Source organism: Eulemur rufifrons, chromosome 5 (assembly GCF_041146395.1).
Source record: "Eulemur rufifrons isolate Redbay chromosome 5, OSU_ERuf_1, whole genome shotgun sequence".
NCBI lineage: Eukaryota > Metazoa > Chordata > Mammalia > Primates > Lemuridae > Eulemur > Eulemur rufifrons.
The window spans coordinates 48,105,135-48,393,492 of NC_090987.1; the positions used below are offsets into that span (position 1 = coordinate 48,105,135).

The 288,358-nt window shown below is 43.5% G+C and overlaps 2 protein-coding genes across 2 annotated transcripts; one reads left to right on the forward strand and one right to left on the reverse strand.

Moving 5' to 3' along the window:
- Positions 1–495: 495 nt before the first annotated feature.
- On the reverse strand, positions 496–128,494 carry LAMA1 (laminin subunit alpha 1). The gene is made up of 66 exons (XM_069467850.1): positions 128,409–128,494; positions 127,750–127,874; positions 127,130–127,217; positions 124,555–124,748; positions 116,683–116,853; positions 116,373–116,485; positions 92,639–92,881; positions 91,477–91,656; positions 89,158–89,247; positions 88,153–88,270; positions 87,049–87,227; positions 86,281–86,386; positions 84,182–84,342; positions 83,132–83,272; positions 81,935–82,105; positions 80,453–80,554; positions 79,284–79,495; positions 77,704–77,815; positions 74,359–74,469; positions 71,551–71,678; positions 69,901–69,987; positions 68,984–69,195; positions 63,820–63,926; positions 63,327–63,507; positions 62,678–62,814; positions 61,743–61,979; positions 60,224–60,367; positions 59,526–59,705; positions 58,242–58,427; positions 57,562–57,689; positions 56,481–56,601; positions 55,428–55,565; positions 50,127–50,248; positions 47,545–47,631; positions 47,067–47,260; positions 45,910–46,052; positions 44,025–44,114; positions 42,349–42,460; positions 41,566–41,728; positions 36,198–36,408; positions 35,893–36,009; positions 35,603–35,766; positions 33,517–33,652; positions 32,931–33,024; positions 31,223–31,339; positions 28,886–29,068; positions 28,408–28,562; positions 27,042–27,185; positions 26,120–26,253; positions 24,907–25,057; positions 24,089–24,213; positions 22,177–22,327; positions 21,307–21,451; positions 20,676–20,817; positions 17,621–17,735; positions 17,258–17,428; positions 14,686–14,837; positions 13,848–14,033; positions 12,026–12,155; positions 10,786–10,898; positions 6,797–6,986; positions 6,161–6,319; positions 5,475–5,628; positions 4,288–4,421; positions 1,272–1,494; positions 496–656 (listed from the first exon to the last, which is right to left on the reverse strand). The coding sequence occupies exons 1-66, from the start codon at positions 128,492–128,494 to the stop codon at positions 496–498; spliced, it is 9,657 nt and encodes a 3,218-aa protein (XP_069323951.1).
- A 106,842-nt stretch (positions 128,495–235,336) lies between these two features.
- Positions 235,337–236,288, forward strand: LRRC30 (leucine rich repeat containing 30). Its single transcript, XM_069468256.1, has one exon. The coding sequence runs from the start codon at positions 235,383–235,385 to the stop codon at positions 236,286–236,288; it is 906 nt and encodes a 301-aa protein (XP_069324357.1). The 5' UTR covers positions 235,337–235,382.
- The last annotated feature ends 52,070 nt before the right edge of the window (positions 236,289–288,358 follow it).

The following is a 288,358-nucleotide window of genomic DNA, read 5'->3' on the forward strand; positions in this document are numbered from 1 at the left end:
TCTTTCCACCGTGCCCTTCACCTCCGACGACTTGCCGAGCCTCACAGCGCACACAGTCGGCGCCTCTGCTGGAATGTAACCAGTGACATTACTTGTCTGCTGTAGAAATTGGAGTTTCTTAAAGTTTTCACAAAGAAATGAAAGCCTTCATTCTCTGCTCTAATCTGTTATAATCTGTCATGATACTTTATTTTTTAAAAGCTCAAAATGGAAACCAAAACACTGTCGAGTAATCAATAGAACATTCAATGTTTGCAAAGATTCGTTTTTAAAAAAACTTCAAAAAAGAGAGCCAATGAATTCAATTTACATTTCAGACTATTTAATGGAGGTATTTGTTGTACATGTGGTTTCAGTTTAACAAACACAACGTATCTCTCGAGAAACACTTAACCTGAGTTGGAAATGAAATCTGAACCGAAGAGATTTTAATTCACAAATGCAAGTCTCCTCAAGATATTGGCAATAGTTCCAACTGAGGATTGTGCCTGAAGTTCAGGACTCAGTCCCGGGACAGGAATGAGGGAAAACTCCTTGTCGCTCAAAGGCGCCGCTGAGGTCGTAGTGCTGCACCTGGGCGCCCTTGGCGAACGTGAGCTTGCGCAGGCAGCCCCGGAACGAGGCGCGGCTGCTCAGGCAGTTTTGCTTTATATCAGCTGTGCAGGAAGGAAGACAAATCTTGCTTAATTTTGTTGACATGAGATCAGTAGCACAATAAGAACACAAATAATCTCAGGTGGGTTCTCTATCAAAATTAGAAGACTATTTCCCACACGTGTGGCTTTCGTGAATAGCAGAAGTCATCGAAAACTTTTAATATGTGATCATCTTAAGGCATAGTTGCGACTTCAAAAGTCATCCAACACGTGTTTATTTGTAACAATTCCTTGGAACATCTGAAATGATAATTCTAACCTAAAATGGACATGAGAGGATGAGCCACACGTTTGTTCCCTAAAATGGTTACCCAGTCCTAAAAGTGACAGATTCCCAAAGGAGTCATCTAAGATGGTTCACCTCAGTGAAGTCATCCAGCCTGCTTGATATCAGACCCCACCTTCTCAAGGTCTTACCTAATGATGAGCTTGTATGTGTAGATTAAGTTTCCCAAGAGTTCCTAGGTATTTGGAATAGCTTTTGTAAACGACAAAGTGTTTGCCACCCAAACCATGTATCTTTCTCAATCCCTATTCTATATGCACCTGAACTAAGACGTCCCCAGGGGCAGTGCCCCTTAGACGTGGAAGAGCAGGACACATGTTTGTACGTACCGGGATAGCCGCCAACATAAATGGGATTGTTGGTGTCCGCCGAGGTGGACTGGGTGTGTGGGCTTTCGGCACCAACTGCGTTTCCATCGACAATCAGAGTGAGGCGGTGTTTGCTTTTGTTAGCGTGCAGCGTGTGCCATCTCCCATCACACAGCACGCTGGCAGCCCTGGGCTCGTATGTGGCTGTTATCCTCCCAGCACCATTGTTGACATGAAACAAGAGCTAAACAAAGCCAACGCATCTTGATGAGTTTTTCCATATTTAAGGAACACAGTGTATTTGTATAGTCAGTGCCCTTGGAGTGGATAAAATCACAACATTCTTTTAAAAAGGAGAACTAACTATGAAAAACAAACTATAGTTGTGAAAAATTGCCTCTTTTTTTCTTTAAATTTTGACCCTTTTACTTATTTTTTTTTTTAATTTCAGAATATCATGGGGGTATAAACATTTTGGTTACATACTATGCCTTTGCCTGGCCCAAGCCAGAGCTATAATATAAGCATGCCCATCCCCAAAGGAAAAATAAATAGCCTCATAAAAGAGTCAGATGTTCACCCATTCCCCAAATTTCAGAAAGTGCAAATGGCCACCTCCATGAGGACAAGCCCAGCCAGCTGGCACCCTTAAATTAGCGCTTCATTGTCAAGGCATTTCAGGACATTTCAGCAGTTACTGGGCGTACTGAAGCTGTCAGTTCATACTAATTGGGAACATCTCTGAGGGGATATTAATATTTACTCACTCCCTTCTCCCTGAGCTACAGATGCTCTACGGCAGAGAGTGGTGACAAAACACTCAGAACGTGAGGGTACTTGGAGATAGGGCCTTCAAAGAGGTGATTAAAGTGAGGTCACTAGAGTGGCCCAAATCCAACCTGACCGTGTCTTACAAAGAGGAGAGATGAGGACACAGACAGGCACCGAGGGAAGACCCTGTGGGGACACAGGGAGAACGTGGCCATCTGCAAACCCAGGAGAGAGGCCTCAGAAGAAACCACCTGGATGACACCTTGACCTTGGAGCTGGTCTTCAGAATTGTGAGAAAATCAATTTCTGTGGTTTGAGCCACCCAGTCTGTGCTACTCTGTTCTGGCACCCTGAGCAGGCTGAGGGAAGAGTTTCAAGTGCACTGTTGGAAGGTTCTTATGCTCTACGTGGAGCTACTTGGTATTATTTCAAGGAGGTCTGTGACAAATTAAAGATGTATATTATAAACCCTTGGGCAGCCACTAAAAAAGGTTGAAAAAGAACAATAAATAAAAGGGCAATAATAGAAGTAAAATATATAATATACCAGAAAATCATATTTTTTTGCAGCTATTACACTTCTGATAACATTTGTTTAGATGTCACATAAAAATGTGCAAATAGATACAAAATTTTTCAAAATTCTTTTAAGGTACAAATGAGGGAAAAAGTTGGCTACAAGTTCCGTCTAGAGAACAGCAGGTTGTAGAGGCAGTTGTGTTTCGACATGAAGTAACAGGAAGAGAGGCAGAAGGCATTGGGCTGGTGGAAACTTCTTAGAGCCTCCCCACCCTGCTCTAGGATATCCAGGGGTCACAGCCCAGTGGGGAGTAAGCAGAGGAATACAAAAACAGCCGGATCAATCTGGGGGGATCTAGACCACAGAGGCGTGTTCCTGGCTTTCCAGGAGGCGTAGCTCTGAAAAATGCAAGCGTCTTCCTCCTACAACAAGAGCTGGCCATGGTGCAATAGAAATGGTGGCAAAATGCAGTGAGGTAGAGAGAGGACCCAAGAGTCCACCAACCCCAATTCCGCATGGCCCACGTGTGGCGTTGCAGATACTCCCAAGTTCTGCCCATAACAACCAGGATGGCAAGCCTGATCGGCGAGGGACATCGGCCAAACTCTCCAGGAGCCGTCCCCAAGCACCTGAGACCCCAGACCACTCCCTGCAAGAGGCTATCCCTGGAGACCGGGGAAATGAGCTCTGAGAAGGAAAGGGCCATCCACTCCCTGCCTGCGCCTGGGTGGCCGCAAAGGGGCGAGGAGGGAGAATGAGACCTGGGAGAGACCCTGAAGGAGGCGGTATTCAAGCAGAATGGACTAAAGTACTGGAAACTGTTGAGTTCATGTTGTTGCCAGCGTGAGAGGGTCATGAAAGGCTGAGAAGAAACAGCAGAGTAGTCACAGAAAAAAATTATATATTTTGCATAAAAAAATTTAGAGTGTAGCAGCACCTCCATTCTAAGGAGTAACACTCCACAATAAAAAGGAATAGACTGTTGGTACACACAACCCCTGGAGAAATCTCTCAGAAATTAGGCTGGCAAAAGCCAATCTCAAGAGGCTACCTACTGCTCCAATGCACATACAGGACACTGGTGCAAAACTGAAAGGGAGACCAGATGAATGGGTGCCAGGGGTTAGGGATGCAGGGGGTGAGTGTGGCCAGGAAGGGGTACCTGGGGGGCCTGTGGTGATGGTCACACATTTGTATCACAACTGCATGTGATAAAATTGTGTAAAGCTACACACACAAGTGTGTAGTTATGCACGTGCGTCTGTATAAATGGTGCAACTGAACAAGCTATGGGATTGTGAGATGCTCATGGCGTGGATTTGATGCTGTCCCCCAGTTATGCACTATGTTACTGTGGACCCTGGGGGAAGGGTGTATAGGGCCCGCCTCGTACCCCATGTAACTTCATTGTAACTTCCTAGGAATCTATAATTGTTTCCAAACAAAAAGTTAAAAAAAAGTATTAGAAGAGAAAGGACATCAGGTTGGCAGCTTACTGTCAGATAGTTCAGGGAAAAAAAATTCATGTGTTGTAGTTGCAATTTTGCTGTAAGTTTAATTTCAAATATATAAAAGAAGCTATTTTTCAAAAGCTTTTTAGGTTTATCTGTTTTTTAAATATTAATGGACGCTTTCCTGACTCCATTAAAGTGGATGATTGGAAATTTGTACCCGAATGTTTCTCCTGTTTCTCAACTGCTCTGTCTCTGACACTGGGGGAGGGGCCCAGCGACAGGAAGCACCTACCTTGCCATTTACAATCTCTAGCCCAATGGCGTCCACTTTGGCGCTGCTGATGCCCAGGAGGACGCCGTTCTCTGAGGAGGTACGAAACTCGAGTGTGATGTTTACATCTGACCGGACTTTGTAGCCTTCTTTGACTGAAAGACACAAGGACAGCCCCAGTCAGGGTTGGGCCCTGCAGGGCCCAGGCTCAGGGAGGCGCGGGCTGGGCTGGCTGGGGTGCGGGGGGCCTGGCTCTAGCTCTTCCCCCAGATCCAGCGCCAACCCCACCAGGAAGTCACTCTGGCCCTCTGAGCCTCAGCTCCCACATCTGTAGAATGAAGTGGTGCTTTTAAAGAAGACGCAGGTGATCAGCTGGGGTCAGGCAGAGCAGAGGCAGTGCGTCCTTCATCTGCAGCCTGGAGGTGCTTGGCCCCCGCCCTGTGGACACGGCCAACCTGCGGTAGTCCTTCCCGTGTGCTGCTGGGATTTTATTTCTGTCATCCCTTTATCATCATGCAAGACTTTATTTTCCTAGTATCTAGGCACCAGGCAAATGGTCATTTACAAAATATATCCACATTGGGAATGAGTCCACACTGGGTTTTTTAAAAGTGGAGAATGAACCAAGCTAGGGCTAAAGGAAAATGGGAGAAGGTGGTGTTACCAGAGCCTGGCAGCTGGGAGGGGGTGTCCAAGAGGAGCCGAGGCCCCAGCAGGGCCTGCCCAGCAGGGCTGCAGCCTGAGCCCGGGGCAGGCGACAGGAAGCTCAGAGTGCCAGGAGAGATGGTCCCCTCTCTCCCCAACCCCACCCAAGTGTCTGTCGGAGCCTCCCTGGCGCTGGCTGGTCGAGACATTCTGTGCTGCTGGTTTTTAATTCAAAAGCCTTTATTCACTTGGACAGCAAGCGTGCCTTACATAAATTTGAGGAAAGCACAGATGAAACCAGCACCCCGTGTTTGGTCCCTGTCAGGAGTCACTCCGCTCCTGGCGGGAGAGAGATTTCATAAGGCCATCTGGATAGCACAGACAGGAGCCAGCTTTTACTTTAACAGTCAAGAAATTAGGAATAAATGAAACATTGAACTAAAAGTTGCTACCCTGCAGCCTTGTCCAGGGAGTGCTGCCTTATCACACACTCCTTGGATCCACACCGTCTAGAGCACGGGCTGATCCCAAGGATTCCCTCCGTGACTGTCGATGATACACACCCAGAGCTGCATATCCACTTCCGTCAAAGAAAGTTCCTTCCTGGGCCACCGCATAGCACCTGTTCACTGCAAAGGCAGACTCTGGGCTGTCCTTGTCCAGCTGTTTGCCGTTCACTGTCACGTCCCCAATGCAGGCAGGGATGCTGTGGGTGATCTGCGCCAAATGACACGTGACAGTAGATGGTAGTGATTACGACGAGAAAGGCTGGGACACATTTTTCCTATACGTCATCGAATTTGTCTCAGCAAAAAATGCATTAAAATGTTACCTTTTGGTTTTTAAAATTTATTTCTACAGTACTTCCCATGAACATCTGACTTAGAGCCACCATTTGAGTATCTTTGATAACAATGCACTGAAAGTGTTTTCTATTATTTTAATGAAATATCATGCAAGACAAGAATGCTGAGTTTACTAACGCTGGATTTTTCTGAATCGTGCTGGGACCGAGTGGCTGCAGGAAGGGAAATGCTCACTAACTAACAGGCAGGAAAGGCTGCGTGCTCTAGGGGACGCCCCAGCACACGATCTATAGGCATGCTCCTGAAGGTCTGAGTTTTGCCGCTGAGCCCCAGGTTCAAGCAAGATAATCGAAACCTAAAGATGTGAAGAGCTGTGCTCTTCTACAAAATAAATACAACCATCACAAAGGTAAAACGAGCCCCAGAGAGAAAACACCACTTACGTTTCCAATGTTCCTGGCCCGGTACTCAGAGGGAAGGCCGCCCAGGTACAGCCTCCCTTCCACATCCAGCGTGGTTCCATCTCCCACCATGGTCACCATGGGGGATTCTTGGCCATCAACCGTCATGAAGCCTTTTCTTTTAAAATACTCTGTCTTGACCTACAGCAAGAGGAAAACATCCATAATTTTTAAGGAATCTCAGAAAACTTTGACAGATGTGTGTTTGCAACACCTGTTCACGACAGCTGTAATAACCTGAAGGAAACCCTAAAGGGTGGCTCAGATTTCCCCCTTGCTGGTGACAAGCAGTGCCTGGGCCTGGTGGCAGACAGGAGGAAGCTGCAGGTAGAACACACTGCAGGGCAGAAAGTGTCTCAGCGTCCGGTCGTAAGACCAAGTGCCACTGTGTAAGGCTCGGTCCTTGCATGCCACGGGTGGGCTTTACTTGCTCCTTGCCAAGTCCAGACACTTCTGGTGTCTTTTGTTCATTCAGCCACCGTTTGCTGAGTGTCTATTCCGGGGTTACTTCAGAAGCAGAAAAGATCGCTGCCTTCGAGGAGCGTGCATTCTCTGGGAGGACACCAGACTCAGGCAAGCTAGAGATCACAGGGCCTCATTTCCCTCCCGAGGACCTACCGTGTGCCACCTGCCATCACTGAGCAGCGCCGGGTGAGAGACCTTGGTCCGGCCCTTGCCGAGGTCGAACATGAAGTGCAGGTGGCCGCCGTGCAGCTGGAGCGTGGCGTAGTCCGCTTGGTTCTGGTGGGCCATGTAGTAGACCAGGCCGCTGGAGGCCAGCGTGCGCATGCTCAGCTGCACCGACAGCCTGGAGGGAAAGGCGAGCTCAGCGCCGCGAGGAAGCTTTCGCTCCTCGTTTTTAAAATAACCTCAAACGGAGAACCCGGCCGCTGTTTCAGCATTTACATGGAACATCTCCGGAGACAGCATCATTCATTCCTTCATTTATTTAATCATTATTCATTTAATAATTGGTTAGCGTGTCCCTGTCTGCCTGGAACTCTTCCAGGATGAGGGTAAAGCAGTGACCCAAGAGGAAGATCCCTTCTCTTAGGAAACCAATGCCAGAGATGCATCAGAGTTATGGGAGGGTCCCATAGAGGCTTCATGAAGTAGCTGGGGAGGCAACTCTGAAAAGATGCTATTTCAGCTGAGATCCGAATGACAGAAAGCGGCCAGCCCCTCCAAAGCTGAGCAGGAAAAGCCTTCATTCAGTTTTAGGGCAATACAGAGTATGTTAAAATAACTTGCTTATGTTGATGGCCAGGAATCCCCACCTGTGGCCACATGGGGCTGGAACCCCGCAGGGTGGAGGGAGGCTGCATCAGTTGGGGGGGGGGGGACCAGGGTCCCAGGAGCACACAGGGACCGGGCGGGGGAGGGGTGGCTTCGCCCTGGTAGAGGAGGGGCTTTGGTGTATTCGGATTTTACCTTAAGCACAGTGGGAAGTCACAGGACGGTTTTAAAAGGGGGAGTGGGTGTGACTTGATTTACACCTTTAAAAGCTCCTCTCTGGTGTGAGGAACAAGTCAGGTGAAGGGGTCCACTCACGGGACAGTCCCCAGGCAGGAGGTGGCTTAGATCAGGTGGTGGTGGGGACATGGATGAGATGAACTGATTCAGGGAATGTTCTAGAGGAAGAAGCAAGAGGACTTGCTGATGGACTGGATTTAGAGAGTGAGAAAAAAAAAAAACAAACAATAAAATATAATCTCTAGGTCTGGGCCTTGGGCAAGCAGGGAGGGAATGGAGCTGCTGTCTGCAGCCATGGCAAAGAGCCAAAGAGCAGAGGGCAGGTCGGGGGGCTGAGGCTGAGGGGCCTCCCCGTCCCCGCGGAGGTGTCTGGTTCTAAGCAGAGGCCAGGGCTGGGCAGGTGAGTGGTGTAGTATACAGAAGGTGTTTTAAAGCCGCTATAACTTAGAAGGCCACCCCAGCAGGATGTGTGGAAGGGGCCCCAGCACTGTCTGCTGGGAGAGGAGCTGGCAAAGGAGACCAAGGGAGAGCGGGCAGAGAGCGCAGGGGACGCAGGAGAGCTCGGGCTGTTCCAGGGGAAGTCGGGGGCTGCCGAGAGCCCAGAGTGGGCGCCATGGCTGTGGCTGCAGGCTGGACTCAGCAGGGCAGCTGGGGTGAGTGGGAGGCTGACTGGGTGGTTAGAGAAGGTAGTGACCCTGAGGAAAAGGCAGACAGCCACTTAAGGCCACCCTCCAGAGGTCTGGCAGTGGAACAGAGCAGGGCCGTTGCGCACGTGTGTGGAGGCAGATTGCAGCATCTCATAGGGTGTTTCTGTTTGGGAAGGTGGGAACCCTAGACAGGGAGCAGGGCATGGTGGTTACAGCAACACCCCTCACCCTCGGTTCTGCTTCCAGGTTTTACTTTTACAGCTTTCAGTTATCTAGTCAACCGAGGTCTGAAAATATTGAATGGGAAGTTCCAGAAATAAACAGCGCATAAGTTTTAGATCGCATGCCATTCTGAGTAGTGTGATGAAATCTTTCACCATCCTGCTCTGTCCTGCCCGGGACATGAATCATCCTTGTGTCCAGCAGATCCGTGCTGTCTACACCTCCTGCCCAACAGTCACTGGGTAGTTTTGCCTCAGTTCTCAGATTGACGGTAGGGGCTTGCGGTGCTTATGTTCAAATCACCCTTATTTTACTTCATAATTGCCCCAAAGCACAACAGGAGTGATGCAGGCATATTGTTATAATTGTTCTATTTTATTATTAGTTACTATTGTTAGTCTCTTCCTACTTTATAAATTAAACTGTATCCTAGGTACACATGTATAGGGGAAAAAGTGCATATAGGGTTCAGTACTATCGGTTTCAGGTATCACTGGGGGTCTCAGGTGTGTCCCCCATGGATACAGGGAGACTACCCTATGGGCACAGACTCTGGAGCCATAAGGCCTGGGCTTGAATCCCAGCCCTACCATTTACTGGCCATGTGACTTTGAGCAGGTAACTTACCCTCCTTATAACTCAATTTCCTTATCTGTAAAATGAAGATGATAATAATACCTTCCTCATAGGGCAACTATGAGGGGTAAATTTGGTTATCTGAGTAAAATATTGAGCGAATCTCTGGCACAAGGGTTTGCTGCTCTTACAGTGACTAATGACGACGGGCTACAGGGCTGTCTGTGTCTGTGGGAGTCGTGCATTAAGTAGGGAGGAATAGTGCTGATGTCCCAGGGAGGACAGGGGTGATGCGGCCCAGAGGGCAAGCGATGGGGGCCTTCGCTCGGAACAAGGACCCTCCATCGTGCAGCAGAGGAGATACAGGGCTGGGAGCAGAGGCAGCGGCTGCTCTTCTTGGCAGTGGACAGACGGAGGAGTTCTGTCCTCTCGGTGAGACAAGTCACTAGCTGAGGTATGAAGAGAGGTCGTGGGGGTGCACAGAGCTTTGAGGTAAGAGAAGCTATGTGAGTAAGGAGCTATAGAAAATAAAAGCCATGAACACACTGGAGAAATGCATTGCGTCTCCATGTGGTTCGCAGGTTCTGTCTGAGATTGGTGGCCATGGCGTTAAAGTCAAACCATTTAGGAGGGAGACGTTCATCTCCCAAGCTTTGGTCTCCAGCTCGGGTTCTGGCACAGAGAAGGCAAAATGCTGGGTTTCACCTGGGCTTGCGGCATGGGAGAGTCGAGAGGGGAAGGGGAGTTTGCAGCCGTGCACCTGTGATACTGGCCTGGACCCCATCTGGGGGCGGGGGATTGCAGCCTAGAGGCCTCCACGCAGCGGCAGCACTGCCAGACTGGGAAGGGGCAGAGACGAGGAGGAAGAGGCCAGCTAGTAGGATGCTTTTAAAGTAGAGACTAGGGAGTGGGATGGACGCTTGTGAAGAAGTCACAGGTGTGCCCATGGGAGAGGCTGGCTGAAGAGGAAGCAGGAAGAGACCACAGACAGGAGCCAGAGGACTGAAAGATTAGGTGCTAGGCGGCTGCTAAAGTCACAGAGGGCAGTGGCAGGAGCTGCAGAATGACAGCGAGCCCGATGCGGAGTGTTCAGCGGGCTGGCAGGCACCAAGGCGAGCTGCAGGCCTGGAGGACAGAGAAGCAACGTGGAGTCTGGGAGCCTTGGACTGCAGGCCTGGAGATGGGTGGGGAGAGCTGGATTCCCAGCAGGAGGGTCCTCAGGGACAGGCAGGTATGGCGGCCAGAGGGATGTGTGGCACCAAGGACCTGGGGGGCCACAATGCAAGAGTCTGAGTAGACAACAGCATCCGATCAATGAATGCTTAAAGTCTGGGGTTGGAAGTCCAGACAACACTCGATCTGGGGCTCATGGGATTCCAGAAAGAAGACTGATGTAGACAGATGCCCACACCCTTCCCCACACACACAGAGAGAGGTGGCAACAGCCGTAAGGAGAAAGGTAGAAGCTCCAGCATCCCTGCTTAAGCATGATTAAAGTGTGTGATCTGCACCAGCACTGTGTTCCTATCTGTGTGCCTTCTCACGCTGCCATCTGGTTGCACGCAGAGCCCCCACCATCAAATACAAAGCTGCTTTTGGAAAGGACCCTGTTGCTAAAGATACCCCAGCTTCAGCTTGACTCATCCAGCAACGAGATGCACCCCGACAGGACTTCAGAACAACACCTACTTCCTTCTGACAGCCGACTGGTTGAAAGGCAACACGAAGTGGCTGCTTTGTGTGAGGCCAAACTGGTGAGCGCCAGGCACATACTCCGGAGCCGGGTCCACCGCACACTGCTCCTGAAAGAGATGCACAGGGACACTCAGCCGCCCCCAGCCAGAGCCCCACGAACGCACATCTCAGGAGCAGTCATCTCAGAACAGCAACAAGCACGGATGCGTATTTGCACTCATTTCGTCTTTGGCTTAAATGAGGTACCCGCCGGCCTGAAAAAGCAATTAGAGCTTCTATCTCTCACCTTAATTCCTCTCAAGTTCACTTAAATTCAGAGGCACTGGAGTCCCTCCCACGAATTTGCAAACAGGCCTAAGGGGCAAAGGCCTTGCTGTCTCCACACGGCCCCTGCCGTGACCTGAGGCTCTGGGAACAGTCCTCAGGACGCAGTGGCCAAGGATCAGCTGCAGCGCAGGCCCTGGGAAACTGGACGAGCCCACAGGTGACAGGTCTTGCAGAGCCTCAGAGTTTGACATGTCTAAGTCCACATCGATAGGAGCAAGGTGCAGACAAGAAAAGCCAGGAGGGAAGGGCCCCTAGACCCTCTGGCAGAAGATGGGGAGCCCAGGGAAGGTGCCATGGCCTCTGCAGGCTGCCCCGACAGTGCCCAAGCCAGATGCCACCACAAAAACCGCCGTGAACTCAAAGACTGGCCCTGCTTAGAAGGTACTGCTTTTGGACAATCGTGCCATCCTCTAGAAGATTAGAGAGCATGCTTTCGACCAAGGAAACAGAGAAATCAGAAGGGGCAGAAAATGAAAAATAACAATGGCTTCTGCTAAAAATGTTTGCACCAAACTGGCTTTTCCAAAGCAAATTAAGTCTTTTAAAAATTTTTTAAGCAACGATGATTCGTACAATGGCTTATATTAAGTACTAACTTTCATGTTTTCCTGCCTAAATCTAAAGTGATAATGAATCCTTGCAGAACCCCTGCCAAAAAGCTTGCTGGGTGTCAGTCCAGCGAGGGCACCTGAGTGCTGGGTCCTGCAATCCGCAAACGCCCGGCCGTGTCATCTACCAGTTTGCCTGGAGAGCCTTTCTCCACCCTGTCCCTGCTCTGGTTTTTCTCACAGCCCCAGTCCCAGCTGCCCAGCACCGTTGTGAGGAGGCCCCACTTTCATTCCTTCTGGCCCCTGCTCTCCTTTTTGGACTGGACCCGACCGACAGCACTAGAGAAAGCCACTCTTACAGGTAACGCCCGGGGCTGTGGCGGGAGCTCCCCGTCCTCTCCGAGAAGAGCCAGCTTAGGCCTTTCTGACAGCAAGCAACTGTCCAAGTCCACTTGTTCGTAGCCAACTGCACTGGTGAAATCCAAAAGTCTAGACACAAACAAGAGAGTGTTTTCAAAATTAAGGTTTCACAAACCAACACATGCGGTGACTGTACAATGAAAATCCATAAACCATGAATATGTTTCTCTTAGAGTAACCGAAGTGACACCCTCCACCGTGACTGGCATACTATCTAGTATATTTTCTTGTTTGACGCTTCTGCTTGAGGTGGCACCCCAGGCCTTTCCGAGCACCCCTCGGGGGTCGGCTCCGCTGCCCACACTCCTCCTGCAGCCTTGCCTGGCTGCTTCGGGGACACGTTCACTCTCTCGCTTCCACCTCCCTGCACGGCGGCCTCAACCGAACACTAATTTCCTGTTCACAGGCTTCCCCTGGCCAGGAGGGCGTGGGCTACCCTTGTCACACGTCCTGTGCCTGCACAGGTCCCTTTGGGACTTTGCTGGGACGTGGCTGGGAACCGCACAGAAATGCTGCTGCCCTGCCGGGCCCACAGCCTCGCACTTCTGTCCGGCTGCATGAATGAACGGACAGACAACTGGGTGACTACATATATTATAGGTCTGTACAAATAACTAAACCAAGGCTCTGGCATCATAACTGTGTTGAAATCCAACGCTGCGTTTTATTCTTACACACTTCAGGGAAGCCTAAGGGGTAGTAATTTCATAGAGAAAGACACTGTGATTGTGACAGATCCAAGTGCTTGCTTGAGGTCACGAGGCAAGTCAGTGGCCCAGCCAGGAGGGACCCTCAATCTCCAGATGCTCAGCTCACATCCGGTTTCTCCCAGGCAGATGCTGGTCCCACAGGGCAGAGCACAGCTTCGGTCCCCTCAGCACGCTCACCCCGGGCAGAGGGTGAGCGAGGCGGAATGAATCGCCAGTGGGCACATGTTAATCCTTCTCCTCCTCACGAGCCCACACAGGGAAGAGAGGCCTCCAGTCCTTAATCACACAGTAATTGTTTTCGGAATAATAATCTGAAGCTGCTAGTAGCCCAATTGTAAAAGGCTCCTTCAGAGCAATGAAATCAAGACATCAAGAAATTTGCATTGGCTGGGCGCAGTGGCTCACGCCTATAATCCTAGCACTCTGGGAGGCCAAGGCAGGTGGATCATTTGAGCTTGAGAGTTCGAGACCAGCCTGAGCAAGAGCAAGACCTCATCTCTACTAAATAAATAGAAAGAAATTAGCCGGACAACTAAAAATATATAGAAAAAATTAGCCGGGCATGGTGGCGCATGCTTGGAGCCCCAGCTACTCGGGAGGCTGAGGCAGGAAGATCGCTTGAGCCCAGGAGTTTGAGGTTGCTGTGAGCTAGGCTGACGCCACGGCACTCACTCTAGCCCAGGCAAAAGAGTGAGACTCTGTCTCATAAATAAATAAATATATAGAAAGAAAGAAATTTGCATCACAACATCTCTATGTTCTTCTAGATGCACGTCAAGTCAAAAATATGTTCAACCCCAGCTATTTATGGATAATCATGTGGAGCTAATGTTCAGTGATTGTTTTAAAAGTATGATGACCACATCTGTCAATCATTCTAACCCAATAAAGTCCACTTGAGGGGACTTCCATGATAGATCAATGGGGTTCTTCAGGAACTTGTAAGATTTTAGGCAATCTCAAACAGCACAATTAGATGCAGATTAGTGCTAGCACTCACCACTGACGGTCAGGAAGTGCAAAAACATACAGAGAGCACAGTGACACTTACTCCAGGTTGAAGATCAGGTTTCTGATACAGCCGTGGAACGATCTTCTCATTTTGAGCATTGACGATCCTTCACCCTCTGGAACTCCCCCTATGTACAGGTTGGACACGTTTATTGTCCTGCTCTCTGCTAATGGACCCAACTTCATTTCTACAGGATTGGTCTCATCCAACTGGACAGCAATAATTCTAAAAGATCAAAGGAGAATACAAATGAAAAGCATTAAATGTAATACAATAACTCAATTTTCATACATAATTCCTGCAAGTTCTTACTGAATAGTAAAAGTTCCCTGAATATAAATTTTAGTGTGTCATTGTGTGTGAACAAAAAAGGTGAATCTTGAAAATTAAAGCTTACAACTGAAAATTATTCAGAAATGAATGGAAGGTTATTAAATATCATTGAATTTGATTACTTTTGGGAGAGTAAGTTTTCTTTTACCTCTTTACCTATAATGAAAATGCTTTTAAAACATTTGATCTAGAGTTCTGGAGGGAAATATACAGGAATGTAGGTATAATACTATTTACTATTGATATAACACTATTAACACTATTAATCTAATACTCTTTGCAACAGAATTAATCCAATATAAAGACAATTTATATTGGGCTCCAGAAAAGGGCAGGGCTAAGGTTGTTCAATTATAAAAATAGTACAAACATCTTACTACAAAGCAGATGAAATTCATTCCCAAGGAGGTATTCTAGCAAGCTACAGCCTCTAGAATTGCTTGGAACGCTAATGATCTCAGTCATTGAACTGCACAGGGTACCATGACAGGGTGGGTGGCGCTCCACATCCTCATTACACAGTGCCTTGCCCTGCAGACGGTACCTCTGCTTCCTAACCACGGAGATGGAATGCGGCCGTCCGTCGCTGTAGGTGCCCGTGGGAGCATGCAGGAGGGCTTTCCGCAGGCTTGTCCCGTCCCCAAGACTGACGTGCACCTCGACGTGGCCTTCAATCAGCAGAATGGAAAAGAAGGGCTGGGGTGGGGGTTGCATAGAGAATTTCCCAGAAAAAACACATTACTATGTGATTTTAAAAATTTCCATCTTAAAAAGATAATGTGGGAATGTTAACATCAGCAAGCAATTCCTTAAGACTCTCACCATCTAACACAACTATTTTAAACTACTTTCTAATTTCTTCATATGATTTACATTCTGCATCATGCTATTATCACTACACACACCAAAGGTTTCCGTTTCTACATTGCCTTCACACTTCTTATTTATTGCTACATTATGTACCAATAAGTAGATATATTAAGATTTCTCTTTTATCAATGAAATTTTAAGTAGTTTCTAACTGCTTATTACCATCCATATGAATATTTAATTTTTGTTGCCTTTGAAATTGTTTCTAACATTTCTAAAAGTGGAATTAAAGGGTTTGAAAATGTTTAAATCTCTTAAAATCATTTGCCACATTGGAAAGAGGTATAACGATTCATAATGCCCCCAGCAGAATGGGAATGTGGGTGCTGCACACACAACACCCTTGCTGGTATTGGAGGATGTCATTCTGTTAGGTAGATAGTGAGGGATGCCGGGTCTCCTAGGGACGAAAGTGGGTGCTGTTGCCCCCACCTTGGTCCTGCCCAACCCTGATTCTCCACACCCAGGGAAGGAGGGAATGCCCCATGAGTCTGACCATAGCCCAGCTCTCTCTTTGCCGTTCCTTTTGCCTGCCCTGCTGCAACAATGAGTCCGGTCGTCATCTGTAGCATATGTACCATGCTCTGTAAACCCATATCTTGCTCTTGCCCCACAATCCTATCGTTCTCTCCTCAATAAACCTCATTTTTGTGCTTGCGTAACTTTGGCGTGTCTGGTCGTTCTTTAGCCATGAGCCCAACAAGAACCGACAGTCTCAGACTAACACCTAACAACTCCTTATTTGCAGCTTCAGTAAACAAACTTTGATTTGCAAGAAACCCTATTTAGTGGAGAAAAACAGTTTGGCAGTTCTTCAGAAGAACTGAAAACAGGAACTCAAAGAAATACTTATACACACATGGTCATGGCAGCATTACTCATAACAGCCAAAATGCGGAAATACCCTATGTACGTCAATGAAGTAACTGATAAACAAGCAGTGGTAGGTACATACAGTGGAATATTATTCGGCCATAAAAAGGAATGAAGAACTGATACATGCTACAATGTGGATGAACCTCAAGAACATGCCAGGTGAAAGGCACAAGAGATCACATCTTGTAGGATTCTACTTATATGAAATAGCCAGAATAGGTAAATCCCTCCTTAGGGACAGAAAGCAGATTGGTGGTTGCCAGGGGTGGGGATGGGGAACGACCATTTCACGGGCACAGGCTTCTATTCTGGCACTAGATAGAGGTGGTGGCCTCGCAACACTGTGAACACACTAAATGCTACTGAATTGTTCACTTTAAAATAGTTAATTTTATGTTATATAAGTTTCAGTTTAACTAAAAAGATAAAAAAAAAAAAAAAGACCATTGGAGTCTGAAACCCATCTCAGTCATTGTTAGTCCTTCACCAAGTGGCTCATGACATGCTTGGGGTCTACAAACAGGTGTCACATAACGGCTGTGTGATCTGGGGCAGGTTAACCAGGCTCTCTGATCCCATTTCTTCCTCAGCACAATGTAGGAAGCAGCATCCGCCTTGCAGCGGTGGTTGTGATAATCACCCAGCAATGTCCATGAAGTGTCTTGCACAGTGAAGAAGGATGCTCTGTTAACTGTAGTTACACGGCTCTACCTTGTTGGTACATCACATTAGCATTGTGTGAAGTCTCTCCAGATTATGTGACATACACAACTTTGAGCAGAGGATAGAGTAAATGTCACCTATGCTCTTGAAATGGGATATAAATATGGCAACATAAATATGGAAACCATCCTTTCCCTCTTCTTCTACTGCTAGTGGCTGTGCTAGGCACAGGCTAAGTTTCTCTCGCTGCTCTTTCAACCCATAACAGAGAAAATCTTGCTTCATGGAGCTGTAGACTAAAGACAGAACAGAAGTTAAGGACTGCTATGTTAGCCTTTGAATGAAGAGTAGCGATTGCTTCTTGGCCTTTTGGCTAAGATCAAGTGTAGAATGAGGAGTGATGACTAGAACATGTGGAAGAAAACTCAGTGCATGCTATCTAAATGAGGTTTTTTTTTTTTTAAAAAAGAGGCAGATAGTAAATATCTTTTTTCTCAGTCACTAGACAAGGAAGATGGGTTATGCAAGATAAGAATCACTGATTCATAAGGGAAAGACATTCAGCGATAATAACCTTTACTTATTAAAAATGCATATTCATAAACAACTGGGAACACACTCAATATTTATGAGTCAGTGATTTTCCATTCAGCGTTTCCCAAAGTCATTTCCGGAGCTCGCGGCTCGGCAGCCCGGGAGCTACTCACCGCATGGGGCTGTCCGCGACCTTGCTTCTCCGCGTCCCTGCCGAGGGCAGCCAGGATGATGCCACTGCTGTTCTGGGTGGCAAATGTGGCCAGCAATTCCGATTCTGGGGACAAAGACTTGGGTGGCAATTCCACGTAGCCACCTCTCAAGAGGCTGACGCTTCGGATGGGCTGGCCAAGGAGGGGACGAAAAAGGACCGTGAGTTCCCGGCTGCAAGCTGAGTCCCCAACAGCGAGGGACACCATAGGTTTCTCCCATTATCTCTTTTCTATCCACCCCACTGGTTTAGATTTCGTAATATGTCAAAAAATCAATGGATATTTATAGAAACTCATTCCAATATCAACAAAAATGTCTCCTACCTCGAGCGTACAGCCTTTTCTCACTCCGTAGGAGTTTCTGAGTAGATCAAAGGTCGATCTGGATATCTCCAGGTTCTTGATACAGCCCACGTAGCTTTTGCTGGTGATACCTTTCCTGCAGGGAAGGACGTGAGAACAACCACAGCACAATTTGGATTTTAAAATTCCATTTTTGAAAGAAGGAATAAAAATGGACCTACACTTATGGAAAACCTGTTTCCATGTGTCACTCTCCAGAAACATCTGGGCCTCCCTCTAAGAACGATATTGACGGTGAGAACTTCAGGTCAAACAAACACTCCCTGAGGACTAGAGGAAGCGATCTGACCTAGTGAGTGTGGCTACATCGACGGCCACCTACATACAAAAATGTTTACTATTTTAAGGGGGAATCATAGTTACGACAATTTAAATATAGTCATTAAAACACAGGCCAGTTATAAGAAAGGCAGTGCATTGTCATGAGGAAATTATGCCCCGAAATTATAATCCAGTCTCCATGTAGAGTGGAACATTTGCCTCCCATGGGGACGAGTATAGGCAGTGCTAGGATCCGATGACCAGAGAAGTCGCTGGCTGTTGTTCATATTGCATATTCATGAACTCTGCCCTAAAGGAAATAATTGCATCCGGTGAAGTCTGGGATTATCCCAAACCCTATTTCTTAGGCTCCACATCAATACCATATTTTTCTTGCCAAGTGTTTCCACATTCCTGGCTGGGGTCAGGCTGTAACGTGGTCAGGCTCTCATTTCCAAAATACAGAGACTACCGACCATCTCCAAACTGCACCCTCATTCATCAGTTAGTCACAGGAGAACCCTGCAGTAGCTTGGTTTCCTGTCACAGTCATGCTCATTGTTTTAGTCCATGTTGACTAATCAGCTGTGGACCATGAAGCAACTGCATGATTTGGGATCAATTTCAACCTTTCTAGATCTTAGTTTCTTCCAATGTAAATAAGGAGGCAGCCGAGATGGTACCCAAGTCCCTTCTACCAAAAAAATCTGTGATTTGGGCTTCTGTCCTTTGCTCCAGCAGCTACACTGTGTGCCATTTGGGCAAAGTACAGATGTGCTATGACACAGCCTGTCCCGCCATGCAGGGACTAGAGAACAATACCTGGGATGGTATTGTTCAGAGACAGCCTTCCAGTCCTGGCTCCGTCTTGGCAGGGAGGTAAGACTTAGCAAGTGACCAGCTCCCCTGAGGTTTCATTTTTGTTTTCATTTGTTTGTTTGTTTGAGACAGAGTCTTCCTCTGTCACCCTGGCTAGAGTGCAGTGCCATCATCATAGCTTATTGCAACCTCAGACTCCTGGGATCAAGCGATCCTCCTGCCTCAGCCTCCCAAGTAGCTGGAACTACAGGTGCGCACCACCATGACCAGCTAATTTTCCTATTTTTAGTAGAGACGGGGTCTCACTTTTGCTCAGGCTGGTCTCAAATTCATGAGCTCAAGCGATCCTCCCACCTCGGCCTCCCAGAGTGCTAGGATTACAGGCATGGGTCACCATGTCCAGCCTTCCCCTGAGGTTTAAATGTATTCATGTCTCAGAAGGCTGAGACTGGTTGCAACTGTGCTCCTTGGCACTTTCAGAGATTCCTGCAAAGAGAAGGGGGACAGTGGGGAAGTGGATCCCAGGCTGCTCATCTGTAGCCACCACATGGCTGCACCTCTGTGCCACGGATTACCCTTCTGTAAAGAACCTGGGCTAAAGACAGGGCACTGCTACAAATATACATTTGAAAACCACTGGGTTGGGTGACCCAGTTTGAACATTTGATGACCCTACGCCATGGGAGCTGTCTTGCCCTCACAGCTGGACTTACATAAATGACAAAAAAGTTTATGTAAATCATTAAAGTCACAAAGCCAAACTTGAATCAGTGTTACAACTTGAATCAGTCTCTCTCCTCCGCCATCTTTCATCAGGCTCTTGTGGCTGGTCTTTCAACTTTCACACACGTTATTCACTCTAACCACACAGAGGGGGAATCCACATACGTCTACAGAAAGCATGACTTTTTTTCCCCATGAAGAAATTCTACTTCTCTATGCTGGGCGCAGTGGCTCACAGAGATAATCCCAGCATTTTGGGAGGCTGAGGTGGGGAGGATCACTTGGGCCCAGGAGTTCAAGACCAGTCTGGACAATAGTGAGACCTTGTCTCTACAGAAAAAAAAAAAAAAAAAATTAGCTGGGCTGGTGGCACGCACCTGTCATTTCAGCTACTCAGGAGGCTGAGGCAGGAGGATTTCTTGGGCCCAAGAGTTTGAGGTTGCTGTGAGCTATGATGATGGCACTGCATCTAGCCCAGGCAACAGAGTGAGACCTTGTCAAAAAAAAAAAAAAAAAAAAAAAAACACCCACACACAAAGAGAGAGAGAGAGAGATTCTACTACTCTAAAATGTCCAGACACAGGGGAGTGGAGTATGGCAACAAGTGGGGTCCCCAAACATTGCACAGTAACAATTTTTATATGTTCTAAAGGCAATAAATATAAATGTATTAATGTTTCTGCAGAAAGTTTGCTTTACTTCCCAATTAATATGGTATAGAGTACTCTGAATCAAAGCAGATGTTACGGGTTGAATTGTGTCCCCTCAAAAGATGTTGCAGTTTTGACCCCCAACCATGCACCTGTGAATGTGACCTTATTTGGAAAAAGTGTCTTTGCAGAGGTAATCAAGTTAAGATGAGGCCATTAGGGTAGATCCTAATCCAATATCCAGGGTCCTTATCAAAAGGGAATATTTGGACACATAGTGACACCGGCACAGACGTGAAGCCACAGAGAGAACATCATCCACAAGCTGAGGAGCACCTGGAGCTACCAGGAGCTAGGAGCATGGAACCCCTTCTCGCCCACAGCCCTGGAAAGGAAGCAACCCAGACAACAGCTCGACTTCTGACTTGCAGCCTCTAGAACTAGGGGAGAATAAATTTCTGCTGTTTAAGCCACCCAGTTTGTGGTATTTTGTTACGGCAGCCCTAGAAAACTGATATAATTGGAAATTAGGGACATGGAAATGCTGCAGTTTAATCTCATACCTTACGACTCTTGACCTAGGTAATCCACCCACATAAATCGGGTCCTTATCCAGACGATTGAGGTCAGAAGACACTCCCGGAGTCTCGCCCTGCTTGGTTTCTTTATAACTGGTGTTATGTGCGTCAATAACTGCTAGGAGTCCTAAAAGGAGGTTGAAAGGAAGAGGTAAGAAAATGGAAATCACTTTCTACATTAAAGTAAAATGCACACTTCTGCCAACAAAGTTCATTTACAAAGACTTCTTTTAAATTCTGCAAATTTGACCAGCTAATGTTCTTGGCTATCAAAGGACAAGTGAAAATCCTCTCTACAAAAGTCAATAAATCCAGAAGACACATCAATATATGATAGCAGGATGTGTGTGGAAGAAAACAGAGTGGATTTGATTCTTGGTTGCAATTCAGCAGTTCATGTTAAGCAATGCCCTTGGAGACCACAGACAAATAGAAATGTACTATTCCTCCAGGAAAACGTGAATTTTGTTGCTTAATATTCCAAGGACATGACTTTCCATTAGAGTATCATTCAATAATACCTAGGAAAATAAAGTAGAATAAAGCTTGCTGCCTTTAGAAGATTTCTATTCCTGTGAGGGTGACCAACAGCAGGTGAGTCCACCTGTGCACCTACCTTGTTTCCGGTTTCGCTGGAAGGCGATTTTGTACCAGGTTCCGTTATTGTAACGTCTGTCTGTAATAAGAGCAAGGGGCCCTGACCCCAGGTCGACCATAACTTTCACTCTGCCATGGACCAGCTCGAGGGATAAAAAGTCTTTCTGTAAAGAAGAGAACACAGTTCCCATGGCTACATCTTTATCCCAGGTTTTCCTTTCCCTTCAAGTCAGGGAAGGCGGAAACCTTCTAAAATCAAACTCAGAAAACTGGATCTGGCCCTGTAGCCAGAGGTCTATGCTACGAAACTAAAAATGTCCATGAAGGCTTTCTGGATACTACACAAATAAAAATGAAGCTATTCATTGTTACCAAAATCTACAACTCAGTAAGAGAAAAGTGGAATCTCTTTGTATCTTTCTCATATAGACTGAAAAATGGGCCACTCTTAAAAAATAAAACTAGAAGACTGAGAGATAGAAATCATCAGCCTATGAGAGGAAAATGGGAACATAAAATTCCTGTGGATGGAATTCAAAGAAGGTCACTGTGGTTGCAGTAAACACAGAACAAAATATATTATTTGAGCTCAAAATTCAATAACAAATGTTTAATTGATGTCTATAATGACTGGAAGGAAGGCTAGTTTCTATGGTGCTCTTCTATATTTCCCAAAGATTCTACAATAAATTTGTATTAATATAATAAATAAATGATGTAAAATGGGGAAATTGTATGACATACATACCTATATATTAGTATTAATATATGTTCATAAAAATTACATGGCATACATATGTTAATTAGAAAATCCTCATTAACCAAAAAAACCTCCTAGCAATCAAAATGTGTGCATACAGTAGGCTCAGTGCCCCATAAAGACTCTTACTGTGCCGTTTGAAGCCAGGTAGAGTAGAAGCCCATTTGGTGAAAAGGTGCTGAAGAGCATTATTATCTGAGTCACAGTGGCCCGAAGTGTCTTCTCTACGACAGAGTAGCCACTCCCGTCGAAGTGGAAGGAGGCGTCTTCATTCTGGGAGCTGCAAAGCAGAAGAGATGAAATGCAATCTGTTTTCAAGAGGGTAAAGAGAACAAACAACACATTTACAGATTTCTCGTGGTAGAGCTATTATAATGTTTCCATAATCTGATAACAAGTAAATCATAATATTTAAAAATATGCTTTCCATGAGACTAAGCCCAGCTGCTTTGTAAAAAAGAAAGTTAATGTAGGCAGTGTTCATTCCATTGAGAAGGGATTTTTTTCACAGGAGGATAACTGCTTAAATATTTCTACTTACTTGTCAATTAGATTTGTTTGTTTGTTCTAATTTCCTTTCATGTAACTGTCCTTTCTTAATTCCAGTGCCTTGAGAATAATTTTTATATTGCCATTTATCACCCGCTGCTGGTTTTAACCAATACATCAGGTAAACTAGAGTTACATGAAAAACAAATACGTGCCCAGAGGATCATTGCAACAAAAAATTATTGGTATCCTCAAAACTCTGCAGGACGAGTTTAAAGACCTGTACCACATTTTGCGACGGATATAGGCTTACAACAGGGTTACACAGTAGGGCCAGGACAGTTTTCAGATAAGTGTGTTCCCTGGTCTTCTCCCCCACAAAAGGGGAAAAGGCTGAGTCGACTCACTATTCATTCACAGAGTAATTCATCTGGAACACATCAAAATTATGTTTCAAAACTACCGTTTTTAAGAGTAAAACATGGAGGTGGGTAAGACAAGAATGATTATTGTTTTCCTTTTCTGGAAAAAGAAACTAAACCTTTTTGGTGAAGAGGCTTATCACCCAAAGTCACGGAGAGACCTGGCCAGGAGCCTGAGAGACTCAGACGTCCAAACCCAGTAGTCTTTTCGGTCCCAAGCCTGTGACAACCGAGCTTCTGGCCATGACTTTGTAAGCAAGCTAAGGGAGGGGCAGGTAGCACATGGAAAGCAGAGACTACAGAATCCCAAGCTACAAGTCTGTGAGCAGGCAGCCCTGATAGCAACAAAACAAAACCTCACCACGAATTTCTAAATGTAACTTGAGTTGCTTTTAACTGATCTTGTGGAGCTTGCTATTAATTACAGATAGCTATCTGGATAGAGCAGCCCATTAAAAGAGAGAAATTATATCAGATGTTACATTTCTCTCATGGCAAGGGAAAATTTATTGTCTTAATTATTAAAATGCTACAAAGAAGGTCTTATGTACTTAAGGGGTTGTAGTTATTTCATTTTAAAACAATACGGCAGGTGTTGAGGTTGGTGAAATTAAGTTATTAAATGCTTTCTATTATATCAACATATGCAAAAAGATGTTAGTTGCTCTCCATTTCCAAATGAATTTTATTTCTAGAATGATAGAATTTGGTTAGGAATAGAAAAGTACTTATCTATAAAAATTGACTGTATACACACACACACAAATCTCATTCTCAGAGGTATTTTCAAAATAAAACTGTACAGTGATTTCCCCAAGATTTAATTGTGGCTGTTTCAGATAGGAGGCTGTTTGAGAAAATGTCTGAAGCTTTTAGAATTTATGATCCACAATCAAAGAAAACAGTACACACACAAAGCATGGGAGACCCAGCAAAAAGAACACTTCTTTTTAAAGGGTTAAAAATGATACCTGTGCTTCTATCAGTAAATAATCTATTTCATATCCTTTGCAATAAGGAGGCCAATATCACAAACTCTATCCATCCTTGATGTGCATGTAAGTTCTTTTGGCAGTCCTCAGATGTTAACAGAATGACACGCCACACGTTAAATTGTGGGGACATCTCACCTTCCAAAGCAGCCGTGACATTTGCCCTCTCTTTCAAGGTAGTTCCACAGGCCGATCGATTTTCCATTTAAGAAGGCTTCTCCCATGCAGCCTTTAAAATGAGTGACCTTCACAGCAGGAGATTTCTAATATAAGGAAACAAACATAACCCACATACAGTTGGCAAAGCGAAAAAAATTCTCTAAGTGCACAAAACTCCTTCCCAGGAGCTCAAATCTAACAGATCCAAATTTTGAAAGGACAACATTCAGAAAAATGGCCAGTTTGTAATCAGCGGATTTCCTTCCAGCTATGAAGTGGAATTCTAGAATGAGTGAGAACTAGACAGGATCTTAAAGATTATCACCGTGACTAGGGTCACCGGAGAAAAGCCTCCTTTGCATGTGAGGAAACAGAGACCCAGGGAATGAAAACATTAAACCAGGTCCAAGGAACTCAACTGTGTTTAATATAGGTGAGAGGATAACCTATAATAAAATAAATACAATGGGCTCTTTTGCTAAACACTAATTAGTGTTAGTCAACCACTAGAGTTAAAGGAACTTTACAAAAATCAATATAGAATATTGAATTTCCTGTTTTATCATTGGAAAAGAAACAGAAACAGCAAAATGAGCCACTGTCTTCTCCATGTACGCTACAGATCAAGCATTTATCCTGCAACTAGCCCTGCTCTGCAGGTTGAGCTGCCATGAAGCAAAACAATAGAAGTAGAAAAATCTCCATCTGCCTGGGATCTATTCAACAATTCAAACATACTGATTTTATAGATAGGTAAAGTCAGCCAGTCCTGTTCAGATTAACTTCCAGAATGTTACCTTGATTTGCCCTCCAAGTCCTCCAACGAACATGAGTGTTGAATTGTTTATATCCAGAACATTGGCTGTTCCAGGGGATTTACTTGTTTTTGTCAGTGGCTTTTGATTTGAGCTCATTTCCTTTACACTCAATGAACCGATATTTCCAAATCTAAGAGTCACAAAGAATTGTAAAAGGAACTTCCATAATTTCATGTCAGTGCACATATTTCCCCTGTGTTTCATCCACAGCCGCCATCTGCTCTCCCTGGGGCCCCTGCAACAGCGCCCCCTACTGGTCTCCCTGCTTCCAGGCTTATCCACCACACCCCCGATGACTCCCCCAAATCCTGCAGAGTGGTTCTTCCAAAACAGACATCTCATCATGTTACCTCACTGCTTAAAATAGCTCATATGAGTTGAACTGTATTTGAAGATAGTTTACTCCCTTCAATACCACTACACTTTGTAAATAATGAAGAAAAAAAATCCCAACAACACACCATATGATTACAGAAAAGTGAAAAGAAAAAGTATACTTAAAGATGCCGAAAAGTGGTTACCTCTGGAGAGAGACTTTAAAAGGGAGAATTTTTCTATGTGTCTGAATTTTAAGAAAATACATCCCCCACTTGTCTCCTATCTTCTGCCGGCCACACAGAATTTCTACCATGCTACATTTGACTCCTCTTTACTGGGGAATAAACATTTCACAAGCTCAGCTTCCTTACACTTGAACTTTCTAAAGGTAATATAAACTTTTAGACATTTTAGACATTCTAAAGGTAACCTAAACTTTTCATTTTTTTCTTCTTTTGATTATCGCTTTTGTAACAAAGTTTATTTTTTCTGTAATAAGAAAAAAAGCAAACCTTTATTTCTTTTCTAAAAATATTTTCAATTAATTTTTTATTATATATTGACAAATTATAGTTGAATATATTTGTGGGATACAAAATGATGTTATGATATTTGAACACAGATGGAAATGATTAACCATCAACGGGTGAATAAAGAAAATGTGGTTTATATACAAAATGGAATACTAGTCAGCCTGAAAAAAAAGAAATTCTGTCATTTGCAACAAGCCCTTATTCCTACAGTTGATCTAAACCAAGTGTTCTTTAATTTTAATCTGACTTTCCAGAAGTTTCAAAGCCTATTATATGATGTTACAAGCATGGAATTACTTATAAAAAAAAGTTCTAAAAAGAGAGAGGACTTTCTCTCGTACCTGGTTACGTGGATACTGTGCCATCTGTTGTCATCGATGGGGAAGTCTGGAAACTCCAACCGCGCTGACCCAGAGCCCAGGTCCCAGAGGAAGGCCACCCTCCCTCGCCGCATCTCCACTGCAAGGAAATCAGACTGGGGTGCGGGGCATGAGGGGGATGAGTTTACACACTGGACTGTCTGCACAACCACCAGGACACTTTAAAGATCAAGTTCTTACAGTGTTTTCTCTATTCTCAAAAAAAAAAAAAAAAAAAAAGCAAAAACCATAAAACTATTCTTTGTTGTGTTAAATGCTCCCCTCCTTGGAGCTGGGCACTGGGGACCATGAGTGCCTCTGTGCCTGGGCCTGGCATGGCCCAGCTCAAGGCCTCCCATAGGGTTCACCAGGAAAACTCACTGGGGGTCACCCGCAGTCTGCAGGGAGCATGGGGAAGGCATCGTGCTTGTGTGTCTGCCCAGTCTCAGAAGGCAAGAAACAGCTATGAAATACGCAGCAAGATAGGAGCCGTGAAATCCTACATCACGGACCTGCATGTGCTTCGTATCTTATCTCCTAAGAACACATTTCAGACACTACACGTGCTTGTTGGCAGGAAGAATCTGGGTGAAGCTTGGCAACGGTGACACTCAGTCACCTCAGGGGTCACGGGGGCCTCACACAAAGTCCTATCCCCATGGCTTGCAGTTAAGATGGCAGCGGGGAGCACTGTTCAGAAATGTCACTTTCCTTCTCACAGGCATTCAAATTTATAGTTTGTTTATTTTTAATCCTAATGCTACCGTTTTGGCAAATGTTAGTCCCTGTAGGAGAATTAGGTATTTCACCAAGGCCCTATTTTTTTTAACCATATAAGTATCAATTCAGAAAATCTATAAGTTCATAGAAGACTCATTGTTGCTTTCACAGGTCCACAACTTACGCTGGTGCTGCTACCCAGGTAGAAAAGAAGGTTGTCGGGTTCCCGCGTCTTAACGTTTAGTGTTACGGTGTTATAGTTAGTAGAAGAAATCTGAGGCTGGTAGGCCCGGATGCAATCTCTGTCTGCAGACACGGCAACTTTAATCTGCGGAAGGAAAAGGAAAGTGTCCCAATTATTCAGTGACACAGCAGCAGCTCAAAGGTGCTATTCCGTGATGACTTTCCACCGTGACGCAGGCTTCCTCTCTTGGTAACACACAATGCTTTGTGTTCCATGCAGTGAGAAATGAGATGGTGATGAGAGCGATTTTATTTGGTAAGTGTTTAAATATGGGAAAATCAGTCTTAGTTTTCAACAGGGCATTTCATATAGGAAACTGTCTTGCTCACAAGATTTAATTCTTTAAAGACAGGGATCTTATCATCTTGGAATCTTTTCACCTGAACAAAGAGGATATGTTTGACGATCATTTAACAAATAAATGAAGAGGTAATATATTTATTCACTCAGCATATATCTATAGAGCAATTATTGCACTTGCTACATATTTCTTTGATGAGTAATTATTTGCGTATATATCTCATGTTAACCTTAAAGCCTCTCGGTTTGTATTAGCCACAGACTCAGAGCTGTCCCTTGCACTGGCATTTATTTAGCTGCTGTAACCAAAGCAGAGGGAAGCCAGGGCTCGCAGAAACCTCCATTCCCTTTCTAACAGTGAGGACACTCGGGGGGTGGAAACAGAGCCCGGAAACACCTCTCCTTTAGAGCACAGCCAGCGCCGTGTGCCACGGGTCGTTATAAAACCTTTCCTCGAGTTTGAACTTCTCCAGGTGCCCAGTGGTTTATGCATCCAGTGACCTGGATTTGTGCAGCATTTGGGTGTAGACAGACTGTTTTCTCAAACTCCTTGAGGACGAGGCCCACATTGCACAAATATTCTGAAAAGTACTTGGATCCTTAAAACTAAGTCGGTAAAGAAGAAATACCACCATAGCAGCCGATGAAACTTAGAGGGGTGGTAACTCTGAGACTTAATGGGTCCTGCACCATCTAGGCTAATAGTATAAATCTAGGCTAGGACGATAAATTTCCATAAAGACATGGAGATCTCTTTGCTAACAACATTTTGAAATATGTTGAATAAAAGCAGAACTCAAAGAACATGAGGCTAATTATTGGCTTTAAATATACCGAGACAAGGCTATGAGGAAACTGGGATTGCTGGGGTCTGGTTCTGTCAAAGTCCTAGGAGGCCCAGTGTGACTGAGAGCCACATCTACAGGAATTCTGAGACCCGGGACGGCCACGAGCCGGGGCTAGGGGAGCACCGGGTGATACCGCAAGCCACAGGATCCCAACTCACGGAAGCCGCTTGTTTCCGGGCCTGGCTGATCAGCAGTTTAATTTCTGACAGGTTTCTGCTCAGGTTCTCTTCTAACACCTTCAAAGGCTTCAACCGATCAAATAAAAGGTTGGCTTGCGTTTCCACATCTTTAACTTTTCTTCCAGCTAACAGAGCTAACGAACACAGGAGGCGAAGAGCAGAAAGAAAGTTGGGGAGGGGAAAAAACAAGATAATTAACTGTTCATTACTAATGCACTGGATAAAACAGAATATCCTAAAAATCAAATCTGTGAAATTTTGGTAAATACATAAAAAGTGCACTGCACTGACAGCATGCATTAGCCAAGGCCCTTCTCTTTCTTTATACGTGCTAATCCAGACCTTTGCACATTTTTCTTTCTCAGCAATGTCATGAGCAAGGCGCATTGCGTGTTTGGCAAGCTCCACATCCACATGACGCAGACTTGCAAGACTGCACGGAAGGACACTGACGTACTGGTCACGGTGGAGTCACGCAGGAGCTCGTTTGTCTCCCGCAACGTGGCGTTGACCCTGGCCAGGCCGGTCGACGTGTTCAGCAGCTTCTGGCTCAGTCCCACGACGGCCCTCAGCGTGCTCGCTGCACTCTGATTTGCAGACGCAGCCAGCTCCTTCGTTCTGGCTCCTCTGTCTCCCACGCCTAAAATACATGTATATGCAAGCATGCACTCTGCAGATTACACACAGAGAAAAAATAAAGCTGCAACAAATGTAATTTTACACAAACATGTTACAGTAATTTTACTGACTACTGAACACAAACTGAGGCTTCTTGGTTTTTTTTTTTTTTTTTTTCCTTTTCGGCGGTGGTCAACAGCCTACAGCGCTGCTTCTTTTTAAAGGAAATATTAAGGCTGTATGTAATATGCTCTACTACTCCCTTGTAAAAAGAAAATAAAAACCTCCCAACTCCTTATGCAAAAGGAAAGGTAAAGGCCTCAGGCACCTGTGAACAACTGGCCCCGCAGATCATGCATTAAGGAAATGTCTCGCTGGACTCCCATGAGGAAGGTCATGCAAATTGTAACTTTAGGGTCACAGGCTGCCTACAGCTCCTAAAACTAAAGTCTGTTTGATTCCACGCTAATAGTGAATTACAAGTTTATCCGCAGAGGCAGCAGACCAGAGACAAGACAGGATCAGACATTCTTCCACCTACCCAGGGACATCTATCTAATTGATGCTTCCTTCACTCCCTTCTTCTCTTCTAACATTCTCCTATCTTAGGTAGAATGTACATTTTCCTGGGTCTCACAAGAATGTAACCATTCTGTCTCACGACAGCCCCACCCTGCCTTTTGTTTAATGCTCTACTCCCCTTTAAATACTGAAAATTCCAAATTTCACTTTGGAAAAATAGCCACAGGTCTGTCTGTGGTTTGTGTTTTTGTGTTTTTCCCAGGCGTGACCTCAACTTTGGCTGAATAAACCTCCATTGATTGGGATTTTTGCTTCAGTAACTCATTTTGGGTCAATACTCTTTTAGGGACAAATTAAATAATTTTTGAAAACAATTCCCTGCAATATGATTTCAATACATAATGAGATCACAAAAGTATGGCTAGTCACCCAGTGCTCAGCATCTTATATGTTAATAAGCTAAACTTCTTTATTTGGGTTCTTTTTATCACTCCCTTCTCACCATCATTAAACATTCTCCACATCATTTCATATCTGGATAAGAAAGATTTGGAGCTTAAAGTCTGCAGTCAAGAAGGAAGTGTCTTAGGCTGGACGAATAGGTATTTCACCGGCTGCTAGAAATAACAGCAGAACAAAGACTAAATAGCCACTCGAGGTAAACTGGAATTCAGTTATACTAGAAAATCTGGGTAAGGATTTTTTTAAAAGGCACTATTACTAATTTTTAAAGTGTTTAATCACAAATGGGCAAAACATTAACAGTAGAAGAAGCTGGATAAAGGGTACACAAGTGGCTTTTTTACTGTTCTTGCAACTTTTCTGTAAGTTTGAATTTACCTCCAAATAAAAAGTTATTTAAAAAGTTATTAAAAAAAAAAAAAAAACGAAAAGAAAAGGTAGCTTCCAGATGAGAAAATGTTCCATTGGTTGAAGGTAAGAAGCAAGCCTGGGGCAGCCACGCCCAGCTGCACCTGGAAACTGTCAGGCTTGCAGTGAAAACTCTGCAGGCAGGACCTTGGAGGAGGCGTCAGCACCTTGTAAAGCTTTCAAAAAATGCTTATAGAGAACAAAGGAGAAGTTTGAGGTGATATAAATAATGCACCACAGCACAATTCATTTGTATTACACTTAGAAAATTATCCAATCTAAAATTTTAATGAATACTGCCTTTTCAAACTATCAATATTAAAGTGATTGGGGGCCTGTTTTAGAGTGCTTTATTGCCTCATGAAGGAAGGTGACCAAGTCGGAATTCTTCCACCTACTGCATTTATAACGAACCTGGCATTTTCCCCAAAGGCAGGTAAAGACCAATGTAGCTTCCTTACCTACCAATCCCTTTGCATGCCCTTCTTTTATCTAAGCAATGTGTCGAGCTCATTTCAAAAGTAAGCAACTAAGATGGTTATACGTCTCTCTTTTTAAGAGTATAATTCCAATATCTCAATGTAAGTGTTCTCGGGTTATTTTTTAAAAAGCACCAGTTATCTTCACTTCCCATATTCATTTGCAAATAAAAACTTGATCAGTCTTGGTCTCATTTTCTAGCTGGGACTCTTGATTGAACTTGAGGTAGGACCTCCTCATGTTCCTGTCTGACGCTCTTACCAGAGAAGACATTAATTAAATCAAGAAACTCCTTTCTACTTACCTTCAGGGATTGCTCTAAGTATCAAGAGTGATTCATTGGTCTGCCTGGTAATTTTATCAGCACTCTCTTGAAATCTGTTTGCTGTAGTTCTCAATCTACTCAGTTCCAATGCAATACCTATTTAAAGAGGAGGGGGTGGAAATGTTCCCTTTTAGGTTAGCCTACGGAAAAGTTGCCTAGGCAACAGCTTTCTTTATCACTCCTGAACTATCTACAGAATCAATAGCATCCCACAGAGAATCCCAATATTAAAAGTTTTTCCAGCAACACTTTGCACCATCCATTATGGAAATTAAGAGTGTGTTTTTAGCTTGCTCGATCATTTTTTTTTTACTTTGCTTGCTGCTCTTTCTTACTAATATTTCTTCTTAAGTTTCATGTCCAATTTTGAGTTTGAAAATGAAGAACTGTGTTTAAGTCACTCAACGTTAATCAGACTCACTAGCTTCCCAGTCACACCTGAATCTTGGCCACCTTTGCCTTCTGGGCTGTGAAACTCCAAAGGTGGGCTCCTACCTGGGAGGCTCCTTCAGTGTCTTCCCCTTGCATCCCCGACCAATCCTCTGTCCCTTTCTGTTCCCTTCCAGCCACCCAACTGGGACTCAACTCAACCTCCTTCTCAAGTTTGATCAAAGCTTTCCCTTTTAAAATTTCTGTTTATAATACACAATCACATTTGGACTTTGAACACATGGTAAAAATATGAAATTTTAATTGCCAAAAAGTTCACAATTTCATGACTATGAAGTACCTGTAGTTGTGTAAACTGAAACCACAGTCTCCAGTTTTGAAAGCCCATCAACATTGATGCTAGAGTTTTTGTTTAATGTTTTATGATCAAGCATTATGCATTTTCTATACTGTGAGATGACAACATACATTCTTAATTGTGTCACTCACAGAGAAACAAACAAACAAAATATGTATATAGCTAAGCCCTTGGTTCAGACAGCTGTGGAAGGATCCAGTACTAGACTTGGAAGTAGCCTGAAAAAGGTATGATCTCTGTCTATGCCCCACTATTTCCTCCTACAGAAGTCTTGGTGTCTTTGATACATTAGCACATATTAAGGTGAAAAGCACACTATTTGTTATGAAAAATTGTATGCCTGTGTAGTTTCTCTTATACAACAGAGGCTGCTGCCATTTCGTATTATGCTTACTGGATAGATAGCTCTTACATACTCCAAGTCATTGCTTCTTGAAACTCTTGGGACAAACTAAACTGCATAGAGAGTTTTTGAAAAATTGATAAATCAATTATGATTTAATTCAATAATTATTAAATGAGAATCTACTATGAGTCTAACATGTTAGTCTTGTGAGAAAGGTAAAAGCGATTGGAAGCATATTAAATCCCTTCCAAAAACTGTGAAATAATGAGAAAGAAATGGTGCGCATATGAAATCAAACAGAACCCAACCAACACTAGGAAGAACAGTGAAAGTGCCAAGCCAAGGCCGTGAGTGGAGAATTTGGTCATTAGGAAGGCTTAAAGATAGAGGTGACTGCACAATAAAGGAATAGGTTTCACTGGAATAAAACTTGAAACTGTATGAAGTTCCTATGGTAGGAAATTGAAATGTTAATGTGACAGAGAAATGTGATGCTTCAGGTCACTCCAGGAAAGGAGGATGTTCTTAGAGGATGCTCAGAGATGTGCTCACATTCACTGTGCCCATCAGCATGGTCCAAGCCACAAACTGACCTTGATGCTTTCTGCTGAGGTTGTTGCCTTCTCTTAGAAATTTGGAACTGCGCTGAAGAGCCGCTTTGCCATTGGACGCGAGGGGTCCTGAGAACTGGAAAACAGAACGACTTAAACATGGGGCTGGAGGGCAGAGCTTGGTCCTGCTGGGGACAGAGGGAGCAACTCCATCAGAATAGCCTCTGGCCAAGTTCCCAACAAGAAGTCAGCTAGGGAAAAGGTAAGAACAACTTAAAATGGCCAGGGTGAAAGAACATCCAGACTTTTTTAAGTGTATAAAGAAGAAAACCAGCCGTTCAATAAAGATTTTCAGCACAGGTAAGGAAAAACAACATCTCAAGTAGATATCAAGTAGCATGATCACTTTTATTGTAAAAATACAACACTACTTCCTAGTATGTATAAAGAAGTATTTATGAACTTAAGAAATTAAAGCACATATCACACGATGACAGGAGCCATAAACATACGCCATCGGAGAAGGATGTTAATAAGCATAAATTTGAGCTGCTGAGTCTTTGCTGAAATACCTTATGGAAAAATCTCCCATGGTGCCCAGAAAAAGAAGCCCACGGGCATTGCTTACCAGGCTTACCTTAGTCACAATCCCGTGAGCATCTTTTGCCAGTTTCTCTGATTCTTCAATCAGGCTCTGGATGTTGGAATAGACGTGGGCTGCACTGGTCGCATTCAGGGACACATGTCTGACATTTTCAAGGCCACTATTGAATCAGCATGTTTAGAAATGTTAGGATAAACTAAATTAAACTTGAGGATTCACTCGTGAAAATTGTAAGCGCCCACCATTCTGCAAAGCCTCCTAGTTTCTTCCCCCTTAGACAAGTATCATTAGTGAAAAATAACAACATATGTGTTCCCCTTCAACTTCAAAAAATCTTTGAGAAGCAGTAGCCATATTGCCATAACACTCAGAATTGCTATTTAATCCATACAAAAGCAATTATTGCTTTTTTTTCCCTTAGACAACCATTGATCACTTTCCACTAGCTGCCCTCAACCTGATCTCTGTTCACACCCCCTGCATGTGGCGGGGTGCCACTGCATGCTTGCATTAGTTATAATGTCCCCTGCAACACACTTGGTAATTTCCAAAAAGCTTTCCTAAACATACATGAAGATGCTGAATCTTATCCCTCAAACAGCATATACCAAGAGATTTTGGAGGAGATCAGATAATACTTCAATCAGCTGAACTTCATTCTAACAGTGAGTGGTCAAATCACTTAGGAATTTGGCAACTGGTGATCGCACAGTTTCATCCAGCTCTCTCTGTCTTGAAAATGAAATCTGGCAATTGACACTGTTTGCTTCCTGAATAACTCACTTCATTTTCTTTCCAAGGTTATTGAAGTCAGGCGATTCCCAGACCAGATATTAGCAGTTATTGCTCGTTACTACTTGATTGGCAGAATGTGGGGATTTATAAATCAAGGATAATAATGTTATTTGACTTTGTGTATCATACCAAATTGCTTTTACTACTCTTATCCTAAGCAATAAAGATTTTGTTCTAGCTAAGTATGGAGTGAGAATATCTCTTTCTCTTTTAAGAAATGATGAAAGATGATGAAAAGAGAGAAGCTGAGTACCTAATGCCACTTTCTACTCCTGATTCCTATAGCACATGGAGGCAGCAGGACTCAGTTTAGCCCATAATTTACACACTGTTCTATCCTATATCATTTTTAATCACTCTTGTTGTGTGAGCTAACCTTTTACGCCAGCCTTTCTCAAATGGGGAGATCCTTACCTTTGCCCTTCCACAGAACACACTCATGCACAAAACACACGTTCCCATCATGTTCAGACTTTTTCCCCTCATAATTTATAGCAAATTCTAAGGAAATAAATGTACCAATTAACTGGCAGTTTTGTGTAAATCACTGATAAGACCTAAAACACTGGTTCCCATATTTGCGGCACATTAGAATCATGTGGGGATCTTTAAAAATATTACAAAGCTCAGGCCACATCCCAGACCAATTATGTCACAATCCTTGTGGGGACAGGAACAGGGATAAAGCCGTCAGTATTTTCTGAAGTTCCCCAGGTTATTCCAAAGTGCAGATGAGTTTGGAACCACTAGCCTAAAGTTGTGCTTCTTGCCTAAAGGCACTTTTAACAAGCTTAGTACATATTTAACAAATACCCAAAAAATATAAGTTAAAATTCTTGTATTACAATGGTAGACCTTCAGGCAGTAGAAAGTAATTGGGGGTGGTATCTTTCAGGAGTTGGAAAAGAGACTCTCAACACTTCTATAGGTAGAGTGTGGGGATCCTTCACCCGAATCATATATTCCAAAAAGACAAGATCTGTAAAGAAGTTCATAAACTCGTTCTGTCTCACCTGCAACCTAACACAGCCCTGAGCACTCAGTAGGTGCTTTACAAAGCCTCAATGGCTTGATATTGTAGCATGCTATTTGTTTTAATTCCTGTCCAGTTTGCATTTTTCCATCGTACACTTATGGCGATGGTAAACTATGTTAGCAGACATGAGGAAATCTGCCTTGCCATGTAAATAACACAGGAACACTCATTTCTACACAAAGGAAGAAGAGTGACTCATCACTGTGATCAAACAGCCCTCCTTATTTTCTCTGATCAATGGATGCAACCTCTCAAATTCCTGCAAGGGTGTGGTCTTACCTGTCCAGAACACCTGCTAGTCTTTGGAGCTCGGCTGCGTGGTCCTCTGCTCTGTAGACCAGGTCCAGTGCTCTCTTTTCGGACATGTGCATGACCAGGTCATCCACATGACGCCTGATTTTGGCAGTCCATAAAAGTAGCTCATCCTGGTGATGCTCTAACTGCTACATGGAGAAATTAATATTGTAAATATTTGTGTATCTATTTAATAACGGATATGTGTACATGCAGATGAGATGTGTGAAGAATCTTTGGAAGCTGTATTGCGGCTATGCTGAGTTGTAACTTACTGCAAGAGCATTTTGTGCAGCATTTACATGTGCAGTGGCAGCATCTAGCAATCCTCTTCCTTGGGTGATTAGCTCTGAGGTCAAGTTTTGATCTTCTTGAACACGCAGCTTTTTATCCTGCAGCAGAAATCACCATTTAAGGATGTTTCACAAGAGCAAGTCGACTTCTGAACTTTGGTGTCCAAGGCTACGTGCTAAAGTTAGTGCTCAGGGCTCACATTTTAAGAAGCTAGCAATGATGTTGTTTCCACTGGAGAACTTGGTTCCCAGCTCTAAGTGAGAAGGAGAGAGCAAGTCAGACTCACATGGAATTCTCTCAGGTTGGCGCTGACCATGAGGAGCAGGCGGTCACTTTCCTGGCTCTTTGCCTCGGCGTCCTTCACGAGCGCTTCCGCCGCCCTCAGGTCACTGTTGTGCTCTGCAAGGAGGCGGCTTGCGACTTCTTTTAACACCTCCAACTCTTCCTGTGGCTTCTGGTAATTCTTCTGAATTTGTGACAATAAATCTTCAGCAGCCCTGATAAACGTGAATGCTTCACTTAGTAAGCAAATGAACACCAAAACTCATATCTCTGACATGACAGTGGAAGGAATTTTTATATATTCATACCTAGTTTCTTCTTAAAATCATGATACCACATAACTGTTTAAGACTGGAAACAATTTTTCTAAGATAGCTACAGGCATGGCAGATTTATACTTTATCCTTAACAAATTATCTTTATTCACAAACTTCCTAACACATTCTAGCAATGGAATTGAAGGCAATCATCTCAGTGAATCCGGATTCAGAAAATTGGGCTACATTCTGTGCTAAGGATGGGAACTGCAATTTTTCATTAAAATATGGCAAGAAATTGATAGGAGGCTACTCAGTGATTTGCTGTGAATTTACCAGTTGATTTATATGATATAAAGGGTTTTCTACATCTAGTTAAGAAATAGATTTTATAAAGACTTTCAAGTTGAAATTGCTAAAAAGATATAATTTGTACCATTGATAAATGCAAGCTTTAGGAAATTGAAAGACTTTTTTCCTATTTCTTTATAAATATGCTATCTAATTGCTTATTTAAATCAAGTTTGAATTTATAGCTGCATAGATAGAATAATAAAATTTCACACTACAAATCCTTGCAGTGGTTGAATATAGTACATTAACTCTCTGTTTCAATTTGTCAGGAGAACTTCGAAAAATTCCATGGAAAATGCCTTATAAAACAACTGACCTTTCCCAGATATCAGATCACTGGGTTAAGACACATCTGGAAACGTTTTTCAAGGGTATTTTGGGGGTGTGGGGGGGCAAGGGCAATATATGTAACCTAAACTTTTGTACCCCCACAATATGCTGAAATAAGAATAAAAAATAAATGAATAAATAAAAAAAAAAGGAGCTAGGCCAAGGAGAACTATAAAGAGCCTTAAAGTTTTCGGAATGAGAGGGGAAAACTGTAAGGAAACAAAAACTCAGTATCTCAGCCATCAAGACGGCAGCGTATATGCATGGTCAGCCCAGTCCTTTTCTAGGAGATTAAAAACTCAGAAGACCAATGGTGATTGAAATCAGGAAAAAAATTGAATATCTTAGAAAAGAAATGACACTAAATATATACAGAATGGAGTTTTTTGGAACAACAGGTGGCTTCTCTGGAATATGCAGTGTTTGAAAGGACATTGGAGAAAACTATACATGAAGTTTAACAAAAGAATGAATGGATGCTAACTCAGCAGAACGGATTTTTATGATGAGGACTAGGGCATTGCTGAAGGAGTTAAAAGTATCTCTGGACAAGTTGTTTCCGTCCCTTTTGCCTGATATGTAGCAGATAATAAATAATAATTCAATCAATAAATGTAAGTTTCAGCTTGGCGCAGTGGCTCACGCCTGTAATCCTAGCACTCTGGGAGGCTGAGACGGGAGAATTACTGGAGGTAAGGAGTTCAAGACCAGCCTGAGCAAGAGCGAGACCCCGTCTCTACTAAAAAATAGAAAGAAATTGTCTGGACAGCTAAAAATATATAGAAAAAATTAGCCGGGCATGGTGGCGCATGCCTGTAGTCCCAGCTACTTGGGAGGCTGAGGCAGAAGGATTGCTGGATCCTAGGAGTTTGAGGTTGCTGTGAGCTAGGCTGACGCCATGGCACTCTAGCCTGGGCAACAGAGTGAGACTCTGTCTCAAAAAAAAAAAAAAAAATGTAAGTTTCATCTTAAAAAATACATGTATTTAATGCCCAAAGTTTATAAAAGAATAAACCTATATATTTTTAAAAATTCAAAAAAAGGTATATATTTTAACTCTGACATTATTAGAATAATATTAGGAGTTATTTAAACATACTTATGACTTCTAAATATTATAAAGATGTATTATGAAACAGGTAATATGAACTAAAACAGATACATGAAAAACACAAATAAACCCAATATATTTTGAATGTCTCACCATAAATCTATCATTCCTTATCATTAAATAAGATATCTCTCTGAGAAAGTTTAAAATAGAGGTCAAATTTTCATCTATGAAGTGACTTTACTATCTCAACTACAATCAGATGAAATGACATAGTCCTCAATGGCTCAAACAGGATTAACAAACAAAACCCTCAGAACTTTTTGTTGGATTCTTCCTGCAAAATTTATTCAATTAATAGAGTATAACAGTATTTCTCAAACTGTGTTTCTCCACAACACTGGCGTCCCATGAATTGTTAAGCAGATCCCACAAGCAAAGGCTCATGGTGAAGGAGAAATTCCGATACACGTCAGTGTCCTAAAAGCTCTGAGAAGACCTGCAGTAGAGAACTTGTCTTTCCTTAGTAGACACCATGTTCCCCAAACTAACCTGGTCATTGAACACATTTCTTTAATGAAATACCTTTATAGCTCTGGGGACATCAGAGCTATTGGAAAACACAGCTGCAAACGATAATCCGCAGTGTGCGCTAAAGAGTTACCGCAGCAGGCCCAGTTGGCTGTCCTTGCAGAAAGTCCTATTGAGGAGGCTGGCAGTGTTCCCACCTGTCCCTAACTGATAAGGGTGGCTTACCCCTTGAAGCATTATGTGCAAGCCATGTGGTTTATGCTGAACACCTGCCTTCTTTCTAGGGGTCTGGACTTTAGCCATGTGCTAGGCAGAGGGTGCCTACAAGACCAGCCTCCATAAAACCTGGAAAGGTGAATTTCTGATGGGCTTCCCTGGGAAGAAGCATCACACACGTGTTGCTGAATTTCACTCTGGGGAAAGACAGCGCTTTGGAGCCCCTTGCGGGAGAAGCCATCTCGGATTCTTCCAGACTCCTGCCGTGTTCTTTCGCCTGATCTCAACGTGCATCTTTACTAAACCTTAGCTGTAAGTACAATTATACGCTGAATCCTGGGAGCCCTAGGGAAACTGTGAATTCGGTGTCATCTTGGGGACCCTTGAGACAAGCATGAAAAGCAAGTGGTTCGTGTGCTAAATCTCATCACCCAACCACCAATGTTTCCAAGAATTATAATGAAAAAGCAGATAATTCCTCAAATAATCCTTGAAATTTGAAACAGTATCAATATAAGAATTATCAAAAAGTGGAGGACAGAGAAGACATTTTAAACTCTTAATTTTTTGTTTATAAAGGGTCTCCTAAGCAATAATTTTACTTACAAATTAAAGAGAGAGATCAGTAATCTTATTAATAACTTTATTCCAAATAGAACCATAAGAGCTGCAGTGACAGAGAAAGGGGTCTCGGTGGGCTTAGCTGGTGGTGGAGGGCCAGGGGCACGGCAGGGACAGGTGGGGAGGGGCTGGCCCTGCTTCCTGAATGCATATTCAGAAAACGAACGTTCCCCATTGCACCAGGAGCTCCTAGGGGGCAAAAAGGCTCTATCATTCCCCTTTGTATCTCCAGCTCCTAGCACACTGCCTGCCACCCCTACCTGGGGCCCAACCCATTTTGTTGAATGAATGAATGAACTGACAGAGGAAGAGTGTTATGGTGAGAGAGAACGGCCCCACGAAGTGACTCCCTGGGATCGCCAGGGCTAACCTGGGCATCTCCATCCTTAACAAGCCCTCCTCACTCCCCAGCTCAGATGGGCAGGGAGCTGAGGAAGGTTAAGGAGCAGAGCCGGGCCTGGGGGTGCTGCCTGCGGGATGGGCAGGGCCTGGGAAGATCTGCGTGGAGGTGTCTTACGGGAGCACAGACGCAGGTAACTGCCCATGCCTCCCGCCTGCGGGCAGCATTCCCTCCCCTCGCGCCTCGACACCTGTGCTAGACCGCGACTGCCCACCGTCTTGTAAGGACTGAGTCTAAATGGTACTTTCTTCTGTTCTGGGTTGGAAAATAACAGTTTAGAGTCAGACAAATTCAGGTTTGTGGTCAGGGTTCATATTGTCCTGGAGCTTTAACCCTGGGCAAGTGACTTATATTCTTGGACCTCAGTTTCCTCAACTGGAATCTCCCCTACCTGGAAAGACTGAGATGATTACAGGGCCCAGCGTGAGGAGCTAAGCGCTGGCACAGAGGAGGGTCCCACAGGTGGCAGCCTCCTCCCATCTCCTGGGACCTCGCCCTGCTCTGACCTCCCCCCTGTGGCATTTAGTTCATAGTTCTCTCGGAGACCTTTCCCTGCCCTAACTATTATTCTAAAACATAGATTCCCAGGCCTCTCTCCACACCCACCCAGCCGTGAGCTCCTTCTCTGCCTTTTCACCTAACAAAACAACAACAATGTCAAAAATTATACCCAACGACGATAAAAGATGTAAACCCAACCCTCTAGTGTGTTGCTGGTAGAAGTGCACATTGTTTTTAAAAATATTATAGAAAATAATTTGGAAGTGCATGTCAGGGGGCCTCAAAATGCAACTCTTTGACTAAATAATTCTACTTCTTTATGTCTACACTGGTAAGATAATAATCTGAAATACATAAAAAGAAGGAAATATATACAGTATAAATATACAAATATTTAAATATATAGAAATATAGAAAAATATTGCATAAGAAGTCCATCACAACATAATTTAAAATAGCAAAAAAAATTATGACTAGTTTAAATAGCTCCGTATAGAGAAGAGAGTTGTAACAAAGTACCCTGTAACTATGAACAGCAGTACTTAGGACATCCATCACAAGCTGGTGGAAAGACAGCTCGTGCTATTACATCAGGTAATAACTGTGTGAAAATACTGACAAAAAAGCCTGAAGGGAAAGTCCACGCCCCTTGTGACTGTGTAACAATTATTTGTGACCTCTGTGTCACCTCACATTGTGGCTTTCGGTGAGGGTTTGTGTAACAGAGCCCAGTTATTCTGGCATAATGTCGATCTGTCTTAGAGTTCATGGCATGCATAGACACTGACCATCTTTTCTTCTGTGAGAGTTTATTACCTTATACTCGACCTACAATACATACAGCGAGTGCCATGAGGCTCTGTTGTTGTGCTAGGTGGAAATTTTCCAGAGCCAAAGATCAGTTGTACTAACTGCATTGGTAGTACCTTTTCTGTATTTAGAGAGGTCTGTACCCATCTGATTTCCTTGACAACAGGGCCCCTTCTCCTCTCTCACGACAGCTCACCCCCAGCTGGCACTTTCTTTCCGTTATGCCTCCTTCTCCTTTGGAGACGGCATCCAAGTTTCTGTCCCTACTCGGTTGTGTTGTGAATGGTAGTTAGGAACTTACTTGAGTTCAAGGGTGACATTTTGGTGCAACTGCGTGAAATGCCTTTGCCGTATGATTTCGAGCAAAGATGTAATGTTCTGTTGCATATTCTGAAGAGTCGAATTGGGTAGCTGGAAATCTTCATCCAAGGTCTGATTTAAGGTTGTTGCCTTTTCAATAATTTCTATGGAGAAAATCATCAATCATTTAATAAATCTCTCAAAAGTGGACAGTACTGAATGAAAAACTTAGAACCTTCTTTGGTAAGCACTGTTCTGTTCACCTAAGCTGGGTTGGACCTCAGTGCCAGACCAAGCCACCCCGTGTATCCCAGCGTACTCCGGACATCACCTAACGAAAACACTCATGAACTTGGGCCTACTGGTTTATTCAATATAAGTCTTGCCAAGTACCCATACGCTCCCTAAGGGCAGGGTCCATCGTGTTTACCTGAGCATTTCCTTGTACCCGACACAGACATTTACATGTAGAAGTTCTCAGTAAATAATTACTGCATGAAGAAACCACCAATGCCTGATGCAACTTTTTATTACACATGATTTTTTCTAATAATTTTCTTACCTTTTGTCCTATAAAGTCTGATTTGCATAGGATTCTATACTTTTTAAGCCCTTACACTAGAACCCAAAAAGAAAAGCAAGAATATGTTTCTAGTAGCCTGAATACTGAAAATAGCATGCTAAAAGCCAGATTAGACCCACAGCTATCCACACATTTAATAAAGCCAACGTGACTCTCCTTGCTAGATCAACAGAGTCCCAAACCAGACGCTGCCGACACTACCTCTGATGCTCATCTGCAGCCTCTCGACGAACGCGGCCAGGTCTTCGCTGTCGCTGAGGATTCTCTCAGTCGCCCTATTCGCCTTCTCGCTACTTGTCAGCACTCTAGTGAGCTGGCAGCAAGTAAGGTCTCAGGTTAGTTTGACTTTAAATAACACGCAAGCTTTGCTACTCCGGTCGTTGCCTCTTCTAAGCAACAAAATATATTCCAGAACATGGAGTAAAGAGGTGCACTGTCACCTAAAGCAAGGTTCATATTTTGGGACTAGAAGTTATTGACTAAGTGGTTAATGAAATAATTTACAACCCACTCAGCATGAGAAAAGATGGTATATTTTTAAAAGCAGTGTATTTTTTCCAGAGTCTATACTGGAAAGACCCTCTACTCACTTTAGGACCCAAATATACAGAATTCGGAAAGTAAACTGTACTAATTTGCATGGCCTATGGGACTTCAGTCTCTAGGGATTAAGAACACAGAGGCAGGCAGACGGGGCTTTAGACCCGATTCTGCCAGGCCGTGGACCTAGATAGCACCAAGCGTTATCTATGACAATGGGGTAATAATGACACTTACCTCCTGGGCCATACTGAGAACTAAAGGAGATACCTGTAAAGCCAGCAGCCTGGAAGCTGGGCCTTAGCTGCCCTCTGCTGTTATTTTTAATAGGAATTTTATAATTTGTAAAAAGAAAAGTTATTTGTAATTTCCAAGAATGTAAAGTAACTGAGATTGGGTCTAAAAGTGTTTTTTAGTCAATACCAAAGAGAATCTTTTTTAACAAATAGAGAGAATTTACTTTAATGAGTTCATCACTTCCTACCAAGCGTTTGCTTGATGAGGTACTTATAGCCCACACTTAAACCCTTAGACACTTTCCAAAGCACCATTAATTCTAAATTAACAGGAGCCAAGCTAATACTTTTTAGGAGGCATGATTGTGCGTGTGTGTGTGTGTTGAGAGACAGACTAGATACACCTATGTACAGATACACTATTGCATTTTTTGTAGACACACACTTGCATATATATGTGCACACCCACAATTTATAAGTGAAAAAACAGTAAATTTGACAATAGGTCTCCCTCATCATCTGCAAACAAGGAGATTCTTTTTGGGTCACTAAAAACCATTCATCTGGCATAGGTGAAATAAAATAAACAACTCCCTGATGGCATCAAAACGAGCTCACCTGCCACTCGAAGTCCTAAAATCAGAACCACCCTGAAGCCTGAATGTTGCACAGAGACCAAAGCACAGGGTCTGTGCTCTGTTCACCCAGCCCGGGGGTCTTCAGTGAGCATTACTGGTGTGCAGTGGGGCCTCTGCGAGCACCACGTGCTCGGGATGCACTGAATTTAGGAGGAGGAGAAACCCCAGCAAACCTTTAACCCTGCCCCATCCCCACCCTTTGGTTCAGAAGAGAAAATGGAAGCCAAAAAGCAGAGTGACTGCCCAACTCTTTCCTCAGCAGAGGTGACAACAGAAATTAAGTCAGGAGCCTTCTCCCATGAAGCCACAGCAACTGGCAGAGTTAAAACCAATTTGATGATGAAACACCTGGAGCACAGCTCCTGGGAGGAAGAGGCTGCGGGATCTAATCAGAACCTTCCCGACACCCCCAAGGCAATTGCTCATGAGACTGGAAAGCTGGTTCTTTAGGGAAAGAATTTACCTTCTTTTGCAGGTTGTCCGTCCGTTCTGCAACATCTTCAAGTTTAATTTTTGCCAGTTCCTTTTGTATATTTTGTTTCAATAAAGATTCCTAAGAAGAATGAAGGAAATAAATTACAGTGCCTCAAAGTAAAATGTTCTGGTTCTTAACTAGGAAGCACATGGTATTTCTTTTTTTGATCACAGAAAGAAATTCTTCTCTCCTTGAAACTGTCATTAAGAAAAAATGGATGAGACTTACTTAAGTTTTGACTATAGCCACATGAGTCCATACTGCCTTCTTTTGCATTGTATTTCCTATATGATATAAATTTAAAATCTAGTCTGGTAAGCAGAATCTGATACTGCTGCAATTCTTGATTTCAATATCAGAGTCACATGAATTTTAACTAGAATTGCCCGCACCTTAAAAATGTTTATTGGGCTAAAGTACAAAAGAATTCAATAAAGAAAAGCCTTTATAATGACTAATAATTAAGTGCTTAATTTATACCAACACTCTTCTAATTTCTTTACATGTCTGACTTTAGTTAGACCTTAACACAACCCTGTGAAGTGATGATATCACTATTTAGGGTTGGGGGTAAGAACTTGCTCAAGGTTGCTGCGCTGGTAACTAACGAGAGCAGAGAGCAGCTAAGAGCTCACATGCCTCCCCTCTGCTGAACACATAAACATAGAAAGGAATTTAAAGAAATAGACAAGAGGTTTATATTAGAGCAAATCATTCAAAATTAGTTAAAATTTAAATCAAGTATTTATATCACTTGGTAAATATAAAATAGTTATTATATCCCTGGGGCACAAACTGGCAGAAAATAGCATTTATTGATTATGTACATAGTGATTGGAAAAGATATTTAAATATTTCTTTCTTTTTCTTAATGGATGTAAAATCTCTCATCTTTGAAAAACATATTTTGCATAACATAAGAACATTTCTTAGAGTTTCCTAACCTTTCTTTACTGCCATTATAGAAAAAAGATCACTGCAAACAAGAATGGATCACTGAACCAGCTGCATCCCAACACACACCACACACATACATACATACACACCACACACACACACATACACATACACACATATACACACACATGTGTGCATGCCTAAAGACATATTCAATCTAAGGAAAGCTTTTATACAAAAAAAGGCATTTAGGAATGACTAGCCGTTTTATTATTGCCTGACACACTGAATAGGTTATGTCAAATTCGAACATATAGTTATAAAGCACAATTTAGGAACCCCATGTTTTTCCAATTAGAATTAAAAATGCCAGACTAGGATGCTATCTACTAAGCCCATTTCTTAACTTCCCACCCTTTTTTGTCCCAGACTCTATTGAAGAAACATAAAACTATGATTTGGCGCCAGAGATTTTAATATATAGTCTCTTCTAGGGAGGAAAGACTTTTGTGCCTTGCAACTCCAGTTTGACTAATATACTTAATGGAAAATGGTTCATCTTCAGCATAAATCAACTTTAAGGAAGATACTGTCCAGATTTATTTTCTGTTTTTGTAATAGGCCAGCTGTTTTCAAATACCCAAAGGTCTGTCTTAAAAAGGAGCAAGTAGACTTTGTCTTATTCCAAAAGGCAGAACCAGGCCCACAGCGGGTAGATTGTATAAGGAGGTCTCTCAGGAGTAACTAACTCTTAAACAACCAGAGCTGCCCCACAGCAAGGCAAGCTGGTGTGTGAGACAATGAGGTCCCTGTCACTGGTCATGGTCTGGGGAACCCTGGAGACCTCCCAGTGGGGGACGATGGGAGTGAGGCTCACACCCTGAGGGGACAGACAAAACGACCCCTCCCATCCCACTGATTGTCTCTCAAAGATATTAATATATGTTTCTATCCGCCTCTGTATTTCCAGACCTACCCGGAGATATTCAGTTGTATTTTCCAGGCTTGACAAAATTCCGTAGGGGAGAGCGACAGTGCCGGTGAGGTTCATAGAAAGGATGGCATCGCCAATGTTATCCAAGTCGTTCAGCAGCACACCTACACACTCGTCATCGCACGCTAAAAGAAAAAGAAAAGGAGAGTGATGACAATGTGATCTGCCCATTTTCCCACGGGCTGCATAAGCCATTTTGTGATAATCGCAGGTACGGGCAGAGCACACTCTGAGCCCACCCCCCCCACCCCACCCCCGCGCTCCTCTGAGCTCAGTCTCGCTCCAACTGTGCCATGGGGGGAGGGGGGGATGGCAGGAAGGCTGAGCCCTTGTTCTCTACTGATGATGCTGAGACTCAGATCAGAGAAGTGACTTCCCTGGGTCACACAGAAAGAAAGGGCTGAGCCCAGGAGCACTGCCCAGGGCTGGCCCGAGGTTCCTTATACCGCTTCAACCCTCACAGTGCCTTGCTCCTCTTCAGCTGGGATCCATTGCAGTGAACCCCAGTGTTCCCTTGAAAAGCCTGCTCTGTGACCTCAGACAGTTTGCAGATGCATCTTCAGCAAGTACAAATGAAGGACACTGGAGAAAATAAGGGGGGTGTTTGTGTTTACAGTAAACACAAAAACAAAAGCAAAATAGCTCTCCAGTGCTATGATCCTAACACTCCTTCCTACCTTCCCCATGAACCACATCCCAAAATGACTACCTCGTGCACTTGCTGGAAATATATATCAGAACCGGAAAAAATGAACAAAAATCCATGAGAGCCAAGAGCTGAAGCTATTGTGAAATTGGGGTAACACAAATGAACATCCCACAAAGGTGCGTTCTCTCTGTGCTGACACACTCCTGGCCTCCCTAGGGGAAATACCATGTTGATGCAGTTAAGCAAGAAGTTGAAATCACTGCTGCTTTGAGTGCCTGAGAAATAAATGCTGGCATCTTAGAACCTCCTGCCTCGGCTTGAAAAGCCACGACTAGAGGTTCAGTTTAGCAGAGGCGACAGCAATCTCTGCTTAGAAAATGGTAAAGTAAAAATAAAATATAAAATGAAATAGGACGTTCTGTGTCCTGCTGACGTGATAGGGCACCGCTCCCACTCCTTTCCTCTACACACGTAGGGGAGAAATACGCACAGACACAGTTGCTTTCCACCAGCGTGTGCCTCGGTTCACACTCCTCGCACCGGAGCCCCGAGGCCCCGGGCCTGCAGGCGCACTGCCCAGACACGCGGTCGCACTCGCTGTGCACAGAGCCGTGCAGGCTGCAGTCACACTTCTGGCAACTGCCACCTGGCATTTGAGGGTTCCCATGATAGCCCGAGGAGCACCTACAAAAGAGAAAGGAGGTAGGCACAGGCAGTACCGTCAACACCAGTGAGTAAACCCATGAGCCAGCTTTTGCCCCAGGACAGTGATCATTTCTGCCAAATGAAATGTGAAGCACACAGGTCCATCTGCCCCAGGAGGACTTATTTCGGAATAGTAATGAGGTCCCATAGGAATCCTGAACATCCGAATTGATAATGACTCCCACATCACTGTAGAAATTTGTCTAATGCTTCATAAAAGCAGACGTACCCAGCAATTTCCACGTGACTATTCAACAGCGTACCTTTCGCAATATTGTCCTTCATAGCCCGGAAGACAGGCATCACAGCGGAAATCACCGTCACCTTCCAAGACACAAGTGGGACTAAAACTGGAAGAAAAGAATTTCTTATTGAATTTTCAGATATAAAACTTCAAATCTTTAAGGTGCTTATTGATTACTCCTAGGATACACCATACTGTTCTCAGTTATGTGATTACACTGGATGATGAGAGAAACTTTTTAGAGCTTACAATCCATTGGGCAAAAAGAAGGAAAATAAACATGTAATCAACATCAGTGTTGGGCATATCTTATTCCAGAAGACATTGTGAGGCCCTGTCCAATGCCAACCATGTGGGTGCTAAGTGGAAGAATACCGATCACACTAATCAGTCACCCAACAAGAGAGTTCCCCTGTAGAAGGGGTCTTGTCCTGGCTTAGTAGGTGATTAGAGAGTTGAAACCACCATGAGTGAGCATGAAAAACAGCAGGAAGAAGGAGCTGAACAAATGCTGATGAAAAGAACTTAAGGAGTTAGGGCAGAATTTGAAAATAAATGGACCTAAAGGTAGGGACAAAGCCAGGTGGGAGGCTATCAGAAGCTAAATCATAGAGCCACTAAAAGTTTAATAATCTACTGGGATACTGATGTCCGAGTTCATGGGTTTCAGCTTTTAGTTTCCTTTCTTTCTCAAAAGGCTCCGCCTCCACATTTTAGCAAATAAATGACCAACGCTCCATCTAGAGCCTGAGCTGGTTCCTGCAAACCATTGGGAAAATAAAACCCAAAGAACAGAAACCCGAGTGTGGTTCCTTTTTGGCTAGTAAGATGAAGTTTCCTGCATGCGTTATCAGCCCCACACCACTTCTGACTTTTTTCCTCCTTAAATATTAATAGTAAAGGGGCAGGGCCGGGCGCGGTGGCTCACGCCTGTAATCCTAGCACACTCTGGGAGGCCGAGGTGAGCGGATCATTTGAGTTCAGGAGTTCAAGACTAGCCTGGGCAAGAGCAAGACCTCGTCTCTAATAAAAATAGAAAGAAATTAGCTGGACAACTAAAAATATATAGAAAAAATTAGCCAGGCATGGTGGCCTGTAGTCCCAGCTACTTGGGAGGCTGAGGCAGTAGGATTGCTTGAGCCCAGGAGTTTGAGGTTGCTGTTAGCTAGGCTGATGCCATGACACCCTAGCCTGGGCAACAGAGTGAGACTCTGTCTCCAAAAAAAAAAAATATATATATATATATAGTAAAGGGGCAGACTTCAGTGGAAACAAAAAATATGTGGAAATTAAAGCATGTGTTTTGGGGCATCTCAGATTCAGAACACACATAGAATGCTCACAGCCTCACAATCTCTTCTTAATAACCCAATCTTTAATTTATTCATGTGGACCTTGGGGTCAGTTACAACATTTTGTGGTTAAAGAAATAAAATATTCAAACGGTACAGAAATGTGCAAAGTAGAAGGGTGAAATATCCTTCCAAATGTTTCTCTGTGCACATGTAGCCCTATGGGTGTGGATATACACACAGATAGGAATTTTTTCCAAAATGGCATCGCACTGCATATTCAATACATACTTCAGCTGGCCATTTCTTCAACTCTATGCCTACACATATACCTTATTGTTTTCTCAGTGTCTGTATAATATTTCACTCTAGGAATATACCAAAATGTATATAATCAATCCTGTGTAAGTAGATATTTCCATTTCCCCCCAATTTATCATGAGTACAAGCTATGCTAAAATACACCCATCTTTACACACATATGCAGGTATTTCTACAACATAGATTATAGAAATGGAATTGAGTCAAAATTTTCATAGAGATTTAATACAAAAAATAAGTAATAGTAACAACAAATTTCAGGCTGCCCAATAATTTACAAGGCAACTGTAGCCAGTGCCTGTCTCCCATTCAGGTACTCACCATCAAGCATCGCTAACTTGGAGGCAATAAAAAATAGAAGATTCAAACAAATATTAAAAATAAAACTTCATTTTAGTATACAAAAACTGACATTTGATCTTTACACATTCAATGCCTTGCCAAAGATTCTAAGCAGTAATAAAATGCTATTGTGAATTATAATTTTCATTTGAACCAAAGAGGACCCTTTGATATTCTAATTCCCACTTAAAATCTCTGGTTCCTTTTGCATTTAGATAATTCTATACAAGTGTCATGAGTGCAAGATAGAAATTTGTCCCAACTGTATCACTATGTAGCATTTCAGCACTTAACAGGGTCCTAGCATATATAAATCGTAACCCCATTCCCTTAAATTAAATAGTAATTGGATTCTTTTGTATCATTATTCATAAAATTAATAACAATTCATTTCTATGCAGACTGAATACATATGCTGAGGGCTAAAATTAGTCTTAAAAAAGCAAAACCTAAAAGTCCTTTCTTTAATTGTTTCCACTCTAACACCCAATCCCAACACAGAGACTTTGCTTTTGAAAAGATGTCCTATGAAAATGAATTCTTTCTCTTACAATTAGCCTTTCTTAAGCCATGGAGAGTATTCACCAATATAGACTGAAGCAGCCCCAGCAGCCCGGCATGCCAGGCTGCACCTGCGTGGGCTCACCTGGCAGGGTGTTTGTGAGGACAGGTGCACAAGGAACAGTCGCTGGCCAAGCCAGTCACCTTCCCGTAGTAGCCAGGAGCACATACATCACAGTGGTCACCTGCCGTGTTATCGCTGCAGTTCTGTGACCCCACATTTCAAAAGAAGAGAGAAACAATGGAAAATTGTTACAGATCATTCTTACCTGATAACACCTGAGCACTACCACCCACGCTTCATATCAGCTAGCTTTTTTTTTTTTTAATTCTTAAGGAAGGGGGAGCATTTTTCTTCACATTTTTTAAATTCTAGAAACATTTCTAGCTCCATGACCTTCATTTATCATAAGATTGCATTCATCCAACACAGCCTAGAAATTATTAGTACTTTCTTTCCTTCTTTTTTGGAGACAGGGTCTTGCTCTGCCACCCAGGCCGGAGGAAAATAAGACACAGGATCCCTAAAAGAAGACAGCTTTCAGAATCTTAAAAAATGGATCTATTAAATTAAAAAAGCATCCGCACAGCCCAGGAAATAATTAACAGAGCAAATAGACAACCTATGGAATGGAAGAAAATGTTCACAAGCTATACATCCGATAAAGGACTAATAACCAGAATCTACAAAGAACTCAAGCAAATCAGCAAAAAAAAAAAAAAATCAAGAACCCCATTAAAAAGTGGGCAAAAGACATGAACAGAAGCTTCTCAAAAGAAGATAGACAAATGGCCAATAAACATATGAAAAAAAATGCTCAATGTATTAAAAAGTCCAAAATCAATAGACGCTGGCATGGATGCAGAGAGAAAGGAATGCTTATACACTGTTGGGGCTGCAAATTAGTACAACCTCTATGGCAAACAGTATGGAGATTCCTCAGAGAACTAAAAGTCGATCTACCATTTGATCCAGCAATCCTGCTACTGGGTATTTACCCAAAAGAAAAGAAGTCATTTTATCAAAAAGACATCTGCACTCAAATGTTTGTTGCAGCACAATTCACAATTGCAAAGATGTGGAATCAACCCAAATGCCCATCAGTTCACAAGTAGATTAACAAGATGTGGTACATATATACCATGGAGTACTACTCAGCCATGAAGAGGGATGACTTAAGGCCTTTTGCGACAATTTGGATGGAAATGGAGACCATTAGTATCTAAAGAATGGAAAAACAAACACCACATGTGCTCGTTATTAAACTGGAACTATTAATAAATGATGAGCACACATGTGCACAGAGGGAAGTAAATCTCAAAGGAAATCAAGCAGGAGGGAGATGGGAGGAGGGGATGGGTGAAAACCTCCCTAACAGGTATAATGAACACTGTCTGGGTGATGGGCCATGTAACCCATCACCATAATACTTTGAAATAAAAACAAATGGATCTAAAATATATAGTGACCCAAAAAATGATTTGAAGCACCAATTTTGCACATAGAGTTCAATGATCACATGTAGGGAGTTGAAATGAACAGACAGATGATTTAGGAAATAGACAACGAAGGAAGAAAACTCTTGATTTGAGAGCCATTTAGATCATTACAATAGCCAAATATGTTTCAGTTAATTTTTTTTTTTTAAGAGACGGGGTCTCACTATATTACCCCGGCTGGTGTGGAACTCCTGGACTCAGGTGATTCTCCTGCCTCAGCCTCCTGAGGAGCTGAGATTACAGGCACATGCCACCATGCTCAGAAGTTCTAGTTAAATTTTATGGCATCATTTGGCCCCGTGGTCTTCCTGTTACAAGAGTACACATTTTCTAAAAAAGCACACAAGAGGTTCTTGCCATCTGACTCCAATTTAAAAGCTGCATTTGCTCAACTCATCACTGTTGACTCAGCCGCTGCACACAGGATTCCGAGCCTGGCACAGCTGGGACAGAACGGCGGGTGACACTGCAGAGCCCCTGGGCAAACTCTCAAACTGACTCAGAGTTTTATCCTCAGCAGCAAGAGATGATGTAGAAAGAAATCATTTTATATGTTAAAAAAATGCTATTTCAAAGTATCTTTTAAATTAAGAATACTCCAGTATTTATCATTTTCGAACTGTATTCTTATTCTACCTCACAAAAATAGATTTTACTGGAATCCACTCGACCCCTAAAGCTGGACTCTCTTTAGAAGTAAAATTTTCAACCTCTCTCTCAAAAAGTGAACATGTGAAATACTTGTTTTAATGGCGTGGCCTAAAGCTGACAAGGAACAGTATTGGATGATGACGGAGCCCTGAGGCAGACTGTCAGGCTTCACATTGCTGACACCAGCGCCAGCATCAAAACTCCCTGACCCACGGAGCACTGTGGGCCTCGCAGGGAGTTGGGGACAAGCGCCCCAAGAGCGCCAGGAAAATAAGGACTGTGAATGAGAACTGCAATGTGGGCTGATTTCGCTGCTGTGGAACATGCACAGAGCAATTTTGCCAATTTTTCAGTGGTGTAAAAATGCTCAGTCATATGTCCCAAAAGTCACATGTCCCAGGTGGTAGGGAGCAGGGACCCAGGCAGAGGGACTCCAGGCCATGTCCCTGGTCCTCAGGTCTCCCCCCACCACTCCCTTCCGAGTCATACTTCCCACCAATCACATGTATGACCTGAAGCAGGGAGGAACATCCCATGTACCGGACGACAAAACCAGACCCAGAAAGGTCTCGATGCCCACCTGTATGATAACAAGTACGGAGGGAGTGCGTAGGCGATTCTGTTACAGGCAGGTAAACTGTTGCACTCAGCCACAAACGGTGAAGACTGAGGAGGGGAGGGCAGCTCCCGAGCTCCAAGAGCAAGGAAGACGTGACACACTTGGAAAGGTATTTGTTAAGATACTGGCACTTTCCATAAATAAATCTGAACTTGTGGTTTATCTCAATGGCTCCAAAGAATAAAACTGCACCACAAGGTGTATGATCCAGGGCACCAGGTCCAGGAAGAACCAGAGCTGCCCAAAGGTGAGCTGAGCTGCTTTGAGAGCGAGCTCCCCATTGCTGGAGGTATGTAAATCTACATGAAATAACTACCTGACATGGACGTTACAGTCCTGATTTAAGATCTCAAGGGACTCTGACAAGAATAGAAGGACCACTGAAACCCCGAAACTCCGTACTGTAAGCCCAGGCACTATTTTCTGTTTAGAATGGGTTTTGGTGAAAGGAGTTGGCAATAAGTGCTCACCATGAATGTCACTGGGGACAAACACAGAATACAGATCTGTAAAAAGGGCTAAAAGCCTGAATCAAGTGCTCAACACCATGAGACTGCAGCCGAGCAGTCTAAATTTAGAATCTTTGTCCAGTCTTCTGGAAGTGTGTGCAGCCACTGTGGTGTATTACAACATTCAATTAGCAGGCCTAGGTGAAGTCCCTGATGGGTTTTAGGTAACATCCAGATAACATCTGAAAAACCACTCCCCCTGAGCAGGGAGCTGCCTGACAGCTGGCAGGCACTGTGTACCCTGGGGAGGCTTTTGCCATCTTTCATGGGCTGGGTTAAGCAGGCTGTAATTTCTAGGGTGCAAATCAATAGATCAGCTGCTGCTCTTATAATTTTGTTCTGGTGGATTGGGGCCAGGAAAGGCGTGGTGATGATTTAATGTCCTAGAAAGACCTAATCTTGTTAAAATAGTTAGCTGCACCAGGGAAAGATGAAGCATGAAAGAATTATCAACTTTATGTGACCTCTGTCCCCATGACTGGCCAACAGACCTACCCAGCTAATTACATCTCACTTTATTTGCCTGAAATCAATTCTCCTTAAATCCGTAAATGAGATCTTCTCGTTTTCTCCACTGGGCCTTTGCTTTTGCCTCAGGCATGAGCTGATTCGAGTGAATAAATTTTTTTAATCGTGTTGCAGCTATTTGCATCTTCATTAAGTCCATTTCACCTTGTGTGGCTGGAATCATTCTTTAACTCCACAGATACAATGCAGTTAACAAAGTTTAACGCGCATCTTTTTTTATGGAGGAAAACTGTGCAGCACTTCTTTTCCTAAATTCACCTGTGCACTGCTGTAGTTTAGCCATTTTCCCAGCAGAAATTGCCTTAAAATTCCACATACAGCAGAGCCCTCTGATTGGAAGAAGGGAAGATGACCTGGTGTGGAAGAAGGCAGGTTGGGAGCCCCTGGTCCTAATTCTTCTGTTCTGGGGCCCGTGTTTCCTTGTGATTAGGCCACACCCTGCATCTCTCAGGCCTCAGGTGTATCTTGGTGGGCAGCTCATTTCCTGTCAATGAATTATTTTGCCTGAGGCAAGTTAATCTTGGCACAACTTACACAAGTAACCGATGTTTCCACCTGCGTTATTGCAAAGAACGAGGGTTCAGGAGTAGGAGGAGAGTATCAGATTCTGTTATCAGCACAGCCTCATTGGCTTAAGCTAAATCATGGACACAGGAGTCTGTCCTTAGTCAGGGCTACAAGGCTTCTGTCAGGGTCACTTGGTCCTTTTCAGTGGTCAGAGCTCTCCTCATGTCCCCGAGATCAGTCTTGGGGGAAGGTGGCCAAGAGCCAAACGTACACTAAGACGTGAATAACTCACTGTGTTATCATCTCCCAGGAAAATGTGCAAGGGGAGGGCGATAATTTACACAGAGAAACAAATTTTCAACATTGGCATTAACTTATTTTAAAACCTCCAGGTGAGCCTCCAAATTTTCACCTAAAGTACTCATCTACTTTGACTACAGGCATAAGCACTGCAAGGAAAGACCAGGCACACCTGACTGCAGTCACGCATCACTTAACAGCAGGCTGTACTGTCTGGGAAATGCGTCATCAGGCAATTTTGTAGTTGTGAGGACATCAAACCGTGTCCTTACACAAACATACATGGTCCAGCCTACTACACACCTAGGCCATATGGTCTAGCCTATTGCTCCTAGACTACACACCTGTATAGCACGTTACTGTACTGAATACTGTAGACACCTGTAACACAATGGGTAAGTATTTATGTTTCCAAATATATCTAAACTTAGAAAAGGCACAGTACAACTACAGTACTATAATCTTATAGGACCACCGTTGTATACAGTCATCGTTGACCAAAATGTGATTATGTGGCCCATGACTGTAATTCCCAAATGGACACCCACAAACAAATTCACCAAGGAAGTAAAATTTATAACAGAATTTCCACCAACAATGTCAGAACACCTAGCTATGCCTTCCTCAGGGAAATATATTTCTATTTTATATTTAGCTCAATTTAACCTCTTGCTGAACTAAGGAACTGGTATAACCATAGACCAGACATTTAAACGCTAAGCACCTGCTCCAATTCTAAACCTCAGGTGAGCACCCCCACAAACCAGCATACCAGACACTTTCCAGTTTCAGGGTCACAAGCGTCACTATGGTTGTTGCAACTGCAGGGCACACAAGGAGCAAGTAGAGGGCGAGGTCCCCTGCCCCCACCTTCTGGGAGCTTCCCTCTGTGGTAGCCAGGGGCACAGTCCTGAGGGGTTGCAAAGGGAAGGAAAAAACAATTTGATTAACAAGTGGGCAAAGTACTGGAATAGACACTTCTCCAAAGGAGACATACAAATGGCCAGGTGGTAAATATGAAAAGAAGTTCAACATCACTGTCATTAGGGAAATGCAAATCAATACTACTTCACACTCTTTGAAGGACAGAAAATAACAAGTGCTGATGAGAATGTGGAGAAACTGGAAGCCTGTGTACTGCTGGTGGGAATGTAAGATGGCGCTGCTGTTGTGGAAAACAGTATGAAGGTCCTTCAACTCTACTTCTGGGTACATATCCCAAAGAATTGAGAGCAGGGAATTGAAGAGATATTTGTACAGGCACGTTCATAGCAGCATTGTTCATCATAGTCAAAAGGTGCCCACTGAAGGAGGAATGCATAAACAAAATGTAGTATATCCATACAGAGGAATATGATTCAGCCTTAAAAAGGAAGGAACTTCTTACATATGCTACAACATGAGGGAATCTTGAGGACATTATGCTAAGTAAAATAAGCCAGTCACAAAAAGAAAATACTGTATGATTCCACTTATATGCAGTACCTAGAGTGGCCAGATTCATAGAGACAGAAAGTAGAGCAGCAGTGGCCAGGGGCTGGGGGAGGGGCGTGGGGAGTTGAAGGGGTACAGAGCCTCAGTTGTGCAAGATGCATTCTGGAGACTGGCTGTAAAACATACTTAATATGACGCTATTGACCTGTACCCTTAAGAGTGGTTAAGATGGTAAATTTTATGCTATGTATCTCTTACCAAAATTAATTTTTTTAATTCAAAAAGAGAAAAAATGATATAATAGAGACACATGAATTCTGTTTATCACTTGGACTTTCAAGCACATCTCAGCTCAAATCCAGGAAATAGATTTTGACCGAAGTCTCTGTACCTGACATGAGAATCCCGCCGTGCCCGGAGGACAGAGACAGTGCTCTAGAAGGGACGCGACCTCTCCCTCTGGGTGCAGCTCGTCAGCCTTTCTGCCAACCTCCATCGAAATATTTGAGATTCTGTGCAAACATTACGTTAGGAAGGGAGGAAACACTAACATTTGCAAGACTTTCTAGAGACATAGCAAATGGCATAACATTTGCATATATATTAAACCAGAGCTTTCGTCCTTGTTTGGAGCAGTTGCTACTCATGATTATAAATGAAATATGTTTAAAGCACATTAATACTGTCATTACACATCTCGGGCATTTTAGAACTTAAAAATAATGTTACAGAAGTGCATCTGAAAGACCTCTTGAAGGACTGATTTGGCCAAGACTTAATGGCTTCCTTTCTAAAATTTATTTATTGGTTTATTTTTGGAGACACGGTCTCGCTCCGTTGCCTGGGCTATTATCGGCTTTCTTTAGGGGCTGGAGTAGTAAATGAGTAGGCGGCAACGTTCTTTCTACATCATTACAAAGAAATGGGCAATGCACCAGCCTGAGCAAGAGCGAGACCCCATCTCTACTAAAAATAGAAAGATATTATATGGACAGCTAAAAATATATATAAAGAAAAAATTAGCCGGGCATGGTGGTGCATGCCTGTAGTCCCAGCTACTCGGGAGGCTGAGACAGGAGGATCGCTTGAGCTCAGGAGTTTGAGGTTGCTGTGAGCTAGGCTGACGCCACGGCACTCACTCTAGCCTGGGCAACAGAGTGAGACTCTGTCTCAAAAAAAAAAAAAAGAAATGGGCATTGCAGTTTTCAAGGGCAGAAAATAGAAAAACATTTTATCTTCACCTAGGATTCCACTATATAGATACTTATATTTTATATCCATGTTGGCATGGTAGGTGGATGATTAAAGTCATAATTTACACATTGCATGATATTAGTATTTAACAAGTTTTGGTAAGGAACGGAACTACTTGCAGTGATAAAGACGGTAGGTAATGGGAGTGAAGCCAATCAAATCCTTTCAGTTTCGTTTCAAATACGGGAAATATTCAAACACCTAAAGCTTCCAAGTACCTGCTTTGCTGTAATCCTTGACCATACGATGCCTTGATGAGGATGTACTCAATATTGCTAAGGACAGACATAAAATCCGAGCGTGTGACAGGTTTTTCAGAAACAGAGTTAAAATATTTCCAAAAATTCTGTGGATGAGAAACACATTCAATTAAGTTCAAAGTACAGATTCCGCCTGGCACAGGAGCTTACAAAGAACGTGTTTCTTATAAATTTCTCCAGAAAGGAGCCCTGTTCCATGCATGCCACTAAATTTAACTGACAAATACCTCCCGTAACCTCCATGGGGGCAGGCACAGTGTCAGCCTTGTTTATCAATAGATACTCATCACCTAAGGCAGTGCCAGCCACACAGAGAAAATGCCCAATAAATATCTTCTGGAAGAATGAATAGACACTTCCCAAATTTGAGCAAGTGCAAAGTACTTCTGCACCACTGCATCTACACAGATTAAAGCTAGGATAAAGGATTTAAGATACAATTCCCACTAAATTAACATAAGCCTAATATATATTTCTTGAGAACATGAAATTTGAATATCTTTTAGCAATCTTGCTAAACCCACTGGAATTTTGATCCCGGGGTCTTGCTCATGCTCTTAAGTGGCTCCCAGCTTTCACTGCATCCAGAGCAAAGTTCACACCGTTATGGGATGTGTATGCGAAGATCACATCATCACCTCTTTCATTCCTACTTCTCGTTCCTGCCTCACTCCGTTCTCCGGCGCTGGGGCATCCATGTAAATGACTTGCTTTCTGGCCCGACCCCCTTTGATGAGAACTTGAGGCTCAAAGTTGGAGGTGCCGATGCCATCCGAGGAATAGAAGGCCACGCTGTACTTTAGTTTGCCTCCGTATGCCAGGAGCTATCAAATAGTAAGGTGTCGTTTACTTTTCTGACACAGCTTTGGCTTAAAAACATTTCATTGCAAGCCTGCCGTCGTAGGAGAGAAATCTCAGACCTTATAAATACATCACATGCGTGAAATATGTTGTCTGGAATTTGCTTCCTTCTGATTATGTTTAATTACAGATTATGAAATTGGCCTAAGTTATACAGCTCTTGATGATACCAACAAAAGTGAGCTCCAAAATAACAAATCAATGTGGTAGTGATTCAAATTATTTTCAAGCTCCTTTAAATTAAAAATTACCTATATCTACAGAAGGACTCAATATATATTTGCAAATGTTCAAGATCAGGGTGAATTTACACATAGACTCCAATGTTTATATAAACAAAAATGCAACTGATGCCTTTCATGACTCTTTTGTAGGATTTTTCTCCCCAAAATGAGGGATGATTTCTAGCGAAGGGCTCTCAGGCCATAGCATCTAGACTTGCATTGAACTTATATCAATAAATACAGAACAGTCATGTGCTGCATAATGACATTTTGGTCAATGACAAACTACATACAAACCATATACAAACATGGTCCCATAAGATTATCATACAGTATTTCTAATGTACCTTTTCTATGTTTAGATGTGTTTAGATACACAAGAACTTATCATTATGTTCCAAGCTCCTACATGTTCAGTACAGCAGCAGGCTGTACAGGTTTGTAGCCACAGAGCTATGCCACCTGGCTTAGGTGTATAATAGACTATACCATTTGGGTATGTGATATTTACACAACGAGATCACCTAATGACACATTGCTCAGAAAGTATCCCTGTCATTAAGCAATACCTAACTGTAGACGTTTGTTGAATGACTGCTTTAGGAAGGAGAAAATTAATATGATTTGAACTTTAAGACTTTCAAAATGAATGAAAAATTTTAAAGAACCACCTATTTTTTGGAATTTTTATGAGTGTTAAACTTCTTCATCCCCACTTAACAGAGGAAATTAATAACTGCTTCTTTTAATGACAGGCCAGCACAGCCTGCGGTGATTTTAAACTACATCCGTATCCCCCGGGGACGGGACTGGCCCTGGGCGGGGTGTGCACCTCACCTGGTCTCCCTGGAACTGCTCCGGCAGCCGCCAGTAGAACGGCTCTGTGTGGACCTGCCGCCTGACTGTCACGGCGTCCAGCAGGACATCAGGGGCCTGGTAGTAAACCCCCTGGGTCGTGCCCCTCAGGTCACTCTGAGAAACCACTCGCAGAAGAGGCTGATCTGAGCCCAGCAATACCTACTCATCAAAGGGAGGAAAATGCACTTTAAAACATGCACTAACCACTCCTATTTGATTCCTTGGATTCCACCATTGTCTCGCAGATCAAACAGCTCCATTATTAAAACAGGAATAGGACAGACTTTTCCTTTAAACTAAATATCTGGATTAAAATGAACTGAAAGTGCTTTATTATTATTTTTTAGCTATTCAAGGATTAAGAGCAAGAAGGTGCTTCCATGTTCAATGATATGCAGGAGACGGTTGAGATGTTGCAGTTTTATCTTCTCTCCAACTAAAGCCTTTGACAGATTAGCTAAGGAACAGCACTGAAAGCCTTTAGTTCAAGCTCCATTCATTCCCTTGGCCAGCAGGAGGGGAGCTCTGATTCGTGTACAATACCAACCCAGATTAGCTTCCCAGAATTTCTGACACCATGAGGGCAACATTTAACGTAATGACTGTGTCTTCTCCCCCTACCCAAATCCCGAGGGGAGATGGTTAGAAACAGAACATTCTGACTGTGTGTGACTTACCGGGCTCCTCACATAACCCGCCAGCTCCGAGCAGAGGGGCGACAGCCCGAAGCAGAAGCAGGGGCTGCATCCCAGGGGGTCGTCCGCGTGGAGAGCGAAGGTGCCCTCTCGACACTCGCTGCACTGCAGGCCAATGACATTTTCCTAAAGGGGAACAAATAAGGGACTTTTTTTTCCAGGAAAAAGAAGATGCAATTTCTGAACAAACAGAAATGAAACACGAAAATAATTCTAAAGATAATTTTAGGTCCACAAATGTCACTGTTTTCTTGGAATGGGTCCCTACACTCTATGAGCATCGGTTCTCTCAAAGACTCAATCAACGACTCCGGAACACAGATGATTATCTGAATCGTCGTAGAAGCTTTCGAAGACACAGATTTCCTGATAAGAATCTCCTGGGACGGGCTCGGAATCTGCCTCGAGTCCCCAGGTGATTCTGACGATCTGAGAGTTTGGAGAACCACTGACCAGGTGACTGCTAAGGCAGGTCCCTGCTGTTCTGCATGTCTGTTACGAGCATTGCTGTGGTAAGATGTGGTCAGCCAAAAACAGGGAGACCGATGATTCCATCATTATTCCCAGGCCATATTGCCTATACCAGCTTCCCCTTCCTCATCAAGCCATCACCAATCCAGCGGGCCTCCCTCTCACCACCCACAGGGAAAGGACCAGAGAGGCTGGCGATGACCTCCCGATAACAAGGCACATGGGGAAAACTGATGGAGAGTACGAAATTTAAAATGACATGGCAGTCTTGCCTCCTGGGAAAACAATAAACATGAATTTTTATGTTCCATCAGTATGGTCAGCACACACCAGAGTATAACAATCTCACAGCTACAACATCACAACTCTCCCTGCAGGCTGTGTTGTCTAACTCACTGCACATTCAAGGACGATCAGCCACTCGGCCCACTGGAACACATGATCGAAGACTCAGAGTTTTGTAAAGCGGATCCATCATCTGACACTTGTAATCAACAGTAACAATTCCATTTTAAGAGTAATGTGAGATTCTAGAGGAGCACACCAGAATTTACACTCAGGCCTTGAAGGGAGTGTGACCTCATTAGGAGAAGTGTCTAAAACTTAGCTGCTCATTTAAACAGTCAAAAGTCTAAGAGTGATAAAGACAAGCTGGAGGCCGGGCGAGGTGGCTCACGTCTGTAATCCTAGCACTCTGGGAGGCCGAGGCGGGAGGATCGCTCAAGGTCAGGAGTTTGAGACCAGCCTGAGCAAGAGCGAGACCCCGTCTCTACTAAAACAATGTAAAAAAATTAGCCAAACAACTAAAAATAGAAAAAATTAGCTGGGCATGGTGGTGCATGCCTGTAGTCCCAGCTACTCAGGAGGCTGAGGCAGAAGGATTGCTTAAACCCAGGAGTTTGAGGTTGCTGTGAGCTAGGCTGACACCACGGCACTCTAGCCCGGGCAACAGAGCAAGACTCTGTCTCCAAAAAAAAAAAAAAAAAACAAGTTGGAGAGAGGCAGAAAGAGGAGGATCCACAGCACACACCTTGCAAGAGCAGGTCCCGGTTTCCTCCGCACAGCTGCAGAGACCCTGGTCCAGGTCACAGCTGTCCCCTGATGTCCCCCTCAGGTCGCAGTCACAGGGAATACAGTCTGGAAAGTCTCTGTAGCCCAGAGAGCACTGATCGCAGCGCTGTCCAGCAAATTCCGACTTGCATTGGCAATGGCCGGTGAGCACATCACACTGATGGCCGGTTGAGCCCCCCGAACTGCAATTGCAGGGCTGCAAGAAGAAATACTAACTAAATAAAAAGGCAGCTTTTATGTTTTCATCAGCACACATATTTGGATTACAGGAAAACACTAAATGTGGGGAAGTTATGCAAATGAACCAACCTCTCACTATTGCTACACAGAATCACCCTGCCACCTGCCAGCAAGAGGCAGGGACTGCACTGCTGGACATTTGTGCATCTTAGCAACACATGTGCATTGGCCCAAAACTGTGAACTGAAATCAAATCCAACAGGTCAAAACAATCTAGCAAAATTATTTTAGGAGTCCAGTAATTTTCCCACTGTTTTCAAAACACAAACCATGTCCACATTTAACTGAAGAAACTTACCTAGAAAAGTGGAGCCCTCCAAGATTGGAAATAATCCCTCATTCAAGTGATTTAGGACTTTCACTTGGAAGATAGTCTACATTGCACAATTTATTTAAAGGGCACTAAATTTTTTTTTTTTTTTTTGGATTTTCTAATCAATTTCCCGATTCAGCTTTTTAAGAAAACCTAGAATAAGGTGTTTTAAGGGTGTTGCTTCCTCCACTGTGATTTCTACAATCTACGCTGAGTTTTAAGTATAAACCACAAGGCTATTCAGCAGGTTAAAACGGAGTGAACAGGTAGAAGAAGAGGCACGAGACACGCTACGGCACAGCAACGCCCAGTTGCACAAACGCGTCGACGGCAGCACACACCTGGCAGCCCTTCTCTGGGTGGTGGCCCCAGTGGTCATCCTCACATTCCTCACACTTCACACCCCGAGTATGAGGAGGGCACACGCACTCTCCAGATTCCGGGTCGCACGTATTCTGGGTGTCCGGGCAGTCACAGGCTGGAACAAAGACAATGGTTTGTTACAGACCTGGGTGATCGATGTAATTAAAGGGGTAAGAGTTGATGGTGTTAGGTACCTTTTACTAACAGTCTGAACCATTCTTTGAGTTCCTGAAAGGCATCTGTGATTCCCAAGAACAGGCAGAGCTAATATTTATTGAGCACTTACTATGTGCCAGATGCTGTGTTAGGGATTTACACACAACCCTTACAATGATTTCTTGATATAGGTTACAATTAGCTTCTCCATTTTACAGGTGAGGAAACTAAGGCTCAGTGAAGCTACATAATTAATCTGAGCTCACACAGGCAGTAGGTGGCAGAGCCATGACCAAAACTTACGCTTGTACCCTGATAGGGGTCGGGTAACAGGAAAACAGTATGAAATCCTCACACAAAGAAGAGAAAAAGTAAAGGAACTTAACAGAAATTAGTCAGAAGTCAAGGGAGGGCTCAAAGGAAAGTCTAAGGATGACTATAAAGTCCCAAACAAAGAACTCAAGAGCTTACGTGTACAGCCACCATCCTGGTATGCATAGAAGCCGTGGGCACACCTGTCACACCTTTCTCCTGCTACACCTGGGACACAGTGGCATTGGCCTTCATCCGTGCAGTCATCCGACATGGAGCCCGCCATGCTGCAGTTGCAGGGCAGGCAGCCTCGCCCCGAGTCCAGCCCATAGTAGCCGTGCTGTTTCAGCAGGGGGGAGAACCACAGCAGGCAACGGATGTTTTAATAAGCAGCTACACATACTGGAATGTTTTCCAAAGCACACCTGGGATCTTTCATAGAACCATAAAGTATTCATGACACGATCCCATCCCTTTGCCCAGCGAATACCTGATCTCAGATGGGGATGCACAGCGCTCACAGCCACGCTTAGGGAGTGAGCTCTTCCCGACAGCCATGCGCTCAACCTCCTCTGAACCTCGGCCAAGGTGTCGATTATAAACACCACCGACAAAGACTTTAATCGCATGCAACGACCAGCAAGCACCTTACCAAGCACTGGTCACACTGCTGTCCGGTGACGTGTGGTTTGCAGTCACAGAGTCCAGTCTCGAGGTGGCACACAGCAGAAAGGGAGCCTTTCTCATGGCATCTGCAGGCTGACACACACACACACAAAAGACACATTAACATTCACTTCTGGGTATGGTGATCGTAAGATCTTTAATCCCCAAAAGAAACAATGTAAACATTCAATGTTTCAAATCACAAAGCTAAAAATAAATATCATTTGCAATAACTTAAAAAATTTCACATTTTTCTGAAAAGTAAACGAAAACAGGGGTGGTAGAAGGAAACATCACAGAAAACAAAATTAATGCTATTAAGATAATAATTAGTAAAGTAACTTCACCAATTTCACAAATTCCTTACAAGTTTTTAAGTGACCTACAAATTTCCATGAAAAACATGAAATGGAGATTTCAAAATCAACTAAGCCATTTGCTCTCATTCCAATCATGTATGTATTTAATATCTGAAAGCTCAGTTACAACATAATCTAGATAAGTACAATGAATATTATTAATATATTTCATAATTTAATAAAAAATATTTCCCTGTTCTAAGCCATGAGTCATTTATAGTTTCAGGCCAGACATTTCAGATTTATGTACAGTTAATACATTAACATTTAAAGCAATGAAGTTCCCCATCTTCTCAAAGCAATGCAATTTAAAGGGTCCAAAAAATGTTAAATCAATATTCATAGGGCAACCGTCAACATGCACTTCAGTGAAAATATTTCATATTCACTGACAAAATATCCCAGCCACTGTTTATGCATGTTCGGAGAAAATGTACAATGTCTGTCAAGACATAACAATGTAAGAAAGGAAAAGAAAAAACGTCGTTCACAAAGAATGGCCAGCCCAAGCACAATCTGTGAGGCACGTGCTGCAGCAGCGCTGGCAGACGCTGGAAACCGAGGGCTGGCGCTCAGAAGGCCCTGGAATCCCGCCTCATTCACGGACTGCGGCCAGCCTTGCCCGGCGCAAGCAAGTTGATGCTACGGTCCCCAGGAGGCTGCGCTCGCTGGAGCTCTTTAGGGACTTGCTCTGCCATCCCCGTGGCTTGACTGCACACGCTACCGCTGACTCCTCGGCACCGGTCTCTTCCCAACTGCTCCCCATTAAACACAAGACACCTGCACCCCTGTCCTCTCCTGCTGAGGTTCCGTCTCCCTTCCCTGCCTCCTGGCACGTCCATCCAACCCCGCTTTCGCACCGTGTCTTCCTTGCCCCTTGTCTGCTAAAACCGCCCTTCCTAAAGTCTCCAGGGACTTCCTAGGTGCCAGACTCAGGGAGCAGATTTCAGCCCCATCTTGCTGAACCTTTCTGTAGAATGAGACCCGCTGGCCTCTCTCTCCCTGTGGAAGCTCCCTCTTACTGAGGCTTTGGGGACACCCCCCTTCTAGTCTCCTTCCTGCTCCTCCTGTGTCTCTTACCCCGTCTCCCGCTCTGTGTCACATTTAACGCCTCCTCTTCCTCTGGGGAATATTTAAAGTTCAATGTGGGTATGAGCATCACAAAATATTAAGGATAATAAAAAATCATATTTATTGTACGATGTCACTGTCAGTGTGTGTCCCCGTCACAGTCAGTATTTCTTTGAACCTTCATAACAAACTTAGGAGGGAGGGACTATACTTTTCTGTATTTTCAGTGTGAAATCTAAAACTTAGAAAGATTGTGGGACTTTTCATAGGTCACACAGCTCTTAGTAGCTCTTCTCGCTATAGGAACCATTATTACGGTAATTATCAATTAAAATATTATTCATGTTACAAATAATACTAATTTAGAATAGTTGACGGTTAATGACCAGCCAAGTACTTTGCATATATCTTAATTCTGGTAACTACCGCACAACATAAATATTGTACCCATTTGACTCACTGCATATAAGGTTCCTTTACTGTTCAACCTCCCACGGTCCTCACCCCTCTCAGCAGCACTCGACCTGCGCGAGCGTCCCCACACCCACTACTCTGGCTGCTATTCCAGGGCAAGGCAGGCGAAACTGACTAATCGGTTCGTTCTCTTACCAAGCTTCAAGACAGTTGGGGATACAGGTGAGTAAATAGATATTGGGTTAAACCATATGAATTTGCTTTTTTTTAAGGTCAATAATATAAAACACTAGCATTCTCCCTTGGCTTCGCCTAATAAAATACGGTCTTATCTAAGAGTGTGGGGACCCCTGGGAAGTCCATGGAGGCTCCCCTATTATAGAAATGGAAGGATTTCTAGTGAAATATCCAGAAACAGTTCATAGGAATCTGTCTCATCAAAGCTAGGGAAGGTGAAAGAACAGATGAGAAAGGAATAAAAAGTGTGAATGTCAGAAGCTAGAGAGAGCCTGGCCAGCATCAGCTCCGTAACCAGCCCAGACCCAGACCCGAATCCTCCCTGTTCCGACCCTGCTCCCCACTTCCCACTAGGACCTATTTCCTACCTTATTTTTGATCTCCTCATCTCTACGTGAAGGCCTCATTAACTCCGCCAGCAGGATGCTTCTCTGGTCCCGACTCCCATCCCAGCACCCCGCAGAGATCTGCCCGCAGCGGTGGCGGCAGAGGGAATAGCAGACGCCCAGCTCTGGTCACACCCTGGGCTGCTCAGAGTCTGCGGGAGCTGCCGGTGAGTCCCAGGACGGGGCGGATGGTATATCCTTGTCATCTCAGCACTGTACCTGAGACCCTTCCCACATGGCTGCCTCCACCTGTCACCCCAGGACTGCTGTCCCCCAAGCCTCTGTCTTTTCCACCCCAGCCACGCTCTTTCCAGCCTGTGCCTCCGGCAGGGCCCACCGCTTGCCGGGGCCACACTTTCCCCGCACCCCAGTCTTCTCGGGCACCTCCTTCACACCCTTCAAGTCTCAGATTATTGGCACAGGTGACTTGCCCTTCCGCATGCTTCCACGGCCTTCACGCACACCCTGGGGAGGTCATCCATTGCCCTTGACCTTTGCTGCTACGTGGTGGCCACTAACCACACCTGTCCATCGAATGCTTGGGAGGCGTCTGACGCACCCGAGGAGCTGGATCTCTGATTGAATTTAAATTGAGTCCTGAAGCAGCTTTGTCAACATGGACGCCAATATTAAAGAAAATGATTTTCTGGTACACGATAGAAAACTCTTCAGTATGTTTGAGCCACCTTTCCAACTGCAAATTTTACGAGATCTAAATATAGATCAGGTATTTCTGATGAAAATTTAGCATCCTCATTGAGCCGGGCTATAAAATATACACTGAATTTTGAAGAATCAGTATTAAAAAAGAAAGTAAATATGTAATACTTTTAAAAATTGATTACATGATAAAATGATTTTTAAAATATATTGGATTAAATGAAATATACTACTAAAATATATTTCACCTATTTCTTTTTACTTTTTAAAATGTGCCTACTAGAACATTTTAAACTACATGTGTGGTTTACATTATATTTCTATTGGACAGCATTGGTATAGAAAAATAATAAAAATTACCATTTTATTACTAGTAATTATAATGGTAACCATTTAATGTCTAGAATTTAAAATTTCTTATCCCACTGACTTCTCAGAAAGGGCTGGCCGGGCGCGGTGGCTCACGCCTGTAATCCTAGCACTCTGGGAGGCCGAGGTGGGCGGATCCTTTGAGCTCAGGAGTTCGAGACCAGCCTGAGCAAGAGCGAGACCCCATCTCTACTAAAAATAGAAAGAAATTATATGGACAGCTAAAAATATATATAGAAAAAATTAGCCGGGCATGGTGGTGCATGCCTGTAGTCCCAGCTACTCGGGAGGCTGAGACAGGAGGATCGCTTGAGCTCAGGAGTTTGAGGTTGCTGTGAGCTAGGCTAACGCCACGGCACTCACTCTAGCCTGGGCAACAGAGTGAGACTCTGTCTCAAAAAAAAAAAAAAAAAAGAAAGGGCTTAGTATACACATATAATTACATCCATTTCATGTATAAGGAAATAGTGGCTCAGAGAAGTTAATAAATTTGCCCAATGTCACACAGCACAGTCGGTCCTGGAATCAAACCCACGTTAGTTAGACTCCAAAGCCTGGCATCCGCAGGTGCTCTTTCTCCCCTATACCATCATCACGTGTAGGTTCCCAATAGATTTGGACCATAATTCTCCAGCTACCTATCATGCTACTTAGGATAATACCTGGAAAATACCAGACACTTAATAAATAGTGCATGAACAAAAGAATGAATCACCAAGCTTGTAGAAAAGGTGAAAAGAAATGACATGAGGATTGTGAAAACATTCTGTACACTTTGCAGGATTACACAAATACCAGTTATCATAATATTTTGGTAGGATGCCCAACCAAGGCGGCCACTCTGCAGAAGATGAGGCTGATTGGCCCAAGGCTGTAAAACATGTTCCATCTCTAACGTGGCCTGTGAAAATACTATTTCTGTGTCGCTAGCGCCCTCTTGTGTCTCCATGTTGTAATACCATAATAGGACTTGGGCATTTGTGCGGAAATCACCAAAATAATTTATAATTGCCACTTGAACTCTTTCCTTCTTCAAGACTGTGCCAAAAACGTCTGAGGGCTGAGTCATCCCTACGGCTAGGTCATCTCAGGTATATGAAAATCTACTTTTCTCTCTGAGTGGTTTGACATGCTGCATAATTTCCAGGCTCGAAGCAGAACTCAACAGAGCAATGGGGGTAGAGCAGGGTAGTTGAGGCACAGGCTGCAAAGACGTGCCAACTCCATGCTTATGTAGTTTCCAGGGTTCGAGTCTCACCGTTTCCCACCCTTCCCCTTGGAACACCATCAGCCTCCTGCAGCCCCTCGGCATCTCCCACCCAAACACGATGGGCTTTGAGCATCGATCGCTCTTCTTCCAGTTCAGTCCCGGGCAGAGCTGGCACTTTGTAAAGTACCCTTCCTCCTCGAGTGGGAGGTGCACATTCTCCAGGCCACTGACCTTCATGGAGAGCCACTAACCAAGCTCCCCTGGGGTAGCTAGAGACGAACTGAGTCTTGGGTCTATACTGGATCAATTCGAGACCCTGCATTAACACAAGCAACCCCTCAAGATAAAGCCACCTATATCAGCCACAAGCTGAGCCCTATTTGACACATGTGAGTGGACGGATGGAGACATTCTATGGTGACAAGTAAGAGCCCCTGCACTCACCGCGGCAGTTTTTGGCAGTCACGGCGTCCCCGTAGAACCCGTCAGCACACCTTTCACAGTGGGCGCCATCTGTGTTCCCCACGCACTTCAGGCACTCTCCGGTGACCGAGTCGCAGTGGCCAGCCTCCAAGGGGTCCACATTGCCGCTGCAGTCACAAGGAACACAGGACTCCCCGGGCACTGTGGGGTTTCCATAATAACCGTCTGCACATCTGTATCAGAGATTGAAAGCGAGATCAAACAAACGCAATTACTCAAGACCTTACCCCACAGTCCAGGGACTCCCTGAAGGGCTAATAAATCAGACCGACTTTCTCCCTAAGATTTACTGTTAAAGGGACACAACTCCACGCTCAACCATCCACAGACCTCCTTCACCCATCCTCACAAACGGGCAGAGCGTCCAAAACGAGGCATATATCCTGTGGACGTGCACCCGTGTCCAGGACAAACTGGACCCACCGCTGACACTCGGTGAGCCACGCAGCTCTCCCGTGGGCTTGGCCAGAGCTGGGTCTGATGGCCACATGGGGAAAGACAACAGTGGCTTCCAGCTGTCTTCCAGGAAGACAGCTATTAAATCAACCACCTGCCACCTGACAGTTGCCCAGAGCAATGGAATCCTCCAACGTGTGAACCACAAATTCTGACTCCTTGCTGTTCCCCATCGTTATTGAGGAGAACTCAGATTAGCTCCAGGAGAGATACCATTCTTTAAAAATTTCTAGCAAGGTCTAACATTCATCTTTTAACCGATATATCAGTTTTTCTCTATGATTCTATGAAATAATTATTACGCCTCAAAACTCCAAAACCACACTTAACTATACATTTAAAAATAAGCACATAGAATTTATATTTAATTTTTCAAAAATGTTAACACAGCTTTCTGCAACCAGTGGAGAAACACAGAGTACCTCTCGCACCAAGCTCCCGAGTACCCCGCAGCACACTGGTCACAGACCACTTCCTCTCCTTCATCCAGGTGGCAGGTGGGGCTGAAACTGACAAAACAGAAATAAATGCCATTTTCCAATGGATGGTGCAGATTTTCTAAATATTTTAAATGCTTAATTTCTACCGCTCCTGCGCTTACAAACTTTCAACAAGTCCTCACTCCTTAGCTGGGAGCCTAAGGCTTCGGGCCATCCAACCCACCCCCGCCCCCAGACCCATCTGTCTTTCACCCACGTTCCTAGGCACTGGACTCTCACTGCTCCCTGCTCCTCTGTCCCTCCGCCCGAAATGCCCTTGCTTCTCCCCGTCCTGCCTGGGTTAACCCAGCTCAGCCCAATGCCCCAGTCAGCTGCCACTTCCCCAGGAGGCCTGCTCGGACGCCCCTGGGAAGCGGCTTCCTCTCCTCCAGTTCCCTGGCACTGGCTTCCTGCCTCAGAGCCCTTTCCACGCCAGAGCAAGAGTGAGCTCTCCACACACAGCATGGTCAGGAGGCTCCTGCGGCTCCCAGGGACCCCCACTGCTGACTGGCGTCCCTTCAAACCCTATTCCTGTGTCTTGGGGAGGCCTGCCTGGGGTGACTGATGATGGTACCCACTGATTGAATCACAAATCACCAGGATTGCATCCTTTTTATGTCCTGGAGTTGCAAATAAAAAATCCCTCTGGGGACTTCTTTGGGAGTGGGTGGAGAAAGAGTTCTGATGGTTAAACCAGTGAAAGAGAAAGAGGCTTTCAAGCTGCTGGCCTGCAGGACACACACACCCTAGCATGACATTCAAGGCCTTGCCCAGTAGGCTTCTCTCCACTCCCCCCAGGCCTTCTGCTCCAGCGCCAGCTGCAGTTCCTCCGACAGAACCTGCCCGTTCCTGCTGCTGCCTTGGCGCACCCAGCTCCTCCTGGCTGGAAACCCATCTATGCCACAGTGGAATTCCTCCTCCTCCTCCTCCTCCTCATCCTCCTCCAAGTCTGAGAGAAGGGCTTCCTCAGGGTCAGTCCTGCACCCTTCCAGGTACGATGGACACTGCCCTCCCTCTGCCCCACCATCCGGGGGACAGCTCTCCACTAAAGTCATGGCCACCTATGAGTCCCCTGGGGCCAGCAGCCAGGTGTGAACAGTGTGACGCTCAGTGTACCTGCTGTGACGCCCTATATACACAGTTAGGCACTCAATATATATTTGTTCAATCAATGAGTGAACTCAGACCATTCCCATGTAGCCTCATAGTTACATATTTTGGTCATCAGATCAAAGACTTCCTAAGCCCAGGGACAGTGTTTTATTCCTCTCTGTATCCCCTCTGCCCCCTAGGCCAGTGGTAGGTGCACAATGTACAGCTGTGGAAGAACTGATGACCAACATTAGACCGAGAGGGCTAGACAGTGTGCTATGTCCTGCTACCACACAGATTTTCTCGCATACTTTAATACGCCAAACTTTTTTTTTACAGAAGATAATCCACCTCTCTGTCTCTAATCCAAATCAATCACCACTGGGCAAAATTCACACTCTAATTACACACACGCAGAGTCTCGCTCTGGAGATGTCAGTCGCGTCTTGGCGGCAATCCTGGCCACGCTGCAGAAGCCACTGGTGCAGCTGCAACACCTACTTGTTGGAGGCCGTGGCGAGAGGGCAGGCGCAAGGCTGGCAGTCCCCGGGAGTCCCTCGGGAAGGCTCCCCGTAGAAGCCGGGCAAGCACCGCTCGCAGTGGTCCCCGGTGGTGTTGTGTGCGCACGCCTAAGGCACATGCGTGAAAAGGAGAATCGGTTTGGGTTTCCTTACAGGATTTTCAGGTTCCTCTACAAACAATTTGAAGTCCAAGTGGAAAAAAAAAGACAAAATGCTAAAACCAGTCACCAAACTCTAAGTTATAGTTTCAGATTAACTAATTTTTAAAAATGTAATTTGTATAAATGAAAAACCTAAGAACTTTCACTTTGACCGTGTTGGAGTAACAAGTACTAGCCTTGCCCACCTGTAGAAAACAGCTAGAAAACTGGGGCAAAATATATCAAACAGCTGCTTTCAGAGACTGGACAGCAGCTAGCGAGGGCTGCGGTGCCTGGGGGAAGGGAAGTGATTAAGGTGAGTCCTAGGTTTGCAAGTCTTTCTTCCGGGAGGCTCTTGCCAGGAGGTGCGGGTGGGAGGATCCCAAATCAGGGTGGTGGTTTTGCTGCATGGAGGACACAGAGCTCAGAGTCTGGGGAGGCTGGGCCAGGTGGGATTTGGGGCAGAGTACTGGAGCTTCACAGAATAAGAGCACCAGAAATCTGCACAGGGACTCCTTTGAATATAGCTACTGAATGCTAAGCTTCTAAAGTATATAGTGAAACTCCAGGAAGACAGACAAAGAAATACAGGTGAGCTGTAAGCTGAAAAATTTTGAACTCACACAGAGCTAAGGGACATTAGAATTCTCACCAGTCAGTGTGGAAACCCTGAGAAATACTCAGCACTTTATAGAGAAATACTTGGCACTTTGCAGAGACCCGAGGAAACCCCTTAACAGTAGGGCTAACCCCACTATAGAGTAGAGGCTATACTAGACCCACCCTAACAAAGTTTACAAACAACCCTTGAAACAATCAAGCTGACCCGCAATAATTTAACTGCCTGCCAAAATAAACTTCCACATTCAAAACGAAAGCAACAAAATCCAGAAACTCAGCAATGCAACAATATTCATTCAATAATCTTCGTCATGGAATCAAAAAGCACTCAATACACTCCCCCTGGGCACATCTAGGCATCTTTGGATTCCACGAGTATGAGAGAAGATAAGGTAAATAATACACACATGTGGGGAAGGGAGGCTGCTGCGACAGCAGGGCCCTGCATGCCACTTACACACATGAGCAAGTGCTGGAGGTGAAGGGTCATCCTTTTGCAAACACAATGATAGTGAGTAGTGGTTGGGCAAGAATCATCAGACTGTTAAATCTAAGGGGAAATTCTGATGAAGAATAGGATGCTGGCATGGTCTTAAAGTGTCTTCCTCAGATTGCTTATTAATTGCAAAAAGAAAGAAGCGTTATTATAATATAGAGCGGGAAAACTGACCAATACCTTGCCTGTATAACCAGAATTACTACCACCAGTGATGGCAGATGGACGCTGGGGCTCCCACAGGGGGTGCCTTGAGCGAGACGCCTCACTGAGAGCCTGAAAGGCTCAACCTGATTCTACCCATGAGAAAACAACACAAGAACCCAGAATAAGGGACATTCTATTTTTTTTTTTAAAAAAAGATTGTATTATTCAAGATGGCAATTTCATGAAAGACAAAGAAAATCAGTGGGAATACTTCAGTTAAAGGAGCCTGAAGAGACTTGGCAATGAAATGCAATATCTGATCCCAGATGGGGGTGGTACTGGAGGGGGAAATGCTACAGGACACAATTGGGTCAACTGACAAAACTGAAAAATGGGTGGTAGACAGAAAAAAGACAGAAAAGCAACCACCCTGTCAAGCTACTGGAAGTTGTGCACCTGAGGACACTGAGTCTGCCTGCAAACCACCACTCTGGCAGTTCCTACAGATGCTTGACTTACAGAACGGAGAAATGAACAAAGGACAACATGAAAGCTTTACTTACCGAATATAGAAAAATTAGGCTCTAGAGACAATAAGCAATTTGGGGCGTCATGCTGAGATCTTTCCCTAGCTCTGTGACTCAATCAATCTCTTTTGCACTCCCCTGCCTGGTGAGGAGGGTACGTGATTAGCACATGCATTCACTCCAGCTATAGGAGTGAACCCACTGGAACCCGGAGTGTGGCCTGGCTTCAAGGCATAGGGCCTAAAAGAATTCCTGATAGAAGTTAAAAAACAAGTCTCTTGCCCTATACCTGCCCCAAAGTTTATTCTCAAGATTAGCCACCTATTTGTTAAGCCCTATTTCAACATATACTGCATGAAAGAGGTATTGTTTGAAAAGTTTACCTGAACTAACTGTAAGGCATTGTATAACGTACAAGTGGGTGTGATTATTAGATGTTTATTAACATTCTTATGGTATTTTATGTTAAAAATACTAGCACTTTCATTGCAAAGATCCTATCCTTTGTACTTAAAAAATGGACATTTTCTGCCTTTATATTGCTTTATAATCTTAGCAAGTGAAAATAATAAATAATTACATTTCATTGTTTTAATTGAAAAACTGTAATGAAATTAGATATACCTTTTCCACTACTACTAACATAACTTTTTGCAAAAAAAAAAAAAACAAAAAACGGGGGGGCGTGGAAATACCAGGAAACATTTCATGACATGAACTTAAATCTGTGAATTTCCTTCGGGGTTTATGAGGTCAGGGTTACCCTGTGGAGGAAGCATTTTAAAAAATTCACTTCTGCACAGTAAATGGCTCTGGAATGGGTAGGAGAGGACGCGAGGTTTCAGCGGTAGACTTACAATGCAAACCCCGTGGACGTCACACTCAGCTGCGTGGCCGTGGCATTCACAAGGTTGACAAATTCCTCCAAAGAGTATTCCATCCACACGATAATAGCCAGAGAGGCAAGACTGCAAAAAAAAAAAAAAAAAAAGAGGCAAATCATCTCCTCTCCAATACACTGGAAAAATAAACTGCTCAATTGTCCATGAGAAGAGAAATGCATTTCTTTTTTCTCAAACATCTTTACTGAAGTATCATTTACATGCTATAAAATTCACCTATTTTAAGTGTACAATTCAATGATTTTTAGTAAACTTACTGAGCTGTGTAACCATCACCATAATTCAGTTCCTTACTTCTTTTTAAAGGTAGAATCATGCACAAAATATGTAATGGTTATGCAATGAGTATTATGGTATATTACATAATATAATGTTAAAAATAGTGGCACTTCCGGCCGGGTGCGGTGGCTCACGCCTGTAATCCTAGCATTCTGGGAGGTCGAGGCAGGTGGATCGTTTGAGCTCAGGAGTTGGAAACCAGCCTGAGCAAGAGCAAGACCCCGTCTCTACTAAAAATAGAAAGAAATTGGCCGGGCGCGGTGGCTCACGCCTGTAATCCTAGCACTCTGGGAGGCCGAGGTGGGCGGATCGTTTGAGCTCAGGAGTTCGAGATCAGCCTGAGCAAGAGCGAGACCCCATCTCTACTAAAAATAGAAAGAAATTATGTGGACAGCTAAAAATATATATAGAAAAAATTAGCCGGGCATGGTGGTACATGCCTGTAGTCCCAGCTACTCGGGAGGCTGAGATAGGAGGATCGCTTGAGCCCAGGAGTTTGAGGTTGCTGTGAGCTAGGCTGACACCACGGCACTCTAGCCTGGGGAACAGAGTGAGACTCTGTCTCAAAAAAAAAAAAAGAAAGAAATTAGCTGGACAACTAAATATATATATATAAAAAATTAGCCGGGCATGGTGGCACGTGCCTGTAGTCCCAGCTACTTGGGAGGCTGAGGCAGGAGGATTGCTTGAGCCAGGGAGTTTGAAGTTGCTGTGAGCTAGGCTGACGCCACTGCACTCTAGCCTGGGCAACAGAGTGAGACTCTGTCTCAAAAAAAAAAAATAGTGGCACTTCCATTGAAATGATCCAATCATTTGTATTTAATCAGTGGATAACATTTTCTACTGGTGGTCTTCCACTGCAATATCTTAAATTAGAAATTGTGGAACATTTAGCCATCTAACAATGTTTCAATCAAGAGGACTTATTTCCTCTCAACTTAATTTTTCCCCCGTTTGCTTATAATTCATTAAAGGTTGCCATCAAGTACAAGTCAGTGTCAAACTGCATCCATTTAACTGAGCAAACATTACAGATGTGCTTTCCAAGGGCCCAGCCTGGACAGGCAACATGGGCATTCATTCAAGGACGCCACACCTTGCCCATGAGGAGCGGGGAACCACCCCATACACAGAAATTCATTTAACTCTCATGACAAGCCTGAGAAACAGTATCTCTACTTTGTGGATATGGAATGTGGAACACAGAGCGGGTAGACAGTGTGCCCAGTGTGCCCGTGGAATGATTCAAGGTCAAGTGTGCACACCCCCAAGGCCACATCCACCGTAAGCTGCCAAGGGCTCCAGCAAACACGAAATGCCTTTAAGTGCAGACTTGGGGATGATTCGCTTGGAAGCCAGCACACTCTCGTGGGTGCATGGGAGGAGGAGGCTTAGATTTGTGTTTTAAAAGAATTCTTAAAGAGTATTTTAATTATACAAATAATGCACAAAGGCATTCATTCACACAGATATTGTGAAAGTCCCCTAACACCTCCACCCAGCCGTGTTCGCCTTGGGGAGCGGGGGCCGGTCTGTAGGTGGGCATCGAGTAGGCATCAGCCCGGAGGTCTGCGTGGCGGCTTACAGCAATTTCCATTCTCTACTGGTGGCTGCCTGATTCTCTAAGTCAGCCTCTGAAGAAGAGTTTGATTAAAGAATGAATTCTTATGCTTAACAGAAACACTTGAAAACGTATATTAAGCTTCCTGTGTTGCTCGGTCTGCCACCCCATGCTGGTCAGCCCCATTTTCCTCCAAAGCCCGGCTGATGTGGCGTACTCAGCAGCCGCTGCCCATCGCTCGCTGCCTCTCGGTCAAGCGGGCAGTGGCTTCTACTTCCGGGATCCCCCTGCCTCCGCATGCCCGCTCCCATATTCCCACCTCGCACTCGCTGAGCTGGCCTTAGTGTGCTGTGTCCACTAAGCACTATGCATACTCGGCTTAGGACCTACAAACATTTGCTGGGCCTCAAAATAAATGTTTGAGAACTAAAAAAAAAATTCATGGGTTCCAAAATACAAAAAAACAGATAAATTGCAAAATATTTTAAATATAAATAGAAATATTTACTTAAATATCTACATTATGAAACATTAAGGTCAAATTTATTAACTGCAAAATTTATGATTGATAAAGATTCATAAAAACAAATTATAGTGAAATTTTCTCACTTTGCAAAAATGATTGCCAAGAAATCATAGCCAATGACGAATGTACGTCATCAGAGTAGGTGATAAACATGTGGGAGGCAGTTTTATATGGTGGCTAACAGCTCAGAGAAAGGTCACACCGCAATATGACCACTTCCCAGCTGTATGGCCTTGGTCAAGCTGTTTAATTTCACTGTGCCTCCATTTCCTAATCTATCGAATAGAAAGCATCTGGAGTACCTACCAAATACGGTTGCTGTCAGGATTAAAAGAAGTAACATTTGGGAAGAGCTTAGAATAGTGCCAAATACATAGAAAGTTTCCAGTAAAAAACAGGTGCTATTAATACTTATGTCCAAACAGCTTCAAAATATATTTCAAAATTTCTTTAGCAACAGATTACTGTTATTGATGATTGCAAGTGCATTTTTATATACTTCACCTGTGAGGTGGGGCCCACCAGAGCAAAATAGCAAGGGCCCTAAAAGGTCTCCAACTGCACCTGGCTTGTCTAAAGCCACCCTGACCTTCTGCAGGTGGTTTGTGAATGTCCAGATACAATTAAGTTCAATCCTCCTTAGAAATGCAGACTATGGCACGGGTCCCGCAAGCTTCCTGTCGATCTCGGCAAGAGGGCAGCCCTAATTCAGGGGACTTCCAGGTGCCACAGCCTACCCCTGGCCAAGGAGTCAGATTTCTCCTAACAATGTGACTTCTAATATTCCTATAGCCCAAAAAAGTCTGAGCCAAACATAAACATTGAGTTTCTAAATTTAAAATCCAAATGTTTATGATTACATCACCTCCAGTGCACTGTCTTCCCCTTAGGAAAGGAGGAAAGGAAGAAGACAGGAAGAAAAGAGAAGCGTCACCTCGCAGGAGGTCCCTGTGTAGCCCTGGGGACATTCACAGTGCTCCACGTCCGCAGCAACTGCCAGGTCTATAGCATTGGGGCTAGCCACGTCCAGGGAGACAGACCCCAACCTGTAAACAGACAGGGGTCCTTAAGTGACTTACACGCTCACAAATGACATCCTACACCTCAGTGAAGGTAGGTTCCCAGACGATTTAACTCAAACAAAATGGTGACGTAATTGATTTTTTTAAGTAACTAAAGATTTTTGTAACAATACACTTTTTGGGAGCCATCATTATTCCCTAGAAATGCCTTCAACTTTTGGTGCAAAGATGTTCTATTGCCCATAGATTACCATGGGAAGGGTCTGATGCCTATTTGGAAAGCCCTTCCTAAAAATTGATCCATTTGGCCAGGCATGGTGGCTCACGCCTGTAATCCTAGGACTCTGGGAGGCCGAGGCAGGAGGACGGCTCGAGGTCAGGAGTTCGAGACCAGCATGAGCAAGAGCGAGACCCCCGTCTCTACTGAAAAATAGAAACAAATTAACTGGACAACTAAAAATATATAGAAAAAATTAGCCAGGCATGGTGGCGCATGCCTGGAGTCCCAGCTGCTTGGGAGGCTGAGGCAGGAGGATCACTTGAGCCCAGGAGTTTGAGGTTGCTGTGAGCTAGGCTGACGCCACGGCACTCTAGCCTGGGCAACACAGTGAGACTCTGTCTCAAAAAAAAAAAAAAAAAAAAAAAAAAAAAAGGCCGGGCGCGGTGGCTCACGCCTGTAATCCTAGCACTCTGGGAGGCCGAGGTGGGCGGATCGTTTGAGCTCAGGAGTTCGAGACCAGCCTGAGCAAGAGCGAGACCCCATCTCTACTAAAAATAGAAAGAAATTATATGGACAGCTAAAAATATATATAGAAAAAATTAGCCGGGCATGGTGGCGCATGCCTGTAGTCCCAGCTACTCGGGAGGCTGAGGCAGGAGGATCGCTTGAGCCCAGGAGTTTGAGGTTGCTGTGAGCTAGGCTGACGCCACGGCACTCACTCTAGCCCGGGCAACAAAGTGAGACTCTGTCTCAAAAAAAAAAAAAAAAAAAAATTGATCCATTCAATTATCTTATCAATACAGAGATTATCCTTAAATGCGTCATACAGTGTTTGCATTAGCTGCATCCAACTCTGAAGCCTGCCAAGGCACTGCCAGAAACTGTCCTTCTCCTAGTAATAAGATGTCCATGGATGGACACATCTGCTTAAATAGCCAGTCTAAAACCGAAGACCATTAACATCAAGAGAGCGAGGAGCAGATGCGACATGGTCCAGACAGCTGCTCACTCATCAGGCATTGCTGGGAACCCCCCCTTGAAAACTTCTGATCCTAATGTCAAGTGTGTCACCTACTAGATACACCTGTCGTGGACAACTATTCTTATATCTTCAATAAAATTATTAACATATTTATAAAATTAATATCTTTTTAGGACAGCCAGTTCTTTTAGCTGTGTCCTTAAAATAACAAATAAGCTTAAAGCGTGAAATAATAAAGACTAGATTGAAATACCTTCACCATAAGTCTTTCCTCCCTTTTCAATACATACCTGTAGAGAGCCATTTTTGCGGAATTGTAGTTGGCTCTGATCAAAAGATGTGTCACGTTGGCAAGGACAGTCATCAGCTGGTCACGATCGACCTCCTTTTTGTTGTAAAAATCTCTGAAGTTCTCAGGCACAAGTCTAACCACATTGAAGTACTCTTCGTAGGGTTGCAATGACAGGCCCTCAGCCTGTGTGATTAGAGTGAGTCCATTTCCCTAAGATTTAAAAGCAGGAGATAATATATTTATAACTCAATTTATTGATGAAAAATAAAATCCAATTTTGTATTCAGCAACAGATTTTTCAACTGTGCTCAGCGTCTTGTGGCAAACAAATAATGGTGTGTATAAAACTCTTGGCCCAGAAACTTCACAGCAAAGGTGCTTCATTGTGTTGCTCTTAGACGGACTCGGTAATAAACCAAAAGACTGTGTACTTTGCTGGGATCTTGGAAAAGAAACAAAGTCTTGCATTTGCCCCAGCTTTTATCAAAGCAACTCATCTGACACTCCTAATCTTTAACTAAATTACAGAAGTAGAAAAGGTATGTAAATAACCTCCAGCTTTTCACAAGATTGCTGTTGACAAAAGCGATTTGCCCTCTGCGGTTTCCAATTGCTCGGGCTGGAGGAGGGGATCGCTCCAGGTAAAAGGGCACCAGAGGCAAAACCTGGAGCCGTCTCTGCCCAGACGTGCCCCAGACCCGCGGACGTTCCCACTTTGGGAATCCTGAGGCTGAGCTGGGTGTCTTTGTGGGGAGTGAGGATTCAGGGACAGAACAGTGGCCAAGGACAACATGGGAACACATCTGCTGTCCCCACATCGCCAAGCACTGCCTTATTGGTTCGTTTGGGAGGCAAAGTGGCAGAAGAGAAAAAAGGGACTTAAAAGGGTAATTTCGAGGTCAGAGCAAAAACCCGTCTCCTTTGTAGATGTGAAAAGATGGGCTCATGCTGGGGATAAAGGTTAGAGTGGTAGGTGCTGTTCTGAGGCAACTCTAGAAGTGCCCAAAGACACTTCTCACACTCACCATCCGTGCGAGGCCAAGCGCTGCTGCATGGCCACCCGGCCACCACCTCCTCGCTGGGAGGGCCTCACCAGCCACTTTCAGTCATAAACTATCACCCCTCTAAGCCTTTAGCTCTATAGCAAAGCAAAGCAAAAGTAATGACCTTAATTATGACATCCGCGTGTGACATGAGGTCGCTGTCCACTGTCTCTACTGGAAGATCGTAAGACACTGTGTATTTCAGCAATCCACCAAACGCAGTCAGCTGAAATGTTTAAGCGAGAATGAGCACCGAAGGGGAAAACAACCCCAGCCCCTAAGTAAGAGGAAGAGGCCACTGGAGTCCATCTGGACACAGCCAGGCTGCACGCTGCCCTAGCGGCCACGAGGGTGAGGAGATTAGCATCAAAGGCAGCGAAAGGAAAGCACGCTGTGTGAACATTTTGTTTAATCTATATTACAGAAATGCAGGATATTGTTTGAATGCACAGAAGAAAAATGTATTCCTCTTAGAGACCTCCAGGTAAATTGCTATAAACTTCTGTCCATCATACAATAGGTATTTATTTCACTTAAATAATTTAGAGGTGGGGAGTTTGACCCCTGACTACAATAGCCACACTTTGATTCCATTGTCCTACTTGCAGAGCAATAAGGAACATGTTTGATCTGCTAGTTAAAGAAAGGACCACAGGTATTTCTTCCTGATCAGATATCCTTTAATGCAAAATAGAGATTTTCTTTCTGATGGATATGTGACAACAATATAATGTTCAGAACCCAGTTTTGCCCCATAAAACTGGAGACGTGATCTCAAGAGGAAAAAACAAAATCATTGAGCTTTGTTGATAAAATCATACTATAAATAGAACACATGCTCTAGGCTTATAATTTGATGGAAAAAAATAATCATTTTCAAAAACCCTTAAAAATATATAATATAAAACAAGCTATAAAATTAAAATCTAACCATCAAATTAAGTAAGAACTAACCAAGCTACAAGGCTACACTACTGTGAAAGCTCACCATTGCTTTAAACAAACCGAACTCCCGGGAAGGGGAGCGCAGAGCTACACTGAGATAGATTCCCCCGAATGTATCTTTGGTTCAATCAGAATTGGAGAGATGAGGCATCATTGGGGAGGCGATGAAAACTCGTTGCTGAAGGGAAGGTCCAAACTTGCAAGCCAATTTCCACGTTGCAGAATCACCATTTTATATATTCTTAAAATTAAACAAAGTATTCTACCTATTCCTACGTGCGACAGGCTGTCCTGTCACTGCCAGCTGGGCGGCCACACGGCAGTCCTGGGGGCAGAGACGCCCCTGGTTTCTACTCGGCCAAGGGTGCTGCGCCGGTCCAGGTGAGCTAAACGCAGGACTGGGATAAAGACTTCGTCGTAAAGGCCCAGGCGCCCCAGGCGCCCAGAGGAAAGCAGAAAGTCCCTGCGGGGAAGGGGAAGACTTCACCAACCAGACCACCTAGGAGCTGGGCCAGGAAGGATGACAGTTCGTGTTTGAATGATGTAACGAAAAGCCAAACGAGGCCCGAAAAGCTCCCGTGTACCAGACGTAAAGGCCGTGGGAGGCTCTGCCGACACTCCAGTGACCACCAAGACTAACCTGTTACCCCCCGGCACGCACCTTATTCCCCAGGTAGGCGGCGGGGGCCGCCCAGTAGTGCTGAGCAGCCAGCCGCTGCGTGACCGTGTCGTTGACGCTGACCTGCTGACGCCCGCCCAGTGCATCCAGCTGGGACAGGATCTTCCGGGGACTGATCAAGTCAGTGACCAGCCACCCGGACATGTTGTTCACCTTAAAAAAAAAAACACAAGAATTTTAGCAGATGAAATAGGTGTCACCTTAGATTGCACCCCACCGGGTACTAACGTTTTCACAATGACGAGACAGACCCAGGAAGCTCCACTAGGGCTGCGTTCACACAATGTGGCTACTGAACCTCATGACCCCTGACCCTTCCACTGGTCAAGGGACGAGGAAAACCTGAGAACAAGTCTCGTGTACCCCAAATCCAGATCAGTGATGAGCAAGTAAATGAGCAAAACCAGAAAGACCATAGACATAGATTTAGATTTTAAAAAACCAAGAACTTATTAATAATAAATACATTGAGTAAAATGTCTCTTGCTAACTCACTCCCCTTTCGTTGTTGCCCTAAAGGCTAAAAAATGTATACACATAACCTCCAGATCCTGTACTCCCAATCTGTCATCTACATAGAGATGACAGTGCTCCCCGAGGCATGGGGACACAGTGGTCACCAGTGGGTCAGCCTCGTGCCCAGCAGCTCCTCCTTCCCTCCAGCCACCACACTGTTTCTGCCCCTAGGTACCACGTGGCTCTCCCTCAACCCCATCGCCCCCAGAGCTCCATGTTCCCAAAACAATTTGCCTGCGCTCACAAGCCCTGTGCCACCTGCTGTTGTTCCCACCCTCGCCCCAGGAGTGCCTCCTACCCACAGGCCTCTCTGAGCTGGAACATTCTCAAACCCCCACGTCCTGGTGTCTCCCTGGCCTGAGGCCAGCGGGGGCAGGTGGGCTGAGAGCAGACCTCCCCGCTCGATGCCTTCCCCACAGCAGAAATGTGAGCACCGTGTGCTCTGCGGTGCCATCTCATCCTGCTGTTTCCACAGGGGCATGTATGTGGCCATAAGCACGTGGCCTAGAAAGGCACTTCAGGGGGACTTCAAGCAGTGGGCTGCCTTTGACCCATGCCAGTGTCCTTCCAAAGTGATGACAGAGGTGTGACGGGGAAGTCATCTTCATTGCTTCCTAACACAGCCCTGACAGAGCTGGACATTAAATCCTGGCCACCTCCCACCTGACTAATGGGCCAGGAGAGGCTGTCGCAGACATCCGAAACGCCGAAGCAGAAGCACTCGGAGCAGCCCTGCGGGTTCCTTTCCTCCAGGTTGTAGAATCCCGGCTTGCAGCGATCACAGTCTTTCCCCTTGACGTTGTCCTGCAGGTTAGGGAACAGGTCAGCTTTTGAAACCAACGTGTCTCAATCGACTAAACGACATGAACAAAACGGGTGTTCAGTGATCCACAACAGAAACAGGTAAATACCTAAGAGTCCAAAGTTATGTTTCCAGAATAGATATTTTGAAATAAATATTTGATTTTGTAGTTAAGAACAAGTCTGGAGATCTTAGAGCTTAGTCATTACATTTAAATGGATTTTTTATTTGGTTTTGTTTTAAATCTTCCATTTTTGCTGATCTTTCAAGCACTTTAAAATCTGAAGAGGGCCATTTGTGTGTCCTATTCATAAATACTCAAGGTTATTGTCAGTCGTATATAACATGTGCCTAAGATTCGGCTTATGTGGGAATAAGTACGTAAGGAACAAAGGAAAATCCTATGAATTGCTGGGAACTTATTTATTAATTCATATGGCCAAACGAAACCCCTCACTGGTACCATATTAATGTAGTTCTTATGACTGTTCAATTCCTTTTGAAGAGAAATCCAAAATAACATATCTGCCTTTCCTTGGCATTCTTATAAATTTATTATCTACCCAGCTATCCTCCAAAGACAAAGCTGGAAAAGAAAGTCACAGAAGAGTTAAGCCAAGGCCCAAGAAAAGGTATGCAGTGTTTGGTGTCATCTAAGAAGTCACAGAAATGCCTCTGGAATATATGGCCATTGCCAGAGGTTCAAAAGAAGAAAACCAAGTGCCCATCCAAGGACATACAGCCAACTCGGTGTGACATGTCATGCTTCCCAGGAGGCAGGGCGAGGGGGAGTTCTCTTAAACTTTACTGCTTTGCTCAAGAACTGACTGTCAGAGCCAATAGAACATGTTTCTTTTTCAGAGAACCTTGAAGGAAACTCAGGGGTGTCTTTGACCTCCACGCTTGCTTACCTTACAAAGACAGGGCTCTGTGCACGGATCGTCATTCACACTGCCAGCTGGACTGCAGTCACACCGGACGCAGCTTGGGTAATTCTTATGGCCGAGTTGGCAACGATCACATTTTTCTCCTGCATAACCTTCCTTACATGGACACTGACCGGGCCATTTCCCTGGAGAGAGAACAATGGCAATGATCCAATGCAAAGGTAAAAGGTTTAAAGCAGGGTCAGCAAACGCTTTCTGGTAAGGGCCAGAGAGCGCATGTTTTAGGCTTTTTGGCCATAGAGTCTCTGTTGCAATTACTCAACTCAGCTATTATTGCTCAAACACAGCTACGGAGAATACACAAGCAAATGGCTATAGCTCTGTTCCACTAAAGCTTTATTCACAAGGATGGGCTGTGTGCCAGATTTGGCCCTTGGGCCATAGTTTGCCAACTCCTAGTTTAAAGAGAGAAAACAGAGATGAAGAAGGTGGGAAGATAAAACGGTACAGTGACTTTGGAAAACCATTTGGCAATTCTTCCAAATGTTAAGCCTAGAGTTACTATATGATCCAGCAATTCCACTCCTCAGTAAATACCCAAGAAAAATGAAAACATATGTCCACAAAAAACTTGTACGTGAATATTCATAGCTACATTATTCATAATAGCTAAAAAGTAGGAAAAAACCCAAATGTTCATCAACTGATGAATGGATATATTAAAGGTGATATGTCCATATTATGAAATACCATTTGGCAATTAAAAGGAATGAAATACTGACACATATTATACATAGGTAACCCTTGAAAACATTATACTAAATGAAAGAAGCCAGTCACAAAAAACCAACATATAATATCATATAGTTTCATTTACATGAAATGTCTAGAATGGGTAACTTATAGAAAGAAAGTAGGTAAGTGGTTGCCAAGGGCTGGGGTGGAGGGGTTTGGAGGGAAATGTTGAGTGGCAAGTAATTGGCAAGAGGTTTCTTTATGGGGTGATGAAAATGTTCTGCCATTAGATTGTGGTAGTGGTTGCACCCATAAATATACCCAAAACATCGAATTGTATACTTTAAATGGGAGAACTGTATGGTAGTAAATTATAACACAGTTTTATAAAAGCAGCACAGAGGCCCATGGCAGAGGGCAGCAAATGCCATCTTTGCTTTTAATGCCAGCTCTGAAACTTTCTAGCTGTGTAAACTTGGCCAAGTTTCCTAACTGCTCTCAGCTATGGTTTCCTTGCCTGTAAAGTGGGTTAAACCATTTCTACCTGTTAGTGTTGGAAAGTTTAAATGATGTATTTCTCAAACGAACCCAATCAAGGGTAAATGTCACCATCACCATCACCACCATCTTTGTCCTCATAATCACCATCCCATCCCCAGTCACATGCAAGAATTGATTCAGTTATGTAATTTACCCTGTACGTGCCTGGTGGGCCCCACAGGTGCACACCCATCTCTGCTGGTCAATATCCATTTTAACTGCCAGTGGCTGAGAATTTGATGGGGCCACAGAAGTGTCTGAACAGATGCAACCTATTTAGGAGACTCTGGTATTTGCAAGTCCATTTGCCAGTTTTTGAATGGGAAAGAACACTGACATTTGCCAAGTTAACTAGAGGATTTGCTTGCTTTGTGAGATGATGTATGCAAAAGCTCTCTGAGTGTCTTCTAAGAGCTAAATAGAGCAAATGCTATTTACTGTGTTCCACATATGGCTTTAAACTGAGCCTTATTTCTTCTTTCACCAAATGCTCAATTATCTGCTCAAATGCCATTTCATCACCCCAACATTATCCCCTTCTTACCCCACCTCCCTCCAATCACGAATTCTAATTTTGCTTGATGTCCACGGCACTACCTCTACCTGGTGTTATATTACCCATGCACTTGTGTGTTTAGTGTCTGTCTGTGAGCAGGGACCTTGGCCACCCTGTTCAAGTATATATTCCCAGGTCCTAGACTTGATAAATATTTGGTGCATGGAAGAATCCAACAAAGAATCACATCACCAAATTGCTACCCAACAGTAATATAATAGTTCCACTAGGTACAAATCTTCCACGCACACAAAAAATCAATTACAAGCACAAAAAGGAATCAAGTACTTACCGTTGTGTAAGTCAGCATGGAGGTCATCCTTAATACAGACAGGACTGAGGGACCCCACAGGGTCACAGTCACAAGGACGGCAAGGCTCATCCTCGTAAGGAGACACCTAAAAGGCAGAGGTTGTCCTGGATTATCGGACTGGAAATAACAGCAATATTAGCAATGACACCAGTGGCAAGTTATCAGCTTTTTATTGCAGATGGGATTATTACAATGATTTTGGGTACCGAGGGGGTGTAGGTCTCAGGAAGATAAAGTGATCTCAAGCAAGGAACCCCAAACATCTTTTTGATGGTGACAGCAGTTAGCATCATTAGCAAAGTGTCATCTTTCCCCATTACTGTTAGCCCCCCATTCTGCTGTCTCTCAGAGCCACATTATAACCAGACCACCATGAGCACCCGTGAAACAACTACCTACTACGTCAATTAAAGATTGGCTGAATGCCTCCTACAGGCAAGAGAGAGCTGCTTTCGTTATTGGCTGAATTTTCATGTCTACAGTTAGTATTATCACTCAAGATAACAAAGCTTATGGGCTCTCAAATTCAAGTTGAATACCAATGAGTGAACATCCTACTTTGAGCAAGAAGACAGAACACATAGAGCAGGAAATATACATCTGAAGAACACTACTAGCATAGCAGGGATACAAATGAAACACTACGAAGGGAAACGAATCTCCAATACAGAGGCCGAGATTTGGCCAAGTCTCTTTTCCACCTTGGGAAGACAACACAACTCAGCTATGGCAAAGAAATACTCTTACTTTGTGTGGTCTGTAATACCCATCGATACAGGTTTCACAGTTGATTCCCATGGTGTTCTGCTGGCAGTCGATGCAAACCCCTCCTCCGCTGAACTGCCCAGCAGTGTTCAAACTCCTCTTCTGATGTGCAACACTTTCATCATAGTAACAGTCCTTGGCTTTGTTGTGACAATTACATTCTAGGAAAATATTTCAACATCTCGGTTAATTTACATAGTATATCCTATATAAAGAAAACTCTTACCTAAATCAGTTTCTATGACTATAAATTAAATTAAAATTCTAGAGTACATAATTATAATAGGATATAGGCAGTATTATGGAGGACATTTGGGAAGAACTATTATAATAATAAATGTAGTTACTCTTTTGACCTAGCAAACCATCTTCTGGGATTTTATTTCACACAAGTACGTGGACACTTGTGAATGACGTGTACAGAGTTAATCATTGCACCATTGTTTGTGTGGACAACCAACTGGTAACAACCAAAATACCCATCGACAGACAGTTGTTTAAATAAGTTATGTTACATCCACATATGGAATTATGTTCAACTGTTGTTAAAAACAGTATTTCAAATTGTTAATGGAAAGAATTTCAAGATACATTGTTAAATATAAAAAGCAATGTGTAGAATGGCATGCATGGTACATCATCAGCTGTGTAAGAACTGTCTTGAGAGTAGGAATATGTTAATGTATGTTTTATTTACATAACAATTTTAGGAATAACATACTAGAAAATAAAAAATGGGAAGGATGGAGATGAAGTGGAAATAATGTTTTTTACTATATATTTCTCTATATTGTTAGATCTTAGGATCTTGTAACCATATTGCCTATTTACAAATTACATCCAAATTAATAAAGAATAAATGAATATAGGGGAAGGAGGACTTCAGATAAAATAGCAAATCCATAAAGATATATTTAGGCTGCAATAGTGCCTTAAATTCTATTAAGGTAATTCACAGCTTTGGAAACAATTTAAATTTCTGAGGAAACAGGTTATCTGTTAACTACAAAAGTTGTTAAGACACCAAAAACTTAGACATATTAGGAGGAAAAAGGACTGCATTCTCCACACTCTAAGAGTCCTCACCTTCACAAGTGTTTCCAGACGAAACGGTCCCCGGCCTCCAGGGCTGCTGATGGTGCCCGGGGCAGCACCTGTTGCAACTCTCTCCACAGGTGTTGTGTTCACATTGACACTGCAGCTTCTAAACAATAAGGAACACAAAATTCGATTGGAAAACTTTACCTGCTTATTTTTCTTAACTTTATTTAAAAAAAGAATCTATCAGTCAAATATGTGGTAAGACTTCACAGTGGAGACTATATGACTATATCAAAGCAAAGTGGCATTTAATTTTTAGAGAAAAATATATACACACAACCTAGTTACAAACAGAAGGAAGGCGGGACAAAGCAGCGTTAGAATACGATTTAATTAACAAAAATGTTCTAAAAAATATACATGGACTTTAAGGGTTTGGAAGTGCCTGTTAATAATTCTCTTGATGTTCATCTATACATTGTTCAGCATCATTAGTAAAATGGTCCTATTCCCAAGGTAAAGAATTACAAAGATTGGAAGAAAATAAAAGTAACTTCATACAAGTATTTTAAATGAGACAATGTCATATTATTCAGTTAATATTATGCTGAACAAAATAAACTTTATTTTATCTTGATTTAGTACCAAAAAATGGAAAAGGAGAAAATGGGAAGAGGAAAACTCTTTTTTTAAAAAAATGTAAACATAATTTATAACTGCACATATTTTTTACTTGACTGTTTTATAGACAGAACAGCTTCAAAATTCATAAGATCACTAAATTATACACTTAAAAATAGTAAATTTTATGTTTGGATATTTTAGCACAAAAATCATAATAAGGACTGAATTAAAAATATGTAGTCCAAACAAAGCAAAATGAAATTGTTAAAAAATAAAACCAGTTAAATTATCTGATACTCTTTTTTGTGTGTGCAGCATGATTTTATACCTTTCAACATTTGTCTTGCATAAAAAAGAGTAATGCAACTATTATAGCTACAACATCTATTTTGAAGTTTTAGTAAAATGTAAAATACTAGAACTCACCTTTGTAGTTTCATCCCATGGGCAGCTACTAGCATGGCCATAGCAAATACACATTCCTCCAACAGAAATGTCTTTTATTGAATAGTAATACTATGGAAAAAGAAAGTTATAAACAAAAATTAAAACCTCTATTTCAGTGAAAAAAATATTGGCACATCAACAAATATCTCAGGTGGTTTAAGAGTTGTTACTAGTAATCTGAAATATAATTCTATATACATTTAAAAATGCATTTCATGCACAAATGATCCTTGTGCTCAATTAAAGTAAATAATTCTCAATTAGCTCATCAACAAAACTGAAAAGGGTCTAGAAGAATCTCCCAACTGGGCTGCATCTTAAACCAACGTGGTAATCTTCAAAACCCTAAAAAATACTGGGAAATTGAATATAGCACTATATGAAAAGGATAATAAATCATGAACCAGTAAGATTTATCCCAGATGCAAAGTTAGCCTAACACACAAAAATCAATAAATATAAAACATAAAATCTGCCCTCACCACTTCTTTATGTATTTGCATGTTAGTGCTGACAAATTTCTTTTTAGATTTTGTTTTCCATTGTTCATTGCTACTATATAAAAACGTGACCCATTTTTGTTTATTGATTTTGCATATTGCAACATTGCTAAATTCACTATTATTTCTAGTAGTTTTATAGATTTTCTATGTCCACAATCATGTTATCTACAAATGATAGTTTAGACTTATTGTGTACTCTGTATGCCTTTGATTTTCTTTTTCTTGCATTATCAGGTAAGACCTTTATAAATAAACAATAAAACACTGCCAAGAGGAATTAACAAAGACCTAGACAAGTGAAGGGTTATAGCAGGTTCGTGGACTGGAAGACTCAATATTGTTAAAATGTCTTCCAAAATTCTTCCCAAATCGATCTAAAGAATCAATGGATTCCCAATGAAAATCTTAGCAGGCTTTATTTTTTTATAGAAATTAACAAACTGATTCTAAAATTTGTAAGGAAAGCCAAAACAATCTTGAAAAAGAATTAATTTGCACCATTATAGTATTTGATCTCAAGACTTACTATAAAGCTACAATAACCAAGGAAGTTTGTTATTAGTCAAATGATCAATAGAATAGTAGAGAGTCCAGAAATACACCCACAATCATAAGGTCAAATAGTTTTCAATAAGAGCACCAAAACAATTTAATAGGGGAAAGTAAAGTATTCCCAACAAATGGTGCTGGAACAATTGTATAATATATGCATATGGGAAAAAAAGAACCTTGACCCCTACCTCACACCAAATACAAAAATCAATTTGATATAAATTATGATATAAAAGCTAAAACAATAAAGCTACCAGAAGAAAGCAAAGGATAGCATCTTTGTCAGCTTGAGATAAGCAAATATTTTTTGAGAAGACATGGAAAGAATGAACTATAAAAGAAAAAATGATAAACTAGACTTCATCAAAATGAAAACCTCTGCTCGTCAAAAGTTATAGGAAAGCAAATACGTAAACTCCACACAGAAGATTTTCGCAATATATATACATCTAACAAAGGACTTGTACACAAAATATATAAAGATCTTTTATAAGTCAGTAACAAGAAGACAGTCCAATTTAAAAATGGTCAAAAAATTTCATCAGACACCAATAAGCGCATGCTCAATGCTGGTCATCAGAGAAATACAAATTACCATCACAAGATGCCAATACACGTACATTAGGACAGTTGGCATGAAAACAACCGACAACAGTAAATATTTGAGAGCATGTGGTACAGCCAGAAGTCTCACACATTGCCGGTCAGATTGCAAAAGGATACAACTACTTTGGATAAAAGTTTAGTAGTTTCTTAAAAAGTTAAACACACCTTATAACCTAGTAATTCCACTCCTGGGCTATTGAAGGGATATGAAAATATTTGTCCACAGAAGCCTTGGACACTATATACTTAAAATCTGTATGTTTTCCTGAATGTAAATTATGTCTTAAACTTTAAAATTTGAGATAAAAGAAAACCCTCATTTGCCAAAGATCAGATGTGGACCCAGAGTAGAATGTGAAGAACAAAGACCGTGACATTCAGTACATGATGGCACTCTGGGGACGGGGTGGGGCAAGGAACCTGAGGACATGATGTCAGGGCCATCACCTAGTTTAAAGGTAGCATTTATAACCAATGGTATCTAATAATCTTCGATAAAATAAGACTGTAACAGCTGCAAAGAAACAAAAGGCCAACCTGGGTTGGGGGAGAACAACCAAAAAGGAAAGAAGAAAAGAGTATTTCCCTTAACCAAGATGAACTTTCCACAGTGGCAGAAGGGCTGGCCTGTACTCACGCGTCTGGTAACAATAGGATCCAGGTCTTTGGGGTCCCTGCGGCTCAGGGTCATGAGATCCGCATTGAGCGTCCTAATGCGTTGTAAGCGGAGGCGGATGTATCGTGCAGAAGTGAACTCCAACAACTTGGGAGAAAGGTCATCAGCGCTTGGCCTGCCATTGATCAGTGATGTATGAATCTGAGGATGAAGACATCGAAACAAACACATGTCAATATTAAGCATGCAAAAATATGGCCCTAGTTGTCTAACTAACGTCAGGACATAATCTTTACAAAGATACTATCTAAAAACCAAAACAAAGCAACTAGTTTCTTGTAAAAATCTGTCCAATGTTTAACTACTGAATTACCATGATCAACATATCTTCAGTTTACTGAAGTTATCCATCTCAGCATCTCAAAGATTGCTGGAAATCGTTTAACCATGTCTCCCAGTGTGGTGAGGATATTTCAACACCTATCATTAGGCTACTGACTTCTCTGAAGCAAATTCTAAACACCGTGAACAGGCTGGGAGAACAGGGAAAAAGTGTCAAAAAGCCTTAATGATATCTGCTGTCTTAATCTCTGCTCCTGAAAGGATGCAAGGCTTGCTGTGGAGACAAAGAGCACTTGAGAGCGACTGTGGTTCTAGCTCATCAAGCCAGGTGCTACTGAAGAAGGGATTATTTCCATTACACCCTGGCTTGGGTGCAGTGTGTGCACCTGGTCGTGCTCAGCGCTGCGCTGTCGTACTTCCCGGGCCATCTCCCGGTGCCCAACACCCACCAAGGGAAGGAGAACTTCATGGAGAAAGTTGGGAACTACACCTTTGAGAGGCACTTTAGCTCCCTCTTTAATACTTCAAGAAATGCTCTTGCCCTGGTGCTATGGGACAGGCTGTGAAGGAGGAACTGATGGAGTTATTAAGTCACAGCAGGGTGAAGAGGAACCTCCTTGAAGAGAAGAAATCAGAGAGGTAAACTATATTGGTTATGAAGTTAATCACTACAGACACCATTCAAGGCTACTTTAAATAGAGCTGGATAGTTATATTAGAGATCTTTGTATTGGGAGAGTTAGATTTTGAGAGTTTAACGCTGGCTCTCACGATGGCTATGGTAACATCTGGGGCGGGGGCCCTGACGAGCGCACGGCTCGCGCTGCGGTGGGCACAGTACCTCGCCGTGCTCCAGCGGCACCAGTCTGGAATAATACGAGGTGCAGATCACTTCATCATCGGCCCTGTAAGTGGGCGGCCCCCGTCGTGGAGTTATGTTGTAACGAGTCAAACACTCCGTGTCACTGACTGCGTAATACTGCCAGGGGCTGAACGTGGTGCCGTCCAGAGAACGCTCCAAAATCCAGTTTCCGGGGCGAGGGGAGTTGGCAGCTTTAATGATGACGTATGCAACTTGAAAGACCTGAAATGAAGACACTGAAAAATCTCAACCCAGAATCAGCATAAGACAAATACTGCATGGTCTCTTTTATGTGTGGAATCTAAAACAGTCCAGCTGATAGAATCAGAGAGTGTGAATGGTGGTTCCCAAGGGCTGGGGGCTGCAGGAAATGAGGAGATGTTGGTCAAAGTGTACAAAGGTTCAGTTATGCAAGATGAGTACGTTTTGGAGATCTAAAGAAAAGCATGGTGACCACAGGTAACAATTCTGTACTGAATGCTGGAAATTTACTGTGGGTAGACCTTAAGTGTTTTCACCATACACAGACATAAAGGGCAATTTTGTGAAGTGATGAATATGTTAATTATGTTGATTGTGGTGATTATTTCACAGTGACTACATACATCAAATCAAGTTGTACACGTTAAATATATACAGTTTAAAAACTTAAAAATAGAATCATAGCAACTCCTCAAAAACCAAAGTGCATCCTGAGAGAACTGTTATACGATGATTACCAAAGTCTCTTATAGCTTCTGAGGATAATTGCTTATACACATTAGTCAGAACTATGTCTTGTGAATGTTCTCTTGGTGGCATCTGTTTTCAAAATAAACTCGAAAAATACTCACAAATAAATTTGTAGTATTATTACTGTTGTTATTGTTATCAATATCAGTATTAACATAAGAGCTTGTTCTCTTGTTTCCAATGTCTGCCTTTATCTGAATTCTAAATGATAATAGTATTACGTTACATTAATAATAGCATTAAATGTATTTCTCATGGTGATTTGGAGATATTAATAATACATCTGAATACCAGCAAAAAGTCAGTCCACCCACTACATGTCTATTCGAATGGCTAAAATCCAAAACACTGACAACACCAAATGCTGGTGAGGATGTAGAGCAACAGGAACTCTTACTCATAGCAGGTACAAATGCAAAATCATACTGTCACTTTGGAAGACAGTTTGGCAGTTTCTTCCAAAATTAAACATATTCACCAAATGATCCAGCAATCGAGCTCCTTGGTATTTACCCAAATGAATTAAAAACTTATATCCACACAAAAACCTGCTCTGTAATTGCCAAAACTTGGAAGCAACCAAGAAGTCCTTCCACAAGTAAATGGAGATGCATACTATAATGCATCCAGACAATGGAATATTAAGGGATAAAAAGAAATGAATTCTCAAGCCACAGAAAGACATGGAGGAAACTTAAACGAGGCTGGGCGTGATGGCTCATGCCTGTAATCCTAGCACTCTGGGAGGCCAAGACAGGAGGACTGCTTGAGCTCAGGAGTTCGAGACCAACCTGAGCAAGAATGAGACCCCATCTCTACTAAAAATAGAAAAAATTAGCCAGGCGCGGTGGCAAGCACCTGTAGTTCCAGCGACTCAGGAGGCTGAGGCAGGAGGATTGCTTGAGCCCAGGAGTTTGAGGTTGCAGTGAGCTAGGCTGCGATGCCACAGCACTCTATCCAGGGCAACAGAGAGAGACCTTGTCTCAAAAAAAAAAGAAAGAAAGAAAGAAAAGAAACTTAAATAAATATTACTAAGTGAAAGAAGCTAATCTGAAAAGACTACATACTGTGTGATTTCAACTGTATGACATTCTGAAAAAGCAAAACTATGGAGACAGTAAAAAGATCAGTGGCTGCCAGGGGTTTAGGGGGAAGGACAGATGAACAGGTGGAGCACAGAGGACTTTCAGGGCAGTGAAACTATCCCGTAGGATACTGTAATGGTGGAAACATGTCCTTATACATTTGTCAAAATGCATAGAATGTATAATACCAAGAGTGAACCCTAATTTAAATATGGACATAGTTAATCATAATGTACCATATTGGCTCATCAATTGTAACAAATGTATCACTGTAATGCAAGATATTAATAGGAGAAACTGGAGAGGAGGGAGAGAGTGAGGAGGTATATGAGAACTCTTTACTTCCTCACATTTTTCTGTGAACCTAAAACTGTTCCAAAAAGTGTCTATTGGTTTAAAAAATTAAAATTCAGAGTAGGGAACAAGCAAACTGACGAAAAAGGAATGTAGACACAATTATCAGTGTAAAGAAACTAGTCAGAGAAATTCTGGATTTGGAAAGGACCCTTGTAAATAAATATTTAGCCCAAAATCCAGCTCTAAGAAGAAATAAGCTAACAACCCGGTCCTTCTTGAAGTACTTCCAGGGACAGGAAATTCATCAGCTCCTAAGACAAGCCTTTTGTTCTACAACAACTCCCCCTCTAGAGGATCTGCTTTTACACTGATTCAAGGTCCCCCATAAATTCTACACTCTGACGCTACAGGATAGAGGTTGGATTCCACTTTCAAGTAACTGTCCTTCAAATATTTGAATATAACCATCACATGTCACCTCCAGAATCCAAAGTCTTTTCATTTTTAGCTTCAATATTCTGGTTTCCTGAAAACGTTCATTTAACAAGAGGTCATTGCCTTGTCATGATGTTCTGGACACAACCTTATTTTAAAATGTGGTTTCCAGGAACTGAATACAAAACTCCAAATGTTTTCTGGATTGCAAAGAACACAGTGAACCTATCAAGTCCCTTGTTTTAGTAATTCAGCCTTAGCAAGAATTCACTCTTCTGAGAGTAAACTTACATTACTTACTCATGTTGGGGTTGCAAACAACAAAAATGCCTTTTTCCACATCAACTGCTATTCACTCCAGATTTATTCTAACTCAGATTGATATAGATGATTTTTTTAAACCAAAGTCCAATACTTTTTATTTTAAAAACATATATGCAATATATTTGTGTAAATGTATATATAAATATGTGTGTGTTCAGTTGACCTTCAAACGACATGGGTTTGAACTACACAGGTCCACTTATAAGCACATTTTATTCCGCTCAGATGACAAAGCCAACCCTCCTCATCCTCCTCCTCAGCCTGCTCAGCATGAAGACAACGAGGATGAAGACTTTTACGATGATCCACTTCCACTTAATGAACAGCAAATATGTTTTCTCTTCCTTATGATTTAATAAAATTTTCTGTTCTGTAGCTTACTTTGTTGTAAGGATACACTATAATACATAGAACATACAAAATATGTGTTGATCCACTGTTATCAGTAAGGCTTCTGGTCAGAAGTAGGCTGTTAGTTAAGTTTTGAGGGAGTCAAAAGTTATTCGAGGATTTCTGACTGCGTGGGGGGCGGGAACCCCTAACCCTAGAGTTGTTCAAAGGTGAACATACATACACATACGTACACACACATACAGATATGTGTCTGTGTTGGGAAAGGAGCTGTTCACTTACTCTGTGTCTTATTGTCTCTGGGTTTTTTTTGGTTTTTGTTCATTTGCTTTTTTAGCTTCTCCCCATCTCAGCCCACACCAATTCCAGAAACACAAAAGTTCCTTAAAACCCACCACAAACCAAGTAAGTTTACATTTACCTGCTGATTCTAGGGAACCGGTAGAGAAGGACAATCTATCTCATTATAGTAACTCTGTTCATCTACCAGGAACATTCTCCACCTGAGCTTAGTGTGCAAGTGATGTGTGTGTGTGCAATGTTTCGGCCATCCACGTGCGTGTGCCATTTTCCTCCAGAAGGCGACCACTGCTTCTAAAGCACATTAGAAGCAATTTTGATGATGGGACAAGGGAGAACATCCTATATACACTCATCACTGTCCAATTGTTTTGTAACTATTGTCATCATAAAAGTAGAACTCTGTGAGCATGTGGGTTGTGCTCATTCACCACCACTGCACATATTAATCTGGACTTTACAAAACAGTGGTGCCAAGTGAGCCAGGGTGATCGGGCAGCCCATTCCGGAAGGAACGAAGGCAAGGTAATTTACACAGACATCTGAAACGGAATGTATTTATCTCCTGTTTTCCAGTTTCACATTTGAAAATGGAAAGAACCAACAGGTATACCACATTCATGTTAAGAGCTTTATACATATTATCTCATCTAATCCCAAACGACCCCATTATTATTGTTGTGCCCATTTTACATATTTGAAAACTGATATAAAGAGAGGTCAAGAAACAAACCACTGAGTTGCAGGTCCCAATAAGAAACCAGATGGTCTCACTCCAGAGTCTTTACATATACTGCCTGCCCCTAAACGTCCACACACACCTAAGCTTGCCGGACTTTCTTTCTGTAATATCAAAAAAAAAAAAAAAAAAAAAAAATTCCTACATTCACTTCAAAACCAGGTTCATGCCTATAAAAGCACAGCAGCAGTTTTTACAGTTAATTATGCAGTTTCTGTCCCGACGGCCCAGGATGAGTGGGGGGAGGTGATGGAGAGCGGACAGGAAACAAAAATCAACAACTGCTAATGCTTATAGAAGGCGCACTAACCGTGGCTGGTGACAAAGCCAAGTGCTTTATGAGAATTATCACCTCTGAATCCCCACAGTTACATTCTTCTTACGAAGTAAGGGCTGTTACTTCCCCCACATTACAGATGAGGAAACTGCAGCACAGAGAGGTTAAGTAATCTTCCCAGGATCTCACAGGAACCAAAGTATGCACGCAGGGCTTGCACCCAGGCAGTCTGTGCTCTTACGAGGTACGCGACACAACTTAGACAGCAAGGAGAAGACAGAAAGAAATCCCACGCTGAGGTAACTGCTGAGTACTAACCCAGTTTTTCCAACCTCTTACATCAACCAGTAGCATTTATTTCAACACTATGCTCCAGGACTTTATTAAACCTTTGTCAGTTTTTATACCAACAGCTTAGTCATATGCAAGAAAATGATACCAAATGGAACAATAATCATAGTGGAAAAACTTCAGGCCAAGCCCTCAAGGAAGAAACTGGCTAATTTTTTTTTGTTTCCTTGGAAACAGGGTCTCACTCTGTTCCCCAGGCTAGAGTGCAGTTGAATCATCATAGCTCACAGCAACCTCGAACTCAAGCCATCCTCCTGCCTCAGCCTCCTGAGTAGCTGGGACTCCAGGAGCCCACCACCACACCCTGGCTAATTTTTCTATTTTTTGTAGAGACGGGTTTGCTCTTGCTCAGGCTGGTCTGGAACTCCTGACCTCAAGCGATCCTCCTGCCTTAGGTTTCCCAGAGTGCTAGGATTATAGGCATGAGCCTTTTATCTTGATCAAAGCCTTCCATTAAGAAGTTGGTCACTGTTCTCACAATCTCTCAGTAGTCCTCAAGGTCACCAAATGGCGGACCAGGAAACAAACTAAGAAGGGGACTGAGAACTGTAATTCTGATAAAACGGAAAAGGAAGCTCTGAAGGATCTAAATCCAACTTGTCTTCACTTGGCCCTGTTACGGGCTGAACTATGTCCCCCAAAATTCATGTGCTGAAGTTCTAACCTCCAGTACCTCAGAACGTGACTGTATTTGGAGAGAGGGTCTTTAACGAGGCGATTCAAGGTTAAATGTGGCCATTAGGGTGGCCTAAACCCATATGACTGGCGTCCTTGTAAGAAGAGATTAGGACACAGATATGCACAGAGGGAAGACACGTGAGGATGCGGGGAGGAGGCAGCCATCTGCAGGCTGAGGAGAGAAGCCTCGAGAGAAACCAGCCCGCAGACACCTTGATCTCAGACTGCAGCTTCCAGCACTGTGAGAAAATCAGTATCTCCTGTTGAAGCCGCCAAGTCGGTGTTGTGGTGGTGGCTCTAGCAGACTAATACAGGCCCTCATTCACCAATAGTGTACTGACAAATAGGCCTTACACATAATCTAGAAAAAGTGAGGCATTCTCTGTTAGCAGGTAGAATGTTAAACCCTTGTCCAGATAAAATCCACGCTATTTCTATTGCCCTTTCTTTGCATGGTTGACTGAACTGCCTTTTCTTCCCATATAAGGTTGGCTGAGCACAAACTGATGAGGCAGGGCTTTCTCCAGACCCAGAGTCCCCGCCGTCCGACCAAACCTGCAGCTGATGCAGCCATTTTTAAATCCACTTTCATCACGGTTTTCCACCAAGTGGCCTTTGTTAATGATCACTGGAATGCACATAAACAGTGTCACATAAATAAAGTAGGCACACATCAAACACCACTTTCTACAGAGGAATCCAGACAGGAATTTTCATGTGGGCCTCAATCTCAACTTAAATATATTAAATCCATCTCAGGCACAGATGTCTGAAAAATACAGATAACCTAACTTTCCGGTGCCAGAGGTCAATTTCCCATGAGCAGGGAGAAGTGAAACCGCTCCTCTCCACGGAAACTACCGCTGCTCTCTGCACGACTGTGCTGTCACCAAACCTGGGGGCCCGACACCACGAAAGACTCCCTCCCGGAAATTCTCCACAGAGGGACTTACCTGCCTCCACGGCAGCGACTGAGCAGTGAGCGAAGGAAATGAACTTTTCACAAAGGAGATTTAGATTAATCGATACGTGTATTTGATAAATAATACTGCTCAGTTATCCTTGTGAAAGTGTGACTTTATGCTCTGTAAGCTTTATTTCTCATAAAATTATTAGAGAATGAAAGGCAAAATGACCATCTGAATTAATATTTATTACTCTAGAGTAAAGAAGCAGTTGTTTAACAGAAGGCTAATTACTAATGCAGATACGATTCACTTCCAGTTCTACAGAGTATCAATCACTGAAGCACTCAGTCCATTGATAAGGGAGTCAGGAAGCAATAAAAACGAGGAAGAAGAAGAGATATCATGGAGCTGAGAAGGTTCCCAGGGAAGGAAGGAAACCGCCATCTACATTTTAGGTAAATCTCTCATGGGCAATGACCTTGAAATGTCATATTTCAACTGGCTGTTTTGCTTACTGTTATTCCCTCATTTTAGAACCAGCATACACAGTCTACAGACAAAAAGAAATAGCTTCATGAATGAGAAGAGAATTTTGGAATAAAACTAGATTTGCTTCTCTTTAAATTTGGTGCTGTCATTAGATGTGCAAAATAAACATGTTGAAGTCCAGTGACTTTTATCTTTTTTTTCCTCCTTTCTCTCTTTCCTTTTTGGTTTTCGTTTTGATTGGGGGAGGCGGGAATGGCTGCCAACAGTGATAAATTTAGATCAAGCAGATTTCTTTCTTTAAAATTCTTAAGATTCATGTCTTAGAAAATGAAAGAATGCTCATTTTTGAATCATGTTGAGATACTTAGAGTAGACATTGAGGAAAAGCCAAAAGAAAGACGGTGACTGGCAAATGCAGGACACAGTGACATAAGCCTGTTTAAAATGTGACTAGGAGCCTGTGGTCAGTGGTATGGAGACAGCAAAGCAATACCTAAAGCACCAGGCAGTAGGTCTGTCTTCCATCAACCAGAAAGGCCACCAACAATATGTCCACATGTCACTATTTCCATTTGAGGCTGACTGACAGTATTATTTCAAAGGAAAAATGTTGAAGCACTTTGGCTAAGAAGTCAAAACTGAAAAGTAAGAAGTTGGTTTCTGTGGGTCCCTAGTCTCAATGTATTTCTCCATATAATTGCTCCCATTGCTCAAGTTCACCGAGTATTCTGGAATGATTTTGCTAAATTTGTGGAAAAAAGTTGGAACTACCTAAAAGCACAGCCAGGCATGAAACCAAATGCCCATGGTGGGCTCTTCCCATCTCTCCCCCACTTCGTAAGCTCCGTGTGACAGCCTAGCACCCCAGAACGAGACACACCCCCTTGTGAAATGCAGTTACGGGTCATTCTTGGACCTGAGAAATCCAAAAAGTGCCTTCTCTATCACCCAACTCCTGAGCACAGTCTCAGGCAGAAATACAGAGATTTCACCTATAAATATTTTCGCCTTTGACATTGCACGAGGCTTTTCTCCAAAGTGCAGTACCATTTGTTCACATGGGAACAGAGGTGGCAACACATACATAACATCCCTTTCTTCCCCTCCTGACTATGGACGTAGGCTCAGAAATCTGCTGCGGAGATGGAAGAAAGAAGTCAGCAACATCGTGTGGCTTAGGTGGGTGTCGTGGAGGCCTGTGCCACACACGTTCGCAGCATGCGCAGCTCTGGCCTGTGGGTCCGGAACCCGAGGGTCTGAGAAGGGCACACACGTGCCCCAGGGAGCGGGGTCAGGGTCTCCCAGGCAGGACAGTGACTCCTCCTGAGGACAGGAGAAGGGCTGGGCAGAGGAGCACCCCACATGGACACATGCGACCAGGGACAAGGGACGCTCCCTAACAAGTTTTCATTTAAGCTTCATGTAGTCAACATCGACTGCACATCTGCTTTGTCACAGGGACTGTGGCAGGTGCCACACATACAGCAGTGGGTGGAAGGTCTCTGTGGACTCGATGCCCTGGTGGGAAGGACAGGCTGACCAAGTCACCAGGGGGAAGGGCAGAGGCTATGGGACTGCCGGTGTGTGGGGAGGCCAGTCTGGTTGGGGGGAGGCGGAGGTCAGGGAAGGTTCTCTAGAGACACCTGTGAAGAGAGGGGAGGACTGACAGGAGGCGTCCAGGTAACACGAGCAAAGGTGCAGCGTGACAGCGAGGGAAGCCCTGAGGGGCCAGAGCACGGGGCAGCACAGGGACACAGGAGGCCTGGCTGGAGAACAGAGGCAGGCAGGACAGGGGCATGGGCCGTCACACAGGGCTTTGTGCACCACATTAAAACCCTTAGACCTGTGGTCCCCAATCCCTGGGCTGTGGCCCAGTACCCGTCAGTGGCCTGTTAGGAACCAGGACCCCTAATCACCACCTGAGCTCCGCCTCCCCCAACCCTGCCCCGTCTGTGGAAAAATTGTTTTCCATGAAACTTAGGAACTGGGCACATGAGCACACAGCAGGAGGCGAATGGCAGGTGAGCAGAACTTCATCTGTATTTACAGCTGCTCCCTGTCGCTCGCATCACTGCCTGAGCTCCGCCTCCCCTGACACACCCCCAACCCCTGTCCGTGGAAAAATTGTCTTCCATGAAACTAGTCCCTGGTGCCAAAAAGGTTGAGGACCACTGCCTTAGACCATCACAGGACCTGAAATTAGGGAGCTACGGGGTCACCAAGGCTGAAAAGTTCATGGAAATGGATGTTGGTACCTGGAAATCATGAGAGATGGTGGTGTTGACTTTGTGAAGACCAACAGACCAGAGCAGAGATAAAAGAAAGCAAGTGAGTCTTCAGGAATTTTCTAAAAGGTCAAAATGTGAGTGAGAAGGAAAACACTAAGAGGCCAAGCAGGGCTCTCCGACGTTGGCCAGATCCCTCGCTCCCCTGTAGGAAGCCCGGGGAGGTCCCTCCCTCGTGGTCCCAAAGCCCACATGTCTTTCTTTCCTCAGTCCCAGAGAATTTCTGGCTGGAAACATTTGAAAGCCCAACTTCTTTTTACTTCGTTCCTAGTCCTCATTCTGAGCTGTGTGTAGCAATGGTGAAGACCTTGTAGCTTTATGTCCCTTCTTCCCATCCCAATAATGAGAAAACACACTGTCATCACACAATGAAAGTCAGGGGGGGCCCTTAATCATTAAGCCCCGCAAATCACCAGCAATACCGCCTGGAGAAGCTGTGCAAATCTGCACTTAACTGACTCCATTAAACATTAACCTATTAGTTATACATTTACGACACCCAGAAACAATAATTATATGTTTTCTTTGGTCATTAAATCTCGCTGAATCGTTTACAGTTTTAGCACTAGAGAGATCAGAAAGCATCATTTTTGTGTGTGAGCAAGATTTCCCTCTTTCTATGGATCCTTGGTCTGTATCCTGTTTGAAGATTCTTTTTCTTTAGATACATCTAACTTCATTGAGCGTCTATCATTTGCCAGGCACTAAACTAACCAATCATCACATTTAAAGCTTATTTTTAAAAATTATATCCAAATATGTAGGATACATACATACATACATAACATGTAGGAAGGCTTTTGTTTATTTTAAAAAAGGTAAAATGCTGCAGCCACTATGGAAAACAGTGGAGGATCCTATGGAGAATTACTATATGATCCAGCACTTCTACTTCCGGGTATGTGCCCAAAAGAAGCAAAAGCCGGGACTCAAACATATTTGTGCACCCACGTTCATAGCAGCATTATTCACGATAGTTAAAAGGTGGAAACAAGCCTTGTGCCCATAGATAGATGAATGTCTAAACAAAATATGGTATATGCATACAACGGAATACCATTCAGCCTTAAAAAGGAAGGAAATTTTGATACATGCTATGATATAGATAAACCTTGAGGACATTATGATCAGTGAAATAAGCCAGACACCAGAGGACAAGTAGAGTCTGATCCCACCCATGTACGCTACCTAAAGTCATCAACTCCTTCGGAAGTAGAACGGAGGTTGCCAGGGGCTGGGGAGACAGAGGAAGGAGGACTTGGTGTTTAATGGGTACAAAGTTTCATTCTGGGAAGATGAAAATGTTCTGGGGATGGACAGTGGTGATGGTCACACGACGATGTCAATGTACTTAATGCCACCGAGCTGTACACTTAAAAATGGCTAAGATGATAAATTTTATGTTATGTATATTTTCCAACAGCAGTAACCCTCCGCCACAAAAGAAAGATGTGAAAGTAGGGTGAGAAAAGTGAATGGTATGAAGACTCGACTTTGTGGAACACTGGGATATCTAAGTTGACAGTGGGTAGGAATGTGGTATTTCCAGGCAGGGGCCAACCCTGTAGAAGCCAATTAAATCACCGGAGGTTGAGCAAGCAGCTCCGAGGGGATGCTGGAAATCTTATCTTTCCCATGACCCTATTTCTGTCCCATTCTTACTGAGCTCTGGCAAGGCGTGATGATACTTCACAAAATACAAAATCAAAGCCCAGAATGTTCGGGTTTTATAGGAAAGGAAGCCCCAGAGATAAGCTGGCTGAAGACTCACAGTTCAGACAGACACCATTTCCTGGTGCCATTTCCTGAAAAAGCAGCTGGCGTCAGGGCAGCCCCAGTTCTTGCCTGGTCCAGTATACATGACTGGTGTTAAGTTGGAAACGACCCTAAGCCCTGGCCATCTCCATGGAGATTTACCAGGTGGTTATTTAACTGATTTTTCGTGCTTCTACCATATGAATAACAAAGGTAAATATCCTCTGATTACCTGCTGCTAAATAGTAGGGAAAACAGAAATTTTTTAGTTGTACGACTGACAATTCTCATGATCCATGTCTAAATACTATGGAGAATAAGGTCTTGGAAACAGTTAAAACTATGCTAGATCAGTCACTTTATGATTTACTTTCAAAAAAGTGATTAAGAACAGCCCAAATTTGACCCAAAAATTATTACACAAGGGGATACATGCCCCCTTGTATAATAAAGTGCTCTCTGTACTTTCCACTCAATTTTTCTATAAACCTAAAAACTTCTCTATAAAATAAAGTCTATTAATTGGAAAAAACACAAAAACAAAGAAAACAATTGACATATACTCTTATAATTATCAAGTGCTAAGAAAGCTTAAACCACCCCCGTTGGCTACACAGAAGCTAATAGGTGGTTTTAAGGCTTCACTAAATTTCTCAGGATATCTTGGTCGGCACAGCTATGCCATCCCAGCTAATCATTTGCAGGTTTTAATTTGATCTCACAGTTTTCCCAGGCTTTACTTCTGTACGTTATCAAGGACAAAGGAGAGGCCGGAGGGAGTCAGTGCTTTCTAAGCATCTGTGTGCAAATTTCAAAGGCACCACAGGTCTGCCAAAATGCGTCGGCACACACAGGCAGCCCCCTGGTCACTAACGAGTTCCCACCTGTGTCACTACTTTGGCAGCTGCATCGTCTCACCAGAAGTGATGCTTACAGAGTCAGACTTCCACAATCACTCTTTCCCCTCCTCAAGAAGGTAGTGAGAGGTGATTAAGAGTTTTTTTATTTCTTGTAATCTAGGTAATTATAAAACAAAATTTAATGTTTTCCATAATTCAGGCTGAAAATGATAAATCCAGGATGTTCTGCATTATTCACAACAAATGATATGAATGCAAAGTGGTTCTTCAGACTTTTCATACTGTAAGAATAAGATGAAATAATGAACAGCAAAGCACTTTATAAAATGTACACTACAGATGTCAGGTATCAGATTCTTAGTCACTTTCCCCAAGTTTCGTAGTTACTCTTCTGACACTTCTCAAAATGATGATATTTAGAGTTAATTCGATTTTTCTGTTTTGTTAGAATATGACCTGAAAATTCTGTCCAGCCTCTGATACTGACAGTTAATGTCAAAAAATGTCACCACCATGCTATGAAGAGATTTGACAGCCTCAGCAGGGACACAATTTACACAAGTGAAGATAATAAATAAATAAGAACAACCATTGCTCAAGCATCTGAATGCAGCCCAGTGCTCCTGGGTGCATGTCCAATACAACACAATAATGTATCAATGGCTAATTATAAATAAATAAATAAATAAATAAATTCTCTTATTCAATTAGCAGATAGGAAAAAAAGAAAAAAGACAGGAAAAGATTTCTAATCTGTGTGCTGCCGAGGAGTTGCACTACACACCTTCAATTACTGTTAGTGAACATATAGATCGAAAAATGTTTTGGAAAAAAATAAGACAATAAAGATCACGTTAGAAAAGGTGTAAGCTTTTTAACCCATTAATCCTATTTCTTGTAGTCCACACTAAAAAAAAAATCAGCATCACAGCCACAAAAATGTTCGAGTATTTGTTGCAGCATGATTTATAATAGCCAAAAACTGGAAACACTTCAAATGTCCAACAATGGGAGCAGGTTAAATAAATTATTATGTAGCCAGATGATGAAATAGTATTCTGCCATTAAAAATTACTACAGAAATTTAGCTTTTCTGGCCATGAAAAAGAAACTGCTATTGCCTGGCCCTCCTCCAGTAAATAACTAGAAAACTGGACAAAGCATATAAAAAATGGTTTTTAAACGTTGGACAGCAAGCAGCAAGGACAGTGATTCCCAGGAGAAGAGCCCAGGATTGCACTGCTTTCTGCCTGGAGGCACTTTCTGGACTGTGGTTTGTCGATGTTTCATAAAGTTAAATATACACATATCCTTGGGCCAGTTCCACCCTAGAGAAATAAAAACATACACCCAGAAAAAGACTTTTACAAGAATGTTCACAGCAGCTCTTTTATAGTAGACAAAAACTGGAAGCAATCCAGCAATGTAGATAGATAAACAAATTTCAGTGCATTCATAAAGAGACATACTACTCAGGAATAAAAGGAAAAAATCACTAATACAAGTAACAAGACATAAATCTCACAGATACAATGCTCAGAGAAAGAAGCCAGACACAAGAACGTATGATTTCATTTATAGGAAGTTATATAACAGGCAAAACTCACCTAAGGCAAAAAAAATTCAGAACGGTGGTTTCTCTGGCCAGCGGGAGGGAGAGCTATTGGGAGGTGGCTGAGAAGGGCAGAGGGCAACCTTCTGGGGTGATGGAAATGTTCCATACCTTGATGAGGGAGTGGCTTATGCATGTGCCTGCATTTGTCAACACTCACCCAACTATATCCTCAAGATCTGTGTATTTCACTCTATGTAAATTACATCTCAATAAATAGGAAAAATGAATGAAAGCATTTATTATAGGACTGAATGTACTGTTTTAGCTCCACAAACACGATGGGCTTTCTCATCTACGGGTCTTCCCCATGTTGCTTTTGCCTGCTGCATCCCTCCTCATTCCCTCCTCCCTTCCTTCTTTGGGGTGTTTCCCTGAACCTCTCAGCAGCCCTGCCTGTGTTTCCCACTCACCCCCAGCCATGCATAACCCACACCCCCGAGCAGAGGCCATCGGCCTACTTGCTATTTCCCTGCTAGGCCAGCAGCCCCTTGAGGGCCAAGGTCTGCCTTAAACTAACAGTGCAAGTGACATTGCTAATAACCAACGTAGCTAAGGAACTAACCGTGTGTCGTGTGCTCAGGGCCTAACCTGATCATTGTCTTGTTCATCAATGAATCCTGAGACCCCAGCACCCAACAGGCAGAAATCCCATGATTTATTAAATAGGTAGTGTTCTCAGATATGACAGAATTGAGCAAAAGGCCATTCCTGGTTGTTAGAAATGCAGGTAATTTTTTTAAAAATGTTTTTCTTAGACTTTTGTATATTTTTAAAAATTTCTGCTATTATCATATATTACTTCTACATCTGAATAAAGGAAGTTCTGTATAGAGAAAAGGTCCATTGAAGACATAAAAAGCAAAAAAGATATTCTGAGGTCTAGCTGAGGTATTCACAAGCCACTGTTTTTTAAAAATTCATGACAGCTTTCTTTTTAAAGATGGAAATATTACAATCCGAGTAGAAGCTAAGCCAACACATAAAAGGAAAAAAAAAAAAGCTATAATGGATTCCAAACTGCTCTGTAGTTTTCAAAGAAACATTTCTTCAGAAATTAAAACTTATCTTTTTTTTCAGCTTCAATATAACAGGAAGAAATAATAATTTCAGAAAGGACTTGTCTTTTTTCCCATAAATATACAAAGAGCTTTCTTTTTATGCCAAAACAGTTGGGGATATGAAAAGCATATTGTGACAGAATCCTGCAAAACTGTCCTCATTGATTTCCCCAAATCCTCCCCAGGCCCGATGCGGGAAGCCCTGTTGGGTGAGACACTAAAACCGAAAGAGGACTAAACTCTGCCAAATGGCAAAATAGTTATCCTGGGCTGCTTGGCAACTCACCACCAATAACACAAAAATGAGAAAGCTCAAAAGTTAAAAAACAAAACTCCATCTGGCTCTTGAAGCCTGGCCTCGATTACTTTCACTTATTCAGTTCACTCGATAGTAACATTGAATGGCTTTCAAGCACAATATGTGCTTCCCGGTGTGAATCCTATAGCTTTTCATCTCATCTAAAGATAAGGGTGTGGCCCCTCGATGAGAGATGTGCAAAGCTGCCAAGATTGAAGCAAGACACTTTCAGAAGTATGAAGCAGCAGGAGTTTTAAAACAGGCCTCAAATTCTTCACCCCTCCTCTCATTGACAGGTGGGGTTGGTCTATCTTTCCCAGCTTGAATCTCCACCAGCCTTAGTGACTGGGTGACCCACAGTGCACAGGAAAATTGGCTCTGAGTGACTCTGGAGGCCAGGTCTAAGAGGGGATGCAACTTCTGCCTCTTCTTCTGGGACCCTGGCCCTGGAAGGTCCCAGAGGAAGTGGCGTAGACAAGCTGAACTGCCCTAGACAAGCTGACTAAGGCCGCCATGTTGTGAGGAAGCACACAGGCCCATGCAGAGAGACCACACAGAGAAGCTCCGAGACCACATGAATGCAGAAGCCTGGCCAGCCTCTACCTGCCCCAGGGACCCCTCCCCTAAGCTGTTCCACCTCCAGTGCCCAAGGTCTGCAGCCTTGGACACACCCACTCAATGACACAGGTTTCCTGAAACCCTGACCCCACAGAAAGCAGGAAAAGTATAACATGAATGTTGCTGTTTTAAGCCATAAAGTTTGGCAGTGATTTCTTACACAGCAATAGATAACCAGAAGAGAAGCTGTGTATGAAAAAATAAAATGAGATAATAAAAATATGAAAATAAAAGAAAGACATATTTCTGAGACTAGCAGATTCACAGAGAACATTGCAAAAAAGATAAAAATGTCTAAAGGGCAGGAATTTAGGGTGGCTTATTTTCAAATCATAATGAAGAGCTAGATTTTGCCCAATCCATTCATTTTGCCAAATAAATTCAAGAAAAACTTAATATTTGAAATTGGTTCAGGCCAGTAATTTTCTATTACTTTTAATGAAGTAATAGAAAACTCAAATAGAATCATCTTGAGTACATATTAAGCATCCAGTGAAAGTAATTTCTATCAGAGCCTTTCTGGGAGGGGTCTCTGCCTAACCTCTTTTAATGAACAGCCAAGATTCCGTTGTAATGAGAAGCTCCAATTTACATGCAACTCTTGTTCTAAGTATCCTTAAAGATTTTGTCTCAAGAATGCGAAATTTGCCTGTTTTCTTATTGACCTTGTCAATGTGCTTAGCAAACACTTTATATTTGGATGATACAATAATAAACCTCACCCAGTTCTGGTCAGTTTTTCAGAAATTTTGGGGAAAAAAACAACTGACATCTGAATTAATGAGGTTTTACAAAACCCAGCAAACAAGCAGCTCTTGTCTAAAGGTTTGCATAAAACAAAGGCTCTTCTGTGGTTATGTTCCCACAACAAAGTGCTACTTCCTAATTAAACCTACACATAAAATAAAGCACTGCTCCAAAAGGCAGCTTTATTTTCAATGCCATAGGAAACTTTCCTTTTTTACAAAACAGATCCTAACTTCTAAAGGAATATTACACATTTTTGACTCATAAATCTGACCCTCCCTCCTGGTGAAATTTTTGCCCTGCTCTAAATATCTTTAAAGGAAAATATAAAACATAGATTCTTTTTCCTGTTTCTTGGCCAAAAACACATGTTAGGTAGCACCCAATTCTATCCGTCAGTGCAAAAGCACGAAGGAAGTGTCAGTTCTCTGCCCAACGCACAGGGGAGAGGACCCCCCTATGTAGCAATGCAGGAAGCAGAACCCGAGGGAAGGGCTCGAATCCCAACACCCCAAAATCAGGAGGAAACTGCAAGAGCTCTGGCCAGTCTCCCCATAAAATCATATCAGAAAGGAAAGCAATAGGAGACCACGGACAATGAGACAGTGCAGCAGAGTGTAGAAGGAACTAGAAGTCCTGGTTTCCAATCCTGGCCTTAGCACATGGAGCTATACGACTCCGGGCAAGCCAGTGAACCGCTCGCTCTGTGCCTACAGTCTGTATTCCAGGATTGTCGGGAGGGCAGGTGAAATAATACCGATGAGGAAAACAATGCAGAATAGTCTATAACCTATACCTATGAACTGCTACATGTATCCAAGGCAATAAACATTGTATGAACCTCAAAAATGAGGTTCATATTTGTATTCACTGAATTACTTCATTGGCATCCATATGAGATCAATGTTTTTTCGCTGAAAGCTCAAGTTTTTACCCAAAACAGAAAACAACCAAAATGTCAGCTCTGGGAATTGTCAGGCAAATGATGGGCAAGCCATACAGAAGACGGTTCATGCGGCTTTAGAAATTAATGAGTTCGAGTTATATGAGGAAATGTTCATGCTATAAAGTAAATAAAACATCAGGACACAAACTTACATATCACATAATCTCCGAGGCACTGATGGAGACAGAGCACACGCTCTCGGGTCTCCGTGGGTCCTGACCTTGAGCAAGCGACTTCAACTCCCCAAGTCTCAGTCTGGTCATCTGCCACATGGGGTAATAGAAGGAGCAAGCTCACAGGGAGACTGTGAGGATTCAATGACACAATTCAGATCAAGTGCGCGGCGCAGTGTCTGCCCAGCAAGTGTGTAATCAACGACAGCACTGCTGTAGCATTGTTAAATACATGCAGTTGTCTGCAAATGACTAAACGTAAATAATGCCAAGATATCGTTAGTGGCTGTTTCCGAGTGAAGAGATTGTAAGTTCTTCTGCCTCTTTGCACTTGTCTGCACCTTCTGATTTTTCTATGATGACCCATCTTACTTTCCGAATCAGAGAAAAACAGAATTATTGACATGAATTTATTTTCTCAAAATCTGCATAATTGCACATCTTACTTAATCCTGTCAGCTACCTCTAATTAGATTATATGATATTAAGGTCTTCGGGAATGTAAAGTAATTTGTGGATTAGAAATGTGACAGAGGGAAGGAAAACTCAGGTGTATTTCACGTGCGGGATTTGCTAGGTGCTCCATACCCTTCAGTCTTAATGTCTTCACGCTCTACTTTGTAAATGTACTGAAGTGTATCACCCCGCCACACTCTGTGCATCTCCACCACACCACGCAAGCAAAAGGTAACAGTAAACAAATGCACCCACACATAAATAGAACTGCTGCCCCTTCTCCTCCACCTCTGTCCTCAAAGTCCTAGTACCAAGGCAGCGCCCTAAGGCCGTCTCTCTGCTGAGAGCCAAGGACGCCCAGTCTGTGATGGGTTTCACCAGGAGAATTCTAAAATTCGCATTTTCATTCCAAAGTTAATCTAAAAAACTTAATATAAGCATATTCAAGATGTAGCTGACCACCGTCAGAACAAAATACTATCCCTGGATGCCAAGGGCTGCTGGACTCTGTGTTTCTGTCAGTGTACTGGTGCAAGTGACCACCTACTGAGATGGGATGACAGTGTTTGTGCCGGTTGCTAAGCAATTCTCAGCCCACTTTTTGGTACTCCACGTCCTGGGGCTGGGCCAGGACTCTGCAGACTGTTGCTCTGTGGTAGCCACACCAGGGATATGAGGAACACTAGTGACAACAGTGGCAACAGCGGGAGGCTGGAGGGCTGGAGGAGGGAGGCGGGACTGCTCCTCTGTTTACCTGCAGCTCCTGCCAGCACTGCCCTGGCTGCAGCAGCTGATTCCAGTCTCCAGCTTTCCAGGACTCCCCAGGAGCTGCCCCAACCCCCTCTAAACAGGGACTCTCCCGGAAGGCTCCAGGTGTGAATAACTCCACCCTCCTCCCGGGCTCCTCTTCAGCCATTCCTGTCCCTGAGTCACCTTCTGCTCCCTCTTCCAGTTCTCTTGTTGAACCAACCCTCATCCTGAACACGTCCCTTCAAATGACTGGTGTGGTTTCCGTTTCCCTGATTGGACCCTGGCTGATAGAATACACTGTGCATTTCCTAGCATATTAATTTTTATAATTGTCGTAAAATATATGTAACATACAAATTACCACTTTAGCCATGTTTAAGTATACAATTCAGTGGCATTAATTATATTCACATTATTGTGCAATCATCACCACCATCCAGCTCTAGAACTTTTCCATATTCCCAAATTAAAACTCTGTACCCATTAAACAATAACTCCCCATTCTCTCTCCCCCCCGCCCCCCGGCCCCTGGAGACCACCGCTCTACTTTCCATCTCTATGAATTGACTACTCCAGGCACCTCATGTAAGTGGAATCATACAGTATTTCTTCTTTTCTGTCTGGCTTATTTCACTTAGCATAATGTTTACAGGGAACAAACATGTGTCAAAATTTCATTCCTTTTTAAGACTGAGTAATATTCTATTGTATGTATTAATATATACCACATTTTGTTTATCCATTCACCTGTTGATGGACATCTGGGTTGTTTCCACCTTTCGGCTACTGTGAATAATGCTCCTATGAACACTGGTGTACAAGTATCTGTTTCAGCTACTACTTCCTTTCTTTTGGGTATATACCTAGTAGTGGAATAGCTGGAACATACGGTAATTCTATGCTTAATATTTGGAGTAATGATCACACTGTTTCCACAGCACTGCACCACTTTGCATTCCCACCAACAGTGCACAAGGGTTCCAATTTCTCCACATCCTCATCAACACTTGTTATTTTCCATTTCTTTTATTATCACCTTCCTAATGAGTGTGACAGGTACGTTACTGTGGTTTTGACTTACATTTCCCTTTTGATTAATGATGTTCAACAACTTTCCATCTGACCAATGTATTAACTTTTAATATAGTGTTTCTCAAACTGGAAACCCTTATGTTCTTCCATTGAGAAATGCTGCCATAGGGAATAACTTTTAATATAACTAGTAGGGACTACAAAAATTTTGACAATCATAAAATTCAAGATCCATGAAATGTGTGTGGTCAGTCTCTCAGAGTGATTTATTTTAAATTTTAAGTCACCAGAAAAGATCACTCACTCGGTTCAGCGGTAGTGCTAAAGTATGAGCTCCTAAATCACTTGATGGTGAGCAGCATTTTATTAACAGAGACCACTATACATATGTCAGTTTTACATTTGTTAAAGTTGAAGTGTAACCTTTACTTTTCTTAAAACAAAAATACCACACACATTCAATTCCCTTAGATTTTTAAAAGTAAGATATTGCTAAATGTCTAACGGTGTAGCTTCTAACGTATCCTGAATCAATAAAAGAAATGAATAGCAGGCCTTATTTTAAAGAAACAAAGAAATAAATCCAGTCATTCCTCTTGTAATATGTTACTAAAACAAACACCGTAGTTAAACCTTATTGCAAATCATACATTTATAGACTTTCTGATAACACTACTCTTCATCTTTTCCTTAATTTATCTTCCAGATAACCAAACATTATACACAGAAGCTAAAAGTGCTGTAATTTCAACAGCTGCCATCAATTAGAGAATCAAGATCAATGTTTTTAGCATTTGCCAACACAGAACATAGCTAATTTGATCATAAAACCTCAGGAGCTGACATATTTATTAAGTTACATGAACACATTTACAACATTAAGTTTTATAGCTCCTGGTAATATTAAGGTCTAGCTATGATCTTACTACAGAAATCTATATTTTAGAGATTTGTCATTGTTACAGGACTGAAACGCAGCAGTCAAAAGGTTGTTTTTGTTCATTGTCATCTTTGTCAGCATGTGAATAAGGAAAGAGGAGGAGGAAGTCAACAAGGCATTGACTACACTGCAGAGTGCTCGAACCGCGCCCACACCTGGGTGCACAGCAGTGAACCAGACAGCCCTCGACAGACACCAGCAGGGAAAGGAGAGGAAGAGACAGAAGAGGAGAAGAGGACGGCTGTGGTCCCTGCCCTCTCAGACTATACGACCTAGAAATTAACCAGCAGTTGGCCAATCGCTGGCTTGAGAGGGAAACAAGCAGATTTTGCGATAGAGAAAAGTCAGCAGCAGGTGTAGCCAAGCTCTAGATCTGAGTGCCAGCGAGACCTAAGAGACAAGGCGGAGATGTGAGGGGGGAGAAGGAAAACAAGGGAGAGATCTGGCTGTCAACACCCAGACAGGACTCAAATTTAGCACCACTGCTAGTGGGACAACCAGCCCTGGGGTGCCTGCTGGTGCGAGGCGACACGGTGTAGCCAGGGTCACGAAGATGTGCTCTTGCCAAAAATCTCTGACTGGAGTTCAATCAGGTCTCTAGAGCTGAATTTAGTTTATAGGAAATAGAAGGCACATGTTAAATAAAACCACGATGAAACAATCTGACAAATCCAGGATGTGGGACAATCTACAAGACAACTGGCCTGGTCTATTCGGAAATTCAACATCATTCAAAGGAAAAAAGTGGAGCCAGGCGTGGTGACACACACCTATCATCCCAGCCACTCCGGAGGGTGAGGCAGGAGGATCGCTTGAGCCCAGGAGTTCCAGGCTGCAGTATGCTAGGAATAGCGACTGCACTCCAGCCTGGGTGACAGAGCCAAACCCCATCTTTAAAAAAAGAAAAAAAAGGAAAGAGCAATTCCAATTAGAAGAGATTCAAGAAGCATGACAATCAAATGCAATGAGTAATCCTTATTGGATCCTGGTTTGAAAAAAAAAAAGCTATAAAAGACACTGAAGGAAAAATTGGAAAAATTGGATATGGGTGGTAAAACTGATAGGAAATTACTGTTAATTCTATCAAGGAGACTAATGGCATGGTGTCTATTCAGAACAGATGTCTTCATTGTTTGAGGATACAAACTGACGTGTGGATAAAAATGTTGTGATGACTGCTATCCACTTGAAACAAACACGGCCCGATGCTTAAAAATCAATCCCTGAATGTCAGGGGCGGGTGTATCTGTGTTCACTACATATGCTCTCTACATATTCAACAGTGTTCAGAATAAAAAAGGCTTAGTAAATAAATAAATCTGAGAAAGGTTTGCTCCATTATAGGTGTCATGTACTCTTTAAAGAAAAGCTGTTTGCGCACCGTTTGGGGAGTGGTAACACTTGAAGGTGCTGACTCGGGAAAGGGGGGGGGTGGGGAAAAAATATGAAACTGTTGTTTTTAACTTGCATTGTTCACTTAATAATTTATCATGAATATTTCCCATATTATTTCATATCATTGTACAAGAAATAATAATAAAAAAAAAAAAAAGAAAAGCTGAAAGCATGGCAGAAATTTAATACTGTGTAAAAGGTAAAGAAATTTCAGGGTACTCATTATTTTAAGTTATCTTATTTAAGAGGCCTACCTTAAAACACTAGAAATTAACCAAAGAGGTCTATGACTATGTGTCCATGCTTGTTTTTGCAATACGCCTTAAAGATCTAAAACCGATGTTCCCTTCTGGAATCCTCAAGCTGACTCCAACCAACCTAAAGCAGAAGGTGTCCCCTCAGGATGAAGGCAGGTATGACAATTTCAAGACAAAGCAGAGCCTAACATGGGTTTGAAACCTATAATAAAATGTGCGGTTCTTAATTGGGCCAAACTCCTATGACATCACATTCCTAATAATGAACACGGTTATACCTTTTCCCTTAGAAAAAGAAAAATAAATTGGAAAGGTGATGGGAAAACAAAAATCGCCCACAGAACCTTTCTTACCACTCAGATAAAAACAAAGGCCAGAGCAAAAATAAAAACAAAAACAAAAACAAAAAAGCCTCTTTTCTCTTTTTCTTTAGGGAAATTTGAAAGTATTAAGGAGTGTCATATGAATTCAAGTCTTACCTCTGAAAGCTGTCAAAGTGTTATTTTACTTCCATAATACTGTGAACCCAAGCTTGGAACATGTCCCCTGAGTTTCACCTTGTGCCACCTTATTCTCTGTAATCATTATAGATCCAAAGTTCTTTTACATGAATACACACAGAATTGCCTTATCTTCTACTTAAAATCCTGCACATTTAAAAAATTATCACTTATTCAAAGAATTCTGATTATTTGTCATTAAATCTCCAAAATTCCTATTTCAATCCTACAATTCACATTTCCACTATTTGTCTCTTTCAACTGATCTAAATAGTTTACATGAGATTTATGAGTTCTAACACAAATGAAACTGAATGGAAATAAAGTCATGCAATGGCCTTTCTGGAGAACTCAAATCAGAAATTGTGATAACAATTCCAAAATACCTGCCATCCCCTTTCCATCCCTCTCACTCAGACCCGACCCCTTCCTTTCCTTTCCCTTATGCAGAAAAAATGGGGCAACCAGGGATCGTGTCATATTTCTCTCCATTCCCCTATGTGGCCGTGGAGCAAGGTAAGAGGACACAGGTGGCAGGTGTGGTTGGAGCCACTTACACCTCGCCTTTGCCTACTCACGCTGAAGGCCCTGCAAACATTAGTACTGGGCAACTCCAGCTTACACGTGGCCCAGACAGATAGCATCGGGCAGGGCTGAGACGTAGTCGAGAAGTTTAACATTGTCCCCTTTTGTTTCCTAGCCTTACATGATAACTTTGCACAATGATAATAGCAAGACTAAGCTCGAAAAGTAGGAACGGCATGTGTGGGCGTCCAGCACACAGCCCTCTGTAGTGTCCTGAATGGATGAGTGTGCCCTGCTGACACAGCTTCAAACAACCACCACCATAAGGAAGCAACTTCACCCATCTCCTCCAAGTCACCTGGGAATGATAAACGTGACAAGACTGGCAGCATGGACTACTTCTGTATACCTCTTGATCCACCGGGTGGAAAACAGAGAGACCAGAAGGTGGACACGTTAAGAAACAAGCCAGACTTTCCCCAAACTCTACAGTGCAGCAACCCACAAACACTCTTCAGCAGTTCTGGCCTCACCCACCTGTCTTAAGTCCAGAGTGATTGTGACCCAGTGGAACTCTCTCCCGTTTTGAATGCTGGGACTTTGCCACCAGTTATTGGTGCCATCGATCGCATTTGATATTGGGTGCCGTTCTGTTAAAAGAGAATAAAAACATGCATTCCTCTCAGTTTTTGCTTTAAGTTTTTTAACTTCTGAACCATAATGCTAGCAGAAACGAAGAGCAGTGAAGGAGAACACAACGTTCTCGGCGTCCTAGCAGAAGTCCTGGTCGTCCCTGCAGAAGGCGCGCGTTCCCGCGGGCACTCAGGGCGGAGGGGGTGACACTTGCCTCTGGGGTTCACGCTGCTGCCATCACAGATCCTGCACTGCGGGTTCCGAACGGGCCGGCCCGGCACATGCTCCACAAGTTTGCAGAACATCTCAGGCCCCTTCTCGCCGCAGGTGGCGTTGGTGCTGATGTGCGCATTGCTGGCGAGATTGAGAATGGCAGGAAACAGACCTGCAGGACAAAATTCAGCAAATCAGCAGAGCCACCCGAAAGCAGCAGCATGAGACTGCCCCACCCCGCGTGGCAGGTGAATCCAAGGACATGCGCTTTGTGAGAGAAGCCTCGCCCAAAAGCAAGACGATGGGGACTGATGATGAGGGGACACGAGGGGCCTTTCGGGGGTGATATGTTCTATATCTTCATAAAGGTTTGGGTTTCACAGGCAGATGCAGTTGTGAAAAATCACAGAATGAGTACACCTAAGATTTGGGTAGATATGTATATTTCAGTATATGTACATTTTACCTCAAAAAATAAAGAAAAGTCAAACAAATATTGATGCACATGCGGCAATATTTAGGAGTGAAGTGTACTTATGTCTTCAACTCATTTTGAAATGCGTCAAAAAATAGGCTGGCTCAGTGGAGGGACAGAGATGGATACACCGGTAGAGGGTTGAAAGAGAAAGTAGAGTGTTAATTGTAGAATGTAGGTGGGAGTTGAGGCGTTCGCTGCACTTTTCTGATTGAAAAGTTTTATAGGGCCGGCGCGGTGGCTCACGCCTGTAATCCTAGCACTCTGGGAGGCCGAGGCGGGTGGATCGCTCAAGGTCAGGAGTTCGAGACCAGCCTGAGCGAGACCCCGTCTCTACTAAAAAATAGAAAGACATTATATGGACAACTAAAAATCTATATAAAAAAAAAATTAGCCGGGCATAGTGGCGCATGCCTGTAGTCCCAGCTACTTGGGAGGCTGAGGCAGTAGGATCGCTTAAGCCGAGGAGTCTGAGGTTGCTGTGAGCTAAGCTGATGCCACGGCACTCACTCTAGCCTGGGCAACAAAGTGAGACTCTGTCTCAACAAAAAAAAAAAAAAAAAAGAAAATTTTTATGATAAAATGTTGGGGAAAACAGGCTTAAGACAGGTTTCAAATGATTGAGTGCACACATTTACCAATGAAATTCAAACACCTTTCGCTTGAGGGAAGGGCGTTTATCCTGTCCTCACTTCCTGCCTGCTGCCTTTGGTAGTATTTACAAGGTCTTCTCTAGGGTCTTTTTCCTCTCTCCTCTCTTTCTTTACTGCCTGTTTTCTTTGGTGAATAAAACTTTAGAACACAAAGATCCAGTTTTCAAATTTCTCTTTCATTCGGTCGGTATTAATCTTTGCCTTTGTAGAATCCCTTTATCTCAACTGATTTTATCTTTAAGCATTTGGGATCAGTATCAGATCCAAACTATTCAAAAAACAATTTCTGGATGACTGTGAGAAAAGTATCTCCATGAGGTTCTTTAGAGATTTAACTTTATCTTGGTAAAAGAGGATAATGGCAGTGAAGATTCTATGAAGATCTAGAAATGATGGTGCATGTGATGTTGAAGAGACATTCTACGTGAATGGACGTTGTGAACTGAGAGAGTGTTGGGAGGGTCTTAACGTAGTGGGGTTTCTGTAACTTACCAGAAGTTGATCTCCAAGGATCACAGAATATAATCTTTTCTTTGTAAAGAACACGTAACAATACCACTTCTGAAATGTTTATTTTCCAGTGAAACTTGAAATGGCGCAGTATAATTTCACTATTTGAGAAGGAATTCATGTTTTTGATTTTTATTTTTTAGGTGGTGCCTATTATGTTCAATGACCTTTTCTATCATAATTGTTTTAATAATTTAAATTATAAAACAAAAATGGTTATTTTTGTAAGATTTGCTACATTAAAAATTTACCATGCACCTATTAAAAAATTTTATTAGGTAGTCTTTCAAACACTTCTCACATAAAAGAGAACTACCTATTAGTAGTTTTATCCTAATAGAAGGGCCCTATTCAAGTCAATAGGCCCTTAGCCCCTCAATAAAATAGTTATTTAATACTCGTATCCTAGAGTATTATTCTCAATTTTGAAACACAACAGACTTATATACTATGTTTAATATATTTATTTTCATTTTTAACTTAAAGGTGGTTATTTTTATCATATTCCTTTAAAGGGACTTCTTTCTTAATTTAAAAGGAGTAAAGAATGCTGTATGTGGAATGAGATGAATCACTACATTCAGTCATGCAGCTCCTCAAATTGTTATTTTTAATCAACCAGTATTTAGACACATTTTATGTAACGTTGTAGCTCCTAAAGTGACATGTAAACTGTTAGGCAAGGTGCTTACCTGAAGCAGGAGCTGATCTTTATTCTGTTTGATACTGAGACAAATACTGATTTTCTCCATCCTTTATGACCATGATATTCTAGCATTCTGGTTCAAATTTCTATTATGAGCAAATAATTTAAAATACTGTGTGCTTTTAAGCCATGGTGCTTTATCCAAACAGCATTAAAATGACATTTTCTGGTTCAAAAATCACATATATGCATCTACATTTGCAGTACAATCAGCTCTATCCATTCCCTTCACACAGATGAGTCAAGCGAGTCAAGCAAGGAAAAGGAACCAAGGTCACGAGGGCTGATTTAACAATGCGATGCTCTATCAACAACAAATATCTTTACCAGTTAACTTAACAAATGTCCCCACTTCCCACTTTCTTTTTAATCCCCCCCACCCCCAGTTAGTTCCTGAACATCAAGAGAACTCCCCACTCCCTGCCCAGAGCCCCCTCCCAGTCCAGGGAGCTGGGGGGGGGCTGTTATTGGGGTGAGGTTAGGGAGGGGAGGCGGCCGGGGGTCATGGGGGCACCACATCCACCCGCTCTATGCTGGAGTCTCTCCCCTGAGCCACTGAGAAAATGCAGCTCAAGCCTCATGAACACAAACTTAGCATCTTTTTGGTGAATAACATCTCAATCGAAGTAACAAGCATCAGGTAGTTCCTTGCACTAGATAGGTTTTAAAGAACTTCCATTTTTCCTTATCTTGTTGGTCTTCTAAGTATACTTTCACTAAAAAGAAAGATAAATTGCTTAGTTAGCATGGCTATGCCAAAACAAAAAAAAAAAAACTGTAAATAATTAATTTGGTAAAAATATCCAGGTTGTCTTTCACTAACACTAAATCTTCCTTCTCATATAAGCTAGTATTTGGGGAAAAAATCTTCCCTAAAATGTATGTCTTACGTATTACACCTACGCACTCTTCATAGTTACAGAGCAATTACTATTCCTTGCTGTGCAGGACTGCATCTGTTTGAAGATGAAAGAAAGTTGGGAATATGTACTAGAGCAAGCATGTTTTAAAAAGAATTTTTTAAAAAGTTCCCCAGGTTGCTGAAGCATTTCAAAGACGACTGAAATATTTCAATAAAAGGAAACTACATGAGCATCAAGCAGGAGGAGGGATAGGAAATCAAACAGTGAGAAAAGGCATTAGGATCAAGACCCAACCAAGAAGAAAAGCTGGATTTTACACATAAAAATCAAAGGCAGAACGAGCGCTGTAACAACACGTACGTATGCTACATGGTTTTCCCGTTACTTAGTCACACTCGTTACAAATTAGACTGCAGTTTTGTCGAGAGAGTTTTAGTTTAGTTACTGTTACCATAATACTAATTTGTACCTTTTTCCCCCCCACTCAGGACACACAAGGGAATCATTCCTCTATCCATGGATTTAACCAGCAGCTTTTATAACACCAAACTCCATCATGCATGAAATAAATTCCTTCTCATTCACCAGGAGTTTTTGTTTTTAAGCCCCTTTCCTCACATCCTGAGTACACTTGGCCTTCTTAAATGCATTTCATGACCGTGTTAATCTCCTGGAAAGTTCCCTTATTAATATCAGGTGAAAAATCACCGCCAAGCCGACAGACAATGCTACTGCATGTAATTACCACAGTGTTCATCCGAGACACTACCAGGTGGTTTAATAATTCATTTTTAGAGGTTCCTGGGTTTTTTCCTAGCAGAATATATTTTCCACATCTTAAAAATAAAGTATCTAAGATTTTAGCTAAGTTACAACTTCTTCTTCAATATTTTTCAAATGATTCAGAGGCAATAGTTCACAGCCTTAATTCATTTGTGTGTAAGAAAAGCGTGAAGGTTTCTTTTTTTTCCATTTCAAAAAACAAAAAAGTTTTTGAGTTCTACAAAATGTTATGTTTGCCTAGTCCATGCTCAAAATCAGTGTGATATTCTGAAAAGAAAATGATTTGCCACTCTTAGCTAGATGATCTGGAGCAATAATTTTAGATCATTTTTCCCAGAGTGAAACAAAAGAATATGAATATTTTATATGGCTGAATAATCAAGGTGGCTTCTAGTGTCAGGAGTTTTTATTTCAAAAAACAATCAAAGCTGCCTGTTCAATCCATGGAGAAACTTGGAAAATAGGAATTTAAGTCTCTGAATTGAGAAATTTGTGATTTTTCAAAACATTCAAATCCATTTTGTTCTCCATTTACTCAACTCTTACTTCCCTGCTCTTACTTATTCATCCAACTAAACATCTATAAATTGATTAGAGAAGTTTGGTATTAGAAAGAAAGTACCTTGTTTCTCAGCACTCTCTTTGAAACAGGCTAGTTGCCCGACAGAACAATAAAAACAGTACCTCCCAACAACTACTCTTTGCATTATTTAGTGAAAAATCCTGGAAGCATTTAATAATGTTCTAGGATAATAATATCAAGGTATTCCAATAACATAGTACTCCCGGTTAATAATATTAAGGTATTCTAATGACATGACTCTTAGGAGGATGCGTGAATTCCTATTCAGTAGCATATCCATGATTTACACATATGAGTCAGAAAAAGCAGGTGAGAATGTTTGATTAAGCCCAATAAACTGTAATGAGAACCTCTCAGATACAAAGGCACCTCCTAGGGACACTCAGATGAATGACCAAGCTCTTGCTGACCCCAGCACTCTCACAGTCAAGAGGAAAAGAGAGACATCTACTCACAGATATTAATAAGTATAATATTAAAAATGTAGCAATATTTTAAAATAGGTTTGAGGAGAGATTCTTCAGCAAGACAACCAGGCAGGCATAGTCCCGGCAGAAATGTAAGGGCGGGCGCTCGGACGGGGCAGGTCTAAAATCCTTGAATGGGTCCTCCCAGTGCTCTTTAGGTCAATTTCATTTTCCTTCCCCTTTGCACTTTTCACATATCCATTCACACTCTACTCATCATACAAGCCCAGATCTTTCCCGAATCCCAGGCTAATGTCAATGTTCTTCCTTTGTCCTACCTCAAGTCAGACTGCACTTACCATTCACACAGAGATCACTAACTCACTGACCCAGCCCTCCCTGATTCTTCTCACCCACTATCGTCCAAAAAACAAAACCAAAAAGGGCCCTAGATCAGCATCTGGCCCATGTAAGTGCCCAAAAATGCCTGAATGAAAGAATGAACAGAGGAAGGAAGGAGCTTTCTCTTGCTCATGGGTTGCTAACAAGTGCACAGAACCCAGAGTCTGAGATAGAGACTCTCACCCTGAAGCCACCATCAACTAACCAGTAATAACTCTGTCTTTGGCAAGTCACCTTCTTAGCCTCTATTTCCTCAACTATTAAGTGAGTACCTCTATGGGTCCTTTTTTTCTGAGACACTGTGATTCTAGAATTTTACTTTTATAGACTACCAGGTAAATTTGCCCACCATCCTCTCTCTGCACTATTTGAAAATAGAAGAAAAACTTTTCTCGGCCGGGTGCGGTGGCTCACACCTGTAATCCTAGCACTCTGGGAGGCCAAGGTGGGCAGATTGTTTGAGCTCAGGAGTTCGAGACCACCCTGAGCAAGAGCGAGAACTCATCTCTACTAAAAATAGAAAGAAATTATCTGGCCAACTAAAAATATATAGAAAAAATTAGCCAGGCATGGTGGCGCATGCCTGTAGTCCCAAGCTACTCAGGAGGCTGAGGCAGTAGGATCGCTTGAGCCCAGGAGTTTGAGGTTGCTGTGAGCTAGGCTGACGCCATGGCACTCTAGCCTGGGCAACAGAGTGAGACTCTGTCTCAAAAAAAAAAAAAAAAAAGAAAAGCTTTTCTCCATTCAATGTGCAGAACGGTAATGAAAGGTAATTTGGTCATTCTTTGATCTTCTTGGATAAAAGAACCAAATAGAAACACAACGCAAAATTATTATTCTTTGCTTCTTTGAGCTTCACATTGAACTTGACCGTTTCATTTAATTAAAAAAAAAAAGTCCTTATAATGTCCTGTATTTTCTTGAGAAAGATGACAAAAATGTCATGAGTGAGAGATTTGGTAGAAGTAACAAGTCCTGGTTGAAGGAGCTCAGGTAAAATTCAAGTTTATTAAGGCTTCAAGTCTATCACTTCACAGTCAAACTTCTAACTGTTAAGAATCCGAGTTTATCGCTAACTTCCAGCATAGAATTGGGTGAATGGGTGTGGAGCACAGGCAGGACAGTCACTCTTCAGAACGGCCACCTTAAGAGGAGCTGGAAGGGAAGCAGATGACGTTTCTCAGAATGAAACCCACGGGGTGGGATGGGGAGGGCTTTGCTCCCAGCCAGGTCTATGGCACCAGCTCTTCCTTCCTCTCACTGCTCCCCAGGAAGCATGTAAGTCTACAGCATGGGGAATTATTTCAAAACAGTAAGTTCCATCTCATATGGCATATTCAGTGTCTAACCTGTCTGTGTCCAGGCTTAAAATAGAAATGTTAGTTCTAATCATGTGTTTTACATCAACTCTGTTGGAATCCAAACTCTACTAGAATCACAGCGCCTATGAAAGCAGACACTGCTAGGGAGTCAGAGCACGGGTTTTGGGGTCAGCCAGCCCTGGGCTGGAATTCCAGGTCTGCTAGTGTGGCCTTGGCTGGGGGACTTTACCTCCCAGTGGCCTTATCTGAGCAATGAGAAGCACAGTACCTATGTATTCTTGTGAGCAATAAATGACATAATGTGGGTAAAAGGCTTCATATAATGTACTACGGCCTCAATAAATAGCTGCTGTTATTATTTTTATATTGTCAGTGGATATCACTAATATAAATTTTCTCAAGTATAATTAGACTTTCATGGTTATAGTTCATATATTTGAATATTGGATTCTCTAATCAAGTTTTAGATGAAGTAGTGGGTTTGCATTTAGGATCCACTGGGTATGAAAAGCACCTACCTTGAAATGGAAGAAACACTCAGCCCAGAGGGACGTGCACCCTGAGGGTGCCACAGAGGAGGGCAGACCTCAGCGCGGTGCAGGGCTCTCCCAGGCACCGCGCACACACGTAGGATGCTGTGCGGGACAGCTCTCCATTCACGCTTTCCTCCTTCCAGTCTGTCCTTCCTTCCTGCCTGCCTGCCTGCCTTCCCTCCCTCCCTTCCTTTTTTTATTTTTATCTTACCTCTTTTTCTGCTATTGGCTTTACAACACTGTGTAGTCGAGTTCCTGGGAGTAGAATGCACATTTGTGAATCACAATCTTCCCCTTTAATTGTCATGTGAGCTGCCAAGGGAAGGCATCTCTGAGGAGGTGACATTTGACCACTCACCTAAAACATGAGAAGGAGCCAGCCATGCAGGGGTAGCAATGTATTTTAATATACTTGGTTTTCTTTGCAATATATTCTTTATGCATTTACAGACACGCTGAGAATAGGATCACAAGCTTTCCCAAAGGGGTCCACTGATATCAAAATGTCAAGACCCCTGGTAGGGAAGGTGCTTCGGCTGAAGTGCTATGAACAGGAGGCAATGGGAGGGGAAGAAGTCAAGGAGGTGGCAGAGGTGACGGTGCTAGTCTCCCTTCCCCACCTCCTCCTCCAGGTACCTCTGCACCTCTGGACAAAGGCGGCCAGGAGGCCCCTGGCCTTCTGCCCCAGGAGGACTGTGAAGGTGAGTGAGAGGCCAAGCCAAGGCTCAGGGAAGTCCCCAGTGAGCTGACCAGGTGGCCTTGCGGCAGCAGCTGCCTCCAGCTCAGGGGCACTGAGTGCCAGACTCAGGTCCTCAATGCACCCAGCCCATCTGGGAGAGAAGATGAGATACCGTGAGGAAACTGCTTAAAACTGTTGTAATACCTTGAGCCCCTCCCTCCAGGGAACATAATCAGCCTCCTAAAATGTAAGCTATTATTCGATTTCGTGCATTTGATGTTGCAGCACATTGTCAGGGGCACGCTCTCTGCGCATGCGGAGGACTACGGGCACCTAGTTAGGGAGTGAGGGGTGGAGATGGCAGCTTGTACATTGAAAGTACCCACAGCACATCCTCAGCAGGTTCAGGAGGATATTTAAAAGTTGTGGCAGAATTCATCATAACTCAAACTCCTTTTTCCAGAAAACAATACAAATACACTGGTGAATTATAAAGGAGGTATGTTTATAAATTAAGCATAAATGAAACTGTTTTCCCACAGCATGCGTTCCTGATACTGAGTGTCTTCACTTCTGATGGATCGGCAACTGGCAGTGGCTTTTTACAAGAAGTTATTCCTCTGTCCCCTTCCCACGAGAAACCTGCCACCAGACAGTCTATCCTAACAGGAATACCCTACTAAAAGAAAATCTATTTCAAGCTATTTGTTATAAATTAAAAGTATTTTACTCACTACTAAATGAACTTGTTTGGTATATCAAAGACCGGTGTTCTTGGAATGTGTAAATACTAAAACATCAAAGCTAAGACTTAAATATGTGAAATACATAAAAGTCTTGCTTGCTTAATGTAAAACAGGGCTTTCACTTCCAACGAGAATTATTCAAAATTACCAGTTAGTTATTTTGTTACTCAAAGAAAGAAATATCTAACACTTGGGAACGTTTTCTTAAATGAAGGTGACCTGAGTCACCTACAGGCATGGGTCCCTTTCAGCGAGAGACAGAGACACTAAGGAGAGATTGGCTCCCCCACCACTTCCCCCTCCCTGAAAGCAAATACCTGGTTTTTGGACTAAACCAATTTAATCACTGATGGCAGTTAGTAAAAGGAAAGCTTTAAGATATTCTAGAGATTCCACTGGGCAAGCACCAGCGCACTTTCCAGCACAGTACCAGAAAAATGGGGCGGGGGGTGGGGGGGAGAGATCAAAAGAAGGGGGAAGGGGGAGAAAGAGAGAGGAAGGAAGGAAGGAAGGGAGAGAGAGAGAGATGAGGAAGAAAAAGAAGAAAAGAAAGAAAGAGAGAGAGAGAGAAAGAAGGAAAGAAAGAAAGGGAAAGAAAAAAAGAAGGAAAGAAAAAAAGAAAGAAAGGAAAGAAAAAAAGAAAAAGACCTCACACAAACAGTGAGGGAAAAGTCAAATCCAACTGAGTCTGGCATTTAGCACGGTTGACTTTTTTTTTTCTTTCCCACATGGGAAGATGAAGAGAAGTTTCATCTCACAAAACAAGAGGGGACGGTAAGCAGAAGAACTTAGCAGAGTTTTGCTGACAGTCCATTTCCATAGCAATGTGCCCTTGACAAAGAGAGGCTTTTAACTATAAGATAAACATGTGGTATGAACAAGTTAGGCACAAACATCATCTGTGATAAAACACTGCATTTATCAGCACCTGGGGACTCCTCCCACGATGGTTGATGGTTTGTTTCATACTCGTATTCAGTGACACTGTGTTTTTTGAGTCCATATAAAGTTTAGATGCGAAGAAAAAACTGATAATCCATTCATCATGAAGTGGCTTTCTCTTTTGTTGCCAAGGGCAACAACTGAACTATTCCACCTGATCAAAGTCATTATTGCATATACGCAAAACACAAAAGCACAACACACACATACATTAAAACTTCATATCCTTCCTATTGTCCTGAAAAAGTAACTGCTCTTCTCTCCTTTCAAATCCTTAGGAACAGGAGTGGCTTAAAGGAAAAGTCAAAAACCAAGAGTAGCCTTGAAATTAAATATTGACAAGTCTGCTGGATTAAAATGCAGTTACATTATATTTTGCTTATATCATCTATAATGCTTGCAACATTTGTATCATTTATTTAAAAACGTAAATACTTAAAAAATGTTTTCTAACCAGGCTAAACACTTCTAAATGCCATGAACTTTTCCATAAACCCTTAAAGGGCTTAGTTATTTCTTCTCCTTTCTTCTGCCACTTCTGCACTCTGCTGTACAGCTTCTACTTGTACAAGCTGCACTTTAGAACTTTAGCAACCCTGTCACGTTTTCCCAGGCATGTGTTAAGGACTGCTTCATGGGTGTGGTTTTGTGCTCTCTTGAAACTGTTGTGAAGTGTTAAACAGGGGGCCCCACATTTTCATTTTGCACTGGCTCCACAAATGATATCACTGGTCCTGCACGTGCCTAGTGGGTGGCTTCAGTAGGGCGTTGTCCTCACAAACGTCCACGGCCCAGCACCTCTGGTCAGGTCATTTGGCATCGGAGATGTCAAAGGCATCATCACCTCCAGCTGAACACCAGCACGATGCCCTTGGGGACCGGATCCACCAGATTAGTGCTACTTTTACTCCAGTACATATCTCGAGGGACATCTTACAAACAAAGAAATCATTTGAGGTATCTTTCACCTTATGGATCAATAGTAGACAATTTAACAACCAAAGCAAACACTCCAGTAAAAGATACATAGAGTTAAATTATCTTGGTGTCATTCTCACTGGGATTGATAACACTGTATTTCTCAGTTCAGGTACCATTTTACCCCCTGAAATCAGGCTGCCTCTTCATATAGACATATACATTTTATTCGGTAGTTTTTGTCTTTTGCAAAAAGCTGCTACCAGATGAAGGATGGATATAAGAATTGCACTCACTGTCTCCAGTTCTTCGCCTCACATCCTCTCTTTAGTCAACTCCCATTAGGAATCTGTTCCTTTCAATCCCTAAAAATGTCCTGTTCAAGGTCTCCGTCAACTTCCATCTTGCCAAACCCAACAAACAGTTCACCTTCAGCTTATCCGACCTCACAGCAGCTGTTGTCAAAAACAGCCTTTCTCTCTTTCTAAAGCCCTGTCTCTTTCGGTCTCCATACTGCACATATCACACTACATGCATGCGTCATACATCGTGCTACAGACTCCAGGTTTTCCTCGAGCAACTTGTCAGTCTCCTCAGCCGGCTCTTCTAATGGTCTCCGTGGGAACTGATTTCCTATGGACAGCAGCACACGGCTCGTGCAGCTCAGAGGCCTGGTCTCGAGAGGAAAACAGAAAGGAGCACACTTTCCCAAAGAGCTATCTCCCAAAAAGAGAAAAGCAACATAGAGTATATTGGATTGAGGGGCAGAAACATGGGTTTTCTACCCTTGTGCCCAACATGGACGTATGCAATATTTTAAATCCTGACTTAGATAATGATATAAAAAGCCATTAAACATGGAAAAAGCAAATACACTGGGTCTTGGCATTAGTGGAATCTCAATAGTGGCCAAAATAAAACCAGAGTAAGTTTAATAATGCAACGTCTTCCACTTTTTCCCCAAAATCCACCTGCAAGCACAGCATAGTCTTGGCAGAGACGGAAAAGATATTACAGTTCTTTGTGACAGGTGTCCACTATATGAGAACAGTGCTATTAAAAATGTTAAGGTGATCTAAGGTGGATTAATGACACCATGTTATTAAGGGCAGAGGAAGATGGCCCTCAGCATCCACAAGTGTGATAACTACAATTAAACAAGGCATAAGGTAGAGAGAGTTGGGAATGACTGCAGGGCCTCTCACACTTTAGCATGCACAAATCCCCCGGGGATCTGGTTCGAAGGCAGATATGGATTCAGTGGGTCTGGGATGGGGCTGAGACGCTTCATATCTAACAAGCTCTCAGGGAATGCTGCTTTGAGTTCAAGAGATTAGATGATTCCTTGGGCTTTTTTCCAGCTCGAACACTCTGGGTTTAGCCCACTCAGCCAAGCTTGGCACAAGATCATTGGACTGATTAGTAAGATCTTGCTTCCTCCAGCAGCTTTCTGTCACTATTTAACCAGAACTGCAGAATCCCCATTCAGCATTCAAGTCTTGGAGACCTTTGGCAACTATTTTTAGAGGGAATGCAGTGCTCCAGTTAAAACAAAGGTTTTGGCTTACCGCTAAGCGGAAAAAAACCTTCAAGGGCTCCAAAATGAAAGACACAACATATGAACAAGGTCAACTGCACATCAAGCAGGGAACTCTATTAACACAAAACAGAGCAGGTCAGGCCCCATCCACAAAGGCAAAGAAGAATAAAATATTTAGGAAAAAAAAGGAACAAAATAAATTTGAGACCAATACACTTGAAAACTACAAAAATTTTCCGAGAGAAATTTATTTAAAAGGATCTAAATGAATGAAGAGACATTCCTTACTCACAGATAGGAAGACTCAATATTATTAGACAGCAATTCTCCCAAACTGAGCTGAGAGTCCTGCCAATTCTGTCAAAGTCTCCTGGCTGGCTTTTTTGTAGAAATTGATAAGCTGTTCCCTGGCTGCCTGGGGACCTTGAGTTTGAACCTCCAGGAGAGGGGTTGGGTCTAAGTGACAGAAACAAAAGAAAGAATTTTCAAGAGAACCTCTCAGTGCAAAAGCAGGGCCATGCACATGGGCTGGGCTGATCCCCACTCTGGAGGTTAAGGTGCTCCTCATCCAGGCAGTGTCTCTGAAGCCCACCCTCTCTTTCTCTCTCACTCTCTTTCTCTGCTCTTATTAAAATCAGCTATTAAAAATCCTTTCCCTTTGATTTTCTAAATTCTTCCCTATATTATATTTTTATTATGATGATAAGGGAGGGAGAATTTACTATATTTCCATACTTTAGTAAGTAATGAGGGAATCAAAACCCAGGCTGGACCACATGTAGAGATTACTCTCATAAATCACATTTATATACATCTTTAATGCATTTTATTTCAAAAAAAACCAGTAAAAACCAGATGGCCTGTCTTTACTACACACCCCACCACGGCACACACACAGAACAGTGAGATTTTCCCTTTTAAGTTCTAGGTTGCACTTCCCATACTCACCCCTTCTCCCTCAGCTCTCCCCTTCCTGGGAGCACCAACCTCCCCCTGCCGTTTTTTCCCAACCCCAGGCTCTAGCCCTGAAGAAGCTTGGCCAGTTTAGGAGCCTCATTTGTTTACAGGAGGAAAATGCCAGCCCTTCTTTCAGCTTCTGGGGCTATGGTCCCAAGCAGTCAATGCAGCTCTTCTTTGAACTTGGCATCCGTTCCCCCTCAGGGACTGCAATTCCCACAGAATTCTCCTTCACTTGAGCTGAGGTTTGACTCAAGATGAAAATCCAGTTAACCGTAAATGGTAGCTAGTATGATATCTGAAATTAGCTTGAAGATACTTCAGACTCAGGTTAAACCACCCACATACAGCTAGTATTAAAACCAGCAATGTGTCTTCCAAGGTAGTCAGCTGGCATCCCACCAAGAAGACGGCCCATATTCCAGAGGCCCCTGACATCTCTGTCTCCAGGACAGCAGCACGGTGCTAATTAGCACAGAGACTATCAGCAAGGGCAATTAGTGAAACTGTTAATGGCATGATGAATAATAGAAATGGATTCTCACTGGAGAAATTCACAGTAGTCAAGGGACCTGTATCAACTAAAATATTTAGAGACACTTCTGTCTATGGCAGAGAAAAGGGGTTGACAAATCCTCACCCTGTCAAAAACACAATTTTCAAAAACATCCCCATTTCAGGACTCTGAAAATTAGGCTAAAGACAAACACACTGGGAAGCTTGTCTTCATGAAAAGCTGCCGGAGCTTTGGGTAAGACTGTTGGAAGAGCAGCTTTGCAGATGGGGCTGCTCCATCCTCACCCTAGCCCAGGGCAGGGCTAGCCGTGAAAACCAGCAGCTCCATGGCTGGAGATAGCACATTGACTGGGAGCAGGGAGTGGAAGCACATGCCCAGTGATGCTCTCAGCGAAAGCAGTAAACTCACAGAAAATGGACAGGGAAAGCTCTCGGCTGGGCTAGCCTGAGTTTTGGCCCCAGTAGGTGCAAGCAGTAGACAGCTGGGCCAGCTCAAAATGTAACAAGGAGATCCTGGAAACACCAGAGCCACAGAAGGGCTACATCAGATCTCCATCCAGCCCAGGCTCTTTTATCCAAAAAGGAAAAAATGTTTTAATAAAAAACTTAACAAAAGAAATTCAAGACCAATATGCTGCAACCCTACACATTTTTTTGAGAGACATTAAAGAAGATCTAAATGAATGAAGAGATGTTTTTTATTCATAGATAGGAAGATTCAATATTGTTAGACAATCATTCTCCTCAAATTGATCTATAGAGTCAATCCAATTGCTATCAAAATCTCAGCTGGCTTTTTTGTAGAAATTGACAAATTGATACTAATGAAATGCAAATGACCTAGAACAGTCAAAACAATTTAGAAAAAAAATTAACAAAGTTGAATGACTTACACTGCCTAATTCAAAATTTATATAGTCAAAGGAATTCAGACAGTGTAATATTAGCATAAGGACAGAAATATGGATCAATAGAACAAAATAGAGTCCAGACACTTACATTTATGGCCAATTGATTTTTGGCAAAGATGCCAAAGCAATTTTGTCTTTTCAACAAACATTGATTGAAACAAAAACTGGATATCCACATGGAAAAAATAAACTTAGACCCTGTCTCCTTACCATGCATAAAAGTTAACTCAAAATGGTCACAGACCTAAATGTAAAAGCTAAACTATAAAACTTCTAGAAGAAAATCTCTATAATCTTGAGTTAGGCAAAGAATTTTCAGATATGACACCAAAAGAATATAAATGAAAACAATTGATAAATATGACTTCATCAAAATAAAAAACCATGGCACTTCAAAACACACCATTAACAAGATGGAAAGACAACCCATAGACTAGGAGAAAATATTTTCAAATCACATTTCTAATAAAGGACTTGTATCCAGAAAATATGAAAAACTCTTATAACTCTATACTAAGAATACATACAACCCAGTTAAGAATTAGGCAAAATATTTAAATATACATTTCACCAAAGATACATGAACAGCTAAGAAGCACTTGAAAAGATGCTCCATGTCATTAATCATTAGGAAAATGCAAACTGATACCATGAGCTATAACTTCAAACCCACTACAAAGTCTGTATTAGAAAGGTAATGCACAGTGTTGGTAAGGACGTGGAGAAACAGGAACACACACACTGCTGGCACAAATGTGAAACGAGATAGACACTTTGGAAAAGTTTGAGAGTTTCTTAAAAAATACTAAACATAAATTTACCATACAAACCTGTTCCATTCCTAGGAATTTCACTCAAAAGAAATAAAATCTCTGTCCACACAAAGACTTGTATGTGAATGCTTACAGTATTATTCCTGATAGCTCCACACTGGAAATAACCCAAACTCCCGTCAGCTGATGACTGGACAAAATGTGGTGTATCCACACAATGGAATACCATTCAGTAATACAATGGAGCAAACTATTGACAGATGCTGCAACAGGGATGAACCCAGAAAATATTAAGCAAAGACGCTAGACACGAAAGACTACATGCTGTATGACTTCATTCATACGAACTTTCCAGAAAGGGAAAAAAAGTCCCAAGGTACAAAGAGGAGATTATTGCTGGGGACTGGGTTAAGGGTGTGAGAAGGGGCTGAGTACAAACGAGTATGAGGACACAGTTTAGAGTCCTGGAAATGTTCCACACCAGATTGTGGCGATGATTGTACAACACTAGAAATTTACTGAACTGTATACTTACAATTGGACAAGTTTATGGCATGTAAACTATACTACAAAAAAACTATTAAAACATGCAGATTCTCCTCACCCTTCTAAGTACAGGGTATAAAATTATGCAGCCTGAAGCCTGCATCCTGAAGAAGTGTGACGGAACCTGAGGCTTGGTCCTGTACCCAGGTTTAGGAAGGCTGCCAGGTGCCCAGAGAGAAGTCTGAATATGCAAACAGACAGAAAGCTGTCACTCTACCAATTTAAAGGATACGGCCTATGACTTGTTATGAACCTGCTTGCTAGGAAAGGTATGTTAATAATGTTAATAACTTACATAGTACACAATGTAAGTTGGTGTTTGATCTAAGCTTTTCTTTTTGATCATCTAGTGGTCAGACTGCAGAAGAGTAACCAATCCCATGTGCTCTAACCTCTTCAAAGGGTTCCATTATCCACCAAAAACACCCTAAGCATTTTATATAATTAAATTGACTTAGGTCAGTTGACAACAGTAACCAAAGTGTCACTTATTTTCTTTATTAGCTGGTTCCCTCAAATATTATCTTGGAATTATTTTACTAGTGAATTTGAATTTATTTCCTTTATGGAAAAACATCCTATGCACAAATTTTCAGGGAAAGTTTGATCACATAAAATGAGGCCCATTTTAACTCAGTCAATTATAATAATTAAAACTAAACCAACAAAGTTAGAAACCACTAAGGACACAGGAGATGTTATGCTCATATTTCTAAAGAGAATAGGCTATTTTTCATTCAGTAATAAGTGATTTTTATCAAACAAAACTCCATCTGTGACATAAATTCTGTATGCCTTTGTTCAGTTCCTGAGAAGAAGAGGCTTCTTAGCCCAGAATGCCTGGAGGAGAACAGCTGTTCCCTCACTTAAACACAGTCCTTTAAAGCCAGGCAGGTAGAATTCCTTTAAAAAAACCTCTACTTTACGTGAAAATATAACTACTCAGCAAATGCCAACAAACTAGTCAAGAGATGCCAACAAGTCTGAAGTTACACACAATAGAGCATTCTGAAGTCACACTCTCTAAACTAAAGGGAGACTCCATGCAGTAGAAATGTAGCGTTTAATCAGAATTCTCTTTCTGTTGACGAAGATACTATTCTACAGCAGTAAGTGGAGTTACACTGGCGTTTGGGACATTCAGAAACAGAAATCGCTCCCAAATCTGAGCTGACAGACATACTTCGTAGGATTCTTGGGCACTTTCTCATGCTTGCTTGGCCACAAGCCCTGGGGTGGGTGTACAAGGTGCCCTCTCACCAGTGTGTGCCACATGCTAGACACTCAACGAATATTATACTTGTTGACTATAGAAGTTAATGAATTGCTGGCTTGAGATGCCCAGAAATCAGTGACTCCAGATCTAGAAATAGGTTTTTGTTGAACATAATCTGAGTTTTAAGGCTGGATGGAATCATCATCAATAAATATTAATCTAATTACAAGAACATAATTCATTTTTTCTTTGTATTGAATTGGCAGATTGGAAAAAAACCAGATTAATAACCTCTTCAGGTCATCAAGGTCCCCCTGGCTGCCAGGTTCTGCGGCTCTTCCCTGTGCACCTGTGAGCGCAGAGACTATCTGGACTTCCTGTTTCTGCTGCTGGGTTGTTCCTGACTACGTGTTCTCGTTTAGAATGTGGGCTGAGGCCTTGGTCCCCAAAATGTTTGTCCACCCTGTGCCCTACTCTGGTTACCTGGATTCTTCCTTGTTCCTTGTATCCAAATCCTGTCTGGGGGACCCACTGAGGTCCCCCCAGCCTTCCTGAGCCAGCCCCCCCTTTCCCAGGGCAGCACCACTCTGCTTCCTCACCAGTGACTTCCCTGATCCCAGCTCCTGTCTGCTGGTCTCTAAGTAATGCCCTCTGGGTTCCTCTCTAACCCCTGTCGCTTGTCTGTACTAGGACATCCATTCATCCAACAAATATTTACAGAATCCCCACTGTCTGCCAGGCACTGCGCTAGGTTACTAGAAATGTGAGCAAACACCTCTGTCCTCAAGGAGAGACGGGTACGTTAACAGAAAGATGTGCCGGTCAGATGCACAGATAACCTGCTTTGGAAACAATAAGAGGATGATGGGGTGGATGGAATAAGTGAGAGCACCACAGGTGAAAGAAAGGTCACCATGTCACATTATGGGAACCACAGATATTACAGAACGGCCACAATACAGGAACAGGGAGAGAAGAGGCTGCAACAAGGTCTGATGGGTCAGACCACAGAGGGCCCAGCCAGTCCCGCTCAGTGGAGACTGAGATGCCACTACAGCTATTCTGCAGGGATGGGACATGTGACAGACTTCAGTCATGTCCTTTAATGCATGGGGAACTATGGGTGCCATCGGCTTTCCAAGCTCTTCAGAAACTGTCTTATAGGCCACATTCGGCTTCACCCCAGCACTTGCAGCTGGGCTGGCCCTTCCAGCAAAACCTGCCCCACCCCAGCAGATGGGCCCGGGTCCAGATTCTGGCTCTGCTCAGTCTAGGGTCAGTAAGTAAAATACCTCTCCAAGGGCCTCCAGTAGGGAAGCCAAGTAGGGACCTGGTCTGCAAGGTCAATACAGGGGTAGGGGTGTGTGTGTGTGTGTGTGTGTGTGTGTGGTGCTGGGGATGTGGACAGATGGCTCTTATTTTGTCAGGCAGAGCTAGAAGGGAAACAATAAGACAAATATTGACAAAAACATCTGAAGGGGGCCAGGAAAGCAAGTGCATAATGAATTATGAAGACAGGAGCAGAGAAGGCCTGGAGCAGCGGGTGGGTGAGGACAGCCAGATCTTGGCACCACCAGGTCCCAGCAGGTGCAAGTGAGGATCAGCACATTGGATCCGGAGAGGAGGTGGCGGCCCAGATAGGCCCAGAGAAAAGCTTCCCAAGGCTCATTCATTTAAAGGCTTGGGAAAGGAGGGACCCAGCACAGAATGATGCCTGAATGAAGAAGGTACTTAACACATTTTGGATGAGTTAGTTAAAGAATGAACAATTCAATCAATCAACCGCCCAATCCTGTAATGCCAGATCTTATCCCAAAACATGAGGGACTCTAAACGTCATATTTAATTGATCAGGAGTATTTTCAAAAGAAAGAAGGGCCTTGGGGAGTGACCAGAAAAGCAAGATTGAACTGTGCTCATTTAAACACAAGCACGATAATTAAGCATCTACTGAGCTCTTGCCAAGTGAAAAACACACACGAGGGGCTCTGAGGACACAGAGAAGGAACTGGCCTTCCCCAGGCAACCTCCCTGATCCACACACAGGGGCTGCACACAACTCTCGTGTGTGTTACTATCCTGCTTCACACAGCAGTGGGAATAGCATGAAATAGGAAGAGAAGGTGGTCAAGCAGGGTCTGAGTACTCAGCATCTTGTGTGCACAACGCACTAGGCTATGGGCCATGCAGCACAATAGGATCAGAGCTTGACTTGCACCCTGTGGACAAGTGAGGGATGACCTCAGGTCCTGCCTTCCTGTCCCACCCCTTGCATTGCTGTGTAACTGCATTCACCAGCATAGACTATGATGTTAACCCAGTGGTTCTTAGCCCTGGCCGCACAATGGAATCACCTGGGAAGCATTTTTTAAATGCAAATGACTGGACCCCCCCCAAGACCAAATAAATTATAATCCCTGGGGGTAGGACCTGGGCATTGACATTATTAACATCTAACATGCAGCCCAGAGAATAACTGTTCGAACCTGCTCTCCCCTGGCATACACAGAAGAGCTAGCAAAGCAGGTGAGCTCTCAGTCCTCCAGAGGAGAATGGAAGCCTAAGGGAAACAGCCATCAACCCACGGTGGTGTCTGGCATAGAGGATGATCCGGCACCTCCAGTAGCACAGCCAGCCAGTGCTGAGCGCCTCTGCGCTTTCTCCCGACCTCCCCAGACCCACTACTTGGCCCACTCATTTCACTGTGAACTTATGCAAATATCCACAAGCAAAATACACATGGTGACATCCACTGTTGTGACTTTAGTCCTTCCACTCCTTCCTTCACCGTCTTTTCTTACAGAGAAAATTCCTCTTGATATATGTACTTTTCAGTTCCTTGGACTTCAAAAACAAATCCACCAAGAATGCCCAAAGTGCCCTGGATTCACAGCAAGGAAGGCAGCAGAGAACGGGTTCTCCAGACACACTCCCTTTGCACAGCCCTGATCGGGCCTGGCAGGGAGGAGGCCCGAGCGTCTTCGGTGCACACGCGACTGAGTGAGCCAATGAATGTGCGAGCACATGAAAGCAGTGAGCAAAACTGAATAGAAATGGCAACGGTCCCACAAGGACTACGATTCCCTTCCCCAAGACGGTGCTAACTCTTTAAAATGCTAACTCCGTTACAGAAATGCATAGGGAGCCTCCAACAGCATTCACGGGTGGATGAATATCTCCAATTCTGCTCACTCCAAACTTCTAGAATGAACAAAAGTATGCCCGTGAAACCAGGGGTAGAATTATAAAGTGTTGGGAAAATTGATTTTGTACAAAACCAAAGATAGAAATGCCAGAGCTGGAGATTCAGAGTAAAAGGGCTGAAAGGACAGACAGGATTCTGAGGGGCAGGAAGAGAGTGGCGCCCAGCGCAGCACTCTCTCGAGGACACAGCAGCAAGGACGGACAGAAAGCCACGGGGCACAGGCAGTTCTGGAAACAACTATTTAATCCAGAAACCAAATTGGAAAGGTCCTTGTGCCTCTGGATACAAACAGGAATAAGGTATTTTGAAACAGAGTTTAGATCCTACACAGACCAACTGAACAGCAATCCCCTTGAGTGGTAAGAAACCCATCATACCTAGAGCGGGGCCAGGACGCAGGGCTGGGTTTAGAACCCAGGACCAGGAGACGGGCTTTGTGGTTGCTAAGGCCGCCTCTGGAGAATCTGTGGGTGTGACAACCCTCCCACTGCCACGGCCCAGGTTTAGCTCTAGAACCCTCGCCCTTAAGTTGTCTGTATGTTCAAAGAAATGTCAGGGCCGGGCGCGGTGGCTCACGCCTGTAATCCTAGCACTCTGGGAGGCCGAGGTGGGAGGATCGCTCGAGGTCAGGAGTTCGAGACCAGCCTGAGCAAGAGCGAGACCCCGTCTCTACTAAAAATAGAAAGAAATTATATGGACAACTAAAAATCTACATAGAAAAAATTAGCTGGGCATAGTGGCGCATGCCTGTAGTCCCAGCTACTCGGGAGGCTGAGGCAGTAGGATCGCTGAAGCCCAGGAGTTTGAGGTTGCTGTGAGCTAAGCTGACGCCACGGCACTCACTCTAGCCTGGGCAACAGAGCGAGATTCTGTCTCGACAAAAAAAAAAAAAAAAAGAAAGAAATGTCAGGAGCTAAGGTTTCAATCTTTGAAAGAGAACGTCCCTTTTTTTTGGACACTGGCTGATGGCATTCCGAGCCAGTCATCCTAAAGAGAACCAGATGGCAACTCTAGTTGGGAATCCTGATTTATCACAAAACACAAGCCAAACTTAGAAAGAAGACGGTTGATACAGGCCATAATGACAGTGCTGTCCTGGGACACTGTGTCGCAGCCTGTGTGTGAGTGTCGGGTTAGGTTTTAGGTAGAAAACGGGGTGCATCCCAGGTAAGGGAGTCACACAACAAAATTACGCAGCTGCAAGTCAGCACGGCAAGTGCAGTGAGACAGGCGACCGCTGCAATGGAAGCCGGAAGTGCGGACACTGAAAAGTGTGCACATAAAGGCTGCTTAGCTGAGACTGAACACGGAGGGAGCCTGGAGGGCCGCAGCAGGTGGGCAGGAGCTGGAACCCATGGGGCGGCGAGAGGGGCACAGCACGAAGGCAGGGTCTTAGCAGAATTTGTCTAACTGCAGTGTGCGCCTAGATTAAGTGAAAGGACATTAGCTATCGTCAGGGACCCTGTTAAGAGTGGCTGGTTACCATTTAGAGCTGGTTTAGACAGCTGGTGATCATTTGCAGTGGTAATACAAAGAAAAACAAACAAAAAAAAATCAAGAAATTTTTAAAGAAGTAAACAAAAATTCAGAGAGACAAATTGGATAAGGAGATGCAAAAAAGGAAAGAAAAGGAAGAGGAAGCCAAGGTAACCAAAAGAATGCCATGAATGGGGGGAAACGGGAAGGGGGCCATCTGGGGAGGGCAAGAATTCCTTGTCCTGGGCCTGAGATAACAAGATAACCACTTTCTGTGGGTAAAATTCTGTCATCACTAAAAGGCTGGAAGACATCTCAATGTATGGTGTATCATAATCAGCACTGTGTTATGAAGGTTTTTTCTTTCTAAATGTTCTCTTTTAACTAAAAATGATGTGCTAAACTGAAGTATCTTCTTTGACACAGTTATTGTTAGAGAGAATTTCCTGAGATTCTGGCAGGAAATCATGGAGCAATGGAACAAAACGCAGGAAATACTTTTTGGGAATGAGAAAAGTTGGCACTTTCCATAAATATTCATTGATCTAAATTTGACATTCCCACCAGCAATATAGGAGGTTCTCTGGCACAAGAATTTAAGTCATACTGCCTGCTGGGCCAGCAGATCAGACTTCAAAGATAACTTCTGGAATGAAGAAATTCAGACTTCAAATGGTTGATCCAAAAAAAAAAAATGTGCACACACACTGAAATCATGCTCGTGATTTCTTGGTGGTATTTCTCTGCCACCATTTCTGAATTAACACTTTGAGACAAACGCTTACCTAGGCAAGAATGTTATCCACCAAGCTGATTTGGAATCTCACTGCCTCCATTGTCTGCCTGCTGCCCCCAAGCAAGGCTGGGAGCAAGTTAACCCAAAGAAAGCTCTCCTGAGCCAGCCTTGAGAAAACAAAGACACAAATGGAAGGATTCTGCGCTATTTTATTATTAAATGGTTAATCTGGGCAGTGACTGTGACCCTCAGTATAAAGGACATAAAAATGCAATGAATTCAGCTATGGAGTGGTGTTTTATGCTGAAATAGCTCCCTGACAGACATGTTCCAACAGAACCAAAGTTCATGACCTTAACTAAATTATTTCTATGAAGGATTTTTTTTCCTCCTCATTAATTTTGCAATGCATTGATTTATTCAATTGTCCATGGATGCATAATTTAGAAATAAAACAAGTAAAATAATTATTTGCAAACATGCAAATAAACTACATACATCATTCTTAGGAGGCTATAGTTTATCTTATTCATTCAAACATTTCTGAGGAATGTAACTAAAAACTTCAGCTAAGGTCTAAGTTCCAGAGTTCTACCTAGTTGCTGTCAGTTAATTTTTGTATTCAAGGTATAGGCTTAACTTTATTCATTAGGAATTTTTTTTAATTAAGTTTTTCTGTGTCTACCACAGTGTTCCAGTAACAAATCATACCTCTTGGTAAACTTATTAACTTATCCTTAACTTCTAATAGAATTATTCTCAAACTCAACTTCTCTATTTCATAAATCATAAAGTTTTAAAATATATTTTTAAAAAGTCCTTATGGCTTAAAAGATGGCTTATTAATACTATGGAAAACAATACTTTTAGAAGTAGTATAATGCCATGAAATCAACTGACAATTGAGTTTTTAAATCCCAAAAGATCTCGGAAACACTGCTCTAATAAGACCTTTCTGTCAAAGACCCACTTGGAAGGGACAAGTTGAGAGGTAAAAAGTTTCCAAGTATATATGTCTGTTAAGCGACGTGTTAGTATCCTGCACGAGGCCCACTGAAGACGTATGCGTGGGGCTGTGGAGAGGGGGAGACTGCCCCCTGTAACCACGCATCCCTGTTTTGTCAGAAAATGACTGGGACCTTTCACACACTATTAGGAACAGAAGCAGGTTTCATGAAGTAGCTTGCTTTTAAAAGTTACATGAAGAAACACCCATGGAAGGATACTCAAGAAACTAAAAGCAATGGTTACCTCAAAAGAGGGTGAACAAGCAGATATGCATAAACCTGTCCCACCCTTAAGAAGCCTGGGCTAGTGAGTGAGACAGATGAGCAAGCCAATTATCGACACCAAGACAAGCAAGACAGTAGCACTAAGTAGGGAGAGCCCTGGGAGTCCAGGGAAGCTGTGGTCCCCAGTCCCCATCTGTGGCCTGTTAGGAAACAGGCCGTGCATCACCCCTTGAACTCTGCACCACCCTCGCCCCACCCATGACACCCCAGCCCCCACCCCCAGTCTGTGGAAGATTTGTCTTCCATGAAACTAGTCCCTGGTGCCAAAAAGGTTGGGGACCACTGTAGGGAAGGGCAACTAACAAAATACTTCAGCATCCAGAGGACCAGGAAGGTTTTCCAGGGCTTTAGAACCCCAACAAGAGACTTGTCTGACACTTAACAGCCTGTGTGCCAGGAAACATTGGTCAGCTATGAACAGGTACAGGTGTGCCCAGGATAAGGCCCCCCAGCTCTGAGACAGCAGGCCAGCTGGGGACCCCGCTTCCTCGGTTTACCCGTAGTGTGATGCAGCAGCACATTGTCATTTTGTGTGTGCATCTTATAAAGTGAGGGGTTTGGGACACAGTTTACGCTCACAGGGCCGGCCCAGGAGAAGAGCAGGGAGTCGAAAGGGAACTCCATGCAAGAAAACCACGTGTTTAGACCCCAAGGAAGGAAAGTAAGTCATACTGAGGAATATCGAGTAATCAGATAAGCAAGTGGTGAGAAACGGGGAGAATTTGAAACAAGGGTGGGAGTGGTTATCAGAATGGTGTTTCTAGAAAAATCACAATGATGGCATTGCTGAGGAGGGAGAAGAGGTGAGATGGGAGGCATGTGAGTTAACTATCACAACATTTCATCAGAAAAACAAACAATTCCTGAGCCTACTTAGCAGTGGGGATTAAAAAAAAAAAATGGGAGAGAGGTTGCACAGAGTTTCAGCAGATAAAATCAACAGGTCTTAATGACCACAGGGATCTGGGCAGTGAAAGAGCTGGGGTGTCGGGGGGACGAGCAAGCACGACAGTAATGACCATCATGCTCCCCACGCCTGCGACCCACCCCACACTGTGCTCACGTTTTTTCACGTATTATTTAATCCTATCAATCCTACCCATCTTACAGACAGAAAGACTGACATTCAGAGAGGTTAAGAAACTTAACCATTGTCATGGCTAATCAAAGTGACAGGTCTAGCATTTGAGCCGAAGACTATTTGATTCCAAGTTCAGACTTCCACTTTCTAAACAATTATATATCCCAGAAAATATAGCTTGAAAAAGGCCCCCCACACACACATAGTTCTGTGTAAAACAGTAATAATGATGATCGTAGATAACACTTACTGAGGACTGATCTGTACTAGGCACTATTCTAACAGCTTTTCTTGCATTATTTCATTTAATCATTAACATCCTTTCCAGATATGCACTATTATTCCCATTTCACAGACAGTGAAACTAAAGCACAGAGAGGCTGAGTAACTTGCCATAGTAGTAAAGCCAGATAAACACCTGAAGCTTGAAGATAAAACTTGTGTGATTTCCCCATAAAATTTACTGTAAATGAAAATGCACATCCATAGGACTTTATGAATGAATTATTATAAAATGGTAACATGTTTCAAGGATCATTACCTTGAAATAAGTGGTCACATAAACATTTTATGATACTGGTTTATAAAGCAGTGTAATTCTAAGAGTGGCACAAGACACTGAAGAACAATATATGTGTTTATTTCATATTCTTCTTGCATTTGAATTCTCGATCATGCTAAATTAACTACAGATGTAGGCTTTATATTTAATATCTGGAAAAGAGGAAGGGAAAAAAGGAATGGGCTAAAGTCTGGGATATATAAGAGGTGGGCAGTGATATTTCTATTCCACATATGCTTGATTCCAACTGCTACAATCAATATTTTTTATCATTCCTCACTTGGAGAACACAGAGCACACATACAGAAAAGAAAAATGCACCTTTGAAATCCATTCAGGCACACACTTTACTGTGGAGTACATACTTTCCAAATTTGAATACTATGTCATTTATGACAATGAAATGAATTTTCTTCTACTTATAGATTTTTTGTATAGTTAGAATTGTCTGTTTTTTATTTAGAAAAAAGGGGGGATAGTTTAAAACAAAAGAGTTAAAGCAACTATAATTCTATGTAATTGCCAGCTATGAATTTAACACATTATTTTTAGAAACACAGTACCTCTTATGCAATACTTGGGAACAGCTCACTTTAAACAGGTTACATTTCATAGAAAAGTGAACCACTCGGTCATATCCTGTGAGTTGTAAGGTAACCCAGAGAGGCTGTGGAAATGCAAGGGAACGTCTGATAATCTCAATGTTATTAGATAACGATCGGTTGCAAAAATATAAGTAACAGACAGCTAACTTAGCAGATGATTTGCAGGTCAGGATTAATTTACTACGACCAAATTACACTATTTTGCCAATCATTCATGCTATATACATGGGGCGCAAAATTATTTCTTAAAAACATCAAAACTCCCTCAAGGACGCTCATCAGGAGGGGTGACGGTGGTGGGGTGTGGACTGGCAAGCACGGAACGCGAGGTGAAGGATCCAAAGGCTCCTGCCACGGGAGGTTTTCCGCAGCATCTCCAAGCAGGAAAGCCCCACGTGGTCCCACTTTCTCCAAACACCATTCATAACCGCCCCGGCCAAGTGCGGAGCCCCAAGGGGCACGGGAAACATTCAGGGCATCTCCTCAGACTTTCAATTTCTTGGAACAATAAGCCGAGGCCAGCTGCTCTTTCTCCACCCTGTGGGAAACCGGGACTTGTTCACTTTCAGCGACCTGACAGACGCGAGCTCCACGGGCACAGTCAAAGGCTCCGTTCCCAGGGGCTGGCCCCTTTCTTTCCCTGATAACTATGTAAATGCCTCCCTCCCGGCCCAGCTCCGCGCGGAGCAGACGCCCAGCTATTCAAGCCGCGTTTCCAGCCTCGGTCCAGTGCTTTCATCATGAATGCCTGAATGAATGAGACGGTCGCGTTCCTGCACAGCTCACGACTCAGCACAATGCCCCAACACACAGCTTTCCCACGAGGGCATTTCGCATTCCGCCTACTACCTTTGACCTGTACTTTTCTTTCTTTCTTTTTTTTTTCAAACGAGGTTTGTATTTGTGGAAAGATGCCCATTGTCATGTGTTGCATACATTAAGATGTTTTCGGCAAATATTTGTGACCGCCTAGCCAACAAGAAGCCACGCTGGGAAGACTTAACTCTGTGGGTGGCGTGAGGATTGGGACTGCCCGCCCAAAGGGGAAGGAGGTCTCTCCTCCCTCGGCAGGGACAGAAACTTCAAAGTTCGCTTGGAGTTTCTGTTCTCAGTCTTTGCAGCGAGCGGCCGAGTGCGCCCTTCCCCGCCGGCTCCCTCAGCCCGGAGTGTCCACGGTCTCAACCCGTGCGGGTCGCTTCGGCCGCTTCGGGGACTGCACAAAGAGCGCGGTTCCAAAGGCGCATCTGTGCCCCCGACGCCGCCTGTGGGTCCCCCCTTCCCAGGACAGCGGGCGAGGGGCGCACTCCTCGCCGTGGTCTCGCCCCACTAGCCCACCCGGGCCGCGAGTGGCCCCGAGGAGTCCACCCTTTCCCGGCCGCGACGATCGGACTTGCACCGCAGGACAATGAGGGCGACTCTGGAGAACTCCTTTCCCATTCATTGCCCTCGCCCAGCCAGCAGCCCGGTCACCTCTGCCTGCCCCTGCCGCAGCCGGGGAGCTGAGAGCCGGGGACCGCGGCGGGGTCGGCGTCTCGCCTCCTCGCACCCGCGATGCCCCACTCCAGCCACCCCCAGCACTGCTCGCTGCGACTGCGCTCCTGGATCGCTACGTCCGGCAAAAGTCAGAGAGTGGGCAACCCTCGGAGCCCGAGGAGATTAAAGCCGAAGGCTCAAGAGAGCTGGCAGCGTCCCCCAAGGGTGGCGTCCCCACCCATCCTTCCCCGGGCTCGCGCTGAGACCCACGTGTCCCACGGCCCCAGGCCGAGGTGAGCAGGGATGCGCGCTCAGACTCCAGCAGCCCCGAAGCGCCGGCCTTTGTCCCGCAGCCGCCCCTGCCCGCCAGCCCGCCGGGGATGGGGCCCGGCCAGGCTCACCTCTCTGCTGGCCCTGCGCGGCGACCCAGAGCAGCGAGACCAGGAGCGCGCCCCCAGCGCCGCCGCAGCGCATCTCGCTGCCGCCGCTCCGTGGGCTCCGGGAGGAAAGCCGCGAGCCCACTCCGCACGCTCCGCAGGGCAGGACTCTGCCGCTTCCCCGGCCTGGCGTCGCCTCGCGCCAGCCGGCCCCTCGGACACACCCCCGCCAACCTCAGCCGCGCCCAGCCCCTACCCGCCCCCCGCCCGGCTGCGGAGTCCCCTCCCCCAGGGAGGGCGCCGGGGTTGGCCCGCGGGGACCCGCCGTTCGCGGGGCGGCGCTCGGGCTCTTGGCCGGCCCTGCACGCTGCCCGGGACCTGGCACTCAAGGCCACCAACTCGGGGCGGCGGGGTGACCCGCCGAAGCGCCCGGGTCCGAGTTGGGGGCGGACAGAGTGGTGGGCTGGGAAGGAAGAGAAAAGCTGCACAAGTGGGCCGGGGAAGGTGGATTCCGAGAAAGTATTTGCCCTGTTGACCCTGCCGCCCTGCGGTGACTCTGCAGTCCCTGCGGGCCCGGGGCCCCGACCCACGCGCGCCGCCCAGACCTGGCTGCGAGCCGGCCCCTCGGGACCCACCCAGGGCCCGCCTGACCGCCCCCCCTCGGCTGTCGGCCCAGGATTTTTTTTTTTTTTTTTTTTTTTTTTTTTTTTTTCTGAAAATGAGTTGTAACTTGTTCCCCACTTTGCCTAAGGAAGGCAAGAAGGGTCGCTCGGACTTAATGATGATTATTAGATATCGTTATGCTGGAGAAAGAGGATTCATTATTTTGGAAGCTTAGTCTTAACACGAAATTTCAACTACCTTTTTTTTAACTATATCTGGTCCCCTTTAAAGAATTTTTAATTTCCTCTGATTTTTTTTCTATCAAAAATATTCATAACACTTTGCGGATCTCACACTTTCCCAATATAAACAAAATTTTAAAAGCCTCTTATTGTCCCACGTTCTCATTTTATCTCAGTTGTGTGAATCAATTTGACAACTCTACCGACTCCAGTTTTTCTGAGAACACTCCCCTTACACATTGAATGAGTAAAATTTAATTATAGTACTTAGGCCCGGTGCGGTGGCTCACGCCTGTAATCCTAGCACTCTGGGAGGCCGAGGCGGGTGAATCGCTCAAGGTCAGGAGTTCGAGACCAGCCTGAGCGAGACCCCCCCCACCCCCCCGTCTCTACTAAAAATAGAAAGACATTATATGGACAACTAAAAATCTATATAGAAAAAAAATTAGCCGGGCATGGTGGCGCATGCCTGTAGTCCCAGCTACTCGGGAGGCTGAGGCAGTAGGATCGCTTAAGCCGAGGAGTCTGAGGTTGCTGTGAGCTAAGCTGATGCCACGGCACTCACTCTAGCCTGGACAACAAAGTGAGACCCTGTCTCAACAAAAAAAAAAAAAAAAAAAATTATAGTACTTAGAGATTTTTTTTTTTTAATCATGGAAGTATGGAACAAAACGGTAGAGTTTGACCCTTCATAAAGGATCCACTATAGTTCAGTGAGATGGTACTCCCTACGGTACAAAATTTAAAACACAGATGTTCTTAACGATTAAAATATTTAAGTACTGAGTATCTGTAATAATTATTAAATAAATGCTTAAGTAAATTAAATACTTAAGTAATTAAGTATTAAGTATATAGGTATTAAAATACACACGTGTAAGTATTTCTGCACTGAAATAACCGTGCACATATTTATACACTAGATGTGTATCTCTTAGGGTATCTTAAAGTGCATTCATACAGATTATCTCGTGATCGCCACAGTTCTGTAAGACTGGCAGATAGTTCCCTTGTGTGAGAGATGAGAAAGTGTGTTTCCAAGGTCACCAAATGTCTGGTCCAGAGCTGGACCTCAGATCTGACTTCTAGTCCGGTGTCCTCTGCCACACCACACTGAAATCATGGAGGATGAGATCAAATCACAAGAGGTCCTCAGTCTCCCCATATCCTGGGTTCCTAGAAATTCGGGCTGGAGGTCAGTCAGACCTTATCTTTGAACTGCAGGCAGGGACCTCCGGCTTGTGATTTCAAGGGAAGCAAGCCCCCAGCCCAGCTGGGGAGTGAATAGGAAGTGTCAAAAGTTGCAAATTGGCACAATTTATCAATGCTTCACATCAAGCAGGAAGATTTCAGCAAAAGAATTTCAGAAGCTGATAGAACAAACAAACTTGGATAAAATGGAGCAGAAAAAAAGGTCACAATTCTTCATGTCTCATAAAACCCTGTGGTACAAATGTTTCCATTCTTTTGCATGCTTGGAAAATATCTGAAATACCTAGAGTACCATGAAAGTGCGGGGCTGGCTTGTTCAAAGTGAAAATGAGTATAACTAGAATGTTCATGTTTTGGGTGAAAGTAAAACTTCAACTCAACGAGGCACAAAAAGACGCTTGCTTCAAAGTCACCTATAAATAATGAACAATTAAAAATGCCAAGCAATAGTTAAGTGGTTAAGTAATTTATAAATCAACACAATAGGCTATTATTAAAGTATGCTATTTAATGCTATTTAATGCTATTAAAGTAGCTATTTTTAAAGTATGAAACTTTTACAATTTGAAAAAATACTGATATGCTAAGTGAGAAAAGCAAAATTCTAAATAATATGAGCATTATGGTTGCAAATGAGGAACTAGAACAACAGTCCCCAATCTTTTTGGGACCAGGGACCGGTTTCATGAAAGAGAATTTTTCCATGTTATAGAGGGATGGTTTCAGGATGATTCAAGCGCATTACATTTATTGTGCACTTGGGCAAGTTCCCTCCTCTGTAAAGTAGAGAGCATAGTAGTGCCTACTTCATTCATTCAACAAACATTTTCTGAGTTGACACTAAGTGCCAGGTGCTCAGGATGTACCATTAAATGAGAAAGACATGCTGGGCACCACTGGTGTGGAACATTGAGCCTGGTAGTTAAGACAGAAAAAAGGGAAATAATCATAAATTCAGTAAGTGCAATAAAGGAAACAACTGGTTGGTAAGATAGAAACTGGGAGGACCAGGCATTGACTGGGCAGTTTGGGAGGGTTTTGCTAAGAAGGTTTGTTGTGAGCTTTCAAAACGGAGTCAATGTGTGTAAGTCACCAGCACTCTGCCTAGCACGTGTCAAATGATTGATACAGATGAATTCTTATTTCAATACTTTCTCTAATACCATTATTTTTTTCCTTTATTAAAAAAACAAGCTTGATTATGACCATTTTCAAAACCAGGGCTCAGACAGAGTGGGACAGGCTAGATTAGACCTTTTCAAAACCACCTGGGGGATCTTGTTGACACACAGATTCTAATTCAGTAGATCTGGGCTGGAGGCCCGATCTTCTGCAGGCCTAAGGAGCTCCCAGCCATGCTGCCGCTGCCGCTGGGCAGAGCACACTGTGAGCAGCAGGTGCCAGCTTGGCCTCCGTCTTGCTGCAAATTGAAATCAAACGAGGAATTTTTAAAAATCCTGATTCTATTTTCCACCCTCAGAGATTGTGATGCAATTGGTATGGGGTACAGCTTGGCCATCCAGTTTTTTTTTTAAAGCTGCTCAGGTAATTCTAATGCGCAGCAAAGTGTCGGAAACACAGCTCGACTGACCTGCTCCCTCACGTAGCCAATCCAGGTCTGGTCCTTGGAGGCTGAGTAGGCTGGCAGAGCCAGCTTCAGAGGAGTGTGGTCACAGGCAGCAAGAGGAAGCCCAGCCTGGCACGTGCTTTTCCTTGTATCCTGAAACCCCCATAGCAAGGATCCAGCCATTACACAGATTTTGGGCAGGACTGTGTTTCTCTGCAGGGTTGGTGCAAGCAAGGCTGCGCCTCAGTTCTCAGGGAACTGAGATACCAGGCAGGGACTCGGGCACGGGAGCACAACCATCCAGGCACCAGGCCTGGAGCATAGAGCTGGGGACGTGGTTACAAGGAAAGGGCGAGAAGTCAGCTGTTAAAATCAGTTACCGGGCCGGGCGCGGTGGCTCACGCCTGTAATCCTAGCACTCTGGGAGGCCGAGGCGGGTGGATCGCTCGAGGTCAGGAGTTCGAGACCAGCCTGAGCAAGAGCAAGACCCCATCTCTACTAAAAATAGAAAGAAATTATATGGCCAACTAAAAATATATAGAGAAAAAATTAGCCGGGCATGGTGGTGCATGTCTGTAGTCCCAGCCACTTGGGAGGCTGAGGCAGTAGGATCGCTTAAGCCCAGGAGTTTGAGGTTGCTGTGAGCTAGGCTAACGCCACGGCACTCACTCTAGCCAGGGCAACAAAGCGAGACTCTGTCTCAAAAAAAAAAAAAAAAAAAAAAATCAGTTACCGGTCAGAGTCTGATGCGGGGCAAAGCTGGAGAGGCTGAGTAGGGAAGTTCTTTAAGGTCTCACAGCTAGAAATAAGGCAGTTGGGAGACTAAGCCTTCACGGGGTGAGGGACATGCAGACAAAGAAGGGAAATTAGGGGTGGTAGGCAGAATAATGGTCCCCCAAAGATGTACCTGTCTTAACGGCTGGAACCTGGGAAAGTGCATTATATGACAGAAGGACTTTGCAGATGTGACCAAATGAGGTTCTTGAGATGAGGAGACTATTCTTAATTATCCGGGTGAACCAGCATACCCAGTGGAAGTCCTTGCAAGTGCAAGAAGGGAGCGGGAGAGCCGGACTCAGTGACAGGTGTGGGAAGGACCCATCCTGCTGTGGCTGGCTGTGAAGACAGGGAGGGAAGCGTGAGCCAAGGAGCGTGTGCAGCCCCCAGCTCCTGCAAGGGCAAGGAAGCATTCTCTCCTGGAGCCTCCAGAAAGAACCAGCTCGGGCTGGCACGGTGGCTCACGCCTGTAATCCTAGCACTCTGGGAGGCTGAGGCGGGAGGATTGCCCAAGGTCAGGAGTTCGAGACCAGCCTGAGCAAGAGCGAGACCCCGTCTTTACTAAAAAATAAAAAGAAATTAGCTGGACAACTAAAAATATGTAGAAAAAATTAGCTGGGCATGGTGGCGCATGCCTATAGTCCCAGCTACTTGGGAGGCTGAGGCAGAAGGATTGCTTGAGCCCAAGAGTTTGAGCTCGCTGTGAGTTAGACTGATGCCACGGCACTCTAGCCAGGGTGACAGAGAAGTACTCTGCCAAAAAAAAAAAAAAAAAAACATGCAGGAATCAGACTGCCTGGGACGAAATACCAGCTTCCACATTTTTATTTGGGTGATCTTTGGAAAATTATTTAACTTTCTTGTCCTCAGTTTATTCATCTATAAACTGGGAATAAAAATAAGTTCTATATCAAAAGATCTTATTTATTCTGACACTCAAATGACATGATGAACATAAAATTGTTAGCCTCGTGCCTGGTGTCAAGTGAGCATTCAATCATTCCTTTCTTCTATTGTATCGTCATCATCACTGTGGCTCAGGAAGCAGTGAGGCACAGCTGCTATAAAACGGTAATGCGGGACTCTAAGGAAGGTGGGCAGACTTGTCAGCACGTGCTTACAAAAGGCCATTGGACACGATCATCTGCCTTCTCATTGACACAGAAAAAAACACAGGAGACTCAGAGGGGAGATTCAAGCTAGGAAAATTTTTGGCAAGGAATTGGTCATTAGGGAACTTGGTGGGCATGTTTTCCTTTTATAGAGGAAGAGGAAGCCAAAGTGGAGGGGTCTAGAAGACAGCTGTTCATACGGACATGTAAACAGCATTTGTCCCCTGCACTCTGCAGGACATCCCTGCCTGCTGGGTGTCTGAAACAATAAATCCTTTCAACAGGAAAGTTTGACTTTGGAATCAAAGTTTGCAATAGAAGCAACAAATAAGAAATGTATAGCTAGACACCAATTATCTGAAAAATCAGAAATGTACCTTTATAAAGATACTTGTCATTGTGCTATTTTTTATCTGCTGTGTTTTTGGAGAAGATGCTTATCGGTCATCATGCTGGACTTTTGTCGTTTTATAATACCTCTCCAGACCTTTCATCAAGAAGCCAATTTAGAGTCAAATAACTTGTAAACCTGGCAATGGCCTAGTGGCAAAGACAATAGTCAAATATTAGGAAGAAGTCATTACTAAGAAATAGGATTTTTTGCCCAAAGAGATAGCATTCTTTTATCAAAAAATCTTTTACAGGATCTCATTTAATCTTGAGAAGCAACATTGGATATTAGAAAGTCAGAAGACTGAGATGAAAATTGTATCTCTAGTCTGGGTGCAGTGGCTCACGCCTGTAATCCTAGCATTCTGGGAGGCCGAGGCGGGTGGATCGTTTGAGCTCAGGAGTTCGAGACCAGCCTGAGAAAGAGCGAGACCCCTGCCTCTACTAAAATAGAAAGAAATTATATGGACAACTAAAAAATATATAGAAAAAATTAGCTGGGCATGGTGGCACATGCCCGTAGTCCCAGCTACTCAGGAGGCTGAGGCAGGAGGATTGCTTGAGCCCAGGAGTTAGAGGTTGCTGTGAGCTAGGCTGACGCTGTGGCACTCTAGCCTGGGCAACAGAGTGAGACTCTGTTTCAAAAATAAAAAATAGGCCGGGCGCGGTGGCTCACGCCTGTAATCCTAGCACTCTGGGAGGCCGAGGTGGGCGGATCGTTTGAGCTCAGGAGTTCGAGACCAGCCTGAGCAATGAGTGAGACCCCACCTCTACTAAAATAGAAAGAAATTATATGGACAGCTAAAAATATATATGGAAAAAAAATTAGCCGGGCATGGTGGCGCATGTCTGTAGTCCCAGCTACTCGGGAGGCTGAGACAGGAGGATCGCTTGAGCCCAGGAGTTTGAGGTTGCTGTGAGCTAGGCTGACGCCACGGCACTCACTCTAGCCTGGGCAACAGAGTGAGACTCTGTCTCAAGAAAAAAAAAAAATAAATAAATAAAAAAATAAAAAAAATAAAATTGTATCTCTAAAAATTATTAGCTATTTGACCTGAAACAGGTCAGTTACCGTCTCTGAGCCTCAGCTTCCCTCCTTTGTAAAATTTGAATGACAACATCTCTTAGTAGAAGTTGTGATCACTACCTCTAATGACAGTGATAATAAACATAGCTACCATGTATGTACTGAATCCTAAAATTGTACTTTACACTCATTATCTCACTAGTTTTGCTTAAATTTCCAACTCCACCTGTCCCAGGACTGCATCATGGCAGCTGAACGTGGTTGAAGAAGCTCAATGAAGAAGCTCAGCCTCACTTCTACCCCTGCCCACAGTCTTTAGTGGGCTTTAGAATTGCCGAGCACTCATAATCCTTGTTCTAAACTGTTCACTCTCCCACTGAGTAAGCCCATCCTTTCAGAGCTCAGCTGCGTTTCCCTCTATCTGTGGTGCCATCCCTTCCTTTCCCCACTTTAAATTCCTGGTCTTCCTTCAGGACTCAAGTCAAATGTCTTCTCCCCTAGGCAGCCTTCTGTGACTGTTCCAGAACTCGAGAACTGCTGCTCTTTTGTTCTGCCAAAGTACTTTGTAACACAATCTCTGTTGCAAATGTTGTTGATTTTATTAACATGTTTTTCCTATTAAACAAGGAACTCATGCTCCTTGTCATTTTATTTTATCTTAACACTCCCCACAGTGTCCGAAACTTGATGAAATTTGTTGACTAGGACAATAATGTAGTGTGTGCATTTGTGCATTTGTTATGTTCCAGGCACTATGCCGAACCTGTTGCATACACCATTTCCAAATGCTGTAAAAGTCCCAAAGTGGCAGAAAGTAATGTAACCTACAAAATATAAATAGTTCTGAGTCACAAGCAACAAAAGCTGACTCTGGCCACTGTAAACAAAGGCAAGTTAATCAGAGAAATAGTGCAGCAGGGAGTACGGGGTTCACAGAGTCCACAGCAACCTGGAGCACGGGTCTTGGAGAAAAGATAGGAACCGAGTTACGGATGCTAGGCAACAGAGTCCACAGCCAAGGTCACCCACCCAAAACAGTGCCGCTGAAGCAGACTACAGCACTGGGAGCTGTCTGACCTTCAAATTTTCGATGCATCCTTGTTTCATTAGCTCAAGGTTCAAAGCCTGGGGAACCAGTAACCGACTGGCTGAACTTCTTCCACTGTGTGCCCAAGGTGGGCATAGTAGCCTTGACCCCTTCTCTTCCTTCTTAGGAGCTGGGAGTAAGAAAGAGGAAAGCAAGGTTTTACACATGGGAAACTCTCCCCAGAGAGAGAACAGAGTGCTGGGAGGAGGAGCTGATGTTGGCCAACAACCAAAATAGCGAATGTCTTCTACAGGTGGCCAGGAAGAGCTTCAGCACGGGAGTGAGACTCCAACAGTCAGTGCAGGGTAAGTGCAATTTGGAATGGCAGAACACAATATAAAGTTGTGGGAAATAGCCACAGCAAGGAAATAGAGACGACATGGGACATGTTTGGATGGGCTAGAGCCATAGGCAGACTGTACAGGACATGAATGAAAGAGGCCCCAGCCCTAGGGCTGCTGGCTCCCCCCATCCAGTCTGTTCCTGACAGCTGCTGGAGTTTCTCCTCCCTCCACTCTGGGCTTGGATGAAACACCACACCACACCATGTACCATCTGGTTCCCCAGGCAGCAAGTGAATGGGGCAGATGAGGAAACCCAGAAGTGGCGGGCAGTTTACATCCTGTGGGATGAATTTTTGACCAATGAGATATAGAAGACAGAGGGAGCTAGACTGAGGAGCTGCTCCTGTTTCTCTCTACCATGCACCACTGCAAGGCCCAGCCTCCTTGCAGCCCGCCCAAGCCAAGCCCTGTGTCGGGGTCCTTCCCAGCTTATCTTGAGGCAGCTCCTTGGCTACATGTCACTCAGGGCCACTCCCCATCTCTCCTCCTTCACTCCTCATTTTCTTCCATGTTGCCATGAATTTGCACATCTCAAATAAAGCAACAGCATTGTAATTTTTGCTTGAGGATCTATTTATGGAGATACTGGACTAAGAAAGGATCCTTTGAATGGAACAATGAGTGAGAAGTAGGGAATAGATTTGATTGCTGCAACTATGCCACATGGTGGAGGAAGAAACTGGAGATGGGGAATCTGAGATTGAAGCAGTATGATGTGAAATTATTATATATTCTTAAGCTGAAAAACAAGACAAAAATCTTTTTTCAGGGAAATCTTTCTGCTAGTAGGAAACAGAAGGAGTGGAATTGAGAGAAATGGAAGGTGGGCATGTGGGTGGAGGCGAGGAGGACGCGGAAGGGAGAGTGGCAGTGAGAATGGAGCGGGGAGAATAAAATGAGGTTTCCAAAGAAGACACGTGACTTAGTGACTAATTGGACACAGATGATCAAGGAAATTGGGGATTTAAAGTTTTCTTTCTGTGAATGAGAAAAATAGGTTAGGTGGGTCTGTGAGCCGGCTGGAGAGGAAATAACGAGCACAGTTTGATCGTTGTTGTTTAGATATTACCAGATAGTCAAATGGCCGTGTTAGAAAAACAGCTGGAAATTCAAGACAGATGGAGATTGCGGCTAAAGCCGGAGGGTTCAGTCTTCTCTGCATGATCCTAAAGCCACTGACTTGAAGGAGCTCATCGAGGGAGACTGTGCGGGGAAAGGTCAGGGGGAACGGACCCCCACTCCTGGGAGAGGGTGGAAGCCTGCCACAAAAAGGGGTCCAGGTTTGACCCAGTGAAGGTGAGAGTTGGAGTGAGGACTTTTGAAGAAGGAGAAAGGACAAAAGAGGAAAGAATGGTCGTGGTGAATACACCAGAAAGGTACAGAGAAGATAAGTGATGTGCCTTTTACTGAGCATTTACTATGCCATCTGCTTAATCCTCACATGCAAGAAAAATATTATTCACATTTTATAGATGAAGCAATAGAAGTTCAGAAACGTTAGCTAACTTGCTCAAGTTTGTGGCTAAAAAGCATATCTGTTGGTTTTTGCTATGTCACAAATCAACCGCAGCCTTAATGGTTTAGAGAAACTATCATTTATTTTCCTCAGGATGATTCTGTGGGTGTGCAAGTGGACAGGCTCAGCTGGCTGCATCTTCTGCTGGTGTTCCTGGACTCCCTCATGTACCAAATCCAGGCTAAGAAATGAGATGATGCAGGGGGAGCTCCGCTGGGATGCATGAAGCTAAACATAGAGGTCCTTCATAGTCAAAGGAAGCTAATAGATTGAGAATCAGAAATTAGAATTAGAACAAAATATCCAAAATAACAAGAATGGAGAGTAAATCTATTGAGTATGGTAGAGAGCAGTTGCTGCAGCACATAATAATGACAATAATTATTAGAGCTAACAGCTCCTGAGCATTTGTAACATCCAGAGACTGCTCTAAGGGCTTTGTGCATTATCTCACTGAGTGCCTACAGCAGGCCTATAGGATAAGAAATGCTGGAGGAAGCAGGCACGAAATGCCTAAGTAGCTTAATCAAGGTGGATCCAGGTAGAGGGGTGTGGTGTTTAGAAATTGGAAGAAGGTTTGATTTAGTGATTTCGCTAATACAAAGAAAAAAATTCGAAAAGAAAGGAGGGCAGGAACTGTAAGTCTAAGACGCTGAAAGTCATCAACATGGATGTTGAAATCTATAAGAATAATGATGGATAATAAGGTGTAAAATTTTAAAAAGAATGCAAATCAAGCTCTGAAATATCCAGTGAAATACAGGTTGTGAAAATGTTATACAATATTGTAAAACAGAAAAATTAAAGACAAACACAGGAGCGGATCCAGCATCAGGAAATGCTAGGTTATATTGCAGTAACAAACAATTCTTGATCATTGTGGCTTAGTAGTGGGCTTTGTTCACTATTGTAATTCAGGGACCCAAGATGAGGCAGGAAATTATGTTTCCATTGTACCTTTGCGTTATATCTGAAGCAGGAAAAGAAGGAGGTCACATGCTGGCTCTGAAAGTTTCCATTTATATTGCACAGGCTGGGGCAAGTCACCTGGTCATGCCCAACCTCAAGACAGCATGAGAGTAGAATCCCAGGATGTGCCTGCAAGGGGAGAGAAACAGAAATATTGGGCAGACAGTGCTAATAAGGTCCACAGAGAAAGAGAAACTCTTGCAGTCGATGCTAGGACATGGCTGGAAGACACAGAAGGACGCTGAGTTCTTACTCAGGTCTAGGAATTCTGGCTGAGTATATAGAAGAGCCCGAGAGCAGGAGAGATAGGGATGGGCAAGATCGAACCCTTCAAAGCAAAACCAGGATCGCTGTCCACAAGGTGGTTGTGCACATGGAGTTTGCTGCACACAGAGAAGCTTATTATTAGAGCAGCTGGGGTTTCTCCTGAGGCCCCCTGTCCAGGAAACTCGAACCGGTGTAAGGATGGGAGGTTCTTTTCCTTCTGTTCCAGACATTCTCCAAGGCTCTCCTGAGACAAAGTATTACCAGTTCAAGGTGGAGTATGAGAACTTCACTAGGGGCAAGAAAGGCCTTAAGGTCTGGAGGATGGACATTCTTGTAGCTCTGATTCGGGCGGTACAAAGGCAATTTATGTAACCAAACCCTAGTAATACTCTGAAATATTTTTAAAAAAGGCCTTAAGAAAGAAGTGACTAGAGTCATGTCATCTTGAGGCATATAGCTGGGCATTTGCCGGGGGCTCTGATGGAGACCATTTACAGAAGCAAATATTTCAGCTGTTCCTAGGTATCTAGGCTATACTCATCATTATAATCCCACAGTAGATTTAGCTTTTACCTTTCTGACAATTAAGGGCTACATAGTTTTCATTTTCTCATAAAAGAAAACATGGACATTTATCTGCAGAGACAAACATTGAAGTGTAGATAAATTCAAGAATGAAATTATTTGTGAGTTATCAACATAGTGGACAATACTTTTAGTTACAGATTTCCGAGACACAGAGCTATTCAAACCGATTCTCATGTGAACCTTCTTCAGAGCCCCGGGGCGCAGCTTTACATCTCTGTTAACTGGAGGAAGGCTTTTAGGAAGGGAAGGGACTGAGATAATGAGGCCAGGTTTGTTTATTTATTGATTATCTACATTCCTAAGGTATTTAGGACATAAAGAATCTGAAAGAATGGACTGATTATTTTTCTATTAGGTTGTCTTTCTTAAATATCAGATGTTTCAAGCGAACTGAACCTATACCAGATCTCAGTTAATTTATGCCTGAATTCTTTAACAAGTACCAAGTAGCAGCGAAGCTGTGCACAGCTCTGTAACTCACCCATAACACGCTAGAGAGAAGCTGGGACCAGCCTAGGCCCACCGTCATGAGAACCACTGGTATAAGCCAAACTTCTTAAATTTCAGCGCAGACATTAGCGAAGGAAGCAAAACATATGTAAGGGGGAAAAATAAACATTTCAAGAGCAAAGCAGCATATGTCTTTCCTCTCTGAGACTTAGGCCAAAAATGACCTCCCTTCAAAGCCAGGAGACAAGCTAAGCAGCCAAGGCTTGAAAATAAAATAACCCATATGGAGCGAAGGGAAAGAGTTTAAAAGAGGTCACATACCACATGTGCTGGTCACAACCGCACAGCGTTTTCCCGGGGAGCTTAATCTAGTCATCCCGAAGATGCCCACTCATTGAACTGGAGGCTTTGCTTGATGCATGACTTTTAATTGAATAACTATTTTTCATTAACATTCTACACAGTTTTGGTTATCACAAATGGTTCAATAGGCAATTGCTATTCATGAATAGTTGGATTTTAATTACGAGATGATTATATCACTTTAATAAGGACATGTGTGTTCTCCAAAGCCTGCGTATGGATGACCTTGGGCAGAAGACACTGCTGGTTGTAACCCCGCCTTCCTTCGTGCTAACAAACGCCCATTTTATCCAGGCGAAAGCTGTGCTGTGTGGAGGGAAAGAGAGGCTCCTTCCCACCCCAGGGAGGGAACCGAGATAAGCTGAAGTAGGTCAGGGTGATTCTGCTCTGTTTGCCAGGGACTGGCCTTGATACAGGCTCTTTTTCCTAATCAGCATTATTGAAGTATATTTAATATATAAGAAAATCCAGAAATTTTAAGTGTACAGTTTAGTAAGAATATAAACAGTCATAACCACCTGCACATTTATGATTAAAAAACATTTTCCTCACCCCCAGAAAGTTCCTACTGACTTTTCGTGGTCAGTCCCCCACCCATTACGGAAACCACTATCCTGCTTTATGTCACTATAGGTGAGCCCTTTAAAAGTTTCATATAGGCCGGGCGTGGCGGCTCATGCCTGTAATCTTAGTACTTTGGGAGGCCGAGGCAGGAGGATCGCTTGAGCTCAGGAGTTCGAGACCAGCCTGAGCAAGAGGGAGACCCCATCTCTACTAAAAATAGAAAGAAATGATCTGGACAGCTAAAAATACATAGAAAAAATTAGCCGGGCATGGTGGCACATGCCTGCAGTCCCGGCTACTTGGGAGGCTGAGGCAGGAGGATTGCTTGAGCCCAGGAGTTTGAGGTTGCTGTGAGCTAGGCTGATGCCACGGCACTCACTCTAGCCTGGACAACAGAGTGAGACTCTGTCTCAAAAAAAAAAAAAAAAAGTTTCACATAAATGGAATTGTACAACACATAGTCTTTTCTGTTTATTTTCTTTCACTTAACATAATGCTTTCGAGATTTATCCATGCTGATGTGTGAATCTGTAGTTTGTTCCTTTCCATAGCTGAGGGAGTAGCTTTCCACTGTATGGATATACCACGATTAATTCGGCAGTTTGGATGGCTTGCAGTTTTTGGCTCTTATGCATAAATATTTTATCAACATTCAAATGCAAATCTTTGTGTGAACATGTGTTATCATTCCTAGGAGCAGGATTTATGAGTCCTATGGTAAATATTAATATATATAAAACTCGTTAAGAAGCTGTAAAAGAGCTTTCCAGAGTGGCATTCTCATCAGCAATAAAATTCCAAGATTTCTAGTAGCTCCACACCCTCACTTACCTTTGGTATTACCAGTATTTTTAATATCAATGATTCTAGCAGTTGTTTCTCCTTGTAGTTTAGTTTGCATAACAAGTGATATGATATGATATTGAGCACATTTTCCTGTGCTTATTTGCCCTTTGTGTATCTTATTTGGTGAAATATCTGTTCAAATCTTTTGCCTATTTTCTTTTTAAGTCAGTTGTTTGTAATATTAAGCTGTGAAAGCTCTTTGTATATTCTGGATATAAACTCCTTGTCAGATATGATTTTCCATTATTTTCTGCTAGTACATGCTTGTCTTTTCATTTTCTTTATAGTGACTTTTTAATTAAAATAACTTTAGAACACTTTTAGATTTACTGAAAAAGTAAGTAGATAATACAGAGTTCCCACGCGCTCCCCTGTCTTTTCCCCGGTTTCCTCTGTATGGTATATTTGTTGTAATTAATTAGTTAATATCAGTATATTGTTACTAACTAAAGTCCATACTTTATTCAGATTTCCCTAGTTTTTACCTAATGTCCTTTTTTCTGTTCTAGGATCCCATCCAAGATACCACATTATATTTAAGCTCTTCTTGGCTGTGCAAGTTTCTCAGACTATCCTTGTTTTTGGTGACCTTGACAGTTTGGAGGAGTACTGGTCAGGAATTTTGCAGGATGCCTTTCTGCTGAAATTTGTCTGATTTTTTTTTTTTTTTTTTCATGGACACACTGGGGTTGTGGGTTTTAGGAGGAAGATCACAGAGGTAAAGTGTCATTGTCATCACATCATATCAAATCTATCTATCTACATATATATATATATATATATATATATATATATATAAATGATCTACATATTTGTGACTTACTGTTGGCCTTGACCACCTGACTGAAGAAGTATCTGTCAGGTTTCTCCACTTTCTCCACTGCAAAGTGACTCCTTTTTTCCATGTTTTTTTTTTCTTTTTTTTTTGAGACAGAGTCTCACTCTCTTGCCCGGACTAGAGTGCTTTGGCGTCAGCCTAGCTCACAGCAACCTCCAGCTCCTGGGCTCAAGTGATCCTCCTGCCTCAGCCTCCTGGGTAGGTGGGACTACAGGCACGCGCCACCATGCCCGGCTAATTTTTTCTATTTTTAGTTGTTTGGCTAATTTCTTTCTATTTATAGTAGAGGCAGGCTCTCGCTCTTGCTCAGGCTGGTCTTGAACTCCTGAGCTCAAGCAATCCTCCTGCTTCAGCCTCCCAGAGTGCTAGGATTACAGGCAAGAGCCACTGCGCCCGGCCCCCTTTCCATGTTGTATTCTTTGGAAGGAAGTCACTGCTATGGTTTCAATGATGTTGGTCCTTCCGGAATTCATACTGAAGCTTAATCCCCACTGTGGTGGTATTAAGAGGTAGGGCCTTTGGGGGGGTGATTAAGTCACGAGGGCAGCCCTCACTAATGGATTAGGGCCTTATTTTTACTAAACGGGCTTGTGGGAGTGGGTAACTGTTTCCTCTTCCTCTATTATCTAGAAGACTTTGTGTAAAAAAAGATGGGTTTATTTCTCACATAAATGTTTGGTATAATTTACCAGCAAAGTTGTAGGAGCATGAGTTTTCTTTGTAGAGGGTTTAAGCCATGAATTAAATTTCTTTATGGATAGAGAGCAATTGAAATTAACTATTTCTTCTCAAATACTTTGTATCTTTATGGAAATTTGTCCATTTCATTTGAGTTGTGAATTTTTGTAATAAAATTATTCACATTAATTTCCCTGTTATGTATAGGTTTTCTAGGAATATCACTTCTCTTATCCATGATACTAATAATTTATTTTCCCTCAGTTTTTTCTTGATCAGTCTGCATAGGGCTTTTTCAAGTCCAATGATCTTTTCAAGAACTAGCTTTTAGTCTCATTGATTTTCTCTATTATTTTACTGCTTTCTCTTTCACTGATTTCTGCTCTTTATTATTTTCATCCTTCTGCTTACTTTGGGTTCAATTTGCCCTTTTTCTTCGAGTTTCCTTAGGTGGAAGCTTAGGTTATTGATTCAAGAACTGTCTTCTTTTCTGACATAATTTTTCACTGTAAATTTCCATCTAAGCACTGCTTTAGTCATACCCCACATATTTTGATATGTTTTGATTTTGCATGTTGTTTAATTTCCAAATATTTGGGTATTTTTCAGATATCTTTCTGTGGTTGATTTTTAGTTCAATTTAATTGTGTTCAGAGAATATATTTTGTATAATTTAAATTCTTTTAAATTTATTGAGACTCATTTTATGGTCCAGAGTATGGTCTATTTTAATGAGTACTATGTGTGCATTCAAAGGGGATGCATACACCGTTGTTGGACAGAGTATTTAATAATTTCCAACGAGGTCAAAATGTTAATAGTGGTAGTCATGTCTTCTTACTTGATTTATTATCAATTTGTTCCATCAATTATTTAAAAATCCCCCAAAATATTCAGGATTTTGTCAAGTTGTCCTTTCAGTTCTTGGTTTCTGCTTCCTGTGTGTTGAAACTCTGTTACTAGGAGTATAGACATGTATGGTTGTTATGTCCTTTTAATAATTTGACACTTTTATTATAATAAAATGCCCTTCTTTGTCCCTGTTCAAATTTCTTGTTCTGAAACCTACTTAGTCTAATATTAATATAAATGTTCCTGTGTTGTATTTGATTCATGCTTGCATGGCATAGCTCATTTCATCCTTTTACTTTTTACCTAGTCATATCTTCATATTTAAAGTATATTTCTTATAGACAGTATACAGTTGGGTCTAATTTTATTATCTAATTGAACAATATCTGCCTTTTAATTGGAGTGTCTTTGTAATTTACAAATAATGTGATTATCAATATGCATAGATTCAAATCTGCCACCTTCCTGTTTGTTTTCTGTTTGCCCAATCTGTTCTTTGTTCATCTTTTCCTCTTTTTTTTTTTTTTTTTTTTTTTGAGACAGTGTCTCGCTTTGTTGCCTAGGCTAGAGTGAGTGCCGTGGTGTCAGCCTAGCTCACAGCAACCTCAAACTCCTGGGCTCAAGCAATCCTTCTGCCTCAGCCTCCCAAGTAGCTGGGACTACAGGCATGTGCCACCATGCCCGGCTAATTTTTTCTATATATTTTTATCTGTCCAGCTGATTTGTTTCTATTTTTAGTAGAGACGGGGTTTCGCTCTTGCTCAGGCTGGTCTCGAACTCCTGACCTTGAATGATCCACCTGCCTCGGCCTCCCATAGTGCTAGGATTATAGGCATGAGCCACCGTGCCAGGCCTCTCACCTTCATTGTTGAAAGATTTTCTTCTTCAGGAATAGAATTCTAGTTTGACAGTTGATTTATTTGAGTACTTTAAGGACATTGCTCTATTGTCTTCTGGTATGAATACTTTCTGATGAGGAGTCTGCTATATTTCTTATCTTTGTTTCTCTGTGTGTAATATATCTTGTTTTTCTGCCTGCTTTTACAAGTTTGTCTTTATCGCTGTTTTTCACACTTGAATTATGATATACCTTGGTGTAGTTTAATTTATTCTGCTTCGGGTTCATTGAGAGTCTCAGATTTGTTTGTGTATAGTTTTAATCAAATTGGGAAAAATTTGGCCATTGTTTCTTTGAATATTTTTCTGTTTTTCCTGTATTTACTCTTCCTCTAGGACTCAAATTACATGTATGTTACAGAGGTTGATAATATTCCACAGGTCACTGATACTCTGTTCATGAATTTGAGTCTTTTTTCTCTCTTTCCTTAGTTTTCTATAGTTTCTACTGCTTTGTATACAAGTGTGCTGAGCTTTTCTTCTACAGTGTCTAATCTGCCAGTAATCCCATTCAGTGTATTTTTTGCTTCAAATAATGTATTTTTCAACTCTAGAAATCCCATTTGGATCTTTTTATGTTTTCCATTTTTTTAATCACATTCGTTTTTCCCCTCTATTTTTTGAGCAAAGGAAGCATTTCTATATATCCTTGTCTGCTTTGTCATTTCTGGATCTGTCTTTATTGGTGGATTTTACTGTTTGTTATGGGTCATAGTTTTCTTTTTCTTTGCACACCTGGTAATTTTTCATGTATTTATTGTACTTTTTACTTTGTTTTGTGCTGGATTTTGTCATATTTCTATTAATAGTGTTTTGGTTTGGTTGTGGCATGTAGTTAACTTAAGATCGGTTTGATCCTATCAAAATTTGCTTTCAAACATTTTAAAGGCAGTTCCAGAGCAGCCTTTATTCTAGGGTTAATTTATCTCCATTAATAAGATGATTTGGTCTGGTTTTCCTTAGTCTTAGAAAAGGCACAGAAGGAAGGGGTTCCCACTGTTCCAGCCTTTGAACAATACTGTATGAGAATATGGTGCTCAGACTTGTGTAGCCGCCCTGTGACCACAAGGGTAGTAGCTGACACACTGAGAATGGCCAAGAATCTGTCCTTGGTGATATTGCTGAGCTGCTGAGTTAACCAGCCTGGAGCCAGCTACTTCCAGACTTCTCATTATATGAGATGCATTGTACAAAATGGTCTAAACAAATTTTAGTTGCATTTTCTGTTACTCGCAGCCAAAACCACTGTGACACATTCTTCCAAATGTACAAATCACCAGATTTTTGCCAGTTTGGTTCTTCTAGGTTATTTGGTTATTTTTATAAGTTGCATTGAATAAAAACCTATTGAGTGTGCCAAGAATTACAGTAGATGCAGAGAGAATTATTACATAGTTTCTGCCTTTGAGGCATTTGCATCCTTATTTGGGAGAAAACAGGGTTACAAACTAATATCTACACTAAAGGAATAATAAAATACATTGTAAAAGAAGAGAAAATAAGATAATTAGTAAATAATTGAATGAATGCAGTTGAGTGTTCAGAAATATCTGCACGCATCAAAACATTAGGTAACATTAAGTGAAATCCCAATGTGGCCCCTATTGTGTTATCTGGCTCAGTCTATTAAATAATGTACATATTTAAATTAAGTGAAGAACAAAATGAAACACAAAAGCAAAACCTTCCCAAATAATAAGTTCAATCAAAGACTATATTTCCACTTCAAACATTGCTCTAATAATAGAAACATCTGTATAAATAAAGGCAGATACAGATATTATATAAATATAGATAGATATATAGACATAGATATAGATAATTAGGCTCAAATATATTCCCTTCTGCTGCTACTATCTATCTTTTTTTTCAATTGAATGGAAAAATCCTGAAGAGATCCTTCACGTTTTGGAAGCAAGTATAAAAAATTTTCAGAAGTTACTACTGTTATCCTATTGTTTTCTAAATTAGGTTATGGGCAAGAATATAATTAATTCTTTTTCAGAGAATCTTGATCCTTTTTTGGAAGTAAAATTCTCCTTGAAGAATCATGAGAGCCAGTTGTTGCTTGTTCCAAGAATCTAATCCTAACGGTACTACTGCTTTTTCCATTATGGGTATAACTGGTTGAAACCTGTCTATGGATGGACTTTGTGGAAAATGTGACAGAAAAATCGCCAGAGTCATCAGTTTGGTGGAACTATGTCCAACACCCAAGGGCCAGGAAAAGGAGTTACTGACACAGCCGTGAAATCCAAGAAGGGTTGGACTGAGACACAAGAAGCCCTGGCGTTGGCAGAAACGGGCTATTTTGACAGGAATGCCAACAGAACCCAAGGAATTGGATGGCTGGCTGTGAAAGATCACCTCTGATCCAGACAATTAAAACGCAAGAAGCAAGACAATCTCCCGCCTATGTTTGAGAGCAGTATACTTCCAAAGATGCTGTTACCCTCTTAGGTGAACTACATTCTCGAAAGCTAGAACAGTTTTCCTTTGGAAACAGAAAAGAAAGAAGAACTTGGCCGGGTTCGTCTTGTCTGCTGCAAATGTAATACATACAGTGCAGTCTTGGGCACAGACTGCGAAGACTTCTAACCTGGCCAGTGTCCTCCTCCTTGTCCTCCCTGCAAAAACAATCTTCACACTGCCTCACTCCTAATGGGAAGGAAATGATGACACCAGACCAGCTGGGCCCAGTTCACGTGCATGCTCAGTAAGGCTAACAAAAAACACTTTACAATTTTCTTTAGCACTTTGCAATCTGCAAAGGTTTTTCCACATTCATTATCTCGTTTAAGCCACACGACAAACCCATCTGGTGTTAGTGTCTCTATTTCACAGATGAGAAAACTGAGGCTCAGTGGAATCCCAATAGCATATACTCTTTATATAGTAAGGTCATTGTGTTAGTATTCTATTGTTGTGTAACAAATTATCTCCAATCTATCAGCCTAAAACTTATTAACTCACAGTTCTCTAGGTCAGAAATCTGGATGGGCTCCTTTGGATTCCCTGCTTAGGGTCTCCAAGGCTAAAACCGAGGTGTCGACCAGGCTGGGCTCTTGTTTTGAACCTGGGGGAAAATCTGCTGTCAGGCTTATTCAGCTCATTGGCAGAATATATCCGTGTTGCTTTGGGATGGAATTTCCCACTTCCAGGCTGAATGTTGGCTTGGGGTCAGTCTCAGCTCCTAGAAGCCACTCTCTGGTCCTTCTCATAAGTGATCTGTTCCATTTTCAAACCAGCAACAGTGTCCTGTTCTTACGCTTCGAATCTCTTTGACTCCCCTTCTCGGACCAGCCTGAGCAACCTGCCTGTGAAGGGGTCGTGTGATTAGATCCGGCCACCCACATAATCTCTGTCTGGCCCTGTAGCGTAGCAAAGTCACAGGAGGGTGTTACGTCATGTTCTGTTTCCACCGACAAGGGCAAGAGGCCCTGAGGATTATTCTTAGACTCTGCCTACCATGATAATGAGCATGCTTACACTGGGCTGCGGGGGGGGGGGGGGGGGGGGTAGGGGCGGGGGGCAACTCGTCCTTGAGCACACCGGGCTCAGTTTAACAGCTTACTGACAGAGTGAGCAGAGAGCTCATGGAGGAGAATTAGTGTAAGAAAAACCAAAGGAAAACGAAGAGAGAGTAAGAGAACGAAGAGAGAGTAAGAGAACGAAGAGAGAGTAAGAGAACGAAGAGCTGTCTGGCCCTTCGCTGAGAGTTCTAGCATCTCACCTGGGGAGTAGAGCAGAGAGCCCAACATGAGTACGGGACCTTAATGCCCAATGGCCCTGCCGACTAACCAATGGGAACTGATCAGCACCTTCACCTGTGGAATTGGCTTTCCCATTCTGGGAGAAGAAGATGGATGGAGAAGTGGATGGGGAAGGAAAATTGTCCCTCCTCCCTTACCAGGGGAACCAAGACTTTCTAAACCACATTTCTTCAGTCTCCTCCACTCTTGGGGGTTGACTAATTCCTTCACGAGAATGAAAAAAAAAACCAAAACCCACATTTCTTCAACAGTCCTTTGCTCTTGGAAATATGCCTTTATTTATGTTCAGCATCCTCTAGAGATGGGCTAGGATGTACTTGCTGTTTGCATTTCTTCAAAAGTCATTTTCCTATCTGCACCCCCAGGGATGGACGTGTAGGTTGTTTCCAAAATTTGGAACTTAAAATATTCTGTGATGAAAATCCTTAAACATAAATATTTCCACACTTGCCAAATACAAGTTACTTCGTGGTAATCTAGACCTGAAATTTAAATGTTTTCATTAAAATGCTAACCAGGAACAAATTTCTCATTATTTTAACATTTCTCATTATATATCAATACCAAACCCCTATCGCTTACCAAAACATAACCAAAAGACAGTAAAAATGACTACAGTAATGACAAACTACTGTGGTACTTGAAATTAGGCCAAGCTCCACAGGTCAGAGCACAGTCCTCCACGAGGCTAGTCTCACTTCCGATACCAGCCACAAGTTTGAGGATTCCCAAGGCTGCCCTCACTTCTGACCAGCTGGTTAAAAATATGGGGGCCACATGGACTCCCTCAGGTTTGCTAATTCACTAGAATCACTCACAGAACTCAGGAGCGCTCTATATTTACAACTGCAGTTTTATTATAACAAATAGATACAAATCAAAACCAGCCAAAGTGGGGACAGGTGCGGTGGCTCACACCTGTAATCCTAGCACTCTGGGAGGCGGAGGCGGGAGGATCACTTGAGCTCAAGAGTTCGAGACCAACCTGAGCAAGAGTGAGACATCGTCTCTAAAAAAAAAAAAAAAAAAAGAAGAGGAAGAAAAAAAAACAAACCCAGCCGTCTGGGAGGTTCCAGATGCAAAGCTTCCTTCATCCTCAGGGACGTGTTACTCCTCCCTCCCACCCCAGGTTATCGAGCATACCAATGTGTGACAACATGGACAGAGCATTCTTCACCAGGGAAGTCGATGAGCTTCAGTGTCCGTGATTTTATTGTCACTTCATTTGAACCATTGCCCATGTGACTCAATCTCCAGTCGTCCTCCCTTCCCCAGAGGTCAGACTGATATCATGTGACTCAACCCCCCAACCCTCCCTCACATGGCTGCTCTGCCTGACATGACCAGCCCCTATCCTAAGTCACCTTATCAGTGTAAAGTGCCAAAAGGTCAACCACAAGTCACCTTGTTAGCATTAACTAGAGGGTGCACTCCCATGGGTCTATCATGAATAACAAAGAAACTCCAATCACTCTGGAAATTCCAAGAGTTTAGAGGTTACCTTCCAGGAACCGGAGACAAAAGTCAGTCAAATTCTTTATTACAGGCCGGGCGCGGTGGCTCACGCCTGTAATCCTAGCACTCTGGGAGGCCGAGGCGGGTGGATCGCTCGAGGTCAGGAGTTCGAGACCAGCCTGAGCAAGAGTGAGACCCCGTCTCTACTAAAAATAGAAAGAAATTATATGGACAACTAAAATATATATATATACAAAAAATTAGCCGGGCATGGTGGCGCATGCCTGTAGTCCCAGCTACTCGGGAGGCTGAGGCAGTAGGATCGCTTAAGCCCAGGAGTTTGAGGTTGCTGTGAGCTAGACTGACGCCACGGCACTCACTCTAGCCCGGGCAACAGAGTGAGACTCTGTCTCAAAAAAAAAAAAAAAAAAAAAAACAAAAACAAACAAAAAAAAAAAAACAAACAAAAATTCTTTATTACACATCTGGTAAGATATAAAATGCTTAAAATACCACACTCTGAAGATAAATCAAGAATATGGCTGCTTTGTGACCAGTATTTCTCAGATGACTCTTTTAGCCCTCACAGCATGTAAGATGAGTATCTCTGTTGCTGATACTCAGGTTGACTTTGAAAATGTCTTCCTGAGATGTTAATGCCCTACCAATTGTATTTGGAATGTCACTGAAGACTTTTACCACATATCTGTCATTTAAAATGTATTGATCTGGTCGGGCGCGGTGGCTCACACCTGTAATCCTAGCACTCTGGGAGGCCGAGGTGGGAGGACTGCTTGAGCTCAGGAGTTCGAGACCAGCCTGAGCAAGAGCGAAACCCCATCTCTACTAAAAAAATAGAAATAAATGATTTGGACAGCTAAAAATCTATATAGGAAAAATTAGCTGGGCATGGTGGTGCATGCCTGTAGTCCCAGCTACTCGGGAGGCTGAGGGAGGAGGATTGCTTGAGCCCAGGAGTTTGAGGTTGCTGTGAGCTAGGCTGATGCCACGGCACTCTAGCCTGGGCAACAGAGTGAGACTGTGTCTCAAAAAAAAATAAATAAATAAAAATAAAATAAAATGTATTGATCTTTTTGTATATGTATATATAGACATATATTATGTATATATATCAACAGGGAAATACAAATGTCAATGAAGATTGAATATGAAAATGTTAACTAGGCAGAAGCACTGCAGATATGTCTTTTATTTTCTCAGGATCACTTTCTAGAAGTGAGATTCCTGTGTCAGAAGGTACATACATTTTTTATGAAACAGTCACTCTGGAATGGCGGTTACTCAAAAATTAAACATAGAATTATATGTGATTTAGCATTTCCAATTCTAGGTATAAACCCCAAAGAATTGAAAACACAAAGCCAAACAGGTATTTTCACAGCCATGTTCATAGCAGCATTATTGTCTTTTAACCTCGATCAGACTCTGATTCACAATAGCCAAAGGGTGAAACTAATCCCAATGTCCACTGATGGATAAATAGGTAAACAAAATGTGCTATATACATACCATGGAGTATTATGCAGCCTTAAAAAGGAAGAAAATTCTGACAGATGCTACAACATGGAAGGACTTTGAAGACAATATGCCAAATATAGCAAGCCAGACACAGAAGGACAAATACTGTATGATTTCACTTATATGAGGTCCCGAGAATAGTCAAATTCGCAGAGACAGAAACTGGAATGGTGATTCCCAGGGGCCGGGGGAAGAAGGGGAGTTATCGTTTAATGGGTAAAGTTTCAGTTTAAGATGATGAAAAGGTTCTGGAGATGGTGGTGATGGTTGCACCACAATGTGAATGTATTTAATGCCACCGAATTGTACACTTAAAATAGTTAAAATGGTAAGTTTTATGTTTTGTATATTTTACCACAATATACAAAGTACATACATGTTTTGCAATTTGATGTGTCTTGCCAAACTGTCCCCCTAAAAAGTTTTACTGCTTTACCATATTTCTAGGTTTCTTAGGAAACAGTCTGAGACAAAGCTTAAATGTGACTACGCTATTGTGGGGGTGGAGTGCTCTCACAGGGAAGCAAGAAAGTGGGGGAAAGGAAATAGGAAGGAAGGGAAGCAAATTAAGGAGATGTTTTACCCAGCTGGTCATAGCTTCATCGAAAACTCAGTTGCTTTGCAATGGGGACGTCTCCGTGCAGGTCATACGGAGAGAGAAATGACCAAGTGTTGTCTCTCACTGGCAACAGTATATCCCATGGGTGCTAAATCCCCTGTCCTTTCAGGGAGAGAGCAGTAGCTAGGGAAGCTAGATCCATGCCCAGTGTGAGTGATCTGAATCCAGTGGTGGTAGGAGGACCCAGAGACCCCGTGGGTCCAGTGGAGTTTGGCCTGGGAGCCAGGGCTTGCCAGAGGCTGGCCTTCACCACAGGGGAGGTCAAGATGATCTGCGGTGCCAAGAAACAAGGCCACTTTTGAGGCACGTGGAGCTTTCCATGGAGCAAGCAGCAGAAGGCCTGAGGGGCAGATGGGGACAGGAAAAATAAGGACCTGCACTGCCAATAGAACGCAGGAATCGCCATTTCTCTCCATCCTCACCAGCACTGAATATTATCAATCTTTTTTGTCTTTGCCAACATTATAATAAAAAGTATATATAGTCATTATATTTGCATTTTTAATTACATAATGTTGGAAAATGTTAATAGTTTTTTTGCCTATGTGTATTTCTTCTTTTGTGAATTACTTGCTTGGCTACTTTTCGTTGGGATACTCGTTATTTATTAACATGCGAGTGTTCATTATATGAGCTATATTCACACCTTATCCTGTGTATCAGGAAGAGAAGCGGGATCATGAGTCCGGGAACCCTGCTCTGGCCACATGACAACAGCAGTGTTCTCCTGACCCCTTCCTCTTCGAGGGGGAATGAATTTGGCCAAGTGTGTGATCTGGTGCAAGTTAAAAGAAAACCTCAATTTCTAAGTTTTATCTAGTTCTTTAGGCTGCTAGGATGGAGATCTGGGATTCTAGATCATACAGTGGATGGTGTTTTGCAAAACACCAGACGAGCCCTTTGGTTGTGATGAGTTCTCCTTGAGGTAGACCCGATGGGCGAGGGCTGCAACAAAGAAAACTAAATTTCTCTGCCCACTAAAATGTTTTTATTTTCTATTTTTTTAATCTTTTTGAGACAAAGTCTCTCTCTGTCACCCCGGCTAAAGTGCAGTGGCATCATCATAGCTCACAGCAACCTCAAACTCCTGGGCTCAAACGATCCTCCTGCCTCAGCCTCCTGAGTGGCTGGGACTACAGGCATGTGCCACCACGCCTGGCTAATTTTTCTGGTTTTAGTAGAGACAGGGTCTCGCTCTTGCTCAGGCTTGTCTTGAACTCCTGAGCTCAAGCGATACTCCTGCCTCAGCCTCCCAGAGTGCAAGGATCACAGGTGTGAGCCACTGCGCCCGGCCCAGAGAATGTTTTTAAAAGTAACAAAGCAACCTTTAAATCTTCCCCTAATCAAAAGGCTGGGAAGCCAAGACTGTGAAATGCCTGGGACCGGAGAGTTGAGAGAGAAAGGGCAAGGTCTCTGCAGGGAGGGAGGGGTCCAAGCAAAATGAGGGAACAGGTATGGAATGAGGTTTCTTTGCAGTTGAAGGCGGAGAAGTTGTACAACAGGAATGTGTTTGGTTACATTGTAAAATATCACTCTGCTGAAGTTGCCTTCTCTTCAGCCCAGCCTGTGTTAGAGAAGCTCTGTGGAATCAGCCAGGCAAGAAGACAGAGGGAGGTGGCAACAGGGAGCTGTCTGGCACCTGGGACGACTGCAAAGTCCTCAGGAATGAGATTCTGAACAGGAAGTCACCAACTGACTGTGATAGAACCTTCCAGAAGCTCTGGAGATGATGCAGGCACAGAATGCCCATGGCGGATAGGGCAGATGGGTGGGGACTGATTCATTTCTATTGATCTTAAAAAAAAAAACGAATGGTTTTAAAAGGATGGAGGATTTGAGGACATCAATGCGACAGACATTCACTGACACGTGTCAAAAATATTTTCTTTTTTGATGTGCTGTTGGATTCGGTTTGCTAGTGTTTTGTTGAGGATTTTTATATTCATTGGGATTATTGGTCTGTAGTTTTCTTTGTTGTGTCCTTGCCTGGCTTTGGTATCAGGGTGATACTGGCTTTGTAGAATGAGTTAGGGAGAAATCCTCCCACCTTAATTTTTTGGAATAGTTTTGGTGGCACTGGTACCAGCATTTCTTCATATGTCTGGCAGGATTCAGCTGTGCATTCCTCTGGTCCTGGGCTGTATTTTTTTTTTTTTGGTCAGAGATTTTTTTTAAGCTATTGATTTAATCTCACTACTCATAATTGGTCTGTTCAATTTTCTTTTAATTTCAAAAAATTTCTTCCTCCTTATTGTTTGTCTTTGAACCTCATGCTCTGATGACCTTGACCCTTTTGCCGGTGACAAGCTCACCTTCTCCGGTGTCTCTTTCTTGTCCGCCAGTGACTCTGCTCAGTCTTCCATCAGTTCATATAAAATTCAAGCGCATATAAAAAAAACCCAAAATAATCATGGCTTAAACACACAAGGTTTATTTTCTCACAGACAACTTCTAGAGGTAGCTAGTCCAGGACTGATAAGAAGACTCCAGAAAATCTTCAGGAACCCAAGATATTTCTTTCTGCTCCAACACTGTCACTTCGAGGCTTCTTCCTTGAAGATCACATTGTGGCCCTGTACTTGAGGCTTCAACCAACTGTCAGCATTCCCGGCTAAAACAATAACCAAGCAGAGCAGAAAAGGCACAGCTCCCAGATTCAGCTCCTGTTAAGATAGCTTTCTCCCAAGTCCCAGGCATTTTTCTTTTTATCTCATCGGCTAGAACGCGGCCACACCTGGCAGTGAGTGAGGCTGGGAAATGTAGTCTTTTAGGTGAGGGACATTGTCACCCCAAGTAAAAGTTTCTTAACTGAGCAATAATTGCAAGATGAATAATTGCAAGGTAGGCAAACTGCAGTCTCTGCCGCAGCTCTATTACATTGTCCCATCCCTAAATATTCGACTTGCCCAAGGATCTTCCTCCAACCCCCTTTCATCTCTCTCTCGACACCCTGCTGCCCCAGGTAGGAGATCAGCAATCTTGTGTGTGGTGTGTCTTCCCATCTCTCCTGTAAACTACCTCCAGGTGCATCTCACTGAACAGTCTCCCAGCCTCCCAGGTAAGTTCACACTCCCAGTCTGGCCCAGTCTCCAGAGTGAGGCCTGACCTGCCGTCAGTCTTGTTTCCTAGCGTCCCTCTGTGCATGAAATACCTTCCAGCCAAACTGGACTTTGGTTTTTCCAAATATATTTTTCCTTTCTAGCCTATTTTTCTTTGCTTGGAAAGCCCCAACTACTAATTCTATCCATCTGGTGAAACCATACTCATTGGAGTTTTTCTGTTTTGTTTCGTTTTGCTTTTTTTTGAAATAGGGTCTTGCTCTGTCAACCCAGGCTGGAGAGCAGTGGCGTCATAATAGCTCACTGCAACCTCAAACTCCTGGGCTCAAGTTAACCTCCTGTCTCAGCCTCCCAAGTAGCTGGGACTACAGGCGTGCACCACCATGCCTGGCTAATTTTTCTATTTTTTGTAGAGATGGAGTCTTGCTCTTGCTCAGACTGGTCTTGAACTCCTGAGCTCAAGCAATCCTCCCGCCTTGGCCTCCCAGAGTGCTAGGATTTTAAGTGAGAGCCACCACACGCAGCCATCTCTTTAAATGTGGTGTAGTCGTGGGAAAACAGAGCTAATGCCAGGGACAAGGTGCCAAAGCAGGGAGGGAGCCAGGAAGCAATGCCCTGACTGCTCTCTCCTCTCCCCCTTCTCTCTCTTGCTGCTTCCTCTGAAGGTTGAATCCGAGGGACACAAGCCAGATAGGGACCCAGCGAGGCACTCACAGGGACCAGCCTCCTGGGGCCTGGAGCAGGGCAGAGAAGGGCAGGGGATGGAGCTAGGGAGCAAGTGGAGAATAACCAACACAACAGATAATCAGGATGAATGAATTTGAATATTTAACTATTTAATAAATACTTAATATGTAATAACTATTTAATATTGCCTACTATTTTCCCCATAACGTTAACTACAAAGATCATGCAATCTGAGTGATCCACTGGAATGTAGTTATTATGGTTTCCAGGACAGACTAGTAGAAAATCAGAGTTACGTATCACTGACTTTTTAGTGACTGTGTGTCAAGCAGAAGGAATCAACACACTCATCAACACCTTGTTTCTATCCCCCATTCCCAAGGCTTACTTTTGGATAAAACGTCAGGCACTTGGTTAGAGAGTTAGAAAGTGTCACATGAAATACTGACTTGGTTACTTGGTGATCTGAAATGAAATATAAACATACTTGGGAAATATAAGCAGTTTTATTAATCAAGGTCCAAGAGTGACTTTTAATCAAAGTACTATTTAATGTTAGATGAGGAAATAAAAAGAGATGATTAAACCGTAAGCAAGATAGACCACTGCTTTATCTATTGTCCCTCCCTGGGGAGTTGGGGCATTTGATCTTGTGCCAGAAAAGAAGCCACCAAAGGACTCCATCTCCATCACTTCCTAGGATTTAATTAAATCAACTAATATGATTACTAAATCAGTACCTTGCAAGGGAATGAGTCATGAAGACACGTAACAGGACGAGGTAAGGTGAAGTGCAGACGGATGTAGGTGGCTTGAGGGCAGGAACCTGGCGATCTCCCAGGAGCCTCCCAAGCGGCCCAAGGGGGCAAAGAACTGGACCTGGATCATGACTTTGCTGGGCAGAGCCGGTTCTGTGCCCAAACCTGAGATACTTCCCCCACCTCCTGCGAGTGTTACTGTACAGCTAGCTCAGTTCTGAAAGCAAGGGATGGAGAGAGAGAGGGTAAGAGGAATGTCTGCAATGGACATGTCATCAAATCTGTAAACACGCACGATCCCCGGATTTCTAGCTGAAGGAGGAGCAGGGCAAGCCATCTGCCTGTCCGAGCCTAGCAATGATAGCAACGGCGCAACCTCCGCAAAGTGGGCTTGCCTTATCTTTCGATAAAGCCCTAGCAAGCAAACCAAAGTCTTTCTCTTTCAAGATAACAAGACAGGCTTTATCAAGACTACCACCAGGGGCTTAGTCAGTGTGGTTCTGAGTCCAGGAGGCGTGGGCCGGTGGGGGAGGGAGGCGCTAGCTGGGCTCTGTGGGGCTGTGGACTCCTCGGACCACCTTCTCCAAAATTCTCCAGCTCTCGCTTTCACACTGCTTCCTCCACGTTCTTCTGATGTTTGTAAAAAGCAATGATCACATGTGGGTGACAATTTTGGAGAACTTGCTCTGGTAACACCCAGGGTCTTGACCTTGCTACAAGTCTATCAAAACTGCAAACTCTGGGGTGAGTAATAGGCAGTGGTGGGTGGAGGGATTCGTTTGAAGGTGGGGTTGGAATGCACATGTCCGGTGTGGCACGTACGCTAGAGTAGGATCCAAATCAGGAAGAGACTCAGGCAAGTGAGGGAGCGTGAGTCCAGGGCTGCAGGGCCTCACTACACAGGTCTTGGGACCGTTTCTACAGTGGATGTTTGTCTGCTGAGTCACACCGAGCCACCGACCACTGTCTGTCTAAACCTTCCTTCTTCCTCCCCTCTTCAGATACCAGCCGTAGTTTTACAGCATGCATCCCAGGATAGAACATTGGGAAGCTCCGGTACTCTGGTTTCACAGGCTAGATTATTTGGGGTATTCTCATAGTAGACACAATAAAATGAACCCAGATAAGCACAGGCCTTGCATTGCCCAAGCTCAAACCTCAACCCCTGCCCTCACTGTCTGTTACACCCAACATCTCTGAGCTGCAGTACTCTTGTTTGTAAGGTAGGACTAATAATGCCTATATAGAAAGGTTGTCATCATTATGTAAAATATATATAAATACCTAATATATTGTTGATAGGAAGTTATTTTCATTATTACCTGTGTATCTATACTATATCTATGTTACTGTCTATATCTATATCTATGTCTATAGCTATAGGTACATGAATCTATAGATGGTGTAAATTTATTTATATATTTAATAGTTTTATTGAGATATAATTTATATAAAATTACATTAATTTATTTTAACAGTATAATTCAGGGACTTTTAGTAATTCTAATAAGTTATGTGCAACCATTGCCACAATCTAATGTTAGAGCATTTCCATCACCCAGAAAGAAACCCTGTGGTCATTTGCACTTACTGGAGTAAGTTCATTCTATATGAAGCTTAAATTAATTTGTTATAGGAATTCCTCCCACTCACCCAAAAAATCCTCCCAAGTAAAGATATAAAATAGCCAAGGTTAGGTTTTACTTAATTAATCTTGAATTTTATTTTTATTTTACCTTTTCAAATTTTGCCAACACATATACATTCCTAGAGAGCAGTTTTCTGTAAAATGAAGACAGGAGATCAAAACCGAGATTGCATCAATTTCCATCTGCAACACTTGGAACAATGCCCACTCTCATGGTAACCTTGAACTCCAGTAAAAGTTTGTTGAATAAAAGGTTGAACAGTGATGCAAATCTTGCTGTTTCTGCTAAAACAGAAACCAAAAATCTTTAAGCTGAAAGTTGACATGTCTGAATTTAATATAAAGTTTGTTTCTTTTAATAATCTTAAGAAAGGTAGTTATTTTTATGGCAAGTGTTTCATTTATTGAAAAATTTTAAGTAAAATTCAGTTGATTCAATAGTCAAGTTTAATGACCCACAGAAGTAAATTTAGTCTTTGTAGCCCAGTTAAAAAATCCTTAAACAGGAAAGGGGCCAAGATGGCCGACTGAAGCAGCCCGCACAGGCCGCGCTCTGGGAGAGGACTGAAAACTGCAGACAGATGCTCACCTGCAGATGGACCCTCCTGGATGAAACATTGCAGATCGACAGAGAACTGATGGGAGATGCTCAAAGTGAAAGAGAGGGGGACGGGGAGTTCCACTCACCGAGATGGGAAGGTACCTGGGGGACCCCCACACCTGGGGAAGGGGAAGGGAGAGAGCCCCAGGGCCCATGCTCCCTGCATGGACACTGCCACTCGAGCTGTGAGGGCACCTCACCACCACCACCCTGCAGGCCTCTGTGCTGATCAGGGAACTGCTTGGAGACTGTAGTGACGTTACACCAGAGAGGAGGCTCAGCAGGGACCGGCTGGTCCTGGCTCCCGGGTTGTCACAGCTGACGCCACTCTGAGCTCTCAGGTCTGGAGCTCCTGGGCTACACAGGGAGCAGCTTTGCTGCAGCTGTCCCCACAGTGTCCCAGGCCGGGAGGGAGCAGGGAGAGCAGACGCACCCACACGCCCATGACTGGGAGCTGGGTGCCCCACATCCCTGCCCTGCCCCCAGAGGTCAAATGGAGCTCAAGGGGTCCCACGGTAGCAGCCTTAGGGAAACCTGAATGGGGAGACAGCCTCTACCATCCAGCAGCCCAGACCCCATGGCCCTATACCCTGACCAGTGGAGCAAGCTCCTTGGGCTATGTGTGGCCATGCCAAGGCCCAAGCCCCCAGTCCTGGACGCCACCGGAAGGTCCATGCCCCTGAAGACCCACATGCCATGTGGCAGGCCCTGCTTCCTGATTTTGTATGCTGGCTGGCAGACCGTGCCCCACAGCCCTGAGTGCTGACCAGCAAAACAAGCCCCCTGGCCCTGCACACCAGCCAGTGGGCCACCACGCCTCCATGGCACCGCACAATGCCACGCCTACAGTCCAGCTCTCCATCACGGACCCACTAGCCACAAGACACCCCCACCCCTTGCAAATCGCCATTACCCCTAGACCTGGATGGAGCAAACACCTGCATCTCCAACCCCCATGGCCACTGACTAGACAGCCTGGAGATAATCAGCCTAAGTGAAGGATCTCGGGAATGGAAAACCAAACACCACATGTTCTCACTAATAAATGGGAGCTAAACAGTGGGAACACACAGGCACAAAGCAACATAAAGGACGTGAAAAACCAAGAAAGTGGAAGGGTAGGAAGGGGGTCGTGGGATAAAAACTTACCTATTGGATACAATGAACACTACCTGGTGATGAACATGCCAAAAGCTCTGACTTACTCATTATTCAAGGTATCCATGTAACAAAAACACTTGTTTGTGTCCCCTTAATTAATATCTTGAAATAAACAAAATCTTAAAATATAATTTTAAAAATCTGATAGTATTAACTCAAAATAATTATGAAAAATGAAAATGTATTTTATTCTTCATTAAGACTTTTAAATTTATAAAAAAGTGTTTTAGGATTTTGTATGAAAAAATTAAAAATGATTGGTTTATTTTGTCTTCACGTGTTGTAATGTACCTAGTAAAAATCCAAAAGGAAAAAAAGAATATGCAGTGAAATCTTCCTCTGTTAACGTTGGTTGTCTCCAAATAGAACTGCTTTGGAAGCCCGGGGAGGTGGACAGAGATTTTTAAACCAAGGATGTATGCTGAATTTTATCAAATTCCTTTTCATCATCTAAAACTGTGCTGTTCAATAAAGTAACCACTACCTCCTGTGGCTGGCTAGTGAACACTTGAAATGTGACTAGTATGATTGAGGAACTTAAATTAAAATTTTAATTAAACTAAATTTAAAAACTGATAATACAGTTATTGAAAAACTAAAGTATATGTGGACCTTGGATATATAAATCTACTTTTTCAATTGTAAATTTCATTAAATCTAAACACAGGTCAAGCTTTCCCCAGGAAAATTTAGTGTCTGAATTGAGGTGTGCTAGGACAGCAAAATATGCACCAAATTGTAAAAACTTACTGCAAAAAACTGTACACTATCTCAATAATTTTTATACTGCTTACCTAATAAAATGATAGTATTTTGGATATATTGGGTTAAATAAATATATTACTAAAATTTGTTTTATCTGTTTCTTTTTACTTTTTTAAAATGTGGCTACTAGAAAGTTAAAAATTACACATATGGCTCACGCTATCTTTCTATGGGACATGCTGACCTAGAGAGATAGCATATGCTTTTCCTCACTTTATCTACTCTTATAGTGAAATATATTAATGTCTTTTCTAATAAATAATTACTTTTAGCATTTCTGGCATAACTACCACTTGGTCATGACATTTTGGATTATTCTCCATAATTTTTCATTTAGCTCTTTTTGCTTTAGTATTCGTATGTGAGATTGGTTTTTGGTTTTCTTTTATTGGGCTATCATAGCACCCCTGGAAACTGTCCTTTTCTATTTTTCAAATTATTTAAATGACATAGATGATTCTGTTCTTTGAAGAATAGTGGAATTTCCCTCTACAAATCTCTGGTCTGTGTGTTTTCTGGGTACAGGAGGGATGAGGGAGGATAACTCTGCCAATTTTGTGAAGGGTACACATATTTTTTTTTTTTTTTTGAGACAGAGTCTCACTCTGTTGCCCAGGCTAGAGTGCTGTGGCGTCAGCCTAGCTCACAGCAACCTCAAACTCCTGGGCTCAAGCGATCCTCCTGCCTCAGCCTCCTGAGTAGCTGGGACTACAGGTATGTGCCACCATGCCCGGCTAATTTTTCTATATATATTTTTGGCTGTCCAGATCATTTCTTTCTATTTTTAGTAGAGACAGGGTCTGGCTCTTGCTCAGGCTGGTCTCGAACTCCTGAGCTCAAACCATCCACCCACCTTGGCCTCCCAGAGTGCTAGGATTACAGGTGTGAGCCACCGCGCCCAGCCTGTATACCCTAAAACAAGTAAAGGGTGTTGATTTTAAGTGTATAGCTTCATGCATTTTTACATATTTATATGCCCATGTAATTATAACCCAATTAAAACACACATTTCTGTTACCCCAGAAGTTCTCAGTACCCTTTCCCAGTCAGGCCTCCCCCCATACATGTGACCAATATTCTGACTTCTGGGACTATTAATTTTGCTTGTTCTTGAATTCATACAAATAAAATCATAAATTAAGTGCTCCTTCGTTTCTGGTTTCTTTCACTCAACATAATGTCTGTGATTTGTGTTGAGTATAAAAGTAGTTCATTTTTTTTAATGGCTGAGTAGTTTTCTATTGTATGAATATCCATAATTTATTTGCCCATTCTCCTGTTGAAGTACATGTGGGTTATTTATAGTTTAGGGCTATTATGAATAGAGCTACTATGAATATTCTTATACATATCTTTCTGTGGACATGTGCACTCATTTTTCACGGTTATATACCTAGGAGTGGAATTGCTGGATCATAAAGAAAGTGTGCATGTAATTGTAGGAAATACTGGCAAATAGTTTTCTAATTTACACTAGACCAGGTAAGGGAGTTCCAGTTCCTCTACATCTTTACAAATATTTGGTATTGTTAGATATTTTAATGTTAGCCTTTCCTGTGAGTGTATAAAATGTTTTGATATTAATTTCACTTCCTTGATGAATAATCATGGTTGATACCTATTCGTGCATGTATTGATTTTGGATATCCTCTTTTGTTTTGTGTTTTACTTATTGATTTATGGACTTTCTTTATTTTTTTCTGGATATGAGGCCTCTGATTGTATATACATACACCCAAGCCAGTAGTATGGTTAATGCTTTTGGGGTCCTGAAATTTATGGAATCTTTGCTTACCTCAAGGTCCTAAATGTGCTCTTAGATTTTATTCCAGAAGTTATATTGCTTTACCTTTCACTTTTTTTTTTTTTTTTTTTTTGAGACAGAGTCTTGCTCTGTTGCCCAGGCTAGAGTGCCATGGCATCAGCCTAACTCACAGCAACCTCAAACTCCTGGGCTCAAGCAATCCTTCTGCCTCAGCCTCCCCAGTAGCTGGGACTACAGGCATGCGCCACCATGCCTGGCTAATTTTTTCTATATATTTTTAGTTGTCCAGCTAATTTCTTTCTATTTTTAGTAGAGACAGGGTCTGGCTCTTGCTCAGGCTGGTCTCGAACTCCTGACCTTGAGCCATCCTCCTGCCTCGGCCTCCCAGAGTGCTAGGATTACAGGCATAAGCCACCACACCCGGCCTACCTTTCACATTTAACTCTAGGATCTAGGACTTATTTGTAAATGATGCAAGGGGTCAAGATTCATTATAGAGACAGACACATGTATAGATGCAGATACAGATACAAATATAGGCAGAGATATCCAACTGCTAGGACATTTACGGAAAAGACCATCTTTGACCCACTGAATTGAAGTGCTGCCTCTGACGTAAATTGAGTGGCTGTGTATGGGTGGATCTATTTCTGAACCTATTCTGCTCTGTTGGTCAATTTGAACCAATACTTCACATTGATTAATGAACTTTATAGTAATCCCTGAAGTCTAGTAGCATATGTGCTCTTTGTTTTCCTTTTCTTGGTTATTCTAGGTCCTTTGCATTTCTGCACAAATTTTAGAAAAGTCTGCCAACTTCCACAAAATGCGGTTGAGATTATGATTGGACTACACTGAATCTATAGATCAACTTGGAAGAACCGATGTCTTATCAAAATTGAATCTTCTGATCCATCAATATGGTATATCACCCCATTTATTTAAGTATATTATATTTTTTCTTAGAATATTTGTTGTTTTCAGTGTAAAGGTCAAGAATGTTGTTAGATTTATTACTATATATTTAATTTTTATGCTATTGTAAATGGTATTGCTTTTTAAATCTTGTTTTCTAATTATCTGTTGCTGGTATTCTCTTTGTACAGAAGTCATGTCACTGGCAAATAAAGATAGATTTACTTCTTTTCCAGTCTTTATTTTTCTTGGCTTATTACATTGGCTATGATTGCCAATAAAATGGTGAATAGAAGTGCTAATAAGGAACATCCTTTTCTTATTTTGAAAATCAGTGGACATGTCGAAAATTTAATTATAAATAATGATACTAACTGGAAGTTTTGGAGTTATTCTTTAGCTAATTTAGGAGGTTCCTTTATATTTGCCTTGAATTTCTATCATTAAAAAGTTTATTTTATGAAATCATTTTCTTCATTGTGATTATCTTGTAGGTTTTCCCTTTTATTTTGTTAATGGCATAAATTATATCAATTGATTTTCATGTGTCAATTCAGCCTTGCAACCTTGTATATTCATGAAAAACATTGGTCCGTGATTATCTTCTCTTCTACTTTACCATTTCCCAAACATGAGAATCTCACAACAGCATTATCACATTTACTCCTCACCTTCTGTGGCATTATTGTCAAATATTTTCCTTCTATATTGGTTATAAATCTCATTAACCTTGTTATTATTGTTTTTGGACAAACAATTTTTTAAAACTGAACTTTATTTTTAGAACATTTTTAGACTTACAGAAAAAATAAAAAGATGATACAGAGAGTTCCCACATACACCTCACTGTGTTTCCACTGTTATTGACATATTACTTTAGGAGGGCACATTTGTTACAATTAGCGAACCAATATGGATACATTACCATTAACAAAATCTGTAGTTTATTCTCATTTTCTCAGTTTTTACTTACTATCGTTTTTGTGTTCCCATCTAAGACACACATTACATTTACTTGTCATATCTCCTATTGGCTGTGACAGTTTCTCAGACTTTCCTTGTTTTTGATGACCTGACAGTTTTGAGGAGTACTGGTCAGGGGGTTTATAGGATGCCCATGCATTGGTATTTTTCTTGTGTTTTCCTCATGATTAGATGGTGGTTATAGATTTTTGGGAGGAAGACTGCAGAGCTCTGCCATGTGTTTCTTGAGGGACTTTCTCTCCAAGCGGAGTCTGTTCCCACATAAAGTAAGATCATGAAGGATTTTCTTGGGCCTTTCTCCCTTAGTCCTACCAGCCTAGCACTCAGGAAATGGAAAACCTGCCATTCATTTGGTTCTTCTCCAGATCTAAACCCATTAGGCCAATTCATATGGCCATAAAAGCTCTGCTTCTATTTTTCCGTCAGCAATTCCCGCTGCCTCAGCCAATCCCAGTCCTAAGCCTGAGCCCTGATGTGACAAATGCCATCCAATGAAGAAAAAGGGGTGATCTCAACTCATATCTAAGGGACCCCCCTCCTCTTGAATTTAATTCCATTAGATTTTTTTTTTTATTCACAGTTTTTCAATGTCTGGAACCAGACTGACTGGGTTGACATTTGGAAGTCATTTGACCTTTCTGTGCCTTTAGGGTTTTCATCTATAAAATGACTATAATGTTAGTAACTACTTGATATAGTTGTAGTAGTTTGTATACTTGAAGAATTTAGGACTGTGCAAAGCTCTGCAGGTATTAGTCCTGATGGTAATGGTGATAGAGTCCTCTTACTACTTCAGAGAGGCCAAGCCAAGGTAGTTCCATGAAGATGCTGCCCCACAGCTGGAGCTCTGAAATTCTCACTGTTTCTCCAAAAAGTTACAGCATTTTCAGTTCTCACATGCTATGGTTTAAATGTGTTCTCCCAAACTCATGTTGAAATTTTATTGCCATTGTAGCATGAGGGCTCTGCCCTCATGAATGGTTTAAAGCCATCATCGAGGGAGTGGGTTAGTTATATTGGGACTTCAGCCCCCTTTTTCTCCCTCTCTCCCATGATCTCTCCCCATGTGATGCTTTCTGTCATGTCGCAATGCCGCAAGAACCCCCTGCCAGATGCAGTCCCTTGGACTTCCCAGCCTCCAGAGTCAGAAGCCCAATAAATCTCTTTTCTTTACAAGTCACTCAGTCTGTGGTATTCTGTTATAGCAGCAGATAATGGACTAAGACACCACACAAAACCCCTATCCATCAGGGTAGACGCACACACACAGGGTGGTTGGGTTTGAGTCTCTGCACCCAGGACCCTGAATAGTTCTCTATAACCACCACATACATGCTCAGTTGTGATTCTGAGTTCTGTCTTGGGACCCCACTGTCCCTTCTACAATCTGGCTTTGGTCAAAGTCCACCCAAATCCCATTAGACAAATTTTACTTATTTTTGAACCCCAGTGATGGATAAGCTCAAATTGTTCTGCCAGGTGGCTCTTTAGCCACTGCGCAAATCCATGGACACGAATGTTTCTGGAGACAAGATGCTGGCCAACTGAACTCTCTCAAAGCCAAATTACACATGGAAATTGGAGGGAGGGTCATATTCTCTAGCTCCCACCAAACTAACATACCCTGTTACAAAAAAATGTGATTACTCAGTCTATCAATTTTGCCTGGTGGTTCAAATGTTGCACAATATCCTGATAAAGAGTTAGAGGGAAAGGAAGAGAATAGATAGATACCACAGACCATCTAAGTGGGATCTTCTGAAGGTGCCTGCGGCTCTCCAATTATTAGGGCCATAGGGTTAAAGGTCAAGTGAGCTGATGTATGTACAGCACTTAGGGCAGCGATGGGCACATAGCAAGAGTTATGAAAGTCTAGTTACTATTACCTCCATTCCCGGCATCACCGAGCCTCGTCCTGCCACTATGAAATGAGGGCCCAGCCCCGCATGGCCTCCCCCTCTGCTGCCGAGACTGCTTAGGTTCCAGGCCTGAATCAGGCCCCAGTCCTGTATCCCCCATCTTTGGGAACATTCTTTCAGTTCGCAACCTCATGGCTGTCATTAGGGCAGTTCACATATCTTCCGCCTCTCCTTCTTCAGATACTACGGTAGGATTATAGTTCCTCACGTGCTTTGGTGTCTGCTGTGGGCATGCAACTGTCTCAGCCAATGAGACATGGCAGATGTCACTTGTGCCACTTCTGGGTGGAATTTTAAGAGGCTGTGTATGAGTCACCATAGCCCCTCATCTGCTGCAGAGATTGTGACCGTGTGTCAGGCTGGGATCTCCATCAGCCAGGGACCCTGGGAGGTGGCAGCGAGCTGAACCCCAGTTCACCTGTGTTGACAAGTCATAGGAATAAAAACAAACCTTGATGGTGTGATGTGAATGAGATTTGGGGATTGTTTGTTCCTGCAACATGATGAGCCTACCCAGAACGACTTACCCCATAATGAGGCTTGAACTAAATGTGGAAGCACCCCCTGCACATACTCTGGGGTTGGACTAGGTGGAGACTCAAACTAATGCTCATCTTATGCATTTCAACAAAGTGGCTGCCCTCAGGAATGTCATCTCAGATACGCGCAAGGTACAGCTCTGTTCTCATGGAACCGTGTCCACGCCCCATTGCAGCACGTCCACATCGGTTTCTGTTCTTTGCACGTCTCACTCCCCTCTACAACTACAGGCTCCTAGAAGGGAATAATTATATATTTTTACCTGGCCGTCAAATGAAGTTTTAATCAAGTCTCTTAACATGACTGTGCCTCAGTTTCCTCATCTGTAAAGCAGGAATAATAATAGTGTTTAGCTTAGAGTTGTCGTCAGAATTTGATTGAATGAAATGAACCAGTACATTTGAATAGTAGTTAAATCACAATTGTTTGAAATTATTTGGCAACAATTCATTCATTTAATTTCTGTCTATAATCCTGAACAAATCATCATGCATACTTACATATTCTTACAAAGAAAATATTAAGAGGAACTAACTTACAATTTTAATATAATCAAGTATTTATGAATACTAAAGATAACAATTACTGAAGTTCACATGATCTAGGTTTTTTAATCATGTACATGTTTATTAATGTCTATTTTGAAATAACTTTGATTTTTTTCAGCAAATACATGGATTGGAATTCTGGATTATCTGTGCAAGCCTTTGAACTCGGCATAGTCCCAGCGCTGCGCCTCACCCACGGATGCAGGAGAGAAGAGTCAAGGACGAACAGAACCAGGATTCCCGGCTGGGGGCACCTAATTATGCCATTAGCCAAGCAGGAGAAAATAAGAAGAGGAACAGATTTAAGGGGAAGAGACTGAACTGAGTTTGGACATGTTGAGTTTTAGGTGCCTGCAGGCCATCAAGGTAGAGATGACGGTGGGCATTTGGACAGGTGGATTTGGAAGGCGAGAGGTCGGGCAGCGGATGCAGACATGTGAGTCAGCAACACATAAGCGGCAGTTAACGTCGGGGGACTCCAGCAGCAGGGCTGATGACAGCTCCCTCGGGGAGCACCTACAAGCAAGGAGAAGTGGGAGAGACAAAAATAAGCCTGCCACTGAGACGGGAGGGATAATATTTACTATTACCTCAAAAATAACATCAAGAACAGAGACTTTGGGTGTTCTGGAAAATTGCACAAGCTCAAGGTTCTCTCCCTATAATTTCTTAGAATGCATTCTGTGGAAAGCAGAGTCTCTAAGGCGTGGCAGTGTGCACAAATTGTTACGAACTTCCCCCTGCATCCCGAGACGGCGGGTTATGCTGTGCTGAGCCCACCGTGAGCCCAGGGCCTGGGAGGCGCATCATTCCGTTTGCTGAAGGGTAAAAATGTTGTTAGGGCTGAAGACCACGGTTTCCTCCCTTCACCCCTCCCAGTAGGATTAAATGAAAAACGTTATAGGCTGGGTGCGGTGGCTCACGCCTGTAATCCTAGCACTCTGGGAGGCCGAGTCGGGAGGATCACTGGAGGTCAGGAGTTGGAGACCAGCCTGAGCAAGAGCGAGACCCCACATCTACTAAAAATAGAAAGAAATGATCTGGACAGCTAAAAATATACACAAAAAATTAGCCGGGCATGGTGGTGCATGCCTGTAGTCCCAGCTACTCGGGAGGCTGAGGCAGGAGGATGGCTTGAGCCCAGGAGTTTGAGGTTGCTGTGAGCCAAGCTGACGCCACGGCACTCTAGCCTGGGCAACAGAGTGACACTCTGTCTCAAACAAAAAAAAAAAAAAGAACGTTATAACCACGCAGAAAGTTTCTTCTCATTAAAGTTTTGTCCTAATCTGGAATAAACTACCTCCAACACACACGAATGCAGTAGTGACAGTTTTGGGTGCGAACACAGATTTTCACGGTTCCAGACAGGACAGTTCGCCCCGGGCCCACTAGATGGCGGTGCCGACCCGCACAGCGGGGAGACCGGCCGTCGCCGAGCCGGCTCTCGGGAATCAGGGAGTGATGCCAGCATTTCATCTGACTTTGGCAGTAACTGACTGCTACTCACCACGAAGCATTATCCTCTGAGTGTAACTTACCACGCTCAGCGCACGGGCCTTCTGAGGGTCTCAGCAGAACAGCAGGAGCCAGAAGAGCGCCTTTTCCTTTCTGACTCCACAGCTGGAATTCCCTTCCTCTCCTTCTTCCTGTCCACTTCCCCTTCCTCACAACCCTACTGCTGCCCCAAATAGCCAGAGCCCTTGACTTGCACACCATCTCCTCCCAGGTGCGCTGCCAGCCAGACCTCACCTGCTGACACCCGGCCTGCGCCCTCCACAGGGCGGAACTACAGCGCCTCCTTCCAGGGGACTTTGGCCACCAGGTGTCAAATGCAGCTTTTCACTTCATCTGGAGGCAAACCGCCAATGGGTTCGGGCAGCTGGCTGGGAGCATAGCCACGAATCCTAACCACCCCACCGTTTAAGGACGCCCAAAGGTAAAAGTGACCGGTGGAGTTTAAATGGGACACAGCCGGCTGGCAGCGTTGCACACCACGCGCACAGGGCTCTTAGGAAAATGCGTTGGGGGGCTCGTTATTCCTGAGTGAGGGCTGGGGGGATGCACAGCGCAGGAGGTGGGATCCGGCTTGAAATGCAGGAGCCCACCCAGCGGAGGGGGTGGGGCGGCACAGGGAAGAGGAAGCAAGAACCTGGGACCACACGGTAACTCCGGGCTGGGAAGAAGCCCACGGAGCTTGCTGTGCAGTCTGGAAGGGGAACTGAGGACAGGCTTGAACACTAAGCCATGAGGACCAGCAGAGGGTTCAGGTCTGTATGTCCCCCGAGAAAGATACAAGGTCCTAACACCAACACCTCAGAATGCGACCTCATTTGGGAAAAGGGTTGTTGCTGATGTAATCAGTTAAGGTAAGATGAGGCCGCACTGGAGTACGTGGGCCCTGATCCAGGATGACTCCTGTTCCTGTAGGAGGAGGAAAGGTAGACACGGGAGGGGAGAGGGAAGCCGGCCATGTGACGACAGAGGTGGAGATTTGGGGAGACGCAGCTGCAAGCCAAGGGATGCCAAAGATTGCGGCAGCCACTGGGAACTGGAAGAGGCATGACAGGATCCCCCTGTGGGCTCCAGTGGGAGCACGGCCCTGCTGGCCCTTTGACCTTGGACTTGCAGCCTCTGGAACTGTGAGGCAGGCAGCGTCTGTGTCGGAAGCTCCCCAGGCTGGTGCTTTGCCATGGCAGCCCCAGGGGAGTACTGCAGGCCCTTCCCAGGCCCTGGCTGTGCCCTGCTCTCCAGGGAGCCTGACCGGGAGACCCCACCCTCACTCCCTGCCCCGCCATCTGTGCTTCCACTGGTGCCTCAAAGCCCACCTACTCCCTGACTCAACACTACCCTCAGCCCCCCGGCTTCCCTCCTGTCACTTACAGACTCCACTGTGCTCTTGTCCCTTCTGTTCACACAGCCTCCCCTGTTCTCTGACAGCCTCGCAGATTTAGGCTGTGTCCCCAGTGAGGTCCCCTAGCGACCTTGAATGCCATCCCCAGGCTTAGGAGCCACACTTAACATTAGGCTCACCTAGGCCATCAAGAACACGCTGATGTTGTTGAGTCGACTATTTCAGGGATTTGGAGGAAGACGTAGGAGACAGAGGTGATAGCAGCCGCAAGCACTAGCGTAAGTGCTATTTTTATAGTAATTCATTTACGTCAGAGACAGTATGATAGAATAGGGTTTGGGGCCTAATGGCTCTGAGCTCTGACCCCAGCTCTGCCACTCAGAAGCTGGCTAACCTTGGGCAGTCACGCATGTCTCTGCATCTGTTTCCTCACCTGGAAGGTAACGTTTGTCACTCCAGGTTGTGAGAACTGAATGTACCTAGAGGGTCAGGCGTCAGGAAGAGCCTTTCCCGGTAAGGGCTGAGCACCCAAGGCTCAGCACCCTACATGGTCGTGACGGTTGAAACTGGAGCTCGCCGTACTTCCTGGCCCTGCTGCAGGCCGCGATAACAGAACGAAAGGAGTTTGCATTCTGTGAATCCGCACTGTGAAGAGTTGCCCTCAGATCGCCATCACGCATGAATTTTATAAGTAAAGCACTTCCTTTGCTGTCTGAGAATTTCAAGTGAGGCCCTAATGCTGGGAACAGTGGGTTCCTAGAAGACGGTGTGAGGCCCTCTCGGCAGCACTTGCTGAAGGCAGCCCCCACACAAATCCGCAGCTTCGCTGTCATCCACTTTTTATCCACTTTTAGTCTGAAAGAGATGAGAATAACAGGAGAAAAATGGCAATAAAAGGAGATTGCTTTGAAAACTGTGGTCCGTGTAAGAGAATAGACCGCAGTCCCAGCTCCCACTGCCACAGGGCAGGTGCCGCTGCTGGGATGTTCGCGGAGAAGTCTCTGTGCCCTGTGCCACAGGGAAGGAGCAAAGCCACACGAAAGGCCTCCTGGCAGCCGAGGTGAGCCCTGGATCAAGTGCCTCCAGGGACCACTGCCTGCTTCTCACCTGGAGAAGTCTGAAGGCAAGAAATGGGGGGAGCTGTCCCCAAGAGCAGAGAGGACGGTGCGGGGGTGCACTTCCACTGCCAGAGGGGAGGGCAGAAAAGCTTGAGCCAAGCTGGAGCCGACTTCAGACACCTCGGCGCAAGAAGATCGCCGTCCAGAGAGAGGACCCGACAGAAAGGGGCTCCGTGGTGTGAAGGTGGGACCTGAGGGCCAGTCCTGAGAAGTCACCCAAAGGGAGCTTTGCCTCCTCAAGGGAGGGGCCGTGTCTGATGTCCCCAGCCGAATTTGGGTCTGAAGAACCCACAAGGGCAGCCCTCAAGACCATCATCGTGAGACCACTGCCACAGGGGGCCACAGCCTCACGCAGGCAGCCCCTGTCCCCTGTGCGTCTCTGCCCCACCCTCGCCAGCACACCCAGACCTGGTGCTGCCACCCCGGCCAGGCCTCCGCCCGGGAGCTTTCTGTCAAGTGACACGTTTTGAGCCACAGGGTCTGGACGTTCTCGCGTCTGCAGTGAGACTGTTCTAATCTTGGAAAGTCACCGGGAAAACATGTTTCGGGCCCGGGGAATGCAGAGCAGGTGGTGCGAGTGTGAAGACATCAGTGGGAGGAAAAAAGTTCTTTTTCCTTGTTCCTCGCAAGGTCAGCTCATCCCATAAACCCGTCGAGTGCAGAGTACGTTTTCTCCCTGCTGCCTTTATTATCTTCATTTTTTTGAAGAGTTGGCATTTTAAATGATCCTAATGACACTGAATCTATCTTAATTATAACCTTTCCTCTCAGGGCACAGAGTTGTATGTGGAACAATTTTCTAAATCTCTTAATTAACCTGCAGTGACTTTATTGTGCCAAAGATTGTGCTCTGAAGCCATTATGGGAGAGTCTCTGTGTGCTACCCCAGAGTAGGAAAAAATGTAAAAAACGACATCATAAAGCAAAAAAACCCATAACAATAAACTGCTCAGCTATGAAAGGTCAGAAAGTCTAAGAAAATAGGCAACAACTAGATTAAGAATTTAAAGTCCAAGGTCTCAGAGATTAATGTTCACGTTGTGCAGACATCATTTCTAAGGGAATGTTTAAGGATAAATTGTATTTTTTTAACCTGCCTCTAATCTAAATTCTGATGAGGAGGTTTTTATAAGCAAGCTTTAACTCATTAACATGCGGCTCTTTACGACTGTGTCTACTTTATCTTTCAAAGAAAGTAGTTAACCCTTTGGGTTTAATAAACAGATTTGAGCAGAGATGTCACTGGGAGGAAAATTCATCTTTCCCCCAGTTTCCTTTTAGATTTTAGTTCCTTCAGGGGAGGACCTAGCTAGAAACTAAGGAATCTTCAGGCTTCTCACTCACTCAGGGTCTCTTGCGAGGCCCCAGTAATAACTTCACATGGTCATATATTTATCAAATGGACAAAATTAAGATAATTTAACTAAAATGGATCAAGAGCATCCTATCTTCCTGTGCTAACTTGTCCTTTCTGGAACTTTCTTCTGGTTTGGTGGCACTGGGGTATCCGTGGGCTAAGGCAAAGTTGAGCTCCCCTGGGTTCAGGAGACATAGTTCTGAGGTGTTGGTGGGGGAGTTCCTGACCCGGCAGGGCCTTGGTGGGTGCTGCTCCTCAGGTGCTGTCCCTGGGGTGTGTCCCCCACCTGGTTGAGCTAAGGGTGGAGATGGGGGTGTCCTGGCCTCTTCCGCCACCCCCCAGCACTTCCCCATGCGCCTGAGCCTCCCTCCACCTGCCTGGCTCAGGCACCTTCTCCAGATGCTTGTGGGCTCTCCTTGCCCGGCACCAGGCCACGGCAGGCACCCAGCACTCCCCCGCCAGGGCCTCCGGGGCCCAGCTGCCCTGGATTCTTGTCTGGAGCCACCCCACAATGACACCAATCAGAAATTAGCACTGGAAATGCTTTTCTATATCTGCTTTTCTGGAACTGCTCCCCTGGGCATAGGGATGCCTTGGTGGTGGCCGGGGGGTGGGCAGAGCAATTGCTCCTTTTTTTGTTTTCATAGCATCCCTGAGAGAGGAATTGGGAGTCTTCCTGCTATTTGCTTTCTTCTAGATGTCTCTCCTACCCTCTCCCCTATGGACAAAGAGTAGACCTCCCTTGGCCTCGTGCCATGACAGCTGATGTTTATTAAGTGCTTACTCCATGCCCAGGTGGGAAAGGCGCTCTTAAAGGCACTGGACGTGCATTAAGCCATTCAGCCTTCACACTTGTCTTACCTGCTATCCTCCCCTCTCCCAGGGTGAAGAGACCAAGGCACAGGACACACGTGGCTGGGGCCACACCCAGGCGGCTCTCTGGCCCACCTGGAGGCTGGGCAAGCCCGGGGATTTGCTCTAGGCAGCGCAGACCCCGTTTCTGGCTGCTGCGCTGAGATGGGCTGGGGGATCCGGGAACTCCAGTCCAGCCTGGCTGGCCTTCAGGCCTGCAGTTCTGCTGAAGAGAACACGACTCAACCTCTGGGATAAGCCCCTTGAGGGTGGGAAGGGAGGATGCAGCTACACTTTGGGGGGAAATGAGCATGCATCAGCCTTATATTTCCTTGGTACAGAAAGTGTTGGGGAAAAGATAAATCCAGGCTGTGTTTTGGAATCTTGCATTGTTTTAAATTGACAGATCTTTGGGAGCCCAGGCTGGTTTTGAATGAAACATATGACTCAACAGAACTGTAGGTGATCAGGCACTGACTCCTTTGATACTCTGGTTAGGGACAGGGAGAGCTCCTTAGAAGTCATGTTAGCTGAGGAGAGAGTATGGAAGGAGCGGGGTATGGGGAGGGAGTGGATGGGGAGCTGGTTTATCCCCAACCCACACCCAGTCTGAGCACTCATCACATCTTGCCAATGTGCTCCTAAAGTCTCTTTAAATCTAGAATATCGAGGAGCTCTGCCCAGCCCTCTGCAGGACGCCCCTCCTGGATGTGTCTGGGGGCCACTCCATAGAGGTACTTTGTGTTTCCAATTCTGGTGCTTCCAGCAACTAAGAGTTAATTCTAAAGGCCTGCTAAATTCAAACAACACATTTGGACTGGAACACATGGTTCTATTGCATGAACCTGCGCTCCCCTGTCTGGTATTTGGAGACACAAACCTCTACAAGAGGTGCCCTCACTGACTAGAGCGGGCTTCTGGACTAGGATTTTCTTTTTCTTGAGACAGAGTCTCACTCTTGTCCAGGCTAGAGTGCTGTGGCATCAGCTTGGCTCACAGCAACCTCAAACTCCTGGGCTCAAGCGATCCTCCTGCCTCAGCCTCCCGAGTAGCTGGGACTACAGGCATGTGCCACCATGCCTGGCTAATTTTTTATATATATTTTTTAGTTTTCCAGCTAATTTCTTTCTGTTTTTCTTTTAGTAGAGACGGGGTCTCGAACTCCTGAGCTCAAACAATCCACCTGCCTCCACCTCCCAGAGTGCTAGGATTACAGGTGAGAGCCACCGAGCCCGGCCTGGACTGGGATTTTCTTTCTTCTTTTAAATACCTGTTTGTTTTTCATCTGTTGCCTTTTTTTTTTTTTTTTTATTTGCTCACTGCGCTCTTTGGCCTTTCCCCGTGGTGCTGTTTGGCCTGTCTATCCAGGCTCAGCCCAAACAAGGCAAGTGCTGCATCACTGACCACTACAGAGAAAAGCCAAAGCCCCTGTCCCGTGGGACGGTGCTTGGACACAATGGGAGCCTCCAAGTTCATTACCAGGCCAGCCATCACAGAGACCAAGAACAGAGAGGCTCACAGCACAAACCAAGATGTTTGGAACACACACACACAATGCAAGGAAGAAGGGATGAGGGAGGCCACGGAGCCCTGGGGACGGCCACATTCCTGAGTCCCCTCACCCCCTCGCTGCTTTCCCAAGGGGTGGAGGCAGAATGGGTCTCCCGAATAGGCGCCGACTGCAGCCTCGTGGATACTGAGCACCTACCCACCTGACACGGGGCTCCCGGTTCTGCTCAGCTAGTGTGTGCGCTTACTCCATCCAGCCAGTGGCTCCTGAGCCGCTTGTTTCTGTATTTAATCCATCCTCTTTGCTTGTTTCTCTTATTTTTTATAGCCCAATCGAGAGTCATCCAGTAGCACAGCGAGCACACCCCGCCCCCACCGCTGCTCCCCAGGGCTCCAGGCGGCCTGCTGCTCTCTGGGCACCTCCTTGCTCCCCAGTGTCCCTTCCTCCCCTGTCTGCAAGTCACACCCTCCCTCTCTCAGGCCACCTCAGCCACAGCCCCTCCGGCTGGAGGTCCCCGTCCCTTCTGCCCTCTGCGCGCAGAGCTCGCACCGGTGCCGCGTTCGTGGGTCTCCGCTGCTGCCTTGACCAGGGGCAGCGAGTCGAGAGCAAGGCCATTCGCGGGACAGATGGACATTTTCTGAGCTCCGAACCTCCTCTCTGCCCCTCCGGACGTCCTCCGTTCTGGGTGGAAGGAGGCGAGGCGGGGCGGGCCGGGCGTGGGAAGGAGCGGTTGCGTCCCGGAGTCTCGCTGCGGACACTGAAGGAGGGGTCTTCTCTCAGCCTCCTGCTGTCCTTTCTTAAAATGCAGCCACGGATACCCTTTGGGAACATCCACCAGGGAGGCCTTGTCCTGCTGGGGGAGGAGCTGCCGGCTGCCTGAGCAGAAGCCCCCGCGGAGCAGAAGCCTCGCTTGGCCTGGGCCTTGCCGGGAAGGCGGCCCAGCCCCACCGCCACCACGGTGGCCATGCAGGGGAGGGGCTGCGCTGGGACCAGCTCTCTGGGGACACACTTCCCTGATACGGAGACTCAGAGAAGGCAGCGTGCCCCGGCCTCCCAACACACGTGTGTACATACATGCACACACCACACACCACACGTGAAATGCACAACACGTACATCACACCACACTCACAGCACATACAACGTACACACAACACACACATGCATGTAACACATACATCACACAGAGAACACACAAACATGTAACATACCACACAGAGAAGCACACACACAATGCCACACACAACACATACAACACACATGCTGCACATGTACACATGCCACACACATATACAACATGCACCACACACAAAACATAGTTCATATACAGGACACACAGCTCACACACTACAACACTACACACAATGCACATGCACAACATACATGACACACATATACACACCACACATACATGCACACAATGTATACAACACAAAACATATACGACACACCATGAACACACACATACACACTACACACAACACACACATACATGGCATACACAATCACAGCACACACACACACACACACGCACAACCCCTTCCTCCTGCCTTTGGATGTTGTCAGGCGAGGCTGTGTTGGAGACTTGGCTGCCGTGTTGCAACCCGGAGGGGGCAGCCCAGGACACAGCAGAGACGCTGCCCCACAGCCTGGCGCTGCAGACCGGACGAGACAACTCTGGCAGCACCTGCCGCAGTGGTCCCAGTCAGTGAGAGAATAAAGCTCTATTTCCTAAGTAAATTCTTAGTCATGTAATCTGCTATTTGCAGCTGAAATCAGCCTGACATAGCTCTGAACTGGATTATAAAGTTGTAGAACTGTCTTATGTATTTTTAAATCCTGCACTGTACCTAATCCTGTGCTGCGTGTAGCACGTGTGTGGTCTGTTCATGGAGTGTTAGGGACTCCCCCAAAATCTTAGTCATCAAGATAAATAATCCTGTAACACAATATTTTAAAAAGTCAAAATTAACCCCCAAATTCATGAAGAACAAAGTATCAAAACTTTAAATAAAGATAGAATTCAGGCCAGGCGCGGTGGCTCATGCCTGTAATCCTAGCACTCTGGGAGGCCGAGGCGGGTGGATCGTTTGAGCTCAGGAGTTCGAGACCAGCCTGAGCAAGAGTAAGACCCCATCTCTACTGAAAATAGAAAGAAATTGGCTGGATAACTAAAAATATATAGAAAAAATTAGCCGGGCATGGTGGCGCATGCCTGTAGTCCCAGCTACTCAGGAGGCTGAGGCAGGAGGATCGCTTGAGCCCAAGAGTTTGAGGTTGCTGTGAGCTAGGCTGATGCCATGACACTCTAGGCTGGGCAACAGAGCGAGACTCTGTCTCAAAAAAAAAAAAAAAAGAAAAAAGAAGACAGGATTCAATCTTGCACTGGCACAACCTTGCCTCATCTGCCTCATCCCACCCTCAGCTCTGAAATAAAAGGTTATTTACAAAACCAGGAGGCCAGCCTGTGTGCTGTAGTTTGTCAATATGATTTTTAATTATTGCATTAAAATATTATCTATCTTGATTACAAAGTTTTTTGGTGCCCCTTCAAGTTGTGTGCCAAGTGGAGCTCCTCTGCCACCTCACCCAGACCTGGCCCTGAGGGGAGCCAGGATGTGGACACAGACGGCCTGGCCCGCTGGGTCCGAGAGACCCCCCAAGCCATCCCCAGATAGCTCCCACTGTCCTGGGAGACCTCGGGAGGTGAGGAAAGCAGCCTTCACCTGCCCGAGCTGGCTAACCTGTGAGCACGTCTCCCCACAGCAGGCACAGTCTCGTGTTTAACACGTGGAAACAGGTGGCGCAGCATTAAGCAACCGCCTCAGTCTGCACAGCTGCAAGTGCACAGACCAGGGTCTGACTCTAGGACTCTGCTTCCATGGCCTTGGCCCTTCAGAGTTTTTGTACTACCTGGTGAACCTATCTAGTTGAGGCAGCTGAAACTAGACAGAGGTAGGCCTAGAACAGGGTTTTACCTTGAAAGGAGACCAGAGATACACAGAAGGGGTAAACAGAGGCACAGGCAGGGATGGGGGAGGGGTGGGAGGGAAGGAGCTGGCAGAGGAATGAGATGGGGTGGTGAGGGGGTGCGGGAGAGACGGGGGAGTGAACGGGAAAGCCCCTTGGAATGCCTTCAACAGCAGGGCACTTAAGAATCGACCATGTGATTTTGCACTTGATCTCCAGGACAGCCCCGTGGAGCACACAGGCTGCACAGGGGAGGGCCCTGAGGCTGGACGTACAGTGACTTCCTTGCCCAAGGTCACACGGTCGTCAGCTGTGATGCCAAGACCTGCCGGGAGGTGAGCCAGGTTGTTCAGGCCATGCCTGCTGTGCTCGCTATCAAGTTGACCACATTGGGAAGGAGCTCGGAGTTGGAAGACACCCCTCCTGGGTCCCCCACTCCATCTGTCACTCTCAGCACCTTCTTTGAAGTTCAGCCCATGGCCTGTTGCTTCCTAGAGCTTTTTCTAGAAATCCAAGCCAAGAATCACCGTCTCACCCGCTCCCCGCCCTGGCTTCTCATATCTGACTGTCTGCATATCTGATTCCTCCATGAATGTGGAAGTTCTTTGAGGGCTGAGAATAGATTCTGATAAGATGAATAGCAAGAACTTGCTAAATTCCAGGAATTTAGGTTAGGCAACCGTCCTTAAATCCCACTTATGATAAGTGGCAGAGCCCTGAGAGCCCAGAGAGGCTGGCTCCTCCCAGCTGCATGCCTTGCCCACATCTGAACCAGAACTTTCTCCATCCCAGACTGAGAACCACAACCATCTACACCACACAGCTCACTGTCTACATTAACGTGACTTTACTAATGCACTATCTTCATTACTAAAAGTTTACTATTCCAGGAAACTCTTGCCCAGAAAGCTGCAAATAACTTTGTTTCCCCAGAATCTTCCTGAAACAACCATCAGCTTTTCAATAGAAAGCCTTGAAGCTATACACTCCCAAGATTCTTTCAACCTTGCCTCAATGTCATTGCCTTGCTGTGTCCAACAATCCTAAACTTTAACACCATTGTCCTTAGTCCTGATCAAGGCCCCTTCCATGGAAAAGGCCACCTTGAATCAGATCTCAACATCTGCATAAAGATCCCAACTTTTGGAGAACTAGCATTTGATAACACAGAAACAAAAGAGAAAAAGGCAAAAAAAAAAAAAAAAAAAGAAAAAGAAAAAGAAAAAGAAGAAGGAGGAGGAGGACAAGGGGGACACATCATGCCCCAGCAGTGACGTTCCAGGGCGCAGTGCCCACACAGTACCCGGGACTTCCTGGCACGTGCAGCAGGAGGAATGGCAGTCAGCAACACGGGATTCCAGGGGTGCATTTGCTGCCCAAAAGTTACTTGTGTAGGAAAGTTGCAAACTCGGTTTCCCATCCCTCGGGTAGAGGGGAAGTTGCATTTGCTGAAGCATTGTCTTTGATGGGAAAACGCCCCCTTGTCAGCATTCCACACCACATCTGTCCCCCTTCTCTCCCCCAGAGGGCGCTGGGCCAGGAGAGCTTACTGTGCCCTCGTGGAAGTGGCGCAGGGAGCCCTCAGCTCTGCAGCCGGGGCCCCTGTGCTGCTCTGAGGCCCGGGATGGCCCCTCAGCACTGCTGCCACCTGCTGCCAACGGACCACCCTCCCAGGCCGGCAGCCCGTGCCTCTCCTGCCTGTCCTGGCCCCACCTGCTCCCCAAGGGACAGTCTGGCTGTGCCTCCACACACTCCCCAGTCGGGACTGTCACCCTGCCATCTGGGCCTGTGGAGCCCAGACTTTTCCCTCACAGCAGCTACTGCCCACCCAGCTCGTCCTCACTGAGCTGCCTTTCACGGCCTCCAGCAACCTACACCAGGGTTAGGAACCTTCCAGGCCTCCCAGGAGCTGAGGGAGATCTGGGGAGCTGAATGTGTGTCCTTCCCTGCCCGACTACACTACTGACTGCACACAAACCGGCTGCCCTGGGTCGGATCGAGGACTATTCTCCCAGTGTTCCTTCGCCCTGGTCACAGCCAGCCCGCCAACGCGCCGGCCGAGAACGGAGCCAGGCCTGTCCAGTCTGCATTGGCTGCCATGGCAAAGTAGCACAGGCCGGGCGGCTCAAACAACAGGAACCGATTTCCTCCCGGTTCTGGAGGCTGGAGACTGAGGTCAAGGTGTTGCCAGGATCAGTTCCCGGCAACGTTCCCGGCATCAGAACGTGTTGCCACGTTCTCCCTGTCTCCTCGCAGCGTCTCCCCTCTGCGTGTGCCTGCATCCAATTTCCTCTTCTTGCAAGGACACCGGTCAGATTGGACTCGGGCCCACCCTGATGACCTTAATTGTCTCTTTAAAAACCATCTCCAGACACAGTCACATTCTGAGGAGCTGCAGATTAGGGGACAGATTAGGAGCTGCATTTGGGGGAACACAGTTCGGCCCATAACAGACCCTGTCTCTACTGTTTCCCACGTGCTCCATCCTATTCCCTGCACAAGCCAGCAGTTCTGACTGTCCCCTTTCTTTTCCTTTCCAGATGGGCATTTTCTTCCCACTTCCTCTGTCTAACTTCTTCCCTTCCAAAGTGGCAAGATGGCCACCACAGGGCATGGCTCCTGGGAGTTCCATGGAGGAATCCACTGGTTCAATGTTTCCAAGTGCCAGCCTTCTTACCTTCGTGTGGCACTGAGGACACCTATGGATAAGCCCAGGCACGGGGCGGCTTCCTCAGCCTTCAGACCCAGGTCCCCGCAGCAGACCCACACCCTGGGGAAGCGGCTTTGTACCACCTCAGGGAGTCTGCTCCCTGGGCTCCCCAACCAACTGGACCCCAGAGGAAGACAGAACCCCGGGACAGGGAGCCCTTGCCCCAACCGGAGAGACTTCTGGGCTCTCAGAGCTTCTAGAACAGGGAGGAGACTTCCAAAGGAGGCTGTGCTTCTGCAGTTACAGAATGGTTTTCTCGAGCTAACACAAATTCATCTCTCAGTGTTACTCATCTCTCAGTTGTTTTGTACCCTCTGGCGGGTGGGGGCTGCGGATAGCCAGGTTCTCTGGATTGGACTGAAGAAGAAAAAAAGTAAAAAAAAAATAGGCCTGATTGATTGACAACATTTTCACGGCCGTTTGTTCTTTAATAAGCAGTTTGTGGCCATTCATCATGTAACTCTTTACCCTCTATCCCTTTCAACTTTAATGAAATGTGTTTCTTGTGTGGAGTTTTTATAATTTTACTTCCTATATTAGAGAAGTTGTTGAGATTTGATGATGAGCTCAAGCCAGCTGAACGTTCTTTAGAAGTTTTCAAGGTATCTGATTGAGTTTATCAGCTTCTGTTTCATAGCTTCCTTGCCGCCTCTTTGAATGATTACAGCGCTTTCATAATTGTGCCAAGCGTGAAAAGATAAGGAACCACTCGCTCCTAATCAGAAAGGAGCTTCCAGACGCCGCAGAGGCGCACGCTGGTTTACCCAGCAATGAAGGACCGACAGCTCCCCCTAGTGACGTAACGGAGGTACTGGCTGCTCATACTAGCTAACAGGAGCCCTGGGAAGTCAGCACAGATTTGGGTTTAAATCTTATTTTATTGCAGGTTTTCACAAGTAGAATAAAAATTGTAAGTGAAAATCCAAATTGTCAGGAAGAAGTCACATAACCATATATCAGGAAGTAACATATATCCATTATTCTTTTTGTAACTGAAAGACTTTATAAAATCATGCATGTAAATAGTCAAATCTGAAAAAAACACAGATAAAAGTGCATTTAATTATCTTAGAACACTCACTAAACTTATTAAAATATGATCACTGGGGTTTATTAAAAGAATAGAAGATGTTGATCTACCGCTGCAAGACCAAAATGATTTGAGTGGATTTTCTTGAGAAGTTAATAAATACAGTTGAGTAACTGCCACTAATAACATTTAGGAAAAATGATAAAATGCCAAGAAAGAAAGACTTATCCAATTTTTCTTTTGAAAACTTTCTCCGAGTCTGAATCAGGCTTTGAAGAGATTTGCGACATCAATTACTGCCTTTCCTAGTTGCTTCATTCATCTAAATGGAAAATTATTCTGCATAATTCCGAGGTAATAGAAGGCAAGAGAAAAAAAGATTCCCAGAAGACTTTGAAAATTAAACTGAAAGAGACCAAAAGGCTGAAATTACTTAGAGCCACAAATTGCAAAGAGAAATCAAATCAATAAAGATTTCATAATGTGCTGAAAAAGACTTGACAGAGAAATCACATCTTCATACTCTACCAGTACTGGATATGAACATGTGTTAATGCTATTCATTCACAATCTAATTACGTTCACTTAACATATTAGAGGCAAGCTACCACCACAGTAAATTTCTAAATGTAAGCCACAGAGAGTTGGCTAACATTTAGCATTAACTCGCTACTTTTTGCATTTGACAAAATGATCAAAGAAAAAGATCAAGCTTTGAACTAGAGAGTGAAACATTCAGAGTTGTTTGAATTTGCAGGCAGAAATACAAATCCAATAATCCAGGGTTAGCTACAGAGTTTCTGATATTAACACCTAGAAAAATGAGTTTCAAGGCAATTGGTTTTTAACAGAATCTCATGGGTCAAAAAATACATCTTAATGTGTGTAATTTCTGGTATGGGATCGACATTTGGAGTCCCGAATTCAGCCTTGATTATTTGGGGCAATCTGTGCTACCCATGCCCCTTTAAAGACACCTGTCCTGGCCACAGAGATGTGTGGCCATGTGAGAAGCTCACCGTCTCTGGCTAGAGGGTTAATTCAGCCCATCTCCCACTTGCACCCTTTGTGCCTCATGGATGACCTTGGTTCTTTGATTTTGGGTTTTTTTTTTTTTTTCTTCCTACATATGCTTTTTAAAAACTTAGGTATGTGGACAAGGAAAGGAAGCACATTTTCCAAAAGTAGCATCTTTTCAATCTTTGTAAATGCAAATGTGTCTATGTCGACATAATATGACAATGGTTAAGATTAAGATGAAAAGACAGTAAAGGACAAATGATTCTAGCAGTCTGGGTGCAAGATACCTCGTCAGATTCTTCCATTTATGTAACCTAAATATGCTGGACTACAAAAAATTATAATGTATTGATAACCAATAAGAAATTAAGGCATACACAGAGGCCAAAAGCTAAGTGAAAGTAGAACCTGAAATAGAAAGTAAATAGGAGGGAAGTATAGCCCTGAGTGTATTTGCCAGACCCAGTGCTTCGGTCTTTGGTTTTCATAGCTGGTTCAAGAGTAAAATCTTGTAGGAAGCTCCTTATATTAATTAAGCTTGAATCTCAGACAGTTACCTACTTGGTGTCAGGGTGGAGTGAGGACACTGATCCCCTAGCCCAGGGGACTGCAAGGGCTAACTGCCTAGCTAAAATCCTTGAGCTGGAAAGGAGAACAAATATTCCTTGAAAATTTATCACTATCAGGTGATCTTATGCAGATTTGTACCTTAAATTCACTCATTTTGGTGGTCCAGTACTTTTCCAAACCATAATTTAGTTTTTAGTAGTCCAGGGTGTTCTGAGATGACTGGCAAAACCAGACGAGTGTTATCTCTGCAGGCATTTACTTTCAACTGGGGCCTGAAAGAATTCCCTCTTATAAAATCCCAAGAAATATGACCTCAACATTAAAAATCACAAAATGCACAAGGAATCAAGTCACCATCATCAAGAGCCAGCAAAAATAAAGACGGCAGAATAAGACCCAGAGGGATTGCAGGGACTGGAATTATCAGATATAGAATATAAAATAAGAACATTTAATATGTTTTAAAGAAATAAAAGAGGAAGCTTAAAATAATAAAAAATAAAAAGGATGTTTAAAAGTAAAAATAAAATTTATAGATGAGATATATGTAATGACTGACATTAAAACAGTTGAAAGGTTTTCGTAGAAGTTTATACACATCTAAAGAGAATTAGCTGCCGGACGCAGTGGCTCACGCCTGTAATCCTAGAGCTCTGGGAGGCCAAGGCGGGTGGATCATTTGAGCTCAGGAGTTTGAGACCAGCCCAAGCAAGAGCGAGACCCTATCTCTACTAAAAATAGAAAAGAAATTATATGGACAACTAAGAATATATACAGAAAAAATTAGCCGGGCATGGTGGTACATGCCTGTAGTCCCAGCTACTTGGGAGGCTGAGGCTGGAGGATCGCTTGAGCCCAGGAGTTTGAGGTTGCTGCGAGCAAGACTGATGCCACGGCACCCTAGCCCAGGCAACAGAGCCAGACTCTGTCTCAAAAAAAAAAAAAAAAAAAAAAAGAGAGAATTAGCAAAATGAATGTTAGTTCTGAAGAAATTATCCAGGGTTCAGCACCTAAGACCAACTGTGGGAAAATAGAACAGAGAGGGTAAGGGATGTGGAGGCTAGAGAGAAAAGGTCTAATATATGAATGGGCCAAAGGCAATATTAGAAGAGGCAAAAGCTGTGGATTTTTCAGAACTGAAAAAGACTTCAATTCACAAGTTAACTAAACACAACGACTTCCAAGCACATTTAAAAGAAAAAGAAATCCACATGTAGTTATATCATAGTGAAACAAAGACAGAGAGATTTTTAAAAAGCTAGTGAGAAAACACAAATTAACTACAATTGAGTGACATTTAGTCTCAGATTTCTCACTGACAACAGTGGGAGGCCCAGGACAGTGAGATAGTATTTTCAATGTCCTCAGAGATAATAGATGTCAACCTAGAACTATATTTTTAGCAAAAAATATCTATCAGAAATGAATGCAAAATAAAATCATGTTTAAATTAATGAAAACAAGAGGCTGGGCGAGGTGGCTCATGCCTGTAATCCTAGCACTCTGGGAGGCCGAGGCGGGACCATTGCTTGAGCCCAAGAGTTCGAGACCAGCCTGAGCAAGAGCAAGACCACGTCTCTACTGAAAATAGAAAGAAATTAGCCAAACAACTAAAAATAGAAAAAATTAGTTGGGCGTGGTGGTGCATGCCTGTAGTCCCAGCTACCCGGGAGGCTGAGGCAGGAGGATCGCTTGAGCCCAGGAGTTTGAGGTTGCTGTGAGCTAGGCTGAGACCACGGCACTCTAGCCAGGGCAACAGAATAACAGCCCAGGCAAGAGAGTGAGACTCTGTCTCAAAATAAATAAATAAATAAATAAAAACAAGAGTTTTTCCAGCCACTTACCTTTGTTAAGGAAATTGTGAAAGATACATTTCATGAAAAGGAAAGTGACCCAAAAATGTCGATCTCAGATGCAGGAATGAATGCTGAGGAAGGATAAATCTACGCAAGCACTGACTATATAAAATAATATCAGTAAACCCTGGGGGATTAAACAGAAATAAGGAACAACAAAAATTCATTACAAAAAAGAATAAAGTTATAGTGTTCCAAATTGCTTCTTCTTAGGAAAACCATAGAGATATTGATTAATTCAGACTTGGTTAAGTTGAGTACTCTGTTAAAATTTCTGGGGTGACCACTATATGCTACCTATATGCCAGAGGCTCCAAAATTTCTATCTTCGGTCTAGACTCATGTTTTGAACTACTTACTGGATATCTCCATTTGGATTCCATTAGACAGTTCAGACTTCTCATGTCCTAACCTTAACTCCTCGTCTGCCCTTCCCCTTTAGAAAACAGACAACAACAAACAAAACAAAGCAAAATAAAAACAAAAACTGAAAGTTTCCGCTGCTCTAAATGCTCCTCTCCCAGACGTCTGCAAGGCTAAACTCCCATCGCCCTTAATAGCTGTTCCCATGTGACCATCTCTGTGAGGCCACCCCTAGTTAGTACTAAGATATTAAATACCTCTGCTGTCCTGCTCTCCCAGACTCATCGTTCTGGTCTGTTTTTTCTTTCTTTCTTTCTTTCTTTTTTTTTTTTTGAGACAGAGTGTCACCCTGTTGCCCGGGCTAGAGTGCCATGGCGTCAGCCTAGCTCACAGCAACCTCGAACTCCTGGGCTCAAGCAATCCTTCTGCCTCAGCCTCCCAAGTAGCTGGGACTACAGGCATGTGCTACCATGCCCAGCTAATTTTTTATATATATATTTAGTTGTCCAGCTAATTTCTTTCTATTTTTTAGTAGAGACGGGGGTCTCGCTCTTGCTCAGGCTGGTTTCGAACTCCTGAGCTCAAATGATCCACCTGCCTCGGCCTCCCAGAGTGCTAGGATTACAGGCGTGAGCCACCGCGCCTGGCCCAAGGTCTGTTTTTTCTTTTCTCTAGCACTTATCACTTTCTAGTGTGCTATTTAATTTATTTATTTATTGTATCTATTGTTTATTCTTTTTCTCTCTTTTTCACACACACGCACACACACACACTCCAAAATATGACATTCATAAGAATAGGAATATTTTCTATCTTGCACATCAGTCTTATCCCAAGTATGTATGACGGTGCCTGACATTTAGTTGCTTCTTAATATTTTTTAAAAGGAAACAGACATGTGCTTAAATGATAGTTCAAGATAGAAATTGATTAGCACATAGGAAACCTGCATATCAAATAACATGAGAAGGTAGAGGACAGAGAGCTAAATGAGGCTCGTTAAATAATCAGGGGACATTTGTAAAAGATTTGAAATGGAGAAGGAAGAACTCAGGAAATGGGATCTGATCTTTCAGGAAAGTCCAGGTGAGGAGAGCACCTGGATGAGTTGGGGCTGAGGCCAGAAACAGGTGCAGTGAACAGAGAGGGGTGAGTAGTCCAGTCCAGAGAAAATGTTATTGCAGACAGAATCCCAGCCAAGAACACGTAGAAAGAACGAACATTTTGTCTAGCTCAGAAAATTTGAGAATAACAGAATAGGGTAGAAAACTGAAAATAAAAGCAACAATTTGAGAGATAATCTATACACGTTTCTTCATTTCTTAGAAAAACTTGGATTTGCTTCATCCCTAGGTAGCAAATAATCTGCCCTTAGGTAGAAGGTGAAGATGGGCACTCAGGTGAAAGTCTTGTGTAAGGTACCTGGCCAGTGAGGCGTAAAAGCAGGAAATGGAATTTTGTTTTTTCATGTGCTCAAACCTTACTGTGTAGAGCTTGGAACTGTGGGAGCAATCCATGTGCTTCAGTTGGTTCACATGGTCAAGCCATGTGGTTGTTAGACGTATTTCAGATAAAGGAAAAACTCAAAGATATATACAGGGAGAAAACATATCCATATGTTTTGATCTATTACTAGTAATAAGATAATGACTAGAAATTTGAGAGTTTCTAAGGAGAGTGTGTTATTCACAAAGAAAACAGCCTTTCACGACTCCTCCATTTATTGGGAATCGCATGTGCTTCATTACACAGGTGCTCATTCAGAGAGCTCTAGGGATTGACAGCGATTATCCAACATGATCAATAAACTGCCTGGTCACTCCTTCTGCGTGGCCGGAGTGCAAGGCACTTTGCGTTCTGTGATTGAAACTTCCCTCAAACTGTCACTTGTAACTTTGGTTTTATTCCAAATCTAGTAACCCGTTAAAGTACAATGATCTTGGGGATTTATTGGCTGAATTTGGGCTGGTGAAAACAGAATCTCCAACAGGCCCATTACGATGTTTCCCACGGGACGTGTAACAAAACAGAGCAGCTATTGTGACTGTTCCAGGAGTCAGAAAACCCGAATTGTAACTTTGATTCTACCACCACTGGGCCGTGTGAATGTAAATAAACCACTCACCTCGGTGAGATCAGTATCATTCTCTGAATATGGAAACAGCACCCTCAACCTCTTGAATCCACAGGGTTTGTGTTAAACTCAGAAAATAAAAGCAGCGTTTGTTTGAAAACTTAAGGTTCCATAAAAAAGTAAATATTATTTTTTCCCAATTAAATAACTTAGGAGATGAATTTACTTTTTACAAAAGTTTTATTGAGGTATAATCAACATAAAATAAACTGTGTGTAAACTATACAATTTGATAAGATTTGACATGTTATATGTATGTGATATGAAACTATCACCACAGTTAAATAACAAACATACCCGAAATCCCCAAAAGTTTCCTCATGGCCTTAGTAATCCTCTCTGGCCACAGCACCCCCCAAGCAGCAAATGTTCTGCTTTCTGTTACTATCAATTAGTTTAGATGTTCAAGAATTTTGTATAAATGGGAAATAAAGTATGTACTTTTTTGGTTTTAGATAAAGGAGAAACTCAAAGGCATATATGTAGTGAAAACATATCCATATGTTTTAATCTAGTAACAAGATAACGACCAGGAATTTGTGAGTTTCAAGGACAGTGTGTTGCTCCCAAAGAAAACTTCCTTTGATGGACTCCTCCTTTTATTAGGAATTACATGTTTTGGTAATTCACAACAATTGCCACTTGTTTTTGGTCTGGCTTCTCTTATTCAACATAATTGTTTTGAGATTCATTTATGTTGCATGCATCAGTAGTTTGTTCCTTTTTTCTTGCTGTGTAGTATTCCATTGTGTGGCTACACTACAGTTTGTTTACCCTTCCACCAAATGATGGACATTTGGCTTGTTTCCAGGTTTTGGCTATTACAAATTAATATGCTCTGAATTTTACCTTGTTAGGTGCTGGATATTTTGTGTTCCTGTGAATGTTTTTGAGCTTTGTTCTGGAATGCCATTTATAACAGTTACTTGAAAAGAGTTTGATCCTTTTGCAGCTTGCTTTTAAGCTTTGTTGGCTGGGTCAAAGTCAACCTCATTTTAAAGTTTTCCCACTGCTGAGGCAATACCATATAAGTACTCTGCCTGATGTAGTGTGAATGATGAGATTTTCCACTCTGGATCACAGACGATTGCTGGGCCTGTGTGGGTTGAAGCGATTGTTCTCCGTAATCCTTTTGGGTGGTTCTTTTCCTGGCCTTGGGTAGTCTCATCACATGCATACGATGATGCTCTGCTGCAGACTGGAGGCCCCTTTGCAGATCCTTGGAGCTCTCTCTCTCTATGTAGCTCTCGCCTCTCGGGTTCTCTGCCCTGCAAACTCCAGCCACTTTGGCCTCCCCATCCTCCCAGCACCGTCGCCTCAACCAGGGAGACTGCCCAGCTGTTCCTGGTCCCCTCCTGTCCAGGCAGTAAGCTGGGACATTTTAGGGCTCTCCTTGTTTGTGTCCTCTATCTCAGGAGTCACTGTCCTGCATTGCCTGATGTCCAGTGTCTGAAATATCTGAAAATCATTGTTTCATATATTTTGTCCTGTTTTTAATTTTTTTAATTTTAATTTTTATTATTTAAATTTTATTTTTTGAGACAGGGTCTTGCTCTATCACCCAGGCTGGAGTGCAGTGGCACGATCGTAGCTCACTGTAACCTCCAACTCCCAAGCTCAAGTGATCTTCCTGCCTCAGCCTTCCAAGTAGCTAGGACTACTGGTGCACACCAATGTACCTGGCTAATTTTATTTTATTTTTTATTTTTTGTACATATGGGGTTTCACTATGTTGCCCAGTCTGCTCTTGAGCTCCTGGTCTCAAGTTATCCTTCCACCTCAGCATCCCAAAGTGCTGGGATTACAGGCGTGAGCCCCTGTGCCCAGCCTTGTCCTGTTTTTTAGACCCCATCTTGTCTAGAAGTGAGAGTCTCAAATTTTCTGTTTATACTGATTTTGTTTTACATGGTTCTGTCTTTTCTGCTTGCCCATCCACTTTTAATTAGGTGTTAGGATTTCATTAAACCGAGGCCATATTACATGGGAATCGAGGATTTGGAGGAAAGAAGGAACAGAGAATTAATAAAGTGAAAGATAAAAATAATTTAACACACCTTCACCGAGTACCTTCTATGGGTGTAGCATCGTACCAAGCAGGTGTTACACATTTGCACAAACCACAGTCCCCCACAGGGACTTATAGTCTAATGCCATCATGCAAAACAGCTTTTCCAGGGCTTTAGGATTTCTCTGTGAAACAGAATATTCCTCTACTCCATTTCTTTTTTCCTTTGCTTCTCTTTCTATTTATTTCCCAAAGCTTCTAAAAACGTTATTTCCCCAGCAAGCCCACCTGCGATCACTGCTTGGCAGTTCTGAGTGCCTGTGGTCGTTCCCTCCTTGCTACCGCTTCCCCAAGGCTGCCTACTCAACCATTCAGCCCGTATTTGAGAAGAAATGATAAAGCCATTAGCTGCATCCACTTTGGGATGATCTTACAAAACCTGACTCTTGTCCTCATCCCAGTTCAATTACGCGTTCTGTTTTCCTGAATCTGCTGATGCTTTATTTATGTTGGGCTCACGGGCTGCTGCACTGGCCTTGTTAGCGCGGTTTGTGCCCTTGCAGGAGCGTTCCGTTCTGCTACATTTGTGTCACATACTTGCTACACAATGAAAGGCTGGAGCTAGGAGGTTCAAGGAAATGTCAGCCTGTGATGGGTGTGAAGCCCAGCTGCGCTGCTCCATCCACCAGAAGAAACAGGATTCTAAATTGATTTGTCATTTGCAAAACCACAATCCTAATTAATGTTTCATTACAAGGTGCTACCAGCTTTTACTGGGATCCTGGCAATGTCTGCAGACTCCAAATCTGATCTGAGTTCATTTTTAGACTTCCGCTTATTTCTCAAACTGCCAACCAAATCAAATAGCAACTTCTGAGTAGAAGTCTAGCAGCAGAAAAGGCTATGCATTCCCACTCGTGCACTTCCGTGTGGAAGGGAAACCTGGAACGTTGTTAGAGTCACCACTTAGCAGTCTGGAGTTAGTGAGAACCTACTAAGTGCAAAGAAGAAAACGCTTCCCTTCTTCATCTATTCACACTGCGCTACAGTTAGGACTTAGATCTTTAATTGTGTCCCTTGTGTTTATGTACCTTTGAGGCTGAGACAGAGCTTAGAGTTAGTATATGTAGCCTTCTATGACTGGGGAGGTGTCAGAGCATCACTCAAGGGTAGCATAGAGGACACCTCCCTCATCTTCCAAATGTCCGTCTATATGCTGTCTCTGTCTCTTAAGCAAGCCCAGACACCTTCTTTGAGTCCTGGCAAAAGCAGCAGTGAGCAAAGTCAGCTTTAGCGAGCATTGGGTAGCAGAGCTATACAAGGGGGGCCATATCACGCACTCCTGAGTGGACAACTCGAAAGTCTTACTCAGACGTCATCATTTTCCAGTCACTCTCACCTACGGAACTGGCTGGCTGTGTTCTCTCATCTTTCCGATACCCCTATCAGCTCTCTGGCTTTTCCCCTCACTCTGAGATTTCTTCTCGGGGGACCTTCAAATGCTTTCCCTTCTATTATGGGTAGAAATTCTGCACTGTACCAGCAGCTGCCCACCCCCCGACCCAAACCTGCACTCCTAAAGTTATCACTGTTGCTCAGCAAAACTCAGCTTCCTTAGAAATCAGTTTGGTGGCTGTCTTTCATTACTTATTCATTCACTCTGAGTCTCACTGTCAATCCAAGATTCTCAAAGTATTCTTTTCAAACACACACATTGCTTTTTTAAAAGGGAATTCTGGTGGAGTAAATCTCAATCACTTTATATCAAAGTCCGGAATGCAAGGACAGAACACAGTGAGATGGGATGTCCAGAGAAGCCTTTCGAGACAGGTAGGAATGGAGTTGGACCTTCACCCATGAATAAGCTTCATGGGTGGGGAGGAAGAGAGAGTATTTCAAGCTATTTTCTAAACTTCCAAGCTATTCATATGTTAACTCTTCCTAAACAGAGGCACCACAGAAAGAGCCAGATAATCTTATCTATTCCCCAGAGGGGCTGGCTATGATGATTGCGAAGTTTCTCAGGAAGATGAAAAATCCCGAACTCCAGAGGGGACCTATTGTGCAATTGTGGTCACTGTAGAAAAAGCAGTTGTACTAAAGAACATGCAACATAGGCAAAAGTGAATTAATGGGCCGGGCGCGGTGGCTCACGCCTGTAATCCTAGCATTCTGGGAGGCCCAGGCAGGAGGATTGTTTGAGCTCAGGAGTTTGAGACCAGCCTGAGCAAGGATGAGACCCCATCTCTACTAAAAATAGAAAGAAATTATATGGACAGCTAAAATATATATAGAAAAATTAGCCGGGCGTGGTGGCGCATGCCTGTAGTCCCAGCTACTCAGGAGGATGAGGCAGGAGGATTGCTTGAGCTCAGGCATTTGAGGTTGCTGTGAGCTAGGATGACGCCACGGCACTCTAGCCTGGGCAACAGAGTGAGACTGTCTCAAAAAAAAAAAAAAAGTGAATTAATATCTCCTGGGGACGTACGGGTATAAGGCATAGAGTCCCAAGTTGATATATATGTGTAAATATACAATATTAATATATATTATGTATAATATATATAAATCAGGCATAAATTTCATAAAATAAAAAGTCACCAATTGTCAATGAGGTTTTTTTTGGTCACTGAGTTTTGACAAATGTATACAATCATGTAGTCATCATTACAATCATGATAGAAAACATTTTTATCACCCAAAATGTCCCTTTGCACCCCTTTACAATCAATCATTTTCCTCCACACCCTGGGCAATAGCAACCACTAATCTGCTTTCTGTCACCTCAGCCTTGTCTTTTGTAGGATAAATGAAATTATATAGTTATATATAATCTTTTGTGTCTATCTTCTTTCACTTAACATAATGCTTTTGAGACATACAGATGCTGATTTGGCAGCTCACTGAGGATGAGTTGCTGTGTTCTCTCCTGTCAATTTCTACCCAGATGGTGTTCTCAGGAGGCTGCTGTCTCCACTCCCACCTGGCTGCATCTCCACATCAGCCTAACTTCCATTTCCAATAGGAGCCTCCCCAGTCCTGCCAAACTGTGTCAAACATATCTGTCACTTCTATTATGCTTTATGTCTTTGTCCATTTGGGCTGTTATAACAAAATACTTCAGACCGGGTAACTTATAAACCACAGACATTTATTTCTTGCAGTTCTGGAGGCTGGGAAGTGTAAGGTGCTGGCAGACTGGGCGTCTGGTGAGGGCCTATTCCTCATCGATGGTGCTGTCTAGGTGACCTCATGTGGAAGAAGGGGCGAATGAGCTTCCTGGAGCCCCTTTTACAAGGGCACTAATGCCATTCATAAGGACTCCACCCTCATAACTTCCCCAAAGACCCCACTACTTCCTAATACCATCACTTCGGGGGTTAGGATTTCAACATATGAATTTTGGAGGGATACAAATAGTGAAACCATAGCATTGTAGAATCACATTTTATGTGGAAGTCAAATTCTAAAGTTAGCTCATAAGCAAAAATTACATGTATATATAAATATGTAAACTCACACACACACACACACACACACTCACACACTTTAATGAGGTACTATCAATATATCCAACACAGCTAAGTTTTCCTTCAGCATTGGAACAATGCAGAATACAAAACAATCAGACACGTGGTGAATCCAAAGCAAGAGGCCATCAACTTACCATGCTCTACTCTCCTTTCCTTTGGCATAATATATAGCATCCTCAAATCTATGCCAGAACATTCTAGAATAGTCAAGGCAAACATCTCCCACCCCACCCCAACTAAAAACACCAACCAGACATAGGAGGCAAGATGGTCTAGAAATTTTGTTTGCATGGACTTTTCCCAGGGGGGAAACAGTAAGAAATTTAAAAAGCCCAGGTCATTTTGAGTCAGGAGGAAAATGTTTTCTACCTAATAAATTGTGTTGGGATAAACAGATAGCTATTTGGAAAAATCAAAATACTAAGTTAAATTCTTATCTCACACCTAATAAAAAATAATCAGATTTCAGTTGGGCAGAAAATGTAAAGGTTTAAAAGATGAAAACTGAAACTCAAATGTACTAATATATTAGAAGAAAACATGTGGGAAAAATTTTTATAGTCTCCACAAAGAGATGGAAATCACACAAAAAGTGTGATCCAAAACATAGGAGCCATGAAAGAAAAGACTGTTGTCCTTGCTGCCTATCTGTAGTGACACAGGTACCTTGTCATGTCTCCTGTACCTGGCTCTGCCCTTCCCTTTCATTCCTTTTATCTCAAGTAGCCTCTCACTAATTCACAGAAAGTGTTTGCGTCTCAGGGGTTCTTAGGGCACGAGAGGTCAAAGATGGGGAACACCTTAGGCCACACAGATCTCAAGGCAACCACTGATCTCACACGGAATCCAACAGCAGAGACCAAACCATTGTGCAAAGGTGTAGCCAGCTTCATTTACAGCCTATGCGCCCCTGACATCTGCCCAACTTAAGAATGCTTAAGTATGCACAGAACTTCTTTTTTTATTTCAAAGTCTTATGGGGTACAAATATTTTTTTGTTATAAGGATCGCTGTTGTGACACCTGAGTCAGGGCTATAAGTGCACCTATCACCTAGATAGTGCTCATTGTGTTTGGAAGCTAAGCAGGGTGGGGCCTGGTTAGCACTTGGGTGGGAGACACCGGACTTCATTGTTCAGTTCTGCTTTGCCTCTTCACCATCATTCTAATTTGTAGCCTCACGCCATCTGCCACTACATATTTATGCCCTTTCTTCTGTATTTCCACTTCATAAATTTTAAAAATACTGGCTTTTGACTTCTGACCTCTGTTTCCCACCCCAAGCCCTTAATTGGTTTTAACAAAAAGCCAATGAAGAATATTAAAACTACCTTACCAAGCAATGATGTAAAATAAAAACCAAATACCAAAAATAATCAGGTAAACTATTCAAAACATTACAACTTTTCATCCAAATGATCGTGTGTGTAACTTCTAAACTACATATTGCCTTTACTTGGTTTCTTGGGGCTCTAAAAAGATCACAAAATCAGAGAAATCCCACTGAAAACCCAAACATCTGCGCCTAAGGGGAGTCCTGTGTCCAGGGTTCCTAGAGTCCCACAGGCGCAGGGGGAGGTGGAGGTGTGGCTGGGGCTGAGCAAGGGAGCTCTCTGGAGAAGGGGCTGAAGCCAGTGGAGAGCACAAGAGCAGAGATGGGGATGGGAGAACCAGCTGGCGCGGGGCCTGCCAAAGGACTTTGTCTTCAGGAGGCCGAGCAGCTTTTGATGAGCATATCTGAGCTGCAGGTGCACATTTACATTTCATTCCAGCTGTCACACAATACCTTTATCATTGCTCCTAGGCTCCTGCAGCAAAATACCAGCATCTTTTCTGTATGATGCAAAAGTGTGTGCATGCAAACACACACACACATACCCCAGAAAATTACAATGTGTCAATCTATTAACATTTCTCAAAAATTCCATTTGTCCCCTGGTGCAAAATATTCAGATTATAAGCAAGGATTGAACAGTCCATATCTGCATACCCATTTTCCCCTTTAAGGGTCACACTAATTTATAGTACATAATTGAATAACCCTTCATCTTAAAATCTACAACATAATCAATCTAAAAAAATAAGTATGTCTTTCCATTTAAATTAAAATAATCCAATAATAAATATCCAAGCTAAAGAATATATCCAATTAAATGATATGAATACAACTTAATATATATTCCTAATTTTATTTTATGATTTCCCCAATTATGCTGTATGGAGCCCACAAAACCCTGCTTCGTGTCGATCAGTGAGATTGAATGGGGAAGTTTAGACTGGGCCCTGGACTTGGAGGTCTGGGTCTCCAGTCTTGCAACGTGCACAACACATACAGCAGCAGCGTTCTGTTAAATGACTTGGAAGTAGCTCAGCCCATGGCTTGCAAGCATCCCCTGTCACATCTGCTTGGCCTCTGCCCTCAGTTTTAGCCTTCAGGACCAAATTCTGTCTGTTAGTTCCATGGAGAAGAAAAATTTAAATTTCATTTACTAATAAAATTAGTTAACAATTTTAGGGCAGTTAAATATGTCCAGACTTGAACGAAACACGGTGTGTGCTCTAACTTACTCCATCCTCCCGCTGACCTGAGACATATGAGGTGGTTTTGCCATCTCCGTTTCACCCACGAGGAAACCAAGGCTCAGAGGGAGTCAGTAACGTGCCCGATGTGCTACAGGGAAGAGAGTTGTAGGGTGAGTATTAAAACTCAGATTTGTCAAACGCCAAAGTCCTTTGTCTTAACTCTTACTTTACGCTAACTTGATCACACTGAATAGTTCTATCTAGGAGTCTGCTGACTTGCTAAGTGGCAAGAGATAGAGGAGTGATCAATTTTTGAAAAAGTGCACCAATTAATAATAACCTAAGCCCGTATGGTGAATTGTGATTTACAATGGGTGACCACATCTGTCATCTCGCTGAATCATTTCCATGACCTACTGATACAGATGGACTCGCTGTTTTATAATGAGGAACCAGAGGCTCAGAGAGGCTGAGGGAGAGGCAAGTTGCCCAGGAACTTGCTGGAAGATCTGGAAGAGCCGGCCTCAGATGGAGTCCTCCCTGCAGATGGAGTTCATCCTGTACCCAATGTTGTGGCGATGAACTTCCTCCCGGGCCTCCTTCCTATTCCTGGAAGGAGAAGGGAAGCTAAGAGGCTTTGCATGACACCCAGTATTCTGCATGCCACCCCAGTCCTCCTTGTCCTTCCCCAAAGTCAGTGCTACTCGTAGGGAGAGCAGGCAGCCATCTTTCTTCCTGGGATGATCTCAGAGGCACAGCGGGGCCACACTGACGGCCAGAAAATTTCTACCTACTGACTAAAGCCTACAAGTCAACCATTTGGAGCCTCATCCCTTTTATTTTGAATATTTGATTCTGCTTAAAATAAAATACCCCTGAGAAGGAGGTACTTAAAGGTGTTTTCAGGAAAGAGCCATGGAAGGGAGTGAAACATGGCTGAATCAGGTGTCGGACGTGGGGGTTCAGTTCAGCCCTGGCTTTGCCAGGCTGTGCTTGTCTGGGGTGCACTCAGCAGCCTGGGATGTCACTTCCACTCTCTGTGCGTTCAGAGGCTGTAAACCAGAGAGCGGAGATTCCCTCCAGCTTAGCAGGCTGGATTTTTATGAAGCCTCATTGTATGTTCTTTGCTGATGTTTAGACATTTCCACTGTTCCGAATTATGAGATTAGAATCAACAGTGGAAAAACACAGACTTCTGTTTGGTGACTTACTTCAGAGAGTCTTTAGCGTCTACTGGTTAAAAATAATTTACTTGGCTCCAAACAGACAGTTGTGAAACACTTTGGCAGGACTTTGTATGTGAGGACTTGACTGTGGTTAGCCCATTTCAAACGATGCTTGTTAAGTTGCTAAAAGCAAAATCTTTCCTGAATACTCTTCAAAAGAAAGTATGATGCTGTGTCAACTTCATTCTGAATGTTGCTATACTCCTTCAAGGGCTTTCAAAGATGATTAGCTTCCCGACTCTCTCCCAGCTGGGACCCTCAGTCAGCAAACTCTATGTTCTTTTCCTATTTCCTTTCTTTCCTTTTCCCTTCCCTCCCCTCCCCTCCTCTCCCCTCCCCTACTCTCCCCTCCCCTCCCTTCCCCTTCCCTTCCCTCCCCTGGCTTCCGGTGGGCTCCCCTCCCTTCCCTTCCCTTCTTTCCTTCTCTCTATCTCTGTTCTCTGTCTCTCCATCTCTGTCTCTGACTCTCTGTCTCTGACTCTATGTCTCTCTTCCTCCAACTATTTGCTATTCCATTTACTTTCACTGTCTATTCTACTCTTTGGAAAAATGCCCAGGCCTCAATGTTTTATAGACTTTCAGTAAACATAAGAGTTTTATTGTGTCATTGGGGCTAATCTAGCTAGTTGATAAAACTGCTTGCTGAATGTATCAAACCTGCAAAATGTCATTCCTGGGATTATGCTAAGCCTTGCAATTAGTTAATAAAAATCTTTATACTGCAAAAAGTGTATTCGGCCCTCCTAAATTCAAATTGCACCTTCAATTTTCCACCTACCCTCCCCATCTCCCACTCTTCCTCCTGGCTGCTGCTGCTTCAGGGCAGGGTCTAGATCTTGGTGCCCCCCACCCCGGCCCATAGCAAATGCCATAGTGTCTTACACACAGCAGTAACACCAGATTGGGTAAGAGAGAAATAGAAACACTGGGTATTTAGTGTAATAAATGCTCACAAACTGATCAGGAAGGGGAAAGTAAGAGAAGGCAAAGCAGATTCAATTTTTTTGCTGGTGGCTGTCTGATTTTCCTAATGTATGTACTTCCTGATTTCCATTGCTCCTGCCCTAATTTCATTTAATTAGATAAAAAAGAGGTGATATGTCACCTCTGCATTTTTATATGGGAAGGGAGAGGTAGACAATGAAAATGATAGCAGCTTTCATTTACTGAGCACACCCCACGTGCCACACTCGGTGCTAAAAGTGCCTGGAAACACTTGCAACAATTTTCTAATTCGCAGAGAGAAAATTGAGGCTCGAGGAATGCAGGGCCAGCCTTAACAAGGAAGCTGCTTCTCTCCCATGGCGTTTGAAAAGGAGTAAATTTTTTGAATTAGGAAATCAATTTATAGGAAAATAACTCTCAAAGATGAGGGTAGAAAATGTGAGCACTGGTTAGCTTATCAAAAGAATCATGATCAGTAAAAAGAAAAATGGGGGTAAAAGAAAGAGAAAAATGTGACGTCCAAGATATTCCACTTTACAGAGAAAACGTTTCCCATTTATATGTGAAATACATTCTCCCACCCGTCAACCTTAACACTCCCATTTCCACCTGTCCTGCAGTCTTTTCACTGAGTCAGTGAGGTTCCTCTGGGGACAGACAGGCTCAGAGGGAGGTGGTGAATGAGGCGCTGCCCGAGAGCGCTGTTGGCAAAAGAGGCATCTGCCGCCAGGTGGTTTCCTACGAGTAGGAGTGGGAATTCGTCTGGACCTGAGTGATAAAACAGTACCAGTCGTCCCACGGAACAGAATCCCCGCGGTGTCCGACTGGCAGCCCTCCCTTGTGGCCAGTCCTGGGGCTGCTGCTGAACTTGCCAGCCTTCCTGAGATTTTACCAGTGAACTTTTCTTCTCAACAATGCAGTTCCCCCACCAAGCAAATCAATCCTTCCTAATTGCAGAGGAAAAGGTGTGGCCCTCATTTTGAAGCTAACAAGGAAACCTCCTCCTCCTCCTATTCTCCTGGGCTCTGTTGAGTCACTTTGAAATCTTTTCTCTAAGTTTTCTTATCTTTCCTCCCCACCTCTTTTTTTTTTTTTTTTTTTTTTAAGATCTTACATTTTAACGCTAAAATGTTGCATTGCTTAAAGAGCATGATAAAATAAAACAGAAGAAACAAATTTATAAAAGTCCTTTTTCACAGGCGTGTTTGACTTGAATTGCACCCCAACTGCTGCAAGTCAGTGAGTGGTGCCAGCGCATGGCAGGGTGGCCCGGCACCGGGGTGCCGCTGCACTTGGAGACAGGGTCTGCCTCACCGTCCTCTCCCCGACCCCACACCCTGCCTTCCAAGCCTCCCTCCTCCCCCACGGGGACAGGTATCCCCTCTGAGAGCTTGAAGACCAGGTGTGCTCAGGTGCAAAATGCACGGGATGAAGAGTCCCGAGGCCTGGCCTGGCTTTACCTCCAATGGCCGGCCTGACCTTGAGCGATTCACTTAGTTCCTCTAAGGCCCAGGCCCCTGAGCTGTAAAATGGAAGGGGTGGATGAGACGATCCTCAGAGTTCTGCCAGCACAAAAAGTCTCCTCTCTTGGGGTGTTTGATTCAAGCCTGTCAGTAAATGCAAACGGGGTGTTTCCTTGCCAAGGGTTGAGAGGCTTGGTTTTCTCCACCTGCTTCCTTCAGCTACACTCTCCCTTTCCTACTGCTCAAACACACCTTGGGTAAATGCCCCAGCTCTTGTATTCATTTTAAGTATTAAAAAAATGCCCATTCCAATTTAAAACTTGGATTTCCTATCCTCTTGCCCCGCCCACTCCTGCGTGAGTCTGACAACTTGCTTCTTTGACCGAATCATTTCAACTTATTTAATTGTTCATCTTATCACTTTTGTTTCACATTCCATTACTTTAAAAAAATTTTGAACATTTTAGTTTGAAATAATTTTAGACTTAGAAAAGAACTGCAGGCCAGGCAAAGTGGCTCATGCCTGTAAACCTAGCACTCTGGGAGGCCCAGGCAGGAGGATTGTTTGAGCTCAGGAGTTCGAGACCAGCCTGAGCAAGAGTGAGACCCCGTCTCTACTAAAAATAGAAAGAAATTATACAGATAGCTAAAAAGTATATATATATAAAAAATTAACCAGGCATGGTGGTGCATGGCTGTAGTCCCAGCTACTTGGGAGGCTGAGGCAGGAGGATTGCTCGAGCCCAGGAGTTTGAGGTTGCTGTGAGCTAGGCTGATGCCACGGCACTCTAGCTTGGGCAACAGAGTGAGATTCTGTCTCAAAAAAAAACAAAAACAAAAAAGAAAGAAAGAAAAAGAAATACAGAATGGTAGAGTCCCATATATCCTTAATTCAGAATCTCCAAATGATAATATTTTACCTCATTTGCTTTATTATTCTGTTATATAGATATATGATGTATAATAAATATATACTTATGTGTTTGAGAGTGAGATCTAATACCACTTTTCCCCCAAATATTTCAATGTGCATTTCTTTTTGAAAAAAAATATAACCAAAAGAAAATTTTCAACATATAAAAATAACATAGATGCGATTCTATCACTAATTGGCAGACATTACCCAAATATCAGAATTAACTCACTCATGTCCTTGCAGTAAAATACAACAATATATTTTTTCTTGTCCAAGATTCAATCAAGGATCACACATTGAATTTAGTTGTAATTTGTCTTTAGGCTCCTTTTATCTGGAATAATTCCTTAGTCATTTTTAAACTGTAATAATCTTGACATTTTTGTAGAGTACAGACTATCTACATCATAGAATGGTGCTCAATTGGGGTTTTCTGTTCCATTAATTTTTAACCTGAATTTTCATCATGTTCTTTAGTAAATAAAGTTAAAGGTGAAAAAGAAGGTACTCTTTATATACATTCAAATCAGGAGTGTATAATTCATTACTTATTATACTGAAACTTCCCAAAACATCTTCCCAAATGGCATTTTAAAACACTTATTAGAGTTTTATCAAATATGTCTTTCCTATGGGAAAAAAAGAGATAAGGAAGGAAGGAAGATAACAAAAGAAAATGTATCATCCATTTATAATTTAATACATTGCATTATTGAGTACATTCCTGACAGAAGAGAACTTCTATTTGACTAAGCATGGTTAAGAACTTAATCCACTGCTTACAACTTTACATTTCTGTATGTATTAGTTATCTATTGCTGCATAACAAACTACCCCAGGCTGGGCACAGTGGCTCATGCCTGTAACCTAGCACTCTGTGAGGCTGAGGCGGGAGGACAGCTTGAGCTCAGGAGTTGAGACCAACCTGAGCAAGAGCAAGACCTTGTCTCCATTAAAAGTAGAAAAAATTAGCCAGGCATGGTGGCGTGCACCTGTAATCCCAGCTACTTGGGAGGCTAAGGCAGGAGGATCGCTCGAACCCAGGAGTTTGAGGTTGCAGTGAGCTAGGCTGACTCCACAGCACTCACCCAGGCAACATAGTGACACTGTCTCAAAAAAAAAAAAATACCCCACATTTAGTGCTTTAAACTATTTTATTTTCTCATGATTCTGTGGATCAGCAAGTTGGACTGGGCTCAGCTAGGTGGTTCTGCTGGTTTCATCTGCGATTACTTATGAAGCTGCAGCCACCTAGTGGCTCAGCTGGGCTGGATGGGCTAAGATGGGCTCAGACACATGTCTGGTAGCTAGTACTGGCTCTAAGCTGGGCATCTTTTTTCTCGTGGACTTTCATCCTTGAGGGAGCTAGCCTGGGCTTCTTCACATGGCAGAAATAGGGTAAAAGTAAAAGCTGCCTGTCCTTTTAAGCCCTAGGCAAATTACTCAATGAGAGAAAACTGAATCTATTACTTCCACAACATTCTATTGGCCAACCCAAACCCCATGTCTAGCCCAGATTCCAGATGTAGTGAAAATGGACTCCCCCTCTTGGTGGGTGGTACAGCAAAGACATTGCAAAAGGATGAATGTGCCGTGTGGGAGTAGTGCTGGCAGCCAACTTTTCAAACACTGCACCATAAAGTCTGACAACTGGAAGAGTTTCCCACAAATTAGCTTCTGTGACTGAGAGCCGTAAGACTCATTTGTTTTTTTTGTTTGTTTTTACCCGTAAGACTCATTTGTATCTCAGCATGACCTCTGACTTTACACCTTGATTTCATGACACCAGTTGAAATATATGGTGAACAGTAATAATTATCCTGGAATCTATTCTAACACCAGAATGGCTAGGGATAGCTTAATTATCTATGGAAGTGACAGCAAATCACATAAACACATTCCACTAACCCCAAACAAGTTGCATTTCTTATCTAAATTCCCCTCAGCTAGATTCCAGAAATGCTTGGCCACTCTGATGCCACCTAAACCAAGGGGAAGTGTGACAGAGAGGAAGTCCTAGTGAATTGTAGCTAAAATGCCTTACTTGCAAACATTTTATGTTCAAAAATTCACCAATGTGAACACATCATCAGGATCTCACCTAGTGCCTTGGAATAGAAATTCCACCTCTGCCTGAAATGGAAATTCATCAGAATGCCTCAGGGTGAGAACAAAGTTTGGGCTCTTCTCTGACTGAAAGTCCATGCACACAGAAACAAAAGCCTCTGGAAGAAAGTTCAACTCTATGCCTGGGTATTTCATATGCTTATGAACTGAGAGAAAAGATTTTGGAGGGCATGAGGTGACCTTCTAGACTTCCTCTGGTTGGCACATATTTCCTTCCTGAAGGGCAAACGTATTTACAGGGATGTGAACCAAACCAATGCCAACGCCAACACAGACTGCTCCAATTTACTGAATTGCAAAACAAAATTGAATCCAAACATACAAAATTTTATAGAGCCACGAACCATGGCAAAGGTTGATTTTTATTCCCTCTCAAAAAAGTGTGTTTTGCTTCCTCTCCCATAATGTTTTCATTAATTTTGTTTTTGAGTTTCAGAAAGCTCTGTAGATGTAGCATGTGTGATTTTCAGTCAAACTAAACTATGCAAAAAACAAGTGTTTTGTTTACTTACAACTAAACTTAAATCTACCTCAAACTTTCATAGCTGCCTGAGAACTACAAACTTACACAAAAACATCCTTAAAAGTATAGTTCAATTCAGTGAATTTGCAGTACTTTCTGATTTAAATTCAATCAAATTCAAAAATTTCTCTATCTCCACCCCTTGGTTGGCTCCCAGCTCTCTACTATTGAACTTACCACTTCACAGGGTAACAAACCACCCCTGTACCTTCAGCCTCCAAAGCAGGTGGTCGAGATCCCATCAATTCCCAGCCCTCCATGCAAGTCCCACTCTCAGGAACATAGTTGGGCTGGCGGGCAGTGCACAGGGTCCCTTCTCTGGGACTTTCAAAGATGAGTGCTCCAAGCAGCGGAATATGGCCCTGATGTAGGGGCCAGTGTGATGTGTGTGAGAATGATGCCAGCGTGCTACAAAAACGTATGTTAATGTGGAAATAGAGTTCACTTAATTGGACACAATAACCTAACTGCAAAAATTTGAAAGCATTTTCAGTACTTAATCATGAATTCTTTCTATTCCTTTTTAATTATTTTTAAGGAGATATTTAAAATCCATTACAGTATTAAATCATGAAATCTTGCAAATGCTTAAATGCATAGTCATTAGACCTGCAGGGACCTCTAAAAGCATGAAACCAGTCAGCATCCCACCCTCCAGGCTCCCTGCGGTTCTGCCCTTCAGCTGTGCACAGTACTCTCTCCAATGTCTCTGCTCCTGCAGGCCACTCTCCCCACCAGCCTCTGCCCCCAGCTTCTCCTTGGCCTCCTAACCCCAGCTCACACCTCCTCGGAATCTTGTCCTGTCCCCAGCCACAGCACAGCTTCTTCCTCCTTATGTCTGTTCTGTCACAACGTGGACTTGTTTCTGTCACAGCACATATAACTTTGTATTAAAATAATGTGCTTAGATTTAGAGTAAAATTTCTTTAAGGACATGGACTTGGTCTTCATTTCACCATGTTTTCCCAGTGGCCTTCCCAGTTTTGCATTCCTAGGACCTCACAACCCGGCCTGCTACGTGGCAAGGGCTTCGTAAATGCTTGTTGAATGGATGCACAGATCCATGTGGCACGAACACACCCGGGTTTGCTTCTGACGGCTTTGAGCCAGCTGGAAGTTTCCAGTTGAGCCAGATCCTTTTATTTTCTGTTTCCTATTCCACAACTGCTTAGTCCAGGTCAATGTCATTGCCCCATTCATTCATGAACATTACTATAATTGGCAACAGTGCTAACTTGAATTTTCCTTTGTGATTATAAAAACATTGTTAATTGTTGAAGATAACTGATAGGTATATGGGGATTCATTATACTGTGTATATAATAAAATATTTAAAACATTATTATGACACAAAGTTATAACATTAGTAGAAATCAAAGAAAAATTTAAAACTTCATCCACTGCACATCCATCCAAATCCGTTTCTGTTCTTCCCTATTTTCTTCCAGTTCTTGCCTATGTATTTATGTAGGTGTTTTTAAGCATAGAGGCATCTTAACTCCGTTTCTTCTAGCTAAGGTGCAATCACTGAAAAGTCAAATAACCACCAAGACAATGATGTCCATGATAATGACCATTACTTATGGAGTTCCAACTCTGGGCCAGTGTGGTAGGCAGTCTATTTATAATCCTCAGAACAAACTAAGGCTCAACAAGCCTGAAAATTTGCCTGAAGTCACAAAGCTAGTAGGATAGTAACATCACCATTAATACTGAGCAGTTACTTTACTATGTGCCAGGACCCAGGCTAAGCACTTTCCCTGCTTTATCTCACTGAAACTGCAAGGCAGTTATTATCCCACCTCGCAGAGGAGAAAACTGAGGGTTAGAGAGGATAAATAATTGGCCTAAGGTCACATAGCTTGGCAGAGCTAAGACTTGACAAAGCCCAGCTCTTTTTAAATGACACATAATTGTACATGTTCATGGGCACAGTATGTTTTGATACATGTATGCATTGTGTAATGATCAAATCAGGGTAGTTAGCACATCCATCACCTCAAACGTCTATCATAGCTTTGTGATGAGGATATTTAGAATCCTCTCTTCTAACTATTTTGAAATATACACTACATTATTGTTAACCATGGTCACCCTATGGTGCAATGAACACCAGAACTTATTCCTCCTATTCAACTAGAACTCTCTCTATCCTACCATCCCCATTACCCTCTTGTTTTACAGTTTTGGGTTTAAAGTCTATTTTACCTGATGTAAGTACAGCTACTCCTGCTCTCTTTTGGTTCCCATTTGCATGAAATATCTTTTTCCATCCCTTCACATGTGTGTCCTTACATGTGAGGTACATTTCTCTAGGCAGCATTTAGTTGGGTCTTTTGTTGTTGTTAATCCATTCAACCACTCTATGTCTTTTAATTGGAAAATCTAATCCATTTGCATTCAAGGTAATTACTGATAGGTAAGGGCTGATTACTGCCACTTTGTTACTTGTTTTCTAGCTGTCTTATAGATTCTTTCTTTCACTCTTACTGTCTTTTGTGGTTAAGTGATTTTTTTTTTCTACTAGTATGTTTTTTGTTTTGATGCTTATTTTTTACAGTTTGGTGCAAAAGTGATTGTGGTTTTAGCCTTGTTGAAATTTCCCATTTGATATTGGAATACATTCTTAAATGTGATTATGTTATATATCATTTTAATGCACATTTCTTGCTTTATGCTTTTTTTGCTAATGACATATTACTTGCTGTTTATTTTATATTTATTTTAGTCTATGGAAATGATGTTAGACAAAAAGCAAATTTGAGCAATTTTCTTTTTTTTTTTTTTTGAGACAGAGTCTCACTCTGTTGCCCAGGCTAGAGTGAGTGCCGTGGCGTCAGCCTAGCTCACAGCAACCTCAAACTCCTGAGCTCAAGCGATCCTCCTGTCTCAGCCTCCCGAGTAGCTGGGACTACAGGCATGCGCCACCATGCCCGGTTAATTTTTTCTATATATATTTTTAGCTGTCCATATAATTTCTTTCTATTTTTAGTAGAGGTGGGGTCTCGCTCTTGCTCAGGCTGGTCTCGAACTCCTGAGCTCAAACGATCCGCCCACCTCGGCCTCCCAGAGTGCTAGGATTACAGGCGTGAGCCACCGCGCCCGGCCAATTTTCTTATTTGAGTTAAAAATGGGTCGTAAAGCAACAGAGACAACTCGCAACATCAACAACACATTTGGCCCAGGAACTGCTAATGCACGTACAGTGCAGTGGTGGTTCAAGAAGTTTTGCAAAGGAGACGAGAGCCTTGAAGATGAGGAGCGCAGTGGCCGGCCATGGGAAGTTGACAAGGACCGATTGAGAGCAATCACCAAAGCTGATCCTCTTACAACTACAGGAGAAGTTGTCAAAGAACTCAAAGTCAACCATTCTATGGTCATTCAGCATTTGAAGCAAATTGGAAAGGTGAAAAAGCTCGATAAGTGGGTGCCTCATGAGCTGACAGAAAATCAAAAAAAAAATCATCGTTTTGAAGCATCATATTCTCTTATTGTACACAAAAACAAAGAACAATTTCTCAATCAGATTGTGATGTGAGACAAAAAGTGGATTTTACACAACAACCTGTGACAATCAGCTCAGTGGTTGGACCGAGAAGAAGCTGGAAAGCACTTCCCAAAGCCAAACTTGCATCAGAAAAAGGTCATGGTCACTGTTTGGTGGTCTGCTGCTGGTCTGATCCACTGCAGCTTTCTGAATCCCAGTGAAACCATTACAGCTGAGAACTCTGCTCAGCAAATCGAGGAGATGCACTGAAAACTGCAATGCCTGCAGTTGGCATTGGTCAACAGAAAGGGCCCAGTTCTTCTCCATGACAACGCCCCACTGCACGTCGCACAACCAACACTTCCAAAGTTGAACGAATTGGGGTACGAAGTTTTGCCTCATCCACCATATTCACCTGATCTCTCGCCAACTGACTACCACTTCTTCAAGCATCTCAACAACTTTTTGGAGGGAAAATGCTTTTACAACCAGCAGGATGCAGAAAATGCTTTCCAAGAGTCTGTGGAATCCCAAAGCACAGATTTTTATGCTATAGGAATAAAAAAACTTATTTCTCATTGGCAACAATGTGTTGATTGTAATGGTTCTGATTTTGATTAATAAAGACGTGTTTGAACCTAATTATAATGATTTAAAATTCATGGTCCAAAACCGTAATTACTTTTGCACCAACCTTAATATTTTTTTGTGTATCTGTTATAGGTTTTTGCCTTGTAGTTACTATAAGGCCTACAATAAACATCCCATAGTTATAACAAATTATTTTAAACTAATAACACCTTAACTTTGTTCTCAAATAAAAGAAACAAACAAAAAACTGTACACTTTAACTCCATTATCCCTCTACATTTTGAATTTTTGATGTCACAATTTATGTCTTTTTATATTGCCTATCTCTTAAGAAGTTACTGTGGTTATTAATATTTTTAATAGTTTTGTCTTTTAGTCTTTGTACTAAACTTATAAGTGGTTTATACACTATAATTATAAGAATATTCTGAATTTGTCTGCATATTTACTTTTACCAGTGAGTTTTATACCTTTAAATGTGTTCTCATCCTTTTCTTTAAGTTTGAAGAACTCTCTATAGCATTTCTTGTAAGACATGTCTGGTGGAGACAAGTTCCTTTGGTTTTTGTTTGTTTGAGAAAGTCTTTATCTCTCCTTCAATTTTAACTTTTTTTTTCCTTTTTTTGAGACAGAGTCTCACTCTGTTGCCCAGGCTAGAGTGAGTGCCGTGGCATCAGTCTAGCTCACAGCAACCTCAAACTCCTGGACTTAAGCGATCCTACTGCCCCAGCCTCCCGAGTAGCTGGGACTACAGGCATGCGCGGCTAATTTTTTTTTTTTTGTATATATATATTTTAGTTGTCCATATAATTTCTTTCTATTTTTAGTAGATACGGGGTCTCACTCTTGCTCAGGCTGGTCTCGAACTCCTGACCTCGAGCGATCCACCCACCTCGGCCTCCCAGAGTGCTAGGATTACAGGCGTGAGCCACCACGCCTGGCCTCTCCTTCAATTTTAAAGGATAGCTTTGCTGGGTACAGTATTCTTGATTGTCAGATGTTCTTTTTTTTTCCTTCAGCACTCCAAAAATATTATCCCACTCCCTCTTAGCCTGCAAAGTGTCTTCTGAGAAGTCTATTGCTAAGCATAATGGAATTCCTTTATATGTTATTTGCCTCTTTTCTCTTGCTGCTTTTAGAATCCTCTCTTTTTGACCTTTCAGAATTTGACTATAATATGTGTTGGGGTAGTCTTATTTGGGTTGAATTTGATTGGTGACCTTTGACTTTCCCCTACCCAGATACTCATATCTTTCTTCAAGTTTGGAAAGTTTTCTGTTAGTATTTCTTTGAATAAGCCTCCTACCCTTTTATCTTTCTCTGTTCCCTCTTGAACTCCAAGAGGGAGTTTTTGATGTTTTTGATGCAATTCCATAGATCCTGTAAGGTTTTGTTGTTCCTTTTTCTTTTTTCTCTCCTGACTGTATTTTCTTTCTTTTCTTTTTTCTTTCTTTCTTTTTTTTTTTTTTTGAGGCAGAGTCTCACTTTGTTGCCCAGGCTAGAGTGAGTGCTATGGTGTCAGCCTAGCTCACAGCAACCTCAAACTCCTGGGCTCAAGTGATCCTCCTGCCTCAGCCTCCCAAGTAGCTGGGACTATAGGCATGCGCCACCATGCCTCGCTAATATTTTCTATATATATTTTTAGTTGTCCAGATAATTTCTTTCTATTTTTAGTAGAGATGGGGTCTTGCTCTTGCTCAGGCTGGTCTCGAACTCCTGACCTCGAGCGATCCTCCTGCCTCGGCCTCCCAGAGTGCTAGGATTACAGGTGTGAGCCACCGCTCCCGGCCCTGACTGTATTTTCAAATAGCCTGTCTTTGAGCTCACTAATTATTTCTTGGCTTGCTCACTTCTGCTATTGGTGATCTCCATTGCATTTTTTAATTTTGTTCATTGTATTTTTCAGCTCCAGAATTTCAGGTTTTTTAAAATTATTTCAATTTTTCTGTTAAATTTCTCTGATAAATATCTGAAATGTTTTTCTGTGTTTCCTTAAAGTTCAATGAATTTCTTTAATGCAGGAATTTTTAATTCCTTTTCTGATAGATCACACATCTTCATCTCTTTTAGTTCCATCACGGGTGCCTTGTTTTATCTGTTGGGTGATGTTATAATTCCCTGGTTGTTCTTGGTGCTGTGAATGTACATAGATGTCTGTGCACTGAATAGTTAGGTATTTATTCTAGTCTTCCCAGTCTGGCTTTGTTTGTGCTCATCCTTTAGTGGGTTTGTTCGGGAATCTAAGCAGTCTTACTGTTACCAGAGCCTATGACTGCTGTAGCCATTTCAGCACTAGAGGGAGCCCTAAGCCCAGGTTTACCATGAGGGCTTTGAGGTTAGTTCTGTGCCCCAGGTCGAATGGTCCTAATACCCAAGGATGGTACTCAGGCTGTGTGGGAAAGCTGACCAGGGACCCAAGTCCGGAAGCCTGTCTTGCTGGCCCAGACAGGTGCACATTTCCTGGCAGATCCCTGCATAGGTGGGATAATTCCCCAACTGCAGCAAGAGGAGCTGGAGTCAAGATTCAACCCCCTCAGAGTTTACTGTTGGATGGTAGAGGGCAAGCACATCCCACAGGTGCAGATGCGTGCACTTCCTAACAACTTTTTGCACAGGCAGGGATTTCCCTGACTGTAGTGAGAGGGACTGGAGCTGATACTGAGCCCCCTCAGAATTCACTGTGGGATGGAAGCCAGTGAACTTGCCCCAGTGGCCCAGATATATGCAGACAAAGCCCAACTCTTAACCAAGGATTTGAAACTGAATTTGGAGCCCCTCTAACTCTAGGGCCTTAGCTCTTTTTTTTTTTTTTTTTTTTTTGAGACAGAGTCTCACTCTGTTGCCCAGGCTAGAGTGAGTGCCGTGACGTCAGTCTAGCTCACAGCAACCTCAAACTCCTGGACTTAAGCGATCCTACTGCCCCAGCCTCCCGAGTAGCTGGGACTACAGGCATGCGCCACCATGCCCGGCTAATTTTTTTTTGTATATATATATTTTAGTTGTCCATATAATTTCTTTCTATTTTTAGTAGAGACGGGGGTCTCACTCTTGCTCAGGCTGGTCTCGAACTCCTGACCTCGAGTGATCCACCCGCCTCGGCCTCCCAGAGTGCTAGGATTACAGGTGTGAGCCACCGCGCCCGGCCCTTAGCTCTTTTTTACTCTTCCTCACCATCTCGATGGAGAGATTTTTTTTTTTAACTAATATAGTCCAGAACAAATCTAAAATTAAAATAATTAATAAGTACACACTTGAAGTTCTGACTCGGGGGGAATGGGTGGGACATGGGCAATATATATAACCTGAACTTTTGTACCCCCATAATAAGCTGAAATAAAAAAAAAAAACCAGAAAAAAAAAGTAGTCTGGGGAGTTTTTAAATGAGATTCCAAGTTATAATTTATCAAACACATAAGTTACATACACACTATGCATATGTTAATCTTCCTATCCAAGAGGCCTAGATCCGAGATTGGAACTGTACAGTTCACTTGACAGAACTTAGTCTCTCTGCTTCTTTTTTCCCCCAGCCATGTATCAATTTATTATCCTAAAATGTCACAATAATTTAAAATTTCTTAAAAGGAGACTTGATGTTTAATAAAGCTCTACTACTTTGGTCTGAGGATATGATGTAGAATCTAATTTCTCTTAAATTCATGACCTTGCTTTCTGATATAAACTTAATATGCAGAATGATGATTTGGTATTTAATTACTCTCTCAAGTTTTAATCAACGCGTCTTTTTATTTCACCTTTCCTTCAGTGCTATTAAGCACGACGTGTGCTGTGACGGATCAGAATAAATGAGCAGGACTCTAAGAGCCCTCGCTGGTGACTCGGCTCCACTGGGGACAAACAGGAAGACACAGGGACGACTGACGCCTGGAGGACCAGGGTTAGCCCAGCGAGTGGATTTCCTGATAGGAAAATGTGCAGAGTAACAGAATGAATCTCTTTCTAGAAGCAACCTTTTAGAAGCTAAATTTGAATTTGCTGAAATGATTTAATAAAATGCAGCTGGCCAGCAAAAGGTAGACTCGATGTTTTCTTATAGTTGCACCAGTCCTATAATTTCTGTGTCTTGCTCAGTGACAGGCTAGAGCTGTTGACGTTCAGACTTTGAAGAGATGAAATGGCCTTGCTTGTAGGGTCTGTTTGCCTGAATGGGTAATGCTAGCCGTGTAATTCTGGGTAAATGGAAGTTCGATACCAATTGACAAGCCAGGAGAGTTTTATTTACATTTCTGGTCATATGGGTCACATGTGATAGATATACCATGCATGCGTGTGTGTGTGCATGTGCGTGTGTGTGTGTGTGTTTGTGCGCCCACGCGCGTACATGTGTGCTTGTGCCTATGTGATGGACAGACAGTAATCCTCTCAAAATGGAGTGGCCTTGATTCATAAATAAGAGGAGACAGTAGGGGAGGAGCCAGGACTCACTGACCAGGTACTTACTATACCTGAGGTGATATCCTAGGCTCAAGGGAAACAAATAATGAAGAATAAGATTTAGCTCCAGCCCTAAAAAATGTATTTATAGTCTAATGGAGGAGACTGACACAAAAGACATTGATGCCCCCAGGGCATATTTTCTCAACCCTGCAATACTGAGAATTTGGGCTGGATAATTCTTTGTCGTGGACACTGTCCTGAGCACTGCAGGATGTTGGCAGTATCCCTGGGCTCTACCTACTAGACGTCAGTGGCACCACCCTCACAGTTGATGACCAAACATATCTCCAGATATTGCCAAATGTCCTGTGAAGGGCAAAATTGGCCCAGTATAGATACAGGGTGGCGAGTGCTGTGACAAAGTCAAGGATGCTCTGAGAAGTGAGGAAGGATACCCAGATGGCCCTGGAGGAAGGTAGGTGGTCAGGGAAGGCTTCCTGGAAGAGATGGCACTGTGCCTTGTGTGGAAGATGTGCAGTGTGAGCCATGTGGAGCAAGGGGTCACAATGAACAAAGGGACAGCGTGTGAGACCCCAAGGACTATGTAGGGAAGCCAGCTATTACCTCAGTACTGCTGGGCTAGCACATGTGTAACCGCGGTCTGCACAGACAGTCTGTGGGCACAGGTGTGTCACTGTAGGGCCACTAAGCAATGGGTTGATGGAGAACAGACTTCTAGAACACTCTGGCCACAGGGGGAGGGAGGGATTCCAGTGTGTGAGGTGCCGGGCTCCTTGCTCTGCTTATGTCAGTCCATGTGACCCTCACAACGGGGCTGGGCGGAGGAAGCACGGTTGTCCCCGTTTACAGAGGACGTCGCAGGTGGAGCACCCCTGTCTGGTCGGAAGCTGGGTCTGCCCTGAGAGGGTGCCGAGGCCTCCTCTTAAAGATGACACGGACGTGGCTTGTCTGACAAAGCTTCTGTTCAGTGAGCCGCGTGGTGGAGGTACAATCAGGGATTCTGCGACCAGCCCAGGCACAGGCTGTGGGTAAAGTCCTCCTGAGGGACGCACGAGCAGACAAATATCAAAACCCAGGAACAAAGAAGCCATTAAAAGCAAACAGGATATCCAAGTGCCTTTTGCATTGTTTCTTTCTCACATCAAACTGGATGGGCTCAAATGTTAGTTCATTTCAGTGAGCATTTATTGATCACCTACTGTGTCCTCAGGATCGCTTCAGGGCTCTGGGGAGACAAGGAGCTTGAAATCTAATTGGGCCAGCAGCACATGGGAGCTGAATGAACAGCGAGACAGCAAACCACTGAGGATGAACGATTTCAGAGGAGAATCTTGACTTACAGAGAAAAGTAGTTCAATTCAAATCTCCCTGGGAACTTGCCCTAAATTTCCTGCACTCTAGAGAAGCGTGTTTGCCCCTGGGCAGAGCTGACTGCGGCCCAGTGTGGCTTAGAGGACGGTATCGGGCAGGAAAGGGAGCCGGTTCGCCCCGTGCCGATGAAGCACAGCCCTCGCGCACCCAGAGGTGGCCGTGGGATTGGCCATCTTCCGCGTGGCCTGTCCGGCGTCCTTGCTGTGTGTGAAGCTGCGCTCTCCGCACTTTCTGTACATTGAGTCATTGAATTCCCACAGCAGCCTTATATGACAGGGAAAGCAAAGCACAGACAAGCTAAATAGCTTGCCCAAGGTCACACAACCTTTGAGTAACAAACCCAGGATCGAAACCCGAGGTGATCAGGGAGCCGCAGCTTATGACATTAACTGCTGGAATATGACATTAGCTGGAATATGCCGCCTCGCACGGCAGTGTCTACGCTCTAGAAGGCTGTGGCGTGCGCTAGTCAGGTAGTAATAGGCCACCTTCCTAAGGACACAGTGTGCAGAGGAAGGCAGGTGTCTACATGGGAGAAGGAGAACCAGGGTCAGAATCGGAAGACCCGGTTTTGCTCTTGACACTAGTACTAACTAGTTTTATAACTTGGAGAGTCATTTAACTTCAGGGAAGCTCCACTTTCTCGTTTTTAATGTGAGAGTGAAAATATCAACCTCACAAGTCTTATGAATATCACATACAATATGTAAAAGTGTCTGAAACAGCTCCTGGCACTAAGTAAATACTCCGCAAATGTAGGAAGGATGGAACATGATGAGGGATGCCTCATAGTTATAGGTTTGGTTGGCCTTGAAGAAAGAGGAAAGTTCATAAACAAGGACAAACACAAACCAAACACGTGGAGGATGTTCAGTGAACGCCTGCAGGGCCGTGTGTGTATGATAACTAGCCGCCTGGGGCAGTCTGGATGTCTGGCCCCTGCAAATCTCATGTTGAAATATGATCTTCAGTGGCGAACGTGGGGCCTGGTGGGAGATGTTTGGGTCACGGGCGCAGATCCCTCGTGAATGGCTTGGTGCCCTCTCTGCAGCATTGACTGAGTTCTCGTTTTATGATTAATAGTTCACGTGAGAGCTGGTTGTTAAAAGGAGCTGGCACCACCTCCTCCCTCTCTTGCTCCTCCTCTCACCATGGGACACACCTCCTCCCCCTTTGCTTCACCTTGATTGGAAGCCCCCTGGAGAGATGCGGGCGCCATACTTCTTGTTCAGCCTGCAGAACCATGAGCCATAAAAACTCTTTTATAAATTACTCAGCCTCAGGTATTTCTTCATAGCAATGCAAACAGTCTAACATGCTACTATTTCTAGAACAACTATTGTATATTAGGTTCCTACCAAGTGCTATCACTGTACCTTGGGTCATATACCACCAATAATCATGTCTTAGGAAATCTAGTTATGTACTTTGGGTTTTACCATTGCAATGGTTTTTGTAGCCCATGCTTAACTGTGGACTATCTGGAGCCACAGTGGTTCAATGCAGCCTCTCTGCAGATATCTGCAAAACCCAGCAACAGGCTGCATTTGATGCAGAGATGTGGCTCTCAGAGGGCACCCCCTGTGTGCTCTCTCTCCTCCTGCTACTTCCCACATCCCCATCACTTTTGCTTCCCTGCGATTGGGCTCCTCGGTAAGCTTTTGTCTCAAGCTCTGCTTTTGAGGAAACCTGGGCTAAGGCAGATTTTTTAAAAGTTTTAGGTTTTTTTTTTTTTGCTAAAACATTGAAATAGATATGCATAGGAAAAAAGAGCTAACTGTCTAGATGCAAAATGTTAACTGGATTGTCTCTCTTCATATTATTTTCTATTTTAAAAATTTCTAATCAGTAAGATGTTTATTTTAATCAACTGCTTGAACATACACATTTATTTCTTCCTTCTAAAATTAACAGACATGATGTGTAGTCATAAGCTGAAAAGTAGTAGTGAGAATAAAAAGAATTGTTTTAATAGCTATTCCATTAGTGTAAATTCAGGAGTAACTCAAGATGTTTTCATAACCTGCTATTTTACACTCTCATCATTTCAGTTTTATATACTTAGGTTTAATGAAATAATCAATGTTGATTTTCATATGTTAAAACAATCAATTGGAATATACCAACATGCATTAAACACATCGGTCATATTAATACATTTCAATTATTCTATAGGTTCCTTAGGTTTTAAAGATAATCATGTTACTTATGACGCCTTAGAATTTCAAAAACTTGTCCAACAGTGCTTCATTCTGAGACCTATACAAGCTGAAATCCAGTCAGAGAGCACTGAAAAATCTCTTGGCAAAAGTCAAATGTGTGGTCTATATTATATAGAGAATCCTAAAGCCAAAAGCATCCCCTGTTACTGTTTATTCCCCAAGCACCAATATCAAAGTTACCAAAATCAAAGCTGTCTTGGATTTCTCATGCTTTCACCAGAAAAGAGGTTAAATGTGACGTTGTCTTCCTCACCAGTGGCCTCATCTGTGGCGAGAATCTCAGACTGGGAGAGGGGGAAGGGGCTCTGGGCCTTCCTCCCCTTCAAACAGTAGATGAAGAAACTGAGACCCAGAGACGATGAATGTCCTCTCAGTGAACTGCCTGCCGACCCGATGACCACAATTCACTAAGTGGGCAGTATTTACATTTCAAAAAATTAGAAGAAACCAAGTCAGCTAGTCACAGTGCATCAATTTGATATATGAAAACCTTGCTGGAGAAGATCTGAACTGTTTTTGGAGGCATTAAATCCATTACTCCAAAGTTTTCTGGAATGGTCTTTCAACTTTCTCTCTTGCTAGTTGTGTTGGGGCAGAGTAAGCAGGGTCAATTCCTAACTGTGTAGCTCTTTCCCTGCGCGAGATGTACAGTCACTTCCTTACCTGTGTCCCCAACAGCCCGGCTGCCTAGAGCCTGGGGCAAGGAATTGCGTCCCAGCCAGCGTTACTAGCTGCAGAGCCGGACTAACTAGGATTGAATCCTGGTTCTGCCATTGACTGGTTATTTGACCTTGGGCAAATGACTTGATTTTGCATACGTAACTTGACCTTTCCTCATCTGTAAAATAAAGATAATTTTAATACTCATCTGCATGAAAAGTGCCTAGTACAGTGACTTTCACATAATAAACAGCTGATGAACGTTGGCTGGCGATGGTAAGTGCTCAAGAAGTATTTATTGGAAAAAAACGTACTGAGGGTGAAGAAAGATGATCACCACAGAAAAGAAAGTGGTGAATTTTTTCTTTAACCATCCTAGCTTTTGTTATGCCCCATATTTCAGGTTCTCTAGCATAATTTCTCATCTCATGGAAGCAAAGAGTAAGCATAGCTAATTTTTATTTATTTATTTATTATTATTATTTTTTTTTTTTTAAGACAAGATCTCGCTCTGTTGCCCAGGCTGGAGTGCAGTGGTCCAATCATAGCTCATTGCAGCCTCCAACTCCTGGGCTCAGATGGTCCTCCTGCCTCGGCCTCCCAAGCAGCTGGGACTACAGGCGTGTGACACTAAGCCAAGATAATTTTTTGTATTTTTTTAAATGTAAAGATGGGGTTGCGCTATGTTGCCTAGGCTTACCTTGAAATCCTGGCTTCAAGTGATCCTCCTGCCTTGGCCTCCCAAAGTGCTAGGATTACAGGTGTGAGCCATCTCATCTGACCTCACTTTTTAAAATTTTTAACAGCAGAACCATATTGTCATATGAAATGTACATATATAAGGCATGGGCTGCTCTCAAAACATAGGGTACAAATTTAGCCATGTTACCTCTTTTTTTCCTCCAATTAATAGCTGGAACACTCAAGTGCTCCATACAAAGACTGTTCAAAGTCTCCACCTTTGTCCAGGCATCCCTGGGCTTACTCAGTGGAAAGGGGTCTCTTTCCAATGCCACGTGGAGAGGGAAGTGGCCTTCTGTTGTTTTATACCTCCTGCTGTTCCTCCTGCGATGGGCATGCAGGTTCCCCTGGCCGGACCAGCTGGAGCTCCTGGGTGGTGATGACAGCCCGTGCGGCCGGGTCACAGGAGCAGCACGACTCTCCAGGATACACAGCTGTCGTGCCCAGGGCTGTGCCCCAGCAAGACCACTGCCAGCAAAAGCCACACACTTCTGGGCTAAACCAGCCCTCGCATGGACCACGGGGTCTTTTCTCAGAACCTAGATCGTCACCTTGACATTCCTTCTCCCCCTAATCTGCCTGTTTTAAGGATTTTTTTTTCCCCAATGCAAATGTGACTGCCTCTAACTATATTAGTTTGCCAGGCCTGCCATAAAGAAACTGGGCGGCTTAGACAACAGAAATGTATTTTCCTTACAACCCTGGAGGCCAGAAGTCTGAGATCAAGTGCTTGTTTCTTCTCAGCCTCTCCCCTTGGCTCGCAGACGACTGTCTTCGCCGTGTCTTTGCTTGGCCACGTCTCCAGGCACAGTCACGTCCTGAGGTCCTGAGGGTGAGACTTCAGTTAAGAAATTTGGTGGAGGGGAGATAAAATTCAGCCCATAGCACCAGGAATTAGGTCTGCACACTTAAGGTATAAGTTAACTTTTTTAATCCAAGGAAAGGAGGTTGTGGGGAGAGGAATGATGTGCACCCAGGGAGGCCCCATTACGCTCTTTCCAGGGCAGGGGGTGCCCCGTGCTCACCTTGCCAAGGCGGCTGCTTAAGTGGCTGTTCAAACACTTACAGTGCACCCTACTGAACTGCGACACTCACCGTAAAACACGAGCCCAGAGCTTCCCTGGGTGAAATGGAGCCAGAGGTCCAGACCCCTCCTCCCACGGCCTCCACACTAAATCACCTCGGACAAGCACAGAATAAAATCCTTCAGCCTGCAGGAGCCCAGGTGTGCAGGCTACTTTTGTTATTTTTTCACAAATACACAGTTCACCGAAGTTTGCAGCAGGCACGTACGATATTGGCTGATGATCTTTAGCTTTGGAAACATAACTCCGTCTCTCTAGCCCGGGTTACTCTAAAGTTGTCCGGCTGAGTTCCGGCGATCATGCAGACAGACCCGTGTTTGTGTGGCCGGCTTTATTTTTCCACTTTACTTCTTTTTAGAGATGGGCTCGTTAATCACCCTGCTCAACTGTGATACCCAAGAAAAGCTGAGAGGGTAAAGTTATATGCAGCCTCTCTGTGACCTGTTTGCACATACCAGGTCAATAAAACTCAGGCAGAATGACAGTGACAGCTGCCTTGTGGCATTCAGAGGGAACCGAGCAGTTCTGTTCAGCAGCCTCAGGGGCAAGTATATCATTACAGCCCGGCTGCTCAGAGAGAAACCACCTAAACCCATCCTCGGGGACAAGCGCAGCTTCTGCAGCCACCCAGGAGCCCGTCTGGGACACCTGCAAGGCCCGGCCGAGACTCTCCCGCTAGCTTTCTCCACGCTGGGATCTCCTGGCCACAACTCTGTTCCCATCTCTACACGCGCGCTGCCTGCGACAGCCTGGGCAGGACAACACCCCAGCCTCGGAGGTGGCCAGGAGCGTGCTCGGGAGGGAAGGCTCTATGGGGGCCAGGCAGTCACGGGCCAGCTCCAGGGACAAGGGCTCCAAGAGGATGCTGCTCCTGGGGAGGAGGCAGAAGTTTTCTCCGTGGGACGACATCCTGCTTTCGGGAAGGGACCCGCGGTCTCTGCTGAAGCGGGGCATGCGCCATGTTAGCTTCAGCCTGGTCACCAAAGGAATGACAGACATCCCCGACTTTCTGTGGGGCTTGTCTGAGGTCCAGAAACTCAATCTGTCTCACAATCGACTCCGGGTGCTCCCTCCCGAGGTGGGGAAACTGACTCGGATCGTGGTCCTGAACTTGTGCGGGAACCACCTGAAGAGTCTGCCCCGGGAGGTCAGCCTCCTGCAGAGCCTCAAGGTCCTGTTTGTCAACATGAACTGCCTGACCGAGGTGCCGGCCGAGCTGAGCTTGTGCAGAAACCTGGAAGTCCTGAGCTTGTCGCACAACTGCCTGTCCCAGCTGCCCGCCAGCCTCGCCGACCTTTCCAGGCTGAGGAAGCTGAACCTCAGCAACAACTACTTTGCTCACATCCCCATCTGTGTGTTCTCGCTGAAGGAGCTGGATTTCTTGCACGTGGGCTCCAATCGCCTGGAAAACATTGCCGAGAGCATCCAGTGCCTGGCCAGCCTGCAGATCTTCATCGCGGAGAGCAACAACATCCACTCCTTCCCGAGGTCGCTCTGCCTCATCACGAGCCTGGAGCTGCTGAACTTGAACAACAATGACATCCAGACCCTCCCGGACGAGCTCTACCTGCTGCGCAGACTGGCCAAGATCGCGTGGAACCCCATGGACAAAGGGCTGCACATTTCCCACAACCCTCTGGCCAAGCCCCTGCCGGAGCTGGTGGAGGGGGGCCTGGAGATGCTCTTCGGCTACCTGAAGGACAAAAAGCACAACTGACATGGGCACCGGAGGCGCGGACGGGACCAGCTCACCTGGACCGTCAACCGGGGTACTTCTCTCATCTAAACTTTCTCCTCTTGCCGTTCGTGTCTGTCAGTGCTCTTGTTAGTATTTGCTAAATCGTTGTGGAACGTTCATCCTAGGCAGGTGTTTGCCTTAACTTTGTATGTTCTTAATAACCTCCAGGATAATATCATACGTTCATCTCATTCTCTACATAAATTCAAACAGGCGTTTGGTTTTCTCCAAGGAGAACTAATTGCTCTGATTCTTCTGAGAAGTAGTGAGACCCAGCTCTTGGAGTAGTGGACAGCAGGTCTGAATTCAATATAATTCAAAAGTCTAATATTTGCTAAGTATGTCCTGTGTGCCAAGTATGGTGTGAGGCGTTGAAACCACCTGGTTTCAGATGGTTTCTGCTTTGTACTGGCAACTGGTGGCCAGGTGGCCGCAGCAAGACGTGTTCCTCAGTCAAGCATTACTTGGGACCAAAAAGCAAGCCAGAGCTGTGCTCTGTCGCCAACGACCAAAACAGGCAGTGCTTTCCCCTGGGGTTCCGGGGGAACGATCATAGGAATTTTTTCTTTCAAACGGCTGTGCAGTAATACATTGCTCATGTTTATGTCTGGTGGTGAGTAACAGAACCAATAAAGATGAACCAATATTAATGTGTAGTTTCAACCTTCCTTCCCAGTCCTCTTCACCCATAGTCATATCCCTGAACCTCTTTGCTAGACACTAGCCAATAGTGAACCTATCACACTCTAGTGCCACTTCTCTGTTACTATGTCTGCCCTCTCATACATAAGCTACTAACTGGGATAATTTGGCCAAAAATGTCCCAGAGGCAGGGAAGAGGAGGTAAGGCATAGACTAGCTGCACAAAAAGTAATTACCTTTTCAAAAGTCAGAGGAGGGCATTAAAAAATTAGTTTAGTTACACTTAAAAGCTCCTTGGACAAAAGCCTTTATAAAAATATTAAGCTTGTTTTGTTTTTTATTTTGAGTACATAGCTGTTAGCTAAACACAGACACCAGGACAAGCGATGACAGTGTTCCTGCACCAAAGATCATTGGACCTTACTGCTAGGGTAGCAGCCAAGAGCCCCAATACATTAACATTTATTCAAAGAATTAGAATGAAAAGATGACAGTGAAGAAAATTCAATACCTTCAGGTCAGGGAAGCCAATTGCTCTGGTTTCTTGGCACATTTGTCTACAGAATTATAGTAAACAATATCAAGACTTGTATAACTTCTTAATACTCTTAGTTCAATTCCACTAAGCTTATATTTCTTAGCACCTTCTCCAGCCTGGGCACTGGGCTGGGAACCCAAGAGGAACGACACCCTGCTCCTTCTTCCAGGGAGCTCACAGCTCAGTGAAGGAGACAGACCCACGTGGTTTCTAGCGCAAGTTGTGATTCCTGCTACGGAGACATCTAAGCAAGGGGCTGAGGCAAGAGCAACGCGCTGCATGGCGTGGACTTAACTGAGCCCCAGAGTCTCAGTAAGCAAAGAACACAGTTGGGATGGGCCCGTAAACCCTCCATTCATTGCAGCAGTTGAACCCTAGTTCCTTCCCCCCGCTCATTCCCTCACCCCTCTCGGAAAGAGTGGCTGAGGCAGTGAGTAGCTCATTCTCAAGTTCTGCACTTAGGCAATTTTACTGCGGAAACTTACTTTTTTAAAAAGCTGCTCAAAAGGGATCCATATAACTCATTCATAGGAGCAAGAGGATTTTCCCAACAGACCCCAAAGTCAATTTTCCCATCATAAAAGAATGAAGCCAGTTCCTGCTGTTATCATCAGATACCGCAGTTCCATTAGCACATTTGTGCGTGAGCTCCTCTGTCCAACCCTCACTCGCAGATGGTACCAGTGTCATTTGCAGGCAGCTGAAGCAGTCTCTTCCTGACTCCCCCTCCAGCAGCAACTGGAGGCTCCGTATCCTCGCCAGGCACACACAGGCACACTCCAAAATCCTCCCCCACGTTAGCTTGCTGGAGCCAAGACTATTTAAAGACATGGGTGGAATTCTTACTTGACCTCCCGAATCAGTGGGAAATTGCAGGGCGAGCCTTGCTCTGCAGAGCTGGGCAGGTCACTGACTGCAGCTCTGGCCGCGGCACACGCAGCTGTCAGACAAACACCCGCGAGCGCCAGGATCATGCCTGCTAGTGCTGCTGCTGAAGAGCCGCTCGGGCTCACGCTGAATTTCCATGACCTTGCGATGGGCGGAGGCGCAGGCGGGGACAGCAGCGCCACACTCGTCCTGCTGAGCCATCATTTTATTTCCTCTCCTCGCCTTTTCAGTCACTTGATCCTACAGTAACTCTACTCCAGGGAAAGAATGTCACCATATTTTGAAGGTGACCCAAGAGCTCATTATACTTTTTATAAGGAAAAAAATGGTATCAATTTGGTTGTCAGCTTCCATTGGTGCCTTTCAGAAGTATGGTAGTGAGGGTTTCTTTGTTAATACTCAGCACGGAGGAAATCATAAAAGTGTAGTAGTTGCCCAATGTGCTTTAGATATTGATTCTTTGTGAATGCTCCTTTTTATTGATAAAGCGAAGTGCTGAGCAAAAAACTGGCTACCGTGCTTAGTTATTCCAAACACAGACGTGGAGGGAATTCGATATAACCTTCAACGTCTTTGCCATCAAATTCTACAGTTTGCTGACTGGCTGTGAAATGCTTCTTCCTTATCTTTTGTATTTCGAATACTGCCACATTTCCAGTAACTCCCAGGTATTTCTAAAGCTTCTGAAATCAAAGCACTGAGGATGACTAGATCAGCTGCCGAGTATATTTCACCAAAGAATAACAGCTAATTGGGTGCTTGATGTGGGGAGCTGGCTGCTCCCCGTCTTGATGATGCTGTGGTTTTCATGTCACTCAGCTCTCAGGATAGAGGGGTCTCAGTGTGTGCTAGAAGCACCTTGTGAAGAAGTTGCAGCTCACAAGCGTACAATTAAGAAGAAATCCTATGTTCTAGGAAAAGGAGAAGACTTTGAAAAGACACATCTATTCAAGGAATAATCTGCTAAATGCATCATACTGCAGGCATATTAGAAAAAAATGTAGTCATTACTTAGCTTGTTGACTTAATAAATGGTTAATGGAAGAAATGTACTCCACTCTTGGGCTTTAGTTAATAGACTGCCTTTCTGTAGTAACCAAAGACAGAGTGACTTCAGGACTGCACCTTGATTTCACAATGAAGTCGCGCTGGTGCTGGAAAGAGATAAAAGAGGGAATGCTGTCATTATTTGTAGGGATGCATTCAAGTAAACCTTTTCCTTTTGGTAATGAATATTGCATTTTGAAAGGGTATTTCATGTGCCTCAGAGCATATACTGAATATGCATTTTGATAGGCATGCATTAGAAACAGGGCCCAGTCACTGGAAAACACATTCAGGTACCAACAGCCTGAGATTATGGGCGAGAGGGAGGCCCAGAGGCTGGACCAGGTGCTTTGCTCAGTACTATGCATACACTAGGGGAGTTGCCTGTCTGCATGGAGATTCTGCTGCAAATGGTGAAAATAGAAGATGAGTTCAGGAAATGGTCTTAAAAAGAGAAAGAAAGAACAAAATCCAAGCTGCTAAATTAATCCAATATGAAAATACTAAATACTGAACTATGCTATCAGTATCTACTCTGTAGGAATCCCAGGGCTCTCTGTCTTCTTATTCCACAAAAGAATCATTTTCACTACTCTGCAAGATATGCTGAGAAACACAAAGATACACAACCTAGAGTTAAAGTGCAACTAAGTGCTGTACTCCTTCCTGATGTAATTTCTTAGCTATCATTCCAAGAACACCAAAATATACCCCCTTCATATATTTTTAAAAAATTAAATAAAATTCAGAGGAACATGAAAGCTATTATAAACAATCTTGACCTTGTCGAGAAAAGAACTTTCTACCAGTGTTTCTTTTAAGTTACCTGGCAATTTACATGTTGAATCCAAAACATTACTGATTTTTTTTTTTTTTTAGGACAGCATAGTAATTAAAAGGGGAGGCAGAGGGTCTCATGATGGATTTGTAAGGGCCTGGGCATCACTAGGCAAAAATAACCGAGAGCTATTAGCATCGAGTTTGCTGTGCAGATTTTTTAGTAGTGCCATAGGAATCTGCTCGCAAGGAGAGAGCTCATTTCCTCTTGCTTCTAGACTCGCTCCTTACTTTTGCACAGGATAGAAAATAAAAGCCTAACTGGAGTCATATCAAAGTATTTCCAAAACTCTTGGGAGAAACATCCATTATGAAAAGTACAAGACTTTGAGCCTATGCACTGGAGCTGTTGATGGAACATTGCTTAAACGTCCGTTTTTTTTGGCCTTACGTGACTTGGGTTCCTCAGAAGTCGGTGTGCCTGGACATGGCACTTCAGGGAAGTCTCTGTTCTCTTCTGGTCTCCTCCAGGTCATGCCCACCACCCCATGCATGAGCATGAGGAGAGGCTTTGAGGAGCGCGTCGAGCGTGCATGCAAGCGTCCTGAGACCTTGCACATGCTGGGGGCATGGCGACAGGACAAGCTCTCCCCCAAGCCCCAAGGGCAAAGGAGTGAGGCTCAGCTAAACACAGTGCAATACTGTGAGGACAGCTGTCTTAAGAAGTGTGTAGATGGGTGCAAAGGCATTTGGGTGAGATTATGGGATGGCAGAGATACTGTGTGGCTGACATGGTGTGGGGCACACGCAATCCAGCAGGTTACAGACCCAGCAGTTCTTTTGTTTTAATATGTCTTGATGGAGAATTTGTGAGTCCCGCTGTGTCAGAGCAGTCTGTTTTATATTAATAGCACCTTTGAGGCGTTTGCCTTTCTTTCCCTCTCTACCAGAATCTTACGTATTGGGCAGGCACATGGCAGGAGAGGTGATGCAGAGTGACACCATGTGTCCTGGGTTCGAGACGAACTCCCCAGCCCCCCCTCTATGCAGGGTCCTCCCCGAGGGTTCCGAAAGGACCCTGGGTTGTCTTCAATGCTGGCGTCATCAGAACCCCCAGTGGAACTTCACAGAAAGAATGTCCTGGGCCTCGATTTGAGAGATTCTGTTATAGTTGGTCTGGGGGAAACCCCAGCTTCTCACTCAGTTGAAAACTCCGTAAGTCATGCTGTTGCTCACTCTGGGCTGAGAAGTGCTGACGTGAGTTCTCACCTAAACAGGTAAGAGACTGTGAAGCCAGTGGGGCCTGAGCCTCGCCATGGAAAGAGGCCAGTGAGAGAGGGCAGGGCTCTGGACCTGGTCGGCAGACTGGAGCCCTGCCCTGCCTGGTGACTGGACTCATCTGGGCACTTGTTAAAAATGTAGCGCCCGGGTCCCTTTGGTGCACTTCAGATTCTGTGTGCTGAGGGCAGGGCCTGGCATGTGTGGGTCTAACAAGCACTTCAGCTGTCTCCTACCATAAGGCAGACTGGAGAAAACCTGGTCTAGAAGAACGTGTGTCTTCTGGAAAACAAAGCTCTGGTTCCTAGCTCCAGCCGTTCCCTGGGTGTTACAGATTTTCCTGGCTCTCTGCCACTGGAGACTGGACTCCCTAATGACTGCTCTCTTCAAATCCAGTGTAGGGGAGATAATAATGTATTGAATGAAGGAATGAGAGAGCATGAGCAGGCACAGATCACCTCTCTGGGCATCAGTTTTTCATACAGTGAGGCAACTGAACTCACTTCAAAGTGAACTCACTTCAAGCTCCTTTCAGCTTTGAATTTCTAGGACTGTATTTTTTTTTTTTTTTACTTTGCCTTCCTCTTATTTAATACTTCAGTCAATAGACACCTGGGCTTATAATTATTGTGATTACTCAAGAAAAGCAAAAAACACTGTGGAGATGGGTCAAGGTCAGTATGAATGCTTTAATATCTCCTTGCAGCACCATAGATAAAGTAATTTGAATTTTGGGTGATGTTCAAAAGTATAAAAAGAGCTCAGCCTGTCTTGAGGGTGACTGCAGGAGTTTACAGACCTGCTTTGATTGAATCTCTAATAGTTTACTGGATGGGAGGTGCAGAGGGAAGAGTCTGTTTGACTTTGTTGATTAACAACTTCTCTGATTTATGTTTCTGGGAGAGATGAAATTCCTAATTATCTGTTTTCCCTAAAAACAAAAATAAAAAATAAAAAAAGCACCTCATTGGATTTAATTCAATAGTATGATCTGGGCACTTAGAACGGAAATCTTTCCTCTTTTTTTTTTTTTAAAAAAAGGATAGCATATTCTGAAGTTTGAGTTGAAGAAATCTTATAATAAATTCACATCTCCTCCATACCCCTTCCCTTTCCATATGCACATTTGAGTTGAATTTGATTTTTGCTATAAATTTTCAAAAGAACTTCTGCAAATGAACACACAGGAAGCTGAAAAATCATTCTCCTTCAGTATCTTTGATTGTTAATAATATTGTTCTCTCTCGACCTCCACTGTTTTATTCAAAGCCACAACTGATGTTATCTACATTGTGGAAATCAGAAATTAATGACTTTAATTTGTTTTTGATTAGTCTTAAGAGAGTAAGTTACAATTGTGCTTGATAAGAATTTTTGAATAATCTTGTTGCCATAAGTACTTTCAGAATTCAAAATACAGTCCTGGTATTACCCTCCTCAGCCAAGATATATGAGAAGATTAAGGATTTTCATTCTAGAAATCACAGGCATAGTATAAACAAAGAATTCATCCAAGAAGAATAAAAGGCTTCTTTATGTTTTAATCTTTTATACTCTCTTATTATCATGACTAAATTTCTATCATAGATAACAAAAAAATCTGTTTAATTTCCCAGACATGTATATGTCATGTTTTCTATAGACATTTCTACTTGTTCATTTGACTATGTAATATCTTTGATTATAGAAAATTGAGTTTTCTCAGTTTGTAAATGCGTTTGTCAGGCTCTTATTAATTAATCCACCACAGCAAATATCATTTTAGCTGGCTTTCTTCTACAGCTAGAGAAGGAAAGTAACTTCATTTCTTATAGATCAGAATGACCATGTTTATCTTTTTATGCCACCAGAAGTTGGGTCCTTCAGAGTTGTCACCTGTTTTGCAAAGGCTGAGGATGAATTTCACAAAATCACACAGCATGTGTGCAGTAAAGGGTTGGCTCGGCAGGTCTGAATACTCACCGGGTGTTCAGACCCTGCATATTCCAGAGAAAGGCCCAGACCTCAAATGGTTCCAGAGAGATAACCCTCAGCCCTTGGAATACCCTTTTGATAAGATTATCTTCGTTTTCCTGGGGCTTTGAGCCACATCGGATAGTCTATGCTAACGGTGTCATTATGGTGCAGGCCTTGGGCAGCACAGTATCAGTCTGACCTCCAGAGAGGCTGGAGATTGAAGTACTAAGGTTGGTCACATGGGAGCTCCATGCCTACATGAGCAACTCCCAATAAAAACCCTGGACACCAAAGCTCAGGTGATCTTCCCTGGTTGGTGATGCTGTATACATGTTGTCTCATATCCTAGCTGTGAGAATTAAGCACCACCCATATAATTTCATTAGGAGAGAACAGCTGAAACTTACACCTGGACTCTCCTTGATTCTACCACATGCCCCTTTTACTTTTGCTGATTTTAATTTGTATCCTTTTGCAGTGATAAGCCATAATCATGAATATAACAGATTTCCTGAGATCTGAGTCCTTCTAGCAAATTGTTGAACCTGAGGATGGTCTTGGGAACCCCAAAGAAACCATGGGTTAAAGAATAAACTTTAGGCCGGGCGCGGTGGCTCACGCCTGTAATCCTAGCACTCTGGGAGGCCGAGGTGGGCGGATCGTTTGAGCTCAGGAGTTCGAGACCAGCCTGAGCAAGAGCGAGACCCCATCTCTACTAAAAATAGAAAGAAATTATATGGACAGCTAAAAATATATATAGAAAAAATTAGCCGGGCATGGTGGTGCATGCCTGTAGTCCCAGCTACTCGGGAGGCTGAGACAGGAGGATCGCTTGAGCTCAGGAGTTTGAGGTTGCTGTGAGCTAGGCTGACGCCATGGCACTCACTCTAGCCTGGGCAACAGAGTGAGACTCTGTCTCAAAAAAAAAAAGAAAAGAAAAGAAAAAAGAATAAACTTTATTAAGAAAGCAGAAACTCACAAGTCAAGGGTCAGCAAGGGAAGAGAAGCCAAAGATCCCCAGATTCCCTTTTGATGCAGGGAGTGTCATGCCAGGTGGGTGCCTCTCTGGGAGAGAACTCACTTCCCTGGCAGTTCTGCCTGCAAAACAACCAGACCTCTTTGGTGGTCTCCTGGCTGGTTTTTATGTTAGGGGTCATCAGAGAAAGTCAGCTGCAGAGCACCAAGAGGTCTTGGCGTAATGGACTTGCCACAAGGGATGACTGTCACCAGTTCCAGGGAGCTGGAGTTTCATTCTTTCGTCTGGAAAAAGTAGTGAAACCCTGGTCCCACTAACTCATGGTCCGGACAACCCAGAGTGAGCTCCCATGTCATTTTTCACACTCTATAAACAACCCTTTGACTGGATATTAGACATAATCACAATTTCCTCCTGAATGTTATAGTATCACACTCTTAGGAAGTCATTTATATGTCAATCTCAGTTATTCTACATATGTGTGGATCCCAGAGTTGATGTCATACATTTTATTCATTTATTCCTAGGTGAGACCTTTAAGTCATAAGGTAAGGAATGAATGAATGAGTGAATGAATGCTACCTACATACGTATATACATAGTATGTCAAATATAATAAGCATATGGAGAAAAATAAGGCAGGGAAAGAGAATAGGGCTGGAGAGTATTTGCTACAGGATGGTCAGGAAAGTTGCTGAGAAAATCATGTTTAAATAGAGACCTATCAGCAGTGAGGGAGACAGGCACGAAGATATTTCTGGGGAAAATATTTCAGACAGAAGAGAAGGCACGTGGGAAGGTAGAAGTGTGCCTGACATGTCCAAGGAACAACAAGGAGGCCAGCATGGCTGAATGGAATGAGTGCAGGGGGAGTCATGAAGTCACATTGGTGTTGGGATGGCGTATGGACAGCTCTAGGCCATTGGAAGGACTTTGACTTTTGCTCTGAGTGGGGCGGGAAGCCATGGGAGGTTTTATGGAGAGAAGAAAAATACATTCTAACCTACATTTTGGAGGAGTTACTTGGACTGCTGGGTTGAGAAAAGACTTATGAGGGCAAGAGTGAAGGCAGTAAGACTAGTTGGGAGTCTGTTGCAATATTTCAGATGGCAGATGACAGTACCTTGAGCCAGAGTGGACATGGCAGAGGTGGTAATTGGTAGGGGAAATATTTTGCCCATAGCACCAGCTGACATTGAGGCTGGACTGGATGGAGGAGGTCATGTGTTTGACCCGAGCAACTGGAAAGATAAAGTCACAGAAATGAGAGAGAAGGAGCTTAGGAGACAAGATTGGGAGTTTGGTTTTCAATATGCTAATTTTGAGATTGATAAATAGATTTTCAAATGGGTCTGCTGAGTAGGCACTTGGATAATGAATCTAGGGACCAGGGAGAGTCTGGGCTGGAGATGAAATTTGGGAATCACCAGCAAATTATACAGGAAGAAGTTAGGAAAAAGTGGATCCACCATGAAGGGTTTCGATCAAAACTGGTGATTCCTTTAGTTGTGTTGCTCAAAGTGCTATGCTCAGTCACCTGGAAAATTCCCATATGCCATAATGCCAATTTCCAGAAGCTGGATAAGTATTATTATTCTATAGCTCACACCTGTATTTGTGAAAACTCTTGACATTATTGGTTGATGGAAAGAGAGGCTTTCTCTAATCACACAGAAATTCCAGCTAGAAGGGCCAAGTGTTCCGAGAGGACACTTATGCCCCATCTGCCTTGGGCTGATAACTTACCCTCCACCCCCACCACACACACATACTCTCTTAATTGGCAGCAATTTTCATCAGTCACCAAGCACAGATCCACTTTGGTATCACACAAGATTCACTGGAATACAGTTGGACAGTCTCAGTTTATCTCCTTTCTCTCTTTTTTCTTCTCCATGTGTTTTAATTTATTTGGATCTTAGGGCATGTCATTAAGTTTTCATTTTTAAAACTAGAGCAAAGGATAGAAAAACCAGCATTGACGTTAGATTTTCTCTTGGAACTTTGGAAAGGAAAATTTTCCTCAAATCTATTATTCTAGCAAATACATTTTAGAATGTGAAATGATCAATATAATTTGAGTTGGCCCTGCATTTTTTCGTACCTACACACTATTGACACTTGCTTTGATCCGGGGCATCTTGATGACATGTGACCCAGGAAGCTTTCTTTTATGTTGTGTTGTGTATTCTACTGCTTTTCTCGTGGGAATTACTAACGTCTGTCCAATTTAAGCAGAAGCCAACGACCTTCTTTTAGACTCTAAATATCATCTTTTATTTTGGCCTCATCTTGCAGTCTCTCCACAGGCTTGGAAATACCATAAAGTTGTGCACAAGCAGGAATGATAGTGCTGTAGGTTTTAGTCTTGGTAAGGGGCAGACAAGTTGTCCCATAAATGAGTGATCTGTTTTTTCCCAAATCATCAAGAGAGGGGGACTTCCTTTCTGGGATCAATGGCAGGATGTGATCCACTGTTTCTTTTTTTTGACACAGAATATTTGAAGGCCAATAATACAAAATGATAAACAATTTTTAAAACCAAAGAAAAAATTTTGCTGGCATGTATGTATACTTAACTTATTTCACATATTGATCAAATAATCTGATTGCCGTTTACATCTAATACACACAAGGTCCTTTGGACAAATCCTGCACTCCTAGTTTAAACTGCAGAGACAGCCACAGAATTTTATCTTCTCACTGGGAAATTATTTTCTCCATATGTGTTTTGATGATGACAGGCCTTTTTCCATCTTGCAGTTCTTCTTCCTTGGGGGAATAGAAATGTAAGGAATAATTTCTGATTTGATATTTGCTGTTCTACTCACGTATCACTGCAGCTTAAAAACTATCTACAAACTTGCTAACAACTTACTTTTAAAGCTACACTTTGGGAAAACAGAGGCAAAGGGGAAGAGAAGGAAGAATCTCTTAAAATAATACATTTGAGAATATAACGTGAAATATTTGGAAGTAGAGATGATTCACTAATTCTCCTGGGTGCACGAATTATATAAAGCTACACATGTGGGGTCGGGATAAGATACTTTCTAAGCTAAAATTCTACACCTCTACTAAATAGGAAGTATCATTGTAAGCAAGGATGTTTTCCTTTATATCTCACATAATTCAAAACTCTCATAATTCATCATTACTTCCAGAAAAGAGTAATGAATATTTCTGTTTAGTAGTTAAAATGACACAGCCATAGGAAAGCAACATAAACACAATTCAAAATCTACAGGGTTTATCAGCTGTGAAATTGCAATTTTTAAAAAAAATTATTTTAATAGATTTAGGGGGTACAAGTTGAATTCCATTGCATGTATATATTGTACGGTGGTGGAGTCTGGGCCTTTGATGTACCCATCACCCGTGTAGTGTACATGGTACCCCATCAGTAATTTTTCATCCCTAATCCCCATGCCCACTGTGAGTCCCCAAAGTTCATTACACCACTCTATGCAGCCTTGTGTAGCCATAGTTTAGCCTCCACTTATAAGTGAGAATAGGCAGCATTTATTTTTCTGTTCCTGAGATACTTCACTCTTGGGATAATGGCCTCCAGTTCTATCCAAGCTGCTGCAAAAGGCATTATTTCATGCATTCTTATTGCTGAGTAGTGCTATATGGTATATATATATATAAATATATATATACACACACACACACACACACACACCCCACATTTTCTTAATTCACTCATCAGTTGAAGGGCACTGAGGTTGATTCCATATCTTTGCAATTGTGAATTGTGTTGTAATAAACATGAGTACAGGTAGCTTTTTGACATAATGATGTCTTTTCCTCTGGGTAGATACCCAGTAGTGGGATTGCAGGATTGAATGGTAGCTCTACTTTTAGTTCTCTGAGAAATCTCCATATTGATCTCCATAGAGATCCTACCAACAGTGTATAAGTTTTTACTTTTCACCGCATCCATGCCAACATCTACTGTTTTGTGACTTTTTAATTTTTTTTTAAAATGAGACTTTTTTGGTAATATTATCAAGTTATTTTAAGTCTTCAAAACTCAAGTTTTCATATAAGGTAATGATACTGCATAATGCAGAGAACTGTCAATTAGTTTGATATCAAAGGAAATAAAAATTGCACATTGTACCCAATTCCATAGGTCAAGGGATGGCCAAATATTTATGTTTTTTCTCTTCTTAATTTTACCAGGATAATATCCATCCAACAGTTGTGGGCTCTAGAGCTAGAACAAGCAAAATTTAAAATTGTCTTATCTAAACTTCTTATTCATACGTATCTTTTTTAAACTTCTGTGCTCAAACACTTTCAGTAACAAGGGGCTCCCTCTGTGCCAACTATCCAGTGCATTGATTTCTTCATCTTTCTCCCTTAAACATGATCCTCCTCCCTCGTTCTCCATCTCAGTACATAACAATTCCATCCACCCAGAAACCTGAGATTCCTTCCAGCCATTTTCCTCACTCAACCTCCTCACCTGTTCTCCCACACATTCCCAAGATTCTACTTCCAAAATCCTTCTTTTTCTCTCTTCTGTCCTCCCATCCAAGCCACAATCATGTCTCCGTCTGGTCTCCCTACTTCCTTCTCTGGGCCCCTTTTGTACCTGTCCTCCACCCAGGAGCTAAGAGGGATTTTGAAAATGCAAATTGGATCACATTACACCCCTGCTTAAAGTCCTTCAATACATACTTTCAATTAACTCCAAAATCCTTAATATGATCTACCAGCCTTTGCAAACTCTGGCTCTGACTACTTCTTCAGAGTCATTGCCTGCCACTCCGTTCTCTTACAAATGTCCACCCACCCTGGCCTTCTTTAGTCCCCAAAGCTGTCGACCCCTGTCCTACCTCCGTACCTTCAAGTACATGGTTCCTTTTCCCTGAAATAGTTGTGCCTACCTAAAGCCAACTCACCCTTCAGGTTTCAGTTGAAATATGCTTTCTCAGAAACCTTTCTTTTTCCTTTATAGCACTCACCACAATTGGAATGACATGTGTATGGGTATCTGTGTGTATATGTGCACAATTAGATATAATCAAACCCCATATATACGTATACAAACACACACACGTAGAGATATAATCTGTGTAATGTCTATATCCCATCCCATGACAGCAGGCAGCATATCTGCTTCATCTGTATTACCTTCTGCTGTATTACCCAGCACATAACCTCTTTCCTGGCCCATATTAAGTACTTAATACATCACATTGAATGCATTTATATCTAATTATTAGAAATCATTAATTTTTAATTTTTTTCTTAGTTGAAACTGGTTTTATCAGTCAGATGCTGGGTGTGTACCTCTGATTAAGAAGTGCCTTTTAGTCCAAAACAGAGTTGTGTTACACTAAAAAATTCTGTGTTTGAGAACCAAAGGATAAACGTATGAGGTACTCATCACTTATTTAGGTTAACTTTAACATTAACAGTGCATGCATAATTAAACTCACAGTCATGAGTTAAATAAATAAATGATTAGCTTGGGGACAGAATGGCCACCACTGGCAGTATCATCTCATTTACTGTTTGGTAGAAGACATTATCTAGTTGCTGCAGTTTAACTACATATGTTTCTTATTTGGTGGCATGTGGGATAACTAATAATAATGATTAAATAATAGTAACAACACAAGTATGAATACATTTTTTGAATACTTGCCATGAGTCAGGTCCATTTCAATCTTACCAGATCTCTCCTGCATAGTTACTATTACAGATTGAGCATCTCTAATTGAAAAATCTGAAATATGAAATGCTCCAAAATCTGACATTTTTGAGCACTGACATGACATCACAAACAGAAAATTCCACACCTGACCTCACATGCCAGGTTGCAATCAAAACTTTGTTTTTGTTCAAAATCACTGAAAACATTGTATAAAATTGCCTTCAGGCTACGTGTCTAAGGTATATATGAGACATAAATGAATTTTGTGTTTAGATTTAGGTCCCCTCCTCAAGATATCCATTATGAATAAGCAAATGTTCCAAAATCCAAGAAAATCTGAAACACTCTGGTCCCAAGCATTTGAGATAAAAAATATTTAACCCATATTGAATAACTATATGTAGTGATTTTTATCTCCTAAGCAATCTTCCCAACAGCCTTAACTGGCCATCATTTCCACCAGTGAGGACAGTGGGACCAAGAGGGTACCCACAGTCACCTGTCAGCAGGCAGGCAGCACAGGGCGCACCTCTCATTGTGGCTCAGGTGAACACTACTGCAGGGAAACATCCTGTGGGTGAATGACAAGTCAGGGCGGGCTCAAAGCTGGAGAGAAGGAGGAACAGAAGGGTGGGTGGGAACGGGTGGAACTAGAGCAGGCTGGATTTCACAAGCTTCCAGCACAGGCTTCCAGAGGTGGTCAAATCCCTCTGAAGGAGCTAGGACAGGCCAGCAGGTCCCTGCCCAATCCGTCCTTGTCCCTCCACCTGCCCCAGGAGCCATTGGAGCACTGTCTCCATCCTGGTCCTGGGAAGGCTTGCTTCCTCCCTTCTCACCTGCACCAGCCCAGCTGTTATGGTGAGAACGGTCCCTTCCTGGAACAAAACCAACGTGGTCCTCTAAGAGAACATTAGTCTTTTGCGCCCTGATGTCCTGAAGTTAAATCCTCAAAGCACAGCCTTTGCACTTTAGCTGCACAGAGTGCAGTGGTGTGGTCCTATCTCTCCCGGTGTGTTTATTTGTGCTTCTGGTGGTTAATGCCAAACTCACCGTGCTGGCATCAGGCTGACCCTGATGTGTGCCTCTCACCCCAGGCTCACGGGCACTGAGGGTCCTGCTCTGGGCTGCAAGTGTGGGTGCCTTCTTGGACTTCCCTGGTGTTGCCTAGGGAAGAAATTCTCCTTCAGGTGCATGCTGGCAGAGAGACAGCCTGCCCTGTCCCTTTTTCCCTCTCTCTCAAGCATCTTCTGGCTGACTCTGGGCTGAGGCTGGAAGCCAGCTCCTGTGCAGGGCCACTGTCCACACGGGACAGTGTGGTTAATCACGTCACGCCACTCGTCCAGGCTCCAGAGCTCTCCGTTCTTCAGAGCTTTAGAGACGCCAACCCATCCAGATATTATATCTGTAATTTCTGATTCAAACACGTCTTCAGACACTGTAGTAATATTTTACTGATTATTTTTCTTCAATAAACAAATACAAACGTTTTTACACTCTGGTTTCAGTTGTAGCAACTCTCTTAAAATTTCTGACTGTGAAAATCGAAGACAGTTTAAGGTCTGTTGCAGACATCCATTCAACCCTTCAATAATGTGTTCGATACCTCTAAAAATGACAGCAAATCAAGGATGAAATGAAACAGTAAACAGAGCGAAGGCAAATTTCACATATGGTGGCAGCTCTGTCGTTTCAAGCTTCAGCCGAACGCTGGATCAAAATGCCAAACGTGATGGATGACGCCTGCGCGTTCCAGATGAGCTGTCTTGGTTGCTGACATAGAGCATGCTTTTTGCACTGCATATTCTAAGTCTAGAGAAAAAAAAAATTTTTAATGTAGGGCAAAGCTTATCTCATCCCATGGGGACATCCACGCCCCAGGAAACCCTTGCAGGAGGTTCCAGTCCAGGCTCTCCATTCCTGGTTCATGCCCCGCTGGGAGAGAGTGAGGACACACGAGGAGGAGGTCAGGTGCCCTACCTGGACCCTGGAAAGGTGGCCCCCTGCAAGCCCCAAACTCTCAGAGGTTTATTCTGCCCCTTACTATGTATAACAGCCTCGTTCACCAGCGGGGTCCTCTCATGCCCAAGGCCCCTTTCTTCCAAGCCTTGTGTTCATCGCTTTTCCTGAAGGTCTCCGTGTGCCCAGGTTCTTTCCCCAGCGCAGCGTTTCCTATTTCTGGATCTGGTTTCTATTCAGATTTCCCTGAAGTTACTTCACTCCGCTGTGTGAGACCTTTCCTGGAGAGGTCCAGGTTAGCCACCGCCCTCTCTGATGCCAGGACTCTCCGTGGGATGCCCTCCCCGCTTCTGAGGTCTGAATGTATCTCCACGGCTGCGCGTTTGCAATGCTGTCCTGGCATTTCTTGTTAGAGTTTGCAGAGGATTAATGTCACCTGCCTCTTACCTTCTTGCTGTGCCTCTAATTTAAAGAGTCATGAGGTAGAGCCACCCGTCTGAGCTCCACTGTATGTATCAATGTATTTAGACAGGACTAATCCCTTTGCTGTACGAAGACATTACCCAGTGGGTTTCCATAGTCTTTGGGGCTGGCATCACAGCGTGGCCTATGCCCAGTTGTAGGGGTGTGCCTGTGAGGAACGCTCGTCAAAAGGTGGCACCTAATTGAGTGGCCAGATTCCTTCATGCCTTCTGGTGACAGTAGCTTTGTCACATCGTTCATGCCATATGGTGATGTGTGAATTGCCTGGCACAGCTCCACTGCTGCCTAAAATAGTTCCTTGCACGTGGTCAGCAGCAGCAGTGGCTATAGAGACCACATTCCAGGAGGGATTGTCTATTTAAAAGCTGGAATTAATATTGTTGGATGAGGGAAAGCATCACCTCTTATTATGACTTTTGAACTAAATCAGGGCCAGCAAGCCACAGCCTGTAGATCAAATCCAGCTCCCTGCCTGTTTGTGACAATCAAGTTTTGTTGGAACACAGCCACATTCATTCACGTACTCCTTGTCTGTGGCTGCTTTCACACTGCATCGGAGTTGGGTAGTCGCAACAGAGAACTTAGTGGTCTAAAACATCTAAAATATTTACTATCTGGCTCTTTTCAGAAAACGTTTGTCAACTCCTGTACTATCTCATTGATTCTGAGGTTTGATCTTTTATGAGCACCGGGAATCCCTCAATGTTTGCGCGTGAGTTTGGAGGACGTGACCTTGGCTTCTGGGTAGTTTTGATGGTGGGGTGTTTGCGAAGCAGACTGATCTGTCCCAGCGAGACAGACATTCCAATTCTCACAGCAGTGGCTTGAGGAAAGAAACTAATCAACCTCTGATTTTTTTTCCCTTTCCTTGTCTAAGGTTAATAATCACAATGTTCCAGAACTGGTGCTTTAAATTCTATCTGGAATTGAGATTTTTTTTTTCCCTACTGATTCTTTGGTCCTATTTGTCCTACATCTATAGGTTTCTTCTTTTTCCTCTCTGCTTTCTTTTGGATTTAATTTTTTTTCTCATTTCATTTTCCCCCTACTAGTTGGGAAGTCATGCAGTATATTTTTATAGCGCATATTTGTTAAAGTCTAAAGCCAATCCATGTCTCTTCAGTCCTCCCACATAAGATCCTTAAAATACCTGACTTCTGATCACCTCTCTCTTTACTTACTACACATTTATGTTACATTTTGTATTTTAGTACATATAAACATTGTTTATTGTAATTCTCTATTTTTTGATAAATCACACAAACTTTTTTTTTTTTTTTGAGACACAGTCTCACTCTGTTGCCTGGACTAGAGTGCTGTCGTGTCAGCCTAGCTCACAGCAACCTCAAACTCCTGGGCTTAAGTGATCCTACTGCCTCAGCCTCCCGAGTAGCTGGGACTACAGGCATGCACCACCATGCCCGGCTAATTTTTTATATATATATATTTTTAGCTGTCCAGCTAATTTCTTTCTATTTTTTTAGTAGAGACGGGGTCTCGCTCTTGCTCAGGCTGGTCTCAAACTCCTGAGCTCAAACAATCCACCCGCCTCGGCCTCCCAAGTGTTAGGATTACAGGCGTGAGCCACCGCGCCCGGCCACACAAACATTTTATTATTGCTAATGCAGCCTATGTTTGTTTAGTTTTACTCATATGTTTAAGCCATTTTTGACTTACCATTTTATCTTCCACCTTAGACCTCCCATCTGGAAATCACATTTCTTTTTCAATTGCTGTACCTCCTTTTGAATTTTGTTTGGGTAGAGAATGTTAATGGTTATTGGAAAAAGCTATTAGTTTTTACTTATCTAAAGATACCTTTGTTTTGTCCTTTGATATGTTAACCAGGTATATAATCTCTGGGCTGACTTATTTTCTTTCAGCACATTGAAATCTTTTTCCACTGTCTGTTGTCTCCCACTGCTGTTTGTGAAAAATCACTTGTCAGTTAATTGCTATTCTTTTTAAACAATGTATCTGTTACCTGTGACTGATTTCATGATTTTTTTTCCTTTTATCTATGTTGTTCTTCACTTTCATTATGACGTTTTTTAGTGTTGATTTTTATTTATCAGACCTAGTTGAGATTCACTAACTTCTTAAATTTGTGGATTGATGTTTTTTGTCAGTTCTGGAAAGTTCTCAGCAGTTATAGGAGTGCCTATCCCTACCATATTCACTCTTTCTACAACTCCATTCAGTGTTTGTTAGATTTTTCCCACTCTATCTTAGGTCTTAACCTCTTTTTCTTATTTTTCATCACTTTCTGTGCTCTAGGCTAAATTCTGGAAAATTTCTTCAGGTCTATCTTCCAGTTCATTAATTTCTCTTCAGCTAAGTCTTGATCAGCTAAACAATATTCATTGAATTTTTTATTTCAGTTGTTATATTTTTACTTCCTAGAAATCCTTCTTGGTTCTTATTCCAATCTGCTGGATCTTTCTAATCTTTTCCTCATTACTGTTCTCAATCCTGTACATTTCCATTTCTTTTCACATATTAAAAATACTTATTTTATGTGTGTTGTCTGATAATTCCAATATCTAATATCTTATTCCAGTTCTGCTAATTTTTGTTTTGGTTGCCTCTCGCTCACAGGCTTTGTTTCCTTGTACATTTTGTGAATTTTGACTGTGGAGCTTTACCTGAAGGAATCCTGTAAAGCCTAGGTGGGTGGGGGGATTCCTCAAGGAAAGTTCTTCTGCTGGTTCTCGGGTGCCTCACCTATGTGGGTCTGCTTTAAGTTAATTTATAGGGTTAAAGCTTCGGACTATGTCTATGGTGCAATTTTGGGCCGCACACCTGCTAGAGGCTTAGTACGTTGTTATAAAATCTAGGTGGGGATTTTTTCTTTGTGCAGATCCAATTTCCAAAACAGGATGTTTCTCTTGCTGTCTTAGGGGGAGGAGTGTGTGTTTATTTCCAATTCCCCCTTACCCTGAGGATTAGCCATTGGGATGGAGTTGGGGTCTTTTGCAGGGGACAGAGCTCTCACCTTGGGCAGACCTAGCCTCACAGCCTTTCCTTCATGCCCCAAAAAGCTGTGGAAACTCAAGCTCACGTGCATCTAGGTTTAGCAAATGCTTCGGTTTGGAAAACGCCTGCTCCACTGATTTCCTTCCCTCTCTGAACTCCCACTTGCTAGGTCACTGCTATGTCTAAAACAATTTCTTAAAAATATGATACCTAGAATTTGTAGTTGTTTTAAGTGGGATCTTCACTTAGGTTTTTGCCATGCTGCTAGAAACAATAGCCTGGAATCGAGACTTTCTTGAAATGTCAACTTACATCTTTAGCTTTCAAGTGACATCACATGTGTATCGCACGAATACAGTTTAAAGTGAATGGGTTTTGGTAACATTTCATAAATTAAAATTTAACAAAATATTTATTGTGTTTGTTCTCATTATGATACTGTTACATGCTTATTACAGACACTGAATGAAATGGAAAAGTATCAAGAATGAAGTTAATATCAACACTAATCCTACCATCCAGAAGTAGCCGCTATTCATTCCAACTTTTGTCCTGTTTTCGGTATGCTGTCTATTTGTAAAGAGTTGGGAGAGCATTGTTCCAGGTAGATTTATTTAACTGGGAGGTGGTAATTCTTTTGAGATGTGAGTTGCAGGATAGCATCATTTCTCTCCCTTTCTATTCTGAGGTCGTTGCAGATCAGTTAACTACTTGTAAGATATACTCCATTTCTCAGTGTAATCTATCCTGGTGGATCTAATCAAAAGAATCCACTCAGAAAACCAGAAGGGAGTAGTAATTGAAGAAACAGTGTCGGGGGTGGGGCTGTTGGCAAAGTGTTTAAGTGTAAAGCACTAAGGCCATGCAGAAATCACATGGCCATCATTTAAAAGCTGCTGTAGGATGTTTGGGCTACGTCTAAGAGAAAAGGGAGCATGACAACATTAGGACTGGGATTGAAAGGATCATTTGCATTTTACAAGTAAAAATGCTTCAGTGAGTTTCACAGGAGCTCAGATCTCTGTTGGCCTGTCTCTGAGACAGAGCACACACCTCACACCCCATGCAAAGGTCTGGGTGTGCCCATCTTGACTCTCACAGATCAGCTATGGGATACAGGGGCTTTCATCCAAGTTACCAAAATTGCCAACTGATCTGAAGTATTTTGATCCATAACTATGCTTCCCTCTCCACCAAAGCCTGGAAGAGGGCCTCTGAGAGCAAACAGGGACCTGGTCTCCAGGTGGGTGGAGATGTAGGGGTGTTGGACACTGTGAAAGAAGATTCTAATGAATAACCCACAGCCATAGCTCTCAGCAATGCCTGAGAAAACCTGACCACCTTCTCTTGAACTTCACTGAGCAAACAGCTGAAGTGTCATTTTTTAACACCTCCAAGAAGAAGTCCTGGGCGGGTGTACATTACCCTTTGGCTCTGCAGAGCCAAATGAAAGATCAGAGCCATTGAGCTTTATTTAGGGTGAGTAGGATCTGGTGTCACAAGGGCCTAAACCCAAATGCAAGGCCAGCAACTTCCTAGCTATGTGCATTCACAAGATGTATTTAACATCTCATCTGTAACACGGTGATTATAATGCCTGCCATTGCAGGATTGAAAATGGTATCTCTAATCCACCTGCACAAGGTTATGGCACCTATTCCACTTGACTGTGTAAGTCCCTGAGTCCTGGCACTAACTGTGATCATGAATGCCTATGCGATACCCAGCACACAGTAGTTGTTCTGTGAATACTCATTGAATAAAAGGTCAAAGTACTTAGGTACCGAATCAATCTAATGCATAAGAAGACCAAGGCAAAGCTGTGTTGCTGTCCCACCAAGACACTTTCAGTGGGAACATCCTTGTTGATAACTTCTGACCAGGGAATTCCAACTACTGCAAGGAGGAAGTTGTCCAATCCCTGCCAGCTTCAGCCTCAGGCCTCTGGGCCTGTGGGCGGCCCCTGACTTCCTCGCTGATGGCCTGAGCCCTGGCTGACCGCCAGGCTGCCCAGATGCCCGTGGACACCAGCTTTGCTGAGCCCCCATCTCCCTTGGCCTCTCTTCCCCACTCACCCCCAACCTGCCCACCTTCGCCACTCATGGGCCTGGGACACCCCACCTCTCGAGCGCCACTTGCAGGAAACAGAACCGGAGGGAAGCAGAAGAGAAGAGGCACATACACAGGTGTAGGAGAAGAAGACCTTGAAAATTGAGCCTCACTGTGAAAAACTATCAAATAGTTTTACCTGGAGGCTGATTTAATAAATTATTGCAGTGAGTCAGTAGGGTGATGTCAGATAAATGAAATATTTAACACGATGTAATAATCCCTCCAGTAATGTTAGAATGTTCGCATTTGTTAATCTAAAGCACTCCCTGATGAGACAACAGAACATGCTGGAAGGCAGCTCTCTAAATTATGGGATCCCCTCAAGTCAGGGAAGGGGGGATACTTCCATCCTGGCCCCCTCAGGGTAGTGGAATGTACCCCTCAACCAGGCCTATGTTCCTCCAATTAACAAATAATGGGTTTAAGGACCCCTAGAAAATACTATCTCCTATTTCTCTCTCTCTCTCTCTGTCTCCCTCCCCCTCCGCTCCCCCTCTCTGTCCCCTTTCTCCCCCCACACCCTCAGAATTTGCCGGAGCTCCTGCGCCTCCCTTCTCAGGTTGAGGAGGCTGGTAAAAGTACCTCTGCTTATCTCCCACCTGTAATTTGGTATCAGCTGTGAACTGAGGAGACATACAATAGACATTTCCCAGCCTGGTGGTTAGTTTGCTTGTTCACAAAACTGTCTGGAATCAGCTGGGGCTTTGTCAACTTTCAGGTTTCTATTGAATGGAATAAAAGAAGAAAAGAAAATGGAAAGCCTTTATTCAGAACTCCCAGACTCACACAAAATAGAGCTGTTATTTCAAGACCAAACTGCTTAAATTATCAACTCACATAGCACGGTTATTAATTTATGTATTAAGTAGTTGGTATCCATTTCTGGATTATTTTCATTCTATAATTAGACACTACCACCTCCAAGGGAGACAAAGACAATTTTCCCTGTGTCCCAGTGGCCTCCTCCTGTGGCTGTACAACTGCACACTCACCCTTGCACAGTGCGATTGCAAACTCACCGGAGGACCAGACCAACTGTGTGTGACACGGGCCAGCATTGCTCCTGTCACCTGCCGACCACTCTGGGATTTTTCTGCCCTGCCCTCCCCACCCCTGCTCTGAATGGACCACATGTATCCCCCAGTTACAAAGAAAAGCTGGAAGAATTTACCTTGGAAACGGGTGGTATGTGTATATGTATTTCTCCTTTCTCCATCTTTTAAATGGAGATTTGTTTTGTTAGAGTCTTTCCTCCAAAGTTAATGAGTTTCTATAACATATTTTCCTAGAAAATTATTGGTTTTACTCTGGTTACCAATTTATTTACATAGAGTGGACCAAACTAGTCTCATGGTTCTTTCTCTTTATCTGTAGTTTTCTCATTCCAAAAAATTTTTTTGTGTATATGTGAGCTTTTTTCTTCTTTCCTTGACTAGTTACCTATACGTTTTGAAAATTATTTTTTCTAAAAAACAGTTCTCACATTTGTTTCTACCACTTCTGTTTTCCAAATCATTTATTTCTGCTCTTAACCTTAAAATGATAGCATCAATGCTATTTAAATTGTTAACAGAGTATGCAAAAAGAAGCAAAGCTTTCGAATTCTTTTTATGAAGTCAGTATAACATTGATACAAAATTTAACAAAAATAAAACATCCCAACTGTGCAGAAAAATTTCACCCATAGATATCAATGAAAAAATCCTAAGTAACATATTAGCAAGCAGAATCTGGTAGCATACTAAAAAGGACCCACAGCTTTCACCTCTCACAAAAATCAAATCACAGTGGATAACAGACTTAAAGCTTAGGTGTGAAACTATCAGAATCCTAGAGGAAAATGTAGGAAAGACTCTTACAGACATTGGCCTAGGCAAAGAATTTATGAAGAAGACCCCTAAGGCAATCACAGCAACAACAAAAATAAATGAATGGGACCTGATTAAATTAAAAAGCTTCTGCACAGCCAAAGAAGAGTCACGAGAGCAAACAGACAACCTACAGAATGGGAAAAAATTTTCACATAATACACATCAGATAAAGGACTGATAACAAGAATCTATTTAGAACTCAGGAAAATCAGTAAGAAAAAATCAAACAACCCTATCAAAAAGTGGGCAAATGACATGAATAGAAATTTTTCAAAAGAAGATATAAGAATGGCTAACAAACATATGAAAAAATGCTCAGCATCTCTAATCATCAGGGAAACGCACATCAAAACCACAATGAGATATCACTTAACTCCAGTGAGAATGACCTTTATCAAAAAGTCCCAAAACAATACATGTTGGCGTGGATGCGGAGAGACAGGAACACTCATACACTGCTGATGGGACTGCAAACTAATGCAACCCATATGGAAAGCATTATGGAGATACCTTAAACAGATACAAGTAGACCTACCATTCGACCCAGCAATCCCATCATTGGGCATCTACCCAAAAGAACAAAAGACATTCTATGACAAAGATACCTGCACCCGAATGTTTACAGCGGCACCATTCACAATTGCAAAGATGTGGAAACAACCCAAATGCCCATCAATTCATGAGTGGATTAGTCAAATGTGGTATATGTGTACCATGGAGTATTACTCAGCTATAAGAAATAACGGTCATATAGAATCTCTTTTGTTCTCCTGGAGAGAGTTGGAACCCATTCTATTAAGTGAAGTATCCCAAGAATGGAAAAATAAGGACCACATGTACTCACCAGCAAATTGGTTTCCCTGATCATCACCTAAGTGCACATTTGGGAATAACACCAATTGGGTATTGGCCAGATGTGGGGGGTGGGGGAGGGGATGGGTGTTTACCTCCATGATAAGTGTGATGCACACTGTCTGGGGAATGGACACGCTTGAAGCTCTGACTCGAGGGGATAGGGGGGCATGGGCAATATATATAACCTGAACTTTTGTACCCCCATCATAAGCTGAAATAAAAAAACAATACACTATGACTAAGTTTTAATGAGTCCTGCAAAGATGATATAATCATTGGATGTGCATTAAAATATTTATTATGACTATATAAAATGAAAAAATCATAATCATTTCTTTGAGCACTATAAAGATTTTGATATAATATTCAACATCAATTTTAGAATTTTTTATTAAAAAAAGAAATCAATGTTTACTTCTTAAATATAGTCTCATATTGCAGTGGTCTGAATGTTGGTGCCCTCCCAAAATTCATATGTTAGAGTCTGATACGTGATGTGATGTATTAAGAGGTGGGGCCTTTTGGGAAGTGATTAAGTCCTGGGGCTCCACTTTCACGCTCGGGATTAACGTCCTTATAAAAGCTCAAGGGCACTTCCTGCCCTCTCTGCCAAGTGAGGATGCAGCAACAAGGTGCCACCCGTGAAGCTCTGACCAGACACCAATCTGCCAGCACCTGGATCTTGGACCTCCCAGCCTCCAGTACTGTGAGCAACAAATGTCTATTGTTTGTTAAAAAGAAAGAAAGACAAGCTGGATGCCAAACGGGAGGCCAGAGAGTTTGCTCTTGGCACAAACAATTCATTGCTCAATTCTTTCAAGCTTTAGGTGAATTTTCGGGTTATTAGCCAATGCGTTTAGGTTATGAAAATTATCTATTAGCCAGATCCAGATAGCGTATACCTCCCAGTGTGGTAGTTCCAGAGCTTTGTCTGTGGTATTTCTGGTTGACAGAAGCAGAGGATGCCAGTTATACAGTTTTGGGCGGTGGCCAAATGTCTATCAAAGGCTGGAAAATAATCAGCTCTGTTATTTACAAGGAAAGCAGGATTTTGTCACAGCCTCCAGGGATCGAAGGCTACTGATTTCACTGGCTGCATCACCGGAATGTTTCTGTTTAGAGAAGGAGCTGGCAAGAACTATATTCCCTTACTTAGCTGAAGTGTCTGAAACAGCTGTTTCAAAATGCTCTTCTGGAATGGCAGATGGTGGCAAACTTTCAACCTACCTCATGGCGTCCAGGAACCTCTAGACACACTGGAATTGAGAAAGCTGTACAAGTGTGTATGTATGGATGTAGTTATTTCCTTAGATATCTCATTTTCTGTTTGTGTGTCTGTTTTTGCTTTGTTTCAAGATCTCCAGACAGAATAAAAAGGTTGTTTGGTCACATGTACCATGGGAGAGTTCTGGTATGTTACACACGGACGTGTGTAGCGTCTTTATTTCTGATGCCCGATTTCTCCTTGGCCCAACTGTCCAGGACCACTAATCCTCCCCTAGGCGTGTAGGGCAGGGCTCCTGGTCACAGGAGTGGCTGCTTCCTGTCCACTGCGCTCCTGTCTCTCCTGCCCTCCTGCCCGGCCTCCCTGCCTGTCTCCCCACCTGTCTCCCGCTGTGGCACTGCACCACACCCTGTGGTCCCCAGAAATCTTACTCTCTACTCTCCAACCTTTTAATGGCTTCCCCTTTATATCTCCTCCAGTATTTGACTTCTCTTCATCACATCTCAAAAATAAATAGAAAACCATCAAGAAAAAATTCTCCTAGGAAAAATGAGACGTGTGATATATTTCTATACAGTAACACACTACTAGTATCCAGCAGAAGAAAACAGTCTGCAAATATTTCCATCTGTCTGGATCGAAGGGATGGAGCCCTTGATTTTCCAGAGGACCACGTCTTCCTGCAGGTATGGACCCGCTGGCCCTGCCTCCCTGGCAGCTGCCCTATCCCGGTCTGCGCAGGTGAGGCTGAGAGGCAGGAAGGGGACGAGACGTCCCTGCTTTGCTCCAATAGGCTGATCACAAGCAACTTTTACCAGATTCCAAGTCCTGTGACACCTCATAAGCTCTTTATTGCCCAGAGTTACTCACGAATGCACCAGGGGGCTGCTCCCCAAGCCCGTTCAGAATGCAGGTCTCTCGAAGGCCCACTGATAGCTCAGCACCTCCCAAGCCTCCCTGATGCTGAAGAAGTAGAATATCAGGGGCTGCTCTTGGAAGTCATGTTTGATGGCTTCTTTTCTGCCAGAAAATTTTTAGGGCAGAGGTAAGAATGTGGGTGGTGCTAGTTTCACCCCCTCGGCCATTTGCCTAGACTTGTAGGCTTAGTTCTCATGTCAAAAGTCACGCAGACAGGGAAGAGCAGCAAAACTAGTGTTTCTCCTCTATGCAAGGCTGTTAAGTACTTCACATATTTTTTTCAATAAATTGTCACAATTACCCCACTTTATACATGAGGAATCAGAGGCTGAGGATGATCACGTAACTTGCCAGCTACAAGTGAGTGTCAGAGCTAAGATTCTTAACCCAGGATTTCTGGCTCCGAAAGTCCATGTTCATCCCAGAAACTGTCTGAGGCCCAAGAAGTTGAGAATCCAAGTCCTGTGAGCCCAGGGTGCAATGCACGAGACCTTGGCTGCAGGCGGGCATGAAAGAGCGGAGGGGACCCTCCCTGCACCCCAACAGGTAAGGCACGGGGGGACCTCGGGGAAGCCCCCACCTCGCACAGGGGAACGGCGGCCAGGCAGCAGCTAAGGCCCAGCCAGACAGACCACCTTATTTGTTTTTAAGTATCCAGAAAGTCTGATAAGAACTGCTGAAACTGGCAATAGAACCCTATTGATTTCTAAGTAGCAGCTCATTGTCACAACTGGTTCTCTCAGCAGTTAAGAGGTATTGTTGCTGTTGATGATGTTGAAATAGTGCATTTAACTCAAATAACAGTTTTTGCTGCCTCGTATAACCTGTCTCCTCACCTAATACCTAGACAGTTTGAACAATCCGGTTACGCTGGGGAATAAAGGGAATCTTCAGTTCCCACTGCTAGTATGGGCTAGTGACAGGCCGGGGACACCTTCCGATGGGGGGCGTGTCGGGTGGGTCTCTGGAACAGCGCTTGATCCTGGTGTGTGGTGCTGCCAGGAGGGCCTCCTCACTGAGCAGATACTCTGCATTCTGAGTGAGCCGTCCCGGAGTCCTTAGAAGCCTCCAGAAAAAGAGAAGCATAGCAGTAGTTTGCCCCTGTATCTACTTTACAAAGTGGGTGTCCCGACTCTGAACAGGCTAGCATTAAATATTCTTACTGTGCAATTGGCACTTTAATGACATCATTATCATTCCCTTTTATCTGTTTATTGATTAGACACTTAAAATTTCCAACGTTTAGTTACCTTGGAGTTAGTCAGTGATTCACTGATTTTTTTTTTTTTTTTTTTTTCATAGTGGGACAGGAGGGAAATACAAGGAGTGTTTCTAATTTAAAAGGCCATCTGGCCAGCAACTCCTGATTGAGTCCCCTAAACCCCCATTAAAATAGTTGTCAATTTATAAGAAGAGAATAAATTTACACCCCCGCAAACTAGGACTGACAGTCAATCTCTTGCCAGAGTTTGGGAAGAGTTTCTGCAAACAACAGGGCCAGTGCAGCTCTGTGGAAGATGCCGTAGCTGGCCCGTCCCAGTGGGGGCCGAGGAGTGGGGCAGCCGATTCCATCTTCCCTCCACCACCACCGTGGGCCCCAGGTCTGGCTGCGTCTGTGACAGCCAGACCGGCTCATGCTTTGATTCCTCAGGCGTTACTTTTTGACACAGTCAAATTCTGTTTTCGTTCTCCCTATATAAATATTTCTTGTTGTTGGAGCCAGTTAGACAGTTCTGGGGTATCTAGGGCTGCATTCTGGAGACTGTAGTGCCTCAGATATAACACAGTGAAGGGGACGAGTCCAGAACCTTGGTGGCAAGGCATCCTGAGGGCTGTTACTTCTGAGGTCCTCAAATTTTACAAAGGGTCAGAAGATCAGACAGTGAAGACAGGAAAACTCCCTTCATAGTTTAGCAAAGACACACTGGCTGCCAGCCATGCAGACACTGGTGACTGAGAGAGCAACTGTGCACGCCCTCCAGCTCTTCTCGGGACAGTCACATGGGCAGGGTGGGGACAGGGACACACAGCGTGCTTGTTCCCTTGTGCTGGATAGAGCTCTGTGTTCTTGGACCAGAAAAAGGAGGAGTCTTTGAAAAATTCTTACAGACCAGATGAAGCGAACCTCGTGCTAAAATTTCACTAGAAGTGAGATTTTTCTACAAAAACCACTGAAACATTTGAGAAGCAAATGATCATCCTTAGTGGGATGAAACATTGAACTGCCTTTTTGAAACAGGAACAAAATGTCAAAGGGAGAATAGACTGATATGGAACCAGCCCAGAATGTGAAGAAAAGGGAGGTAAGTAAAATAAGAACATACTAAAGGCAACGAGAAATTGGATGCTGAATTAATCCACATGGACACAGTAAGGAGCAGCAATGACACCTTAGAAGATCTGCTCAGTTGTGCAGAAGACAAACCTGAGATGCTCTCTGAGATGGAGAGGAAAGGACATCCCATGAGGAAGGGGGGGACGGACAGGAAGGGAGGAAAGCCCGGTGTGGGTGTGAGGGGGCATGAACTTGGGGGTCTCATGTGGACGGGAAGCTCAGCCCCTGCACTTACCGCACGTGTGGACCTGGACAATCTTTCATCTGCAGAACAGGGATAACGATCTCGCCCCAGGAAACTACGGTGGGGACAGCAAGAGAGTGTGTGTCAGAATTCAGCACAACGTCTGGCATCTAGGGAGCACTCAGGTGGTTAAAAGGAGGGGGAGAGACAAAGACGTTAGGACTGTTCCCCAGGAAGACAGAACGAATGGAACCCATGGGACAGTCATCAAAGACATCACGGTGAGTGGAGGCGGAACTTTCCTGAGCCCGGGCTGAAAAAAGACATGAGTGTGCAAGGAGCAAGAGGTCGCCAGGATGAGGCACTGATGACACGAGATGTCGTTATAGTATTTCTGAACTGCTAAGATCAGGGAAAAATCCAACAAGCATTTAGGCAGCAAAAATAGGTTACCTACAGAAGTTCAGAAATGAAGACAGTCTCAGGGAACCATTAAACACCAGAATCTGATGAAGGAACATTTGCTTCTTTGAAGAAAAATGGTTGCAACCCCCAAATATATGCACAGTTGAGTTATTCATATTTTTCATAGGAAGAAACAGAAAGAAATTCTGAAATATGCAAGGTTCAAGAAATAGGCATAGGCCGGGCATGGTGGCTCACGCCTGTAATCCTAGCACTCTGGGAGGCCAAGGCGGGAGGATTGCTTGAGCTCAGGAGTTCGAGACCAGCCTGAGCAAGAGCGAGACCCTGTCTCTACTAAAAATAGAAAGAAATTATATGGACAACTAAAAATATATATAGAAAAAATTAGCCAGGCATGGCGGCGCATGCCTGTAGTTCCAGCTACCCGGGAGGCTGAGGCAGGAGGATCGCTTGAGCCCAGGAGTTTGAGGTTGCTGTGAGCTAGGCTGATGCCACAGCAAAAAAGAAATAGGTTTAATGTGCCATTCTGGTAAAAATTGCTTTAAATATCCTCTAGCCAACAAAAAAATTAATCACTATTAATGAATGGATAATTTTGACAGAGAAGGACTAATAGCAAACAATGAAACACAGCATAAAGCCTATAATAACTTTGTTATAAATTTAGTTTGAAAGTGTACTGAAAATATCAAATTTAATATAGAATTATATTTTATAGAAAAATAGTAATTAAATAAAAACAAGCTGTTCTAAAACCCTAGATTTTATTTAAAAATTCTGGGCTAGCATTCTGGGAGGTCGAGGTGGGCAGATCGTTTGAGCTCAGGAGTTCGAGACCTGCCTGAGCAAGAGCGAGACCCCGTCTCTACTAAAAAATAGAAAGAAATTATCTGGACAACTAAAAATATATAGAAAAAATTAGCTGGGCATAGTGGCACATGCTTGTAGTCCCAGCTACTTGGGAGGCTGAGGCAGGAGGATTGCTTGAGCCCAGGAGTCTGAGGTTGCTGTGAGCTAGGCTGACGCCTCGGCACTCTAGCCCGGGCAACAGAGTGAGACTCTGTCTCAAAAAAAAAAAAAAAAAAAAAAAAAAATTCTGGGCTGCAAGAGGTGATGTTGAATTAAAGCACTGCGGATACCTCATCTCACAAGGAGCATGCAGTGGCTACCACATCATGGTTTTAATTTGGTAGTTAGAGGAATATATGTGTATCGATATTCTTATAGCTTAAAAGAAAGCTCTTGTTAGATTTAAAACAGAATGTGACTTCCAAATGTTTGGAAAAGATACAGGCAAAACTGAGCATGTTAACAAAAAAGTTGAAATTCACAGACTTACTGGAAAACCATAGAAAACAGTAAATTCTTAACGACGAGGGAAAATATGTATGACTTTGTATGAACTGTATGATTCTAATTTTTTTCAATTTTATTTCAGAGTATTATGGGGGTACAAAAGTATTGGTTGCATAAATTGCCCTCGGACCATTTGAGTCAAAGCCACAAGTGTGCCCATCCCCCAGATAGCGTGCATTACACCAATTAGGTGTGAATTTACCCATCCCCTCCGCCCCCTACTTGATTCTAATTTTAATACATGTATGGACACATGTGCATCTGGATAGTAGAAAAAAGACTGAAAGGAAATGGGTCAAAATATGTTGGTTTTTATAGGAACATATGTTGCTATTATATGTAGAGGAAACACAATATGTTAACAACAGCAGCAGAGGAAGAAGCCAGGGCCAGATCTGCAGACAGATAACCCAGCATGTTGCTGGGGCAAACCCTAGGCACCATTGTCGGAAGGTGGTGGATCAGTGGCATCTCTCCAAAGAGCTTGGTCACCAGGAGCCCTACCTAGACTTAACCTCTCAGTATTTCCTCTCTTCATCAAACATCAGAGAACAGGGACATGGGTCTCTGCTCTTCTCAGTTGAAACTGTATAGAAGGTCGATTCTTCCAATGACATTTTACCTTACTGGGCATATGATTCGCAGGAACAACTTTCTAATGGAGGGAATTCAGGAGTGGAAAGCACACGCGTGTGTGCAGGGCACACTGCCAGCCTCCTGCCCCAGGGCCCACAAGAGTTTTAAGGGGCCATGAAAATGTTTAAATTATAATTTCTTTTAATATCAGAAGAAAAGTGAATATAATAAAGAGAAATATATAATAATGAATTCAGCCTGCTTATTTGTCTTTATATCAACACAGTCATGCAATATACATTTTAATATGTTTTATGGAGGAAAAGGCACACGAAGACAAAATGTCAGGGCTCACAAAAGTTACAGTGTGGCCCTGCCATGAACTCATGGCACCCTGAGCTCATTGCACCCCGAATGCCTAGTAATCCTAAATTCATTACATCCCTGACATCATAGCACCCCTCAACTCATAACACCCTATTTTATACCCTGTCCTGCTTGAATCACCAGCTTGAGGAGGCCTCAATCATGAGTTAGTATTTAAATATCTAATCAGTGGCAGGAAATGTCATAATTATGGGTAAACTGATGTTACTGACCTATACAAACAATATTCTCTTCTATTTTTATGTGAGAAAAAATTTTGACACTTTTAATGGTACATTGTGTTATACAATAAAAAGTATACAGGTTAATGATCACAGAAAACCCTGGATTTAGGAGTCAGAGGAGTTTGACCCAGGATCTAATATTTATTTGATGTTAAACTTTAGGTTTATTACTAAACTTGTCTATGGCGCAGTTTTCTTATCTGCAAAATGAGGACAATATTTATTTTTATTTATTTTTAGAGTTTTCAGTTTTTTATGTGGTTAAAATTAAACAAATGCAAAGTTCTGGCCCTTGTCTGGCATACAGTATTCGGTCAGTGAATGGTTGTGCAGTAAATCATTTAACATAAATATCTAGGACCTGACTTGCTTCAAATTAATGTTAATTCCACAGTGTATATATCTTAATGTGAAATGGCTACGATGACTAGAAAGCAAAAGACAGTTGCCCAAGGGATGTGTTTAATAATGTGAGACACATAATTTGGTAGGAAATGAATGAATTAGGAAGATTTACATGGCTTACAAAATGATACATTTTTATAAATGTATCATACATAACAATTATAGCACCTACTAAATTTTAATAGCCATTTTGCATAAATCAGAAACATCTGGGTTTACTTAACATGGAAAAAGCAACCCAGTATTAAAAAGCCAAAATATATGTTGCCATACTTTTGTTCAGTCATCATTCCTGGATCAACACATAATTATTGAGCATCTACCTTATGCTTCCCGTCACTGAGAATTCATACAGAATGACACAAAGTTTGTCCTCTCAGGGACCTCACATTCTCCCAAAAGAGACATAAAACCAACAAGGAAAGAAGAAATGCATAATAGTGGTGTGTGCATGGGTGCTCATTACATTATTTTGCTTTATAACCATCATATATTATTACAGATAGTATTAACTGTTCTGGAGGAAAATAAATCCAGGCTAATGGTATAGTTAGTAATAGGGATGGAGCGGAGGCAGAGGGAGGTGGCTTTTGACAATGTACCCAGAGAACGCAAAACCACACTCCCCACTCTTTCCCCCCCACAACTAATACCGAACACGAAGTCTGAGGCACCGTAGGCTCGCCATATGATTTTGCTAAGTTTGTTACCATTATTATAAGAATATCTATTAAAGACTGACATGCATTGATATTCTTTAATATTTTTTTGATATTTGCCTTAAGGTACATTTCTCTTGCCCAGAAAGCCTTCAATTATTATTGGAATTAAAATGTTATATCAGCATAGGAGCTCATTTGATTTTATTTGCTCCTATTGCAATGACGTGTAAGCACACTTGGAAGAGGAATTCTGGTCAACTGATATCGTGGTTGACAAGGAGTCACCAGATGTCCCATTTAGCAACATGGATGTTCAACTTTAGAAAATTGAAATACAAGAAAATAGACTTGCCATTGAAATTTCACTGAACATAATCCAATCATTGATGATTCACAGGCATCTTAGGACCTTGTGGCGCCTCCCTGTGAATATCACTTGACTCCCTCGTGTGCCAATTGCCGTGATAAGGAGTCATGGTGACTTTCATGATAGAGAGAGATGGCGTGAAAACATGTGGACCATAATAAGGAATTTTATTGGCGGTAGGACAGTGGATAAGTCATGTATCTACCACAAAGTTGTGAAATAAGTTCCACATGATATGAAAATGCAGCAGTAAAAAGTTGAAAAGAGAACACTGAACAGAAAAAGGCACTATAACATTGGAGACCACAGTATCAGGTTTCCCCAGAGGTTCTATGTATCGTTGGCTTTGTAAGCAGGATTGTGGCCTCATGGGCCACTGCTCACACTTTCCCAGGCCAGGTGGCAGAGGGGCTGAGCTGGCAGGAAAGTGAAGGGAAACGCCCCCCCCCCCCCGCGTATATCTGAGGTCAGCCATGGTGATCACATTGTGCCGAGGGGGACTTTGTCTAATGCCACGCCAGCCTTGTGTGTTTCCTTCAGCCCTGAATCCACCCGCATCGCCAATTCCTTCTTGATTTCTCGTCTCTAGCGGACTCGTGCCAGACACAGCCTCACACACATGCACTGCTCCAAAACCTGCTTCAGGAGAGAATTTAATCGGAAACCATTTGCCCTTTGGAGCAACACGGATGAGTCTGTGTTTTCTTCTTTTCTGTGGTATATTTCATTTTAGTCCTCACCTTTAATTCTGTCTAGGAGAGCTATGTCTCTTGTTAGGGAGTTTCAGAAACTAATTGGGAAAGGTGTGCCACCCCCCCCCAACTCAGGGAGAGGGTTAACCAGTGCTATTTATCATCATCATCATCACCATCATCAAAACTCTTACACCATCCTCTCCAATACCCTAAAATGGCAACAATGAACTGCCAACACTTCCCCTGCTCACGAGGCTCGCTATGGCTCTCATAAAGAATATTCTAGGCCTCCCTTCTAGCTCCGGCGTCCTACGGTTCTATGATGCCATGGAACGGGTCCCTGTAATCTTATTGTATCTAATCCGTAGCCATAATTACTTGTTTCCACACATGAACTGTGCAGTTTCGGTTTCCTCTGCCAAGAGTTGTGCCAGAGAGCGGGCACTTCGGACGTCCAGATGAGGCCGTTGTTCGAAGCAGAGCACTCGCCTCCCTACGGAATTTTTCCGGACGTGCAGAAAGTCCACATGCTCTGGGCAGGGCCAAATACCTCGTGGAAACTAAATGACAAGAGCAGTCACGCATATCTGCCTTCATACCACGTTAACATAGAATTTTTTTGTCCAAAATTGTGCCACTGTGGGCATCAGCTTTGAAATAGCCGCGACGTTAGGGTGTGACGACGGCCAGCAGGTGGCACTCTCGCTTTAGGATTCCAGCCTCCGAATAAGGCGACAACAAGGGAAAATTTCAGGCACATTTTAAAATTTATTTATATATTTTTTTCTCTGCCAAGCCAGAAATGTACTCCATTTTCTTTAATCAGGTTCATTTGCTTCCTACTGTGTGACTTCAACTGGGTAATAGTCAACCAGATTTCTCCCCCTGGCTACTTTCTTTCCCAGAGCAGGTCTGAGATCTGCCCGAGTTTGGGAGCTGAAAGCCAAGGCCTGGCAGAGACGACAGGAAGGCTGTGTTGACACGCAGAGCTGGCCTGTCCCTCCCGGCAGCTCCAAGTGGCCTCGTGCAAACATGAGTGAGTATCTGGCCCCGGGCACGTTTACCCTGAGGTGGGGGAAGGGCTGTTGGCTGCCCTGTCTGAGGCCCCAGAGCCCACAGCGGGGAGCCCAGGTGACAAGGGGAGGGAGCCTGCCGCTGAGCGGCTCTAGGCAGCACCTTTGTTTCCTGGTGAGCAGACTGCTAGACGTCCCTGCGTTCACTCATTCATTCCAAAAACTCCATTTTATTCATGGTGTCAGCCAGGGTCCAACCAGGAAACATAAACGACACCAGTTATCTGAACACAGAGAACTCAATATAAAGAACATATAAAAAAAATGCTCAACATCTCTAAGCATCAGGGAAATGCAAATCAAAACCACAATGAGATATCACTTAACTCCAGTGAGAATGGCCTTTATCAAAAAGTCCCAAAACAATACATGCTGGCGTGGATGTGGAGAGACAGGAACACTCATACACTGCTGGTGGGACTGCAAACTAGTGCAACCCCTGTGGAAAGCAATATGGAGATACCTTAAACAGATTCAAGTAGACCTACCATTCGATCCAGCAATTTCATTATTGGACATCTACCCAAAAGAACAAAAGTCATTCTATAAAAAAGACACCTGCACCTGAATGTTTACAGCAGCACCATTCACAATTGCAAAGATGTGGAAACAGCCCAAATGCCCATCAATTCATGAGTGGATTAGTCAAATGTGGTATATGTATACCATGGAATATTACTCAGCTATAAGAAATAACGGTCATATAGAATCCCTTTTGTTCTCCTGGAGAGAGTTGGAACCCATTCTATTAAGTGAAGTATCCCACGAGTGGAAAAATAAGGACCACATGTACTCACTAGCAAATTGGTTTCCCTGATCATCACCTAAGTGCATATTTGGGAATAACACCAATTGGGTATTGGACAGATGTGGGGGGCGGGGGGAGGGGATGGGTGTATACCTACATGATGAGTGCGATGCACACTGTCTGGGGAATGGACACGCTTGAAGCTCTGTCTGGGTGGGGGGGGGAGACGGGGACGGGGCACAGGCAATATACATAACCTGAACTTTTGTACTCCCATCATAAGCTGAAATTAAAAAAAAAAAAAGAATTGTAAACTATGCTTAACATTGTTGTTAACGAGGAAACTAAACTATAAAAAGACTAAAAGAGAATATAGCAGGTACAAGCGAGATGGTAACAGCAGGGAGTGACTGTCACTTTTCCCACCGCCACCCCCTATGGCTGGAAATACCAGAACCTAAGAGCTCAGGGGGCCGCAGTGCCGGGCAGCTGGTGCTGGTCCCTGAGTGCCTGTGACCAGGTCGGTTCTGCAAGTGTTGGGATCACTGTAAGCTGCGTTCAGCTGCTGCTGTGGAGAGACACTGCCACTCTCGGGACAAAGAAGTGTTGCTAGGGGACCCTCGAAGATGGAGAAAGGACAGGAAGATCAAGTCCCTCCTTTTCCTTCCTCCTTGCCAGCTCTTTCTGGCACCTTCCACTGGCAAAGTCTGACGGGGAGCTGGAGGCACAGCAGGGATGTGGCAGGGTACAGAGGGTGGGTCTGGAGCCCAGAGACAATGGCTGAGTCTCTGGCACATTCACAGAGCTGCATTCACCCCCTCCCCCAACCCCCTCCCACCCCCGGCCCCTGCTTCCACCCAGACCCCCAGCGGGAGGAAGCAGAGCCAGGAGACTGAAGTACTGGTCCTGTCACGTGGCCCCCAGCCTCCCCGGGAGAAGGGAGTCAGCTGACTCATTTCCTTTTAATACTCCAATGTGACGTAAAATTTCACTGAAGGTGCACTGTAACACAATTTATTTCCTCTCTTTTGCTAGAAGACTCATAAAATTCCCCCAATCTATCTTTTCACTCCTCCCCTGTGACATCCTCCTGGTTTGTTAGCATTGTTTTACTTTTCACTCTGTCAACAGAAAAGAACCGAAACTATGCAAAATACTTAAAAAAAGGTTTATTGTGAGCCTAATGTGTGTGACCATGACACAGAGAGCCACGCCCAAGAAGCCTTGAGCAAGTGGTTCCACTGACCGCGGTGTGGTTACAGTTTGGTTTTCTGCGTTTCAGGGAGACAGGAATTACATGTAAATTCATAAATCTATACATGGAAGGTGTACATTGCCCCGGCCCCAAAAGGCAGGACATCTCAAAGCAGGGGATTACAGGTTATAGGTGGGTTTGAAGATTCTTTTATTTGTAATTGGTTAAAGAAAGGAAGCTTTGTCTAAAGGCCAAGGAGGTTCTAAGTTAAGATGAGTAAGTCTGTTAATCAGAGACAAGCCACCTGCCATATAGTGGACATACACCCAGACTCAAGTGACCTGTTAAGTGAATTGGTGACCTGCAGGGATGGTTTAACCTTTGTGATATGTGGCCTTAGACTTGTTAATGATTTCATACCTTATTGTTATAAAGAATAACTCCAAAAGACACAGGGCATAGCTAGGTGTGTCTGACCTCCTTCTCTTCATGGCCAAGGACTCAGCTTTAAGGTTTTTCTTGGGGGAGGGCGTCCCCTGGCCAAGAGGGGGGTCCATTTATTCAATCAGCTGGGGGTGCTTAATATTTATTTTAGTTCACAACCCAAATCCAGGAGGAGGAAAGAATGTCAAAATGTCATTGTGGGTCTTTTGTTAAATGTAAACACACATGCTGAATTGAATTAATGCACTTTTAGACTAGACATAGCTACTATACTTTTCAACATTGTAAGGGTAACACTTCCATTGTCAGATCTAATAAATTTGACACATATTGGCTTTCTCATTTTTTACTAAGGTGTTTATTATGCAATGTTTTCTTAATTCAGGGAAAGTAGAGATGGAAGGGATTGGAGAGGTATAAGTCCAAAGGAGAGAATAATGGAGGTAAATGCATAAGTATTTTGAAGACAGCTTGGTCATTGCCTCTCATCTAGGAAACATTGGACAATAAACAACAGTGGACATGCACCACTGAGAACTCTGCAGTGGCTGAAAGCCAGGAAAGCGGGTGGTTGGTGAAAGAAGGATACAAACTAGAAAGATCTAAGGGAAGGTTGTGCTGAGTTTTACCTGTTGACAATGTATCTCCTTCTGTGTTTTTTCCTGTTTCACAGGCCAGACGCTTGGAAAGTGCATTTCCCCTTCTCCCTTGCTTGGAGTGTGCTGCATACTTTTTAAATTATATCAGTGGGATGAACTCATTTGATATTTGGAGGGTGGAAGGGTGACAGACACCATTTTGTTTTGTCCTCTGGAAGTCATGGTTGTGCTCTTGCTGGATGTGAGTTATTCAGCAGCCTCAGCCTCCACATCTCGTTTGCATGATGGCTCCAGAGGATCTGTGACCCCTGCAGAGAGTGTCTGTAGGATCCTGACTCTGGGCAACATCCACTCTTAACTCCCTGGCAGTGAACCTGTTATGGTGACCCCTAGATTTTTGCTCCTTCAGACTCCCTATGGGCTCACAAGGACTTAATTCCCTTTCTCTGATCCCTTCCTGCTTGATAAACCTAGGGTGGTTTTTGCTTTCCTGAGCAAACCTGTACTGATTCAGAGGTATGTGCAAAAAAAGCACATTCCCTGGTCAAGTCACTTTGTTCAATGGGGTTAGTCTTATTTTACCATGTTTACTAGCTGGACAAATTTTAAGAAGCTCAATAGACTGTATTCTCTACATTTCTGGATGACCAAACTTAGATTTGGACAAATATTGAGAGATTCAGAAACCTCTTTGCCCTGGTCCAGAATTAAAATATCCTCATAGTGTCTTTAATACACAAGGGACAGTTCAGGTGCCTATGAGGAGGCCATGGCTCCTTTCTTTGCCGATATGAGCCAGGCCATGCAAATGAGAAACGAGGAGAGGGTCCCCTCCTTCTTTCCGAATGACATTAACTGAGAGTCATTTTTCATGTAGTAGATCTGGCTCAAGTCATTTATGAAATGTGAAATTTCATATCCATTCCTGAAATGAAGATTCATCTCTTTAAAAGCTGTTCACTATCCCACTCAAGATGTTAGTGCTCACATGGGATGGATTGAGGTGGCCACATCAATTCTGTCTTCCCAGGGCTCCTGATAATGCAGGAAAAGAATTTAGTCCCTGAGACTTTAAATTGTTTTGAACAGCACTTGTCACAAATATGTAATACTTTTTCTCTTTTTTTCTCTTTGCTCTATTTCTCCCCTTTATCTTTTTTTCCAGTTTTAATGTTTTAAAGAGGTATTTCCCCATGAGTTAGTAAACATAAAATAGTTTTATAAATTGCAGAGGTTTAAGCACATGCTCTGTTGTCGTGTCTCACTCATGATTTTTTGCGTATGTTCTTTCCATCCACATATGGAAAAGTATAAGGATCCGTCAGGATCATCAGCCACAACAGTGGTCTGGAGGGAGGCCACTTAGTCCATCTGGTCCTGGCATGTCTGAGAAAGGACCACACCAAACTATGCAGAGCAAATGTGCAAGGCTGTGGTTCTTTCATTTGGGTGATGTAGTTTGGTATTGGAGCCTAGGGGCATTAATTGATAATCCTTAGCATTTGTCTTACAGTATTTGCTTTTGTAAGTGTTGTCACATAGACTGTCTTACTGGTTGGTCACAATAATACTGTGAGGTAGGTAGAACACGCGTAGCAGCCCCTGTTGACCTCGTGGGAAGGAGACACACTTTCTCTATCAGAGTGACAGTGAGGTGCTCTTATTTGGCCAAGACCAGAATCAGTGCAGTTTTCACTGCACTTTTGGCATGGCCTTGATAATTGCTGGGATAATTAAAGAGTAAGACAAAAAGAAAAATCTTCAAGAAAAGTAGGAATCAAACACTGAATGTCTAAAGAGTTAAGAGAACAATAGGTTTTTCCGTCATTTACAGAGCTGGGATTCCATTTGACTGCAACTCTAGCCAACCTTCACGCTGGTCCTTGATCAAGGACCACAGCCACCAACAAGCCCTTAGGGACTCTCCAAGCCACACCCCGCCCCAGTCTCCTTCTCTCCACCGCCCTGCAGCACCACAGGATAGGCTGTGAATGTTGGTGGCTGACGCAGGGGGCCCCAGGTTGTTGTCTGTGACTTTGAGTGTTTTGTCTTATCTCCTCGACTAGACCGCAGGGGTCTGGGGAACAGCAGCTGTGTGCTGGAGAGCCACGCACAGCAACTGTGGCTGTCCCACCTGCTAGCCCAGCTCCCGTGAGACTGCTCTGGACACCACGTGGTCCATTATGATCCCCTGGAAGCCTTCCCTGGGCATATCCAAGCACAACTCCTTCCTGGAGGGGCCAAGAGCCAACACTGGAAGGTAGTCATCCCCCCACCATGCTTCCTATCACCCATCGCCACCAGCCTCCTCTTCTCCAGGGTCTAGCTTTTTAGCCTAATATGGAAATGAATAAAAGAGGATATGTCCACTTTGTACCTGGGAAGACAGTGGAGAGATGGCCTTAGTGTAAGCTGGATACAGTGATGCAAATAATGCCATCATCCTCTCTCTCTCTCCTCCCACAGCACGTCTTTGTTTATCTCAGTAAGTTGGCTTCTTTCCCCAACTATAACGCGAACAGATCACATCTACTTGGCATGGGCACTGCTAAACCCAGGCTTAGGCCATGTGAAGAGTTGCAACCCCAGAGGACAGACAGCCTCTCACTCCTGCTTAAGTGCATATAATTCCTAGGGAAAGTCTCTCGTCCCACCTTGGGTGACTTTTCCCTACCTTGACCAGTCATTGGGTGTGAAGCTGTCGTCAGGATTTTCCAGACAGGTTAGTCAGGTGTTCAGGAACTGTGGCTGGTGTTCCCACCAGAAACAACAGGAGCTGAGAAAACGCAGTTCTCTGAAGGAAGAGTCAGCGCATTATTTGTACAGCAAAATTCCTCATAACAATAAAGGAAACAAAGAGAGAGAATGAATATTTGACCGTATATACACACACACACACACACACACACACTTCTGCACAACCTCCCACTGGCAAATTTTCCTCGGATGAGCAGTGAGATTCGGTTCAGAAGTGATCCTTTTTGGCGGAAACAAGCAGGGAGGAATCCTATGTGGCCTTTGTCAGCCCTCGGTGTTATGTCTGGCTCAAGCCAACATTATCTGTCATTCGGTCTCAGGCATTCTGACACACCTTATCATGCTGAGAGCTAATTGCCCTATTTTCAAACCTGGAACTGTCCCTCTTGTGATATTTTTCCAATTGCAGTGATATATTTGTCTAGCCAGCAAGCACTGCCAAAGCTATAGCTATTCCAGAGAGTAGTTGGGGTGGAGAGCAGGGGAATTATTCAGCAATGCAGTAAACAAAAGGAAATTCTCTCTGAATAAAAAGTTACGAGGCAATAGCATGCTTTCCTTAAGTAACACATATAATAAAAATTGCTTGCTATCCATTTTTCTAATCTTCATGAAATGAATACACTCAATCATGGAAGTTGTGCAGGAACTGCTTACTTCAAATAATGCAATGAATACATTACAAAAGTAATTAAGCGAGAACTCAAGTGGAGCAGAGCAGCATTCTATACCAACACTTCTTCCTAACTAGCAAAAAGCAAAACAATCCATAGGCAAGACACAGGAGACAGATAAATATAACAAAAACCAGGACAATAGGCACATGAAAATAAATAAGGACCACTGTAGAAAATTGAGCTGGATCTCACATGTCAATATCCCCCAAAATATTATTTGTATCCTCACCTCAGGGGAAAGAATAATAGGTACTCAGTTTAACCTGTACTTTGATTTTATTAATTTATTACCAATAGTTACTGATAAGTGCTATGCACTATATCATGCTAATATATGCTAATATAAAACATTTTGGCAAGAAGTATAGAGAATACAAAAAGGAAAAAAACATAAAATATTGACCCTTTTCCTCCAGATGATTAGAGTCTATTTCATGAGCTATGTCCAGGGTACACGTAACTATAAAATTAGGCAAAGTGGGTTACATACCCTATGAGTAAAATGCATACTATTTTCCTCCATCATTTAGAAGAAAAAGAAATCAAGACAAGACTTTTTAGAGGTGTCCTTGGATTTGACCTTGAAATGTGGACAGGATTCCATTAAGGTGATGCTCAGGGGTGGCGGGGATGGGCTATGTACAGAAGCGCGGTTGAGTATGAAAGAGGCAGAAAGTTCAGGGAGGAAGTCGAGGAAGATGAAGCTGGAAAGGGCAATGGTACCAACATTGTGGGAGCTTTAGGGTGAAGCTTTTTGAGCTTTTGCAGGTGAGAAGGGGCCATCAGAATTTTTTTAGATGGGAAATTCCATAGTCAACATGGTGATTCTTGTCCTTGGTCAAGCAGAAGAATATTGTCACTGGAAAGGAAGAAACTGGGAGTATAGAAATCAGCTAGTAAGCTAATTAGATGCTGGAGGATGTGTTAGCTTGCTAGGGCTGCCATAACAAAGTACCACAGACTGGGTGCCTTAAACCAGTGGTTCCCAACCTTTTTGGCACCAGGGATGGGTTTTACGGAGGAGAATTTTTCCACAGACTGGTGGGGAGTGGGGAGGCGGAGGTCAGGTGCTGATGCGAGTGCTGGGGATGGGGAGCAGCTGTAAATACAGATGAAGCCCGCCCACCACCCACCGCTCACCTCCTGCCGTGCCCCCCACCCCCTGTTTCCTAAGTTTCATGGAAGACAATTTTTCCATGGATGGGCTATGGGGGTGGTGGCAGAGCTCTGTGGCCCAGTCCCTAGTAGGCCACAGACTAGAGGTTGGGGACTCCAGCCTTAAACAACAGAAATTTATTATCTCATGGTTTTGGAGGCTGGAAGTCTGAGATCAAGGTGCTGGTGGCATTGTTTCTTCTAAGGCCTTTCCCCTCAGCTTGCAGACGGTCACCTTCTCCCTCTGTCCTCACCATCTTTCCCGTGTGTGTGTCTGTGTCCTAACCTCTTCTTCTTATAAGGTCACCAGTCATGGTGGATCAGGGCCCACCCATAGGACCTCATTTTATATTAATTACCTCTTTAAAGGCCCTGTCTGCAAATACGGCCACCATCTGAGGTTCTGGGGTTAGGACTTCAACATTTGAATTTGGGGGGTGGAGGACACATTTCAGCCCATAAAAAGGTAGTAAAAGCTTGAATTAGGATGTTTTTCTGGGGCATGACAAAGAAGAAATAAATCTAGAGCCACAACCAAAGTAGCACTGATAACTGTGGGTGAGAGTCTGGACGTGTGGGGATGGGGAAGGCTGTGTGCTGAGGCTGCATATAGAGATTGCTTTTCTAAAAAGGAGGGAAGAGAAGGGAGAAAAAGGCTAAGGCTAGTGACCGCTGACAAGAGCTTTGTTAGCACAGGGCAGAGGTCAACGCATTCATAGACAAAGGGGAGGAGGCAGGAGACAAAGAGATGACCTAGGGAAGCGCAGAGGGGGGCTGACACAGGCAAACTTATTGTTACAGCTTTAGATGGGAGGAGGCGTCTTTCCTTTCAGTTAAGACCAGAGAAAATGGAGACAGTACAGATGATTGCAAGGATACATTAAAATGTACAAGATGGAAAACAAGGGAACTCACACCTGGTGATCTCAATTTTCTTGATAAAGCTTAAGGCACGATATAGTAGAAGCACCTGGATTAGTTAATAAAATCGAGTTTTATGTTTGGGAGTCAGGAAACCCTGTCGCAGCCCGTTCTGCTGAGAGCCCCTGAGTACTCCGTGTGAAGGTCCCTTACCTGCTCCCTGCTGTCTAGAACAGGGGACCTACTTGTCGCAAATGAGATAAGTAAAAGCATTTTGCAAACTGTGAAGTCCTCTAAAACTGTTGGCTGCTATTATTATTTTATTTCTTTATTATGTGAGTGTGAAGATTACTCACAGCTACAGCCGACCCTTCAGGACGATCCTGGATCCAAATGGATCTTCTCAACCTTCAGATGTCCCAGGGACAGATAGGGCTGAAACAGACCTACTATCCACATGTGCCAAGCCTGGGCTGGGAAGACCCTCTTCCCAAGAGCTGGGCCAGAAGTCACTGTCTACTGTTGGACCCCAAACCTCGCACTTCCATAACACAATGTATTACACTAAAGCCTCTTTCCAAAGCCTCCAAAGTAATTTGGAGCCCACACAGTGAGAGTTAACGTGAAGCTAGCTGCCAGCACTTCATAAATTACTTCAGTTTCTTGCATTTTTAAATCAGGGTGTCATATTCCCTTCAATTCTAATATATCACCACAGGACACACTGACATTTTAAAGTTTCTGAAATATTATAAAAAATAGTCTTTACTTCTTTGGTACATACCACTGACTCTTACTACTCACAAATTGCCACTATTACTCTCCAATTAATAAACAGGCTAGTTTCCAAAAGTTTGAAGTCAACTGGTTTTCCCAAGATGAAAATTTTCTATTACAAAAATGACATACATGTTGGTTAGGTTTCCGGGTCAAAAATCTATATAACCCTAAAAGAGAATGACATATCACAACCTTACACCACAACGTCCGAAGCAAGTGTTTCTTGTACTAGCTTTCTTAGAAGCAGAGAGAAGGTTCTTTCTCAGACACACCTCATCTCATTGTCCCAAAATTGTGTCATATGTCCATTTTAAACAGTTTCTCTGGGATGAGAGATGCTCATTGCCTTAATCCAATCAGAGAATGGGGGGGGGGCATGATCTTCCCCTGAAACTCCTGGACTGTAGGGGGAAGCGGTCAATACCTGAAAGAAAAAGAAAAAGCAAAGGTGGATGAATGCTGAACAGCCCAGTACAGCAGTCCACTCACCACGCCCGTGCTATAGAAAGAAGCCTTGTGTCAGTCTAGCCGGTAAACCTCCAGCTTCCCCGTCCTCCTTTTCAGGCCCCCCCATGCTTTCTCTGAGGCCACAGTGGTCCACACTGAAACTCCCATTTTGAAGACCTAGTGCCAAATAACCCGTCCAAGTCTCCAGAGTACTTCGTGCCACCTGTTCCTCTCTTCCACTGTCCTTGTCTTAGTCCATTTTGTGTTGCTCTAAAAGAATACCTGAGCCTGAGTAATTTATAAAGAAAAAGGTTTATTTATTTAGCTCACAGTTCTGCAGGCTGCGGAGTTCAAGGAAGGGCACAGCCCTGGCTATTGGCAAGGACTTTTGAGCTGCACCCCAATGTGCCAGAAAAGCTCAGAGGGGAAGCAGACACGTGGAAGAGGGGCAAACCCAAGGGACAGCCAGGCTTTACAACGACCCACTCTCCCGGGAACTGACCCACGCATGCTCTTGGGAACAAGAACTCACTAGCTGGAGAACATTCGTGAGAGATCCACCCCCACAGTCCAGACACCTCCCAACACTGCCATGCTGGGGACCAAATCACAGCATGAGCTTTGATGGGGACAAACAAACCGTGCAGTGCAAACCATAACACTACCCCCCATGGCGCTGCAGATTTCAGCTGACTTGTAAGTAGAATAGAGTGAGAGACACTAAGGTTAGTTAAGTCGCTAACTCAGACACTTGCAGTTTTGAAGCAGATGATGATTTCAACCTCCAACATTTCAATAAATCACAGGTTGGTGAAATTTCAGGCAGCATAAACATAAAGAAATAATAAATGAGGGATAAAATTGATGTAGAAATGACAAGCAAAGAAGCTTTGCCTGGATCCAGCTGTGCCTGGGCATCTTCGGACACTTTCCTCACTATTTCTTCTATTTATGGAAACTTCTCTTTTCCCCACTTCTGAGTCCACCAGCATCCTACAAGCTCTCAGGGGATGCCCAAGAACACAACTGACAGTGGCAGCTGGGGGACGGAGCAGGGTGGAAGACTGTCCCCTTATGACGTAAGTTATGGACTCCTTCCATATTCATTCATCAAGTAAAGGCCACTGCATGGAAGTTTAGATGAATTTCTAGATAGGCATATAATAAATGACGGCTGTAAACACATCGTATTTTATCAGCTTTAAGTCACCATTGATTGTAAGATGTACGATTATTTTATATAACTCTGAGGAAAATAATGCTGCCAATTATAAGAGCCATCAATTAAAAATGTATTTCAATTTCAAAACTGTAGTTTAAAACGAGTAGGTAGGAGTAATAGTGCCAGGAAGGTGTCAAAGGAAGCTCTGATTGCTATCAGGAGTAGCCTTGTAGATGAAGATTTGAGAAGCTGGTTTTTCTTTTTTTAACCAAAAAATTCAAGCAGGTTTTCCCATTCCCAGGCTTTTTAGACTATTCATTTAAAAATCCATTAATAATATATGAGCACATGTTATGTTCAAGGCACTGTGATAGGCTCTGTGGAAAGAATAGAGAAATATAAAATACGGTAACAAAGTTTAGGATATTTATAAATTAGCAGAAGTTACAAGTAGATTTTTAAAGGAAAAGAAGAGATAGTTCCTGAGTTGTTTACCAAGAATTTACATTAAAATAACGTAAGATATTGATAGGCGATGTATTGTTCTTTGTATCACCAATTTATGGGCAAGGCAGCTAGTCAGGAACAAAAGGACTTTAAACAACCGCCCCCAGACGTGGGTGCTGGGGTGGCGAGGGGGTGCAATGGGGCATGGCTGAAGTTCCCTGCTCAGGTCTCTCTCGGCCTGCATACCTCCCAGAGCTCTACTGCTCTGAGCTACTTTTCTTTTCCCAAACTTAAACCTCAGATGATTCTCTCTCTAATGAATATCACTTACTGAAAAGAATAAATCAGGTGAAAATCTAGACACTACAAAGACCAGGGACAGTGGGTTAGTCAGGGTTCTCCAGAGAAACAGAACGAATAGGGCATATAGAGAGAGATAAGAGGAGATTTATCATGGAAATGGCTCATGTGGTCACAAAGGCTGAGAAGTCCCACCATCTGCCAGCTGCAAGCTGGGGAACCAGGAACACCAGTGGGGCAACTGGGTCTGACTCCCAAAGGCCTGAGAACCGGGCAGCAGTGGGGGGGATTGGGGTGCTTGTGTAATTTTAGGGGTCTGAAGGCCCTTAGAATCAGGAGCTCCAATGTCCAAGGACAGGAGAACATGGCTATCCCAGCTCAAGAAGAGAGACAGCAAATCTCCCTTTACCATTTTGTTCCACTTGGGCCCTCTGTGGATTGAACGATGCCCACCCACCTTGGTAAGGGTGGATCTTCTTTCCTCGGTCCACTGATTCAAATGCCAACCTCTTCCAGAAACACCTTGGTTACCGAATCCACAAGGGGGTTCTGGCCTAGGTCTGGCTGCTTCCGGCACAGAAAGCCAGTTACTGAGATAAAGAGGACTGCCAAGGAAGAAAGGGAATTTATTACAGATGTCACCCAAAGGACAGGAGAACTGCCTCAGATCTGTCTCCCCAACCAACTGAGGGCAGGGGTTTTTATAAGGGGTCCTGGAAGGTGGCTATGTGTATTGGGGCAGGTTAGACTGAAAGCAATGTATTCAGGAGGTCTTACTCAGGAGTCACAGGTTGGTGATGGATGGTGAGTCTTGGCGTTGTCATCCTGCAAAGAGTCTGCCATTTTGGGGAGATGACTCAAAAGGTAAAAGGATTGGTTAAACAGAAAGATTATAATGCTGTGGTCATTGAGCCCTACTGGCCTGGGACTCCAAAGCATGAGAAAGCTGCAGGGAAAACATATATGGGGGTGTCATTTGGAGTTTGTTCATGGAACCAATTACTCCCTCACAGACACACCCAGAAATAATGTTTTATTAGCTACCTGGGTATCCCTTAACCCAGTCAAGAGGGCACACAAAATTAACCATCACAGAAAGAGAGAAAATATTCTGTGAATTTTTGTCAATGTAAACAATCAGAATGTTTCAGATTTATTTTTATTATTATTTTTAATGGCTATATAGCATTCCATGTTATTGGTATGTCATAGTTCATTCAATCATATCTTTTTCTTTTTCAGAGTATTATGGGGGTATAAATGTTTTGGTTACATGTATTACTTTTGTATAATTTGAGTCAACGTTGTAAGTGTGCCTATCACCCAGGTAGTGTACACTGTACCCATTAGATGTGAATTTACTCAACCCCTCCTCCTGCTTCCACCTGCTTGATTTCCATTGAGTTTTACTTCCATATGTGCATATACATGTTGATCAATTAGTTCCAGTTTAATAGTGAGTACATGTGGTATTTGTTCTTCCATTCTTGTGATACTTCACCTAAAAGAATGGTCTTCAGTTCCATCCAGGTTGTTACAAAAGGTATTAGTTCCCCATCTCTTTTTTTTTTTTTTTTTTTAGACAGAATCCCACACTGTTGTCTGGGCTAGAGTGCCGTGGTGTCAGCCTCACTCACAGCCACCTCAAACTCCTGGGCTCAAGTGATCCTACCGTCTCAGCCTCCCTAGTAGCTGGGACTACAGGCATGTGCCACCATGCCCGGCTAATTTTTTCTGTATATATTTTTAGCTGTCCAGCTAATTTCTTTCTAATTTTTAGTAGAGGCGGAGTCTCACTCTTGCTCAGGCTGATCTTGAACCCCTGAGCTCAAACGATCTGACCATCTCAGCCTCCCAGAGTACTAGGATTACAGGCGTGAACCACTGCGCCCGGCCAGTTCCCCATCTTTTTATGGCTGAGTAGTACTCCAGGGTACACATGCACCACATTTTATTAATCCACTCATGTACTGATGGGCGCTTGGGTTGATTCCACATCTTCACGGTTGTGAATTGTGCTGCAGTAAACATTCTAGTGCAAGTGTCTTTTTTATAAAATGACTTTTTTTCCCTTTGGATAGATGCCCAATAGTGGGATTGCTGGATCAAATGGTAGTTCTACTTATAGTTTTTTGAGGTATCTCCATACTGTTTTCATAGAAGTTGTACTAGTTTGCAGTCCCACCAGCAGTGTATAAGTGTTCCTTTCTTTCCACATCCATGCCAGCATCTATCTATTGTTTGGGGACTTTTTGATAAAAACCAGAATGTTTCAGATTTAAATAAAAGGAAAAAAAAATCTTTTCTTCAAAAGCAAGTTGGAGAAGGGAATAATGAAGACCTCCTGAAATATCAGAATTACTGCAATGGCTCTGTACTTGGCTTTGTCCTTTGGGCCATGCAAACAAGAAGAACTGGGTCAGCTCCCAGCTCAGAATATCCACTCTCTCCCCTTCCTGCCCTGGCTCTCACTAACAGCCCTCTGTGAGCACTGGCATGACTCAGCAACTCTCTCTTCCCCTAAAATGTCAAGTAGTAAAAGGTCCCAAGAGGGTTCTTTACTTACCCTGAGTTTTAAATCTATCAGCCAATTGTAGAAAATAAGGCTGCAAGTCATGTCATTCTATGGTAGCAATAAATGATGGGTCATTAGTCTTAAAAAAAAATATTCTAGCCTAAGTTTTACCTTCCTGTTACATTAAAAAGAATGGGACCAGCAAGACTCTCATTTCTCAGCACAAGCTTACATGGAGTGTGGCTTACATGCAGGATGGCTTCTTCCCTTCCTGAAAGGTGGCACTCACACCTCCTGGGAGCCCTGCTCTCCCATTCCCACCACTGCTCAGTCCCTGCCTTCGCCCAGCCCCTTCAGCCGGATCCTGGTGGCTGTTTACTCAGCTGACTGCTGCTTGCCAGACACACGTCCACTAGGGCGAGGTCAGAGGAGTCATGAAAAAATTATACAGAATTGGTCTTGTAGTACACACACACACACACACACATGCAGGTGCACGCGCACATACACACTTGTGCACACCCAAATGCACACACATGCATGCTCACACACACATATGAACATGTATACACATGCATGCACACATGCCCACATATGCATACATACACACACTTTTATTAATAAAAATTATTAGAATGCTTCCTTTCAGAAGCAAATTCCTGACTCTTTCTCCGAGCATTTCCCGTTTGAGTTTACATTTACAGACAGTGTTACAGTCGAATGCTGCAAATAATACTCTCCAACTAAATGACACCTGCTAGGAAGGTCCTTCTTTATGGGATTCAGAATGCAGGGTTGGAGGAGGGGGGAAGGATGAAAGATAGATTTGAGCTCTTCAAACATTACTCTATTGATTTATGTAGGAAAAAGTCTGGAATCTGTCAAGGCAAACAGCGCTATGTTAAATGTAAAATGTAATACCAGCTGTGGTAGCCACTGTTGCCAATACATATATTTCAGGAAGTCAATTTACTTTTAAATGGGATTTTAACTTCGGTGAAAGGAGTCACAGTGAATCCCTTATTTATATGAAAACTGTCTTGAGCAGAGAACAATGAACATGCTCTCACAGTTTCTAGAAACAGGAAACCAGACAAACTGCAGGAGAAAATGTTTGTTTTCTCAATTATTTATTTACATTCTAGGGTGGGGTGGAGGAGGGCCGGGGCTGTCAGCTGCCCAATTCCTGCCTTGGCTTCTTTGGGCTGGAGCTTCTTTCTGCAACAGATCGTGAGCAGCCCCCTCCTTAGGACTTGGGGCACCGCCTTCCTCGGGACAGATGGGAGACTCATGACCACAGAGAGCCCTGTACAGAGGCCTCAGTCTCTGATTCAGCTGACACAGTGTGACCACGGGCCACTGCGTAACCTCCCTGGGCTCAGTTTCTTCATCTGCAAAGTGGAGATGGCAACGTTCACCTCTGGGGATTTCGTGGGAACTAAATGAAAGGACATATATACAATAGAAGCAGTGTAGGGCCTCACTAGACAACAAAAGATCCGGACTACTTCCCTCTCTCCTCTTCCTTACCCAGCTGAAGCAGCTTATGTCTTGCTCAGAGTCTAACAGTGACCCGGGTGGGGACAGACTCCTCGCTGATTCTCATATGCTTCTCTCTTCTGCATAGGCGGGAGCCCGAGAGGAGGTGAAACTGGTTAGTGCTGACGATTCATGTACGTTGGTGAAATCTGCGGGCTCAGTTAGCTGAGACACTGGTTTGTTTTGGCACAAAGGTATTTGATCTAAGAGCTTGAATAAAACTGTTCCAATAGCAAGCCAGAATCTCTGTCACCAGGACGAAGATTACTAAGTAAACAGCGATTCAGATGACTGCATATTTCTAACGCCAAGAAAGGATCCTCTCTTTAGGCAGAAACAGCAAGTCCCGTCTCTCCCCAGCCTGTGGTGCAGGAAGCTGTCCTTGGAGGAGGGCCACAGAGTGATCTCTTCGAGGACAATAGATTCCCAGGATCAGGGGCCTAGGGGAACTGAAGGCCATCTGCCCAGCCCCATCAGAAGCCTGAATCCCATCCCAGCATCCTGTGAGCATCTCTGGCGACCATCAGTGAGGGTCCCCGCGCTGTGTTTGCTTCAGCCACGGGCCTGTGCCCAGGCTTCGGGGGCTGGGAATGCACAGGAGAAAGCCAGGCAACCCGATTGCCCACTCTGGCTTTCTGGCTCCTTTGGAAATGACATGGAAAAAGAGTTTTATTAATATTGTAATGTACAAGATAATCCATGTGAGTTAACAAGAATCCACAGGGCTCATTTGGGTTCTAATTAGAATCTGAAAATAAATTCTCCACTGTGAAATCCGTATCATTTAATCATCGAGTCACGTATCCCAACCACATTAGTCCTCATATTGTGGTTCCTTTAATATAAATATCAATAGAGAAAGGATTACATGCTTTAGTTTGATAACATGAACACTGATACATGCTTTTAGGATGATTATAAAGAAATCACTTAAGCCCTCCCCGCAACCAGCCCCTGCCGTATCGCCCACGTGGATGTTGGGGAGATACACACAAGAGCACGAGGAAAAGGGACCCCGACTCACAACTTACATCATCCCAAATGGCTTTGAACCAGCGCAGGACTCCTCTCTCTCTCCTCTCTCTCTCAGCAAAACCTACCCCACCCCCAAGCATTCCTTCAGAAAATACACATCTATCAGAATCACAGGAGATTTAGGGTCAATTCCATCCGTGGATTTTTTCCCCTTCCTTTTCAGACTGCAGGTGCCTTGCAATACATCGTATTATAAGCTGATTAATTTTCTCCATTTTGGCTCTAAAACACATTTAATTCAACTTCTTGTTTTGGATTTCAAAGCTCCGTCTTTCTGGATGGGCAAGCACTTTGAGTTTTCAAAACAGAATTCTCACAGGCTATTATTTTCTGTTCTTAATCACAGTGACACAAAAGACAGACCCACTGCCACTCCTTCTTCAGCCTGTCTCCTCTCTGAACCTCCCAAATCCGGAGCTTGCAGCAGGAATTTGCAAGACTGAGACCCAAAAATGTTATTGAGCAAGGACCCCGGTGTCTTCATTGTTTTCAGTGACTCTTCCGTCTACCCCCTGCTTCTCAGGCCAGA

Coding starts and splice junctions, on each gene's coding strand:
- LAMA1 (XM_069467850.1), bottom strand. CDS start 128,494: ATGAAGCGTCTCAGCCCCATCCCAGACCCACTGAATCCATATCTGCCT. Junction 58,428..59,525: donor AGCAGTTCCAGGGAGACCAG/GTGAGGTGCACA, acceptor ACTATTTGATAG/CTCCTGGCATACGGAGGCAA. Junction 20,818..21,306: donor CCAGCGAAACCGGAAACAAG/GTAGGTGCACAG, acceptor ACCTCCTTTTAG/GACTCCTAGCAGTTATTGAC.
- LRRC30 (XM_069468256.1), top strand. CDS start 235,383: ATGGGGGCCAGGCAGTCACGGGCCAGCTCCAGGGACAAGGGCTCCAAG.